General features: G+C 42.0%; 1 protein-coding gene, 1 long non-coding RNA gene and 1 other non-coding gene across 6 annotated transcripts in view; all 3 read right to left on the minus strand.

The window, feature by feature from the left end:
• Positions 1 to 10,452: 10,452 nt before the first annotated feature.
• On the minus strand, positions 10,453 to 221,602 carry FRMD4B (FERM domain containing 4B). Of its 4 annotated transcripts, none has more exons than XM_075183422.1 (23): positions 221,307 to 221,602; positions 146,667 to 146,732; positions 141,419 to 141,513; positions 133,805 to 133,897; positions 98,868 to 98,952; positions 85,494 to 85,550; positions 83,038 to 83,060; positions 55,773 to 55,856; positions 55,455 to 55,520; positions 53,283 to 53,340; positions 45,145 to 45,231; positions 23,245 to 23,321; positions 22,313 to 22,451; positions 21,553 to 21,688; positions 21,149 to 21,282; positions 20,842 to 20,961; positions 20,419 to 20,647; positions 20,174 to 20,230; positions 19,347 to 19,482; positions 18,191 to 18,316; positions 16,427 to 17,214; positions 14,393 to 14,525; positions 10,453 to 12,896 (listed from the first exon to the last, which is right to left on the minus strand). In XM_075183422.1, exons 2-23 carry the CDS (start codon positions 146,730 to 146,732, stop codon positions 12,770 to 12,772), a joined length of 2,916 nt encoding a protein of 971 aa, XP_075039523.1. In that variant the 5' UTR covers positions 221,307 to 221,602; the 3' UTR covers positions 10,453 to 12,769. The 4 variants fall into 4 exon arrangements, with proteins under 4 accessions (XP_075039523.1, XP_075039521.1, XP_075039522.1 ...); XM_075183420.1 differs by lacking the exon at positions 221,307 to 221,602 and adding an exon at positions 159,900 to 160,107 and having other exon boundaries at positions 10,453 to 12,893; XM_075183421.1 differs by lacking the exon at positions 221,307 to 221,602 and adding an exon at positions 159,900 to 160,106 and having other exon boundaries at positions 10,453 to 12,871.
• On the minus strand, positions 173,118 to 173,190 carry TRNAR-CCG (transfer RNA arginine (anticodon CCG)). The gene has a single exon. It is a non-coding gene; the product is annotated as a tRNA-Arg (tRNA).
• Positions 221,603 to 257,114: 35,512 nt separating the features above from the next.
• The window catches only part of LOC142100191 (uncharacterized), a 39,636-nt gene continuing 8,392 nt past the window's right edge, over positions 257,115 to 288,358 (minus strand). The window contains exons 2-3 of the long non-coding RNA XR_012678760.1: positions 269,583 to 269,761; positions 257,115 to 257,972 (exon numbers count right to left, since the gene is read on the minus strand). This is a non-coding gene — a long non-coding RNA (uncharacterized LOC142100191). The remainder of the gene's footprint in view (positions 257,973 to 269,582; positions 269,762 to 288,358) is intronic.

The raw sequence follows: 288,358 nt of genomic DNA on the forward strand, positions 1-288,358 counted from the left end.
GACGTGTTCTTGGGAGAGAAGTAAACTTACCATGCTCTATATTTAAGTCAAATGATGAGCTGAGTTCAGATTTGTTTCGGACATTGAACTCCAGTGATTTCTATCCGTGTTGCCCCATTTACGAGGAACTGAGAGATAGAAGCCCTCAGCCTCTTGTGTTGTTTTATAGGAACAGTCCCATGTCAACATTAGCAGCGAGTATCATGTACAGCAATATGTCAGGATTACAAGATGTCAGACAGACCTTCTCAGTATCAGTCACAAATAAAAATACTCAGAACTTAATACAGAACAAATGTCTGAACTACAGAATAGGATATCTCTGAGAAGAGTTACATGGAGGTTGTTACTCCTAATTAGTGAAAAATTTAATTATTAATTAATAATTTAAACTAATGTATATTTTTTCCTCTGTCACAGTCGTTTAGATTAGTTTGTAACATTTGTTAAATAAATTGCTTTATTTTACTGGTTTCCTTCTGTGCTTCCCAAACAATTATTTCCAATCAGGTTAATTATTTGAATATGATCAGTCAGGTATATTGAGTTTGGAACCTGTTTGCTCTATGAAGCCAATGATAGACGGTGGCGTAGTGGTTAGCACTTTTGCCTTACAGCACTGGGGTCATGAGTTCAATTCCCAACCATGGCCTTATCTGTGTGGAGTTTGTATGTTCTCCCTGTGTTTGCGTGGGTTTCCTCTGGGTGCTCCGGTTTCCTCCCACACTCCAAAAATATACTGGTAGGTTAATTGGCTGCTAAAAACTTGAGCCTAGTCTGCCTGTCTCTGTCTGAGTGTGTATGTTAGGGAATTTAGAGTGTAAGCTCCAATGGGGCAGGGAATGATGTGAATGAGTTCTCTGTACAGCGCTGCGGAATTAGTGGCGCTATATAAATAAATGGTGATGATGACGATAGTTGTAATGAAGTTAGTAACATATAGGGCCTGATTTAGAGATGCATGCAAAATCTGATGTGAGCTGTAAAGATGCATCTTAGCGACACACTCCGCATGGGCATAGCTCCCAACATTCAGAATCCCGAAAGCAGAACACGATAAGCTCCACCCCACACAAACTCCGCCCACAAGGCACGTGCAGCCACAAATTAAGAACGTTCCATTGAGATGTTATTTGGATCGTGAAAAATAACATGTTAATTTTGTACTTAAATATACTGGGTGCAAGTTTTGGACTCGATGATAATAACGGATGCAGCCTTGTGCTGGATATATCTGTACGTTAGAGTTAAGGTTTCACAGTTGTTGATATTTGTGTAACTCAAAATACAGATGTGAAAATGCGAGTGTGCAGACGCGTCTTTGGTCATATTCAAGTGGGGCATCTTTCCGTTCACCTATAAATAAGCGCCAGTGTTTATTTTCAGTATGTGAGGTCTGAACAATGCTTGTCAGGAAAATGGCTATACAGCACCAACATAGGCCATATACACAATACTGTGTAAAGTCATTTTTCTGATTTCTCCAGCTTATAGCTTTGGGAAAGAAAGTAGCTATTATTTTTTTTCACATAAATTGCATATTGAACAGCATAAAACCATCTGCACTGTTTTGTAATGTTGCTAGTTCCACAGTAGGTGGCAGCATTTCTTCACTGTTATATATACAGTGTTTTAACATCAACATTTATACAGCGCCAACAAATTCCGCAGCACTTTACAATTGGGAACAAACAGTAATAAAGCAATACTCGGTAATACAGACAGAGAGGTAAGAGGGCCCTGCTTGCTGGCTTACAATCTAATTTCCTATGTACATACTACTTCTACAAAAAGAAAAGAAAAGAAAATGGCAGCACCGTGGCTAAGTGGTTAGCACTTCTGCCTCACAGCACTGGGGTCATGAGTTCAATTCCTGACCTGTGTGGAGTTTGTAGGCTCCCCGTGCTTGCGTGGGTTTCCTCCGGGTGCTCCGGTTTCCTCCCACACTCCAAAAAACATACAGGTAGGTTAATTGGCTGCTATCAAACTTGACCCTAGTCTCTGTCTGTCTGTCTGTATGTTAGGGAATTTAGACTGTAAGCTCCAATGGGGCAGGGACTGATGTGAAGGAGTTCTCTGTACAGCGCTGCGGAATCAGTGGCGCTATATAAATAAATGGTGATTATATAAAACATATCTATTCATGCTATGGTCAATAAATGCTCAAATACATCTGCAGTCCCTATTTCTGCTGAGAATAGACACAATGGTGTCATAATTAGAGCAGTACTAAGCTGTATGCTGATGATATTCTCTCTGCTTATGCACTTATGAAATTCACGTAACGTGAAACTTGGTTAAAGCACAGATGTGCTGCATTTGAATTCAGGGATCACAGAGCCCAGGCCTCTATTCTGATGCTGTTTAATCACATCCTTTCTGGTGTCTCGGTACTTGCCATGGTTTGTAATACTGGTTTAGTACTGTAATCAATGTTCGAAGCAGGCGGTATATGTCGGCATGACATATGGGGTCTTCTTTACCCCACTTCCTTGCAGGCAGCTAGCGCCAGTAGAATAGTTGTTCACCTGCCCTGTAAATACTTGCTTGGTGCCGGCACGCTCCTTCCTCCACTCTCAGTGAGGAGCGGCGCAGAAGAGGAAGAAAAGGAAACAGAAGAAAAGAAGATCATAGAAGGTTGTTTGTTAAGGGAGCACCGGTGTGATTAAGGGGGCACAGTGATGATGGGGGAAGCAGTGTAATGAAGGTGGCACAGTAATGAAGGGTCCACAATGTGATTTAGGAGGGGGCACAGTGTGATAAAATTGGGCTATATAGCAATGCTGGTCAGAGGGTTGTTCTCTTGTGTGCACTGTGTAAAGGGAAGGTAAGATGCTGGTTGAGGAATATTATAAGCTTGTCTGAAGAGGTTGGTTTTCAGAGAACACTTGAAGGTTTGAAGACTAGAGGAAAGTCTTATTGTGGGAGAGAGGATATTCCACAATGTGGGTGCACTCCGAAAAAAATCCTGTAACTGGAAATGGGAGCAGGCAAAGAATGCAGATGAGAGACGCATAATGAAGGTGTCAAGTTGGGAGATATTTTGAGACAAGTGAGATGTATGTAGGTGCAGTTTTGTCGATGGCCTCGTAGGTTAGTAGAAGTATTTTATATTGGATTCAGTGAAAAACAGGCAGCCAGTGTAGAGACTGACAGAGTGGCTCAGCAGAGGAAGAACAATTCACAAGGAAAATCAATCTAGTCTCTGCATGCAAAACAGATTTCATGGGCGAGAGTCTAATTCGGGGAAGACCACTAAGGAGGGAATTGCAATAGTCAATGCGGGGACATGATGAGTGCATGAATTAGTTTTGTAGTGTACTGTGTGAGATGTGTGCGTATTCTGGAAATTAGATTTAATTTCCAGAATACCAATTTTTAGATGTATGTAACATGATTTAGATATAGAGTCAATGTTAGGAACAAACGACAGTTGTGAGTCACGGATTACACCTAAGCAACGTGCTTGCGGGATAGGATTTATTGTCATGTTGTCATCAGAAACAGAAATGTCAGGTAGGTGACTTCTGTTGGCTTGTGGGAATATTATTAGCTTTGTTTTTGAAAGATTGAGTTTAAGTTGGCGTGAGGACATCCAAGATGAAATGGCAGAAAGACAGTCAGTAGCAGATGGTGAGAGATAAGGAGAGGATAGATAAATTTGGGTAACATCCGCATAGAGATGATACTGAAATCCAAAGGAGCTTATTCGTTTTCCAAGAGAAGCGGTATAGATTGAGAACAGCAGAGGACCTAGCACTGAGACTTGTGGTACTCCAACTGATAGGGGAAGCGGAGCAGAGGTGGGCCCAGAGAAAGTAACACTGAAAGAGCTATTAGAAAGGTAGGATGAGACCCAGGACAGGACAGTGTCTTGAAGACCTAGGGACTGTAGCGTCTGTATGAGGAGAGTGTGGTCAACAACATCAAATGCAGCAGAGAGATCCAGGAGAATTAGAAGTGAGTAATGGCCTTTAGATTTGGCAGCGATCAAATTGTTGACAACCTCGGTCAGTGCAGTCTCTGTGGAGTGTTGAGAGCGAAAGCCTGACCGACGAGGATCCAATAGGTGTTGTGTCTTGGTTCTGTTTTCTGTATATATAATGTACGGCGCTGCGGACCCTTTGTGGCGCCTTATAAGTCAAAGATAATAATAATAATAATAGGTTGTGTGAGGAAAGAAAGCGTGTGAGACGAGTGTAGGCAATTCTCTCGAGCAGTTTGGAGGCGCATGGGAGCCGAGACATGGGGCGGTAATTTGAGAGTTTGGGTCAGAATTTAGTTTTTTCAGAATAGGAGTAATCACTGCACGTGTGAATACTGACGGATAGATACCAGTAGAGGGAGTGGTTGCAGATTTTAGTTAGCGGTGGAATGAGCACAAGAGACAGCGATCTACTGGTTTGTGAGGGTATAGGGTCAAGAGGACAGGTGGTAGAGTAGGAAGATAAGAAGAAAGTAGATACTTCATCTTCATCTTGTGGAATCAAATGAAGAGATAGTGTCAGAGGCTGCTGGGAAGGAATTGTGCAGATTGCTAGTCTAGGAAGATGATTCCACTTCAAGTCTCCTCTCTCTCCTTTGGCCCCCACATCCTCTCTCTTGCTAAATCCTGCTGCTTCCAGCTGCGTAACATCGCTCACATCCGGCCCTTCCTCTCCCAAGATGCCACCAAATGCCTTATCCACTCTCTGATCATCTCCCGCCTGGACTACAGCAACCTCCTCCTCACTGGCCTCCCCCACTCTCATCTCGATCCCCTTCGATCTGTTCTTAACGCTGCCGCTAGGCTCATCTTCCTCTCTCGCCGGTCCTCTTCTGTCTCCCCCCTCTACCTAGCCCTTCACTGGCTCCCATTCCCCTTCAGAATCCTCTTTAAGCTTCTCACACTCACCTACAAGGCCCTCGCCAACTCCACTGCGCCCTACATCTCCACCCTCCTCTCTATTCATGCTTCATCCCGCCCTCTCCGTTCTGCCTCTGACCGTCGCCTCTTCCCCCCTTATAACCTCCTCCCATGCACGTATCCAAGACTTCGCCCGCGCTGCCCCCCTCCACTGGAACAAGCTCCCTCCCTCCATCAGAACTTCCCCTAATCTGTCCAGTTTCAAACGGGCCCTAAAAACCCACCTTTTTCTTAAAGCCTTTCTGTCTCCCACTTAACTTCCTACCTTATCTTCTGCCTCCGTCCCCCTACTCTCCCTCTCTCCCCTGCGTCTCTCTGTCTGTCCACCCCTCCCCTTAGACTGTACGCTCCTCTGAGCAGGGCCATCTCTCCTCCTGTTTCCACCACTTCTAACTCTGCTCTCCAGCTACTTAGCCCTCCTCCTCGAGGGTCCTCCACCCCACGTCCACTCTCGCTCCCTCCTCCCCCCTGGGGGTCTCCCAGTCTTCCGCGCCCTCCTTCTTGGGCCCCGTTGTTTGCGGATCCTCCCTCCCCCTTCCCCGCCCTCTCTAGCTGTGCATTGAGCTTACTGAGTTGCTGTGTTTACTGTTTACTGTACTGTGCTCTCTCCCATTGTATTGTAATATGTTTGTCTCTGTACGGCGCTGCGGACGCCTTGTGGCGCCTTATAAATAAAAATTAATAATAATAATAATAATAAAGTCGTATCCTATCAATCTTGTCCTTGAAGTTGGAAGCAAGATCCTGGGCACTGATAGTAGTCAGATGGTTATGGGTAGGACGGTTGAGAAGAGATTTAAATGTGTTAAAAAGATGTTTGGGGTTAGAAGTCTGAGCAGAGATAAGATATTGGAAGTATGTTTGTTTAGCAATTTCCAGAGCATTTAAATATGAGTGGTAGAAAGCCGTATATGTGAGGAAATCATCAGAAGTATGAGATTTACGCCAGTGACATTCCTCTTTGTGAAAAAGTTTTTGAAGAATTTGTGTTGCTTTAATGTGCCATGGCGGACATCCAACTCGACACAGAGTCGCTGGAGCCACTTGATCAAGGGCTTGGTGAAAATGAGGTACTGTCCTATCAAGGGAGGATAATGTAGAAATTGGGGAGAGGTGTTGGAAAACTGTTAAAGGAGGCTAGGTATAATTAGACAGCAGAGAGGTTAAAGTACTGGGGGAGAGATTGTAGCTGATAATGTAATGATCCAAGAGGGGTAAAGGAGTGTTAATGAAATTAGAAACTCAGCATGGTCTAGAGAAACCAAGATCAACGCACTGGGGGATCCTGATGAGTAGAGGATTCAGTCCATTGGGAGAGGTCGAGGAAGAAAGTTAGAGAAAGTAGTTTGGAAGAACAAGTGGAACGTGGATTATCAATGGGGATGCTGAAATTACCCATGGTGATGGTAGGGACGTTAGAAGATAAGAAATGAGGGAGCCATGCAGAGAAATGTTCAAGAAATTATTGGTATGGTCCAGATCACAAAATTGGTATGGTCCAAGGGTGCAATAGATGACAGCAACACACATAGAGAATGGGTTAAAAATCCAAACAGCATGTACTTCAAACGAGGTGAACGTGAGTGATGGGACATTTGGTAGAACTGTGAATGTGCAATGTGGGGAGAGAAGTCGTCCAACTCCACCTCTTTGTCTGCTTCCAGGTGTGGGTGAGATGGAGACCACCATGTTAACAGGCTGCAGGTGAGGCAGTGTCTGATTGCGTGAGCCATGTTTCTGTTATTGCCAGAAGGTTCAGATTGTTTGAGAGGAAGAGGTCGCATATGGAGGCAAGTTTTTTTACAAACAGAATGTGCATTCTATAGGGCACATTTAAAGGACTTCGGAAGAGACGGGAGACAGGTGATGTGTTTCAGATGTGCTGGATTTCGGTAGTGTTCTGATATACGTGTATAGTGGATGTGGGGGGACCTGCATTAGGTGATATATCACCAGCTAATAGAAGCAGAGAGAGAGAGATAAGTCAGAGGATTGTAAGATGTGTGACCTTTTATAAGTATATACCACAAGTGTAGCAAAATTAACCATGAATTCTTCATGATAATTTGGTGGTTATGGGAACTGGTTTCATTACAGCCTATGGGTATTTCAAATTAACCTCAGCACCACAAGTAAAATGACAGCTACCCACTCATTTTAAAAATAAATGTAGATGTGAAATAAGACCTACTTTGAAAAGTGATATTTCAAGACACATGAGATGTTCAGTGACCCCGGTTATCCAATAAATTGGTGTTTATTTGCATTAACACGAATTGCTGGATATGGGAAACGTTCACGATGGCTTAAAAGTGACATAACTATACATTTAATGCACATATAAGTTACTTTTACCAACGCAACCTACATGGAGAGGAAAATATGCAGCCGTTTAATCCAGTAATAACGCGACTCCCACTTGCACCTTTAATAGTTTCGGATGTTTTGCCAACTGACATATGATCGTTTTCACCTTGTTACCAGTTTATAAATCTGGCCACTGGGACAGTGACAGAATGATTTGTATGTGCTCAGTATCCAGCATGGTTTATACACTTCGCAGAAAGATAAACTGCATATATAATACACTGACATGGTTTCAATAACCCTTTATATATGAAATTCATGCTGGGCCAGCGCCATAGTGACTGGATGCCTCGTACTCCTGCCATTGGTTCAAAGCTTTTCATATACGGCAACGGTTCAGAAGTAGGCACGCCCCACGTGGTGTGCCCACGCCCCCACGTGGTGTGGCCACACCCCCAGTGCCCTTTGTGTACACAGAACACTGAAATAGAACTGTACCATGTTGGAGTAAAACCGGCGATGTGCGTTCAATCTACCCACCCGTACAGAAGGCTCTGTAATATACATCATTATTTAAATGTAAACAGTCAAAACCTGTAACATTGGCATTAAGACTCTTCGTAGCATATAAGAATCAATGATCCCCATTTCAAGTTCTGTTGAACACATGGCTAAACAGAGATTAGACACCACAGAAAATACCTGGGTGTACGTCCTGCATCTGGGTAAATACCAGAGAAAGAATAGTGTAGAATATGATTGCAAAGCAAGCAAGACAGTTGCTCATGGGAAGTACAATTGATCACAAGCCCATGGATCAATCACCACTTCTGCCCAACTGTAATTGTGTTCCCAGCTCCTCCGTCACTGCTGCCAAGTGATCTACCCCTGTATTCACATACCTCCGGTAACCCAACCTTGTTGCTGCTCCACTGAAGGACCATCCCTGGCAACCATGCACCACATTGGAGGTTAGAGTAGGACTACTGGGGCTAGTGGTTTGTTGGCAATGGCTGGGACAGTAATCGATGCTGCCATCAAGCTTCATAGAGAATGACTTTGGATATCGGCGTGAAGTCATCACGCCCGGCATTCAGTGACAAGCGTTAGGAGAGAGAAGGATGCCGAGTCCCGGACGCCGTCGGATTGGTAAGTTTTTTGTTGTTTTTCTTTTTTTCTCTTCCTGGCCCCCAGGATGCAGACGGAGCACATAGTGAGGGGAGGTGCAGAGGGGGCACAGAGTGAGGGGAGATGCAGAGGGGGCACAGAGTGAGGGGAGCTGCAGAGGGGGCACAGAGTGTGCGGAGGTGCAGAGGGGGCACAGAGTGTGCGGAGGTGCAGAGGGGGCACAGAGTGAGGGGAGGTGCAGAGGGGGCACAGAGTGAGGGGAGGTGCAGAGGGGGCACAGAGTGTGCGGAGCTGCAGAGGGGGCACAGATTGTGCAGAGCTGCAGAGGGGGAACAGAGTGTGAGGAGATGAAGGAGGGCACAGAGTGAGGGGAGATGCAGAGGGGGCACAGAGTGAGGGGAGATGCAGAGGGGGCACAGAGTGAGGGGAGATGCAGAGGGGGCACAGTGTGTGCGGAGGTGCAGAGGGGGCACAGAGTGTGCGGAGATGAAGAGGGGGCACAGAGTGTGGGGAGATGAAGAGGGGGCACAGAGTGTGGGGAGATGCAGAGGGGGCAGAGAGTGAGGGGAGATGCAGAGGGGGCAGAGAGTGAGGGGAGATGCAGAGGGGGCACAGTGTGTGCGGAGGTGCAGAGGGGGCACAGTGTGTGCGGAGATGAAGAGGGGGCACAGAGTGTGCGGAGATGAAGAGGGGGCAAAGAGTGTGGGGAGATGCAGAGGGGGCAGAGAGTGAGGGGAGATGCAGAGGGGGCAGAGAGTGAGGGGAGATGCAGAGGGGGCACAGTGTGTGCGGAGGTGCAGAGGGGGCACAGTGTGTGCGGAGATGAAGAGGGGGCACAGAGTGTGCGGAGATGAAGAGGGGGCACAGAGTGTGCGGAGATGAAGAGGGGGCACAGAGTGTGCGGAGGTGCAGAGGGGGCACAGAGTGTGAGGAGATGAAGGAGGGCACAGAGTGAGGGGAGGTGCAGAGGGGGCACAGAGTGTGCGGAGGTGCAGAGGGGGCACAGAGTGTGCGGAGGTGCAGAGGGGGCACAGAGTGTGCGGAGGTGCAGAGGGGGCACAGAGTGTGCGGAGGTGCAGAGGGGGCACAGAGTGTGCGGAGGTGCAGAGGGGGCACAGAGTGTGCGGAGGTGCAGAGGGGGCACAGAGGGGGCACAGAGTGTGCGGAGGTGCAGAGGGGGCACAGTGTGTGCGGAGGTGCAGAGGGGGCACAGAGTGTGCGGAGGTGCAGAGGGGGCACAGAGTGTGCGGAGGTGCAGAGGGGGCACAGAGTGTGCGGAGGTGCAGAGGGGGCACAGAGTGTGCGGAGGTGCAGAGGGGGCACAGAGGGGGCACAGAGTGTGCGGAGGTGCAGAGGGGGCACAGTGTGTGCGGAGGTGCAGAGGGGGCACAGAGTGTGAGGAGATGAAGGAGGACACAGAGTGAGGGGAGATGCAGAGGGGGCACAGAGTGAGGGGAGATGCAGAGGGGGCACAGTGTGTGCGGAGATGCAGAGGGGGCACAGAGTGTGAGGAGATGAAGAGGGGGCACAGAGTGTGTAGAGATGCAGAGGGGGCACAGAGTGTGTAGAGATGCAGAGGGGGCACAGAGTGTGTAGAGATGCAGAGGGGGCACAGAGTGTGTAGAGATGAAGAGGGGGCACAGTGTGAGTTACCTGTAAATTATTCTTTGACAGTAATATAATTGAAAAAAATATATAAAAATATTCTTTTCCCTGGGATTTATGTGTATTATTTTTGCATACAACTAAATATGTATTTCTGTCCTGACCTAAATACTTATTACGTTTTTTTTGACCCAACTGTTTATAAAACGGGACTGCTCGGTAATTATTTTAGAGGGGCGCCTTCAAAAAAATTATGGAGACTCTAAGGGTGCCGCGAACTGCAAAAGTTTGGGAACCACTGGTGTATGGTAAGGCAGCCGCTGTTCAGGGGACAGATCTAGCAGAGGGACCTTGACCATTGAGAATGACTGGTCAGGGCGTCAACGATTCGACAGGCAACTGTGCGTAAATGCAGATACAGTCTTCTCTGCGACTCCACCGCTTCCCAACATGTTCCAACTCACCTGAACCGCAAATAGCAAAAGAAAACACACACAAGCCTCCGATTTCTAACAATTCCTTCTTTATTATAGGACCCATCCATAAAAATTGGTCCCAGAAGCAGAAAATGCAAAAGGAATAAATTTCCAAGAAGTTGCTATACAAAACAAATAAATATTGTTCTCTCAATCCCTCTTTTTTTTAGTTTTTTATCAGATTTTCTTCTATAGACCCCAATATTACAAATGACTAAGGACCAGCTTGATTCTCAAATCTTTATACACAATAGTTAAAAAACAAAACAAAAAAAACAGAACAAAACCAACCTCACGCACCTACGTGGGAAACATTTCTAAGTGAGGTTGGAAGAGGGATCCTGCAGAAAACTGGTTAATCCCGTGAAACACCGCCTAGAGCCAAGACAAGGGGTGAAAACAGGCACCTGTATAAGCACGCCTTGTCCTGACTACAAATAAACGAGCTGCGTTAGGAGTTGTGTGTCGGCTTTTGTAAGGTAGGAGGTCACTGTGACTTTTATAGAATATTGAAAAGAATCGTTCGACCTTCTGCTGACATTTCTCTGAGCTGCTGGAAAAACCTGCAGCTACTGCAAACATGTAAAACCACGTGATCTCCAGAGAGTCTACATAACAACTCCCATGTTCCTTTTAACCCCTTATTCATACCATGTGCCTGTCTGAGGATTGTGGGAGTTGTGCTTCGTCAAGAACTGAAAGACGACAAGAAGAGCTAATGAGCCGCTAAACCAAAAATACAAGGTCCATTGTGAAGCAAAGAACCTTATGAACTTTTTAAACCTTTTACATGTATGTAAATGTTCCAATCCTTTGGCAGAATTTTTTCTATTTTTTTTTTTTTAAAAGTAGTTCTCCACCTTCAGATTACTGGACTAGCTTGTGTGTGCCCTTGTGCAAATTTGACTTCAAACATTGTTTTTTTGTTTTTCATATCTGTCATTTCCTGCAAGAAAGACTTTCCCTGGGTTTATAAAGGCATAGTAGAAATACACAGGAAAAACAATGTATTTAGTAAAGGTTGGGTGAGGGCACACCCAAGCTAATTAATGTAATCTGCAGGGGCAAAACCCCCTTTAAACTTTCAGTGTAATAGTTAAGTGCAAGCCACTGTCTCTTGTTGTCTGACATACGAGGTAGTTTTGTGGCATTATCCTTTAACAGGAAGTATATATATATATTAAATGTTTGTCAATTTTAGTGGGACACTTTTTAAATAAAGCTACTTGTATTTTAATGTGATTCCCCTTAAGAGCAACCCAAATAAGAGGCTGGATATGGGAAGTAGGACTGTGGTCTATCACCATGGTCCATAGCTCTTCTGTAAAAGTCCTTAGTAGAACTACGTCAGGCAACAGGCTCTTTAACATCTCTGAAAATGACACTGATTAAATATCACAAGAAAGTTGCAGTTGAGTTTTAGATTAGACCAAAATAAATGATTAAAAGAAGGAAAAAAAATTTAACAATAATTCAGTCCTTATTTTTTAGTATGACCAGGAATAAAAAAACCTTTAAGAAAAATCATTCTGGCCTGTGACACACATGTAGATCTCCACCCTGTACCTTCCACGCATTCAAAATTGTTCTATTGCAAATAATAAAAAGATAATAGTGATACCTGACCAGCAGATTATAACCATTCCGTAGAAAAAGGTTTGGTGATCGTATATAAAAACCGAGCTGTACCATGATAAATTCATCAAGCTTGTAGGTAATGGAACAGAGCAATATATATATATGTATAAAAAAAACATACAATGTGGTTAAAAAGTAGCCCAGAAGATAACGTATATACATTTCCAAGATTTAAAACTGTTGGGGAAAGTTCCTTTGAACTTTTTACGTCAACTGGAAGCATTGGATTGGTATTCGACAAAATGGCAGCTTAAAAAGACTTCTTCCATATATCTGCATTCTTGTTAAAATCCTTCATTTGAATGATCCAATACTGACTGCAATGTTTTAGTTCTGTTCCACACCACTCATTCCTTCCTGCGACACCAAATGTGACTCGTTTGTGCTTCGCCACGGAGCACGTTTTTTGGGGAAAACAAGCCGAGACTCCCGGTGATATTCACAGTTTGAAGATTTGTCCTTGTTAACACAGCGATTCCACAAAGTGCTTTTTAACTTTAATTATAAAACCAAGTGCTTTTTATGAGCCAGTGTTTTACTAGTGCCTTGCTAGTCAAATCAGTAGAATATTCACCATTTTTCTATGGTTGTCCCGGTGCAGCTAGACCAGTCAAGAGGACTCCGAAGCACTGGTTTGGCGAGATCACATTCACTGCAAGGCACGTGAGGTGAAGACTGAAGAGTCGGCAACTATGTCGAGAATCCTACTTCAAACTAAAGTGCCCGGCTTGGAATCTTCATGCCACATAATGTCCTGATCGGTTTCAAGAGGGTTGTTGTCGTCTACCGGGGTAATGTCCGTGCCATCGAGCTGAGGGGTATAAGTGAGAAAACTTCTAGGAATCAAAATAGAAAATAAAAGGTTTACAAAAATATGTATACTGACACACACACACACACACACACACACCCAGACGCACATTTGTTTTACAATTTAACACACAGTATCAGTGATAGAAAGAGTAGAAAGGGACACCAACAAAATTTGTGGTTTTCAGTGTGGGCTCTACTGTGCTAACAGTCTACCCCCACGGTAGGCTCTCCAGCTCTTCTGGAATTTCAACTTCCAGCTTACACTGCAAGGTCCTGGAAGGGAGGAAATGCTGGGACTTGTAGTTCCACAACAGCTGAAGAGCCGCAGGATGCTAACCGCTAGTCCGTACAGCGTTCAAAAAACATATGTTAAACTGTCTCAAGATAAACCAGGCCGATTCGTAAAATAGACAAACATTGGTTGCTAAGGTTCACTTAACCCTAACGGTTTACTAAGAATAAATAGCAATGTCAGAATACACATTTTCTTCTCTGCACTGACCTCAAGACATGGCCAATCGTACGAACTACAGTTGAAGATTTGGGCACATATCAAGTGTAAATAAGTGTAGGAGAATGCATTAAATAAAAGTGGGGCTCTATTTTTCCTATACAACTGGGTAAGACAGAGCTGCAACTGGGTAAGACAGAGCTGCAACTGGGTAAGACAGAGCTGCAACTGGGTAAGACAGAGCTGCAACTGTTGATTCACTGAGTTGGGAGGACATGTAGAGCACCCAGCTGTAGTTTGATCATTAGACATACAATTAATATAGTCATTTCTGATCACTAGCTGTGGCTTAATCTTGGCTAAAGGGACTAAATGTGCATTTGACAAATGTTCATAAGATTGCCACATGCAGCCATACATGTTACAGCCAACCATGCAGGATGAGCCTATAACAAAACAGAATGCAGAGTGCAGCTAAAAATGTAATACCTGTATTAACAGTGCTAAATGCCTTGGTTTTGCACTGGACCATTGACCAAATATTAAGGTGCATTACTACTGCCCACTCTCCAAAACCCCTCACAACGCTTAGGTTTGCGGAAAAATGTGAAGAGGCGCAATGTGCAAAAATCTAAAGTACAGCCGCCAAACACTAAATAGGGCCCTCAGAATTCTAAAAATCAATCCAAAAGTCACCATGGGCACACTTTATTCTCTCTACCCCAAAAAATGGTGGCTTTACAGAATCTAAATAGTGGTCACTTGGAAAGACAGCGTTTTAAGCCACCAGTTAACCTAGCCTTTCGGTTGTAATCTCAATCCATAACTGGTAGATCCACTACTTCATCCAACGGCAAACACGTCAGCCGCTCGGAATGGGAAGAATTTTCTGCCTGTAACAATTTTTTTCCCATGTCTCCTAAACAAACTTTTGCCCCACACAGAAGCAGCAGAAGTAAAACACAAAGAGACTGAAGGAGAAGACCCCTTTTCAACACGTTCCGGTTCAGTAGAAGCCGAGAATGTAGATACAACAGCTGAGCCAGTCTGACTGCAATCCACACTCACCTGCTTGGCAGAGGCGTGCTGCTGTATGCCGTGGTGTAGCCGCTGTAAGGCGGTTGAGATACGGTGTTGTATTCTGGGTACGCCATTGTGCTGTTGTGTGCCCAGCGACTCCCTGTTGTGCTGGTGGAAGACACTGAAATATAAAACATAAAAAGAATAAAATATATTTCCAACACTGCACAAACCTAAATGCCAAAATAACCACACAAAAATATAGAAGTTGAAAATGACTGTTATTTTTCACCTGGGAGAGTTATGGAGGGGGAGGGGGGGGGGTCTCTGTTGCCCAAACCAATTGGGGGTGTTGTATAAGAGCTACAGTAGAGGAAGGGATACATTAGCCACAGTGGTCCCCCAACACATGGATAAAACAGAGCTGCAACTGGATAAGACAGAGCTACAACTGGATAAGACAGAGCTACAACTGGATAAGACAGAGCTGCAACTGGAAAAGACAGAGCTGCAACTGGAAAAGACAGAGCTGCAACTGGAAAAGACAGAGCTGCAACTGGAAAAGACAGAGCTGCAACTGGATAAGACAGAGCTGCAACTGGAAAAGACAGAGCTGCAGCAATCCGGGGAATGGGGCGGATGAAAGGTTTATAACACTCCCACCCTCCTAAAAGTGAAAATCTCATCAATCTATACGACGGACACTGGTGCTTTCATGTGAATGTGGCAGCCGCACAATAAACTAACTTGCCAATTTGGGCTATAGCGTATTTTATAGGCTAATAACCATAACTGAGTAACGTAGCTGTAAATATTTTGGTATTCTGGCACCATTGGGCTACACAGAATGCATTAATTACAGATTCCCTCTTTCAGTAACTCTGAAGTGACAACGCAACTGGTTTTGCCACCTGGAACTATGATCATTTTCCCCCAAAAAGCAACAAAAATAAATTCCATGTTCTGCAAACGATTGAGACTATTTGATATTTGAGAAATCAGAAGACACATCTTAGAAATGGCTAAACTAACATAATACATTTGGAAGTCTCTTGAGCACAACTGCTTAAAGAAATTTAAGAATTGAGCCCATCATGATAGCCTCATAGCTCTTACAATGAAAAACGATCATGTTTGTAAGATTCGATTTTTAATATTGTTGTCACTATGCAACAATACTTCTGTTTTTTATTGAGATCTGACATGGAGAACACATCAGACATAGATGACAATGACACTAAGGCCAAGCCACGATTAAAATACCCTGCTCACTGTAAGGTTGGGTACACACTACAGCGTTTTCAGTTGATTTTCGCGCCAATCGCACAATGAATGACTGTTCAGCCCGATATCGCATTAGGGTGTACGCTGCAGCAATGAACTATTAGCGTTCCAAAGTACATCATATCATTTGAATTTTAAAGCCGGACTAAAAACGGCGTTCCACGACGGAAAGATGTTGAAAGTAAATCATATAAAACGTGATTATTGTGTACACATGACAATTTACTAGACACCAATGACTGCTGGCTTCAAAGAGGTATCTTTAAGAGTACTGGTCGAGGCTACAAATATGACTGCCTCCACGGTGTATAAGCATGGGTGTGCTTAAACGGAATTCTATTTCTGAAAATAACTTCCTGCCACTCCCCCAAAAAAACAAAACTTAATTGTACCCTGGATTGGCTTTTTTTTTTTTTAACAAATTATCCTAAATCAGTTACAATTTAGAAGTCCACTGTATAGTTACAATTAGATTCACTTAAGATTATGACAATGGACCATAGGGGAGGCTACGACAATGGACCATAGGGGAGGCTACGACAATGGACCATAGGGGAGGCTACGACAATGGACCATAGGGGAGGCTACGACAATGGACCATAGGGGAGGCTACGACAATGGACCATAGGGGAGGCTACGACAATGGACCATAGGGGAGGCTACGACAATGGACCATAGGGGAGGCTACGACAATGGACCATAGGGGAGGCTACGACAATGGACCATAGGGGAGGCTACGACAATGGACCATAGAGAAGGCTATGAAAATGGACCATAGACAAGACTAATTCTGCTTACCAGAAGAACAGGATGGAGGCCGGAGGCTGGGAGATGAGGGAACTGGCATAGAAGCAAAACAAAGGCTCCTCTGTGAACCCCGATCAGATTCAACCCCTCCCTGTATTCCATGGGGTGGGTCTTTCTGATAGGACGCCCGCTGGTACCATCCTCTGAGATGCTCAGCCACAATGGCCTTGTGAATGTTCTTTGTGATCTGCTCGGTTGTCTTTACGGGTTTCTTCCTTGGAAGCCTCAGTGTTGCATACGGGTGGAGAGGCACAATCTGGTCTCCGTCATACCTCACATCCCTATAATTGTCATATCCATAGTGCACAGTTGATCGATATGAGGGGTTAACACTGTACTGTCCCTCAGTATCGTTTTCATATATGTACCCTCCATTGTAATAGGGATCGCCTTCCTGGTACGCCGAATATCCTGTGATGTAATAGCTGGAGGATGGCTGGTTCTGGGTTATTTGGTAAACATTGTTCTTATGCGCCAAGTTGGGCATGCTCCCAGAGTTTGCCGCTGAAAAGTTTTGCTTCTTGTGTCGCCTCCTATCACGGCGATTGTCCAGTGTCTGTGTGGTGTAACAGTGGTTTTGTTTTGGCGGTGTGCTGTAGTACTCCGAGCTGGACTGGCTGGTGTAAGAAGAACCATCATCCAGAACCTCGGTGCTGTTGCTTCTTTGACTTTTCGAGATGGAGAAGGTCGCCGTTCCATCAACAGAGTCAACAATGAGAGGCGTATGGGACTCTAGGCTCCCTCTACGCGGCCTGCTGTTGTGCGCTACCTCTTCATTCCTAATGGAGGCAGAAAACACCAGTAAGGAAACATGGAAAACATTTCTATTTCATTATTCAGGGGGTTCTGCGTGTAGGAGTCTTTAAAATTTGGTAGCATCAAAAATATTTGGACCATGTGCTTACAGGTCTATTTAATGTTTAAGAGAGCCCTTTCCTGGCTTTGGGCAACTTTAAGTTTGATGCTTTTACACCATATGATGTGTGGACGGTATATCTGTCAAACGACTGCATTTATAGCCAATTTGGGCCCACACGGGTACCTCTCTATTGTACCGATCCACAGTGTTTGGTGGCTGAAAAATCTGATTAAGATGATGTAATCATTAGGTGATTTACTACACAGCTTAATAACATTTCCTTCCAATAAGATTTTGGTAAGACTGAGATTGTCATGCTTGTGGGGAGCATTACTTGAGAATATATGTTATGCTCATTAAAGTCAGTGGTCTGATTTTAGCCGTGGCAAAATGTAGACAAGAATATACTAAATATAACACATGGCAAAAACAAAGGCCAAGGAATAGATTTATCAAACCTTCTAGAAAGGAAAAGTGTAATTGTTGTCCATAACAACCAATCAGATTCTAGAACGGGGGGAGTTGACCGCCGCGTCATGTGACCTCTTCTGCACAGGGCAGGGAAGTCACGCAGCATACCCGGAGGGGAGGGGGCACTGTACTCTCCCCCCCTCCTTCCTCTGTGAGGCCCCTTTGATCTTTACGTTTCCCATCACCAAGTTAAATGATAGCTAGAATCTGATTGGTTGCTATAGGCAACACCTCCACTTTCCTTTATAGAAGGTTTGATAAATCTACCCCTTAATGCGAAGCTTCCGATACCAAGTGCAGCTCCACCAAAGAGGACACCGTAGGGAAGTATTAAAAAAGAACAAACAAATAGCAAATGTAGTTAAAAGGACTACAGAAGTCTGGCTGCGCACAGGTGCTTGATCTAAAAGATATTTCTGGCTTACTGGAGGTGGTTGCTGCTGTAGGCATTTCGTGTCAGTACAGGAGTCGATGGCATGCTCCTTCCCCCGTGAGGCTTCCTCTCCGCAGTCTTGTACGGGCTGCTGTGTGTGGATGTAGGTTCTCTGTGACTATATATGGGAAAGCAAACGCAGAACATACACTAAGAAAGGTTACATTATGCAGAAATAATACAAAAGCACAAGTACAGATCCCAGAATTCCATACTAAACCGCAAGGAAAAATAAATAAATTCTACAATTGCAAAGATTTTGCTGATCTTATTATCCAAGAAATAAAAAAACTATTATAAAGTATAAAGACATTTACATTGTTTAATAAAATCTGGACACTTCTCTGTAGTAATATTTTACAAAAATATTGCTTGACAGTGCTAGTACGAATTCTGCACCTGCAAGAACAGTTTGCCCACTAGGTGGCATTGTCCTATTTGCACTTATCCTCAATCATAAAAGCTATAGTGGAAATCTCAAATACAACCGTGCAGAGAAAGAGGGTTCTGAGTGCAGGATAACAGTGAAGAGCTTGTTTATATCCGTTTAACGACCAGTATTTATTTTCCTCACATTAGCAGTAAACCATAAGGGTATAATTTACTGTGTGCAGATATAATGTATAGTATGTACATTTATATATCATGAGATGCGCATTATTTTTCTTTTAACTTCGGCAGTGAATGTACTGATTAGCTTTACTCTCGGATCATTTATACCCAAGGGTAAAAAGCTTCTAGTTTTCTCACCTATTGTGTTACTGTCTCACTAATGTTACACCTCAAACAAAGACTGACTGCAATGTTATCGCATTTGTCCTTCCAGCAAAAGCAGCTGAACATATAACCAGAGTAGACCGGCCATTGTTTCTGTTTCGATGACAAGGGGGCAAAAACCAACCTAACCAGGAACCTATCTTTACTAATCCTGTATATCAATACATAGGGTACAAACCGGTACTCTCCCTGGGAGAACCAAACACTCTAGAAAGGACTGAGAACTGTTTATGAAACGCGTGCAGAGGTAATTAAAGAAAGTGCTGTAACCCAGAGCAACCAAAGTGTTAATTGCAGACGCCCGATTGATTGCGATAGGTTACAGCTCCCAAGTGTGAATACAAACAGGGCCGGTGAGAACGTCTCTCTACCTCGTCATCCGCATGTCTGAAAACTGCTCGTTGAGGGAAGACTTTCTGGAAAGGCTTCTGCCCCCCAAGGACTTTGAAGGTCGTATTTTAGGGGAATTCTGCAGAGAACCAGATCTCTGTCCTTGTAGATATTCATCTGAAAGCGAGGAAAAAATAAAGACGTCAGTGCATGCTGGATTTATATTAAGCACACCATTGCAGCAGTCTTTAGTATCCGCTGCCACAGATAATCCATATTCATGTTAACGGAAATAGTGTGATAACGATCTAGCTGTTACCAAATGGTGAGCTAAATCAAACCAACGTAACTATGCAGCATCATTGTTTGCTCAAATAACGGCCACTAGGGGGCACTATAACATCCACTAAGGGGGAACTACAACTGCCACTAGGGGGGCTCTACAGCCGCCACTAGGGGGGCCCTACAGCCGCTACTAGGGGAGCACTATAACCACCACTAGGGGAGCACTATAACCACCACTAGGGGAGCACTATAACCGCCACTAGGGGGGCACTATAACCGCCACTAGGGGGGCACTATAACCGCCACTAGGGGGCACTATAACCCCCACTAAGGGGGCACTATAACCCCCACTAAGGGGGCACTATAACCCCCACTAAGGGGGCACTATAACCCCCACTAAGGGGGCACTATAACCACCGGACAATTCGCTTTCCGACAGGCATTTTGTATATAAAAAATAAACTGTATGTTTGTATTATGGGTCACATTTTCAGATAATTAATAAAACAGGACTAGTGGGTTTTAATAATAGGTTTTACTCCAAGACACTCAGTATGACTGCAAATGTTCATTCTAGACTTACCATCGTCAAATGTGGTTGTATCGGACAAGGAACTGCTTTCGGATGGGATGATGTCATCTAAAGTAAGAAAAAAAACGTTTAGTGAGCAGTACACAAAGAGGTAACACAGTAACACTACCTGCTGAGAAGTTTTGCTTTGTGTAATTAAATCAATAGACACAAGTTAGTCCTAAATTCCGCTTGACCTGTGACATGTGCCGAGCACGGTCGGTGCACGGATACTGGAAACACTGCTGCCCATGTACCTTGCAAAAGCAGAGACGCCCTTTTCGTTGGGTCCTTCCCGCTCTTGACTCTGTATTCATTGATTGCACTCTCGATGTCCTGCAGTTTCTTTATGGCATCGGTATAATCCTGCTTCCTCTTTCTCTTTACGTTCTTGCGGAGGTCGGGCTCCATCAAGAGTTTCTTTGTTGCCTCCACCATTTGTTGCTGTATGAGGAATTTGTGCTCTAACGTTTGCAGATCAGTATCCTGGGTGAAAAGAAGGACGTGGAAACACATAAATATTTACACAAACAACAACTGGGTGCGCTTCCTGTGTGGCTGGTGCGCTTCCTGTATGCAGAGGTTAATCTCCATGTAGAGGAAGCGAGCGATGCCTCAGCTGAGGGCACCAATGGCTGCCCCACTAGATAAAAAAAAAAATTAGATCACTATTAACCTACCTCTTCACCGGGAAGCATGTTATCATCCAGTTTATACGTGGCACCCATTCTCCTTCGAACATTGGGGGGCTTTTCACCTGGATTTAGTGGATACTCGTTTGGTAATTTCCCAGTGATTTCCTAGAAGACAAAATTATCTAAATGAAGACACTGCATTTTTAAACCAAAATAATATACTGACAGAACTTTTAAATGTAATAATTGTATATATTGCGCCCAACACCAGTACATTTGCGATTCAGCTATAATAGCGTACGGAGTGGAATCCGTATAATAGACAAACAGCGCATCTATCTCTCTAACTTACCGCCTCTCGCATGCAAATTTTCTTAAGTTCTTCAATTTTTTTCAAAAGAACGTCTTGTAAGTCTTTCTCTTTCTTCTTTAATTCCACGATTTTCTCAGCTTTTTGTTCCTCGCTAACTTCGGAGTCCAGAGAACCTGTTTCGTGAAATGTTTCGTCATTTCTCAGAAAAAGAACTAAAAGCCAAACAACCCCCAAAACGATGTAACTTTAGGATCATTAATCTGCCACAAATTCCAGATATAACATATCAGATGCCGATGTTTTATTGCTTATTTTTTTCACCAGATACGTTCTCCATATAGCTTAATTTATGTATTATTTGTAAGTTATGAATTTTTATTCAGTTTCATGAGGTAATTCAATAAAAACAAAAACAGTTGGATAAAAGAATAGACCGTTATTACCTGACGATATTAAACTGCCGCTGCTAGCCATGATGACTGGGATTTTTCCGTCCACCATTTTGGAAATTCTGCTTGTGCTGCTCTCGGTCAGATCCACGGCAATATCGTCCATGCTACGGGCGGTTGGAATTTTGGCCTGTGGGAGATCAATACAAACTTAAAGTGGCTGCCCTAGAGTTTAAGACTTGAAACAAACAACGTACCACCTTACATGTATTTATCATCAGTTACATCCGTGCACACATATGTACTACACACTGACAGAACAAAACAAGAAAACCCAGCGCAGGATCCGCATTTCCATCTGCAAACTCGGCTACCAGTTAAGAGATACATAATAGACTACTGTATTGTCACTTTTTTTGTATTGTACATCACATTATGGAATAATTAGCTATTCTGTCACGTTGTAGGCAGGGTGATGGCAGCCATTTTGTATCCGTGAGGTAGGAGCACTGTGATTATGTCACTACCCAAATAAACACAGTGGAATTTAAAATATAAATAATCGAACCAATAGGCATTATGTCCTTAATATATGTTCACTTAGTGGAAGTAAAGAAATAGATTGCCAGGAAACAAGATGGCTACCCCAATGTGCTCAATCAGGTAATTACTTAAACAGCTTAGATAAATGACCATTTAGCTATTAATTGCTTATAATGATTTACAAAAAACGGTTCCAAAAGACCATGTAAATATTTAGAGAAGAAACCTAAACAAATGATAGTACAATTTCTGGTAGACTGTGGTAACTTACTTTGCTCTGTTTTCTATCCAGGTAAAACTGATGTTGACTAATTGCCATTACCCATATGGCCTTGATCACAGAATTGTTCGCATACCACGTTTGAACTACAAAACCACTCTGTCCAAAGGTTCGTCTTGACACAGAAATTCTGAAAATTTGAAGAAGGAAAAAAAGAAAAAAACTCAGTAAGATAAATGATATAGATAACCGTGACAGCTTAATGCACGTACCATCAACTAGAATCAATTTAAATAATTTGACAGAAATACGTTCTTTTAAAAAAAAAAGTATATAAAATGTCTTTTATACATTTCATCTCTACTTTAGTCGTTGTCAAAATAATTATATTAATATAGTATTTTGCAAATGAACACTTGACTTTATTTGGATCAAACAGAATATATATATTATATATATATATATATATATATATATATATATATATATATATATATATATATATATATATATATATATATATATATTACACACACACACAAATATACAAAGCTTTCTTCTTAAATCTTCATTGTTCCTGTAACATTTACTAATGACTGAAGGGTGTAAATGTAACACTTCCTATAGAAATAACACATGAGCCTATATCAGTGTTGGCTAACCTGTGACACTCCAGGTGTTATGAAAGTCCCAGCATGCTTTGTCAATATATAGCAGCTTATTGCTGGAAGGGTATGCTGGGACTTGTAGTTTCACAACACCTGGAGTGTCACAGGTTAGCCATTACTGCCCTATATGTTGCCTTATAAATAAAGGATAATTAACATGAAAATGGTAGCTAAATGCTTAACTATATACATTCACCCCATTAAAGTGGTCAAGTCTTTGGTACAAGATGGCCGAACTTTGGCAAGTCCCCAGTGGCCTCCCTCTCTGTCTTAAACACAGGCCCGTGGTATTAACCAGACATGACTTTTCCTTACCTGCGGGGATCGTGAACTTCCACTGCAAATTTCTTCTCCCGAAAGTACAAATTCTCCAGCTGCTTCCACTGAAATAACTACGAGAGAGTAAGAGGACGGTTATATAAATAACCTGTTCATTATCCACTTAATGTGCCACGCACTCCCCGATCCAACCGATTACAACCGTAGGGAGTCTGAGCAAAAGCAATTGGATACCTAAATCATGCTAGACGGTAACTGGCAGTATTATTTATGGTGAAAATAAAAAAAGGTCTGAAATACGCGCCATAAACAGAGCACAAATAGTACTGAAAATACAACGGAGAACCGTACACGAAAAAAGTTCCTGCTTCAATAAAAACGTCATTTTCTGCAAATTGGAATCTGGTGCACTGCTGCAAATCTGGAGACCGTGGGAAGAGATGCTTGGAATTATATTAAAAATGGGCAGAAAGAACAGACTTGGCACACGTTCCCTAGTGATATTCGAAGAGAACTAATTATAAATATACTAGAATAGAGTAATATAAATATATAGCAGCTCTATATAACCTTCATTCAATTTATTACACACTATACGATCAGCATTTCTGCCTGTAATCACAAAGGAAAATACCACTAATATTAATAATTGCATTCTGTACAATCTGACACTACCACCATTAGTGGCATGCAATATACTAGTTATACTAGCGGATTTTATAGTCTTATAGAGAAATAGACAACAACTGAATATATTCAGTCACCAGGCTTATAACTGTTTAAAATTAGCCAATTTCCAGGGTAAAAAAAATAGACAACAATTCACAACATAACATAAAAGCACAAATGAACACTGTTAGAAGATCTATTAAACACACACATTAGCCACAACTAACATCCTCTACACATAATGCATTTTGCATGCTCTTTGTTAAGGGAGCTTGTATTTGTATTTTCATACATTTGAATCGAGCACAACATATAGTTGTGACGGAAGAACCACAACCGGGCAGCCTGTGAAGCTGACAGCGCACGCTGGGACTTGTAGTCCCACAGCAGCTGTAGCTCCAGAGGGTCGCCAATGTCTTGTCAAATACAGTTGAGGCATTTTGGCGACAGAGTTTATACTTTTAAGCGTTGAGTCTCTATTAATGCAAAGGTCTGTTCAACGACTGCTAAACCTTATTATCCAACGTACAATGTGAAGACTTTTTGACAAAAACAACTCTGAAAACAACAAAAATCAGACAAAATACAACCAAAATAGGGACCAATGCACTGAAAACCAAAATACACTCAATAATCCTTGTCAGAAGGGTCAACAGAATAAAACGTGTTAAGCACTTGTACAACGTTGATACCCCAACACACAAGCACACACAGCTGACAATCCAATGACCGGTGTCAGCATGTAATTCATTCATGGCTTACCGATAGTGTTTAATCCTGTAAGGCTAAATCTCCATTGTATGCAGTAATCCACAGAGCTGGCGTTCAGAGGAGCTGTCTGCACTTCCTGACTCCCTCACAGCTCTCAGATACTAGAAAGGTGAAACTCCAGTTCCACAGCTCTGACCAACCCACTTGTGTGACACATTAGTGACATCACAGCTTCTACTGGGACACACCACTCCTGTGTGACACTCCTGTACACACTCATTACCGGAAGGGCATCTAACCCCCCCCTGTCTCAGGGAAACCGTTCTCACTACTGGAATATTTTTGGGATAATGGTAATTTTAGAGTTTTTCCCAAAAAATAATAATTTGTGATTCCTTCTTAACAAAACAGATTCTCTCCTATATATTGCACCTTCCTTCCTAATTGTCTAATTTACATCCACATGTTGTGTAATAATCAACCCTTGCTTTACTCAGCGAGACAAAATATTATGCCACGGATTTTGGTCAACCTGGGTCAGTGTTTGCTAACCTCTGACACTTCAGGTCTTGTGAAACTACAAGTCCCAGCATACCCCTTCCAGCAATAAGCTGCTATATATTGGCAAAGCATGCTGGGACTTGTAGTTTCACAAACACCTGGAGTGTCACAGGTTAGCCAACACTGACCTAGGTTCGTCCAGATGCAAAATCTGCTGTTACATTTTAATGCTTCCACTGTGCTTTCCTATTTATTTATTTATTTATTTCTATTTTGTGTTATTTTATTTCAACAATAAAACAGGTTGCATACTCACTGGACCTGGAGGTAGTCAGGGAATAATAGTGAGGTTTAAAGGAGGAGTGCATGTGTTAAAGACACACCTTGCCTTGTTGTGGCTGTGTCATTAGTGTATCACACAATGACTAATAACTGCAAGTATTCCAGACAGTGAGAAGACTCTTCCTTGTATATGAACCGGTTTCAGCTACACAGAGCTCTGCACGGCTCGTTGACAGTGACTAAAGAGAGGTCACTATCTGATATTACATAGTAACATAGTTGATGAGGTTGAAAAAAGACACCAGTCCATCAAGTTCAACCTATTTTGGATCTCCTGCGATCCTGCACTTATATTTGAAATTAATCCAGAGTAGGCAACCGCCCATCTGTTTCAATTTTGAAAATCCCCCCAGACTCAATATTGCAATCCAATTTTACCCTATATCCACTACTATCCTTTATTTTAAATTAACGGTCGTATCCCTGGATACACCTTTCCGCTAAAAATTTGTCTAACCCTTTCTTAAACATATCTATTGAATCTGCCATCACAACCTTCCCTGGCAATGAATTCCATATCTTGACTGCCCTTACTGTAAAGAACCCCTTCCTTTGCTGGTTGTGAAATTTCCTCTCCTCTAACCTTAGGGGATGACCACGTGTCCTGTGTATGGTCCTTGGGGTAAAAAGTTCCCATGAAAGCTCTCTGTATTGACCCCTAATGTATTTGTACATAGATATTTCTCAGTAAATATTGATTATTGGATACATACAATCTTCTTGGATCTCTGGAAACAAATGTGTCAGCATGAATAGTGACTGTTTACCACATTTCACTCAAAATAAGAACATATGATTCAATTTCCTCTGTCGTGACATCACTTGTGATGTCATCACCTTGTGTTTCACCACAAGCGAGACAGAGATAGCCTGAGATGACATGGGGGGGGGGGGTCACGCGTCTGATTGCTGAACTCAGAGACTTGTGTTTAAAAATAATAACCAACTTCCCTTAAATCCAAAGTTACCTCAGATGACCATTTCTCAATGAACATATATAGGAAATAATAATAATGTATGTAGTCAGCATTGACTGAATACATCAGATACATTAAATTATTAGCATTTCTCATATCTGTACAATGAGAAACAATCTGAATTAAAATTAGATTAAAGGATTTATGAACACAAGTCTCTAAGTTTCGCCATCAGTCATGTGACCCCTAGGTCACGTCATAGCATTGCGCACGGTCTCTCCGCAGTCAATTTCCTTTTAAAACAGAATGGTGGGGCATAATTACAGGCACCGCACAAATATTCCTAAATACCACGCCGATATATGATAGCAACATAATACAGGAACGTTTCTAAATGTAAGAATTACAGTATTTTGAGAGGAATGTAAGAAACATTAAACAGAATAGATTAGTTAGATTACTGTTATTTCTGTCACAATTTAACAGTGCTGTACCTAGGACCTTTGCACTATGCAGAGAGTTCTGGTTTTATCCCACATGCCTATTTTAAGTGTAAACGGTGAGGAGACCACGTGAGCTGCCACAAATGTACAGGCCATTCATTTTTTCACTATCTTATGACACCCAAAGCAATGTAAACACAAATACTAGAGGTGCATAGTGGTCTGCGCAGTCATCTATAAATATATAATAAAAGGAGATACTGAGAATTACACCCCTATTGTATGAACACATGGTGGAGACCTGAGTGGGATACCCATTTTGGGAAAATCCAACCTTAGTCCTTGCATCCAAGTGTATGCACTTAAACACATGGAAGAAGAGCCTAAGACGCAAACATATATACTTTTCCATGATGATCGCTACAGCGCCGGTCGTACTTTAGGTGGCCACAGTTCTATAAAGTCTAGCACCGCTTCCTAAGTGTCCATACACGTGAGTGGCCACATATAAGGGTAACATGTAGCCAATGATCACACACAATCATCACAGTCATCTGCTGATTCCCTACCTCAATCTGGTCCACACTGACTACATTTTGTGTGTGACTGATGGTTAATTTTGAAGCAATGTCTTAGCAGTTTGGTCAAATTGGCAAGACATTACTCTGCATGTAAGCAGCTCTAAATGCCGATTTACCCACTAGCTAATTAGAATGTTGCCCTATGGACGTGTCTGGATGCCGATTAGAGCTCAAAATTGAGCAGCTAATTTTTGCAACTGTGCAATGGATCCCAACGACCGATCTAACAAAATGGCAGACTAGGGGGTAGATTTACTAAAGCTTCTAAAAAGGAAAAATGGATGAGATGCCCATAGTAACCAATCATATTCTAGCCATCATTTATCTAGTACATTCTAGAAAATTATAGGTAGAATCTTATTGGTTGCTATGGGCAACACCTCCACTTTTATTTTAAAAGGTTTGATACATTTACCCCATTTTAGAATGTTCATGAATTGAATTGACCTGGACAACCCTCCCTTCAGCCAATCACAAACAGCTTCCCACAAGACAGCCAATCACCTTACTTGACGTTAGCGTTACCCGGTTGTTGTGCAGGGTTTGATTTGCTCCATACATACACTTAAGTCGCAGCCACTAACCTCTGCACCTCGTTAAATGTCACAGTAAGTCAGTAAATCTAGCCCTAGATCTCTATTGCTATATAACAGGCTACCAAGTAGCAGCCTTCATGCAAAATAATGCTCATGTAATTTGCACTTCTACTTTGTAACAGTCTTTCTTATAGTCTCATTTGATATCCAAGCCTAGTTTGCCATCATTATTGTGCCTAGAATATACACCATACAGAATCTTGAACGCTCTACCCTAGTAAATGATATAACACATGACTATATCTCATCTATTCTTGTAACTGTATCCCGTAAGGCAAACATTCCACATGCACAAACCTCAGTGTTCCGGACTGGAATCCCCAGATGTGCAGATCAGCCAAAAGGTTTGCACAACTGTTGAATCCTTTAACAAGCAACAAACCATCCAGTGTGTCTTGTACTATAAGATTGATGTTTTACGTGTAGAAAGTAAATACTTTCTTCCCATACTTCCTTTCAGTGGCACAAATATGCTCTGTAAGTTGAACAAAAGGCTGAGGACACCAACAGCTATATGCTATAAGAGGGAGAATACATACAAAGAGGAAATGCAAATAATGGTTTTTATAGTCGAATTCTAGTGTTGTATAGTTGGGGTTTAGATGTACAAAAGGATCACTGATACAGTACAAGGAATTGTACTGGAGAAACTTATAGATACTAATCTAAAATGATGATACAGATCACTCTCACCAAGATACAAATCTAATCACGTGTCTTTTAATAAAAGCCTATGGGCTCGTCCACACTCAAGTCTCCTCTTGTTGCTTTCCAAATGGAATGTAACGTGAGAAAAATCACAGGGAAATATGGGAGTATATAGATCTACTGATCTCTAGGTCATACAGATTATGCTGGCCACACGGACAGCGATTATTTCACTGACAAGGAAGTTGGCACAAGGAAACTGTGCAGACATCAGTACTTTGCTAGTTCTCCTGCACAAATTCTCTGCATTGCTTGGAAACGCCATGGTAATCTAGGAGTTGGGTCTCCTTGTCATGATTGGTTGTTCTAACTCGCATCTAAGTTTAGGGGTGTGAATAATTATTCTGCTGCCCATTAAATGATTGTACTTTATACCCATTTGGCAGCAAATTGCAGTTTGTGTGGGTACAAAATGTCAACATCTGATTAGGAAAGTTCAGATGTCAATCAGCACTAACAGAAAATGTATCTGGATGACCAATGCTTGGATGACGGATATCTCAGCGTGTGTGTGGTCACTATGTACCATGGGAACCAGCCATTCTGTGTCAGTGATGTCACTAGTCACTAGTCAATTGATTCTCATGAATATCTCAAATTTACTCCACCCAACCTATGTAAGGAAAACATCTTAAAAATGTTGTTGTAGCTTTTCCTATCTACTATGAGCATTCAGAGTATTTTTTGCCAATAGAACAGCGTCCACTTTTGTATAAACAGACAAATAAGGACATTTTTTAATATATATTTTCCAAAAAGGGTCATTTTTAATTGATGTGCATTTTTTATAAATATATATATATTTTTATGTTAAAGGCATATACCCGTGACAGGTATAGGGGTTGACCTGTACCAAATTACTTCTATTATTATTACCATTTATTTATATAGCACCACTAATTCCGTAGCGCTGAACAAAGAACTCACTCACATCAGTCCCTGCCCCATTGGGGCTTACAGTCTAAATTCCCTAACACATACACACACACAGACTAGGGTCAATTTGATAGCAGCCAATTAACCTACCAGTATGTTTTTGGAGTGTGGGAGGAAACTGAAGCACCCGGAGGAAACCCACGCAAACACAGGGAGAGCATACAAACTCCACATAGATGAGGCCATGGTCGGGAATTGGACTCATGACCCCAGTGCTGTAAGGCAGAAGTGCTAACCACTGAGCCACCGTGCTCACCCTATGGCACATTTCCATCTAAATTCCTTGATTAGGAAAAGACTATTCTAAAACGTTGCGTCACTAAAATATACGGGAGACTACAAATGTGGTTACTGATCAGTATTCAAAAGGAAATGATGACACCATTGGCACAGCAGAAGATAGGATTCTTGGCAGCTTGCTCCAATTACTCACCCCCCCCCCCCCTCACCCCCGGCAGACTGATAATAAGGGGAGTGCGTAATATATGTCGATGGTTAATGAATATATCACATCTCAGCAGATTACAGTCTAGAACAGCAAGTGCATTATTGCACAACACAGCTGTTATCTGCCCGGAAATGGGAGCTGTGTGTGTCTGAATGTCCAATAACAATGCGGTCAGTAGGCTTATGGTTTACCAGCGAGATAGGAGAAAGTTTACATCTCTTCCTAGTCCTGAATGTGACAGACGTTGTTGTGAAATGAGGCTTTAAAGGAAGAGTAGAGAGGAAAATTAACTATTCAAAAAATAAATAAATAAATAAATATATATATATATATATATATATATATATATATATATATATATATATATATATGCCTGGTAAAGGTCTTATTTTTGAATAAAGCAAGGTTACCCTAATATAGGAAAGATGCCAAATGTATTGTTTGGCAATTAAAGTAATAATCATCATCATCACCATTTATTTATATAGCACCACTGATTCTGCAGCGCTGTACAGAGAACTCATTCACATCAGTCCCTGCCCCGGTGGAGCTTACAGTCTAAATTCCCTAACATACACACACAGACAGAGAGAGAGAGAGACTAGGGTCAATTTTTTTTTTTTTTATTGCAGCCAATTAACCTACTAGTTAATTTCTGGAGTGTGGGAGGAAACCAGAGCACCCGGAAGAAACCCACGTAAAAACGGGGAGAACATACAAACTCCACACAGATAAGGCCATGGTCGGGAATTGAACTCATGACCCCAGTGCTGTGAGGCAGAAGTGCTAACCACTGAGCCACCGTGCTGCGAACAACAACAAGAATAATAATAATTCTGGAACTGTAATTAATCATTTGACCACTAGAGGCACTGGACTAATGGAAGTTATGGTTTCATGCAGATTTTTTTTTTTGCGCTATCATGTTACGTTTGTTACTTGGTGACTGCAGCTCATCCGCTACTGTATATGTTCCTTTAAACTGAGAATAAAACATACAAGCAAGGTTCATTGCCAGCACAAACAATATGTACGCATACATATATATATATATATATTCCAGCACAAAACAAATTATATAAAATTATAAACACACATACAAACACACAATTGATGGCTGCAGCCACTATGGGATGTCATCCGTTTACTACAGAGGTCAACACAAATTATTTTGGGGCTCATAAACCTGTCAGTGGTTGCTGTACTACTGTGATTCACAACTTCTAGAAGCCCAACAGCAGAACCACCAGCTCCATTTTCTAGGAATTCTCTACACACAAAGTCAGGCTTAATACCCTTAAATAATGATTATTATTTATCCCCCCCATTCTTTTAGTATGCAATTTTAACAAATTTAGAAGTCTGTATCATAAAGCTGCAGGAGCGGACATTTTCTTAACCTGCAGCAATAATCAAGGATTTAAAATATTTTGTTTAAACACAAAATTATAGTCCCCGTAGCGAACTCAACCAAGATCTGCAATAGCAAAAAAGAATGTTGCTCTAAGTGAGTTTAATTAAATGGTTTCAGCTGCATGTAGTGGATGGGGGCATCTAATGACAACATAAAACATGCACACAGTTAGCCCCATATGTATATAAGCATAGTACTTTAAATACTCATTTGCAATAAATATTAACCTATGAAGCCTTGATAGTATGAATAGACAATGAAAATTACATTTGATATATAGAAAAGGATGAGTTACACCGATCACTTAGTCAATTCTAAAGAGAGAAAAAAAAAGAGGGACAATTCCTGGAAATTGGGGACAGTTACTATGGATACATACAGTTTAATACAGATTATTTATCTATGTATAATTTTTAAATACAAGTGTTTAAAGTACCAACAAATTACACTATAACCAAGGTCAGTACAATTGCCAAATGTGATTTTTGCATTCACTATACTTTTGTTGAAAACAGGTTTAATAATAAATAAACAATAACAATAATGAATAATGTTTTTATTATACATCAGTGTAAGATATAATATAATACCAACTGCCATCTATTGACATCTGCGCCAGCTCCCTGCCTATCTGTGGTCTGGCCATTTGCTATGCTTTGTATCACCGCTCCGATCAATGCCCCTCTATCTGTGAGAAAAGCACACAGGAGATAAAGAAGCCTGTTCATAATTAGATCACCCTGCTGTGCAGGCAATGGGAAAGCTATTGTGAGATGGCAATGGGGCCAACTCTATCTCAGTTAACAGGTCTGTGTTTAGAGGCCTGTACAATAGGCCTCGCCCTTTATATTCAGCTGCCCTGAGGTAAAAGAATTCAAATATTCTTTGTTTTGGATCCATAATCATAAACCAGGCTGTGTTATGACTGCTGTCATTCAGATAACTTCTAAATAAAACAACGATGACAAGTTTTACACTATGGTTCATATGCTTATGCACCGTATTATCATCATTTATTTATATAGCGCCACTAATTTCGCAGCGCTGTACAGAGAACTCACTCACATCAGTCCCGGGCCCCAATGGAGCTTACCGTCTAAATTCCTTAACACACACACATACACAGGCCCGGCGCTCCCATTAGGCAAGGTTAGGCACTTGCCTAGGGCGCCGGGCTCTGGAGGGCGCCACAGTATTCTAAAATACTTTAAAACTGTGCGGCGACCGCTGACCATACCTGTCACGGCCGCCGCACAGCATTCAGATGGACGGGGAGGGGGGGGGGGGGGAAGAGGCTATTTTGTCACCACCGCCGCCTCTCTGCTCCGTCTCCTCCCCTCCACTTACTAGTGTCAGTGAGTGGAGGGGAGGAGACGGAGCAGAGAGGCGGCGGTGGTGAGACAAGGTAAGGAGAGGAGGGAGGAGGGCGGCGATTTTTGCGGGGGGGGAGAGGGGGCGGCAACTTTTGCGGGGGGGGGGGGGGGCGCTGCTTTTTTAAAAATGCCTAGTTTTTGGCGTATGGGAGGAAACCGGAGCACCCGGAGGAAACCCACACAAGCACGAGGAGAACATTCAAACTCCACACAGATATGGCCCATGGTCGGGAATCGAACTCATGCCCCCCAGTGCTGAGAGGCAGACATGCTAACCACTAAGCCACCGTGATGCCCTGTATTACTATTATCTCCAACACTGGACAGAAATAGTCGCCATCTTGTTGACACCATAGACATATTTTTCAACCCCAGAATAATTTCTCACCGGTCCGGGCTGCACAAAATAGATCATATTTATATAAATGTATTTGTCCTATATTTTTGTTTTTATAATATTATGTGGATGATGTTATATGGACACAACTGCACTATATTCGACAAAAGAATTTGTTTGCACAGCAAACAATGCCCATATATATGTTATGGTTTCCTGGAAATAAGAACTACTTGTAAATAGATAAATATTTTACCTTTAAATGTTGACACCTATAAATTTTATGACATACCACATTTTAATTGTGTTATGCATCATAAATTCGTGTGTTCAGAACAGATGTAATGGTGCTAAAAACTAGTCCATACGTAAAAAATTAACTGGGTCATAAGAAGTGAGTTTGGGTCAATAAGTGACCCATACAGGTCTCTGGCAGAACAGAGGTTAAGCCGTTTCAACTCGAAATAAAAGAGCGAGGGGCCAAAGAGAGGTCCATTGAAGGGCAAGGACCTGACTGTCAACACTTCTTCAGGTAGAGCCCTGTGGTGCGGAGGATAAACCCGTCTGCCAGTAAATATATTTGGTGTTAGGTCATCAGCAAGAGAATGCAGGATAAACTCTGATCTTTTATCATATACAGAGATCATTTCACTCTCCAGAGCACAGGATTCCTGCATCACTGGCCACATGAATACCGGGGTAAAAAATGGCTGACAGACATGTCATATGTAAAAACCTGTTCCTGGTATAACGTAATAAAAACATCTCTGATGTATGTTATGAATTTTGTGACATACATGGTGTAAAAATTTAAGTAAATTGAGCGAAAGCGTTTCTCTGTTTCCCTTTAAAACCACTCAAAATACATGTCCCAATCCTCACAACTAACGTAAAGACATAATTCATTCATTCATTCAAAGCAACATTCAGCACTGCTTTTTCCACCATTGTTATCCTGACTGGATAAAATAATGAAATGCATACAAAATCATAATACGTGGCCTCTTAAACACTGGACATAGTTGTCAATATTTTAAAATGATTTCCAAAATTGACAATTACAAATGACAAGCTTATCACGTTATGCATAGGAGGCAATTAAATAGACCTTTATACAAACAAACAAAACTAAATATTTACCTCCTGCAGCTCAAACAATTAAGCAGAGAATGTTCCCCTATATCGCTCATATTTAATAAGAAACAATGCCAGTAGATTTATTGATATATTTATTGAAAAGATTTATTGATATATTTATTGAATAGATTTATTGATATATTTATTGAATAGATTTATTGATATATTTATTGATATATTTATTGAATAGATTTATTGATATATTTATTGAATAGATTTCATTTTTTTTTTTACTTAGAATTTCCATTGCAAGCAGCGAAGGTGATGTTTAGATTTGTAAAAATAGCCATGATATCAACTTATAAAGCCTTCCATAGTCTATATTTTGTTCTATTGAGTCAGTATATTTTATTACATACACATATAAACCTTGTTAGTGACCTATATTGTTAACACACTCATTTTACAGACTGTTTATGCAATAAATATATATTGCACGTAGTTCATAAATGTAGTATCCGCCTTATGTTAACTTATTAGATTCATATCATTGGAATTTAAGAGTAACTTTAATAAAACTGTGTTCAAGGCAATTAACCTATATGTTCGAAGCCTTTATGGAGAGGTAGAGAGCAGTTTTGCTCAATCTCACCGTGATCCACAGAATTCCGAAACAAGACACTTCTTCTCACAATTACACTGCACTCTGTAAACCACCCACACTAGATGTTATGTCAGGAGTGTCAAACACAGCTGACTAGAGATATATTCATTCAAGAACAATACGGACATGTATTTTCCCCTCTAGTGTTAGAAGGAAAAGACAAATATCGCTGCTACAATCCTTACAGCTCCAGTGAAACAGTTACAGGAGAACTGCAAACACCAAGTACGTTAAGTCTAAGAATGTCTCACATTCTTCTTAATGGACGTATGGACAACGCTCAGGAGGTAGCCAATGAGCCTAAAAATTACCTAATATTTCTGAGCGATTTCTATTAATGGACATTTATTTATTGGACACAAATCTTCCCTGGTCCTGTAAAAAAACCCAAAACATTTGGCTCCTAGATTTGGCTGACAGGGTCCTAAATTCTACATTATTTTGTATACCTCAGTAGTCATGTTTAAATGAAGTTTCTAATGATCTGATTGGCTTAAACTTGGATACAGTCTCACCAATTTCAAGTAGCTTACATGCAGACACGTAACAGGAAAAAAGTAAACTAACAGGCCCTCACACGCTTGAGAAAAATGCCTAAAATAATATGAACATAAGGGTAAGCGGTTACATGCAGACATATGGCAGGTTTGTCCTCTCTAAAAGACTCACAAAGAAGCAGGAGAGAGATTATGGTGAACCCCATGAAATATGAATGAAGTTATTCAGTGGGCTCAGCTTTTGCTATAGACAATTAGCTCCCAGCTAATAGGGGCTACGGATTGGAAACTGCGGAGTGCTCAGCAGGGCACATTGTAATCCTTCTATCTAAGGGACCTTTCTGCCACTTTGAAGAAATCCAGCGCAGCTGCTCCAACTCTGTTTTCTTATGTTCAATAAAAGTGTATAAAGCCTAACTTTAAAGCTAAGCAGAACTATCTTGTCCACCACCCCAAATTACCTTGCAATGTCCTGATCTATCCCCATGATCATGCCCAGTTATGGGCAAAGGCCCGTTTGACCAGTGCAGCAGAAACAAAGGGGCAGTTTGCCTGGTTCTACCATATTACAAAGTTCTTTCGTGGTATCAGTTTTGCTAAAATGGTTTTCTAATGTTAAAATAAAAGCAGTAACGATAACAGTATCTGTAGCAATAAGGGAGGAGAGGATGGAGCTAAATGTAACCTAGGATGGCAAAAGATGTCCCTGACCTCCACCCATGCCCCCTTTTCACCTGAAAAGGACAGAACAGAGGACCCAGTCGCCGTCTTTTGGACAATAGCTGGGACATTTGGGGCATAGGCATGTGCTGCGCCCTAACGCAAGGCTTTTACGTTATGAGTGAAACAGACCATCAGTCTCACTTGACGGGTGAAACTAGATATAAATGTAAGTTGCATAGTTTCATTCTCATACATATGAGGTATGTTACTAAACGCATTTCACACAAATAAAACTCGAACTTGCTGAACAGGATCTGTCACTTTTGAGATAAATTGGTTTTTGACTTCTGCACTGTGAAAGTGTAAGAAAAACAAAGCAGCTTCCTCTCTGCTTCCTTTACTCGGGATTGGGGACAAAAACAGTGGTGGACTTAGGAGTTCCACTTCCCAGTATTCCAGCATTTAGACCGTGTACTTGGTTTTTTCCGACACCATCTGACTGGTGCTGGATATTCATTAGCATTGTGAGGACTGGACTGGTTGGCTGTTGTGGATTGGTGGATTTATTAGTCTTTCAGTGCAATTCATTCATTGCCTGTTATATCGCTTTCTACTCTTGTGTTTGCGCTCTGTATTATTCCAGTAATCTCGTGGTTAACCCTGCTAGTTCATTGATTACTCTGTCTGCCTCCTATACCGACCTCGGCTTGTTTAACATTTACTCTTGGCTGCTGCACGCACTGACCTCGGCTTGTTATAGCATATTCTGGTCTGCCGCCCACCCTGATCTCCGTTTGTCTCAGTTACTTTGGTTTGCCATTTGCACTGACTTCAGATTGTTAGTTATTCTTTCATGCTGTTCTCGCAGACCAGTTTTTTACAGGAATTGTGGCACTTCCACTGACTTTGGATTGTTACAGTTCTTCCTGCCTATCACTCACAATGACCTTGATTTTCTTAACATATGCATTGTATTTTTTCTAGTCTGCTGCTTAGTATCATCAGGGTTTGGCCTTCTATGTGTCCTTGTATGCCCCAACTTAATTGACCCTAGTCTGTGTGTGTATGTGTATTAGGGAATTTAGACTGGAAGCTCCAATGGGGCAGGGACTGATGTGAATGAGTTCTCTGTACAGCGCTGCGGAATTAGTGGCACTATATAGATGATGATGATGAGATGATAGTTCTAAACCTATGCTATGGCACAAGACCTGGGGCCAACCGAGTACCGATGAACATATGAGCAACAGAGATTCTCCAATATTGAAGAAGACCAGAACTTCAGTTCTATAGCTTTATTTAATAGCATACATTACAGTAACGTAGCGCTATGTTTGCTTCAGGTGGCTTTTCTCTCTCAGATCTCCCGCAGGGGCAACCGATGTTGGATGCAAGCTGTGAAAACCTTTACTTGCTAAAACTGAAAAGTAAACCTGCTATTTTTCAATACATGCCTCCCACCACTAAAACAAGCACAAAGCAATACCCAGAGGAATTACATTTTGAAAAATATATAAAAACTAAGTCTTTGTAGTGATGCCGAAAACTAGGTCACCCTCATTACCAAGAAATGCCTTGTTAAAAAGTTAATGCCGCAAATACCTCTTCATAATTAAACTTAATGGAAGATATTTTTCCCAAACACACCTACAAATTAAAAACCATGGACGTACTTGTGTTGGAGGACCGGGTCAACTGAGGAAAAAATATTTATCATTAAGTTTTATTTATAGAGCACAGCCCTATTCTGTGGTGGTGTACAATCTGGTGCACAATTTGAAAAACGTTGACAATGATTAGTAATTCAGTAACTAACAATGAAACGAAAGGTGGAATAGTAGATTGGATAGGAGGGAAATTATCCCCTAAACCATCTTGGGTTTTTTAACTCAAATTTTTTATCAAACAACCATGGGTGACAAGAAGCATGAATGAAACAGGAACTGAGCAATAGAGTAATGTCACTATCCACAATAATATTGCTATTCGCAGTCAGAAATGGAAACAAAGAGACACGGATACAGAATCAAGCAATAGCACTGTATTTTAAGAGGATAAAGGGTGTTGGAGGGGGGGGGGTTGTCAGCTGTGGAGAGCTTGGGAAAATAGAGAAGACAGGGACCTCTCACGTGTGTGTGTGGGGGGGGGGGGGGGGGGTCACACAAGTTGGTACACTGAACGCAGGTGAGCGGTGGGTAGAGATATCAGGTGGGGGAGGGGCAACAGTAAGCCATCTTGTTCCCAATCAACATCATCTATTTATATAGCGCCACTAACTGCGCAGCGCTGTACAGAAAACTCACTCACATCAGTCCCTGCCCCATTGGGGCTTACAGTCTAAATTCCCTAGTAGACATACACACACACAGACAGACATACTAGGGTTAATTTGTTAGCAGCCAATTAACCTACCAGTATGTTTTTGGGAGTGTGGGAGGAAACCGGAGCACCAGGAGGAAACTCACGCAAACACGGGGAGAACATACAAACTCCACACAGATAAGGCCATGGTCGGGAATTGAACGCATGACACCAGTGCTGTAAGGCAGAAGTGCTAACCACTGAGCCACCGTAAAAAAGACCATCCCAACATACTCTTACTGTCATGATTAAGTTAAACCCTAATTGAGGCTAAACCAAGCAGTATGTTAGTGAAACAGGCTGTACTTCAGTGGCATGGGGAGGACTTTATTGTGATATCCTGCACACAATGTGGCTATTGAGGCATCCCACATCTCTGCCCACCGAGTAACACCTCTAGTTAGCGGAGGAGTCTGCTCGAACAGACGGACGGATTGTAACTTGACTATCCAGGTGCAAACCCAAAGTAAATAATGGGCAGCACGGTGGTTAGCACTTCTGTCTCACAGCACTGGGGTCATGAGTTCAGTTCCCGACCATGGCCTTATCTGTGTGGAGTTTGTATGTTCTCCCCGTGTTTGCGTGGGTTTCCTCCGGGTGCTCAGGTTTCCTCCCACACTCCAAAACATACTGGTAGGTTAATTGGCTGCTATCAAATTGACCCTAGTCTCCCTCTCTATCTATGTGTGTGTATGTTAGGGAATTTAGACTGTAAGCTCCAATGGGGCAGGGACTGATGTGAGTGAGTTCTCTGTACAGCGCTGCGGAATTTGTGGCGCTATATAAATAGCTGATGATGATGATGAAATAACCTCCAGTGTATGTAGGTGATGTAAAGTTTAAAAAGAAATAAAATCAGTTAAAATGGGACTTACATATTATATAACATCATTGACTTTATCAGACACGACTATCAAAATTATTAACCCTTTCTTCACTGCATTACACCATTATATCCTCAAAACTCACTCTGTATAGATGTGTTAATGTAATTAAGTAGAGTCTGACTGGTGGAACCTCTGAAGCCTTAAAGAGGGATAATCCTCAGAATGTTATAAAACACGGTCTTGTTATCTTTCTTTCAGGTTTCCAACTGGTGGGAAGCAAACAGTATGGGCCCAGCCGGCCAGCTGTTGTTCACACTCTTACCTTACTTATGGATGCTCAATCGCCTCTACAAACAGCCCTGAGAACAAGGGAGGATAGGTAGGGATTATGCTAAATCTATTTACATGCTAAAGAGGCGCCCTGAGCAGGATGACCATCAAAAATCAACACTCTTCTTTTGGTAGTCTCACCTTCCACAATGAAGAACAAAATGTGCGACTGTGTCCATGTGGCATGGATAATGTCATAAACTGGATATTGTGAATATTATCCAGACGTCGTTACATAAACCGCGCAAAGGAAATAGTCTTATGAAATTTTGAAGGAGATTTTTACATCCTGTAAACTGAAACAGAGGTGTGTGCACGGTGGCTGATGGTAGATATCTGTAAAACCACTAAATGGTTAATTCCGATAGCGAGAATGGAATGTGTGAAAACTGTGACACTAAGTTCAAAGAATTATTTTTTTTTATATATTATTTTAAGAATCCTTAATCAATAATAATGGCTGTATGTGACAAATTTATTCTGCTTGCGGATCCAAATTTGGGGGATAAAGTCGAAGAAACAGTATAGTCTAAAAATGGACGCAATTTTTTTTTCTGAGAGGGTAGTGAAACCATAGAACTGTTCCCCGAACAGATAGGGATACGTACAGAGAACGAATTCACCATTCCATAGGACTCGCACATATTAAACATTTATCATCATCATCATCATTTATTTATACAGCGCCACTAATTCCGCAGCGCTGTACAGAGAACTCACTCACATCAGTCCCTGCCCCAATGGGGCTTACAGTCTAAATTCCCTAACATACACACACATACAGAGACAGACAAACACAGACAGACAGACTAGGGTCAATTTTGTTAGCAGCCAATTAACCTACCAGTATGTTTTTGGAGTGTGGGAGGAAACCGGAGCACCCGGAGGAAACCCACGCAAACACGGGGAGAACATACAAACTCCACACAGGTAAGGCCATGGTTGGGAATTGAATTCATGACCCCAGTGCTGTAAGGCAGAAGTGCTAACCACTAAGCCACCGTGCTGCCCATAAAAATATCATTTAAACTATCATTGAACCAAAAATACAAGCTGTTAAGACATCTCCTAATAAGTTCTTGAAGCGTATAAGAACTGAAGATATTCAAAATTATGAAATAAATGTTGTGATTATTGGGCAATCTTTTTCCTTACCAAATTCCTATTGAAGGACGCCACAGCTAAACCTTTTCAGCCAGAAAGTTGTTGATAACAGAGACTAATAACTCAAAAAGCAAATATACTCTCAAAAAATAATCTAAAGAAAAATTTCTGTCACGGGTTGGAAACGTTTACATATGTAGTTGTACAAGTCATTACTGGCTCCTTTACTTGCAGGTTAGGTTTAATGGACCTTTAAGTAATAAAGTATGATCAACACAAACAACATGAACCAGAAATGTCAGTGCACGTTTCTCTATTTGTGTCACCTGCTGTCTAAAAACAAAAGCGGAGGCTGTGTTATTAAATAAAAATGTGTTTAGGCAATTAGGAACCTGGTAGTTAAAGCTGCCATTAAGCTGCCGTGTTACGCTAGAAAGGACCGTGAGAAAGTCATGAAACAAATAAGGTGGTTGCTCTGTCCATTGACATTTTTTTTCCTCCCGTTGCCTCCGCCCTTGTAAACCCAGCAGCAGAACAGGGGAGTGGAGCAGAGAATATTTATAGAAGAGGTGGAAGACATACTTAATAAGTTTCAGGGCTGAATGAGAAGTCTGGCATACAAATCCAGCCCACATTCTTCATTATCACTTTAAAAACATCAGAGTGTTAAAAACTCCTTGTAAGGATGTAAATTAAACGCTGTGAATTTCATATTGACATCAGTTACCGTTTTGCTGCTCTTTACATGATAAATGTGTAATATATATATATATCATAGTTGCCAACTTTTCCTTGTTGGCTTCAGGGAGATCCCGGGGGAGGTGGGCGTGCGGGGGTGGGGCTTGACGAATCGCATTATTTTGCCTAAGATGACGCGATATTTGCATCATTAAGCCATTTATCTATTGCGGGGGCGGGAACCGGGAGGTTGCCCTGCTCTCCCGGGAGGTCTCCCAGAAATGCGTGACTTTCCCGGATATCTGGGAGACTCCTGCAGGCAACTATGCGTTAAAGAAAAGCAACTAATGAATCTCTAAAGACTGAAGTGTCTTTTATATTTCTGTCTCCATTACTGAAGTCATGTTGTCTTACCTGTCAGTCTTTGATTAAATCTTGGTCTCCATGAAAATGGCCACCTCCATAGGCATCAATATATGGACATAGGACACAATTTCTGAACTGTGTCATCATGCCACAGATGGCGAAGCCAACCACGTCTTGTACTGGCTCAGCATCAGGGAGAATGTCAGACTCTTCAGGGAGTGATGGAGTCTCCCTGACATTCAGGGAGAGTTGGCAAGTATGATATATATGACGTTATTAGTCTACATCAGACTTTGTCATTCCCCTATTCAAATTCACCCAACAGGGTTTTCCTAACTATGACAAGCGATATCTATTTCACTTGGCCGGGGTACGCGACAGTCCTGAAAACATGACCTGCTGGGCTTACTTGCAGAGTGATGTGCTCTATCTGCTCTAAATAAATTATCTGTACACATGAACGGTCTTTTATGGGCATATTGCTATGGGGAGAAATAAAAGTGTAAATAATAAAAATGAGTGTATAACACTATTTTTTAAGTGGACTTTACCTCAGTGATGTCACTGGCTCCTAGCAGTTTGATAGGCTGAATACTTGTCCAATCCCCCATATACAGGTGACAGGTCCTTTACTCACAGTTAAAAAAAGATCTGATCTTGGCATATAAGCGGCCTATACACTGGCAGATCCGGTCATTTGCCATCATTCCTATAAAATTTCCACCATACACTTAAAAAGACCAAAAAAATACTTGGGTTGTTGAACCAGAGGCAGCACCTGCTAATGTAGATTAGTCTATAATTAGAGAGGGCAGGGGGCTTTTCTCAAACAAGTGTTGAGGGAAACCACTGCCGATGAAGCGTTCCCAACTTAACTCCAAATGGCGACAGAGTATCAGAGGTAAGTGCGGCTGAGAGCTTAGTGATCTTCAGTCGCTGAGGTTTAGTATATAAAGACGGGGGATGACGAATACCACACAAAAACAAAGGGTCTTAGATTTTAGGAGGGCTGACTATAGAAATAGAAGCGTTGGGACACTGGGCAATATTAAAAAGTGTACGATATGAAGAAATACAAAAAAGTACTCCTCAGAATCCTTAATTATTTTATACTATAGTACTATGGTTAAAAATGGATATTGAAGCTATCAGAACACATGTACAATTTCCACAGTATAGAACAATAACAGACAGAGACATTATACAATAAGTCACTCATTTTTCAGATATTATGTCTTGTTAAGCTATGAATGCCGTTGAAAACAAAGAGAGAGAGACTTCTTATTCACCGGTTATTGTTGGGTAAGTGAAACGAGTATTATACCAGATTCTATGGGAATCTATCCACCAGGGATACTACTCCCTTACAGTATTTTTTCTACCTCAGCTGAGCAAACAATATGGCGGCTGAACAGAAGGACTCATTCCCACGTTTTACTATAATGCTCAAAATAAGATAACTTATTGGGATAACTTTTCCCTTAAAAAGCAAAAATGAGACAGTGTGCGACAATAAGTGGAGCACAGTAGAAATCAAAAATAGAATTATGGTATCGTCATCACAATTTATTTATATAGAACGCTGTGCAGATTCTATACAAGTTTCACTTCTCATACCCGTTTTTTTTTTAGTGTTGTTACATTTATGTCTTTTTTGAGCATTTATTAGAATGTTAGTTGCAATATATTCATCCTTTGTCACGGCTGACCAGCGAGTACTTTAACACAGATCTTTAACTATGTCATTGTTGACTGTTGTATAGATTTACTCCGAGGTCACTAATAACACATGGATTATACATATATGTTCTTTCCTAGAACCTTGATTAAAGTTGTACAACCACCTGGAGATATTTAGTTATTTCCTCTCCGGAGACCCGGGAGCTGCTCTGTATAGACGTTTTGTTCCCAGGGTTCCACGGTCCATTTCACAGCCCCGTCCGAAAACCAGGGGCTGTATGACACGGTGAGGGGAGGGGGTGTGGAGGACCAATCACGGACATTGTGGCTTCGGATTGGTCCTCTGGCTCACACCTTCTTCAGCAGCCACTTTAGAGTGGTGAACAAAACTATTCACTATCTTCAGTGGTAACGCAGCTTTAACATTTAAGTATTACCCTCAGTAAAATACCAACCTGCAAAATTCTTAAAATACAAGTCAAGTGACTCATATGTAATTGCACGTGTGCTGTGAGTCAAAGCACCGTAGACTATAATAAGTGGTGCCATTTTATTCTAGGTCATCAACATTTATTTATATAGTGCCACGAATTCCGCTTAATAGAAAATAAATCTGTTGGTGCTCCATATACTACTATTGTAGTCTAATACTAAATACTCAATCTGAGCTAGGACATACTTTACTATGAAAGCGCATTCAAAGTTTGGGCAGCACGGTGGCTCAGTGGTTAGCACTTCTGCCTTACAGCACTGGGGCATGAGTTCAATTCCCAACCATGGCCTTATCTTTGTGGAGTTTGTATGTTCTCCCCGTTTTTACGTGGGTTTTTTCCGGGTGCTCTGGTTTCCTCCCACACTCCAATAACATACTGGTAGGTTAATTGGCTCCTATCAAAATTGACCCTAGTCTCTGTCTCTCTCTCTCTCTGTCTGTCTGTGTGTGTGTATTAGGGAATTTAGACTGTAAGCCCCAATGGGGCAGGGACTGATGTGAATGAGTTCTCTGTACAGCGCTGCGGAATCAGTGGCGCTATATAAATAAATGGTGATGATGATATATAAAAGCACTAAAGCAGGCCTGTCCAACCTGCGGCCCTCCAGGTGTTGTGAAACTACGAGTCCCAGCATGCCCTTCCAGCTATCAACTGGTTGTCTACCGGCAAAGCATGCTGGGGCTTGTAGTTTCACAACACCTGGAGGGCCGCAGGTTGGACAGGCCTGCACTAAAGGATTCATAACACAGAATTAACAAAATTGAATCATACAACTCCGAGGCTCCATTAGCTTGAGATGATATAATAGACTTATGCATGCCCTTGTGCAACTTTTACTAACTTAATGGCTTCATATTGATAGCCTCTTTCTGTGCTTTTCAGTTATGTCTTTATATAAACAGGCAACTCTGCTTATTTTAGGGGTGGGGTGGGGGGGGGGGGGTAATATAACACAGTTCTGCTGTTCTCTGCACTTGCAACAATTGTTTCCAGATACCAGATTTTGTTGCATCGAAGGGCAACAAAACAAATAACTATACCAAAAAAACAAAATGCACAAAAGGTCAAAAAGCTAAAGCGACATAGCAAAACTTGTAGGAAGACAATATGAAACTGACAAATGTCTTTAACGCATGCCTCATTTTCTTACAGTGGTGAGTATTTGGTACAGAACATGAATTTGTAACGAATTATATATAAAAAAAAATAATTCAAATACCTTTCTAGGCTTTATCTTGTCTTGTATGTCGTACTGTCCAATTCCCTTGAAGCTAATTCCTAACCACCAGGGGATCCCCTGCTTGTCCTGCAGAAGAAGAATAGACATTGTGGTTAGTTACACATGAGAGATTCTTTGCTTGTTTGGAAAGACAGCATAACCTGTGTGTACCCCGCGCGGAATCATCTGCTAAGAGGTTTGAACACATTCCGCAAACATCAGTAATTGCTTTTAAAGGATGGTTTTCTTTAGGACCGACTTTTACAAAGATAGTATTGTTTTCTTAGGAGGTCGCTTTTATGTAAACTCTGGGACAGAGAGCTAAGTCAAAACGTCTGTCATTAAAAGTAGAACCATCATCGCCATGTTAGCGTTAATATTTTTAGAAATGAAATACAATTGAATTTCAAAGTAAAGAACACTCTCATTAGAGGTATTGCTTTGCTATATAGTGCTCCTCCCCTGAGGGTGAAGATTAAAAAGCACCAGTCATTTACACACAGTGGTGGACGCAATTTTGTGAGCTAAAATAAAGATGCTCAGATCGGTTCTAAAATTTGTCCGAATCTTGGAACTGGTTACATTTTTTTTTTTTTAGGAAAAAAAAAAAAGACGACCGGTTTAATATGTTTGAGCCGGTTAGACCAGGTTCAAGTCTGTTTGAGCCAATTCGCACTCATGTGAACCAGCTCAAACATGTTTCAATTAAACTTAATGAAATAATCTTGGGAGGTTTTTTTTATTGCATTGGATGTAATCTGAAAGGCAAACACGATAATGTTCACAGCTCGATTTAAAAAAAAAAAAAGTTATAAAATACGTATTTATTAAATTAAAATTTTTATTTTGTGTTTAAAATTGAAAAAAAACAAAAAAGACACAAATTTTAAGCCGAACGGCAAACCACAACTGCGGACCTCCACTGTGATCAGCAAACCACAAATAAGAATGGCGAACACAAAGTTCAAATTTTGAACTCCAAGCTCGAAACAGGGGCCATGGGCGATACACGCACACGTTGAACCTGTGAACATGTTGAAGCGGAAGGAACAGCTAAGTGAAAATGTAATAATTAACGGAGAACGCAGCTTTAATTCTGTGTCAACAGGGAAGCTCATATGATGGATGTGCTCATATTTCTGCTGGTACCATCAGAGTATACGTACAAACCCATATACACAACAGTAGCTCATCTGTGAACAACAAAAGTGGGTCCCATACAGAGAATCTGAGTTTTGCATTCTTGGAGTCGATACGTTTGTCTAAACACAGTCATCACGGATTGTTGTAAAAATACGAACTGGATCAATTCCAAATACGGTAATTATAACGTTGTATTCATACATAAAGCCTTAATATGCAACTAAACGTATTTTTCTGTTCTGAGGGGAAATGTACATCAATAGACAGCAATATTAATTACTAAGCACTCTGTCATCCATTTAAAATAAAGTTAAAAAATACACTCTGTTCTGTCTTCAGGAGTGTGACAACATGTCACCTAATGTACACACAGGGCTACATTTACTAAAGGGCGGTTTAGTCAAACCACCGTTTTTTGGCTATTTTTCTGGTGGTCACATATAAATTATTGAGGCAGTTATTATTTAATTTATTAAGGTGCAAAACTAATTTATAATTTACTTATGAGGAAAAAAAAAAAATTATAAAAAAAATTAAGTTATTGAATCATTATTTTAATCTGGCAGTATATAATGCCACATTATGCAACAAATATAATATTATTAATAATATTAAGTGACTGCTAACGGTTATTATTAATTTATATATGATTGATGCTTCCTCTTATGTTCTGAATGGCAAAATAGCTCAAACAGCAGTTTGCCAATCAGAGGAGAGGAAGGTATTTAAAAACCTGGGTGGCGCAATTATTCACACCTCCCAGTGACTGTGGCCCCGGCACTAGGACCCAGAGGAGGCTCAGCAGGGACTGGTAACCTAGCAACACGAGACCGGTGTAAGCGCGGTAGAAGTGTGGGGACGGAGTGACAGCCGGGGACCTGGGACCGAGGGGGGTCCAGGGGTCCCCTAGCAAGTTTGGGGAGAGGATTTGTGGCCTGGTACCACGAGGGGCCACAGAATATCATAACTGAGATAATATGAGTGGCATGGGGCAGATTTGAGGGAGACATTACCCTACAGTGTGGCCACATAAACAGAGGGGAAGGAGACCCCATAATAATAAAGAGCCCCTGAGAGGGAAAAAAAGGGGGTACCCCCTAAAGCAGTGTTGGCTAACCTGTGACACTCCAGGTGTTGTGAAACTACAAGTCCCAGCATACCCTTCCAGCAATAAGCTGCTATATAATGGCAAAGCATGCTGGGACTTGTAGTTTCACAACACCTGGAGTGTCACAGGTTAGCCAACACTGTCCTAAAGAGAAGTGTGGAGGGGGTCACTACCCGAAGCAGCGTGTATGTGTATTAGGGAATCTGGGCTGTAAACTCCAATCAGACAGGGACTGTGACTCAATATTCTCTGGAAAAGACTTTCCAGAGTTTTATAAACAAAATATACTATTTTGAATTATTTTACAATTGATTTACAAACAACACCTTCAAATATTTGTAAGCAACTTTTTTGTTTCATTTTTACCAAAGGAAGAGCCACACTGATATATTAATGTTTGATTTGTCTGTCAGACTGGCCCTATGTATGTAACAATAGCCCCCTGCCCAATTCCGTGACAGCTGATAAAGGCGAGTACACCTCGCCATGAGAATCACAGATTTACTTTCATAAACGGTCATAGGCAAACCCCCCTCCAAGCAGTGGCGGATCCAGGGGGGGGCGATCGCCCCCCCTAGCAGGGGCTTGCTGCCGGCGGCTGCACACTCTGCAGGGCCGTTAGGCAGTGATAATGTGCTGCCCGGCTGCTCTGATTGTGTTTTAAACACAATCAGAGCAGCGGGACAGCACATTATCACTGCCTAACGGACCTGCACATACTGTGCAGCCGCCAGCTGCCTTAGAAGTTAGAAAGGGGCGGGGCTTAAATCGCCCCCCCTATATCGCCCGGGGTAGAAAAAATTTCTAGATTCGCCCCTGCCTCCAAGCCTGGGGCACTGTATAATTGAGGTGGCTGGACCCTGCTCCCGCTTCACACGGCTCTGCTTGAAAAGGGAGAGCTGCACCTAACAGTAGTGCACGCAGCATTGCCCATGTATATTATGGGGATAGGAAGAGTTGGAGAGCAGCCAAGCACTGTATAATATTATAGCCACGCCACCATGCATGCTGGTCACGCCCACTGGCGGCGTGGTGTGGAAATTCCTTCTACAAATCCTGCGTTTGCCCCTGACGGTACCAGATAACAACTTACAGTGGAAACAGCTGTTTTGGGGGCTGAATCAGTAGTCATGAGAATGTCACTCTGTGTGTTGCAAGTTCATCTCTTCAGTGCATGTAAAGTCCTTGGAAACACCCCGTAAAAGGAAGTTTATGTCGACATTTGTGGGTTTGCGAATTCTTTCGAAAATGTGCAAAGTGGAAACTGTAAAAACATCACTTCAAAGTCAAACCTACATCCCACTTTATGACTTTCTCTTCACTAATTTCAACTTTCGTGTTTTTACCCTAAAGTACAGATTGGTCGGCAGGCGGACGGCCATTGGAGATGGCTGCACTGTGGACCAGCCCTGTGCCCCCCACATAATCATCTTCTCACTAATATAAAATCAGTTATAGATTGTGACGTTAGCGGGAAGTCACAAAGTGGTGCCAAGGACTGTCCTTAAATCAAGGACCGGGGTAGATAATTAGATGGTCTAATAACATCTCAGGTCAGCTGCCGGACCTGGGAATTCCACCTATCACGGATGTTGCCATCTCTGCTCTTCCTTTGGTGATCTCTGCGGCCTCCTGGGTGAACAGCAGCTGCCCCCACACATGGGGTACATGTCCAGCAGTGAGCAGGATACTAAACTGAAACACCAGGTCACACACGGCTACTCCAAGATGGCAGAAACCATCTCCACAACCAGGGCCATCTTAACAACATTATGGGCCCCCGGGCAAAGCAGTGCACTTGGGCCCCTTACCTACCCAACCACACATAGGAATAATAATGTAAATTATCAATAAAATTAAGTTTATATTTATTGGTACCTGCATAAAAAAATCAGTGTATTAAAAAACATGCTGTACAGCTGTGCCTTAATACATGGGTGAATAGATTTTTTTCTATTGGGCCCTATGAGGCCCCTATACTCGTGGGGCCCCCGGGCAACTGCCCAGTGGAAAAGACGGCCCTATCCACAACCAGAAGAGGATGGCGCTTCAGTGAATATAAAATAATGCCTCCCTAACTTCTGACAGCTCATTTACATAATCCCGTCCCGCAAAGCAAAATCTCCCATCTCCACTTCAGTGCAGAACTAGGATCATTTTTGTGCCAAATCATCAATAAACAAGGCAGGTTCTGCTACACCCTTTTATCACCCAGTGTAAGCTATTACACTGCCCCAGGTGATACCATTTTGGCCTGCGAATCCGAGCGGATTTCCATACAAATCTGGGGCATGCAGTGTTAGAATAAAGCATTTGTGCTGCGGATTTGCACATTGGTTATGAGCATTATTGTGTATAGATGGGACAGGAACAATTCAAAAATCATCAAACTATATAGAAGAATCCGTCCAGGTAAAGGGAATGTACAGCGGCTACGAGAGAAAAATTCCACCACCTCTAAACCAAAACAGTTCAACGAAAATGTAGTTTCTGGTGGTTAAAGATATGAGAACAGGAAATAAGTTTGATAAAACAACAAACACACCAGCATCTTACATGTGAAAGGCTTCCTGCTAAACATCAGCAAAATCACTGACACTATAAATTCCTATATTTATAGATTGTCCCCCCCCAGGACAGCAGATTGAGGCCCCTTTATGTTTGGACTTGGAAAGTCATCAACTTGTGATTTTGCATCACCTGAAAATTCAATACATGCTAATAAATCAATTGTGAATTCTGGTCTACTCACAATAATAAACTTTTACAGTGTCTGCAACTTATTGCTGCTTTTTTCCTGGATTTTTATGTTGCTTCTGAGTTGGCCAATATCAGGAGCGCTTCCTAAGAGGGCAGGTGTGAATGCTGATATAACTCCTATACACTGTACAGCATACTTGCCAACTCTCCTGGAATGTCCGGGAGACTCCCGAAATTCGGGTCAGTCTCACGGACTCCCGGGAGAGCTGGAGATTCCCCCGCATCTGGCCCATCGGCCAACTTCAATAAAATTAGAGCCAGAATGTATGGGAGGAGGGGGCGGGGCTTTGTGATTTGTGTCATTTTGGCCCCGACCCCAGTGATGTAGTGCTTGTTTGGGGTCTTTTTACACTGTAAGAAAGGCCCAAAACAGGCATTATGTCACTGGTGGCGGGGCCAAAATGACGCAAATCACGAAGCCCCGCCCCCTCCGCCCATACACCCCTCCTGCCCTCCAGGATCTCCCAGACCCAGCGAACATAAGGTTGGCAAGTATGCTGTACAGCACAGTGTGGTGAGGACAGTATGCGGGAACGGATATGTTGTAAGATACCATTCAGGTATCTGAATCAAAGTGAATCCCATCAGCAGACTATTCCTGCTCTATATGTAAGAGATGCTGACTAACATATGGGCAAAAAAAAAAAAAGTCTGTCTCAATTGCTGCAACCTACAAAATGGCTGCCTCCGCTGTGTGGAGACAAATCCAGTTTAACACATAGTATCACATACTAATGTTGTCAACGGTACAGGATTACAGCATTCTGCCACATAGCGCTGGAGTCAGAAGTTTGACCATGGCACTTTCTGTGTGGAGTTTGTATGTTCTCCCCGTGTTTTGCCTGGGTTTCCTCCAGGTGCTCTAGTTTTCCAACCACACTTCGAAAAGTGTGGTGTGTGTGTTTATGAGTGTGTGTGTGTTTGTGAGTGTGTGTGTGTTTGTGAGTGTGTGTGTATGTTTTTAGACTGTAACCTCCAATGGGGCAGGTACCACTGCACAATTACTTGTGCTATATAATTAACCGACGATGAAGTCCAGCACATTATATACACTATGCAGAGTTGATTATACTTATTCGTCTTTATCCATATATGTTTTCACAAGCTAATATTGTTTTCTTTGAATTTTGATTATTGCTGTCACCTAACAATTTCTGCTTTGTAAAAATTGTCTATACAAAGACAAGTAAAAAAAAACAAAACAAAATTCCACTAAACACATACAACATACATTGCATTACTAAGTTGTTACTGTACTTCTACAACCGGTTATTTATATCCCACACTTTCAAGGGGAAAGAGGAACTGAAAAAAAAAAAATCATAGTTGCTGCTACTTTAACTTTCCACTAAGTCAACTGAACAGAGTTGCAAAACTTTCAATCCTCTTCTGACCTCCATGAACTAAACTCACTGACAGCTATAAAATCAAAAAAGCAAAGTACAAAATTGTAGAAGTTGTAAAAGCAGAATGTAAATTCATCTAAAACATCTGGACTCGTTTTATGCTAAGCTCATGAAATATATAAATGACTTTCACTTTCAGAAGCAGGAGGCTGTGTCATGCCCCCAGCAGTCTCTATAGCGCGTATTTACGCTGTCAGTAAAACTGTAAGCCATTTAAAGGAGATGTCCACTCAACTTTTACTTGATAAAATAACTTGCAAACATTTTTAACCTTTTTCTGTTCCCTTAAGGTTGAAAACAAGACTTAAATGTGTCTCTGCAGCTCTAAGTAAAGACTGTTTTGCAGACAGCTGCAATGTTGTTACAACAATGCTTAAAACGAACAGCATACTTGCCAACTCTCCCGGAATGCCCGGGAGACTCCCGAAATTCGGGTCGGTCTCACGGACTCCTGGGAGAGCTGGCAAATCTCCCGCATCCCGCAATTGTGGGACGAAAATGACGTGAATCGCGTAATTTTGGCCCCACCCCCGCTACAAAATGGCATATTTGTCGCGGGGGGTGGAGCCAAAATGAAGGGTTTGGCCCGCCCCGCCCGCCCTCTAGACACGCCCCTCTCCCGGACAGACCTTGCCAGAAGTCGGCAAGTATGACGAACAGTAGTCCTGGCTGCCTATCAATTTCTATTGTACTGACCAGGGGCAGGCTGGGCTGAGGGGCAGGGGGGCGTCTGCCCACTGGCCCGGTCCCATGGTGGCCTACATTGAGCTGGGCCACTAAGCCACCTACATGTTTCCCATTAAAATGTTCCTAATAGGCTGCTTATTCGAACCTTGCCCCCATGGCTAAAATTTGCCAGCCCTCCCCTGGTACTGAACAAGGAAGGGAGGGAGGTGTGAGAGATCAGACTACTATATTTTAAAACCAATTTGATACATAGCAGCTTAAATATTCAGCTCCAGGTCAGTTACAAAACAACCTTAACATAGTGTATGCTTATTTTTCCCCAAAAAGGCAACAGGAACGCTAACAATATTAATTTGGGGGTAGAAATAATAAAATGGATGGGCTGCATGGTTATGAATACTGGTTTAGCCAACCAAACGGCTGCCTCAGTAAAGTAAGTGGTTCTTAGCGAATGGATGGGCTTCATTCTCACGTATATTGGTATAGCTCACAAAATGGCTGCCTCAGTGATGTCACTGGTTCTTTGTGATTGGATGGGCTGCATTCCCATATATATATATATATATATATATATATATATATATATATATATATATATATATATATATATATATATATATATATATATATAGGTACAGCTCACAAAATGGCCGCCTCCACTGTGTTTAGGTAAGGATTTTTTTTAAAGCCCCTAAAAGTCACTGGGTAAATAAAAGTGCCCTCCTTTCACTCTACAGAATATGTAAGACAGTCTGAACCACATTTGCACATGAAATATCCTGTCTACAGACGAGTAACGGGGAATGCAACTCAATTGTAATCTATCCAAACAGCACGCAAAGGAAATGAAAGCAATATAAAAACATCCAGTGTTTCATATGGTAGGAGAAAATCTTAATAAAAGATCAAAACACTAGATATGGCTGGTATTTATTTTTTTCTTCTTTATGTAAAGGGTTTGTCTTAGTCTAGTAATAAACTCTCTGAACCACAAAAGAACAATTTTATGATTGTGATTTTAGATAGTGACTTACCTTTACTTTGTAGTAATGTACACCATATGTGGGCAGAGCTTCCACTATTTTCATGTACCTGTAAGAGGGGGAAACAGTACAATGAGATAAAAGTCAAATAAAATACTAAACACAGTAACACTATATACCCTTCATAAACAGAGTGTGTCTGCTGTATGCACAGCGGAGGCAGCCATGTTGTAGCCTGAACCAATGTTCATGAGACAGTAGCCTATCGAGTCCCTAGAAGCAGTGACATCTCTGAGGTATATTACTACCCACCTCCTCCTCTGTGTGTAAGCAGCAAGTAACATTTTTCACACCGAGGGAAGCAAATATATTTGAATACATGCTCCAATCCTAGAATGCATTATTTTTTTTTACATACAATGGAGTCTGCGGTGATTATAAAAAGGGAGGTTGAAAAATGTCCCTGAAAGGCTGCACCCTGAACGCAGATACTGAATGACAGCCTGCCTTAAAAAAGCAAACAAACATATTTCTGCCCTAGAACTACCCCTGTGTATGTTCTAATCAGAGAACTAATGTCCTCAGTTATGATTGGACAACTCTAACGACATCAGTAAACAATTATTTAGAACTCTACTGTATTATTACTCCTCATATATAACCACTATTGAAGAGTATAAAGATTTCACAAGTCACCATAGGTTAAGCTAGGTACACACTACATGTTATAGTGCCAATCACACGATAAACGACTGTTAGGTCCAATATTGCATTAGTGTATAGACTTCCACAATCATGTTCTATTGTCCCTTAGATTGTACGCTCCTCTGAGCAGGGCCATCTCTCCTCCTGTTTCCACCACTCCTAACTCTGCTCTCCAGCTACTTAGCCCTCCTCCTCGAGGACCCTCCACCCCCCCGTCCCCTCTGGGGGTCTCCCTGTCTTCCACGCCCTCCTTCTTGGGCTCTGTTGTTTGCGGATCCTCCCTCCCCCTTCCCCCGCCCTCTCTAGCTGTGCATTGAGCTTACTGAGTTACTGTGCTTACTGTTTACTGTACTGTGCTGTCTCACCTCGTACTGTAACTTGTTTGTCCCTGTACGGCGCTACGGACACCTTGTGGCGCCTTATAAATAAAAATTAATAATAATAATAATAATAATAATAATACCAAAGCACATTACACCGTTTGGTTTGATTTTAAAAACTGACTAAAAATCATCATCAAAAATGTCGGGCAAATGTGGAAGTGTGTACGCACTCACGACCGGCAGATCTCTGGAGAGTGTGCAGAGTCACGATCTTATCAGCCGATGGTGATGATAGATGAAGAGCACAGACCTGAAGGTAAATCGTGTAGGTGTGTACATATATCTCTGCATGATCACTGGGACTTTCAGTCGTTGGTAAAAATCGTCATAGAAATCGCATCTGCAGTACTTTTCTGTAGTGTGTACCCAGCTTTACTCTGTACGGAATAAATGCACTGCCCGCAGACCTTTACTGGTCACAGAACTGAACGCACATTAGGTAGTTCATTAAGCCACATAAAATTTAAATGATTCTCTTTCAGCATAACGCAAGACACTGAAAATAACACTAAGGGGTAAATGTATCAAGCTGAGAGTTTTCCGGCGGGTTTGAAAAACCAATCAGATTCTAGCTATCATTTATTTAGTACATTCTACAAAATTATAGCTTGAATCTGATTGGTTGCTATAGGCAACATCTCCCTCATATTTTTCCAATGATAACAGTCTCACTGCCCCCCACTCAGATATTAAAGGCCAGCTGACCATACACACCTAAAATAAATTATTTATTAGATATAGCAACACATGAACAATAGAAAATGTACAAGATTAGAACACAAAAAAAGTATAATATAGGAAACACAGACTGGACTTAAGCGGACCAGGAAACAAAGGGGTCTGTCCCGTGTAAATATTATAATGTTTTAATTTTCCAACAACATTTTTCATTTTCTTACAACTGTGTTTCAACATTTTAGCACTTTTGTTACGTGTCTTTGAAACAAGTGGCTATAATCCATTGTGTTGGTACAATTCAATAGAGATGCTACAACCAGAGCAAGCAGCTAAGCAAATATTATTTTAGTTTTATGGCCTTTAAAAGTAGTATATTGTGTAATATGAATACAAAATAGGTTTCAAACAGAACAACAATTACTAAGATAGATAGATTTATTGCACACACACTTCTTACCGGACTATTGCTTGTCCTCTAGTGACACCTTTTAGTTTTCTGCAATGCTCGATCACTCTACCTTCACTGAAAATAAAACAGCATGAAAAGTATTATCAAACATGAGTGACCAACTAATGGGAGAACTATATGTAACCAGCCACACCCCAAATAGTACAGAACCTCCGCCCACGTGGCTGTCAATGCATGTTATGGGGTTTGTAGATCGCAAGAAGATCTCTTGATACATAAGCCTGCAGCATTACAGCAGTCTCCAACAAGTCACCCAGACGAATGTTTCTGTATTTCAAATCAGATCCCTGCAGGTTGTACACATACCAGTAGGTAAGAGAGGGGTGTTCCTGTAGAGCTCTGGTGGGGAGGGCCGGCAAAATCTTCAGATCTTTTCGTGCATTTTCATCACTACAGAAGAAAGAAAAAAAAGAGCATTGTTTGTTTGTTTGTTAGGGGAGGATCACTGTGGAGTATTGTTCATTTCTACTATGTACTCAAATATCAAGGTAGGCTCAAGTGACAAAGATACAATCAAATTGGGTTATGTACACCCCTGGCTGTGAAGACAGACACTACACACTACAAATCAACTGGGCAGCCTTTAAACAAGCATTAACCCTGTATCTGTCCAAGTACAGGCTTCAGAAACACTCATTAGCATTGAAAGAGCAGACACTTTACATAGGGGCACGGATTCGCTGTAATTTGTGGCACAGGTGCTATAATTCTGCCTAGGACTCAGAGGTAAACATTACAAAACATTTCAGTCTTCTGCTTATTTGACAATCTCCAAGGGTCGTTATACCACATGACTAATTTACTTATCCACTGTGATATGGAACACTTTCCCAATTACCCACCAAGCAGAATGGTGGGTCTCATTGTGGGACCTCATCAATTTGATGAAGCTAATAGATCTGTTTGTTCTGAATCATCAATCCACCACCCTTACCTACAACGCCCTCAACACCACCCCTTCATACATCTCAAATCTCATATCAAAATACTCTCCCTCCCGCCCTCTCAGATCTACCTCTGACCTGCGCCTTGTCTCGTCTCTGGTAACCACCTCTCACTCCTGCCTACAAGACTTCTCCTGTGCTGCTCCTCACTTATGGGATTCCCTACCACACTCAATCAGACTTTCCCACAGCCTTCAAATCTTTAGACGCTCTTTGTGTAAATTTGAAAATGCAAATTGTGGCCAAACCCGCCATATAACCAGCCGTTCGGCAATTGGGCCAAACAACGGTAACCTGACATGGATGCTGGTAACTTCCTTGTTCGAGCCCATGGTGAAATCGCATGTGTCTGTATACATCACCGTCCGACTAAATTTACCATTCTGTCTGATTAATTCCAATTGGTGCAGCTCTGCTGCCGGTGTTATCTGAACGGAATTGACCGCATAGGTCAACATCATCTCTGTCATCTTTTGCCTTTTTAATTAACGAGTCACGTTATCTGCACGGTGGCTTAGTGGTTACCACTTCAGCATCACAGCAACAGAGTCATGAGTTCAATTCCCGACCATGGCCTTATCTGTGTGGAGTTTGTATGTTCTCCCCGTGTTTGCGCGGGTTTCCTCCGGGTGCTCCGGTTTCCTCCCACAATCCAAAAACATACTAGTAAGCTAATTGGTTGCTCTCAAATTGACCCTAGTCTGTCTGTGTGTGTTAGGGAATTTAGACTGTAAGCTCCAATGAGGCAGGGACTGATGTGAGTTCTCTGTACAGCGCTGCGGAATTAGTGGCGCTATATAAATAAATGATCATGATCCCAAAGAATTACAGAAGTATATCCCTTTTCCATAATGTCACATGAGCGGGGCCTGCCTAATGATTACAGATAATCCGTATGAAAAGCAGAGTAACCATAAATAGACATTTGGCAAAATACTTTTAAAGCTTGTATGAACATTGTCCAACATATAATGGTTGAAACATTTATAGTTTTGGAATTCCTAATTGAGGAAGAAATCATATTTATTGTGTCTCGGTGTGGGTAACATGTAATTCTGCAATATAAATTTTAAGTAAGTTGGGTGAAAAAACCCATCTACTACACATTGAATCTGAAAACATAGTTTATTTTACCAATGTGCAGTTTGATGGACAAGTTATACAAGTTTTGTAATCAGCCCTCCAGTTGCGGAATGTAAAGAATGTTATAAATCGTGCTCCTACAGTGATACACAGTCTAATAAATCTCCTCCATGGGCCAAACACTGTAACGAAAAGTCAAATGCAGTCAAGTCTAGAACAGCCGACATGAACAGAATGAAAACATGTAATGAATATAAATTAACTGTTCGTTGTTATGTTGTAAAAGCAATTTAAAAGTAAAACTCCTCCAAAATAAAGGAGGCTGAATAATCCGCACATTTGCATCCTACTGATATTAATAAGCAAATAGAATATAAGCTACAAGGACAGCCAGTTAGCTTAAATCAGGATAAGTATTTGTTATTTAAATAGTGTATTACAGTATTGTCCATGTATCAGTTACGGAGGCGTCACACAGATGCCTGCTGTATGGATTTTTAACAAGTGTTTTCCTTTGTATGCCTTAATGATATTACTAGTTCTTAGTGGAATCATAAACCATGTTTTCAGGATTATTTTGCGGCAAACAAAATGGGTTGCAGGCATTGGGGATCACTTTCATTGTTGACTGGTGCCCCCATTTTATACACAAAGGGAAGTTTAAAAACCCCTTCCTGGGTTTTGAACCTGCCGTCACCTAATTTTGTGGACTTGCGACTCTACCTGAAAATGTGCTTTGTGGCAATCGTTAGAGGTCACTTCACAGACAAACACACTATCACATTAGGGCATACTTGCCAACTCTCCCTGAATGTCAGGGAGACTCCCTGAAATAGGGGTGATCTCCCTCACTCCCTGAAGAGTCTGGCATTCTCCCTGATGCTGAGCCAGTACAAGACGTGGTTGGCTTCGCCATCTGTGGCATGATGACACAGTTCAGAAATTGTGTCCTATGTCCATGTATTGATGCCTATGGAGATGGCCATTTTCATGGAGACCAAGATTTAATCAAAGACTGACAGGTAAGACAACATGACTTCAGTAATGGAGACAGAAATGTAAAAGACACTTCAGTCTCTAGAGATTCATTAGCTGCTTTTCTTTAATGCATAGTTGCCTACTCTCCTGGAATTTCCGGGAGACTCCTGCATTTCTGGGAGACCTCACGGGCTCCCGGGAGAGCAGGGCAACCTCCTGGTTCTCGCCGCTGCATTAGATTAGTGGCCGGGGTGGGGCTTAATGAAGCAAATATCACGCAATCTTAGCCCCACCCCCTGCTGTAATTGGCCAAAATTGTGACAATCGTTTAGAGGAGGGGGGGGGCAAAATGATGTGATTCGTCAAGTCACGCCCCCGCACACCCACCTCCTCCGGGATCTCCCTGAAACCAACGAGGAATAGTTGGCAAGTATGCATTAGGGCCACCCCCACTCATTCAATACAAGTTTTACCGTTTTATCCTGCAATATTGCGGGTGTGAGGGGACATCAGGACTGTCTTTATTATTTTGTGTGTTTGAAATGTTTTTAATGATAAAGGTCATAATGTGCCCCACAACTGCACTTTTTATCAGCAAAGATGCAAATGGAAAGTGCGAAATACACATCATTAACAGTATCAGGTGAGATCAATCTCTGCCACTTCAGAGGTGATGGAAAATTCAAGTCCATTCCCCCCCCCCTATTTATTTCATTTAGTGAATATATAATCCCAAAAGGATTAGCAGGCCCGTGAATGACTCCGTTAAAATCAACAGGATCATTTTTTGGCATACACAAACTCCAGTCTGCAGACGGTCCTTGCCGGCCTCTGTATACTGTCTCGCCAATATACCACTCTCGCTAACGCGTCTCCATGTTATCCAAGCACTGAATGTCAAGATCTGTCCAATTTGCCCCCCACCCCCTAGAATCTGACCTCGTCCCACTGCCGGCACGTGCGTGGCCAGGCCCAATGGAGATTGGGCAAGTATTAATAAAAATTCACATATCCGGATCCCAGGATGTGTAGCAAAAATTTAATTCCAGGTCTTTCTCTGAGCCATAAATACTATATGTGCTTCTATTTTTTTCAATGTCATTTCGTGTGCCTTTATACAAAAAAATAAAACAAAATGATGACAGTTCTAAGTGAGGAAGCTCTAATACCATTATATCAGTGCTGCCCTATACTATCAGAACGCCCCCAAGATTGTTTACAGACTGACAGTGATAAATGAGGCTTATTAACTAGCGGAGAGGATTCCATTGTGCATTTAACCAACAACAGCGATCGGGCTACAATATCAACACGGATTCCTAGAAAGAGACACCAGCCTGTGTTTATTCTGCTGTGCATCGTATGCTGGTGACACACTTTAACACATGTTCTCAGGGGGAAACAAGGCTGCCTATTGTAAAGCCAGCTTCCCGTGCTATTTCTGACATGTAACTTGTGTCTTGCTGTTTGTTTTGCCCAGACAGGAGCCAGACTGTCAGTTAGCAGAATGACGCTCCCTGCTGGGAAGGCATGTGCTGACAGCAAAGAATAGATCTAATTAAGCAGCATTTGTCACTGAGTACATACCTACCTTACTGCCTGCTGCACTAGATATCAGATTATCCTGCTACTGAAGCACTCACTGATGGGGACGGAATGTGCTGATGTCAATGAATGAATGTGTTTACAGACAGGAGCACAGAGATGACACAGCTGTGATTGAGCCAGGGATATTCACTATTAATGGTGTCCATGCTGTAGAGGAATATGTTTATTAAACACCCATGCCTGTCCCTCTAAAATATGGGTGGACAACATTCTGTAGAACAGTGGTTCCCAAACTGTGCGCCTAGGCTCCCTGGGGTGCCTCGGCCAGGGCCAGTGGTAAGCAAGGCGGGGGACTAATTGTCAATTATTTTGGCATAGGGGTGGCTTGAAAAAATTCTGGAGACCTTAAGGGTGCCTTGAACTGAAAAAAGTTTGGGGTCCACTGCTGTAAAAAATGAAATTAGAACTTTCACTAAAAGTCTGTGCTATCCGCTTCGTATTTTTAAGTGCATGTGTTTTGAAGTGTGTGGAGGAAGGGGGTGTTTAGAGCAATCTGCATCTTCTGGGAGGTGATGACCTATCAACTTGAATGACTGTGTGAAGTCAGGAAGCATAGGATCAGAAGAAAAGCAGAAGCCACACACAGGCCGATCCAGGACTGGACAGGGTTATCATTCCATTTGAAGATACAGGCGTGAGACCAAATCAGACAAAATCCAGCCATCCTGTCCCCATCAATATCCCTTGCGGCTCCATTGCAGTGTTAGTGTGGTCCAAAAACGACAGGCCAATAGGTGCAATTGGAGGGTCATCTTCTAACCACATTTTTCCGACAAGTAATAAAGTGATTAACAAGCTTTGTTGAAATAAGTGACCATTTGCTGCGGGCAAACACCCTACTGTCACTTATGTCCTGTGTCACAGCAGGCAGGGAGCTATAGCTGGGGGTCTCAGCGTCTCCTCAGACACCAACCTGCTACAGGACTATCTATCGCCACCCTCTGGATTTGATACTAAAGCAACATTGTTTAGAAGTCATATTCCAGATATCTGTTGTATATTATTCATAATTGGGACAAATCAAATATGTTGAGTGTAGAGTTAAGCTTAATAGCCAATACACAGGAGATAAGAATTGGCCCAAACAATCCATATTTTATAGGGATGTTTAATGCCTACACGTAGGCGAATTTATATTTTGCTCATTGAAGGTAAAATTAGGATTCTGTGATGTTCAAGAGAAGTCTTGTGGTCTATATAAAAATCGCTAACTATTCCTGAATAATTAGAGATTCTTATATAGGCCATAAGTCTCCTCTTGAACATCACAGAATCATAGTTCAGATGAATAGTTCTCTTCATATTAATATATACACTGCCTCTTTGAGTAACCTTACAGTTGAGGCTGAGGGAACATATGTTTAAAAGGCCACTGTATTTTATACAAATTGTCATTTCTTTCGGAGTCAATTTCATATTGAAGATTTGCAGCTACACAAAAATACGTTTTGTATGTTTGCTCCTTTTATTTTAAGACACTCTTGCATTATAATACTGTATGTCATATTTTTTTGTATAATTTTTGTTACCTTAAGCATTGTGACTATTTTACCCTATTAAATTCCATTTAATAAAGTGCTGCTTCTTCTGCTGTTACATAACTGAAATACAGGGTATTATTTGGCTAATCATAATGTTGATCGATTTACATTTTCATTGTAGCGGAATATAAGTTGTGGCGATATTCTAACCAAGGGGAGCAACCCAAGACTACCTCACAGTGTGGTCTGTGAAACTTAATATTTTGTGGCAGTTTTGCAATAAATAGTAAGCGTGTGATTTAAAGAGGGGAATTTAATCATTACTAGATTGACCAGATGGGTTTGCTGTGATTAACCCTTTGTCACACACAGGTTCCGGAAAGTGCTGGTTTGTGACAAGGTGCAATATAGCTGCCTGTATGGGCGTGTACACATACATACATATATATATATATATATATATATATATATATATATATATATATATATATATATATATATATATATATATATATATTTATTTTGTTTAACAAGGTGGATTGCAGAGGTAACCGAGGATACGTAGGGTTTTGCCACTACTGTATTTTGATCAGCTACAAGGACCACTCTGGGCATAAAACTGGATAAATTGGGCATCCTCTGGACAGTTGCTATTGCTTAGGATCTCCAGATAAGAATGGGCACAAGTCTGGCATGACTGTGCCTCGATTGACGAGTGATAGCTCTCTACTTTCTCCCAGACAATACTTACATAAAACGCATGTATATTAGGTGTGCCATTCCTTGGTGACCAGTTTAGGCAAGATGTCTTTAGCCTCCAATCTCAGCTCCTTGGGGTCTACTGGATTATCCTAACAATACTGATCTTATCTGGTGCCTCAAACCCGCACAGAATGGATATTTTCCAGTTAACATTCAATAAAGTATGATGCCAAAAATCCACCAATCAGCAGCGGACCAATAGGATTCACAATCTACCATTTCTGGTGCCATGTAGTTCAGCATTCCTACAAATCCATCAATTCTTTTTTCCCCAGAAATGTTTTCCGCTGACAGACCATATTCTGATGTGACCCTTTCTACCAATAAGAATATTGCTCGGTTTCAGATCCCTATGCATGACTCCCAGACGATGTAGGAACGGAATCCCACACACTTTCTCTGAGAAAGTTAAGGCAACTGTCTAGTCCAGAGGTCCCCTACTTGTCAGATTGCGCTCTAGACCGGCTCCACTGAGATGTTCCATGACTATAAATGCACATTGCTTAGTCGGAAAAGTGGAATAAGCATGACCGAGATAGGGGCTTCCAGATATTACTTCCAGTATACGTCTCTCTCCGGTAAGCTCTTCCTCCACTGAAGACATCACCAGTGCTCTTCACCTTCTTAAGGCCTCAGTTTTCTTCCCCAAAGCTTGGGGAAGTCTATTTAACAAGGACAGCTGCTGACCTCCTAGTTTTAGGAACCATCTCAGAATGGCAACAGCAGTGGCTTAGTACATGAAAAATGCTTTATTGTTCAAATAAAGTACTTTCCTATTTTGAATTTTTTTATTATAGTAAAATGGTTTTAACTATTTTTTTTACACTTTTTAACTAATTTTGTTTTAATTATTTTTATATTTAATTGAAAGTGGAACTGTAAGCCCAAGTTCAGGCTTCCAGTTCTACTGCCCATATGTGAACCAGCCAAGCCGGGTGATATATGCGCACACGCGGTGAAGGCTGGCTAGCGAGGCGGTCAGAGGAGTCTGACCACTGCCAGTCCGCATCTCCGAGAGCCCAGTATAACAAACCTTTAATGGTAAATTGCTGCAATATTATATTTTGCATTGCTGCTAAAAAGCAGAGATAGAAAATTGAGGTTATTGTCACTTCATCATAAATAGACCCCTAGGTCTCTTCGTAAATAATGGACCTATAATACATTTCTTCTAATGACCTTCTGAGCATTGTTAAACTGGTGCCAGACTTTGAATCCTGGATGTTCCCCCTTGGAGACTATTGCGGAGGGATCTCGTTTGTGAGATGACTTATAAAATATATTAATAATATTCATTTTCCAAAATCGTGTGCTTTTAATTAACCTCCGGTGTGTTTTGTATCAATAAGAGGACACTACGCACTTAAACCACTAAGGGACAATGTGTTTGGCTAAAACAGTGTTTTGTTTCATTGCAAGCTACGGCTAATGCAAAGGAAATACACAAAACATGACAGCACCTTCCTGTCCCGAGGATGTAAGTAGTAAGATGGACCAGACATGGGGCAGGTTAGTAGGTCACGTGTGACAATCTGCAACGGACTACGCTGTAAACAAGATCCTCCCGGATTGCTATCCAAACTTCTTTTCCTCTACAGTGACATTATCTTGTGAAACAGGTATCCTGTGTGCGGTTTTATCTGCCCACAAAGGCTCTTCCTGCTTCTAGTACTATAACCAACACAAGTGACACAAATATCCGCGATGGGCTATGACCACAACATTTTACAGTGCAGCCTCCTATTTGGGCCATATGACTTTAGATTGTGGCACATACAAGCAGCCTGCTCGTTTTTCTTGTTAAAGTCGTATTACAGTGTCTGGGACTATCCCCAGAAATTATGGACTGAAAGTCGCTATTATATCCATGAGACTCCGCCCACTCTACAGGACCCGAATGACAAAACTGTGGCTGATCTATTCCATTCAACTGGGGACATAAGACAGTAGAGCCACTTGTTAATAGCCAATACACAGCAATTAAGTATTGGCCCAAACAATCAATATTTTAGAGGGATGTTTAATGTCTACTCGTAGGTAAATTTATTTTGTGTTCATTGAAGGTAAAATTATGATTCTGCGATGTTCAAGAGAAGATTTGTGGCCTATGTAGCCTCTCATAGGCAAACCGAAGGGGGGGGGGGGGTTGTACCTAGTGCCTGGAAACCCCCCTCCAAACCTGAGGCACTGTATAATTGAGATGGTTGGACCCTGCCCCCGCTTCACACGGCTCTGCTTGAAAAGGGAGAGCTGTGTGCACCTAACAGTAGTGCACGCAGCATTGCCCATGTATATTATGTAGATAGGAAGAGTTGGAGAGCAGCCAAGCACTGTCTAAAATTATAGCCACGCCCCCATGCATGCTGGTCACGCCCACTGGCGGCGTAGTGTGGAAACCCCTCCTCTACAAATCCTGCATGTGCCCCTGCGTCTCCTATGTTGCCAGCTCTGAAGCAATTGCCTGGGCTGTTATGGCTAGAGTTATTGCCTGATAGCATTTGCTTTAAACAACACTTGTGAGTGGCCGCAGTAAAACAGTCTCTGGGGACATGTATTGCATGCATGAGGAACTGGTACAGATAGTAATACCCCTATAAGTCACTGCATCCTGGGCGCCACTTACAATGCATTTAGGGCATGTGGCAGAATAGGACATGCTCAAACCTGAGGACATGTAAATATTAGTACAGTATACAGAGGCTGCACCTACAGCTTATCCAGCCAAGGAAGCACATAATGGAAATACGTTCCAAGTCCTGTCACAAACACAATGCACCGTGTTTTTGGCTGCAGAATAATGTAAACACTTTCGCTTACAAGATCTTGCCATAGCTTCATATAAATAAATTAGAAGGAACAGTAAATAATGAAACGCTTAGATTAAACCTCATCCATGTTGCATATCCTCACTTTCCTTCATGTTGTAGAATAAACCAATCCAGCATATTTGAAATGTCAGTGTAAGCCCCTTTTTAAAGTAAAAGAACTGAGCATGCTCAACACCACTGCAGGGTGAATGGAACAGTGGTTCTCGGCGGGGTGGAAGGTGTTGCATTCAGCACATCAACACTGTCATTGGCTACGCAGTTTGCATTTTCCATCTATAAACTCCAACAGGCGTTCACAGCGCTAGAATGGGGCTCTGCAGTATAAATCAGCCATCAGATTACATACTAATCATCTGAGTGAGGCTGTGTACTATATACAGGCTACTGATCACATGTGCGCTGCGGAATTAGTGGCGCTATATAAATATCTGATGATGATGATGATGAATCAGGATTTGCATTTGATACCAGGCTGGCCCTTCGCCCTGTGCGCCATGCAGGCCCTTCGCCCTGTGCCCCAGTCACCAGGCTGGCCCTTCGCCCTGTGCCCCAGTCACCAGGCTGGACCTTCGCCCTGTGCCCCAGTCACCAGGCTGGACCTTCGCCCTGTGCCCCAGTCACCAGGCTGGACCTTCGCCCTGTGCCCCAGTCACCAGGCTGGACCTTCGCCCTGTGCCCCAGTCACCAGGCTGGACCTTCGCCCTGTGCCCCAGTCACCAGGCTGGACCTTCGCCCTGTGCCCGTCACCAGGCTGGACCTTCGCCCTGTGCCCCAGTCACCAGGCTGGACCTTCGCCCTGTGCCCCAGTCACCAGGCTGGACCTTCGCCCTGTGCCCCAGTCACCAGGCTGGACCTTCGCCCTGTGCCCCAGTCACCGGGCTGACCCTTCGCCCTGTGCCCCAGTCACCAGGCTGGACCTTCGCCCTGTGCCCCAGTCACCAGGCTGGCCCTTCGCCCTGTATACTAGTCAATAAAATGTGGCTCTTCACTGTATATTGGTCACCAGAATGTGAGGTTTCATCGTATACTACTGACTAGAACGCAGCTCTGTGTTGTATACTGGTCATCAGTAACCAAATCATGTACATTAATAAAATTATACATTCTCCTTGTCCACATCTAGGAATACTACGCTTGCTGAAAAAAAAATCAGGTGATGGCCTAGAATGGAGAATATATTTATTATCAGATGAACGAACGCTATTTAACCAAGTGGTCAGAACTAGAAAATAAAACAAAGAAACATTTTGAAGTGAGGTTTCCACTACGTGGTTCACTTGGGTTCACAGCACCTACTCTACTCTTGATAACCAGCCAGAAATAATGTCTGGTTTAATTTTATCCTGGGATTTAGTACGAGTGAAGCCAAGATTATTCATGGTCAACTTGATATCTAATGGAAACCATCAAAACAAACTGTTATTGCTACACTGGTATTCTTCCTGTCCGCACAAAGGGGAGCTTAGCTACATTAGTCCGGCTCCCAGGACTGTATGCATGGCCTGGCCTGTTATTTCAGGAGACTCTTAATGAAGGAACCAGGGGAGCCTTTGATAATTTAACAATGTCTGGTTTTAAGAGTCTCACTTATGAATTACAAAGTGAACTCACCAAGTATAAACACCTAAAAAGAAAAAGGAAAAAAAAAAAGAAGCAGAAACAAAATGTAATTAATAGGTTATTTTTAATTGTGACATTAGAGCAATTACAAACTAGAGGCCCGATTCATTAAGGATCTTAACTTAAGAAACTTCTTATTTCAGTCTCCTGGACAAAACCATGTTACAATGCAAGGGGTGCAAATTAGTATTCTGTTTTGCATATAAGTTAAATACTGACTGTTTTTTCATGTAGCACACAAATACTTGATAGCTTATTTGTACACTGAAATTTAAAGTTGATATTTGTGTGCTACATGAAAAAACAGTCAGTATTTAACTTATGTGCAAAACAGAACACTAATTTGCACCCCTTGCATTGTAACATGGTTTTGTCCAGGAGACTGAAATAAGAAGTTTCTCAAGTTAAGATCCTTAATGAATCAGGCCCTAGTAGAACTGTATTCTATTTTAAAGGGACAATTTATTTTAAATAATGCTACTTTGTATATTTTGAAAGGGACTCAGACCCTATATTTTTACTTCCCATTTGCATTTGTAATGTAAGTAAATAATGTAAATATTAAAGGCATGAATCTAATATTATTTCAATTATAGGACTAGATTTTATAATGATGTGGGTAAGTCTGCTTGCAGAGCTCACCATTCAGTACAGTTACCATTCTCTGCCTTCCCTTCATTCCTTTATTAGCTTAAAAATAGTGGCCTAGTTGCAAACGATAAGTGTGACATCATAGGAAATGGGGTATGAAGTTGACAAGGGTATTTTCTTTTAAATTACAGACCCTTTAAGGTTTTGTAGATATAAAAAAAAAAAACTTTTGCGCATCAAAGCAAAATGTTTTGGTGTTTTATAAATAAAAGGCAAATAATTATATTTTGATTTTAAGGACTCATACACATATGCATTAATGCTGCTTGTTCTTAAATCTTGATAAATGTGATTTAACAACAATAACGAAGAAATAATGTATACTATTCGACCTGTACACACAATTCCCGACAAGCGTTCACTTTGTGCAGATTTTAAAGTTTCCTGCAGCATTCTGGAGTGTTCAGTATTATTCAATGGAGCACTTAACAAGCACATAGTACAAACAAGGTATTGTCTATGATTTTATGACCATTGTTTTTCAACTCCTGTGCCACATAATTAAAGTTAATTTGTTTTATAGACTGCGTCCTAGTCACAAGTTACCCTGTAAGCCATTAATTTATAACTTCACAAGGGCATTCAGAGAGGATTAAATTCTACAATGGACCAAAGGGTCCAACATTTTGAATTTATTCTAATATAGAATTATTCCTACTTCAAAGACTTCAAGAACTACAGGATCTCACTCTTATGTATTCCTACGGTTAGTTGATTAATTAAATTGCTACACAAGACAACTACATTCTGCTAGATGGCCAATGATTAAAATTCCTTAACTCCCTTGAAAAAATAAACAAGTGATGGTTTAAATGTAACCATTGGTAACGATATAACACATCGTCAGCAATCCGGATGTATTCAGAAGTATTTTTGACGTTTGTTTTTTTTTTTTTTTTACCAAGATCCAGTGTTGCAATAAGAGAGAACAGGTTTTTGGATGGAGATGCAGTGAGAAATTATTTTCAGGAACAGGGTTTTAAAAATATTCTTGATTTCCAAGTATAAGCCATGGAGCAGCATGGACGAACAATACACACTCGCAGTATGAACAGAAAAGAAAACTGGTGACGCCCAATGACATTAAATCTAATAGAAAAACATTCACATATGAATTTTAAACCATGGCAGTGTCTTGTAACCGTATCCTCTCCAAGGTAAACGTGATAATATAATAGTGACGTAGTGATATGGTCTCAGAAAATCATATTAATATAAGTTATTCAGTATAAAGCGCCTTAATAACCTGCATACCTGCATTTATGTGGGCAGCATGGTGGCTCAGTGGTTAGCACTTCTGCCTCACAGCACTGGGGTCATGAGTTCAATTCCCAACCATGACCTTATCTGTGTGGAGTTTGTATGTTCTCCCTGTGTTTGCTGGGTTTCCTCCAGGTGCTCCGGTTTCCTCCCACACTCCAAAAACATACTGGTAGTTTAATTGGCTGCTATCAAAAATTGACCATAGTCTCTCTCTCTGTGTATGATAGGCAATTTAGACTGTAAGCTCCAACGGGGCAGGGACTGATGTGAATGAGTTCTCTGTACAGCACTGCGGAATCAGTGGCGCTATATAAATAACTGATGATGATGATTTTGTCCCTAGTGATGAAAGTCTGATGTGCATAGGGAAAAGTACCACCCAATTTTGTAGACTGAGAATTCATCCTACCAATAAGCTGGGAACCAGTGACTAGACACAGACCGGATTCATTAAGGAAAGTAAGGCAAAAAAATGAGTACGTTTTCTCTTGGACAAAACCATGTTACAATGCAAAGGGTGCAAATTAGTTTATTATTTTGCACATAAGATAAATACTGTTTGTTTTTTCATGTAGCACACACTTGATAACTTTATTTGTTTATTTTATATGTTTGTAGAACATGCCCTACCCCAACTATAAACCGATCCCCACATTTTAAATTTACCTCCCCCTCCTATGCAATAGAATTCTGCCAAGGTGCAAAATTACTCATTTTTTTGCTTTCCTTTCCTTAATGAATCAGGCCCAGAAAGTGTTTGGGTGTGACGGATAAAACAAGTCAAACAATGAAGGAAATTCCCATCTGTACGGGATCATAGTTCGGAAATGAAGGCGAACTTACTTGCACAGATATCGAGCCACTTGGTCCTGCGCCTGAACAAATGGATCAATAGCAACATGTAAGAGCACCATTACACTGTGCCGGCCTCCCAAATACACAGTTAAAGGACGTGTGGATTATGTGCAGCAGATGCACAATGACTTGTTTAGGGCACAACGGCCTGGGGCAGCACCAAGAGTAAATACAAAACATTGCTCTAAAGCCAACAGGCTGCAGCTTCCAAACACAACATGATCCAACTTCTTCATATCTCTAGATTGACAAACTACACACAGGTGTGTAATAAAGTCTAAACACAACAAATAAGGAGGAATTAAGTCTGCACTTGATATTCTGTCTGTGTATGGGTATCATTAAACCTCGTATAACCACAAAATAAAAACATAAGATGCCGGTTAATGCTTATTTTGTTTTTAAGTACACGTTTGTTTTTGGAACGCTGGGTCTACATCTGTCCCAACAGGTTGTACCGCTCTTGAGATTTTGAAAGATCTCTTATGTTGGCAGCCTGTAAATTTAATACTCTCATACTAGTAACAAAAACACTTAGAGCTACCTGCTCCCTGAATTAAATCGTTTTTGAAACAAAATATTATTGGTAATTAAATAAACTAATTAAATATCAATACAAAAGAGGGTAACTACTTTTGGACATGCCCGTATAAAAATGTGGTAGCTATCCCCCATTCCTAAACGCTGGGCATCCCTCCCCTGGAACCTCTACATCTGCACTGGGGGATCACTGTAGAAATTCCCCCTCCTCAAGACCCCCCACTACACACACCCCTTTGCTGTGTCATGACCATTCTTTAATTCCAAAAGATAATTAGATATTAAATTCCCAACAGAGGCTCTCATATCTAATTATGGCCGGGGGGGGGGGGGGGGGGGGTGTGTGATTAAATGGCATTACACAGCGGAGGGTGGGCATTACAGCATGTTCAGCTGATCTCCTCCTTTGTAGAGGTCCCATTTTTTCCAGTGAGACCGAGTCTGTATCACTCCCAATCCACTGCTCATATTCTTTAAAGCAACAATCCCATAAATAAATTAGGTTTGTTTTCGCTGTTGTTTTTTTTTTTACATAAATCTCTGTGGCAAGCTATAAGAACAAGCTTGGTGGTTAAATTTTTCCTTGGTTTGTTTCTTCAGGCTGCTTTTATGGATTTAAAGTTCTGCACAGTGTCATGTGACTACCATGGCAACCACAGTCACATGACACATAATGTAGTGAGCGAAGCAGCTTTGGAAGCTTAAAAAAAGAAAAGAAAAAGTCGGATTGCTACTTTATATTTTATATCATACTTTCCATCTACTCAAAAATAATGTAATGTAACAAATCGTTTCTGATACATGGCATCATTATTTCAACCAATCAGGTGAGCTTGGCTCCAGGACGTCTGACTGACGGAGAGCTCTGCACTACATCTTCCAAGGGTATTAAGATTATTATAAGGTTTAAACCTGGACTATACTTGAGGGCACATACTAGCAAGTTGCTCCACTTTATTTATTACATGTTATCAACAGGTGCTTCACACCAACGCTGTATAATTATACCATAGAAGCCTGGAGACACCGTCCTAAACCAGCTGTCTGCAGAGGAGTGCTGAGAACATACTTTGTATGTATTTTTACTGGCTAGCCAGACGGCTCCCGTGCCAAAACTGGACGATACTGAAGATATTTCAACTAATCAATTACATATATTAACGGTCAGCGCTGCTCCTGCAGATTTCTCCTACTGTACACATGAGCATTATTTAAATAGTTACAGTTTAAACTTAGAATACACATTGACTCATACAGTAAACACCACAGACACACATGGAGAGAGCTGAATAACACACAGAGCTGTAACAGGATTCTGCAGAAGGACAGGTTGGACATAGTGACCGGGTGACTATTGCCCTTGTGACTGGTGAGGTTTAAAAGACTTCATCCCCGCTGAGGGACAGCTTGCCCACCCCAGCGAACGGTGTGTTGAAGTTTACAGGGATCCTTTAAAAATTTGCAGTGCAGTCTAAGACACATCACCTGTACTGCAGCACAGTACTGACTGTCAGCTACAATTCCCAGGTGATACTTCTTGTCTGCCAGGTTAGCAGTATACTCATGGTTGCTTCTAAAAAGGCTATGCCATCCCAACAATCAGTCCCATGGAGAAATTGTGCGCCCCTACGTACTTTCTACAGATTGGCTGTCCTGGAGGGTTGACAGATAGAGCATTCTTTTTAGCAGCGAAATCTAGGGTTGATAATTTGTTTAAAGATCATCATCATCAGCTATTATATATAGCGCTACTAATTCCGCAGCGCTGTACAGAGAACTCAATCACATTAGTCCTTGCCCCATAGGAGCTTACAATCTAAATTCCCTAACATACATACACACACACACACACACACACAGACTAGGGTCAATTTGATAGCAGCCAGTTAACCTACTGCTATGTCTTTGAAATGTGGGAGTAAACCGGAGCACCCGGAGGTAACCCACGCAAACACAGGGAGAACATACAAACTCCAAACAGATAAAGCCATGGTCGGGAATTGAACTCATTACCCCAGTGCTGTGAGGCAGAAGTGCTAACCACTAAGCCACCATGCTGCCCATAAGATTATATATATATATATATATATATATATATATATATATATATATATATATATATATATATATATATATATATATATATATATATAAACACACACTTAATTACCTTAAAATATACACCAGCGGGTGGGGGGAAGGGAGGCAAATCAATCAAAATCAATCAAAAGTTCATACAAATGTGAATTTTATTAAAGGTGCTTAATCATTTTATGAAAAATTACTTAATGTTATCAGGTATTGTTATAACATTTTGGTGTAGATGTATCAAAGCTAAAAAGGAAAAGTGGAGGTGTTGCCCTTAGCAACAAGTCATATTCTAGCTATTATTTTATAGAATGTACTAGATAAATGACAGCTAGAATCTGACTGGTTGTTATGGGCAACACCTCCACTTTTTCCTTTTTAGAGGGTTTAATAAACACCTTTATGTCAATACTCAGCTTTTTGTTTGCAATTTTTATCTGATTAAAGCAATAAAACATGTTAATGTTTTTGTTTTTTTTCAGAACAGTCACCATAGAAAAATATGTTTTAAAACCACCCATTCATTTTTCATACACTCTATTCAGGATGTTATACTTTGTGGGGGGCTATATTGCATCTCCCATGCCACTGGGCAATCTATGTACATATTCAGCAGATATTAGTTTAATACTAAAGATGAAGGGCCTGATTCATTAAGGATCTTAACTTAAGAAACTTCTTATTTCAGTCTCTTGGACAAAACCATGTTACAATGCAAGGGGTGCAAATTAGTTTTCTATTTTGCACATAGGTTAAATACTGGCTGTTTTTTTTATGTAGCACACAAATACTTGATAGCTTATATGTACACTGAAATTTAAAGTTGATATTTGTGTGCTACATGAAAAAACAGTCAGTATTTAACTTATGTGCAAAACAGAAAACTAATTTTCACCCCTTGCATTGTAACATGGTTTTGTCCAAGAGACTGAAATAAGAAGTTTCTTAAGTTAAAGATCCTTAATGAATCAGGCCCAAAGAGGATAAAAAGGATTTTTGCAAAAGTTCCTTTACATTTATAGCACTCAGACAAAACCTATTACCTGAGGTTTTAAAAAATACATTACTGTGGGTTTGTGTGGGAATAGCAGATCCACTTTAAAGATTGGACTTAAAGGATGAAACGGTACATAGAACATCTATAGACAGCAACATTCTATATCATCCTGAATTACCAATGTCATGACAGTCCCTGGTCTAGATCATGCCTGTCTGCCACGGACAATACGGAGCATCCTCTGTGTTATGTTGTGCCAGGCAATGTTTATCTCCCCAGCACAAAAGACAGGATTGGAAATCTTACACGTCAGCTATTTAAAGAAAACATCCCCCTACGTGTCCATCTGGAGCTCTGTTTCAGTTTCCTCAGCAAAATCCTTTTGTGAAAGGTTTTTTGTTTTTTTTTCACTCTCCAGATTTAAACCTGGTTATTTTTGTCCTGATAACAGACTTCCTCCAGCATCATAAATAGTACTTAATGGAAAAGTTTCTTGTCTATCAAACACTTGTTGTATCAAAACACAGGACCTGTATGTAGTCTACTGCTTTCAAAAAATAACAACATTCTACAAGAAAGATTGTAAATGGTTTAATATATAGATTACTCAGGGCCATCTTAACAACATTACGGGCCCCCGGGCAAAGCAGTGCATCAGGGCCCCTATAATAAATTATATATATATATATATATATATATATATATATATATATATATATATATATATATATATATATATATATATATATATATATAGGCCCCGATGCACTGCTTTTTTAAATGTACTCGCTCAGTGACCCTTGTAGTTTTTCTTTTGCAGGATTATTTATTCTTATTAAGAGCCTTGCCTATGGGGCCCCGTTGCCCGTGGGGACCCTGGGCACCTGCCCATCGTGCCCAATGGAAAAGATGGCCCTGAGATTACTAACCTATGCTAGGGCGGTTGAACATTTAGTTGATTTAGAATGTTTTATACAGCACATTCAAAGGGCTCTAAACTAAGTTGTTCAGAAAAAAATCTCATCTGCTCAAACATACAATCTAAGTTTTGTGATCATGGGAGACGATGCAAAACTCACCTATATTTATATAGCGCCACTAATTCCGCAGCGCTTTACAGAGAACTCACTCACATCAGTCCCTGCCCCATTGGAGCTTACAGTCTAAATTCCCTAACACAGACACACAGACCGAGAGAGACTAAGGGCAATTTAATAGCAGCCAATTAACCTACCAGTATGTTTTTGGAGTGTGGGAAGAAACCGGAGCACCCAGAGGAAACCCACGCAAACACGGGGAGAACATACAAACTCCACACAGATAAGGCCATGGTCGGGAACTGAACTCATGACCCCAGTGCTGTGAGACAGAGGTGCTAACCACTAAGCCACTGTGCTGCCCCATACAGTGTCACTAACATTTTCTTAACACCAGTGAGTAACTGGTCTTACACTATTCATTTATATCTTGCTGTTTTCTTATGTAATACTTTTTGGAATGTTCACGATTGTTGCAGTGTTGATACAATCATATTATTCTCAGTAAAGCTGTAGGTGACAGATAGACAGATACTCAAACACCACTTATGTCTTCAGTCGTACAGACTACTTTTGTGATCATAGGAAATGAACGAAAATGGATTCTCTGTCTGGGCGAAGAGTTTTTGTTTTTTGTGTGTTTAGGTCACTAGGTTAATCCCCCTTCAGTCTTAGTATCCAGTTAATTGTAATGTATCACTCCAAGTCAATGAGTCACTTATCAGCTGTGATAAAGTCTAGTTATAGTTGTAACTTTTACAGCTGTTTTAAGTATTAGACTGGACACAAGTATTATTCAATTCCTACAAGTCGTGTGTAATAAAGCCACTGATAAAACATGGATAATGAATGACTAGATACTGGTTCATAGATATAGATGCATTATGTGAAGCCCCAAGGTCAGGGGGTGTCTGTGGGCATTACCACTAATTCATTCCAGTAAAAGGTTTAGTCAACATTGACAAAATCACTTCACATACCAGACTAATTGTTCCCATAATCTACAAGCATTTAGTACTTAGTAGACACGTTATCTATGTATAGAGTGACCATTACAATAATCTTTTACTGGCGTTCCACGGACAACCTTTACTTACTCTACGTAATCAACATGATACTTTTACAGACCACACCCATAAATAGCCCCTTTTTTATAGTGGAAATCAGGACTGTCTGCCTAAATATGGACTGTTGGAGAATATGCTACAATTTAGATTTTTATGTAGTTATCTCATATAGAACATAGTGGCCAACATTGGCAATCTGAGTCCCGGGAGGCAGGAGAGTGTGTAGGGGCGGGGCTCGAGGAATCGCCTAGTTAGGCCCGCCCCTAAGCAGTCATCACTTTTTTTAGGTCAATAATAAGAGGCGGGGACACAATGACACGTACACGGCACCACTAAGCCCCGTCCCCTTCGTTTAATTTGCAGAGCCGGAGGGAATCGGGAGATATGACTGCTCTACCGGGAGTCCGACTAGGATTTCGGGAGTCTCACGGAATATTCCGGGAGAGTTGGCAAGTATGATATATCACATGGGGTTACCAGCTAAGGATCGGTGGTTTAACAACAAGGGTAACAGCAGTAGAACTTAAGTGGCCGAAGTGTTATCTCCAAGTACTAGGACCACCTTTTGCCAATCAGTGTTCTAGAATGTATTATATAAATGATAGCCAGAATCTGGTTGCTATAGGCAACACCTCCACTTTTCCTTTTTAAAAAGTTTGATACATATACCCCCAGGACTTTCAACTCCAAAAGCCTCTGCTCGATGTCTATAAATAAGGATGACATATTAACTTACAGCAGTTTACGAGCATGAAATTTAAAATGAAACATGAACATCTTCTCTACTTTTGATTTTCAAAGCATTATTCCCTTGTGAGACATTCCTATTATAAGATAGCTACAAATGAATGTACATAAGAGTGTCAAGTATCACCACGATTATCGTTCCCGCTGACTGTACACTTTTATGAGCTCAACGTCTCCTATTAAGTGATTAATGTGGTTTACTAATGGCGTGTTGTGGGTTGAGTCAGCGCCAATGTTTTGTTGGCATAAGTGACGAGGATGTAGACCCCTCTAGATATAGTTGGGTGCCTTGTAGAGAGGTTGGCTCTTGGCCAGGTGATATAGCGATATATCTGAGTAAGAGACAGGTTCTCTCCACTAATTGTGTCTAAAACCAGCACGCTAGTAAATTTACATTGTGTGTTATATGTATACATAGTGATGTCATCGTGGTTCTTACTGTGTCTGCAATTTTAGAAAGACTGTTTCAAAACATCAACAGAAAATGAAGCGTTACCAAGGAAATATGAAGAAATTAAATTGATGGCTTTGTCAACATGGTAATGCATAACGAAATGTGTGCAACATTTTGATACATAGTTTTGAAGTACAGGATAGAAGCTATTATCCAGAATGCCCAAGATGTAAATGTTTTAGGATTGTATCGTTAATCTGGACCCATAACAGTCCCCTGCTCATTAAATTGTATGTCAGAGCTCCTCACAGTGACCATAGAAGAAGTGTGTGTGTTGATACGATCACCCAACAGTAGCAATTATTAACATTATTCTGCCTAGTGCTCTGGATGACAAATTTCAGGATAAGATATATTTTTAAAATCTCACATAAAATGTTTGTTTGAGGTTCATCCAGGTGCTGCAGTTTCCTCCCACAGTCCAAAAACATCCTGGTGGGTATATTGGCTACTGCCAAAAATGGTCCCTAGTGGGTGTGTTTGAGAATTGAAGCTGAAATGGGGCAGGGACCGATGTGAAAGAATTAATATTCTCTATATAGCACTGCATAATATGGTGATGTAAATAAATAAATAATAATAATAATAATAATAATAATGGATTGAAGCTTCAGATACATTGGAGTACAAAACATCATATGTAAACCTGCATTTAACCTGAGGCCTGAACTAACAGGTAAAGGCTGGGGGGGGGAAGGGGCGCAGGAGAAGACTAGGGGGGGCGCAGGAGAAGGCTGGGGGGGGGGGCGCAGGTGAAGGCTGGGGGGGGGGGGGGCGCAGGTGAAGGCAGAGGGGGCGCAGGTGAAGGCAGAGGGGGCGCAGGTGAAGGCTGGGGGGGGGGGGGCAGGTGAAGGCTGGGGGGGCCGCCTATTATCCATCACTGGATCAGAAGTATGTGCTTCACGTAAACTATAAATTTCAGACTTGACCTTAGGAAACCGCTACAGTTTCTATAGAGATACAGAATTATTTTACTGTACATGTCAGTCGTGCAAATACAGAGTTATGCACCCTATAAAAAACTGAAAAATATATTTATTTTATAAGGTAAAGCGATACCATTAGCACCTCACACCTCACCCCTGGGAGGTAAAAAGATCTTCCTGCCTCATAGTCTCACACAGTCACTGCTGACCTTGGCTGTCACTGAGATGTTAAATGTGTTGTGTAAAACCAGGTTATAATGTACTGAGCTGAGCAGCACAAACCTTAGAGGGCTTTGATGTGAGTACAATATACCTTCATTTATTCTGAATGATTCCATTGTTAAGCTACAGGGGGTGAGGGGGGGGGGGGGAATGATCTCCATTTCAACAACCACCACTCTGTAATCACATTATTATGGAGAATATCAATGTATAGTACGAGTCCAATAACACAATGTGGGTCACTTACACAGCCAATCACACCCATGTGTCCACCAATCTCACACATTGGCGCAATCCCTCTCCCATTCACTCCAAATGTCTTCTAACACATTTATACCACCCGCATTAACTAATTTAATCTTATTTTTTTGTAATTTATTTCAGCCTAGATAGCACAAAAGGACTCCCGCCCCCCCCAATAAAAGCACATGTGAGGCCTGAATACCACCACCTCTGATGTGCTATAGAGATTTGGCCCCTTTGCATGACTGAAAAGGCTCTACAGACTCTGTCTAACTTGAGAGCACATCAAAATATCAGCAGTCTCTACCCATTAAAATTTCTCATCCTCTAAAACAGAATCTTATTTTTGTGTTAGCAACTAGAATGAGGCGTATCACTGTGACTGTACTATGTTCTGTATGGAACCCCTGATGCTCCCACATCTAGTCAGCTCCTGCCATCATAAGGAGCAATATTTTGCCTCCTGCAAGTGGTAGCATCTCACTTCTCTGCTCTTTTGACAAGATCAAGGGGTATATTTACTAAACTGCGGGTTTAAAAAAGTGGAGATGTTGCCTATAGCAACCAATCAGATTCTAGCTGTCATTTTTGTAGAATGTACTAAATAAATGATAACTAGAATCTGATTGGTTGCCATCGGCAACATCTCCACTTTTTCAAACCCACTGTTTAGTAAATATACCCCCAAGAAGTCCCGGATATTTGCACAGCACTAGGTGATTGGAAGCACCCTACCTCAGGTTTCAGTAACAAACAAAAAAATAGGCGTAGGAAACAGACTAATGTAAGTTAATGGAATCCAATAGTTATGCAATGAAGGCAGTAGTAGAATTAGTGAACACCTCCCACATTGACCACTGGTTCTACCACTAGACATGGGTAATATGCAATTCATCTGCAAAGGTTAGCTAACATTTATTTCCAAATATAAATGAACATTTTTATGTGCTGTACATGAACACACTAATGATACTTACTATTTTCTTTCACATCTCTAACATGACACTGCCCAAATGCAAACTGCTCTTTAACTGTCTCACTTTCCCCAAGGAGTATACATGAGAAATTACCATGAGTATAGGGCAATAGTAATTAGCTGGTGTCAGAAAGACAAGGAGGGAGAGGAAAAGGTAGCCATATTTCTTGCAGTCAAACTAGGCACACGCATAAGGAGACACTAATCACTGAGCAGCCAGCAGACATTGTTTTGCTGACACAGCTAGGTATGTATTTTTCCACTGGTCCTGGGAGTGGTACTGTGAAATAACAAGACAGGGTAGCTAGTGGCTCATATTCTGAATAGGGGCTTCACACAGCGTGTAATTAAGCCATAAGGAGTTACACAGTGCCAGCCTACTTGTGTGCAATAAAGGCAAACGTTCCCTACGCCTCTGCTCATGGTCCAATGCAAAACATGATATAATACTCCCCAGACAGACCTTGTAATTGCTATTAGAAATCTTGAAAGGATACCTTTACCTACACACACTGGAGGCAGACATTTTTTTAAGAAGCAATGCATCAAACATTATAAAAGGAAAAAGTAGAGGCGTTCCCATAGCCACCAATCAGATTCTAGCTATAGCTTATCTAGAGCAGTGATGGGCACCCTGATACATTTCAGGGGCCACATGGTGCGCCACTATAACCTTCAAAAGGGCAGCACATTACCCATAATCTCAGTAATGAGATTACGGTTTATTTATATAGCACCACCATATTAAGCAGCGCTGTACAGAGTACATGTAATCATTTATATCATTTCCTGCCCCATTTTGGAGCGTACAGTCTAAATCCCCTACCGCACACTACTACGATCCATTTTATCCGCAGTCATGAACTGTGGGAGGAAAAACACAAACTCCGCACAATGCCGCAGCCAAAGTTCATTACAATACGAACTTTACCTAAGAAACAATGTTTAGGGGAGCACACAAATAAGTCAGCTCAGTGCTCCCACTGGTATCCCCATTTGCCCCTAGTATTATAGGTCTCTGCTCTCAAGCTATTAAATTTAACAGTAGCTATAATATAGGCATCATTACCATTTATTTATATAGCGCCACTAATTCCGCGGTGCTGTACAGAGAACTCACTCACATCAGTCCTGCCCCATTGGAGCTTACAGTCTAAATTCCCTAACACACACACACACAGACTAGGGTCAATTTGATAGCAGCCAATTAACCTACCAGTATGTTTTTGGATTGTGGGAGGAAACCGGAGCACCTGGAGGAAACCCATGCAAACACAGGGAGAACATACAAACTCCACATAGATAAGGCCATGGTCGGGAATTGAACTCATGACCCCAGTGCTGTAAGGCAGAAGTGCTAACCACTGAGCCACCAAATAGTCTCCATGACAACATGCCTATCCTGTTAAAATTTCCCCAGTGCACCTCCTACTTCCTGCGCTACTTCTGCAGAAACCCCCCTTTCTGAAAGCTCCCCGGGAGAGGAGACCACGGCAGAAAGCTTTGGTTCCCCATTTAGCTAGAAACAGAAGCTTATTTCACATAGCACAAGGGGCTCCTCCTGTACTGTAGGGGGCAGTATTTTAGCATGTGTCTGGGCTCCTCCTGTACTGTAGGGGGCAGTATTTTAGCATGTGTTTGTTTAAGCACAGGTGATGGCGTAAGCAGCGCAGTCTAAAGTTCACATGGTCACCGTGCATTATTTCAGTAGGCCAGCAACAATGTACGGGCAGCAGTATCTTTCTTTTTGTTATCAACTCTGACTTTGGCATTGAGAGAGGGAAAGAGATGAATCATTAACAGGCCCGTGTGTGACCTTTATGATCTGTATTTGCTGAATGAGTCATTGGTAAAGGTCCTTACACCTCCAGTCTAACTACAAAACTTCAGCTCCTTAAGACCTGAATGTTTGTCTGGTAGAAAGTAAATCGAGGAGTAAACAGGGCTGGAAAGTGCAATGTAAACCTGTAATTCCCATTTCTCGTGCCGCCCATTATACAACAGTCAGGAGCACACATGCGGCCGGGCCCATAGATAAGTTAATAAAAAAAAAGAAACGTTACATTGTGTGTATAGTAAACTTAATCTGAGTCATACTTGCCAACACTCCCGGAATGTCCGGGAGACTCTCGGATTCCGGGTGGGACTCCTGGACTCCCAGGAGTCTCCCGCATAGGTCCAAAATGCCGCCATTCTCCGGGAATCACAGCATTTGGCCCCGCCCCCGCTGTAAAATGACGCGTATGCGTCATGGGGGAGGATATAAAATGATGCGATTTTCGGGTTCCCGCCCCCCGCACGCCCCCCCCGGCAGCTCCCGGACGCCAACTAGAAGTTATGTTAAGTATGATCTGAGTTCTTGGGTGTTCTTCTACATTATGAATACACAATGAATTATAATAACATTAACAATGACAAGAAGATTTATTTATCTGTAGATAGTAAATGTACTTTAAAGTATCCAGTATATCATACTAGACGTTTATTGTTGACATTTTAGTTAATTTTATCAGTCTTCTATCACTCCACTTTTGCATACATTGTCAGTCTGTCCAATTATGACGGAGGAGTCATTTATAGGTGTCTTCATATTAGAGATACATATAACATGATGTGCATTTAAAAATTTCAGCGACTTGTCAGAAGTCAAAGATACATGTTTGATCACAGATTTTTCCCTATGCAGAGAAGACTTCTTGTCATTGACCTTATTGAATGACGCTAGATAGAATGTTTAAGGGCCTGATTCATTAAAGAACATAAATGTTGATACATACCTTACTTTGTGTAAAATCACGCTGCGCATGCCCAAAACTGGACTATGCACCAGTGAACGCAACAACGTCCAAGCGCAGTAAAGTACCCTTACTACAGCCTACGATTTCATGTGTGCAATGCGGAGGGGAATGAGCATAAGCATGTAGTCAATGCACAGTAAGGACGTGCTAAGCTTGAGCGCATGCAGCAGTGTCTGATTCAAGGCTTGGGCACCCGAAAGGTACGTGTTCTCTGTCGTATCACTTGCACCAGCGATAGTGATGACAGTCACGTATTCATGCTACGACATGTGTTTGCAATCAGGAGCAACTCTAAAAATGCATTTTATGTATAGTAGACATTCATAACATCCCCAATTGCAAAGCCCTACAGAATTTGCTGGCACTATATAAATGATGATGATAACATTTTAATAAATAAAAATGTATTTTTGGGGGGGCGTGATTTTTTTTTATTTTTTTATGTTTTGTCATTATAGACTATATTATTAACAGGTGACATTAATTCAATAGCTTTCTTTTTCTCTGCGCTTTTTTGGGACTTTATATTCAGACCTATCTTTACATCCACTCCTTGTTGAATATGGAGGTACGTATGCCCAATTTATGTGTTGATATTTAAAAAAAGTAATAATGCATAATACGTTCATTTTGCGTGCCTTAATAAATCAGACCCTAAGGGCTAGATTTACTAAGCTGCGGGTTTGAAAAAGTGGGGATGTTGCCTATAGCAACCAATCAGATTCTAGCTTTCATCTATTTAGTACCTTCTACAAAATGATAGCTAGAATCTGATTGGTTGCTATAGGCAACTTCTCCACTCTTTCAAACCCGCAGTTTAGTAAATATACCCCTAAGAGTCTAAAATGAGTTCAATAAACTGAACTTGGATATACAGTAAGTGTGTGATGCATAAATTGTCCAATATGGTTATATATACACATTTGTGAATGTTACACAGTAATTTTTGCACTTATAGCCTGAGTTTAGCTGCTCACAGTCACTCTCTGCCTCGTTAAAGTGCCTTTAAAAAAATGCTAATAAAATGTTCTGAAAATATAATTGAGGAATTAAACAGGGACTGTGCGTAACCTCAAGATACTGTATAAGGAAGGAACACAATGAACACGGAGGGAATTAACGAAGCCTCAAGGTGACAGACAGCTCTAACAGTTCAATGTCTCGCTGAGCTGATGTATTTTGGGCTGAAACCTAGGAGATGTTATCCAAAACCTATTTTTGGATTGTCAGCACACTTTCCCCTACCAGCCCCCCTCCCTGTCTGCAGATTACGCTCCCTGTGATGCAGACACAACACAAAGTAGCCTGGGGGAGAGACGTAGACTTTGGCAGCTATGTGCCTACCATTGAGAAACCAACATTGAAGATGAATGTACAAGAGTCAAAAGACAGTGATTAATTACCTACTGTAGTCTCCTCGCGCCTCCTATAAATAAAAGGAGAAAGAAAAAAGCAGTTAGGAGGGTCTCCTGAGGAAACTTTAGAGCATGCTCAGACAACTTGTGGCTCTCCAGCTGTTGTGGAACTACAAATCCCAGCTTGTCCTGACAGCCTTGCAGTCCCATGGCAGCTAGAAAGCCCCATCTTTACTGTAGAGTCTCATTGCTGAACTAGAAATTACAATTATAAATACGGATATACAACTCCCACCAGCTACTGATGATTTGGATTGTAGGTTATCAATATCGGGTAATCATCGTGTTATTTAACATTACTACCTAAAGTAGTGAACGTTTCCATTTACCAACGTAAAATGGTTGCAGAAGGGAAGAGTGAGCAGAAGGTCCAATCAGAAGCCGCAATGTCTATGATTTCAGATTGATATTCTTGTTAAACCCTCTCCCCTCTTCTTGAAACTTCACACAGGTAATAACTATGGAGCCCTAGAAAAAAAATGGCTGCTGAGGGGGAGGAGCTAATAAGCTACAGGTAATAGTGCAAATTTAATATCATGGCGGAATATGCACAGATATGTTGTAACCCATGGCAACCAATGAGACGCTAGCTTTCATTTTCTAAGCTGTGCCAGAAAATTGACAGCTGCAATATGATTGGTTGCCATGAGTTTCAAGATCTAGTCACATTGCACCATGTTAGTAAACGAGCCCCATTTTGTTAAAGTCTGAACAATACTGATTTCTGGTCAATAAATATCTTGACTACTCTCCGGCAATGATTATGTTAATATAACTGTGCAGCGATTGAAGACAGACATTGAAAGACATTTAGGTCAACTATCAATCAATGTATGTCATATGCCTTGTAAATATTTTACTGAGAACTTTGTGAATATTTACAGGCCGACAACATTTGTTTATCAACACATTCATTATTTAAGAAAAATAATAGTCAGGGTTTACATAATAGCAGGAATCAGAACTATTTGGAAGAATTATTTTCTGCCAAACAATTATTTTGTAGTCCGACTTGTATTACAATAGAGTCAGGAGGATATTCTATTTTTCTGACAAATGACAATTTGATTTCATGACTGAATGTCAGTAAATTTACACAGTGAGATGAAACCCTTATAATACCAATCTTCCAATTGCAAGAAACTGGGTTGAATTTGCTTACTTAAAATGCCTTTAACATTCTATTTAAATTAGCCCAGGTGATTGGAAATGGAAAAAAAGTTAGGTTTTCAGTCCACAACCCTCATCACCATCTTGGAACGAAATGACCATCACCTCCACGGAACATAGGATATAGAATATTTATAACCTTAGCTGCCTTGGAACCCGCGCACTGTGCATTATGAATTTTTCATAAGCTCCCTGCATTGTAGATGAGGACTGGACAATTTAAAATATGATACATGAACTGAAAACTTGCTTCATCAAGATTATATGATCTTAAAAGTCAGGAATGGAAATTATGTCGCAAGATCTGGGCTGCAAGAAAATTTATCTAGAACCTGTTGCATTTTGGAAACGGCCAGCAGGACATTATATGAATGAAATATCATCTTAAAAAGGAAGGTGGACTGCAACTATTATATTTGCATGTATAGATCAAAAGAAACATAATCTTTATCTGGTTGCTTTAGTTGGTTTCTGCCAGAAAAACAAACCAAGGTTACATGAAGGTGGAACATACTACTGATAATTTATTTAGCCACATTTACCAACCTGTTGTTCTTCAGCTGTTATGGAGCAAAAGGTCCTGGTAGGGGACTATCATGCTTGCTGGTACTTGTAGGTACACAACAACTAGAGAGCCACAAGTTGCCTGACTGTGGCAACTAAATCCTTTTGTTGCCATTATTTTTTTTATTCTATTTTGTGTGCAAGCAATAGGACATTTGCAATCTATTATTTAAACCAACCTTCACTTTTGCAATGCTTGTCACTGGCTTGCTCAGGAACTCTAAGCTTTGGGATCAAAATGTGAGACACTATGTCTACTCTTTATCTTCACATTAAAATCAGACTTTGTCTTCCATTCATATAACAACCTAGCCATAAAAATGCACACTGCAGCGAGTTCCCATTAAACGTATCTCCGGCTGTGACTTTTAATTAAACATACAGCGGTCTCAAAAGGTAAAGTGCCCCCCTCACTTTGGACACAAAAGTTTAATTAATCCAACTCCCTAGGGGCGTCAAGTTCGCCCCCCCCCCCTCTCTCTCACTTAACCCAACTATTGCCAAAACATGGTGTGTTTCTCTGCAACAGCTGAGAGGGTTCTAAGCCATTAGCAAAATAGACATACAATGCAAAGATATATATATATATATATATATATATTATACACACTCCCCAACATGGCTCAAGAAAAGCTGAGAGTACAAAGCAATCAAAGAAGTTTTGTTGCACCCACCTCTTGAGATAAACCCCCCATGCAATCAGCCCTTACCTGCAGAATGAGTGCAGCCAACTTAAAGACGGTCTCACTGTCCACTTCAATCTGCCCCTGTGAACACACAGTAAAGGAGAGTGAGCCTGGGTGCAGGGTGATCACTATACTACATGCCTGTCAGTGCTGTGTACCTTCCAAGTTCAGCTACAACAACAGACTGTACCATTCCACACTGCAGGGGTGGCCGGTCCTTGGAGGATTTGATTACATGCAAAGGTGTGAGCAGCTCTCCTTCCAAACTCTGCAGACAGGGGGCTCTTACAGTGACTGTAGGGGGTGCAGCGTGCTATTATATGTACATTGAAGGCTTTTGAGGGTGCATATAATGTGTAATGCAATAGCTGGACATGGTTTTAGTGCCTTCAGTGTGTGCAGATTTACCCGTTGTGAATGGTCTTGTCTGATGCCCATAGATAAGGTTCCACTGCACAGACAAGTGCATGGGGGCACAAAGCCAGCTCTTGTGTATCCAGCCAGGGCTGTCATGCAGAAAATGTTTTTCTAAGTCCTATTCAACAATGGATATATCGATGGTAAATTTTTGCAACTAATATAGAGCAAGATTTAACCCATTGCTGCCCTGGAGTAGAGGAGTGGGAGAGACAGCCTGGTAGGAGAGACTGAACAATACAAATGGAGACAGACACATTATATTGATAGTAATCAACACCATCTCCATTTAGTGAATATTTTTCCTTTTATAATAACGTCATATTTACCTTTGATAGATTCTATGGTTGTAGAGTTCAGAAAACGTAGTTAATTAGACAAATAACTATGTTGGTTTGTGATGCAATGATAGGTCAACTTAAAAGTGCATTTTTAGTATGAATTGACATTTTCCGACACAATGCTATTATATGAAAATGACATATATCATGGTTTCCAGCTGTTCCGGAATGTCAGGATCTGTTCCAGGTTTTGAAAATTTCTCACTGCAAATATTTGTTACTTATAGGAATATTGTCCTAGTGCTCAGCGCCACTTCTCTTTTTTTTGCTGAATGGTGGATTTCATGCACAGTATATATTTCTATATTATACACCAAGGCTTATTAAAGTACCTGTCCATTACACAAAGTGAAGGCAGTCATTGTGTGGGCTGAACATTACTTAGGCAACCTATTATGCAAAACACCTATCAATCATTAGGAACCAGTGCCTCATGCCTCTGTAATGTTACTCACTATTTACTACTGAATTGATAGGCTGCATAGTATACAGCACCACCGCAGACGCTTCTTAGACAGCGCCGCGGCTGCTGTATAGGACAGCGCTGGCGAAACGTCTCTCTGGGTTTTTTTTTTGGGTCGGCGGGGAGAAACCCCCCCCCCCCCCCCCCGACAATCCTCCGTGCGCCCCTGAGTATTCATTTAGCCAACAAAATGTGTTTAGGTGATAGGCACACTTAAAGTTGTTTAAAATAGCACTGAGTCCTAGTAAGATGAAGTCCATTGATTATATTTACTAAACTGTGGGTTTGAACTAGTGGAGATGTTGCCTATAGCAACTAATCAGATTCTAGTTGTCATTTTCAGATTCTAGTTGTCATTTTGTAGAATGTACTAAATAAATGATAACTAGAATCTGACTGGTTGCTGTAGACAGTTTAGTAAATATATCCTCATGTGTCCTATCATGTTAGGATCTGTAGTTCTCTACTACGGGAGTACTTTGCAGTATGCACATACTTACCTACTCCCAGAATGTCCAGGAGACTCACAAATTTTGGGGACTCTTCCTGTATTCCCGGGAGTGCAGAACACCCTCCGGCATCCTGCACTCTTCACTAGTAAAGCAGGTAAGAGGTTGATGGTGGGATTTGCAGAGAATCATGTTATCATGGCACTGTAACCCCCCTATGCAGCACGGGTAGAATAAAATAGTAGGAAATGCTTAGATTCAGCTAGAAGCAATTTTGTACCATGGCAAAACTATGCTGTTCTGCATAGAGGGTGCAAATTTAAAAGTTGGGTTTGGAGAGAGGTGTGTCTTACTCAAACCTAAATCACAGTGTTAAAATAAAGCTGTGCAGTGTGTTTTATATGCAAAACCAGTGGCATCTTCCCTGCATTGCATTTGCACCCCGTGCATCATCATCATCATCATTTATTTATATAGCGCCACTAATTCCGCAGCGCTGTACAGAGAACTCATTCATTACAACAATGGTTTGTACTTTGCACCTTTTAGCTGGAATTGCATATAAATGATGCCATCAATGATATTTTGTTTCAGAAGCGGTTGCTTGGAAGATATTGTCTTTACCATCTCCCTTTACCACTGACGTTTTCTTATAATGCCAAAGCGTTATCGTCTAATCGAAGATACCGATGTAGCAAACTTTCGATTTAATGCATCACGGGCCATTCATTACAATGGGACTGTACGCAATGTGTTAGATGCCAATTTAAGTTTTGCTCTCTCTGCTGGAGACAGAATCAGCAGATATCTAGCAGTTTAAAAAGGAAGCTGGACCCTTCAGTTCTAACTTTGTTCAGGGGACATCAAAACCGTTTTTTATGTAAACAAATAGTAAATTGGTCAAATTCTTATTCATGCCTGTGCTGTGGCTTTGTCTGTGTGGAGTTTGCATGTTCTCCCCGTGTTTGCGTGGGTTTCCTCCGGGTGCTCCGGTTTCCTCCCACACTCCAGAAAACATACTGGTAGGTTAATTGGCTGCTATCATAATTGACCCTAGTCTGTCTCTCTCCCCCCCCCCCCCCCCCCCCAATGGGGCAGGGACTGATGTGAATGATTTCTCTCTACAGCGCTGCGGAATCAGTGGCGCTATATAAATAAATGGTGATGATCATGATGATGACAGGTCAAAATTAAGTGTAACCGTATCAAACTATATGTCAAGCTCTTTGTAATCATTAGTCTCCATCTGTACTGTAGCAGTGGATGGATTGGCACTTTTAAAATAAATGATAATGGTAATTGCTCAAAATTATTTTCCTTGGACTTCAACCAAGGTTCACAAAGTATCTAATGGCTGTACTGAAGCGCCAGGCACTACGCTGACAGCCAAACAAAACTTTGGTATAATTTTATCAAACCCGCCAGGTCCCCAATTAAAGCTTATTTCTGATGAGCAGGATTTGTGAGACTGATTTAAGGAGAATTTGAAAAGCAAGAAATCCAACCACAGGGTTCTGTCGGGAGTATATATGGTTACTGCACCAGAAGGCAAACATTAAATTGGTTATTGTTAAATAGCCTCTATTAGTATTTGCAGACGAGATTTCTAAAGCTGCCCTTACCCAAGAAGGTCTTGGGGCTAGATTTACTAAATTGCGGGGTTTGGAAAAGTGGAGATGTTGCCTATAGCAACCAATCAAATTCTAGCTTTCATTTATTTAGTGCATTCTACAAAATTACAGCTAGAATCTGATTGGTTGCTATAGGCAACATCTCCACTTTTTCAAACCCGCAGTTTAGTAAATATACCCCATAGTGTTCAACCTGAGGTGGGGTTTTATATGGAGTGAGCTGTTTGTTCACCCTGACATGGGACTGAACAAATGTACATGGATCTTGATTAGTGTCATCGGCCGACGACTGAATACACCTACAGATTAGTCTTCAACCAACAGGATTTTCTGGCATAACCAATTAAAATCGATCATCATTAGATTTCAGGAATGGGCTTCCTTAAGGAGAGATCCGAACAGTTCCCAATGGCCCAACATAATCATGCTGTGTGTGGTTGAGTTAAAGGATAATTCCACTTGTGTAGACCTTAAGGCTATGTCTGATCATTTGCTAGATACTTTAGCAAAATCTACCTAGCACTTACCAATCCTGCACATTGTCGTGAGCCAGACATGCAGTACTATCACTGCTGTGTCATCTGATGACATCTGTTTGTGTCATGCATCAATAGATATACTGATGGGTTAATTGGCTGCTGACAAAATTAACCCTAGTCTGTGTCTGTCTGTGTGTGTGCTAGGGGAATTAAGACTAAGCTCCAATGGGGCAGGGACTGATGGGAATGAAAAATATTGTATGTACAATGCTGCGAAAATGGTGGCGCTATATAAATAAATGATGATGGTGAATAGAGGACTGCCCACCTCCCAGAAGATGACTAGACATCTAGATCCAGCTGACAGACATTGCACGCTTAACCCCTAAAAATATAAATGCCCTGATTTGTGCTCCATTTAAAAGAAGACAACACTTCAGAGATCAATGCTCTATGAGTATTTACAGGGTCCATAGAAAAAGCCCTGCAAGGACACATCCGGCTTATGCATAGGCAAACCGAGGGGGGGTTCCTCCTAGTGCCTGGAAACCCCCCTCCAAGCCTGGGACACTGTATAATTGAGGTGGCTGGACCCTGTCCCCGCTTCACATTACTCTGCTTGAAAAGGGAGAGCTGTGTGAACCTAACAGTAGTACACACAGCATTGCCCATGTATATTATGGGGATAGGAAGAGTTGGAGAGCAGCCAAGCACTGTCTAAAATTATAGACACACCCCCATGCATGCTAGTCACGCCCACTGGTGGTGTGGCATGGACAAATCCTCTACAAATCCTGCGTTTGCCCATGTTATGGGATATCCGTTGGACAGTCTTGGCATAGATTGCAGTTTGCATTAAATGTATATAGATGTGCTTATCTGTCTATCATTCCTTACACCTTATATCATGTCAGACTGTAAAATGAGCTTCTATCTCTTCTCTACAATCTCCCTTTGTCTGTTACAGCAGCTCCTATGTCCACCGGTACCAGATATTTCATATCATTGTAGCTGTACCTGCTCGTTAACATATAAAGACAATTTTGTCTGTCAACTGAAAAGCCCGAATTATGAGGGAGCCAACTTCCAGGACAGCAAATGCCGCATCACTGCAGCGCAGCAGCCATTAACATGGGATTTTATCTACAATGAATAGATATCACCCACATGGCCTTAAGTGTCATTACTGAGCACTGTCCTACCAAAGTCATGCCATAAAGTAGTTTTGTAGACTTCCACATTGGAGGTCCCGATTCAGTTTCCTTTCCGCCACAAATAGGGTAAACAATTTAATATTTATTATGGTTTAGTTTAGTGAATGGATAGGCTGCATGGTTAGTCCATTGTTAGTTCCCGGTATACTGGTAGGCTGAATTGTCAGTGTCGCAGCAATGTCACTGGTAGGCTGAATTGTCAGTGTCGCAGCAATGTCACTGGTAGGCTGAATTGTCAGTGCTTTAGTTATGTCACTGATAGGCTGAATTTTCAGTGCCTCAGCTCACAGTTTATAGGTGATTGTATACTTGTATTACTCTCACCTAAAACTTTCTCTGTAATTTTACATGTCTGTACGAGAGGAATGTTTACAAGTCTTGCGTGTCCCATGTACCTCTGGCACTGGGTTAATGTATAATAGAGAAGTAGAAGGTTATTGAAGCAGGGTACGCTAGACTAAATATTTTGTGCCTTGCTGCTTAGTCTATTGTGACAATGGATATATCCTCATATACCCCTTAGAGTGCCCCCTATCTGTAACTCTGTTAAGTACACTTATCCCAAAGGTCCAGCCTAGTGAATAGACCATGACTTCTCAAGGAGTAGTTCCCACCCATGTAAGCCTTTTGCCTTCATTGTATTCAGCTTCCTTCCCATCTTCACCTGGACAGTAACAAAGAAATAAGAACAATAGCCCATTAAGAGTTAAACTCTGTTCTTCCTAAGAGGAGTTCATGTGAAGTTTACCACACCCATGTAACAATAGGGAATTATTATAGGGTGTGTTAAGTCTGCTTAGTGACCTGCAAGAGTAGCAGAAAGCAGGTTGTGTGTTCAGCCGGTCTGTCCACATAGGCAGTGTTGCAGCATGAAGGATGATGTAGAGGAAGATCCAGCGACAGTACAGTATGTAGGAATTATTGGGACATAGGAGAAACTTGAAATCTGTATAACAGAAAGACTGCAGCGTTGTAGCTCAGATATGATACAGTTAACGGAGCAGGTCCTCTAAAATCTCAAGAATGTATTAAAAGTATGTTTTATCTCTCTCAAATAAACCTAAATCATAAAGCTGGTAATACCCTTTCATTTATGACCTCAGTAGGTTTCAAACAACCTGGACTAACCTACTCTAATACCAGGCCTGGACAGGCCCTTTAGAAACTGCAGCCCCCAGCTGGGAACGTGTAGGGACGTTTAAGTGGCACATGGAAAGGTCTGGTGGCACTTGGGAAGGTTTGGGGGCATGTGGGAAAGATTGGTGGCATATGGGGATATATGATGGCATGTGGGGATGGCTGGTGGCATGTGGAGAACTGGTGGCACGTGGGAAGGTTTGGTGGCATGTGGGGATGTATGGTGGCATGTGGGGAGGTCTGGTGGCATGTGGGGAGGTCTGGTGGCACGTGGGGAGGTCTGGTGGCACGTGGGGATGTATGGTGGCATGTGGGAAGGTCTGATGGCACGTGGGAAGGTCTGGTGGCACGTGGGGAGGTCTGGTGGCACGTGGGAAGGTTTGGTGGCATATGGGGATGTATGGTGGCATGTGGGGAGCTCTGGTGGCATGTGGGGAGGTCTGGTGGCACGTGGGAAGGTTTGGTGGCATATGGGGATGTATGGTGGCATGTGGGGAGGTCTGGTGGCATGTGGGAAGGTCTGATGGCACGTGGGAAGGTCTGGTGGCACGTGGGGAGGTCTGGTGGCACGTGGGAAGGTTTGGTGGCATATGGGGATGTATGGTGGCATGTGGGGAGCTCTGGTGGCATGTGGGAAGGTTTGGTGGCACGTGGGAAGGTCTGGTGGCACGTGGGGAGGTCTGGTGGCACGTGGGAAGGTCTGGTGGCATGTGGGGAGCTCTGGTGGCATGTGGGAAGGTTTGGTGGCATGTGGGGAGGTCTGAATGGCATTAAGGACAGGTTTAGAGCATATGTGGGATCTGAGGGCATGTCGCAGAGTGGGATGTCTGATTTGCATGAGATAGCATTTAGAAGCAAGTGACAGGGTGAGTGATGTGGGGGTGCCAAGGTCATTTAAAGACTGTTTATTTTAATTCTTGAAATTAAAGATAATGTTCAGCCCTTTGAAATGTATCAGGCTGCCTATTACTGTTTTAACTGGAGCACAAGATCATATACTTGTTTAATGAACAGCAAATATTCTTCATAGCATTTACTGTATAAGGAATCTAAATATTATCTACCTACAGATCAATAATGTAGTCTAGATATTGTGACTATGTTTCAACATTACTTTCTCTTTAATGGTTCTAGAAGAACAAAGATATACTTTTATTGCTAGTTAGAGGAAAGATTTGTATTAGTGATACGGGAACATGGGTGCTGTAAACCTACAAATTAAGGCACTCCCTAACCTGTATCAGCAATCAGCGGGGTCATAATTCTGTGTGGACAATTTAACTGTTGAGTAGAGTTGGGTAATAAAGATCTAGCCTACTAGTTAGTATTTTATGATGTCCTCGCCCTGCTTCTGCTTTTTCCATTAATCTCTTCACCTATTTACAATTTCTGCAGACTAATGACAATGTACTTAGATAATCTGGGGCCTGATTCATTAAGGAACTTAAGGCTGCTGGTCCAAACCATGTTAAAATGCAAGGGGTGAAAATTAGTTTTCTATATTACACATAAGTAAAATACTGGCTGTTTTTCATGTAGCACACAAATACTTGGTAGCTTATATGTAAACTAAAATTTAAAGTTGATATTTGTGTGCTACATGAAAAAACAGTCAGTATTTAACTTATATGCAAAATTTAAAACTAATTTTCACCCTTTGCATTTTAACATGGTTTTGTCCAAAAGACTTAAGTTCCTTAATGAATCAGGCCCCTTTTCTCTATCTGTATTTCTGAAATTATGGATATGTTGTGTAACAACATTGCAGTCTAGCAAATTCAGTCAGGTAACTCTATAATTTTACGATCATTGGTCGAAGTGGGGATTTAAAGGTGACAGTATGAAAACTATAACGGGAATGTAAGTGAATAGAGTTTGACAGTGTTACAATGAAGGCAGTAGGAGATGTGGCGGTATGGCGTACCACCGTATACACCCCCCACTTCCACTACTGACTACGATTGTATAAGTCATTATGCCACATCTTGAAAGTGGCTACAGTTTTTGGCACCTCACATTGAGAAGGACATATGAGAACTCGAGAGGGCTCTGAAGTGGACAACCTAATTATTGAAGGGAATGAAAGGGTTAAATTATAGTAGTTTAGAAAAGCGAGTTTTACTCTGCATCACAGGCACCTAATTAATATGCATCTGAGGTGACTACAAAGATTTGTCTAATGAACTTTTTGAACCAGTTATCATACAGAGGACATGGGGGTAGATTTATCAAACCTTCAAAAACGGAAAAGTGGAGGTGTTGCCCATAGCAACCAATCAGATTCCTTGCCTTGCTCTGGATCAACAATGGTTTAATCTATGAAAGGTTGATCTTAATGGAACAGTGTTTTTTTTCCAACCTATATTACCAAATATATAACGGTGCTGGTGTGAGAGCTAAATAGGGGTGGGGTCACTAACCAGGGATATTATCTTACTGCAAATAACCACTTTAATAACATGTTGCAATGTCCGACATGGTGCTATAACTCGTATTATCCAGTGGTTAGCTTTGAGTAGACTAGGTGGAGCTAATCCCATCTACCTGGTTACATTAGCTGCAGACTGCATTGCTTTGCTATCTCTGGAATGACAGTAAATGATCCTTACTTGTGTATTGCGCTACCAATTTTCCCACTATGTTAAGCTGTAAATAAAATAACACATCCGATTTCAAGGTGCACACAGAAAAGTGGCACAAATCCTATTAAATTATTGGATAGGTTAAAAAAGTGTAAATGTTATGAAGTTTGAAGGAGATGTTGGCCATGTACCAGGGAGGAGATGGAGCTGTTTACATTTCTCTGCCGAGAGATCGCGTAACCTCTCTGAGCAGCTGGGTGCCAGCAAATGAAAGCTTGTTTCCATCCTGCAAAACTGGACGAGAACCCATCCACTAACATTAGGCATTTGGTAGAAATGTACGGTCATTCATAGCAACCAATCAGGCAGCAGCTTTTATTTGTCTCATTTGCACTTAGCTGAAATCCATTTGATGATTGGTTACTAGGGGAATATAGCATATTATTTGCACTGTGATATTAAAGTGTTGCTGTAGCCAGGACTGTTCCTCCCAAGAGGTGAGAACATCATCTCAATTCATGCCACCCTAGGGGCGGTAGGAACTAGACTCTCACCTCGCCTGCTCCCCCATAACTTTACACTAATCACCTCCCCCAGCGCTCAGGACATGATATGCTGACACTAGACTCCCGCGCACCTTCCAGCAGTCCTTGTAGCACACAGTGAAGGTTCCTCTGTCTGTGGGCACCAGGCAAAGTTATCAGGAAATGTTCACTGAACTTGTTAATGGTATAATTTGAAATTAGGGAACGTTGATAACTATGAATAAATCTTGGAGGTTTTCGATGAAACCATCGTTGTTTCTCATGACTAGTTATGTTCTGGACTAGAACTAGTGATGCTCTTAGCTAGGACTAGTAATGTCCTGGACTAGGGCTATGGTGCTCTGATCTAGGACTAGTAATGTTCTGGACTAGGACTAGTGATGTTCTGGACTAGGGCTAGTGATGCTCTTGGCTAGGACTAGTAATATTCTGGACTAGGGCTATGGTGCTCTAATCTAGGACTAGTAATGTTCTGGACTAGGACTAGTGATGTTCTGGACTAGGGCTAGTGATGCTCTGGTCTAGGGCTAGTGATGTTTTGGACTAGAACTAGTGATGAGACTCTGGTCTAGGACTAGTGATGTTCTGGACTAGGACTAGTGATGTTCTGGACTAGGGCTATGGTGCTCTGATCTAGGACTAGTAATGTTCTGGACTAGGGCTAGTGATGTTCTGGACTAGGACTAGTAATGTTCTGGACTAGGGCTAGTGATCTTCTGGACTAGGACTAGTGATGTTCTGGACTAGGGCTAGTGATGTTCTGTATTAGGGCTAGTGATGCTCTGAATTAGGGCTAGTGATGTTCTGGACTAGGACTAGTGATGTTCTGGACTAGGGCTAGTGATATTCTGGACTAGGGCTAGTGATGTTCTGGTCTAGGGCTAGTGATGTTTTGGACTAGAACTAGTGTAGTGATGAGACTCTGGTCTAGGACTAGTGATGTTCTGGACTAGGGCTATGGTGCTCTGATCTAGGACTAGTAATGTTCTGGACTAGGGCTATGGTGCTCTGATCTAGGACTAGTAATGTTCTGGACTAGGACTAGTGATGTTCTGGACTAGGGCTATGGTGCTCTGATCTAGGACTAGTAATGTTCTGGACTAGGGCTAGTGATGTTCTGGACTAGGACTAGTGATGTTCTGGACTAGGGCTATGGTGCTCTGATCTAGGACTAGTAATTTTCTGGACTAGGGCTAGTGATGTTCTGGACTAGGACTAGTGATGCTCTGGTCTAGGGCTAGTGATGTTCTGGACAAGGGCTAGTGATGCTCTGGACTAGGGCTAGTGATGTTCTGGACTAGGGCCAGTGATGTTCTGGACTAGGACTAGTGATGCTGTGGACTAGGGCTAGTGATGCTGTGGACTAGGGCTAGTGATGCTGTGGACTAGGGCTAGTGATGCTCTGGTCTAGGGCTAGTGATGTTCTGGACAAGGGCTAGTGATGCTCTGGACTAGAGCTAGTGATGTTCTGGACTAGGGCCAGTGATGTTCTGGACTAGGACTAGTGATGCTGTGGACTAGGGCTAGTGATGCTGTGGACTAGGGCTAGTGATGCTGTGGACTAGGGCTAGTGATGTTCTGGACTAGGACTAGTGATGTTCTGGACTAGAACTGTCCATTCTCCATAGGCTTTTTAATAAGTCCATGGAACTTTGAGGTATCTTCAAATATCCTTAATATATTCTAGCAGAGAGCATGCTGTTCCTTACAATCATTTTCTAATGGATTCTGTACTGTAATACCCAGCCTCTCATATATATTAATTACAATTAGTGTCTTTACTTGCTCTTTAGACCTGCTTCATCTGTACATTGTGAAGGTCAGGCAGTTTTGATAAGTTACTAATTTAGGGAAATGTAATGCAGCGTACGAGGGGTTAACGTGTTCCAATATTCTCCAGCAATGCAATGGTTATAAGATAAGAGGGCGGGGCTAAGAACACCTGAAACAGCTGAAGCACCAGCTGATAGATAGGTGCAGACTCACCAGTCAGCTGGGAGTGACCTTTACCCTGCTCACTTTCTGCATCTTTTACATCCTGCTATGCGAGACTGACAGCATCATTTAAAGACCAATTTACCCGTAGTTATGTCTTCTGCTCACCCAGCCTGGCAGGATCCCAAAACCACAGAGCTGTGTTTACGGAAAATCAGAGTCACATAGTTATACGCTTGAAAAGAGAGACAAGTCCATCAAGTTCAGCTGCTGAGATTGTTCAGTTGATCGGCTAATCACAAGATGTACCCGGTGGCAATTTAAATGGATTGTCCGTTTAAATTAGAAAGCCCTTTACTAACCGCCCATAGTGGTCGCTTGCACCGAGGTACTGTTTTATTATTACTCTTCATCTCCTAATCATTCAAGTGCTCCCCTGCCCAAAAAAATGGGTCTCCTTTACACTTATAACTAAGCTGTCGAGTCCTGGACTGATTGGTGCATCCCTGCTTCGACTTCCTCCTAAAGTGGGTCAGGGGTACCGGGAAGTAACAGGTTATAGAGGGCACCCAGTACAGGGGCAGCAGAGACAGGGTGGAGGGGGGGATGTCGGGCACGATGCAAGCCTGGACCTGTGACCCAGGATTTCCGTTCTTTGTGGCAGTAGTTTAATGGTGCCATCCTGTCTTACCTAAAAACACTACCTCCAAAGACTATAAAGTGCCTGGCGGGCTGATATCTGATCATTTGATGGATCTGTAGTCGGTGTTTGCAAGTGACTATCTTACCTCTATAATACACTGTAATGTGCTAAAATTCATAGCACATTATGGAACCTCACTATAATGATCTATGAAATCCAGCATGTTGAAGTCCATTTTTTAATTACAGAATGAAGAAGTTGTCTTCTTACTTTGGATCTCATGTCTTACTAAATATCCATAGCTCTTTGTTTTCAGCAGCTGACGTAAAGCAATGAGGAGCTATAGGAGAAACGATGACTTACTGCCACATACCTGTCATCATCAAACAAATCCAGGAATCTGGTGAACAGTGCAGGATTAATCTGAGGATAAACATCCCCACAACGTGTACAGACACAATCTTATTCCTCTGAATCCAGCTTTCACAACTTCTTACAATGCTGCCACTGTTTCTGGTACCCTAGCTGTTGTGCAGGTGGTATACAAAGTGTATACAGTTGTTATGTATGGGGTCTGTCCAGAGTCATTTCTCTGCATTCTGTTAAATGACTTTGGCCTTATGAATACAGATTGGAAACAACGTTAAGCTAGTGACTTTTATCACAATGACAATCTGTTACCATCATCGATGTGCTGATAGTAGTCTGTATGTAATCCACCCAGACCACAGCCTTAATTCACATGGATATATATATATATATATATATATATATATATATATATATATATATATATATATATATATATATAGATAGATAGATATTAGCTACCTTGGGATGGATTTCTCTGTGAGTCAGCGATGCTAATCAATGAAAGGGGTCAATACATGATCAGCCAATAAGAGTGGCTTGCGCCTAATTGGATGCAAGGGGAAAACCGCTTTGATTGGTTCTAGCATATTAACCCCTCAAGGCCAATTAAATTAATTAGTTAATGCCGAAGCTCTGCTAACTCTATATAGACAAGTATTCACACCACTCTGTCATGCTGAGAATTACACCAAGGATAGCATGATTGAGATAAGTGAAACTGTGCAATTGTCCATATATATATATATATATATATATATATATATATATATATATATAATAAGAATATATACTAAGAGTTATATTAGAATATGCAGAGTAAGAGAAAAGTTGTACTATGCAGTTGGCTATATATATAGAATAAGAATATATTCTGAGAGTTACATCTAGAATATACTGAGTGAGAGAAGTGGTACTGTGCACTTGACTTTACATACAGAGTAAGTATATAATGCTAAATTTGCATTCAAAATACAGAACAAGAGATCTGGTGCAGTGTTTTATACAGATGGAATAACAACTGTTACCAATAGTTACATACACTAGAGACGAGGGATGTGGTACTGTGCATTTAATGAATATTAAACAGGGACAAATTAATTAAAAGATGGGACTGTCCGTGGACCTCAAGGACAGACGGCAACCATACAAGTGCATGCTGTGACTAATATAGTCAGCTACTAATACGTTACCTTGAACACACAGGCCTTTGCGTTGAGGAAGAACAATTCCACCGTTGTGATTTCCTTCAGAAAAGTTATACTTTCAATGTAAAACCTGAAAGACAAAAATAAGTCAGTTCTTCATCCCGCTTCTTCAAACTTTCCACTAAAAATCGAGACTCACTGCTGTTGTCTGTACATTGTAATAATAATCCCATTGTTCTATAGAACGATAAAGATTTATTTGTTTCGGGTTTTTACAGATACAAATACTTCCAGAACTACATCTCCCATGATGCTCCGCCAGACAGACAAACAAATAGAGATGCAGTATATCACCACTAAATACACTGGAAATAAAGCCTTTTATGTGTGTCAGACTTCCTGAAAAGCCTGTTGAAGAAACTTGCAGTAATTTCTTCCAAGCCTTTAATGGCTGGTTACAGTGGATAATTATATAATTATAAGTATCAAGTTTAAATAAGTCCTTCCTAGGTCATTCAATGGAGAGGGCCACCTTCATATGACTTTTATTTGTATATACACCCTCATGTGACTTTAATTGAATACCATGTTTTCTTTTTCTGGCTTCTTTCTGTGATTTTCAGCCATTATTATTATTATTATTATTATTATTATTAGTATCTTTTAATTATAAAGCACTGTAGTACTACAGAGCGCTGTACACGAAGGATTAATGACATCAACACATGACATACAATGACATGAAACAAGTGGTAAACGTGACTCTGCCCAAATGAGCTTACAATCTAAGAGGCTTGGGAAACATCTGCTATATAAGGATGAGGAATAACCATTGTAGCAGCTGGACGGGAAAGTGTGTTTCGTTATTACAAATCAGTAGTATTATTGGCCACCAATCAGTGGTAGAAGTGGGAGGTGTATACGGTGGTACGTCATACCGCCACTTCTCCTACTGCCTTCATTGTAATACAATTAAATTCCTTTCACTTATAAGCGCATTAAGTTATTCATACCGCCACGTCTAAATGTCCACTGCGATCACTACTGCCAATAATGACGCAGTCCTTGGTGGATGGCATTTCTGTGGCAGCCATATAATTATACCATCAGACAGACATTATACTTGGACACACTGATAGCCTGGTCTCTGGATACTATTTGTAGTGTTCGGTCCAGATCTGTACCCGCTATGCTGCTAAGGACTCGGGCCCTCTAACCTGGGGAGCTGAGCTTAATGGGGATTCTCCAGGGACCCCCACAGAGCAGTGATGGGCTTTGCCACAGGGAAACCACAGGTTGTTAGTCTTGGCAGGACCAGATGCAATGTCTGTGGGCGTGACTTGTGAACCACGGGGGTGCTTAGCACGGGACCCCTAATTTGGTGAGGAGGGCTTATTATAAAAAAAGATATATATTTTTCTTGTATTCTCCCTTAAAATTAAACCAAAGTGTTGTTCTCTGTTTTCTTATTTTTTTTATTTACTCTGTTTTGTAAAATCATAATAAAAACAGATTAAAACCACAATGGGATATTTTTGGGCAGAAGTAAATCAGGCAAAAGCTGACCACAGGGTATTTAAAGTTTAACAATGTAAAAAAAAAACATAAGTACATTTTTCATATGCACCTTTTGTAAATTTTACAAGATGACTTGTGATACACTATTAGTTACCTGGTATTGATCTAGGTACAAGATGACATGTGAAAATGTAGCAACTTCCAGTGTGTTTGTGTGTTGTGAAATGATGGGCCATAATATGACTGTATTCCTAGGTAACACCAGATGGGCAACATCATTAGGTCTTACAGCAGATTATCTTTCCCAACTAAACATGAACATTCCAGCAAAGAATCAACAGTCATTTGTCAGCATTGCTCCATCCTGCACTGTTTCCACACCTGGAGGTATTTTTATTCCAGCTAAAAAGGATGTGTGGTTTATTCATTTTCTATTTTTGAATAAGAAAATAAATTAGTTTATAGACATGTTTGCCTCACTGTTTTCTAACAAATTGTTGCTGTTGCTGCTATTTGACAATGTGATGCCATATCTATATTTTTAAAGTTAACAGTTGGAGTATTAGAGATTCAACTCAATTATGGACACTATAGGCAAACCGAGGGGGAGCTTCCTAGTGCCTGGAAACCCCCTCCAAGCCTGGGGCATTGTATAAATGAGGTGGCTGGACACTGCCTTCACACGGATCATTTTGAAAAGAGAGAGCTGTGTGCACCTAACAGTAGTGCAGGCAGCTGTGCCCATGTATATTATGGGGATAGGAAGAGTTGGAGAGCAGCCAAGCACTGTCTAATGTTATAGCCACGCCCCGGTGCATGCTGGTCACGCCCACTGGCTGCATGGTGTGGAAACCCCCCTCTACAAATCCTGCGTTTGTCTCTGGACACGGCTGCTTTCATGAGTGGACAACAGTGTCAGTTGCCCAGGACCTACCAGCGTTTGAGGACCACCCACGTCTAAGTCCACAGACTGGTGACACATTCCTGTCACTAGCAGTTGAGCGCGTTGCTGAGGAAGCCGGTGGTGCTTCGGTGTTAAAGACAGGAGTGGGAAACTATTAGTACAGCCTGTATGCAGCATACAGACCAACTTCATATTGAAATGATCATGTGATCACCGCCCAGCACCTCTGTTGTCATTATGTCATAGTTGCCGACTTTCTACTCGTGCCGTCCAGGAGATCCCAGGGTGCTGTGAATAGCGTAATGTTGGCCCCACCCAGCGACAAATGTATCATTTTGTTATGGAGACAGGGCCAAAATGATGTGATTCGCCAAAAATAGCATCATTTAGGTTCCCGACGGGTATGTTGCGGGAGAATTGCCTGCTCTCCCAGGAGTCCAGGAGACCTACCCGGAATTAGGGAGTCTCCCAGACATTCTGGGAGAGTGGGCAAGTATGTATTATGTGTGTTGAGCTCCTCTAATTAGGACTCTCATTCCCTCACATGAGTGAGGCTTATGATCAGGGGTACAGAGAGGGGGAGGAGTCATAGTACCAGGGCCCTAGCCTGCCTGTGTAGAGGGAGGAGCCACCAACCTGCTGGCTATGGAAGGGGCCCCAAGCATTTGCCATATTTTGGATAGGGAAAGCCCTGAGAGGCATTTTCGGCAGGGGTGATCGGAAATTAGGGGTGCTCTAAGCAGTTTCTAATCTGGGACTCCATCGGGTCTTAATCAGTCCTTAGTCACAATTTTAACACTGGTCTGAAATATGAATAAGAGGACATCTGGATGTCTGTCTCTTTATTTTATATTAATAAAATAAATAACTATATACCTGTTTTCTTTTGTTATGTTTGTATTGGGTTCTATGGTATTTTATTAAAATATTGTACACAGCACGTTAAATATACACAGCAAGTTGAAGTTCATAAAAGTGATATGACATTCTGTGAATTGGCAGACAATGGCGCTTTAGATGTTAGTGGGGGCCACAAATAATTCCTTGCATGGGGCCCAGGCTCATAGGTGTCTTATATTCTGACTATGGATGAAAGAGGCTAATAACACCATTATGTTTGAGTAAGTAAAATAACATTACCCCCCCCCCCCCCTGTAAAACCCTAATGGAGGGAGGTCACGTATTTCTATTACACAAAGTCTCACAAACGCAGGTGACAATAGTCCTTGACCAGTCCCCTCTGTAGCTCCCCCTGACCTGCTGGCTGGCAGTGTTCTCACATTTTACACAACCGAGACACAGGGGAAACCTTCTGCAAAAGAAATGTTCAACTCTCCTGCCGGACGTGGAAGTCATTGTCTGAGAGGTGCTCACGCAAAGAAAAGAGGCAACATCACTATTTTTATGGATTTTCTTTAAAAAAAAATTAATGAGTTTATTTTTAAAATGAAATTATGCAAATTTGTTTAATTGTAAATTACATCCAATTTGTAAATAGGGTTTGACTGTGTTACTTTGTACAAAAATGTGTATGTAAGGCTGGGTACACACTACAGGTTTTTCACCCAATCATCGGTCCAATCACACGATAATCGACAGGTCCGGTATTAGTGTGTACGCTGCAACGATCAATATCACTATGAATGATTAAACAATGTTGGGCACATTCTGCAGTGTGTACACACTCACAGCCAGCACTGTAGGCAGATCTCCATAGACTTTACAGAGTCAGCTGAAGAGCACAGATCTTAAGGTAAATTGTGTAAAGCGTGTATAGTGTGTACACATTAATCAGCATGCTGGGCAGCACGGTGGCTCGGTGGTTAGCACTTCTGCCTCACAACACTGGGGTCATGAGTTCGATTCCCGACCATGGCCTTACCTGTGAGGAGTTTGTATGTTCTCCCCGTGTTTGCGTGGGTTTCCTCCGGGTGCTCCGGTTTCCTCCCACACTCCAAAAACATACTGGTAGGTTAATTGGCTGCTATCAAAATTGACACTAATCTGTGTATGTGTCTATATTAGGGAATCTAGACTGTAAGCTCCAATGGGACAGGGACTGATGTGAGTGAGTTCTCTGTACAGCGCTGCCGAATTAGTGGCGCTATATAAACAGCTGATGATGATGATGAATGCTGATCGGGACTTTCAGTTGTTGATAAAACCATTAACAGGAGAAGCCCAGTAAGGCAGTATCTAGCATTATTCTGCACAGAAAATTATAGTTATCAGTATATTAGAATATCATAACTCTTAGTAACAATTTATTTCCCTCCCCTAAGGCATAATATGACTGTATTCCTAGGTATCACCAGATGGGCAACATCATTAGGTCTTACAGCAGATTATCTTTCCCAACTAAACATGAACATTCCAGCAAAGAATCAACAGTCATTTGTCAGCATTGCTCCATCCTGCACTGTTTCCACACCTGGAGGTATTTTTATTCCAGCTAAAAAGGATGTGTGGTTTATACATTTTCTATTTTTGAATAAGAAAATAAATTAGTTTGCCTCACTGTTTTCTAACAAATTGTTGCTGTTGCTGCTATTTGACAATGTGATGCCATATCTATATTTTTAAAGTTAACAGTTGGAGTATTAGAGATTCAACTCAATTATGGACACCATAGGCAAACCGAGGGGGGCTTCCTAGTGCCTGGAAACCCCCTCCAAGCCTGGGGCATTGTATAAATGAGGTGGCTGGACACTGCCTTCACACGGATAATTTTGAAAAGAGAGAGCTGTGTGCACCTAACAGTAGTGCAGGCAGCTGTGCCCATGTATATTATGGGGATAGGAATATACATGGGCACTCTCATGCCCACTCATATTACTATTTTTAACCAAAAGGAGGAGGAGAAGTGCCCATGGTTATAGTAACGATGATGCTGCAGTCACACATTAAGTACTCATCACTTAATAAGAAGCTGTCTTATAATTTCAACATACAGTGTTGCAATGGTCCTGTTTCTTACACTTCTCTACATACCTCACAGGTCGTTTTACAATCGATAGATTATTTAACTTTCAGTATTAAACCCCAATCCCCCTACCCTCCTACTCCTCTCTCCCACTCTCCCTGTTTGTCTCCCTGTAAAAACAAGTTACAATGGTGAAAGCATAACATATTAGATGTTCACCAATAATATGAATCTCCTCTTAATTAAAATTGTCTTCATTGCTATTTAATATTGTTCTCTGAATACATAGCACTGTATATATTATTTATTGAATACTATTTTACCTGTTGACTTAAAGATAATAAAACTATCTTTCCAAAAAAGAGGAAAGACAGTAGGATGATTTGCAATTTTATTATTTATTATTATTATTATTATTATTATTATTATTATTATTATTATTATTATTATTAATATTTCTGATGCCTTTTGGTGGAAAGGACGGACTATATCAAATCTGTTTGTAACATATCTACTTGTGAGCTGAAGATTTTAGCTGGTGTATCTATTTAGTTTGAAAATATAGCATTGTGAGCTCTTACACCCCCTCCCTTCCCCTGTCCACTACAACAGTACTTGGCAGTCAGCCAGGACTAGTGTTTTTTCTTACACTTTGCTGCAACAATGTTGCTACACTCTGCAAAGAAAACAACTGTTTACGGTCTCATGAAACAGTTAAAATGCTCTATTTTAACAATGTAGGCAACAGATCTTATTATTTTTAATTGAGGAATACAAATGACAAAAATGGGACTAAAATATGTATGGGGGTAGCTGTTCAGAATGTACCCAACTGGATTGGCTGAGATATAATTAAATAGCATACATCATCATTTATTCATATAGCGCCACTAATTCCGCAGCGCTGTACAGAGAACTCACTCACATCGGTCCCTGTCCCATTGGGGCTTACAGTCTAAATTCCCTAACACACGTACAAACACACAGACTAGGGTCAATTTGTTAGCAGTCAATTAATCAACTAGTATGTTTTTGGAGTGTGGGAGGAAACCGGAGCACCCGGAGGAAACCCACACAAACACAGGGAGAACATACAAACTCCTCACAGATAAGGCCATGGTCAGGAATTGAACTCATGACCCCAGTGCTGTAAGGCAGAAGTGCTAACCACTGAGCCACCGTGCTGCCCTACAAAGATTGCACAGGAATACTGCCTCCGGTGGTGACAATGTAATAAAATTCATTCCACTGTCCTCAAATGGAAGAATACTTACAACCTAAACAAAGCCTCTCTCGGACATGGGATTACTCCTTTTAATCGTTAATCGGAGCTACAGTATAATGTTTTACTACACTGTCCCTTTAAAAAATGGAATAATCTGAACTACTGGTATTTCACTTTACACTACTACTTAATCCGTTCTTCTTCAAGCATCAGATTCCTTTTCAATTTATTAAAACCAAGAAACACGGTGTCAGTGTGAATCAGTGTGAGTTGTAGGAAAAAGAAGACGAATGATTCATATCACTCGCATCAGTGCTGCACTTAGCTTAACCCCACTCCTGCAACTCACCAGGGACTATGCTCCATCGGATGGTGGTAATCGGTACCAGTTTGCACCTTTCTCCCTGTTAGTGTAAAGTCTCTTATGAGCAAAACAGGATTTGAGCAATAATTATACCTTAAAGAGACATTACCAGAAACACTGTATAATATAAATTTATATTTAAACATAGCTTTTACTAACGTATAACTGAAATCAGTTATGTGCGTATAACATTTTGGACAAAACTCAAGTTTTTGGACTGTTCTATTGTTTGGAGCTGTGACTTTATGATTGTATTGTTCCTCTTTCATTCTGAAAAGCTTGTCACATGTCACAATGCTGTAAACAGTAACTACTTAGTATTATCAGTAATTAACTGTTCATAAAACCCAGTTGTAGACTGAGGAACAAAACACCAGTTTTAGTGACCTCCAGAGAGGGAGAGAGAGACGTGCACTGGGAACAGTCAATGTCATTCTATATTTGAATTGCGCTTTATCAAGACTGAAATGTACACTGGGCAATAAGCCGAGGTTTTGTTCCCATGTTTGCAAGTGGATTTTATGGCTTTGTGGCTGTGTTTAAAAACGGGCTGAATAAAGATTGGGTGATTCTACAATACGCTACAGTCCTGTTACTACTTGATGTCACACTTTGCCTATCCCAGCGGTTATTTAAAAATAAATAACAGTCCTTCTGATTTTATTTCTTCTGTACGAAGCCGGACGTCCCCGCTCCCTCCATAGAGGAGTCTTTGGAGATTATATCTTGTGTTTATGGATTTGGAGTGCCAGCGTTTGGATATATGGAGTGTCCACAGTTATAAACGCCAATATACGTCCCGGACATAAACACTAACTGGGTGCCGGGCACAGTGTTTCTGCCTTTGAACTATTTAATTAACTGATAGTGTTGTTTTTAGCTGAGTTAACCTGAGCCAGGCTACATGAGTGAATGGAGCAACATACAGTATCAAGCCTATTTAAGGTACATTTGGGTGTGGCTCACAAGCCAGCCCTTGCTAGATGTAAACCCCTATACCTGGGAGGTGAGTGCATCTGATTTTTACAGCATTTTAATGGGATTTAAAGCATATAGGTCAGTATAGGACCTGCATATAATGAGGTGCCCTTGACGCTGGGATGCAGGCTTAAATATTTTGATCAAAATATGAACTAATACCTCATGTTTTCCAGAATACCGCTGCTTTAAGTGTATTACCATTAATACAGTAAATTTATTCCGTCTCTCTGTTCACGGCTCAGGGAGCCGTGAGCAAAAAGCCAGCGTTGAAATTACCGTATTAAAGCTTATTATGCGCACTATTACCGTAATATCAGTAAGGCCGTGTTACTTTTTACAGTACTACGGCCAATTGAATTCCCCCCTTAGAATGTTCATCATCATCATTTATTTATATAGCGCCACTGATTCCGCAGCGCTATATAGAGAACTCATTCACATCCGTCCCTGCCCCATTGGAGCTTACAGTCTCAATTCCCTAATATACACACCCAGACAGAGAGAGAAAGGGAGACTAGAGTCAATTTTAATAGGAGCCAATTAACCTACCAGTATGTTTTTTTGGAGTGTGGGAGGAAACCGGAGCACCCGGAGGAAGCCCACGCAAACAGAGGTAGAACATGCAAACTTCACACAGATAAGGCCATGGTCGGGAATTGAACTCATGACCCCAGCGCTGTGAGGCAGAAGTGCTAACCACTGAGCCACCGTGCTGCCTGTGCTGTTTTATGAATGTACCCCTTAGTGTCTCTATATCAATGATTCAGGCTCTAGATAAAGTAGGGAGCTGGAAGGAATCGGAGCCCCCTTAAACCTATCCCGATTGTTCCTTTCCGTATACAATTATTTTACAAATGATGATAATTAACATATGGACAAATGACTGCATTTTTCATCCTTTCTATTCATTTATTTTTGTCAAATCGAATCAATGTAATCTTGTTACAGCGTCCACATAAAATAACAAGACTCCTGAGAGATATCATTTTCTGACAGCCAAAACGACTTTACTGGTTTACAATCTTTTATTACCCACCGCCAATAAAACAATACATTTCTACACACACAAAAAAAAAAGCCCACCAGGACATTTAAAGTTTATTGTCATTAGATGTGTGGATTCTATACCAATGGGAATGAATTAGGAGGCTGAGGTTTGCGCTCTGCCTCTGTACAGGGCTCCCAATGGTGGCATTTTCATGTCAGTGGCGGAACTGACAGCATTAAACGGCTGTTCTATAAAGATAAGTGCGGGTATCTGCTGGGGAACAAGCCTTGTGGTCTAGTATTGCAGATTACAGGATCAGCCTTGCCGTTCCTGTGTACCATTAGGATAATTAAAGCATAACTAGTAATAGAGACCCCATGTGGTACAGCTAGATAAGATTAACACTGTCATTGTAATGATATCTGGTGGATATGTTATGCTAAAATGTGTCATTATTATTCAAATAGGCGAACGGTTTATTCCCTCGTGCGAAAAACCACAGTAATATAATGTATTTTATTGGTACAGTATAAAGGCTTCAACAATAAAATATTCAATACAATAGTCTTGAAAAACAATAATATTTTGCAGAAACTCATATGCTTGTAGTTGTCTGCAGTATCCTATTTATAATAACATTCCTTTATCTCCTAAACTAACTACACACAAGTGATATAAATATATGTATAACATTCTGTAAAATGTATACATATACTACACAAGTGGCTGGAATATATGAGAGATATCCTGTATTATATATTCTTTGGTGAGTAGTGAGGTCATCATTTATATTACGTGAGTTTCTCATTCATAAATGGACACTTGGGTATTATAAGGATTTAATTCACCTCCTACTCTAGAATGAAAAACTATATTCTTAATTCCTTGTGCTTTTATATGGCCATAGAACACTCTAGTGCAGCGCTTTCCAAACTTTTGCAGTTCGCGGCACCTTTAGAGTCTCCATCATTTTTTCAACGAACCCCTCCAAAATAATTACCGAGCAGTCCCATTTTATAAGTAGTCAAAAAAACGTAATAAGTATTTAGGTCAGGACAGAAATACCTATTTAGTTGTAAGCAAATATAATAGACATAAATCCAAGGGAAAAGAATATTTTTATATATTTTTTTCAATTATATTTCTGTCAAAGGATAATTTACAGCTAACTCACTCTGTGCCCCTTCATCATCTCCACACACTCTGTGCCCCTTCATCATCTCCACACACTCTGTGCCCCTTCATCATCTCCACACACTCTGTGCCCCTTCATCATCTCCACACACTCTGTGCCCCTTCATCATCTCCACACACTCTGTGCCCCTTCATCATCTCCACACACTCTGTGCCCCTTCATCATCTCCACACACTCTGTGCCCTCCTTCATCTCCAAACACTCTGTGCTCCTCTGCATCCACACTCTCTGTGCCCTCTTCATCCACACACTCTGTGCCCCCTTCATCCACACACTCTGTGCCCCCTTAATTCACACACTCTGTGCCCTTTCATCCACACACTCTGTGCCCCTTCATCCACACTCTCTGTGCCCCCTTCACCCACACACTCTGTGCCCTCCTTCATCCACACACTGTGCCCCCTTCATCCTCACACTCTGTGCCCCCCTTCATCCACACAATCTGTGCCCCCTTCACCCACACACACTGTGCCCCCTTCATCCACACACTCTATGCCCCCTTCATCCACACACTCTATGCCCCCTTCATCCACACATTCTGTGCCCCCTTCATCCACACACTCTGTGCCCTCCTTCATCCACACACTCTGTGCCCTCCTTCATCCACACACTCTGTGCCCCCTTCATCCACACACTCTGTGCCCCCTTAATTCACACACTCTGTGCCCCCTTAATTCACACACTCTGTGCCCCTTCATCCACACACTCTATGCCCTCCTTCATCCACACTCTGTGCCCCCTTCATCCTCACACTCTGTGCCCCCTTCATCCACACAATCTGTGCCCCCTTCACCCACACACACTGTGCCCCCTTCATCCACACACTCTATGCCCCCTTCATCCACACATTCTGTGCCCCCTTCATCCACACACTCTGTGCCCTCCTTCATCCACACACTCTGTGCCCTCCTTCATCCACACACTCTGTGCCCCCTTCATCCACACACTCTGTGCCCCCTTAATTCACACACTCTGTGCCCCCTTAATTCACACACTCTGTGCCCCCTTAATTCACACACTCTGTGCCCTTTCATCCACACACTCTGTGCCCCTTCATCCACACACTCTGTGCCCTCCTTCATCCACACACTCTGTGCCTTCCTTCATCCACACACTCTATGCCCTCCTTCATCCACACACTCTATGCCCTCCTTCATCCACACACTCTATGCCCTCCTTCATCCACACACTCTATGCCCTCCTTCATCCACACACTCTATGCCTTCCTTCATCCACACACTCTGTGCCTTCCTTCATCCACACACTCTATGCCCTCCTTCATCCACACACTCTATGCCCTCCTTCACCCTCACTCTGTGCCCCCTTCATCCTCACACTCTGTGCCCCCTTCATCCACACAATCTGTGCCCCCTTCACCCACACACACTGTGCCCCCTTCATCCACACACTCTATGCCCTCCTTCACCCTCACTCTGTGCCCCCTTCATCCTCACACTCTGTGCCCCCTTCATCCACACAATCTGTGCCCCCTTCACCCACACACACTGTGCCCCCTTCATCCACACACTCTATGCCCCCTTCATCCACACATTCTGTGCCCCCTTCATCCACACACTCTGTGCCCTCCTTCATCCACACACTCTGTGCCCCCTTCATCCACACACTCTGTGCCCTCCTTCACCCACACACTCTGTGCCCCCTTCCAGGGCCATCTTAACAACATTATGGGCCCCCGGGCAAAGCAGTGCGATGTGTAGAGATACAGATATAGATATATAGAGATACAGATATAGATATATAGAGATAGATAGATGTACTTGCTCAATGACCCTTGAAGTTTTTTTTGCAGGTTTTTTCTTTTGCAGGATTATTTATTCTAATTAAGAGCCATGCCTATGGGGCCCCCTTGCCCGTGGGGCCCCCGGGCACCTGCCCATCATGCCCAATGGAAAAGATGGTCCTGCTGCCCTTATCCACACACTCTGTGCCCCCTTCATCCACATACTCTGTGCCCTCCTTCATCCACACACTCTGTGCCCCCTTCATCCACACACTCTGTGCCCCCCTTCATCCACACACTCTGTGCCCCCCTTCATCCACACACTCTGTGCCCTCCTTCATCCACATACTCTGTGCCCCCTTCATCCACACAATCTGTACCCCTTCATCCACACACTCTGTGCCCCCTCCATCCACACACTCTGTCCCCTCTGCATCCTCACTCTGCCCCCTCTGCATCCTCACTCTGCCCCCTCCTTCATTCTTTTGCCCCTCCATTGCTGTTTCCTATTACCATTCCCCTCCGTTTCTTTACTTGCCATACTTGAAATTCTTTCTTCTACTTCTTCTGTCTTTTCTTCTGTTTTCTTACCAATTTGGCGGTGCCTGGGACCCAGAATCCTCTCTCATGCCGCTTGTCAGGGCGTGATGATGTCACGGCTGACATTCAGTGAGAAGCGAGGAGGGAGAATGATGCTGGGTCCCGGGTGCCGCCGGATTGGTAAGTTTTTCTCTTCCTGGCCACAGCACCCCTGTGGAGTGCCGTGCCACCCCTGGGAGCCGCGGCGTACATTTTGGGACCCGCAGCTCTACTGTGCATCAATTTTACCTAAAGGGTTTCATTAATCCTATTATATTTTACAACGAATGATGTAATTCCTTATATTTGTAGAGTAGTGATGTCACTACTGTAAAATATAACCTTATATTTGTAGAGTAGTGATATCACTTGACTCATATTCAATGCATTCCTTGATGGAATCCAGAACTTTTGGGGAAGGTAAAACGTCCTAATATATGTGGCTCACCACAGACAAGCATGTTACTTTATTGGAAAACTGAAACTTGTGTTTTATAAACAAATAATATACTCCTCACTATAAAATAAAAACAAAAAGCATTTAAGAGGGCACCCTGAGTTTTCATGATTTTTATAAAAGTACTTGTAGAGTTTCAATCAGGGCTGTCTTAACGCATGGGCACACTGGGCAGTTGCCCTGGGGCCCCACGTGCATAGGGACCCCACAGGTTTGCCAACCTTTTAGTATATTATTCTGGAAATTGTACTTAGAGTGTTCATGTGCATAACGGTGACCAACTATGCAGGAGAACGTTCATTTTCAAGACTGAAACTGGTACAAGAGCAGCTTTGCAGCACAATGGGGCAGAAGCGTTTGAACTGGCTTTCACTCATGTGTATGGAAAATGACATCCTGAAAACCACTGACTTCAAACCAATTATGAAACAAATCTCTGCAAAAATTTTTTTGCAAATGTTTGTGTTGAACACTTGATTAATAATAAATAATTTATTGTAATTTCGTACTATGCCATCTCCGTCTGTATGATTTACCAACTAAATACAATTTTTATGTTGAATTTATTGTTTTTCAACTTCCAGGCTCATGTTATATTGTCCCAACGTGTGTGTGGATTAATCTCTGATATAGCATGTTTTTTAATGTTTAAACACTGATTTTGTTGGAGGTACCAATAAATATAAGCTTAATTTTATCGACAATTTACATTTTTATTCCTGTGAGTGGTTGTGTGGTTAGGGCCCCAGTACACTGCTTTACTCAGGGGCCTATAATGCTGTTAAGACGGCCCTGGTTTCTATACAGTCACAAAACACCTCAGTATTTTATTGTTTGGGAACAGGATCCCATTACATTCCATAATTCTGTACAATTGGGGTGATTACTGATGGTGACAAAAACATAGTGTAACGCTCAGGTCCCACAGATAGTACCTGTCTCGTTACCTGCAGTCCATTCATCTGGAAACTGCCATGTCCCAGCATCAGACATTCTCCAGTTCATTCATTCAGCTACATTCAGATCTGTGCAGGTACAGCCTATTGCACTTCAGGGCCTCCTCCCACTTTTTCATTGGCTAAGCACTTCTGGAGCACAATTTAAACCTCCTGAATTCACCTGTCTGATGCCTGTTCTTCAAGCTCACTTCCTGCCGCCTGTGGTTCTGGTTCCTGTTCTCCTTGTGGTTTGCCTGTGTTCCAGTCTGCTCTCAGTTTGTGGTCTGTGCTAAACCATCGCTGCTCCAGTACCTCTATTACCATCTCCAGTGTACATCATCGTGACAGCTTCAGTTCTCTCATCACTACCGCTCAGAGCCGCTACTACATCTGTGACTCATCAGCTGTTACCACGGGTTACTTCAGTCTGCTCTCAGTCTCTGGCCGTGTTGAACTATCGCTGCTCCAGTACCTCTATTACCATCTCCAGTGTACATCATCGTGACAGCTCCAGTTCTCTCATCACTACCACTCAGAGCCGCTACTACATCTGTGACTCATCAGCTGTTACCACGGGTTACCTCCGTTACTTCAGTCTGCTCTCAGTCTCTGGCCGTGTTGAACTATCGCTGCTCCAGTATCTCTATTACCATCTCCAGTGTACATCATCGTGACAGCTTCAGTTCTCTCATCACTACCACTCAGAGCCGCTATTACACCTGTGACTCATCAGCTGTTACCACGGGTTACTTCAGTCTGCTCTCAGTCTCTGGCCGTGTTGAACTATCGCTGCTCCAGTATCTCTATTACCATCTCCAGTGTACATCATCGTGACAGCTTCAGTTCTCTCATCACTACCACTCAGAGCCGCTATTACACCTGTGACTCATCAGCTGTTACCACGGGTTACCTCCGTTACTCCAGTCTGCTCTCAGTCTCTCGCCGTGTTGAACTATCGCTGCTCCAGTATCTCTATTACCATCTCCAGTGTACATCATCGTGACAGCTTCAGTTCTCTCATCACTACCACTCAGAGCCGCTATTACACCTGTGACTCATCAGCTGTTACCACGGGTTACTTCAGTCTGCTCTCAGTCTCTGGCCGTGTTGAACTATCGCTGCTCCAGTACCTCTATTACCATCTCCAGTGTACATCATCGTGACAGCTCCAGTTCTCTCATCACTACCACTCAGAGCCGCTACTACATCTGTGACTCATCAGCTGTTACCACGGGTTACCTCCGTTACTTCAGTCTGCTCTCAGTCTCTGGCCGTGTTGAACTATCGCTGCTCCAGTATCTCTATTACCATCTCCAGTGTACATCATCGTGACAGCTTCAGTTCTCTCATCACTACCACTCAGAGCCGCTATTACACCTGTGACTCATCAGCTGTTACCACGGGTTACCTCCGTTACTCCAGTCTGCTCTCAGTCTCTCGCCGTGTTGAACTATCGCTGCTCCAGTATCTCTATTACCATCTCCAGTGTACATCATCGTGACAGCTTCAGTTCTCTCATCACTACCACTCAGAGCCGCTATTACACCTGTGACTCATCAGCTGTTACCACGGGTTACCTCCGTTACTCCAGTCTGCTCTCAGTCTCTCGCCGTGTTGAACTATCGCTGCTCCAGTATCTCTATTACCATCTCCAGTGTACATCATCGTGACAGCTTCAGTTCTCTCATCACTACCACTCAGAGCCGCTATTACACCTGTGACTCATCAGCTGTTACCACCGGTTACCTCCGTTACTCCAGTCTGCTCTCAGTCTCTCGCCGTGTTGAACTATTGCTGCTCCAGTACCTCTAATACCATCTCCAGTGTACATCATAGTGACTGCCTCTGTCCTCTCGTTGTTATACCACAGAGCACCTATTCTCCTAGTGACTCATAGGCTGCTGACCAACAGCCTATATCATTGTTGTGCCTGTATTTATACCACTCATCTGTGGACTCCATCGTCTCCATCCACTTCACCTGGCTCCCCCCACATCCATTGTTCTGCTGTACACTCACTCACGGGACCGCGACCTGCAGACTTGGTGCAGCTAAGACCATACCTCCTTGCAGGGGTTCCTGGTGAAAACCGCCTGTGTGTTAGACTCCGAGCCCGTGGGTGGGCCTAGCCATGTTCAGCAGAGCTTAGGGATCAATTTCCTGTAAGCTAACCGTGACACACAGAGCACTAACCTACAAAGTGTAGTATTCTGCTAGTGTTAGTTTGCATTGCAGTAGAGTACAGCAGCAAAGCACGTTGATGGTTTTTGTATAAAATTGGGATGTGTGAGGTTGAGAAGAATTCTGGGAGAGGGAAGAGTTCAAAGGATGCAAAGTTGGGGAGAGTCTGATGGGAAGAGGTAAGGAGCTATATATGAGCTGCAGCACAGGAGAAGCTTTGGGAAGTGATTATAAGAAAGAGACTTTTTTAACACAAGCTGTGCCGAAGTACTTTTGAAATCCCATCAGCAATTTAAACAAGAACTAGAGGGCTTTGTAGGTAAGGGCCGAAAGAGGATTTAGAGATTTTATCTAGAGAAGACAACCCAGAATAAGAAGTGACCCTTAGTTGGTAATGAAGTCTCTAATGAATTTTGCAAGTGCTGTTTCTGTGGAATATAGAAGGCAAAGGGAAAATTGACTTCAGGGAGAAAAAATATCTGGTGGTTTCACTCTATATCAGGCTCATGAGTAGTGAAAGAAAAGATAGGATTGGGGTGATCTGGACTGAGTTATGTGCTAAATGTGTAACAGAAGTGTTGAGGATTAGTAGATAAGATATAAAGGTGATGAGCTGTATTTCTGCAGAACTGTAGGAGGGAATCATGCTTATGTAACAAGAAAATCAGAGTCCTCTTTGGTGGTCAAGAGGTTATAGGTGAAAGAGTGCATGATACTGAAGCTGAGGGAAATTCTGTATTTGCAGACATGCATATCACCAGGCTGTAGTGGAAACCTGTATATTAAACCATGTATTAATGTGGGAAGAGGTTATATTAAAAAAAACACATACAGGTGGGGGAGATTTAATCAGGATGAAAGTTTAATATATTTATACTACAATTTTGCTAAACTATCATCATTATTTATTTATATAGTGCCACTAATTCCGAAGCGCTGTACAGAGAACTCACTCACATCAGTCCCTGCCCCATTGGAGCTTACAGTCTACATTCCCTAACACACACACACACCCCCCCAATTAATCTACCAGTATGTTTTTGGAGTGTGGGAGGAAACTGAAGCACCCGGAGAAAACCCACATAAGCACGGGGAGAACATACAAACTCCACATAGATAAGGCCATGGTCGGGAATTGAACTCATGACCCCAGCGCTGTGAGACAGAAGTGCTAACCACTGAGCCACCATGCTGCCCATAAGCTACACATTGAATAATATGAATTACGCTAGTTTGGCTGCTTGCCCCCCCAATTCAGACCTGGTTGGAGGAGTTTAAGGTGTCTGTAATATCAGGGCCGTCTTTCCCACTGGGCACAATGGGCAGGCGCCCGGGGGCCCTGCAGCCCAGGGGGGCCCGTCGGAGGCAGCAAAAAAAAAAAACCTGAAGAAAATACTTACCTTGCAATCAGCTGGCGATCCGGCTTCCTCCATGGTCTTCTCCTCCGTCGCGCTCGCAGTGCATGTCGGGCGTGACGTCATCACGCCCGCCCGACATCCATTGCGGAGCACGACGGAGGAGGAGACCAGGGAGGGAGCCGGATCGCCAGCTGATTGCAAGGTAATTATTTTCTTCAGGTTTTTTTTTTTTTGCTGCCTCCGACGGGCCCCCCTGGGCTGCAGGGCCCATATATATAATATTTTTTATATATATAAATATATATATTATAGATATAGAGGCCCCGGTGCACTGCTTTGCCCGGGGGCCCAAAATGTTGATAAGATGGCCCTGTGTAATATTCAGAGAGAGGCCTAACCCTCCTCTCACTGACCAATAAGGGGCAGGGCTTACAACAACAGATCAATTCCTATTTCTAAGCACTGCCCCCTGTTGGTTGCAATTTACTTATTATTATCCTTTATTTATAGAGTGGGTGACATGAAGAAGGGAGGCTGAAACAGGGTGAGGTATACGTATAAGTGAAAGTTACTGTATATGAAGATGGGTTAAACGGTGGAATGGTAGAATCTAATAACCAGGTGGGCCTTCAAGGAGTATTTGAAGCTTTGCAGGCTAGTCTTATAGTCTGAAAAAACAAGGGAGATCATTCTAGAGGTGGGAGATCTTGGATACAGGAGTGAGAAATGGTTACCAGAGGGGAGGTGAGATGTAGGGAGTATTGGAGTTGGAGACGGCGAGGAGCTTGAAAAGACTTCTGTAAGGGAAAGGGAGCCAGGGTAAGGTTTGAAGAAGAGGGGAGGTGGAAGTGGAGCAGCTATAGAGGAAGATCAGTCTTGCTGCAACGTTAAGTATAGATTGAAGAGAATGGAGACTTGAATGGATAAGAGTTTTGGTGGCATCATGGGAGAGGAAGGGTCTGATGCAAGCGATGTTGTGGATATTAAAGCGTCAGGATTGGGCAAGAGATTGTATGTGGGGGTGAAGGAGGAGGAAGAGTCAAGAATGACACGCAAGCAACAAGCTTGGGGAACACTGGTGTTGTCAACAGTGATAGAGAGGTGGGGAGGCAGGGGCAAACGCAGGATTTGTAGAGGGGGGTTTCCACACCACGACGCCAGTGGGTGTGACCAGCGTACATTGGGGCGTGGCTATAATTTTAGACAGTGCTTGGATGCTATCCCCATAATATACATGGGCAATGCTGCGTGCACTACTGTTAGGTGCACACAGCTCTCTCTTTTCAAACAGAGCTGTGTGAAGCGGGGGCAGGGTCCAGCCACCTCAGTTATACAGTGCCCTAGGCTTGGAGGGGGGTCTCCAGGCACTAGGAAACCCCCCCTCGGTTTGCCTATGGGAGGGGTGGAAACTATAGAGGGAGAGAAGACAATGAGTTAATTTTTGACCATGTTAATTAACTATGACAAAAGGTTGGGATATTAAAGAGGAGGTGGCAGAGAGGTAACAGAACAGCCAAGAAAGGAGTGGAAGTGGAGAGGTCAGGAGATGGAAGGTAGCGTTGGGTTTTATCAGCATAGAGGGGATACTGGAGGCTGAAGGAACTGGTGAGTTCACCTAGGGAGGAGATGTGAGATGTACAGAGAGAAGATCAGAGAAGAGTAGAGGGCGAAGGACGCCTGAGCCCTCGGGGACTCCTACGGGAAGAAGGGACGGATAAGGGGGGAAGGAGGTAGAAACAGAGAATTAGTGGTTTGAGTGGTAGAGGTCAACCAAGAGAGGACAGTGTCCTTCTGTAAGAGGATCCCCCATAAGAGGAGGTCACAGAAGTGTATAGAGACGTATATGAGCTTTGATAGTCAGGTTAGCATCTCAGGTAGTCAGACCCCTTCCTTCCACACCACCTGTTTATACCGTATCTCTGTTCTCTGCCAGGATCCAACAGACGCACTTAGAAAAAAAAATTGATGTTTTAAACAAAACTAACATCTTCTCAAACAAGTCGTAAAACACCAGGGAGTAAAATGCTCAAATGAAAGGTTATATTTCAGCAGGATTCTGATATAATGCCTCAGTGTTGTCAGAAAACAATTTTATTTAGAAGGCAAAGAAAAGGCTTAATTTAAAAATCACTTGTCAGAGTAATGTAAGACATGCAAACTGAGTTCTTTCCATTCCTCCTGTGCAGGAAAGAAATTCCATTCAGCGATAAATTGGATTTCGGTTACATTTCAGACAATTGTATACATTCGCCATGACATGTAGATACCTATTTCAGTGTACAAATTGAACTTCCCTGTGGATGCTGGGTAAAATGTAAATATAGAACAAGCTGCTACAAAAACAAACTGTGTGTCACGGGCACTAGGAGTCTTTACCCAGGGATCACCAGGTGGTAGGCTTACCAGAGCAGTATAGGTGGTAATATGGTACTCTGGTAGCGGGGTGATCACGGAACAGGAAATAGCAGATGATGAGATGCTCAGGAAAGTCTATGACTAGCAGCACTGGCAATATGGAAGTAGTAATACACGAGGAACTGTATGGACAAAGGACACGTGAAGGTAGTCAGTGGTCTGCGGTAGCAAGTTGTACCACTGCTATAGTGAGGAGGAATGTCCAACAGAAACGAGGAGGTGATGAGAGTCAGCGGTCTGCGGATAGCAAGTTGTACCGCTGTCTGAGTGAAGGAATGGAATCCAAGTGGAGGTATCCGGGGAGTCAGTGGTCTGCGTTAGCAAGTTGTACCACTGCTATGTGAGAGGATACTGGAGCAGGTGAAACTGGAAACAGGAGTCAGTGGTCTGCCACTAGCAAGTTGTACCACTGAATATATATGTGAGGAGGTGCACGGGGAGAGACTGCAACACAATATATACACGGGCACCTTGACTTTGATCCACAGTAATATGCACAATATAAATGTATAAATGACTGAACAACACTGCCAATATAGAAAGTCTCTTGAAGTAATCCAGCATGAGATAACACAGTCAATGATGGCAATAGACTCAGCGGATAGTACACTCCAGAGGAGAACCAACACAGTCCAGCAAGGTATGCAATACACAGCACAGTCAATGGGAAGTATGCATACCGTGGTTCAGGAGAAGGCAGTCAGACAGAAGTGCAGAGATACCTGAACGGCAGGAGGCCGGCAGGATGCAAAGTCCCTGGATGGGTGAAGCGGTGGTCTAGCAGGTGCAGCGCACAGGTAGGTAGACCAGCAGGGAACCCAGGAAAGCGTGGAGAGCGGATCAGCAGTAGATAGATGCGTAGCGCTGAGAAGTAACAGCAGCGGGTCTCTGCGGGAACACGGAGGTAGCCAATAGCAACCAGCAGGTGCAGTAACGATGGGACACCAGAGCAGAGTTGAACTGGAACAGTTGATCACGGAGAGTAGCGGGTAGCAATAGTGGCAGCAGACTCAGGGAAACACGGGAGTGTTGACAAGGACTGAAGACTGAAGCGCACAGAGGCAGCGGATAGGAATCAGCCAAACAGTCACGATGAAACACAGACGGGTTGCAGGTTGAAGACTGTAGTGCACGGAGGCAGCGGATAGGAATCAGCTAGCAGTCACGATGATGAAACACAGACGAGTTGCAGGTTGAAGACTGTAGTGCACGGAGGCAGCGGATAGGAATCAGCTAGCAGTCACGATGATGAAACACAGACGAGTTGCAGGTTGAAGACTGTAGTGCACGGAGGCAGCGGATAGGCATCAGCTAACAGTCCCAATAATAAATGGTAGAGTAGAAGTGGTTAGAAGACTGTAGTGCACGGAGGCAGCGGATAGGAATCAGCTCACAGTCACGATGATACAGTAGATGGTAGAAGTGGTATGGGAACCACAGTAGGAGAAGTGGTTTGGAAACCACAGAGGTAGAAGTGGTTTGGAAACCACAGGAATCAGCTGGGCTGAATAAACGAGGAAACACAGGAACACCTTCAGAGACTCATGGGGAATGAGACTCCAAGATCAGGCAACGTGGTGTTGACCACAGGTGCTTAATATAGGGAGGTTGCCTGATCTGCCAATTAAGTTAAAGGAACATACACTGAAGGTTTGGAAAGGGCTGCGCATGCGCAGTCCCTCAGGATAGAGGACGTCCACGGTTCCTAATAGTCCGGGAAGAAGCACTCACAGTCCGGTGAGTGACAGTACCCCCCCTTTTAAAGGTGGGCACAGAACGCCTGGAACCGGGCTTGTCCGGATTTTTGGAATAAAACTTCTTCAGAAGGGCAGGAGCATTAAGATCTTCAGCTTTGATCCATGAACGCTCTTCAGGACCAAAGCCCTTCCAATGAACGAGGAAACGGAGGACTCCTCGCGAAATTTTTGCATCCAATACCTCAGTAATCTCGAAATCCTCCTCCTGATGAACTTGAACTGGCTGCGGTGCTGAGGGAGGAGTCGAGAAACGATTGATAATAAGAGGTTTGAGTAAGGACACATGGAAGGCATTGGAAATCCGAAGATTCTTAGGAAGAAGAAGTTTAACACATACTGGATTGATAACTTGAATGATCCTATATGGACCATCTTCGAAAATCTGTCTACCACTACCCAAATAGTATTGTGATTCTTACTTGGTGGCAAATCAGTAACGAAATCCATACTAATATGGGTCCAAGGCTTGGACGGAATGGGTAGTGGTCGCAGCAACCCTGCTGGAGTTCTGCGGGAGGATTTGAACTGAGAACATAAATCACAGGAAGCAATAAACTCTTTGACGTCTCTCCTCATTGAAGGCCACCAGTAACTACGAGAGAGAATCTCAAAGGTCTTGTGTTCACCGGCGTGTCCAGAAAAACGAGAGGCATGGAACCACGAAAGGATTTTCCTCCTCAGAGTAGGAGGCACAAGGGTCTTCCCAAATGGTAGCATTTTGGTGGATGAAGCAGCCAGAGAAATACATTTGGGGTCTAGAATAGCATGGTTGGGAACCTCTTCTACATCAGAGGACGTCACAAAAGCTCGAGATAGAGCGTCAGCTTTCTTGTTCTTAGCGGCTGGTTTGAAGGTTATAATTAATTCAAAACGGGAAAAGAAAAGAGACCATCTTGCTTGACGAGGGTTCAAGCATTGAGCAGATTGCAAATATGACAAGTTCTTATGATCCGTGAAGATCGTCACCGGATGGCGAGCTCCTTCCAACAAGTATCTCCATTCCTCTAATGCAGCTTTGATGGCCAGCAACTCCTTGTCCCCGATAGTATAATTTTTCTCTGCGGGCAGAAGACCCCGAGAGTAGAAGGCACAAGGATGTAATTTTTGTTGCTCCGAGCGTTGGGAGAGAATAGCTCCTAAGCCCACATTAGAGGCATCTACTTCTAGGAAGAAGGGGAGTGTCACATCAGGCTGTCGCAGAATGGGAGCAGACGAGAAGGCCTCTTTGAGGATTTGAAAGGCTTGGAGAGCCTCAGATGACCATTGCTTAGTATTAGCCCCTTTCCGAGTTAGGGCCACAATGGGAGATGCAATGGATGAAAAGTCTTGAATGAAGCGTCTATAGTAATTGGCAAAACCTAAAAAACGCTGGATGGCACGAAGAGTAGTTGGCTGAGGCCAATGTAGTACAGCATTTACTTTGTCTGGATCCATCTTCAGGCCAACTCCGGAAACTATATACCCCAAGAATGGAATCTGGGGTAACTCGAATGAACATTTTTCCAATTTACAGAACAACGAGTTTTTCCGTAGTCTGGAGAGGACCTCTGCCACATGTTGGTGATGAGAAGGCAGGTCCTGTGAGAAGATCAATATGGCGTCTAGGTAGACAACGACACATACATATAATAAGTCCCGAAAGATCTCATTGATGAAACCCTGGAAAACAGCGGGGGCATTACACAGCCCGAAGGGCATTACTAAATATTCGTAATGCCCATCTCTGGTGTTAAACGCGGTCTTCCATTCGTCACCGGAACGGATTCTAATTAAATTGTAGGCCCCACGAAGATCCAACTTAGTAAATATCCGAGCTCCCTTGATGCGATCAAATAGCTCAGTGATCAGCGGAATGGGATACCGATTCTTGATAGTAATGGCGTTGAGTCCACGAAAATCTATACAAGGGCGTAATGATCCATCCTTCTTTTTGACGAAGAAGAACCCAGCTCCAGCGGGAGAGGTGGAAGGTCGAATGAACCCACGCTGGAGATTCTCCTGTATGTACTCAGATGTGGCTTGAGTTTCAGGTAACGAGAGAGGATAGACCCGACCCCTGGGAGGAGTCTTGCCAGGTAGAAGGTCGATCGGACAATCCCAAGAACGATGAGGAGGAAGACGTTCAGACTGAGCTTTATCAAACACATCGGCAAATGAAGCATACTGAGGAGGGAGTCCCGGGGAGGAAGATGAGATGGAAGATCGCTGTACTTTAAGAGGAATAACTTGAGAGAGACAACGATGGTGACATTCAGACCCCCAAGACGTAACTTGAGGGGTGCGCCAGTCAATCTGGGGAGAGTGACACTGAAGCCATGGAAGGCCTAAGACAATCGGACTTGTCGTAACTGGAAGAATTAAAAACGAAATTTCTTCATGGTGTAGTACACCAATCTGAAGGGTTACTGGAGACGTACTCTGGGTGATGAGACCATTGATGAGGCGTGATCCATCTATAGCCGTCACAGTAATGGGTGTTTTTAAAGTGATCACTGGTAGGGACCATTGATTCACTAGTGATTTAGAAATGAAATTTCCTGCTGCTCCGGAATCAATCAATGCCTGTGACTCAAAGGATTTGGTAGCAAAGGAAATCGTAACATCAAAAGCGCAGACTTTAGATTTCATAGACAATGGAGAGGACTCCAGGGACCCTAACTTCACCTCTCCAGAACTAGTTAGGGCCTGGCATTTCCCGATCTCTTAGGGCAAGAGCTGAGCATATGCGTGGAATCAGCACAATAGATACAGAGTCTATTCTTTACTCTTCGTTTCCTTTCCTCTGAAGATAATTTGGAACGTCCTATCTCCATGGGAATCACAGAGGATGGAGCTGGACGAAATTGAGGGTTTAAACGAAGAGGTGCTTTGACAGCTGTTGTTTTCTCAGACTCTCTTTCACGAAATCTCATATCTACACGATGGCAAAGAGAGATCAAATCTTCTAGTGACGAAGGAAGCTCTTGGGTAGTCAGTGCATCTTTAATTTTATCGGAGAGCCCCTGCCAGAAGGCGGCAACTAATGCTTCAGTGTTCCACTGAAGTTCAGAGGCTAAGATCCTAAATTGAATGACATACTGTCCTACTGTATGGGAGCCTTGTCGCAAACGAAGAATGCTGGAAGCAGCGGAGGTCACACGACCTGGTTCATCGAACACACTTCGGAACGTGGAAATGAATTTGGCACTATCTTGTAGAATTGGATCGTTTCTTTCCCACAGGGGGGAGGCCCAAGCCAGGGCTTGTCCCGAAAACAATGAGATAAGATAGGCCACTCTGGAACGATGGGTAGAAAAATTTTGAGGTTGGAGTTCAAAATGGACTGAACATTGGTTAAGGAAACCTCTACAAGTTTTGGGGTCCCCGTCATATTTTGACGGAGTAGGCAGGTGTAGCGTAGGAACTGTAGACACCTGGGATGGCACTGGGGAAACGGAGGAAAGCACAGGAGCTTCAATATTAGCTGTAACGGTCTGTCCAGATGTTCCTTGGGAGGTTAAAGATTGGTAACATTGAAGTAACAGCTGTTGGCGAGCATCCTGTTGCTCCACACGGCTGACCAGATGCTGCAGCATCTCTTTAGCGGTAGGTTCCGTATCTGGGTCTGTCATGGCCTGATCTTACTGTCACGGGCACTAGGAGTCTTTACCCAGGGATCACCAGGTGGTAGGCTTACCAGAGCAGTATAGGTGGTAATATGGTACTCTGGTAGCGGGGTGATCACGGAACAGGAAATAGCAGATGATGAGATGCTCAGGAAAGTCTATGACTAGCAGCACTGGCAATATGGAAGTAGTAATACACGAGGAACTGTATGGACAAAGGACACGTGAAGGTAGTCAGTGGTCTGCGGTAGCAAGTTGTACCACTGCTATAGTGAGGAGGAATGTCCAACAGAAACGAGGAGGTGATGAGAGTCAGCGGTCTGCGGATAGCAAGTTGTACCGCTGTCTGAGTGAAGGAATGGAATCCAAGTGGAGGTATCCGGGGAGTCAGTGGTCTGCGTTAGCAAGTTGTACCACTGCTATGTGAGAGGATACTGGAGCAGGTGAAACTGGAAACAGGAGTCAGTGGTCTGCCACTAGCAAGTTGTACCACTGAATATATATGTGAGGAGGTGCACGGGGAGAGACTGCAACACAATATATACACGGGCACCTTGACTTTGATCCACAGTAATATGCACAATATAAATGTATAAATGACTGAACAACACTGCCAATATAGAAAGTCTCTTGAAGTAATCCAGCATGAGATAACACAGTCAATGATGGCAATAGACTCAGCGGATAGTACACTCCAGAGGAGAACCAACACAGTCCAGCAAGGTATGCAATACACAGCACAGTCAATGGGAAGTATGCATACCGTGGTTCAGGAGAAGGCAGTCAGACAGAAGTGCAGAGATACCTGAACGGCAGGAGGCCGGCAGGATGCAAAGTCCCTGGATGGGTGAAGCGGTGGTCTAGCAGGTGCAGCGCACAGGTAGGTAGACCAGCAGGGAACCCAGGAAAGCGTGGAGAGCGGATCAGCAGTAGATAGATGCGTAGCGCTGAGAAGTAACAGCAGCGGGTCTCTGCGGGAACACGGAGGTAGCCAATAGCAACCAGCAGGTGCAGTAACGATGGGACACCAGAGCAGAGTTGAACTGGAACAGTTGATCACGGAGAGTAGCGGGTAGCAATAGTGGCAGCAGACTCAGGGAAACACGGGAGCGTTGACAAGGACTGAAGACTGAAGCGCACAGAGGCAGCGGATAGGAATCAGCCAAACAGTCACGATGAAACACAGACGGGTTGCAGGTTGAAGACTGTAGTGCACGGAGGCAGCGGATAGGAATCAGCTAGCAGTCACGATGATGAAACACAGACGAGTTGCAGGTTGAAGACTGTAGTGCACGGAGGCAGCGGATAGGAATCAGCTAGCAGTCACGATGATGAAACACAGACGAGTTGCAGGTTGAAGACTGTAGTGCACGGAGGCAGCGGATAGGCATCAGCTAACAGTCCCAATAATAAATGGTAGAGTAGAAGTGGTTAGAAGACTGTAGTGCACGGAGGCAGCGGATAGGAATCAGCTCACAGTCACGATGATACAGTAGATGGTAGAAGTGGTATGGGAACCACAGTAGGAGAAGTGGTTTGGAAACCACAGAGGTAGAAGTGGTTTGGAAACCACAGGAATCAGCTGGGCTGAATAAACGAGGAAACACAGGAACACCTTCAGAGACTCATGGGGAATGAGACTCCAAGATCAGGCAACGTGGTGTTGACCACAGGTGCTTAATATAGGGAGGTTGCCTGATCTGCCAATTAAGTTAAAGGAACATACACTGAAGGTTTGGAAAGGGCTGCGCATGCGCAGTCCCTCAGGATAGAGGACGTCCACGGTTCCTAATAGTCCGGGAAGAAGCACTCACAGTCCGGTGAGTGACACTGTGTGTGCGTTTATATATATATATAAACACTATAGGCTTAAAGGGGTCATGTTATTTAATTGTTTAAGTTTAGCTTTATTTATACGTGTGTGAAGCTTAGTCACAACAATTACATACACACAGAAGATTCATGGGGGTATATTTACTAAACTGCGGGTTCGAAAAAGTGGAGATGTTGCCTATAGCAAACAATCAGATTCTACTTATCATTTATTTAGTACATTCTACAAAATGACAGCTAGAATCTTATTGGTTGCTATAGGCAACATCTCCACTTTTTCGAACTGGCAGTTTAGTAAATATACCCCCTTGAGCCTTTCAGGCTGATAACTACCAATAAATGTTATTATACTGGTGTGATTCCTGTACCGCTGGGACATTTCAACAAATAAAGATGGAATAGCTTAAATGTACATAAATATGCTGGCGTATACAAATATGCAATAGACACAGACAGGGCTAGGGGGCATGGTAAGCCCAGTAGAGGGGTGTCACGCCCACCGGGGCACACCGTCAGCCCCCAAATTTATTTATTTTTTGCGTGTCTCCATGTTCCGAGTTCTGGGATCAGTGTACGGGCACATGCACAGTGAAGGACACTAAAATTTGTACTACAATAAATCCTTATTTCAGTTTACAATGTTCACCATTCCTGACTGTATTACGATGAAAACAACTGCCCTGACAGATTAGCCACAGAGCAGTGAAAGAACCAAAGCAAACTGAGGCAGTTGTCTTAGGCCACAAGGTCTGAAGGCCCACAGCCGATGAATGGGTTAAAGAGTTGATCTCATAAATTGTTCATCTGAAGTTACCGCCTTTGGATATTTGCCATTATGACTATGTTACCAACCTTCCATACTGGTTGACTCAGGAGCTGGATTCCGAGTTCTATTTTGTTATGGATCAAAACCACTTTCCTGAGCTACCAGAACTGCAGGCTCCTCATGTGAGGTACGCCCAGGGCCGGATTAAGAAAATGTAGGCCCCTGGGCTAAGAGTACTGTGAGGCCCCCAATAATTTGTAAAGGCCTCTGCCCCACCACCGCCAATTCATTCCCCTCAGCCCCAATATATCACCTCCGCTTCTCCTTCCCCCTCGATATATAGAAAAACACGTACCTGGTCGTCCCCCTCCTCTTCGCTGCAGCCTGCAGGCTCCGGGGAGCACCTCTTCTTTATTTTTGACCTGCTGTCAGTGCAGGGCAGCTAACAGCATCAGGTTTGCTGTTAGCTGCACCTGCCTAACAAGAAGGGGAGGCAATGGCAGTGAAAGTCGTGGGGCAGGGTCGCCCCTGACCTGATCGCTGGCATTATTAAGTAAAAATCTTTGTTAGGGCCCACCAGCTGCCCGAGGCCCCTGGGATATAGCCCAGAAAGCCCATTGCTTTAATCCGGCTCTGGGTACACCCGCAGTTGCAGAGAAACTTACCCCTGCGGCACTGGCAATGCCCACTTCCCCAGGGTATATGACTCCACTGCTCAGAGTGCATCTGTCGATAAAGCCAGTTGGACCCCTTCTGCTGACCAATCAGCTCCCTCTGCATGAGTCACGCTAATTAAGAGTTGAACCACTAAATACAGGGTGAGATATGAACGCATGGATACGTATACCGTCTGTAAGGCTGTATTATTAAAGAAAAAAAATGCTTATTCTACTTCTAAAAATACTTCTATTAATGCGAGAAAACCTTAAACTCCACTGGACGCACAATATGATATTTGTGTGTTTAATAAACACAATCTCCTGATACCCTGTGGCTAAATACATAGGAAACCAAAGACATCTCCCCCCCTCCCCCCCCCGGCCAGTTATTATCATCTGAACAGTAGAAATGTGTTAAGATGTGCAGAAAACAGACTAATGAACAGACGTCTTTATTGTCTGAAAACTGGATTGTGAAGGTCATCTCGGTGTCAATTTCATGTTTGGAAAAGACTGCGGGGCATCAAACAGGCACATTCTTGTAGCTCATTTAAAACCTGATCCTGTACACTATAGGTAAAAAATATAATTGAGAATGTTCGGTGTCCTATGGAGCTATCTTTTAGACATGTGAATACCTCTGCCTCAGTAAGTCATTACTTTCCCCATCTATCCGTGTACATGACCTCCCTCTATATCACAGGTCACAGGGTGATGTATACTAGTATATTACTAGCCTAAACAAAGACAGTGAACGTCATCCGGGTGACCGATATGCCGCAGAGCTTTGGTGCTTAATTCTCTGCATAGGGCACATATAGGTGCAGGCTCACATTACAGAATGTCATAACTGTCCCGGAAAATCAATCTGTCCCTATTTTTCCAGGATTGGGGGTAAATCTGATGTTAAAGCTTTAATTTTAATCTTTCCAGTTTTCTTTTAAAACAATGTTCTGATTAGCCTTTCTCCCGATGTGATATCTTTAACGATTTTACCAACGACTGAAAGTCCCGATCAGCAGCCGATTCCTGTGTACACACTATACATGTTTTACAAGATTTACCTTTAGATCTGTGCTCTTCATCTGTCAGAACCATTGGCTGAAAAGATTGTGACGCTGTAAAGTCTATAGAGATCTGTCTACATTGCTGGTGGTGAGTGCGTACACACTGCAGAATTTGCCCGACATCGTTCCAACGTTAATAGTGATTTTTAGTCCGTTTATAAAATCAGATCAAACAATACGATGTGCTTTGGTACGATAAAACATGATCGTTGGAGCGTACACACTAATGAGATATTGGACCAAACGGTCTTTTATAGTGTGATTAGATTGATAATCGGGTGAAAAACCGCAGTCTATAAAACTTTTAGGTTAATTTGGTTAAAATGTTAAAATTGAAGACTGGGGGACGGCAGATTTGCTTTTCACTCCAGGCGCTAAAATTTTAAGTTACAGCTCTGGTCCGGGACTTACCATACTTGTAAATTTGTATTTCACAGAATTTATAGTTCGCGAAGAGAGCCAGCCATCTACATTCACATCGTACTGCCGTGTGGTGGGGCTGGGGTTGGACTGGAAACATTTAAGATCAAATTCTGCCGACGGAATGTTGAAAAATTCACAGACAAGTGCGGAATGGCAGACCTCCCACCAATCCCGAAGGTGGGACAAAATAAGCCCCGCCCCTGTTCCAATCAAACTCAAAATTTGAGTTTACACTCCACCCACTTTCCTTTTAAGCCTCACCCCTTTTGCCATCCGCAATTCGGGATGTCCCTCCAAAATTGGGACCATTGGGAGGTATGGAATGGGAATATTTCTTGAATCACAATGTTGATCATCTGTACTTTGAAGTAGGCAGATTAGTGGACCAGTAACTTATCCAGCAGTATTTTTATATTTATAATAGCTGGCCGGTCTGCCAGGCTCAATGTGGCTCTGTTGTTTTTATTCATTTCTACCAGTAGATTAAACTCCATCTAAAACTGGCAAAACCAGTAACACCGGTCTGCTTGTTTAAACAAGGTGCCCTTTCCTCTAGTTAGGATATAATTGTATTTACTTATTTATTTTGAGTCTTAGCCTGTGCCCTGTAAAGGTAGTGCATTGGAATGGGCACTGCCAGAGTATTAGCCGGGGGCATGTGAGTAACTAGCTCATCAGACCATCATTAGCCTCCCACCTATATAAAGGCAAGGCTTAAATATGCAATTGTTTTCCAATCCAGGACAATGGAAATTAAAACCTGCTGTTGACTATTGAATCACTGTTGTCAATCAAACCCTCCCAGACTGCAATAGTAAAATCATGCACCACATATACTGATCAGTAGTGATGACAGTCTTGTATGCATGCTATAACATGTGTTTGCAATCAGGAGTAACTGTAAAAATGCATTTTATGCTCAGAAGACATTAAGAAATTCTTAATAAATGTATTTCATGGGAAAATTAAAAAAAAGCAAAACTTTTTTTCTTTCTGTTTTGTCATTAATGCCTGTATTATTAACAGGTGACATCATTATTTTTTTTTCTTCTCTGCGTTCTTTTGCAAGTTTATAATCCACATTGGTGTTGGACGTATCCTACAGTGTTTTGTGTAGTAGAGTACGGCAGACCTACACCCAAATTCATCAGTATATCTGCTCCTTGCTGAATTTGGGTGCTGAATTACGAGCGTTTTTAAAGCACGTTGCTCTTAAGCTGGGTACACACTACACGGTTTTCGTCCAATAATCGGCTCAAACAGCCGACATACGACCGCTCGTTCAAAAGTCGGGTCAGTGTGCGTAGTGACACGATGGTCGAAAGTCTGCCCAAATGGACGATTGTCGCCTCATTTGGTTGGTCGTACCGTTTAATATTTTCCTTCCAATCTCGTTTCCGCTGTGTAGTGTGTATAATCTTCCGACCGATCCACAACAGTGAGTGCGAAATTACAGTCATTGCTCACGACAACATGGCTGTAAAAAGTTGCTAAAGGGACGTCCGCTCTTCCCTTTATCGTCCTAAACAAGGCTAGTGTGTATGCAGTCCATGGACCGAGCGATCGGAACATCGATCGCATGTAAAATCGCTCGGCATAAAAAGTTGGTGGAAATTTCTGTAGTGTGTACCCAGCTTTAGAATGCATGCCTTACTGAATCAGTCCCCTAATGTTCTGGTATCATGGAGTAAGTACGCTGTGTTTATACAGCATAAATAAGACGGTTAGTTCATGATGGAGAAGACATCTCACCAGCTAGACTCAGCAGCCATGGCGTTTTCCATTGTTATAGCCACATGGACTCTTCATACTGGTGATCGGACTTCAAAATATGTCCTAATGCTTCTGTGCAAAGGGAATATATAGTCCCTTTAGGGACAGCTTGATAAGCCTCTGAAAAATATCATGTTGTCCACCACTTATCTAGGGACTAGGCTGCAGTGAGAGAGCCTTGGGAGGAATAAGACATATAAGGGGTCATTGAACCTATAATACAAGTTGCCTTATATGCAAGACCTAGTAATAACATTGGCGGAAATTGAGGGCTTCCTCATTGTGTTTGCATTTGTTAAGCTGGGTACACACTACACAATTTTCATCCAATAATCGGCTCAATCAGCTGACATACAACCGCTCGTTCAAAAGTGGGGTCAGTTTGTGCAGTGACACGATGGTCGAAAGTCTGCCCAAATGGACGATTGTCGCCTCATTTGGTTGGTCGTACCGTTTAATATTTTCCTTCCAATCTCTGTGTAGTGTGTATAAACTTCCGACCGATCCACAACAGTGAGTACGAAATTACAGTCATTGCTCACGACAAGTTGCCTTATATGCAAGACCTAGTAATAACATTGGCGGAAATTGAGGGCTTCGACATTGTGTTTGCATTGGTTATACAGCTGAGTGCAGGTTATGGTTATTGGCTATTAGCAGTTGTATGCAAATGTGGCTACAAGTGAGAGCAATGGGACTCCTGACCGGAATGTGTGAAGTAAAATTACAACCGTATATCAAATATCTGCAGTTCTGATAAGGGCACTAGTCATATATATATTTGGGAAATGTATTATTAAAGCTATTTTACATAAGCTGACTTGTATTTTAGTTTTAGTGTCTCTTTAAAAGAATTCACTACAATCAGATTAGTAACTTATTGGCTGTAGTAGTGTAACTGATAGCGGAGCAGCCCATGTGGCGTATGTAGAGTAATGATTTACCAGTATTACTGCAGACCTCCCACCTCACAATTAGCCTTTAGGGCCTGGTGATTGCGTGCTACTCCCCTGTTGGCTTATATAGTCCATCCTGCAACTACTACTAAGCACATTGCTTTATCCTTCTTGTGTTTTCTGTGCTTTCAGCCATGTCTACATATCATCAGGCAGCAATGTTTATCTGTGTTGCCCCTTGTTACGATCCTGCTCTGCTGGAGCTCCCTGGATTGGCTTCAGTTATATCCAAATAGCAGCTTTTATGACGTATCCCAGGGCAACAGAAATAAACAGCTCTGTCCGATTATATAAATGTATGGCTGAAATGCACAGACGGAATCTAGAAGGATAAAACAATGTAGTTAGTAAAAGTGGTCGGAGGCCATGCACGAGCTAATAAATTAAAGACATCCGGAGGTGGAAAATTCCTTTAACCTGCATCACTACGACTGGTAAATATGATATTTTATAAGATAACAAAATGCTGATTGCTGCTCTGTCCAAAGTTACACCTAAATAGTATAATTTTTTCTCAGCGCATCAACAACTTTGACCCAGTTCACAGGGGTTTTAAGTGCTCACCTTGCTGACTAAGGCTAGCATCAGAGACCTGCTAACACCTACAAGTTGTGTACAGCACAGGGAATATGTGTGGTAAGAAGAGTTAAACCTCCCTCCATCTGCCAAGAGATAATGCGTATATAGCGCCCCCTGCTGGAAGATAGTGATGACTAAACTAAACTGTGGTCATCAAGTCAAAACCATCATCTGATCCTAAGAAGTGTTGTTTTAGAAACACAATTTAGCTAACCTGGATCTCCCAAAGCTCTGCTAATGTGCACACAGAGGGCCTGAGTCATTAAGGAAAGTAAGGCAAAAAAAATGAGTATGTTTTCTCCTGGACAAACCATGTTACAATACAAGGGGTGCAAATTAGTTTTTTTTATTTTGCACATAAGTTAAATACTGGCTGTTTTTTCATGTAGCACACAAATACTTAATAGCTTTATATTTACACTGAAATCTAAAGTTGATCTAGGACGTGCTCTACCCCAACTATAAATCTGTTATCTCATTTTAAATTTACTTCCCCCTCCAATGCAACATGGTTTTGCTTTACTTACTTACTTTTGCTTAACTCTCCTTAATGAATCAGGCCCTTTGTCCTGAATGAATGTGCCACTATCATAGTGTAAAAAAAATAGTTGCCAAACCAGCCTATTCATAGAAAGGGCTCTGCCTACCATGATGCAAGGTAGAAACTGCTCCCAGGCAGACAAACTTTAGGAGTAGCCGAGGACAGAGTTTACATCACTTTCACTGCTGGTCATTGTGTTTCTTGTACTGTCACTGTAGGAAGTACACCATGACACAAAGAATTACCGTGCACTTCCTCCTACAGTCACTGAATGAGCAGGGTACTAGTAGATACCAGTGGGTGTAGACATAGTCCTCTCTCTACTCTGTACTCCTGCTATAAGTCACCTCACTCCATACTTGCCAACTCTCCCTGAATGTCAGATAGACTCCCTGAAATAGGGATGATCTCCCTCACTCCCTAAAGAGTCTGGCATTCTCCCTGATGCTGAGCCAGTACAAGACGTGGTTGGCTTCACCATCTGTGGCATGATGATACAGTTCAGAAATTGTGTCCTATGTCCATGTATTGATGCTTATGGAGGTGGCCATTTTCATGGAGACCAAGATTTAATCAAAGAATGACAGGTAAGACAACATGACTTCAGTAATGGAGACAGAAATGTAAAAGACACTTCAGTCTCTAGAGATTTATTAGCTGCTTTTCTTTAATGCATAGTTACCTACTCTCCCGGAATGTCCGGGAGACTCCCGCATTTCTGGGAGATCTCGGTTCTCGCACCCATAATAGCTAAGTGGCGGTGGGGGGCTTAATGATGCAAATATCGCGTCATCATAGCCCCCAAAATGATGCAACTCGTCAAATCCCACCCCCGCACGCACACCTCCCCCGGGATCTCCCTGAAGCCATTGAGGAAAAGTTGGCAAGTATGCCTCACTCCCCATATACTGACGGTGATACCTTCTGTGGCACGTCCTCATGTAGTGGCTTATGAGGAGAACAGTGATTGGAATTGGAAGCACTGTGGAGGGTAGGAAGGAATGTGGGAAAAGAGGGCAGAATAGGTTTCATTATCAATAGGCTAGAATCAGCCCTATTGAATGACTACAACAGTGACACCTGCAGGCATACATTGGTACTTCATCAAATTTACAAATTTGTTTTTAACTGTTGAATAACACACCTGCAGACATGCGGGGTCACAAAGCTATATACCATTTAGACAAATAGTATCCCATGAATCTTATAATATTTTTTTCTCAAGTCATATAAAAATGAAAAGAGATGTAACTTACCTTACAACAAAATAAAGTGTGACAGGGCCAGATTTTTTGGGCAGGTCATGGTCAAGCACTCTCTGTTCTAACTGCAGCCAGGTGTATTGACCACTGTAAGAAAAAACAAGTTGGAGGCATGAGCTTGGTTTTATCTACAGATGCATGTAATAATAATGTGCACATAGGTTTCACAAGAGTCTCACATGAACTATCTGCGCTGTTGTTAACGATTACATTCTCCGATTGGCTACCTGTTGGCCTAGCCCCTCCCACTTCACACTTGTGTATATACGGAGACACAGGAGTTGGCCAAGCTGAAATACTCAGTTCTTCTAGTAACATTCTAAGGGGGGTATTCAATTGTTAGCGAGATCCCCGGAAAAACGAGCGCTCGAAAAATATTAGCGTTAATACGGTAATATGCGCGTAAATACCGTTAATACGGTAGTTTACTCGCTGAATTTCATCTCGCAGCTCGGAGCTGCGAGATGAAATTCAGCGAGTAATTACCGTATTAACGCTAATATTTTTCGAGCGCTCGTTTTCCAGGGATCTCGCTAACAATTGAATACCCCCCTAAAGCTCTGATTGGCTATAAGTTCTCCCCCAATGATCTTCTTTCCGCCAAATCCAGGGGCCACTTCTTCCTGCTTATCCTCTCGGACCTCTCTACAGACATTGACATCGTGGATCATCCTCTCCTATTGTACACTCTTCACGCAATTGGCCTACCTGACATGAGAGTGATCTGCATATGGCTTTAAAATCTAACACCCACCCTAATTTTGACAAAAGGAAGTAGTTTAAAGGTTTGACCAGCCCCAAATATGTATACATTTTATCAAAACCATGCCTGTCAACATGGCAGCATGGTGGCTCAGTGGTTAGCACTTCTGCCTCCCAGCACTGGGGTCATGAGTTTGATTCCCGACCATGGCCTTATCTGTGAGGAGTTTGCGTGGGTTTCCTCTGGGTGCTCCGGTTTCCTCCCACAATCCAAAAACATGCTAGTAGGTTAATTGGCTGCTATTAAATTGACCCTTGTCTGTGTGTGTGTGTGTGTGTATGTGTATGTTAGGGAAATTAGACTGTAAGCTCCAATGGGGCAGGGACTGATGCGAGTGAGTTCTCTGTACAACGCTGCGGAATTAGTGGTGCTATATCGATGATGATGATGATGATTCCCGACTGAAAAATCAGGACAAGTATACCAGGTCTGATTGTCCTAAACTATGCCCCAATTCACTCAAACCAAAATCAAACCAAACCCCTTTCTGGCTGTTCTCACTCTTTTTAGCCACTAGAAAGCTGAACTGTCCTGTGAAAATAGGGACTGTTACCACTGTGTGGTCCTCATAACTAATAAACATGTCTGTAACTTTATGAAGAAGCTGACACTGGTACTTTACAAGATGAAACATTCAGTAGCAACATCTTATACATTTTAATAAAAAGATCAATATTTCCTTAAGCCTTTGATCTTAAATTCAGATTTAGAATTTGTAATATGCTTGAATTATACATATAAACAAATATCACACAGATTAATTAAATAGTTATTTCCTTCTTTTGACATTAGTATGATTGACCGCGTCCTCTTTCTTTATTCCATGGTGCTACCAATATTCAGTTCCCTGGGTACGGTCTACACAATAATAACAGGAAATGTTAACGTAAAAGGACGTTTGTATTCTATGACAGCAGCACGAGTCATTAGCAGCTGTTAGCTTTGCGCAGCTCTGACATCCAGAGGTGGTGAGGAGGACAGGGATCTAGGAGTCACTATTTCAGGTGACATAAAGGCAGGTAAGCAATATAACACAGCAATGAGGAAGGCAAGTCAGATGCTGGTTGTATAGGGAGAGGAATCAGTAGCAGAAAGAAAGAAGTAATAATACCACTGTATAGGTCATTGCTACGGCCTCATCTACAATACTGTGTTCAGTTCTGGAGGCCGTATCTCCAGAAGGATTTAAATACATTAGAGACTGTACAAAGAAGGGCGACTAAAATGGTGCATGGCCTACAGCACAAAACTTACCCGGAAGGACTAAAAGATCTTAATATCTATAGTTTGGAGCAGAGAAGGGAAAGATGGGACATAGTGGAAACTTCAAAATATATAAAGGGTTATAACAAGGTGCAGGAGGGAAACATTCTACAAAGGAAGAGAAGTATTAGAACACGAGGACATGTACTGACACTGGGGGGAAGTAGGTTCAGAGGAAAAACTACTTCACAGAAAGGGTAGTGGGTAGGTGGAATAGTCTCCCATCAGAGGTGGTAGAGGATAATACAGTAGAGAAATTTAAACATGCTTGGGATAGACATAAGAATATCCTTACAAACAGTGTCGGACTGGGACATGAAGGGCCCACCGGGGGAAATGCAGCGGTAGGGGCCCACTACAATGGGGTGTGGCCAACTGTAAGAGGGGTTGTGGTCAGTCATTAAAGGGGATGGGGTCAGGCCATGGAGGACAACGTATAGCACCTTAGTATGGTCCATAAAGAAAAAGAGGACATTTGCAGTGAGGAGCCGCGAAGGAAAAGACAGAAGAGAAGAAAGAAGTCAATAGGAAAGTAAGTGAAGGGGAGCAAATGCAGCATGGAGGGCACTGTGTGAAACAGGGGAGACAGGGAAAGGGGAGGGATGAATTGAATACAATCAATCATCATCAGCTATTTGTGTGCTGTCCATTCTTTGTGGTTAGTGTTCTCTCCCCTCATAGTGTACACAGAAAACAAATGCTATACTACAGTACTAGAGATCAACCATTCATCATATGAAAACCACAATATAAGGGTATAGACTAAAAATTAATATATCCATGAAGCACTATGGAGACCACAAAATTATTAGCATAAAAATATATGCACATTTAAAATATTACATAAATCTAATTACACTCTAGACACTGGCAAATAAAAACAGGACTCTAAAAAATGATCTACCCACAAAATGTACACTCAATAATAATCCAATGCCACTACAAAGGACAAAAGCAAAACATTAATATTAAAGCATATAGCAGATGCAATCCTATAAGGACCTAACTGTCTGAATGTGTTTTATTCTGATTAAGATATGCTTCTATAGGGAATAGAGTCCCACAATTGATTGAAAACAAATAAACATGGAACATGATATAAACAGTGAATTTGGTTACTAGTTTATTAGGAATCCATTCATTGGTCAGCTGCAATAGGATCCTTTTATAGAGGCACTGAAGACGTATATTGCAATGAAGCCATTCTAATTTATCTCCCTCCCTCCGAGGTCACACAGTGGAGAGCTCTAGAGAAGTTTGCACGATTTATTACTTACTGATTACACGGACTCACACTGCAGTTAGGATGGCAACTTTATGACTACAGGACGCCTGCAACTACAGCAGAAGGAGTAATCTGAGATCTGTGTCACTGTGAAGCATTTCTGCCTCTCTCTGTCTCAGGAGCAGGAAGTGTTCTCACGTGCTGGCTGTAGGCAGGGATTAGTTTGACAGTCTCCGTTTCATATGTAGACTGACCGCAACTCGGTAATTCTCTGCTCTGCCTCACCAACAAAGAGGGCGGGGTTATCAGGCAACAGGGCCTCCCGGGGGATACCCCGGCTCCCCGGCAGGCCAGTCCGACACTGCTTACAAAGAATAAAGGATCAAATAGGGTTTGAGGTTACCATAGGTTAATAAAAAATGGGCAGACTAGATGGGCCAAGCGGTTCTTATCTGCCATCAAGCTTCACACAGTAACTGTTTAGCAGTTTGCAGCTACCGCATTTACTGCATCTCCAGTAATCTATTGTCTCTGTGATCTGACTAACATACAAGGGAGGGGGGTCAATACTGCGCAATGTGTCACAGAACACCCCACTGAGCACATTTCGGCACCCCAACATTGAGGATTGTTCTGTGTACCTCTATTGGGTGCAAGGAAAAAGCTGCGATGTTACTTCACGGCGGAGTAACCTGGCCGGTCCAGGGCACTCCGTGGCACATCATGATCAATTGAATTCCCCCCGGGATGTCTTTAAATTCTTAAGGATGTATTAATGAAAAGATCTGATAACCTATTTTAAACAAGCAGTAATAGTAGCAAACATTCTGGAAACCAGAATGGATCCTGGTTACGGGGGTCCCTCACACTTTTAGCTCATACTTGCCAACTCTCCCGAAATGTCCGTGAGAATCCCGCATTTTGCGAGAGTCTCCCGGACTCCCGGGAGAGTGTGGCAATCTCCCGCATCTGGCAGAATTCTGCCCACTCCCTAGTGAAGTGGACAGAATTAGGTCCAAAACGCCGCAATTCACCGGGGAATCGCGGCATTTGGCCCCGCCCCCTACTGTCAAATGACGCATTTGCATCATTACGTTACGGGGGCAGGGCTAAAATGACGCGAATTTTGGAGCCCCGCCCCCATCACGCCCACCTCCCCCGGCAGGCTCCTGGAAGCCAACTTCAGCAAGTTGGCAAGTATGTTTAAGCTCTCACCCCACAGACCCCTACCCTAAAGCGGTACCTGACACACCGTCACGTACAGGCTATTTTCTCTTTGAATAAATGTCAACGTAAATATATAAACATTACGCACAAATTGTTCTACAAGCGCATTAAATCACAAAGAATTTTGTTTATCAAGATTCAAATCTTTCCTAAAACAATACTGCTGTGTAGTGTATGGAGAAGATTAAACCTCATAGCGTAAATCGTTTTTTACTGTTTTCTTTTTTTATGTCTGCCAAAGCAACTGTGTCAATGGCAGGAAATGACTGGTAAATGTACGAACAGCCTGGCATTAAAATCCACTCAGAGTCAGACACCCTGCCCTCATTAATTTGTGTTAATTTATTCATAAAAGTAATTATGGAGTCGTTATTTTACATATGATCCGCGTCTAATTGATTCATCATACGGCGTTCTATTCATAGAGAACAGAATGTCAGGCTCGTTAATAATTAATAACGGACTGGTATATTTCATGTCATTCGCTGCTACGCTGTTGTACTGGGAACGCGGTAAAAGATTCTACAGACTAACATTTATAAATAATTTCCTCAGAAGTTTTAATGAGATTCTTGTTAACTATATTTTTTTCTCATTGCAATTAAATATGTTTTTTTTCACCTAAAAGATTAATGACATTTCTTATTTTTGGCTCATGGCTTAGAAACTTGACACTGGATAATTGCCAAACTGTATATTAAAGGTGGACTCAAATAAAACATGACTTTTCCCAATAAGGAGATCCCCCCCTGGTAGCAATTGTGAGGGGTTGTTTCCCCTGTGATAATGTTTGGTACCTCCCCCTCACTGCTGGAAACTCTGTTGATGATACCATTTCCGGAGCTGGGCAGGGGGTTGAATGACTGGAGCCATTGGGTGAGATTAAGATGCCTGCAGGGGTGTGTAATGACACTGGTTTGTGATTGGATCATTGCGGCAGGTGTCCAATCACACACCACTTAAAATTGCAAATTAGTGGTTTCTACAATGCTGATAGATGTCATGTTGATTACAGTGACAATATTTGTTAATGTAGAGGGGGGAATCCCCCCATAGTGTACACTACTTATAGGCAAATTTTATAAATATGATATTAGCAAATAAAAAGCTGCGTCAGGCAGCAGCATGACTAAATACACACCTCTCCATCAAAACAAGCCCGATAAATGGGCAAGTTGCAAAATATATTTGCAATGTACATGGATTATGAGGACAGAGGTGATGTTTTGAACTCATAAATTTCTGAATATGATGAGAAATGCAGAATATGATTTTGCAAAGGAGCAGTTATTAATTCCACAGGTCCTGGGGAAAGATAATGCACAGGAGACCAATGAAACGGGTCATTCTGTACATCTTGTGATACTGAGCACAGTGTACACGATAAGGATCTTCAATGGTGCAGAGATATATTGCATAAGATATATTGCTATACTCATGTCCGTTGCTTTATTTACAAACAAATCTAGCTTTATTTATAAAATATGTCCCATTATAAAATAGGAAAGTTTCTACTATATACATTGTGACACTATCAGATACCATTATTCCTTGGTCACAGTTTAAATAATTTAATGGATGTCTACTGGGGACACGTAGCTACAATACATTTCTGTCCTTGATGAAATAATCATGCAGAAAGGGACTCTCCATTATAACTGCGTTATTATAAACAGACTTAAATCCTCCGATCTGAAGTGATAAGTGTCCTCATAAGATGATTTCATAAGACATAATGATTATAGCAGCTCATAAATGAAAAATGCTATTTGCTTCCAATTTAATTGACTAGAAGCCATTAGCAACAGTGACTAAGTGAAATAACACAATATATTTATACAATGCCAACTATTGCAAATTAATGGTGACTCATCTACGGAGCAGCTTTATATTTAATTATAATTTATGAAATCCCTATACAGTAAAGAAGAGCTGATTAGAACAATATTTAGGGGATGACCTCCCTCCTCTAAGTAGCAAAACCACCCCATTCAAGTAGAGTGCTTCTTTAAATTTAATTTTGGATTGGAACAGGAATGGAAGGTTCTGTTAGTGGGAGGGAACAAAAAATATATATTACAAACAAATATAAAAAAATTAAATTGCTTGGAGTATAGCAATGCACATAGGTGGTTAATGAAGTGTACATGAGGCAGATGGGGGTTAGAAGTGGGATCAGCATTCATCATCATCATCACCATTTATTTATATAGAGCCACTCATTCCGCAGAGCTGTACAGAGAACTCATTCACATCAGGCCCTGCCCCTTTGGGGCTTACAGTCTAAATTCTCTAACACACACACACAGACACACACAGACACACACACAGACTGATAGAGACTAGGGTCAATTTTGATAGCAGCCAATTAATCTACTAGTATGTTTTTGGAGTGTGGGAGGAAACAGGAGCACCCGGAGGAAACCCATGCAAACACGGGGAGAACATACAAGCTTAATTCATGACCTTTGGTTATACCTCTGATGTGGGATTGGGAGGGAACCTCTGATGTGGGAGTGGGAGGGAACAAAAAATATATGAAGTCATGAAAAAACCCTTCTCATAGGTAGCTGGTTATTTAATTAAGGTGATCTCCCTAAGGGGACTCAAATCTGCAGTCACCGCTCCGTCCCTCCAGCAGACCTTCTCTGCCTAATGCAGTTCTAAGACACCAGCTACAATATATATATATATATATATATATATATATATATATATATATATATATATATATATATATATATATATATATGCTTTTATAGCTCTGCACAGATGTTTGTGCAGCCATAGGACAGTCTTGGACGATGTCTCCGCTTTACCCCTATATTTAATGGCAGAGCGGTGAGAGTCAAGAGTAAGGAGAGGTCAGTGAACCTCTTCCATATATTACTATTTTCAGCCATTGCAACAGTGCCACCTTCAGGCAAAGAAAACGAGAAGTGCATGCCCTACAAAACACATTCAGTTTTACATCTCTGTTGTTGTGATGTGTGATTTTCTTTATATGTATCTATTTGTAAGTGACCCAAAGTTATCTTTTAATACAAAATAAAACTTAATATACTATTTACATTGTATTTTAGCTATATCAGGTAACCTAACAAATCATTTTGAAACACAGGCTACTTACGTATCATTCAAGAACGAGATCCCAAAATACTCCTTTTCTTTCAGATTGAAGTGTGAAGCCACGAGGTCCAGCAACTCACGAGACAACAGTTTGGGCTGTTTGAATAAAAAGAAAAAAATATATATTTATCTAAAAGAGTATTGGTGAGATCATAGCCAGTCCTGTATTAGTCCTCCAGGCAGACAGGGGGCCCCAATCAGAGGTATAACCAAAGGCTCATGAATACTGATCCACTGCTGACCCCCATCTGCTTCAAGTACACTTCATTAACCACCTATGTGCATTGTTATACTCCAACCAGTTTAATTTTTCTATATTTGTTTGTAATATATATTTTTTGTTCCCTCCCACTAACAGAACCTTCCATTCCTGTTCCAATCCAAAATGAAATTTAAAGAATCACTCTACTTGAATGGGGTGGTTTTGCTACTTAGAGGAGGGAGGTCATCCCCTAAATATTTTTCAAATCAGATCTTCTGTACTGTATAGTTATTTCATAATTTTAATTAAATATAAAGCTGCTCCTTAGATGAGTCACCATTAATTTGCAATAGTTGGCATTGTATAAATATATTGTGTTATTTCACTTAATCACTTTTGCTAATGGCTTCTAGTCAATTAAATTGGAAGCAAATAGCATTTTTCATTTATGAGCTGCTATAATCATTATGTCTTCTGAAATCATCTTATGAGGACGCTTATCACTTCAGATCGGAGGATTTAAGCCTGTTTATAATAACGCAGTTATAATGGAGAGTCCCTTTCTGCATGATTATTTTATACAACAACTGTATGATGCACCCACTTATAATGTTATACAGCTGTCATATAAATTGAAATGCAATTAAAATGACTTAGCACTCGCGAGTCATGGTTAATTCTGCTCTGCAGTGTTGTTCTATTAAAAGAGGACATGGTCATAATACAATTATTTATATATTAATAATTCTATATATATACTGTATATACTGTATATTAAAACAGGCACATTTAGCATTTTTTTATGCAGTGAGAATACACTGGAAATTGAGAATTGTTTTGAATGTACTTAGAATGTTTTCCATACAGAAATGAAAAGATCAGAAGAAAAAGGGCAATTTAATAAAGATCATTTATACACCCGTTTTAGATCAATCAACATAGGCGAAAACCATGAAAAAAGTGTAAATCTGTTTTTTCTTGCTAAATTAAGTAAATTATGGTGATTTTTTGGGGTTATTTTTAGTAAAAATGCATTTGCTCTCCAAATATCGTAGCTTTTTATCATAAATGTTAATGGCCTATTCATTTCATTCATAAAAATGAATGGGACCATTGAAATGAATGGAGCTACACAGCATTGTTAATTTTTTTCCCCATGACAACAGATATTCAACTAGCCTCTGTTGATGTGGTCCCTGGGGGTCCCCTCACCACCAGCAAATCAGAAGCAGCCAGTGTGGGGAACTACTTGTGATTGGCTAGCTGCAAAGGAGAGTCACAGAGAGCTTTCAGTTCAGTAGCCCATTCAATTTATTGGGATTTCTGTCATCATCACCATTTATTTATATAGCTCCACTAATTCCACAGCGCTGTACAGAGAAGTCGCTCACAGCAGTCCCTGCCCCATTGGGGCTAACAGTCTAAATTCCCTAACACACATACACACAGACACACACATAGACTCCGGGGTGCTCCGATTTCCTCCCACATTCCAAAAACATACTGGTAGGTTAATTGGCTGTTATCAAAATTGACCCTAGTCTCTCTCTCTGTCTATGTGTGTGTGTGTGTGTGTGTATGTTAGGGAATTTAGATTGTAAGCTCCAATGGGGCAGGGACTGATGGGAATGAGTTCTCTGTACAGCGCTGCGGAATCAGTGGCGCTATATAAATAAATGGTGATGATGATGATGATGATAGACTAGGGTCAATTTGTTAACAGCCAATTAACCTACTAGTATGTTTTTGGAGTGTGGGAGGAAACCCCAGCATTGTTATGCAACTATAATATAAACCCAACTGAAATCTATAGAAAAATCTCTGTACATGCATCAAAGAGTTTTGTTGTTTTCCCCTCATTCATCTAAGGCCAAATCAATTATTTTAAAACCAGTGAGTTTATTTCTGGTGATTTCCACAGTGACTTACTATACTGTAATAGATTATCTTATTGCAAAATAGCAAAAAGTTGAGATTTCAGTGATTTGTAGATGTCTGATGATAATTTTTTTCTCGGTCTTTTGTCTCCAGCCTTTTTTTTTTTAAATGAAAATCATATTCCCAAATCGATAATAAATTTATTTGCAATGTATTATACCATGTCATATATTAAAAGTGTTTTAACCTATCTGGAATTCTAAGCAATCTTGTAAAGTGATTTTGAAAGATAGTAGTCACGGTGGCTCAGTGGTTAGCACTTCTGCCTCACAGCACTGTGGTCATGAGTTCAATTCCTCACCATGGCCTTCTCTGTGAGGAGTTTGTATGTTCTCCCCTTGTTTGCGTGGGTTTCTTCCGGGTGCTCCGTGTTCCTCCCACACTCCAAAAACATACTGGTAGGTTAATTGGCTGATATCAAAATTGACCCTAATCTCTCTCTCTCTCTGTGTATGTTAGGGAATTTAGACTGTAAGCTCCAATGGAGCAGGGACTGATGTGAGTGAGTTAATCTGTTGGTGCTCCATATACTACTATTGTAGTCTAATACTAAATACTCAATCTGAGCTAGGACATACTTTACTATGAAAGCGCATTCAAAGTTTGGGCAGCATGGTGGCTCATTGGTTAGCACTTCTGCCATACAGCACTGGGGTCATGAGTTCAATTCCCAACCATGGCCTTATCTGTGTGGAGTTTGTATGTTCTCCCCGTTTTTACGTGGGTTTCTTCCGGGTGCTCTGGTTTCCTCCCACACTCCAATAACATACTGGTAGGTTAATTGGCTCCTATCAAAATTGACCCTAGTCTCTCTCTCTCTGTCTGTGTGTATGGTAGGGAATTTAGACTGTAAGCCCCAATGGGGCAGGGACTGATGTGAGTGAGTTCTCTGTACAGCGCTGCGGAATCAGTGGCGCTATATAAATAAATGGTGATGATGATGCTTCACTACAACAGCACTTTACAGGGTCCAATCCTACTCTTTGCTGTTATGTTTTAAGAAATTGTATAATTTGTGTATTAGACGCCCAATCCCTTCGTTCATATTTATTGTATAATGCAGATGTTATTACTAGGGGTATATTTATCTGCACAGCGCTTAATTTTTGTTTTGTATAGAGAATCCAAATGTGTTGATAAAAACGTTCATCTCTTATTATATAATTATCAGCCTCCACAAGTGAGAAAACAGATTACTACAGCTAGTCACCCGGAGGAGCTGATTGCGCGGTACAGACGTAACACCTGCTGCTTATTGCTCCCTAGTCTGTCCTGTGTCACAGGTTTAGGAAGCAGATGGCCGTCTCCATCCTCACCTCTTGCCCAAGGGTGGTTTGTATTTTGTCAATTACTGAGGGCAGTCTGATCACACTGGAATGTGATACATTGTAACAGAACAAAAGACAAGGGATTCCTGCTGCATTTTACATTTCGTTTGGAGTTATTGAACCACTAAACTGCACCGATCAATACAATCTTCCCTCTACATCTATGTATTTTTGGCTCATTTTAGCAGCTTTTGTAGAGTATTCCTATGTAACAGAAATTCAGCTTATACTCTATATACCAGGCTTGGGTAACCTGTGGCACTCTAGGTGTTGTGAAACTACAAGCCCCAGCATACTTTGCCAATATATAGCAGCTCATTGCTGGAAGGGTATGCTGGGACTTGTAGTTTCACAACACCTGGAGTGTCACAGGTTAGCCAAGCCTGCTATATACTATGCAGAGTTTCTAAAGCTAAAGCAATTGTTTAGTACTATCCTTAAGGGGGTAGTTAGCACCAGGGGAGGGCTGGCAAATTTTAGCCAGGGGGAGGTAGGCAAGACTCGACTCAGCAGCCTATTTTAAAGGAAAAATAAATGCTGTGACCCAGCCCAAGGTAGCCAACTATGGGACCTGCCCGGTGGGGGGGCAGATGTGTGAGGGATCCGGCGAAACCAGAGAGGCTTCAACTGGACCCACTGTAAAGACCAGTAACGTCATCTTGGCAAATGCAAAACGTTTCGCAACTTAATGAAAATATGCCTTTTACACTGGAATTTTTGCTCTTCACCGCTCTTAAATAGACCCCTAAGTCTTCTCCCTTTGAAAACTGCAGCAGGTGCTTTGTAAAGTAGATCATACTTGCCAACTCTCCCGGAATGTCCGGGAGACTCCCGAAATTCGGGTAGGTCTCCCGGACTTCCGGGATAGCAGGCAAATATCCTGCAAACGGCATCTTGCTATCAAAATGACGAGATTCTCGGTGAATCATATCATTTTGGCCCTGGCCCCGCGTCAAAACGACATTTTGTCACGGGGAGGAGGGGGGGGCAAAATGACGCGATTGACTGAGCCCCTCTCCCCTCCCGCCCTCCAACCACGCCCCCCTGCCTGGGATCTCCCGGAAAGAAGTTTAAAAAGGTTGGCAACTATGAAGTAGATCCTGGCTCTAGCAAAAGTTGGGATCCAACTTGACTGTCACATAATAGAGAGCAGGACATAAAGTAGGGTACATGGTTCAAAATCTACCGTCCCCATAGAATATGTGGAATGTAAGCGAGCTGCGCCCCCTTACTGCTTTGTCTGTCTATTATTACCCAGTTTTCGTTTAATTACTGTATTTGTCCCCAATTTTAAAGCGCTTTAAAAAATAAATGTTAATAGGATGCTGCTGTCATTATGGTGGGGATACCAGCAAAAGAGAAGATTCTGACATATTTAATGTTTAATAACTAAAGAGATAAGCACAATCTATAGCTAGGTTTAGGTAGAGTCTAAATTTTCACATTTGAATTCACTATCATAGGTTCATATTCTATTTTCTTTTAAAGAGAAACCGTATTGGGATTAACAAACAGCATCCCGGCCCTCCTCCATGACAATGTTTAGAATAAATCAACCAGAAAAGATAACTCCACAGTGTATATTTACAGAAAACATGGCTGCTTGGATTGATAAGTCTATCCGTGGGGCGGCCATATTTGTTTTGTTTTTACCTTAGGTGAAGACATCGGCCATGTTGTAGACCGAAGGAGTGGGATAAACTGCTAGTAACTGAAGTAAATCTAGTTCTGCACTCACTCACTCACTCATAAACAGATAATAAATAGTAATAAATTCCTACCTGGACTAGTAGCTCCAGCTTGCGGTCGTCTAACAGGTGGACCTTGCAATGTCGGCCTTCTGCCATCTGCAGAGACAAAAGACAAATTACACAAACCATCTCCATGACATCCAGCACAATATATCTGTATAACTGTCCTACTTAATTCTGTAATTGTACGTTATTGTAATTCCATCACTTTACACCTTACAATAAGTTAACAGCAACCTAGGCCTGTAGGGAAGAATAGTAATTAATGTCATGTGACACGCATATCTAATTGGAAAGTACAAGGCTGCGGATCCCCTGAGTTATACCGCAAATATGTCTGATGTTTGTCCTTTGATATCTTTATGTAAATATTTAGCAATTTGCATGTTCTCTCAATTTACTTTTCAACTGGAAACTCCTCATATAATGCACAAAATAAAAAAAAAAGTGAATTACAGGTGAGTTAGAGACGCTTCTATGACTGACTGAGCTAAGAAGCTGTAATCCTCACGATCAGGGGTAGATTTACTAAAACTTCTTACAGGATAAAGTGGAAGTGTTGCCCATAGCAACCAGATTCTATCATTATCCAGTACATTCTAGAACAGGCTTCGCTAATTTGTGACACTCCAGGTGTTGTAAAACTACAAGCCCCAGCATGCTTTGCCAATATACAGCAGCTTATTGCTGGAAGGTGATGCTGGGACTTGTAGTTTCACAACACCTGAAGTGCCACAGGTTAGCCAAGCCTGTTCTAGAACATGATAGCTGGAATCTGATTGGTTGCTATGGGCAAAACCTCCACTTTTCCAGTTTAGAAGTTTTAGTAACTCTACCCCTCAGTCTGTTCCCAGATATCCAACAACATAGTGTTGGATTTGCTAAAGCCTTTAAAGGGAAGCCCTATCACCTCTGCGACAGGTTCTCATTAACATTTGCCAGCTCATATACGTGAGGCAAAAAAAATGATCTGAAGGGGGTGGGGTATTCCCCCGCATACCAAATGGGACAGGTCAGATCTGGCGAATATTATAAGCCATACTTGCCAATGAATTACAACATCACAGCCCCTCCCCCATTGCACGACAACGTGAATCTCCCGGAAGGGGAATTTCAAAAAGTAGACAACTATATGTCTGTAATTCTGCTTCCATCCCTTTACAGCAGGCTGCAATGTTAACTCTGCATTCCATACTGCGAAATAAAATATGTTTTGTACACAATCTCTAAACACCACATTTTCATCCATGAGGCAGTATGTGCTTACATTACTGTATCCTGATACAACACAAGATACTTCTCTATGTGTATAGTTTTGTGAAGTAGTGGTTTGTGATCTATAGTTCTTAGCTTAGTACAGGCTCGGAAGGTTATTTGCCAAAACAGCTCAAAGACGCAAATCTACCCTAAAAACATATCAGCCCATCAGACATTAGCTTTTAACTGCCAACTGCAAGTCGGACAATAAAAGCAAAGGTCTGATTGGTTGCTATGGCTTTCATTTGCTTTTCGCTCAGATGTGCATTGCGGAGCAATGTTTGTACAGTAGATAAAGATAAGCTTTGTTGCGTTTTTAGAAAAACTTTTCCTGTACTCCAATCATATCCCACTGTAACATCACAAAAATGCAGTCTCAGTCTGTAGAGTACTATTAGCTATGTACAGTCTCCCCGCAGTGTATAGATGTCAAGAGTGTCCTTGTAAGATAGTGAAAGAAATCAATTACTAACAACACTGATCCCTTGTCACATCCAGGCAATGTACTGACAGACCTTGTAATCCGCATCCACTTCAAATTATTAACCGTTTACTCACAAAGAGCTTCTTTGTAAACAAAATATATTCTATAAATATAATACAGTGGTCTGTAATCAGTGTGTCGGGTACATTAAACTGCACTCGTCGTACACACATAGTGGGATGAGCCAATGTTCATAAGAAAACAGCCTATTCAATAGGAACTAACAACATCTATTAACTGGCTACAATCTCAGTGATGTCACTGATTCCTAGTGACTTGATAGGCTGCATTCTCAGTGATGTCACTGATTCTTAGCGACATGATAGGCTGCATTCTCAGTGATGTCATTGGTTCGTTGTGAACAGATAGACTGCACTTACAATTGGTTCAGTCCTCAAAATGTAAACAGTAATAATTCACCATAAGACATGACATCAGGGATGTACGAGGTGGACAGACGCGAGAGTGAGTTTAAAGCACTTAGCGTGTGTTCTCAAATCCTATTCAATGCGCTTTGCAATGCTCAAAAAAAATAATTTAGGTAAATGGACCTTTATAAGCACATACATAACATTTGACAAGTGCTAACACTATGTTGCAGGAAACATTTGAGGCATGTTAAAGTTAAAATACTGGGCTATGTGGGAGCCAGAATTAAATGTGTAGTGGGTAAGAACCCTAAAAAAAGCTTGTTTGGGTCTGAAGTCTTATCAAGCACTTTATTTAGTCAGCTACTTAAATTGAACTAAAAAAAGAAAATGACTTGTGCGGTGAATATAATATTCTGCAAGGCTTCAGGTTTATAATTAAACATCTTTATAATCACTGCAAACAAGTCACTTCCAAGTGGCAACATTCTGTTCCGTCTCGTCTGTCTCATTAGGCAGCTATTGTTTTGCAGTCAGATGGATTTTTGGCAGACTGCAATTTTCAACAAGGGTCCTGATCAAAGACCCTTCTCTGGTCCCAGTAAATGAGTTCTCAGTGTGACATAATATGGTGCTAAGTCTGTTGTAAGAGTAACAAAGGGAATGAACAGCCCTCCTGTAGACATAAGTCCACCAACAATTATACACAACAGACGCCACTGTGTATTACAGACATCATTCGTCACTGTGTATTTCAGACATCATTCGTCACTGTGTATTACAGACATCATTCGTCACTGTGTATTACAGACATCATTCGTCACTGTGTATTACAGACATCATTCGCCAAAGGAGAAATATATATATTTTTTAAATATTGACTTTGGCACATGAAGTCAAGCCCCGCCCCCTCCGCCCGTACATTCCGGCTATAATTTTATTGAAGTGGGCAGATGGGCCGGATGCGGGAGAATCGCCAGCTCTCCTGGGAGTCCGTAAGACCGACCTGAATTTCGGGAGTCTCCCAGACATTCCGGGAGAGTTAGCAAGTATGCCTAAGACCCTTCCCCCATTAAACTAATCTCATACTTGCCTACTGTCCCAAAATGTCCAGGAGACTCACAAATTTCAGTGAGTCTCCCATACTCCTGCAAGACCAGGCCCCCCCCCCCTCCCAAAGTGCACCTACACTACTGAAGTGGGTGGAGCCGGGGTTGGATCACGTGACTTGCATTGTCAGAGCCCTCACCCAGGCCCGGCGCTCCCATTAGGCAAGGTTAGGCACTTGCCTAGGGCGCCGGGCTCTGGAGGGCGCCACAGAATTCTGAAATACTTTAAAACTGTGCGGTGACCGCTGACCATACCTGTCACGGCCGCCGCACAGCATTCAGATAGACGGGGAGGGGGGGAAGAGGCTATTTTGTCACCACTGCCGCCTCTCTGCTCCGTCTCCTCCCCTCCACTTACTAGTGTCAGTGAGTGGAGGGGAGGAGACGGAGCAGAGAGGCGGCGGTGGTGAGACAAGGTAAGGAGAGGAGGGAGGAGGGCGACGATTTTTGCGGGGGGGGGGGGGGGGGAGGGCGCCGCTTTTTTAAAAATGCCTAGGGCGCCGTGGACCCTAGCACCGGCCCTGCCCGCACCCCCTGCCTGATGCCACGGATCGCGGCATTGCACTGCAAAATCACGCCCTCTTGCCGCCACTGTCCCCTGACCTCCCCTCTGTGATCTCCCAGAGGGGAGGTTTTAAATCTCTGCACGTAAGTCTAAACCCATAATCCGCTATGACACTGATGGACAATGGGAGGGTCAACAGACAATCAGCCAGTCAGAATCGGTTCCCCACACAGGCCGCTTATGATTGGCTAGCATGGGTGGAGGGAATTTGAATATAGTTGTTTATAGGAACAAAGTTCCCCTATACACTCAACTCATTTACATGCATTTGTCAGAGATGGGATAGGAGGAGTTTGATGGAGGAGGGGCATTCAATACAACCATCCAATAGTATGCCACTCCATTAGGCACCGAGTGCACCCCACCGCATCTTATCAAACTGCTCGCCAATCACTGTCTAAACCACCAATAGGCATTTAAACAAGTGAGGGGGTGCACTACGTCCAATCACTACAGAGTTTAACCATTTACAAAGTATTAGTACAAAAAGTAGAGGACTAGTACAACTGTGAATGTGAACTCACTCACATCAGTCCCTGCCCAATTGGGGCTTACAGTTTAAATTTTTTAACACATACACAGACACGCAGACATAAAGAGAAAGACTAGGGTCAATTTGATTGCAGCCAATTAACCTACTAGTATGTTTCTGGAGTGTTTGGATGATGATGATGATGATACCGTATTAGCCGGCAGGGTGCGCAGGCGGAAAGTGAGGCGACACCCGGCAGCTGATTAAATCTGCCCCCTTTGAGTAAAAAAAATCACAGGAGCCTACATTTCAAGTGAAAAGTGATGCAAAGAAAAATGCATTTTGTTCTTGCATGAGTAGACAGTCCACAATATACAAACTAACGTAACACTACATACAATGTACAGCTAAAAACACCACAAAGCACTACATACAGAACTCAAGGGACAGACACTTTTGGAAGCTAATGAAGGAATTTATCCATAGTTCACCCTAACAAACAAATTAAATGATTAACAGATTTTCTAAAACATTAGAAAATCAAACTACGGTAAATCTAAACATCAAACACACAGTGCTGTACAAACCATATAAACATAAGACAAGTCAGTATCTTCCTTAGCTCTCGCTCTCTGAGAATTTCTATTTTTAAACCCTCACCAGATACTAATGACTAGCGATCAGCAGCACCTTAGCATGGGGCTACTGAGATATAGAGTAACTTACCTCACAATTAGACCACACGAGTCAAAGAAAACACTGGCAAATAGCAAATCATTGCAGAACACACAAGTGTGATAAACACGTTCCTATAAATACTACAGTGGAAGTAGGATTGGAACGGGCTCCGTCTCCTTCCGCTACCAGGCAATCTCAAGGAAATGACATCCGTGTTAAAGACTGATTGCAGGTTTGGAAACAAAAGCCTTTTACGTTTTAGTCAACAGAATTGTGAGTTTTCAGTATTGTGCGTAATTCGGAGAAGAATATACAAACTATATATACTCTGATGTTCTATAAATGTTCATGGTTATTAATAGAAAATTAACCTAAAAAGTTTTCTCTCAGTTGGTTGAAAACAATATAAAATACTCCTTTTTGTCCTGTTTTTGGATAAAGATCTTTATTTGAGTGACAGTGCATTTGGTTGTACAGTGAAGGCAGCCATGAGCGGTCCTTGGTGGTGCCCTCTGCTCCCCTCTAAAGAAATGTCTGGTAAAAAGTATAGTTACTCATACTTACCCACTCTCCCGGAATGTCTGGGAGACTCCCGAATTCCGGGTAGGTCTCCTGAGCTCCCGGGAGAGCAGACAATACTCCCGCATTCTGCCCACTTCCTAGTGGGCCTCCATGAAGCCATTCCCGGTGTATCGCATCATTTCTGGTTCCTTCCACGGCATGTATATATATTTATATAGGAAAGGTTTGAAAACATAATTGCCTGCTCTCCCTGAACATCCAGGAGATATATTTGCAGCCGCTTTCCTCTAGATCAGTGGTCAGGGAACAGGGGTAAATTACCCCAAATGGGGTAAAAATGAAATTCCTGGGGGTAATGCTGCCGATTCACATGCTGTCAGTTGGATTGTAGACCCCCTTTAAATGTGAAATTGCTGTTGTACCAGAAGAGCCTCAAGGGTTGGCAGAGGCACTTCTTGAGCTTTGATGCTATAATAAAGCACGTATTGCATTTGAAAACAAAGCAGATCTGTCATATTTTTGGATGTCAACAGCTGCAAAGACATTCAAAATTGCACATGAGGAGGCAGTCAAAAAGTTGCTGTCTTTTGCAACAACCTACCTATGCGAGCAAGGATTTTGCACTCTAACGAACATAAAAACAAAGCAGAGAAATCGATTGGACGCTGAAGACTGTATCCATATTGCTCTGGCATCAAAATGCCCCAATATTGATGCTCTCGTATCAAAAACAAAGCAACATCATTTCTCCAAAACCTGAAGTTTTGAAGTTGAAGCTTTCAAAGAAATTTTTAATAGATTCAATAAAATTTGGAATTCCAATCATTAATAATATATGATTTCCTTCCTTTTCAAATCAAGGGGGTAACGTCGGCGTATCTAAATATATTTTGGGGTAAAAGGTAAAAAAATTCCCTGACCCCTGCTCTAGAATTGTGTGTTAATAACTGAACATTGCAATTCCACATTACCAAGTATATAGGATTAACGCTGTTACAAGCATGCAGGTAAAATGCCCTTAAAGACACCAATATGGTTTTATATGGAAGTGTCAGATCCACTTTAAATAATGCTGAATGAACAAGTATGAAAGAATAAGTAGGTGTTATGACACTAATGAAAAGTTAATTTAGCACAATTCCTCATGCAATAATTCCCATTTTAAATGGCAACGGAAGAAACACTTTTTTTTCGCATGCGGGAGAAATAGCCCAGATAGAATTGCTCAAGGTTTCCGGTCATAGAATGTTATGTATGAAACACAATTACTGAATTGGCAATCTCAGTAGTAACTAATACATTGTTAAAACAATACACTTAAACTGCTCCTGTCCCCAGCACATCTCGATGACTAAGTCGCTGGGAACTGTTTGGTGTTGTTTGAATAGAACCCTCTGTTAACATTTGGCAGTTCTGAGAAGAGGAAGGGAACGGCAATATTTCATTTGGAGTAGACAGTTTGTGATTGTTTTAAATACACATAGAGGGGGGGGGCAGCATGTAGTTTTTTTTTGTATTCTGTCAAACTTACTTACTTGAGCAAGATATTCTTTGCTATCTAACAGGTGGACTGTTATGGGCTCTGTGTGGAGTTTGTGTGTTCTCCCCGTGCTTGTGTGGGCTTCCTCCATTTTCCTCCCACTCTCCAAAAAAACCCCCCCATACTGGTAGGTTAGTTAGCTGCTGACAAAATTAACCCGTCTGTGAGTGTTAGGGAATTTAGACTGTAAGCTCCATTGGAGCAGGGATTGTTGTGAGTGACAAATATTCTCTGTACAGCGCTACGGAGTTTGTGGCGCTATATAAATAAATGGTGATGATGATGATGATATATCTAGAATTAAATTAACCATGAGAAAATACTTTCTTTATGAACTCCCAGCTGTCATTGGTCCACACAGATCCGTGGGTATCAAGATGTTCAGCTCGGCTACTTCTGGCGTTTAGAAATATTTCCTTGTCCTTTTCTGTTTCCAGCAGCTTTTGGACTTCATCATCTGGCTGCACTGATTGATCTTGATACAGTTAGTGAGCTGCTCTTTAGCTAGCTCCGGGGTTCCTATGTCCTAGACGCTGGTGCCAAATATGGATGCGGCTCATGCGTCTGGCTTGGCGGCTTTGATCGGTTCCTTTACACTTCAGCTGGCACAATTAGTCAGTGCTTTTTCCTTCTACAAATGTGTGACTCCCTCTCATAGGTGAATGTCAGGGCATTGCCTTGCTCGGTAAGTTACTTCACTAACAACAGGTTGCTCTCAGCAACCTTCTCCTATTTCTCCTCCATGTGCTTTCTGTTAACTATGGTAACTCTGTCATCTGACTTGTTCCAGGAGAGAGGTGAAGCTTTTATTATTAGTCATATGGCTTATTAGTTGTGGCTCGTGGCTGCAGAACGTGGGTGTGAGCGGAAAGACCAATGATCGTGATTGCAGCTTCTCCTCTGCCCTCCCGCTCACACTCCCCCCTCCAGGGCTGTGAGACAGGGAGGGGTAGAGCCAGGGGAGGGCTGTCAAATTTTAGCCTGGGGGCAAGAATCTATTCAGCAGCCTATTTTAATGTAAAAAAAATGCACGTGGCCCAGTTACAAGGTAGCCCACTATGGGAGTGGCTCGGTGGGCAGATGCCCCCCAGCCCAGCCTGCCCCTGGGTAGAGCTTTGATACTCCACTCAGATCGGTGCTACCATTAGGTGAACCTTAGCATGGGGGGGAGATTCAATTTCTGTTGATGTGGCGCACGGACATCGCGCCACGCACATTGCCAAATCTCCGCTCATTTTCCTTTGCATCTCTATGGGGTGCTAGGAAAAATTAGTGGATATTACTGTCAAATCTCCACCACAAATTGTCTCACGGACGTTCCGGAGATACTTTGTGGGTAATTTAGTCTCCCCCATAATGTCCCTCATTCAGGCTCCCTTCCTAGGTGATAATGCAGCTTTAAGTAGTAATGTAGGTTTAATTTTCTAATGATTTTGCGATGCTAATGTTCCCATTTTGTATCATATTGGTTATGATTTGATAAATGGAAACACTGATAAAATTAATTAAACATAAGTGTTTGTATTTTAGTATACCTGTTGTTGGTTTGTGAGTGCATTGGGCTTGTGATATACTCTGTGCTGCTGGGGAACCCTGCTCCTTCCACTATATAACCCTCAGTCTGTGGCTTCCTGCTGCCTCCATTCCCCTCCTCACATCATGTCACTGCCCCTGTCACATGCAGCCCTGTCCTCACTGACACATCCCTTATCTCCTGATATACTCTGTGCTGCTGGGGACCCTGCTCCTTCCACTATATAACTCTCAGTCTGTGGCTTCCTGCTGCCTCCATTCCCCTCCTCACATCATGTCACTGCCCCTGTCACATGCAGCCCTGTCCTCACTGACACATCACTCATCTCCTGGTATGCTCTGTGCTGCTGGGGACCCTGCTCCTTCCACTATATAACTCTCAGTCTGTGGCTTCCTGCTGCTTCCATTCCCCTCCTCACATCATGTCACTGCCCCTGTCACATGCAGCCCTGTCCTCACTGACACATCCCTCATCTCCTGGTATACTCTGTGCTGCTGGGAGACCCTGCTCCTTCCACTATATAACTCTCAGTCTGTGGCTTCCTGCTGCCTCCATTCCCCTCCCCACATCATGTCACTGCCCCTGTCACATGCAGCCCTGTCCTCACTGACACATCCCTCATCTCCTGGTATACTCTGTGCTGCTGGGTGACCCTGCTCCTTCCACTATATAACTCTCAGTCTGTGGCTTCCTGCTGCCTCCATTCTCCTCATCACATCATGTCACTGCCCCTGTCACATGCAGCCCTGTCCTCACTAACACATCACTCATCTCCTCATATACTCTGTGCTGCTGGGGACCCTGCTCCTTCCACTATATAACTCTCAGTCTGTGGCTTCCTGCTGCCTCCATTCCCCTCCTCACTTCATGTCACTGCCCCTGTCACATGCAGCCCTGTCCTCACTGACACATCACTAGTCTCCTGATATACTCTGTGCTGCTGGGGACCCTGCTCCTTCCACTATATAACGCTCAGTCTGTGGCTTCCTGCTGCCTCCATTCCTCTCCCCACATCATGTCACTGCCCCTGTCACATGCAGCCCTGTCCTCACTGACACATCACTAGTCTCCTGATATACTCTGTGCTGCTGGGGGACCCTGCTCCTTCCCCTGTATAACCCTCAGTCTGTGGCTTCCTGCTGCCTCCATTCCACTCCTCACATCATGTCACACTATGCGTTCTCTCACTGGCTGACAGTGCGCGCATATTATTCAGTGTATCGTTCCCAGTCAGAGCTTGTGTAAATAGCTGTAACAGCCATGCGTAAACTATTAATAACAAATAAACAAAAATAAACATCCGTTTGTTACACTTGCCAGCTAATGAGATCGATAGACTGTTGTGTCAACTGGGACCAAAACCTTGACATGCAATCATACGCCAATAATAGCCAGCTACAACCAAGGGCAATTTCAGAACACTGAGCAGGTAATTTACTGTTGTGTTTCCTCCTGTGTTTTGTAGTACAAACTAATTTATATGGTGGAAATGCAAAAAAAAGTAAATAAATAAAAGAATAAAACTCACTTTATTGCAATATTGTTATACATATTTTTTTGGCCCAAAAATGAACTTTCCACTGCCTCAACAATCAACTACTGCCTGAGAAAATGATCATTGAATTCACACTCCAATGTGGATTGTCACTGCTACACATTGTGCAACAACATTCTAGTGTGTCAAACGGTTTTTCACTCTCTGTTCTGTTTGGATGAACAATGTTTGTTCACTGCCACAATACATTGTTTTCACAAAATAATTTAATAGCACCGTTTAATGGCCCTCTGTGAGTGCTGTGATGCAGATATCTTTACTCAACAGTACCATCCATCCTAGCAGAATAAGTGGACAATGATTTATTAAACCCAATGTAGAAATGGAAAGGCATGGACAATCACATGATAAATTGTCTCATATAAGCAGCCTGAATGAGGGTTAAAGAGACCTATGTATTTATAGTCATTTATATTCATAGCAGACATCACTGCGCTGTCTTCGCTGTTTAACCCCCTTATGGATTAAAAATGTGCACTCTCCTCGGTGGCTTAATCTAGTTAATGGTCATTCCGTGTAGAAGTATATAGGAGAGTTACTTATATTTCCAAAAAGTTTATGATCATAAAAACGTAGCCAGCAACTCAATTTCTACATAAAAATAATAGACTCATTTGAAAAGATTTCCTTAACGATTTGGATGTATAAACTTTGTTTTATATAGAGGTGCATTTTACACCAGAATCTGTCTGGCCCAGTGTGACAGGCGCCTCACATCACTACTCTGTGCTGCTGGGGGACCCTGCTCCTTCCGCTATATAATGCTCAGTCTGTGGCTTCCTGCTGCCTCCATTCCCCTCCTCACATCATGTCACTGCCCCTGTCACATGCAGCCCTGTCCTCACTAACACATCACTCATCTCCTGATATACTCTGTGCTGCTGGGAGACCTGCTCCTTCCACTATATAACTCTCAGTCTGTGACTTCCTGCTGCCTTCATTCCCCTCCTCACATCATGTCACTGCCCCTGTCACATGCAGCCCTGTCCTCACTAACACATCACTCATCTCCTGATATACTCTGTGCTGCTGGGGACCCTGCTCCTTCCACTATATAACCCTCAGTCTGTGGCTTCCTGCTGCCTCCATACCCCTCCTAACATCATGTCACTGCCCCTGTCACATGTAGCCCTGTCCTCACTAACACATCACTCATCTCCTGATATACTCTGTGCTGCTGGGGGACCCTGCTCCTTCCACTATATAACTCTCAGTCTGTGGCTTCCTGCTGCCTCCATTCCCCTCCTAACATCATGTCACTGCCCCTGACACATGCAGCCTTGTCCTCACTAACACATCACTCATCTCCTGATATACTTTGTGCTGCTGGGGGACCCTGCTCCTTCCACTATATAACTCTCAGTCTGTGGCTTCCTGCTGCCTCAATTCCCCTCCTAACATCATGTCACTGCTCCTGTCACATGCAGCCCTGTCCTCACTAACACATCACTCATCTCCTGATATACTCTGTGCTGCTGGGAGACCCTGCTCCTTCTATATACCAATCTCAGCTTTGTTTTTTTAAGATATGACCTGGATGTTTTGTTTCTGACAAATAAATGTTTTTAGCTGCACACTACCACTTCCCTTGTTCTGTACGTTAAAAAACGCACAGTACTACCGCCTAAGGCATCGTTCCATGTTGGACACCTCGCCTCTCTGTACTTCTGGCTATCGTTATTGTATGTGATAGGCAAACGGAACTGAAGTCAAACATTCAATGGTGTCAGATCAAACCTCACTGGAGTGACAGCTTGAGCCAAAATAAAAGATTTGAGGGAATAAACAAAACATTGACAGGACAAGGTAGAAAGTTCTCTCTACTCTGCAGCTTTCACTATGATGCTTGTTACTGCCCAGTACCACTTACTGTTCTCTAATGGACATAATGCTCAGTATCTGTTGTATCCTACCTGTAACTGCACAGTACCACTTACTGTTCTCTAATGGACATAATTCACAGAATCTGTTTTATCCTACCTGTAACTCTGTTACTACACAGTACCACTTCAGTTTCTCTTTATAATGAACATAATTCTCAGTATCTTTTCTATCCGACCAGTGACTGCTCAGTACCACTTCATTTTTTCTTTATAATCAACACCATTCTCAGTATCTGTTGCATCCTACCTGTAACTGCACAGTAACACTTATTTTTAGCTTTATAATTAACATAATTCTCAGTATCTGTTGTATCCTACCTGTAACTGCACAGTACCACTTCAATTTTTCTCTATAATGAACATAATTCTCAGTATCTGCTTTATATTCTGCCTGTAACTGCACAGTACCACTTCATTTTCACTTTATAATGAACACAATTCTCAGTATCTGTTGTATCCTACCAGTGACTGCACAGTGACACTTCTTTTCTCTTTATAATGAACATAATTCTCAGTAGCTGTTGTTTCTTACCCGTAACTGCACAGTTCCACTTCATTCTCTCTTTATAATGAACATAATTCTCAGTATCTGTTGAATTCTGCCTGTAACTACACAGTACCACTTCATTTTCTCTTTATAATGAACATAATTCTCAGTATCTGTTGTATCCTACCTGTAAATGCACAGTACCACTTCATTTTCTCTTTACAATGAACATAATTCTCAGTATTTTATATCCTACCTGTAACTGCACAGTGCCACTTCATTTTCTCTTTATAATGAACATAAATCTCAGTATCTGTTGTATCCTACCTGTAACTGCTCAGTACCACTTCATTTTCACTTTACAATGGACACAATTCTCAGTATCTGTTTTATCCTACCTGTAACTGCACAGTACCACTTCATTTTCTCTTTACAATGGACACAATTCTCAGTATCTGTTTTATCCTACCTGTAACTGCACAGTACCACTTCATTTTCTCTTTACAATGGACACAATTCTCAGTATCTGTTTTAGCCTACTTGTAACTGCACAGTACCACTTCATTTTCTCTTTACAATCAACATAATTCTCAGTATCTGTTGTATCATACCTGTAACTGCACAGTACCACTTCTTTTTATTTGTATGCAAAACTGCTACATAAAATGAGATAAAAGTACTGGTGCACAGCAACCACATGTGCCTGAGATGAACCAACCAGAAGTTCCAGCTGTACCGCGCAGGAGCACGAGATCTGTGCCCAGCGTGTGCCAGCGCACACCCAGGGACATCACGGGTGAGCCGCTTACCTGGTAGACCTCCCTGAGCCCGCACCAAGACCTCAGCATCTGATGGCACGCCCTGGCTCTGTGCGTGGACCACCTCCTCAGCGTGGACACAGACAGGTCCCACACAAAGCGGCTCCCACCGCACAGGATGTCCTCCACTCCACACATGAAGACTGAAGCCATGGCTCGGGAGTCTCTCGCTCAGCAGTACTATCCCCGGCGAACGCACAGCCAGCTCTGGCAGCCAGGAGAGACAGCAGTTTTATTCTGTGCACAGTGGGAAAAAAAAAAAGGGGGGATAGAACGGAGCACAAAATCCAGGGTCAATTAAACAAACTCGTCTTTCAGTCAGTTTCCTGGGCAGGATCCAACTGCTGTTGAAGTCGAGCCAACGACTGCAACGGCTCAGCCCTTACCCAGAGCATCCAGGTCTGTCCCTCGCAGCTCGTCGTCAGCAGCACAAGTGAAGTAGTTTCATTAAAATAGAAGCTGTATTTAAAAAAAAAAAGAAGAGATTTCTCGAAAGCAAAATTAAATAATTCTTGCAGAAGCTGCTAACGGTCCAATCATCCTGTGTCGATGATACCATCCGTGCCTCAATATCCTTTTTTTTTTAGCACTGTTAAGTGATTGACATCTGTCTTGACGTTGGCTGGTTGGGCAGACTGGCAGAAATAGGATCTGGTTATGCATTCACAGGCATGAGAAGTGGGAGAATCACCGGCAACTGGTAGACAGGACCACGGAGAGACGGCGACCTAGAAGAGCGTTATCTGCATTAGGAGACGAAGGCAAAGATTACTCCTTGATTAAGGAGAAAGCAATCTGGTCCAAGGATATAAGTCACGTCATGGTATTAATGAAGAGATCACTTGCAGCGAGGGATGAATCACACAGGCTGTAAACACTGGCATAATAGCCCACAGGGGGATACTTAAAAGGAGCCTCTGTAGTTATGGTGAACGTGAGGCTTCGGATGGGCCCCCAAGGACCCGGGCAGCTCACTGTGTGTGTATCTGTGTGAAGAACTTGAGAGAAAGCGAAGGGGAAGCTGGAAGACTGGTGAAGTCTTTAAGTGACACTTTAAGGTGTCTCCAAGGGGGACTAGTTCTTAAATTTCTTGAAAGAAGAAAAGAATCTTATTATCTGCAAAGATTGGAGGAAGAAAGGCAAAACAAAAACTGCACTTACATGAAAAGCCAACATGTCAAATAGGTATCATAAAAGGGACGTATATTTCATCATCATTTACTTATATCCGCAGCGCTGTACAGAGGACTCGCTCACATCAGTCCCTGCCCCATTGGAGCTTACAATCTAAATTCCCGAACACACACACTGGGGTTAATTTTATCAGCAGCCAATTAACCCACTAGTATGTTTTCGGAGTGTGGGAGGAAACTAGAGCACCTCATACACAGGGAGAACATACAAACTCCAAACAGATATGGCACAGTTGCCTACTCTCCTAGAATGTGTGGGAGGCTCCCAAATTTCTGGGAGTCCTCCCAGACTCCCGGGAGAGCTTTGCAAGCTCCCGGAACTCAGCCAGTTCATTAAGTTGAACAGAGGGGGCGGGGCTTATTGATGCAATCCACATGTCATAGTGTCCCCGCCCCCTGCTAGTATAGGCCAAACTGATAATGACAGCTTAGGGGTGGAGCCAAATGACGCAAATCTCAGAACCTCACCCCCCCACCTGTCCCCCAGACAAGGAATTTACAGTGTTAACAAGCATGAGATATGGACTTGCTTGGGAATTGAACTCATGACCCCAATGTTGTGAAGCAGTAAGACTAACCACTGAGCCACTGTGCTGCTTATGCTCCCATGGATATGGACAGCACAGTGGCTCAGTGGTTTAACACAGTGGTTTAACCCCGAACATGAAGCTCTGCAGAAGCGGGGTGCACTATCCTGCGGAGGGCGTGACATGAGTGGATGTAAGCGTTATGAGATTGGCTCACGTCCAGTCATGTGACAAACCTCTTCAGCCAGGTGCACCCCAACTGCTGTCAAGTCTCCTGGCCAATTGCATCCTATAGAAATCTGCTCCCGGTGTGTTGTGGGTAATCCATCCATTTTTCAAGGGATTCATGACAGGTTCTTAAGGACTGACGCTGCTTAGCAACCTCTGTAACTATGGAAACAATTAGTACAGTTCACAGTTTCTATGGTGACAGATGTTACTAAAGGGTGATAGACGTTAGGAATATGTCAAATGTCAGCAACAGGGTCTTTTAGAGTTTTAAAGTGACATTAAGCCTATATATTTTATTTTGTTGCATTTCATGTTCCCATTTCTGTTTGTCTAATGTGAACATTAATGGATGCACATATAAAAGAATTCTAGAGGTAGGACTTTATCTAGTTTCTACAATGATGCAACTGAGCCTGCTTGTGGATTTCACTATTCAGGAGAGGTGCCATTGTTTGCCTCCTCTTCTCCTTAATTACTTTGTCTAGAGCTTTGCTGTCAATCTTTTTGAGGTGTGTTAATTCTCTCAGTATATAATACCTTCGGGGCTTAGTGGCAAGGAATGTTGTGACATCATTGGGGGCGGAGTCATTACGTAATTGCGGGGAGTGACTGAGTTTATAGAGATTTTTGTGCTTTGGAACGATAAAAGATGATCGTTGCAGCGTACACACTAATGTAATATCAGACCTAACAGTTATTTATCATATGATTGGCACAATAATTGGTTAAAAAACCTGCAGTGTGTACCCAGCCTAACTCTCACTTCTTCCTCATTTCTGTTAAATGGACTGTCTAAAATGTGACTACGCATCTCCTACGCAACCGTCAGTGTAAAATTATAAATGACTTCATTAATATGTCATTTGATAAATGTGATTTATTCATTTCTTCTGTTTATAATTTACATCCATGAATACAATCTATCTAGAGAAGTAGGAAGGAGATATTGGGTTCAATTAAACAAAAATTGGTTACTGAGTAAAATGTTCAACATATAGGGGTATATTTACTAAACTGCGGGTTTGAAAAAGTGGAGATGTTGCCTATAGCAACCAATCAGATTCTAGTTGACATTTTGTAGAATGCACTAAATAAATGATATCTAGAATCTGATTGGTTGCTATAGGCAACATCTCCACTTTTTCAAACCTGCAGTTTAGTAAATATACCCCTTAATCGTTTTATTACGAGGTACTGGGGCTTTAAACGCTATGTGGGATAAAGAACTACAGGAAATTTTCCCATTTCATGGCTGGTGTCTACAGACAATATATTCATCAGCTTCTCCATTGTTACTTTCCAGATAAGCAGCTCTGTATTACACCTGCTCTGCTGATCATATCGTATTTCCAAACACTCGTTTCGCTGATACAGGGATTTTTTTCTTACATCAGTTGAACATCTGTTGGCTGCCAAGTCTGGAGAGAGGAAGTTACCACCCTAATATAAGGGGAAATGGCAGCATTGTGAACATTGTCTAGGTAATGTTTAATTACAAAAATATATATATATAAATATTAGATCAGCATTTACCTATGCTCTTGGGGTAGGGCGAAGGTTTTCACACATTCTAGGGCTGAACGTTCCAGAATTTGAAAGCCTGGTATGGAAGAGCTATTAATGTAATGTGGTCGATTATCAGGTGTCATTCAGAGCCCCACTGTACTCACAGCCTAAAAGTGTATGAACCGGGGCCTACTGGCAATCTTAATTTTACGCTTTTTCTTTAGTTTTTAGTTTTATTTTAATCATTACAAAACATCAAAGTAAAGTAAGAGTAATGGCTCTTTAGGAGTAATGGCCCCTTAAATAAGTAATAACATTGAGAACATACAAAAACTCAGTCCCGGTATTCAGCAATCAGATAGTGGCATAATCTAAATGCTGATAATATTCAGATGTGGGAATCACTTTGAATCTCTATAAGCTTCGAGCTATGGCAATGGAAGGATTAAAGGCACAGAATTGTTTTCTCTGCATAGTAATGGGATATGCTAGATACATTTTTATGTCGTCCCTCTGTGCAGCCTATGGACAAAGTTCAGTGGTTACGTTTGCCACCTATTTTCCTGCTCTCTGTTATCATATTATATTATGCATCCTTTCAGACCTGACCAAGGAAGATATACATTCATCATCATCACCATTTATTTATATAGCGCCACTGATTCCGCAGCGCTGTACAGAGAACTCATTCACATCAGTCCCTGCCCCATTGGAGCTTACAGTCTAAATTCCCTAACATACACACACAGACAGAGACAAGGACTCATGTCCAGAATTTTAACCCCCTCCTTCTCTTTGAGGTTGGGGGGGGGGGCTCTGTTAAACCGCCCCCTCTCTTAAAAAGTCCAGATTCACCCCTCTGTAGGCCCTCATGGTCTTGTTAGATCGATGGGGGTGGTTACTGTGCTAACGAAACACCATTTTCCTATATATATATATATATATATATATATATATATATATATATATAACAACTGCCTCTTTAATTCCCTGCTTCACAGTATTATAACAAGACCAATGCGTCTACTAACAGGCATCTAGCCAGCACGTGGTGATGTACTGTGGAACGAGCTAATGGAGACAGATTGAGCCAATTTGCATTTTTTACGGCTAAATTAATATAAATATCTTTTTTTTTTAACCTTATAGAGAAGTTAATTTGAATGTTATCTGGAAGTACAGAAGGACTCGGGATAATTTGAGTCTGGATCTTTGCTGTGTTTGGCAGCGGGAGCTGGTCCACGGGCACACCCTTGCAAACGTGATGGTATAAACGTCGGTTATTCCAAGACAGGAAATTAAGTCAGTTTTTACTACTGTTCCAGGAACTTGTTAAAACTACAGAAAAAGAACAGTTATCCTTTATACACAGTGCAGGGTGCTCCCACTGCGGCGTGAATGAGGTCATCTCACCAATTAAGTACCAATGAGTGCGCGATTAATTAGCAGTATTTGCTAATCCTCATTACTCTGACAAGTATTGCAAGATGATATCAGCCTTGGGACAACTTTAGAACTGCAACATTCACATCGTATAGAAGGGCTATTCTCTGACAAAATATACATATACTTTCAGGGTAACATACCAAAAAAAAATTGAGGTGCTAGAAATAGGAGTGATATCATTTAGTATGCAGAATTACTTTTTTTGTGTATGTCGGAGCAGCTCCGTTTCTCACTTCCACATGCCATTTTTCTGTGAAAGTCTGTCCCACACATTAGCTCACTGACTTGGATCAATAATGAGCGGCCATGATAGCAGCAATCTGTATTACTGCAGACTCTTTAAATCTTTTATCTGTCTGCATATCATATAGGCAATGAGAACAGATCATTTATAGTTATTATATGATTTTCTTTCCTTTCCATATGTCAGATATAGTTACACATCTCCCAAGAGTCCTGGCAATTGATGCAAAAGTCCAGACTGTCGTGACTGTAGAACAGTGCCCTAAAATTGGGACTGCACCATGTAAATCGGGACAGTTCGGAGCTCTGCAGGGTTGGGCTGCCCAAACGAAGCATCATGGCTGATATTAATACAGATGTAAATCAGCATAAAATAAACATTTGTGGCTTAGGTTGTCTCTTAGATGAAGTTTTAAAATAAATACATTGGTTTTGTTCCACTGTTATACTGCCATCCAGGTACAGTCACCAATATATTTCATGGGTTATAAAAGGAAAAAGTCCACTTGGAACAAAGTTATAGGCCAGTGCTGGCTACCCTGTGATACTCCAGGTCAGGGCCGGACTGGCCATCTTCTGGCAAATGCCAGAAGGGCCGATGGTCAGATGGGCCGATCCGTCCCCCTGCAGGCTCGAGCAGCAGCAACTCCTGGCACCAGGGCTGGATCAGGGGCGGATCTAGGAAATTGCTATACCTGGGGCGATGTAGGGGGGGGCGATTTAGGCCCCGCCCCCTTTCCGACTTCTAAGGCTGCCGGCGGCTGCACAGTATGTGCAGGTCCGCTCGGCAGTGACAGTGTGCTGCCCCGCTGCACTGATTGTGCTTTAAAACACAGCTGTCGGCAGCAAGCCCCTGGTAGGGGGGGCGATCGACCCGATCGCCCCCCCCCTGGATCCGCCACTGGGCTAGATGTCAGCCCCGCACACAGGGTGGATTGACAGGCTAGTGCCGGGAGAGGCACCAACTGTAGTAATGCTTACGTCCACGGATCTAATGAAACGACCGTCCCCTGCTTTCTTCTTCCTTTTTTTGTGAAGTTATCATGTGACAGCGCGCATCACATGATGTGCGCGCCGCCCCACATGTGCGGAAGGGAGAAGAAGGCAGAAGACCCGGCCTCTGAAGCGCCGGATAAAAGATGGTAAGTGTGGGAAGGGGAGGGGATATTAAAGTTGATTGAGGAGGCTCCTTATCTGAGCTCTTTGGTTTTGCCACCGACATGATTTCAATTGTGTCTGCAATAGAGGATTTGTTCACCAATGCGACAGTATGAAGCCTGTTTGTATAATTCTCTCAATTTTCTAAATCCAAGTAGAGTATCTGTGTGATGTGTGCAGCAGTCCAATATCATTTTTTTTTTTTTATTGCATTTTTCATTTTTATTTTTTGGTAATGTTTACATGCATGTATTTCTATTGTATTTACAATCTTTTATACATCAATTTGCCTTGGATTTATAGGGATACAGCCGTTTTGACAGGATTCTGACAGAGTCAATTAAAATATAGGGAATCTGTTCTTTTGCCCGGGCATACTATGTGTATTGATCTCCCTCTATACAGAAAATCTAGGTGTGTATACATGGGGATGTTATTGTTTGTTAATTATTGTATTATCCTTCATATTTATATGATTCTGCCTCACTGATATACAAGCTTTTTTAATACTGTCATGTTGCTTAAGTGTAATAAAACTTTTTGATGCAGTACTTGGTGTAAATTTATCAGTGTACCCTAATTGAAGGGGGTAAGGATCACAGGATTTTTCCAGCGCTCAACATTCTGTTTATGTCCTTTGAGGTTAACGATTTGATGAATCGTGGTTTGAGCTGCAGGTTTACTCCATGTGATACCCCTATTATAGAGATTATTTGTTGGTCTGCTAGTGCCGAGGGCGATTCTCTAGGGAATCTTGGTTTTAGTCCAATATGCTACCTACTGTTTACCATTTGTAGTTTTGGCATCTTTTTGGTTACCACAACATTACTGCCCCATGCAGGCCCGGCGCTCCCATTAGGCAACGTTAGGCAGTTGCCTAGGGCGCCGGGCTCTGAAGGGCGCCACAGGATTAAAAAGCAGATATACTTTATATTGTAAAACTGTGCGGCGACCGCGGGCATACCTTCCACGGCCGCCGCACAGCTATGGATCACCATCGCCGCAACGGCCCCCTCCAACAGCTGATGGGGCGGGCGCACCTCCGTCTCCTTCACTCCCCCTCACTCCCCCTCCCCTCACTGACTGTCGGGCGTGACATCATCAGGGCCCGACAGTGTCAGTCAGTGAGGGACGAGACCCTGCAGAGAGGAGCAGCGTTATGGAGTTTAAGGTAAGGAAAGTCCTGGGGGTGGATATTTTTTTTGGGGGGGGTGGTGGATTTATTTTTTTTGGGGGGGGGCGGATATTTTGGGGGTGGGTGGCGGATTTATTTGGGGGGGGGAGCGGATTTCAAAATTGCGCCTATGGCACCGGGGATCCTAGCATCGGGCCTGGCCCCATGTTCAAATAACCGCACAGGCATCATATCCCACTGTAGCAGATAATGTTTGATAGTTGCCAGACATCAATGTGAATACAATAAATATATTTTTCATGTACATTCACTGCAGGTCTATCCACTGCTAGAACTATTTGGGATGGAAAAGTGGTTTGTTGGTGTTTGCAGCGTTAGAAAGCGCGCTTTAAACTTGAACACTTCAATATAAAACCAAAAGGCAGATTATATGGTGACGCAGTAGTTTCTTAATATTATGGTAGCTAAATATCATTTCATTGCTAGGCATACATACTGTAAATAAATCATCAGAATTCAAAGTTGTACGCAGTTGTAAACTCCTGCTGGTTAATGCTTAGAGCAAGGACACCTAAACTTAAAGTGTACCAGTGGAGACGGCCGTTATGTGGGCGAGCTGCCGCCTCTCCTGGGATGATGAGTAGTGTCCCCCTGTAAAGATCTGATCTGCCAGATCAAATCCAGGTCTGAAATATTGTAAGCTGGAGACATTTGTGTGAGCAGTTATCTGCTATGCACACAGCATGGGGGCCTTTTGTTAGCTAGTCTTTCAGCTTGACCAACTTAAGTAGCCAAATTGGCAACAGATTGGTGATCTCCCAAAAAAGAACTGAAGTTCCTCATGTGATGCTCACACAACTCTTTTATAGGAAGGTATTTCAACAACTACTGTAGTGGAAAAAAGTTACCCAATCCCTGACTGACACATGTTATATTTGCTTTTATCTTTTTCTTCACATAAAAATCTGCACCAACATGTACAGTATTTGGTAAACCAGTTTGTTTTTTAAAATGGACTGTAGAGAGCAATCTTTAGCAAGCAGTCAAAGGGACAGATTCAATTGGCCGCCATGTTCCACACATTATTACAGTTTAAATGGTAAAAAGTAACACTTACTTTTGCTCACACCTCTATGGGGCGCAAACAAAACTTAGCGTTACTTTCACTAAAAAATTCACCATGTAGATTCTCGCGGCTGTTCCGAGACACTACGCTGCGATGTTTGTACTAATTGAATCTGCGCCAAATGTTAATAAAAATTCCTGCTGTTTCCTATATCATCATCATCATCATCATTTATTTACATAGCGCCACTAATTCCGCAGCGCTGTACAGAGAACTCATTCACATCAGTCCCTGCTCCTTTGGAGCTTACAGTCTAAATTCCCTAATATAGACACACACAGAGAGGGAGAGACTAGTATCAATTTTGATAGCAGCCAATTAACCTACCAGTATGTTTTTGGAGTGTGGGAGGAAACCAGAGCACCTGGAGGAAACCCACGCAAACACAGGGAGAACATACAAACTCCACACAGGTAAGGCCATGGTCGGGAATCAAACTCATGACCCCAGTGCTGTGAGGCAGAAGTGCTAACCACTAGTCCACAAAGACAAAGGGCCCTTCTAGGTGACAGAAAAGCATATTGCAGAGTTTAGAAAATGTTGCCACTTTATTGCTTGTTGAGAATCCAGAGATTGATGCAAACTCTGACCCATATGAATTTTCGTTTCCAATTTTTGCAATAAGTTTTGGAATGTGTAGTAGGTATAATTAAACTAAGAAATGTATTGTGGCAAAAACAGAACTGTCTATAAAGTTTATCCCAATTTGTAGATGGTCATAAAGATTTTTTTGTATGGTTGTACTTCATAATAAAAGATATGTTCCTGTTAAAAAAAATAATATACACTTTAAGGCAATTTTAGCAGCTGCAACGTGACCTCTTAGATAGCAAATATTATACATTCTTAAAAGGTGAACATTTTAGCTTAGCTTTCCAACTTAGTATAGGATTAGTGTGATCTCAGTGAATTATAAGTTCAATTACAGGGCATGAGGTTTCCCATGATGGGCAAAGATTTTAATGCCCATTATCATGGATGTCTCCTGAGAATCAATGAGAGCTACTGGGGCGTTTTAGTAATTGTTTAGGAAGATTTGATGAGCATAGGATACATAAATAATTACCACACAAGCCTTGCTTGTTTTCCTCAATATATCATCTATATCATGCCTGGCGCCCACAGCAGGTGGGCCTGTGTGCTTTAAATGCCAGGGCTGATTTTTAGTCCCAGTCCGGCCCTGCTCCAGGTGTTGTGAAACTACAAATCCCAGCATACCCTTCCAGCAATAAGCTGCTATATATTGTCAAAGCATGCTGGGACTTGTAGTTTCACAACACCTGGAGTGTCACAGGTTAGTCAACACGGTTATAGGGCATTAAGGAAAGTAAGGCAAAAAAAGAGTCAATGTTCTCCAGGACAAACCATGTTACAATGCAAGGGGTGCTAAGTAGTTTATTAATTTGCACATAAGTTAAATACTGGCTGTATTTCATGTAGCACACAAATACTTGATAGCTTATTCGGATACTGAAATTTAAAGTTGATCTAGGACATGTCCTTCCCCAACTATAAATCTGTCCTCACATTTTAAATTCACCTCCCCCTCCAATGCAACATGGTTTTGCCCAGGTGCAAAGTTACTAGTTACTTTGTTCTCCTTAATGAATCAGTGTACAAAGAAGGAGCGGGAGGAGTGTGGTTTAACTATGATTTAAAGTTTACTGGTTTCCATTTAATATAAACACTTGCACCTTGTTGATTTTGTTATTCATCATAAAATTGTTATTAAAGTGGAACTAAAATCTTAAAGTGGAACTCCGCCTTCCGAGAATTTCATTGTCTATTTATTTATCTTAATTGCCCTTTAGATTGGTCAACAAATCTGTTGTGTAGATACAACTGTATCCTATTTTCAGACCTCATCTCTCTGTTGTTGCATCCAATGGCGAAGAAAAGAAACAAATCTTCATGAACAATAAAATTATTGGATTGCGGGGTTCCCCTTTAAAGTTCTTGCCTGAAGTATTTATTCATGTAAAAGCGATAAATGAGTTATTGTTATAATTTCAGAAGTTATCACTTTTCAATCCCCCCCCACCTCAATGGGAGCTGTAATGGGCTCTCTCAGATAGGGGGCGCTACTTTTCACAATATACCGAGGGAAAATACAATGCGGAACTACCATGGGCGCAGGTATGAGGCCACTATGGGGCCTGGAGGTGCAGGGCTCTATGAGGTCCCTAACCAACCCCCTCCCCTCCTTATGTTGTCTCTGTAGTCTGAAAAGAGCAGAGTCCTCTTCTGAGCGGCACACAGACCGGACCACACATACCCGTCATAGTCTACGATAATTAACCCAACACAATGGATGTCAACGTACTGAACTTAAAACAGACAGGATGAAAAAAACATACGATGATCTTAAATGAGTGAAATTCATCCGGATTTCTCTATATGCCAAAACAATAACTGCAGCCAGGACTCAGACATTGGAAAAAATAATTGCTGCTGCCGCACCTACAGTGAAGTGGTTGATTATTCCTGTAGCCCTGGAGAAAACAATATATCAAACAAGAATACTGTTCGGCAGCATCTCAGCCTGGAGTTTGTAGAGTATTAAAGGGACAGTGGTGTTTACACTTGGTAAGTGTGTTGTGTAACAAACAGAATAGAATGTTTACATTTGTTTAATAAGATCAAATAAATTGTTTTTACTATATGTATCATTTAGTTACTATATTTCTCCAGTTTAGTAGTCTTTTTTTTTCTTTTCTTTTTTTTTACACTGTGTTTGTATTACTGTTATTACGGCAGCCTGTCTAGGGGTTTGGTCAATGATTAACCACTCATAATAAAGTAGTAACCTTAGAACACAGCACTAAGCGGCCAATCCAATTCTCGGAGCTCTGCGGCCGAACACCACTGTCATGTTTGGCCGTGCACACTTCTGGGTGGTATAGAACTTTCTAACACAATAAATTACAATGTACAGTTGCGGTTATTTGTGTATAAATGTATTTTGATGGCAGCGTGAACTGCAAAATATAATCTTAAAGCTACGCTACCAGCCAGGATAGAGTTTAATAAGGTGCCCCTACCCCCAGGCAGAGCCCCGCCGGATACTCCATGACCTGTTATTCCTGGAGTGAACCCAACTGATCCACCGTAGGTGGAAAGCTTGATCAAGCCTAGATGGATCAAAACATGGCGGGCTGCAGCTATGATCTATTGAGCATTCAGCCTTCGTTGCCCTGAGTGGCGCCAACCTCCACGCATCCTCAGAATATCAGAGTGCGGTGGTCTCATGGTTTACAATAAAATAGTGTTGGTTACACAATTATACAATACTTGGGCTGTATAATAAGAGTTTCTACATATCATTGTGTCTCTTCTTTCCACCAAGTTCTAGTTTACATTGTATTTAAATCAATAACATATGTTACGGTGCTTTCCAAATAACTCCCAGTTCAAGTGATTGTGTAGAAGTCAATTACTGCTGTAGGTCATACTTGCCAACTGTCCCAGAATTTCCGGGAGACTCCTGGATTCCGGGTGGGTCTCCCGGACCCCCGGGAGAGTATGGCAGCCTCCCGCATCTGCCCATTTCCTAGTGAAGTGGGCAGAATTAGATCCAAAATGCTTTGATTCTCAGGGAATCGTAACATTTGGCCTCGTCCACCACTGTAAAATGACACAATTTTGTCATTGCGTCACTGGGCGGGGCCAAAATTTGTGTGATCTGCGTAGCCCCACCCCCGAAACTCCTACCTCCCCCAGGCAGCTCCTGGACGTCTTCAAAAAGTCAGAAAGTATGCTGTAGGTACACAAGAAAACCACAAGGGGGCGTCATTTACAACATTGAAAATAATGTGATAGGTCCAGTATAGGAGCTGCACTTCCTCTTTTGTGACGCCGTGCACTTAGTTTTGCAGAGTTACATCTGTTCCTATGGACACATGCATAGATTGCATTGAGCCGTTCCATTTAGAATGCAGTCTTGCATCAATAATACGCCTGCTTCTCAATGCAAACAATCATCATCAGCTATTTATATAGCGCCACTAATTCCGCAGCGCTGTACAGAGAACTCACTCACATCAGTCCCTGCCCCATTGGAGCTTACAGTCTAAATACTCTAACATACACACACAGACAGACAGACACTAAGGTCAATTTGATAGCAGCCAATTAACCTTCTAGTATGTTTTTGGAGTGTGGGAGGAAAACACTGCAGATATAAATCTCTCTATAGACAGAAATAGCAACAGTGCCATCATTAATGATGGTTCAGTGATAAACCTCTTAAGCAAATACAGGTTACAATATAGCCACTTGTGAATGGGATAACTCACAGCAATAGGAGTGCTTCTGTTTATCTTAGTCATTTTTTAGTTTTGCCGAGCAAAATACATGGGGAAAAAAGTTACAGAAACATAAATAAATAAATGGAGGAAGGATATGGAATTGCGTATATCTTATACAATGTCATCAAAGAGCCACAGATATACTTTTTGTTCATGAATTATTCTTTTTTTCAATGATTTACATTTTGTTCACACAATAGTTCTATGGGCATTCAATCACTGTATAAATAGCTGTACAACTGACTTTTAATTTTACACTTACATTACATTGCACATTCAAATTAGAATTTAACAATTTACAATTTCTCAAAGCCTTTGAATCCTTAATATAAAAACACGACCCAGATGGGACTTGAACCCACAATCTCCAGCTCCGGAGGCTGACGCCTTATCCATTAGGCCACTGGGCCACTAGATAGCACTGTTGCACAGAAGTTTTTTTAAAGCTGATCTCCCCGAGCTTCTGAAATACTTTGAATTCCTTTCCCCTCCCACTCTCAAGTCCTTGCTGAAATCATAATCACAGCAGGAAATTGATAGCTGCACTACCACATAGGTAATATATTTGACTATTTTACTAATATATTTTGACCATGACAAGGACAGTCTTCCACTTCATCTGGGGCTCCAAAATGGACAGAGTGAAGCGGTCGGTTATGTACAAGGAGACCCTCAAAGGTTGGAAAGGGATCCCGGATATCCCCACCATGCTGCGCGCCTTCTTTGTCTGTAACTACATCCGCAGGACTCTTATTGAAAAGAACATTTGCTCTGCTGGGAAGTCCATGTCTCGCTTTTCTCTCCTGCCTCTTTGGAGGACCCTTGGTTGGGACAAGAGGGACAGCTCCTTCCCTTACAACCGGACTACACCTTGGTTTTACCTGGATGTTAGACAATTTGTGAGGGAGCACCATCTGGAGGGACTTAAACCAGACTTGGGGAAGCCAAAAACTGTCCACCAGCTCATCAGAGCTAAAGACATTATGGAGTCTGTTCCAGGGCTCCCTGTGGCTACGGCCAAACACGTCTGGGAGAATGTGGCCTCTAAGAGGCTGACTAATAGACATAAAGACATTGCATGGATGGCTATCCAGGGATGTCTGCCTCTCAGGACATTCATGCACTCCCGGAACCTGTGCCGATATGTCCACTGCCCCTTCTGCACAGAGCCGTGACTTAGAATTCTAGCACCTGGGGCGAGAAAGACAAATGCCGCCCCCCTAGCCCTCAATTTTAACCAAATGAACCTAATATATTCCTAAATTGCGCCCCTCTTCAGTGTTGCGCCCTGGGCGGTCGCCCCTGTCGCATAGCCCTAGTTACGGCCCTGCTTCTGCATCACCAGAAGGGAAACAGCACAGCGTATTTTTTGGGACTGCCCAATGCACAGGCACTGTTGGATGCTTTGGAACATGAACATAAGGACAGCGTGCCCAGAACTTGCCTTTCCTACCATTCTGTATTTTATGGATTATTTCCTGGGACCCACATCATTGGGACAATCCAGGAGACCTGGCGCCTTATGAACTGTTTTAAGGAATCGCCTCATTTTGAAGCAGGAGAAGATGACCATCCAGGACTGTTACAGGCTGATCCACAGCCTAAAAGACTATAACACCATTGACAGTCCTGAGGAAGAGGAAGATGATCGATTGTTGTCTCCCTCTTCTCCTTCTGCCCTTATGTGTGTGTTCATTCATTAAAGCCTTGGGCTTGTGTCTCCCCTTCACTTACCCCCTCCAACCCATTACCCCATCACTGTTTGAAGTTTTGTTGAATGTCTTGCCTTAATTTATGCACCCTTCCCTATATCTGTGTCTGTCTCTCAATAAAGCTTAGGGCTTGTGATCGCCCCACCCCACCTCTCTCACCTACCGTCCCCTCACATCCATGGCTTTTTGAATATGTTATGTTGTTTAAGTTTTGCATGGTTAGTGCAGTACTCGATGTATAGTATAGGATATCACATCTTGTACTTTATGCCTTGTATTGTACTAAATGTATGAATGATTATGTTTCACTGCGTACACCTGAATGTAATGTATTGTGTGTTTTTTTGTACCTTTATACAAATAAATTTACTTTTTCAATCAAAAATAGCTAATATATTTTACTAAGGTGCCTCTCCCCCTAGCCGGAGCATTGGGGATAATATCTACATGTAGCAGCCCCCGGCAAATCAATAGAACCAGAAAATTAATTAAGCTAACCAAATTTAAATGGTGATTGGATGGTGAGACCTTGATTGGAGCTTGTGATTGGTCCTCCAGCGCACAACTAACCTTTCCGCAGGGGCCTGGGTTGTTAGAGGAATAGAGGAGCCCTGAGAAAAATGGGGGCATGTAACAGCCTGTGGGGCTCTGGATAGGGGACACATTTTTACTAGCCAGTGGTGCAGCTTTAACTAACATAAACTTCTACAGTTTAAATACATTTTTGTCATGGTTGCCCAGAAAGATGTAGAGTGCGCCCCCTTGTGCTCGACCATATGTAACAGCACATTCATGACAGAGTCCTCCTTTGGTCAGACTGGAAGGACCCCCCCTAGCATAGGCAAACCGAGGGGGGGTTTGCTATTGTCTGCAAACCCCCCTCCAAGCCTGGGGCACTGTATAATTGAGGTGGCTGGACCATGCAGCATTGCCCATGTATATTATACCGAAAGGAAGAGTTGGAGAGCAGCCAAGCACTGTCTAACATTATAACCATGCCCCCATGCATGCTGGTCACGCCCACTGGTGGCGTAGTGTGGAAACCCCCCTCTACAAATTCTGCATTTGCCCCTGCTGAGGGCCACCATACTGGGCATCAGAGCCCACCAGCTGGCAGGACAAGACGTTGGTGGTGGCAGGTGCGGAATAAATCATTAACATTAGCAGGAGCTCCAGCTGGCCCACACCGAGGGATTGAGAACAAAATTGGGAAGAGCTGCGCTTGAACTTACCACCCAGGAGGCACAGAACCTTTCTTCTGCATTTAAAATCAGCTCCAGTGGTGAGCTTACTTTTAAAAGCATTTGCATATCAATCTTTTTCACCATCTTGATCATCAACATCGTTTATTTGTAAGTGCTCACAAAACGCAGCAACACACGGACACTCAGTATGATAAATCATACAAATTTCACCCTCTTTTTGCATACGGTCGCTAGGGGAACAAACGTAAAGAAATATTAGAGAAAATAAGCATCTCTGGAACAAATCACTGGCATAAAATACAAGTACTCTGTTGGGGTTTGCAGATGAGAAGAATGTGGAATATTTTATTTTATGGAAATGTATCTATTTCTCTGCACTGCACACACTTTGGAGCTCTCCCTCAGTCTCTCCGTGGTCTGTCTCTGCTTGTGCGTTGCACAATAGTTTGCAAATGTTTATCCTGAGACTGAACTACGCATATCTGAGAAAGATAGTGTCACTACTGTTAAATATGATTTTTTTGTTAAGGCCTCATAAGGCCTTTGTTCAGTCATCTATTGTAACTTGCATAGAAATATTATTTGCTAAAAGAGATTATTAATTTTTCTGCTGATTTGCAGTTTTACAAGATGTAAGCCCACGGCCTTGAGGTTAAGCTGACATAGAGAACACCTGAAGAATGTATCAAGATATGAGAACAATAAGCAATTTCATGTTCAGCTCGTAGTATGGGAGCTGTGCCCTTGATGTTGGACATAGCATACAGGAGATGAACCTCCAGCTCCCCTTGAGATAAAAATAATAGGCTCATCTGTCCTTAGAAGGGGGAGAAAGTAAACACCTCAAGAATACGTGAGAAAGTTAATCAGTAGCGCTTCTCATGGTATAGACTATGCTTATGACATAGGATTCATTTATTCAGTAGGCTATAAAAACTTGTATCTTTGTATCAATAAATTAGAGAATATTCCTTGTATACAGAACTTGGTCTGTGTCAATTCTCTCCAGCTGATTGAAGCCCTTCCAGATATACTTGACACCACAGGCAAACTTGGATCATAATTTTAGATCTAACACTACCACATTGCCACCTCTTAATTAAATTGTCTAAATTACTGATCATATAACCCTCATTAATATTATAACCCAGAAATATAAAAGGGAATATTGGGGCCTCATACTTGGCGATCCTGGAGGAGAGGTCCAAAGGGCAATTTCTCCTTTTAGGTCACCCTACCCGATCTGCTGAAGCAGAGGCTGGATCAGGGAGAGTGGCCTGCCAGGAGAACTTTCCGAAATTCCGGAGTGTCCCGGACTTTCCGGGAGAGTAGGAAACTATGGTAAACAGTCACTACTATATTTGTTGTTTCGTATACACTGGTTTATCAGCACATAATGTATTCCCCTCATAACGAGTGCCTAGATGTGTCCTATAGAAAGTAGGACTAGATCCAGGACTCACACATCCAAATATATTCAATGTCAGCACCTGTGAATTCATCACGGTCCCGCAACACTAAGAGGGTCAATTATGAACTGCAAAACCACAACGCAAACAGCCTTTTGTGTCAAAATACAACTTCTTCGGTGGTGGTGAAACATCACACGCTGCTAAAGTTTGAAACTAAAGTAAATATATAAAAAAAACTACAATATTTTGTTAGTACATTAATAGGATTTAAAAATATCAGAGCCTCATCTGGGCTCCAGACATAACATCCTGATGTCATTCCCATCTTAAAATCATACTTGCCTACTCGCTATTCAATGCCGTGAATTTCAGCATTTTATAGTTGGGGCGGGGCTATGGTGACCACGCCCCCTCCTACCCCCTGTCACATGACTTCTCCCCCGGGATCTCCGTGGGGGGTGAAGTTTTGATAGTTGGCATATATGCTTAAAATAAAGTCAAAATAAATTAGCAGCATATACACGATAATAATCTACACCTATAAAACACTTCAATAAAACGCTAAGGACAATGATCCGTCTTGTGGCTGCTTTCCCTGACATCGCTCCCGTTGGAGCTGATTTAAATCCAGCACTAGGAGCTGGACGCCCAACTCTCACCTCAACCTGCGCTCCATCCCATCTCCCTCCTCCCTTCCTCTCGCTTCCTCCCATCCTTTTCCTGTCTGTGGACTTCCCTGACACTGGGCAGGTGTTAGCATTGCTCCAGGAAAAGGGAAGTGGGATTATATTTCCTCTACATGCCTACAAATGCCCGAGTGCCTCACAGGGAGAAGGTCTGACGACTAAGACCAAAATATATGTCACGGGACAGAGGTAGGCAGCCAGCTGTTGTGGAACTACAAGTCCCAGCATGCCCTGCATCCCAGGGCATATTAGGGAATTGCAATGATGTCAACCTCGGACTGACAACTTTACAAAGACATTTCTGACGGTTTATAATGTATTAGAGTAATATATATATATATTTACATGAAGAATGTACAACCCTATCTTATCTTAAAATCATTCTTGATACACCTCTTGTGTGCATTATTGGGGAAGGGGGCAGGAGGGGTCTCATTTTTATTGAGTACTATTTGTGAAAATGTCACTTATTTATTTAATGACTGTCAGTACAAATGCTGATGGACAGTGAGCCTGGGAACGTCAATATTTTAGATTGTAAGCTCTTCTGAACAGGGCTCTCTCTCCTCCTGTTTCCATCACTTTTAGCTACTCTGCCCACCTCCTTCTGCCCACTGATTCCGCTCTTGCTTTCACTACATCTTTTCAGTAGCTCTTAACCTGTTAGCTGCGCCCACACTCTGGGCACAGGTTTCCAGCTTGTGTTGAATATTGCTCAGTTTCACCCTCTCCTATTAGCTGTGCTATGAGCTACCTGAGTTACAGGGCTACTTGTTTATTGTGCCGTACTGTTCTACCTTCTACTGTCCTGCTGTTTGCACCTGTACGGCGCTGCGGACATTTGGTGGCGCCCTATAAATACAAATGAATAATAATAATATTGATAATATGTCTAAAAATAAAATTAGGAGTCACTTCGGATGGGGTAGTGGCTCAGAAATGATACCAATAAGTCTCCATACACTGATATTATGAATATTTGTGTAGTTTAGCATTGTCAATAGGAGGTAACATTTTTACTAATCACTAGATTGTTGTAAACAAATTGACTTAACACTGATACAAATATTGTGCAGATCACACGATAAACTACCGTTTGGTCAGATATTGCATTAATGTGTACTCTGCCGCAATCATGTTTTATCGCACCGAAGCACATGGTATCGTTTGATTTGGTTTTATAAATGTCAAAAAAATCATGATCAACGATGGAACGATGTCGGGCAACTGTGGAAGTGTGTACGCACTCAGGACCGGCAGTGTCCATAGATCTCTATGTAGTGTGCAGAGTCTGAGTCACGATCATTTCAGCCGATGGTTATGAGAGATGAAGAGCACAGATCTGAAGGTAAATTATGTGTACGGATGAATCTGCATAATCATCAGGACTTTCGGTCGTTGTTAAAATCGTTACAGAAATCGCATCTGCAGTAATTTTTAATTGTGTACCCTACAGTACATTACTATTTATGAATGCAAGTAAATGTTCTGACGGTTGACACAAACACACGGCAGTTCCTAGCACATCTAGGACACATTGGCACACAGCAGTGGCAGAAAAGAAAAATGGGGGTCCGCCCTCCCTCCCACCTTTCACTATATTGGGTCTTAAAAAAGGAATTCAAAATTTGCGAGATCCGACGACATCACAATGACGTTTTGCCTCGTTTTCAATTCCGAGGGCGCGCGGCAGTACCGGATCCCCTAAGTTTGGGTGTGTTCGGTCTTTGAGAAACCAAGCCTGAGCATCTCTAGTCTATACTCTAAACTGGATGATCTGGTAACACCGTTCACTGCCTGCAGCTACAATTAAGCCCTGATAAACCTACAAGTTTATATTTAAGGCATGTCTGGTATGTTGTGCTTTAGCCTATTCTATTTAGACTATTATTACTGTCTGTTCCGCACGCACCTTTATGCATAAAGTGAAACTTTCCTCTGACAAAGATATCACTGAATACTTATTTTTTTTACATTCTGTAACTGCAATAACCGGACGGCAGCCAGAAAATCAGGAATTTAACCAAACCCCGTATACGTAAGATTACATGCATGCGTCTAATCATATGGTTATACGAAAGCATCTGTCCGTCTCATTCTGCATGCTTGGAGTAGGCTGAGGAATCTGCTGCAGGAAAGACACGCTCAGAATCCCTCATAAATCTGCATATGGGCGCTCTCCAGAATACAAAGCCCTGTCCTTGAATCATAATGAGAACACATTATCCAGAACAGAGTGAGTTTAATAGATACTCAACTCCATTTGCCTGGGGCTCCGTAAGGAACCAATAGAAGCTAATTACTGAATAAATAGCTTACACTGCCAGTGTGCTGTACTGCTATTTTGTGTAATGATATACTACACTGTACCACTATATACTACTAGTGATGCTGTACAGCACTAATTTACTGTTCTACTCTGCATTATTCTGCAACACAATCTGCTGTCCTGTACATTGTGCTACTACTATGTGAGAACATATTAGTCTGCTAATTAAGTGACCTACTAAACAATACTTGGTTCGGGACCTGATTATTCAATAATAGCAGCCACGGGCCTTTAATGCAGGGGCACAAATTTTTTAAGGGGTATAATGGTGACAGGTGGAGGTATAAACTAAAATTCATCGCAAAACATAAGAGGGGAGTTGTTCTCCAAAGTAAAAAGGAAAATGTAGTAAAGTTTTAACAAGATTGCCGTGACCCTCTAAAAAGCTGAGTGGAGTTTTAAAGAGTCCTACTGAGCTTCTCAGTGGCAGAGCTAGCGCCGTTATAGGGATGCAGCCGGGTACGCTGGCACTCTCTGCACCCACTATCATCTCCTGCCAGCACGCGGCATGTGCCCTAAAGCCCAAACAGGGCCGTGGTAGGATGGACCACATCGCCGATTCCATATAGTCCACTTCATTCTGTTCTTCCAAAAGAAATATATTCCACCCGCAATCACCTGGGCTGAATTACTTCACTTAAACTACAAGTTAAAGGCTGCAGACATTCATCCTCCGCTGCCTCTTCATGTGAGCTGAATTCAACTACTGTGAACAGAACAGAAAGCAGTTCGAAAATAACTTCAAAAAGTGATCATCAATCCCTATCACAACCTATAGGGCCATTCACACAGACATTTGGACCAATGGAAGGGAAATATTAGATAGAGGCATAGGAAAACCAGGGGGGTTCCTGGTGCCTGGAACCCCCCCTCCAAGCCTGGGGTACTGTATGCTTTGTAGCTTGTGTGTAGATTGTTTCTGTCTGCACTGTTCACAGCCATCTCTCTCCAACAGAGAGCAGGACAGTCTGTCAACTGTTCTGACACACTCAGTCAGGACTTTGTCCTGACTGTAGGGACAGTTGAGAGGTATGTGCTGCTTCACACGGCTCTGCTCGAAAAGGGAGAGCTGTGTGCCCCTAACAGTAGTACATGCAGCATTGCCTGTGTATATGATGGGGACTGTCTAAAATTATAGCCACACCCCCATGCATGCTGGTCACGCCCACTGGCGGTGTGGTGTGGAAACCCCCCTCTACAAATCCTGCGTTTGCCCCTGAGAGGGAACAAAATATGGCAAGTTGCACCAATGATCCATCGAGGATTTACATTGTGTTGCCCTGAGAGGCTATATAGACGGCCCTTAGCAATCCTCATAGGGGAAGGAGTGAACTGCGCACTAGATTCTTACTGCTTCTACTATTTAATCCCTTATAATAGCAACTTGTACCCCAATCAAATCCAGTAGTGTTTACTTAATTTACATTGCTTGCGCCCATTTAAAGCAGGAAGGGTTAATGAATGTAGTGCACTCACAGACAGTTCAATATCGTCTCTCGTCGTTTTCTTTTATACAATTATTCTAAATTTTGGGTAACTGTATAAAAGTTTGAGTAACTGTATTAGAGACAAATATGAGGGATGATATGGAGCTGTTGGTGGGTGCAGTACATTGATTAACACTTTGTTTTTTAAATGGTTCTTCAAGTTCCATTTGAGCTGCATTCTGTTCCGTTAAACAGCAGCTGAAAGTACGCATCTGAAATGAAGGGGCGTCGCGGAGTGAACCTCGGTGTGCACTCAACCCCAAAGAAAGCTTCACTGTACATGCGCTGGTCCCGTGTGCATACTCAAAACAATGGAGCGGGGGCCTCCAGAGGAAATTGTTGAGTCCTCCCCAAATTTTACTATGGAAAAAGGCAATTGAGTTTTACACTTTCCGCTCTGATTCATGCAACTGGTAAGTAAGTGGGAGAAGCAGAAACAGACTATTTATCAACATTGCTGAACAGGCATACTGCATCTGTTTGTAGAACGTTAATAGATCATATAACATCATACTTTCCCATACTTGCCAGGAGACTCCCGAAATTCGGGTCAGTCTCACGGACTCCCGGGAGAGCTGGCAAATCTCCCGCATCCCGCACCTGGCACCCCAAAATGCGATTCGCAGTGAATCGCGTCGTTTAGCCCCCCCCCCTGCGACAAAATGGCATTTCCGTCACGGGGGCAGGGCCAAAATGACACGGTTGGCTCCTCCCCCTCCCGCCCTCCAGGCACGCCCCTCTCCCGGAAAAAGCAAGGAGAAAGTAGGTAAGTATGTACTTTCCAACATCACCATTTTCACCCATAAGACAAGTAGATAACTTCTCTTGAAACAACTTTACATCAGTTATTTCATCCATTACAGAGCTCCAAATTAAAAATAAGTGCAGAAAGAAAAGTAGCATATAGTCAGCATTGCTCTCCGTCTGATCTATGCCAACTCTCATCTGCCTTCAGCAGCTTGCTGGACTCTCAGGAATTGATTGAGGAAAGCAAAGCAAACAAAGAAGTAAATTTGCACCTTGGCAAAACCATGTTGCATTGGAGGGGGAGGTACATTTAAAATGTGAGGACAGATTTATAGTTGGGGATGTCCTAGATCAACTTTAAATTTCAGTGTAAAAATAAAGCTATCAAGTATTTGTGTGCTGCATGAAAAAGCAGCCAGTATTTTCCTTATGTGTAAAATAATAAACTAATTTGCACCCCTTGCATTGTAACATGGACTTCAATGCAGAGCCGTAACTAGGGTGGTGCGGGCGGTGCCGTCGCCCCGAGCGCAAGGCCAAGAGGGCGCAGCAGCCGCCCGCTACCTTCCCCTACCCGCCGGCATAGTAAAAAAAAAAAAAAAAAGTCAATAAAGTTAATACAAAAGGGGAAGAAAAAAAAGAAAAAAAAGAAGTCACCTGATCTCCCGGCGGTTCCCAGCAGTCTCCTCGCTCCCACTGAATGTGACGTCATCACGCCCGACGTCATATTCAGCGAGGAGCACTGCTGGGGCAGAAGCAGCAGGACACAGGACACAGAACACAGGACACAGGACACAGGACACAGAACAAAGGACACAGAACAGAGGACAGAGGACACAGGAAAGGTAAGTAAAATTGTATTTATATTATGTGTGTGTGGGCAGGCTATGTATTTTTACTCAGCTTAGGAGGTCACTCAATATTCAAAACCCAGTATTTTTTGCAAAATGCCTTTTACAACAATCCAGTAATTGTTTTACTAAACAATTGATCTGTAAGCGATCTGGAATGTACCCAAAGTGCTTATTTATTAACTTATCCAGCAAGTTAGTAGGTCAAATGTATTTTAGAAAAAAAACTAAATTAAAAAAAAAAATTGTGTTCTGCAAAATTAAATATCCTTTTTGCTTGTGGGCACTTGTGAGTGCTAAAGGAGGCACACATTTATTTTCTTTACTACCCCCTGACCTATAAGATCTGTTCTGTTACTTGACCTAATATTCCTATCTTGCCTCTTTTTAGTGTACTATATTAAAATAGCAATGTATGTCATAGGGCTTCTCCTTTCTATATAAAAAAAAAGCTAGGTTAATGGAATCCCACCACTGTGTGTGTGTGTGTGTGTATATATGTGTATATGTGTATGTGTGTATATATATATATATATATTTTTATATATATATATATATATATATATATATATATATATATTCTTTCAGTAAAGTGCTAGCCACACCCACACATTAGGTTGGCCACGCCCACTTGTCAAATGCCACTCCCACTTAGATGGGGGGCGCCGGTGCCCTGTCTCGCCCAGGGCACTAAAATGTCTAGTTACGGCACTGCTTCAATGTATGTAGCCTAGGACGATTTATCCTTTGGACAGCACAGTGGCTCAGTGGTTAGCACTTCTCCCTCACAGCGCTGGGATCATAAGTTCAATTCCTGACCATGGCCTTATCTGTGTGGAGTTTGTATGTTCTCCCAGTGTTTGCGTGGGTTTGCTCCGGTTTCCTCCCACACTCCAAAAACATACTAGTAGGTTAATTGGCTGCTATCAAAATTGCCCTTAGTCTCTCTCTACCTCTCTGTATATGTTAGGGAATTTAGACTGTAAGCTCCAATGGGGCAGGGACTGATGTGAATGAGTTCTCTGTACAACGCTGCGGAATTAGTGGTGCTATATAAATAAATAGTTGATGATGATGTATGCAGCCTTAATCTACTCTCAAACTAGTAGATTTTAAATTAGTATTGACTCTCTGATTGAATTAACTTGGGCTTAATTCACTGATGTAAGCATCTTGTTTTATATCAAGTCGTGGACTGAGCTCAAGTTGATTCAGTCAGCATGTCAGACCAATATCACCCCGATGGAAGAAATCCGGTTGACGCCTCTGTGGGGGGTGCATTTAATTTTATCCACCATTGGAATTTCTTAGTGATTTATAATATTGGATAAATACTATTTGCACATCATAACACTACATATATATCATAATTTCCAATTTATATTGGAAAACCCTTATATATACCCTTCTCATATTTTTGCACGGGTGATCTAGGTATATTTTTATTTTTATTTACATTTATTATTATTTTTATTTTTATTATTATTATTTTATTTATTATTATTATTATTTTATTTATTATTATTATTTTTATTTTTATTTATTTATTTTTATCCTCAGTCACCGATCAACACACATTTATTAACATTAAAATTCAAGAAAATAATGTGTATTATGTTGAAGGACCAATAATAACAATCTCCAAATTCCCTTTTATAACATATAAATAAATGATCTTCACAGCGGATGAAATCAAAATTAATATGGTGAACCTATCCTGGTATGTCATTAGATGTATTTTATAGTGATTTAAACAATAACTTCTAGGTACAGATGACAATCTCGGGATAGCATTATGTAGATATCTATAGATAATCAACAACAACATACATATTCTAAATGTACCTTACATATTATGTATACTTTATATATTCTCTTTATCTAGATGTTTATAAGTTTGGACTCTCTCCCAAAAAATTTTGAATAATTAATTAGCAAAAAACAGTTTTTTATATATTTGTTCCTGTGACCTTATAGTAAACACACTAAAAAATCTTAATTGATAGGTTGAAAAATGTGTCAATCAAATTATATCGAGCTCATTGGTGGATATTAGTTTAAATACCCAACCCGAATTACATACAGGTTGCCTCCTAGTAGAAGCTAATTGTGAAGGGTATGTCAGGTGTATGTGTAGTTTTTAGAAGGAGTCTGTGTTTCAGGGAGTTCTAAGTGTAACTGGCTATTACAGCCCTTTTTGATCAATAATATGAATTCTGTTTAAGAGGATTAGCTCTTTCTACAGGGCATTAATCCTAGATTATCACATATATAATTAGTTAACATAATATAACAATAGTATCTGATAAACTCAGTCTTTGTATTCGTGAATGTTTCCAGTAATTAGACCAGAGCTGCAGTTCACCAGCACAGCCCTTTTACAGGAGCTGAACCTCAGATTAGATTATCACAAATGCAGCCATTTGTTATGGTACTAATATATTAGATACAAACCTCATTCTGTTTTTAACAACAATATTGAAACTGCTATTTATCTGTTGGGCGAATGTCACATGTATATGCTCAATATACTTTAACTATGAAATGATGTGAAAAGAACATTAGCAATTTACATGGCATTAACCCTAGCTTGCCACAGATGCAATTAATTACAATATACAATATAACAACAGAAGTTGAAAAATACCTTTTCTTTGTATGTTAATGCTCTTAGTAATCAGACTTGAGCTATGTGCATCAACACAGCCCTCTCATGTGAGCAGAATCCTAGATTGTTATAAATGTAGCCATTTGAAATACTAGAACACAACTTTACTTTGTTCTTAATAATACTAAAGCTGCTATTTATAGAACCAAGCAGTTCTCTGGGGTGAATGCTAAATGTATATGCTCAATACTCTTTAATCATAGCACCTCAATGAAATAATGTGAATATACACAAAGTAATTTGAGATATATATATTTTTCCTAAGCATCCGTTTTGCCATAGCTGGTCAGTGAATAATAACCCTATATAGCACAGTTTACAAAGGGTGACCAGCTAGCTGGAAAATTATATGCGGGAATAGAAGGAATATTTAGTATATGTGGGGTTGATAACTACTAAACCCAGATCACACCTGAAAATATACAGATATAGATATATACTTTTTTTTCTACTGTTCATTGAGGATCTGTGAAACTGATATACTTACCTTGATCACGATCGTGTCCCCGGACATGTGTATGCACGGTCACGCATACATTTCTCTCTGCTCACTATGAGAAACATCATTATAAGCTAACATACTTACCATCCACACAATCGTCGTATAATTTCTTACAAATAAAAAATAAATAAAAAATAAATAAGCTGATTTCAGCAATAAACTGGTATCACGAATACTCTGTTGATCTTTACAATATTGAACAGATATTTACCATCATTAAAGGACATAGAAACAGAACTTACATTTAGGAACTTCATCTGTATTAATTATATACATCATTAGATATTTGTGTTATTAACACAATATAAAGATTTATTCATTTGGATGACCTGTGCAGTTTTTGATCATGTTTGATGGTTAATTAGGGATTCTCACTGTGATTATCGTGGATAGGGAGATACATAAATATAGGTGATTCTACCACCACTACGTTCTCATGTGTACTCCCATCTCATTTACCTGTCCCAGACTCCAACATTTTAATTTTTCGCTTTTTAATTATTAAATTCATTTTTAATGCATATCAATAAATTTTTTGGGGTTTTATGAGTTATGTTTATGTATTATCCATCTTCAACAATCCCCTCAATGATATGGAATAATTTCCAGGTATTGGACTAAATATTTGCGTCTTTGGTGCGCCTTCATTGGAAGTAGTATTGCTTTTCTTTCTTTTTTATTCTATTGTGATATATTACTACTAGAAGTAGCACCTGATAGCAACGACCTCAATTTTTGTACTGCCCTTGTGTGTAAAATATTATTAGAGAAAAAGAAAAATTTTCTTGTGCGGGGGATATTCTCTAATGATTATCCGGTGCAGTAGAGTTGTCAGCACATATAAAGCATACTTGCCAACTCTCCCGGAATATCTGGGAGACTCCCGAAATCTGGGTCAGTCTCCCGGGAGAGAGGGCAATTCTCCCGATTCCCGGGCGGCGGTGGAAAGTGAATGGAGGAGGCGGGGCTTATCGGTGTCACGGGGCGCGTCATTGTGGCAACGCCCCCTTGTTTTATTGGATGAAAGGGTGGTGACAGCTTTGGGGGCGGGGCTAACGGTGCAATTCTTCGAGCCTGGCCCCCACACACCCACCTGACCCCCGGACCTCCCGGGACTTAAGCTGCCAATGTTGGCAACTATGATATAAAGCAGACAGTGACACTGATTATTTAGTAGTATTATGGGTGTAAAGGGTGAGGATGACAGTGTTGGCTAACCTGTGACATTCCAGGTGTTGTGAAACTGCAAGTCCCAGCAATAAGCTGCTATATATTTGCAAAGCATGCTGGGACTTGTAGTTTCACAACACCTGGAGTGTCACAGGTTAGCCAACACTGATCTATGAGTATTCTACAAATAGCATTTAAGTCAGCTGGGATTTAATCTAATGAAAGCCAGATGGCGCTGTTTCCCATCTGGAAATTGAATGAACCAAACCTGTTTCCGTCAAAAAGAAAACAAAAATGTTGTTTACTTAGATTTGTTTTAACTCTAACAAGTGTAACACATAAATAAGTCAGTAAATTAAATATTTGAATACTAATATTTGCTATTAATATCATATAGCACAAACCTCCACCTTAATTCTCATGAAACGTATAACTTTTTATTTACTTTTATCTATTAGAATGTTAAGAGCATTAATATTGTTATATTCTCTCAGCTTATTCCACGTCCCCTCCGCGCTGTCCATGGTTAAGCGTTTAGCGCTGCCCTTCCGTTTGAGTAGTATTCTGTTTGGCTGACCCCATGTGATGTAATGAGCACAAACCTCTTTCATGTTTTATAATGGGGGCAATCACCAGCTCTTGTACATAGCACCAACCAACAACTGTCAGGTCAATTATTGGAAACTCGTGAGACAATATTAACACTGCGGTAGTCTGCTCACCATTCCAAAGAGGAACAAAGTGAGGTTCGTACCATTTACAAAAATAGTATTCTGTATATTTATATATATATATATATATATATATATATATATATATATATATATATATATATATATATATATATTACTGGATGAAGGTAAATTCAAGTTTAGAATAACTCTTTTAGTCATACCCTCCATTCCAACCACTACATTATTATTATTATTATTATTGTTATTGCATTATTATTATTCACCAGGGTTATTGTGTTTTATTTTGTTGAAACAATATTGCTGCATTTTGCAAAACAGTCCTGCACAGAAGCATGTGACTTTAAATATTGTTTTTAACCACTATGGCTGGAGATAAATGAACAACAATATCTGCAAATCATCTTATTTTTGTGCATGTTTTGCATAACTTTGAAGACTTTTGCAACAAATTGCTCTGTTGATAAGACCAGTGCACCACATGGGACGATATTGGCATCATTAAATCCTGGTACTGGGGGCATTGTGGATCCTGGTGCAATACAGGGAATATAAGTCTCTGAATTCCACACATCACATAGAAATAAGATATTTGCATGTGAATACATTTAATTATGAAATCCCAGCGACCCACCAAATAACACACATTATGATATACGTTGCTGGGCTCCTCCGTGGCTGCTCTGGTAGTTGCTTAACCGCAGCTGTTGGCTAAATCCCGATCCCTCACTTGGAGACAGCTGGTCGGCTGAGCGGAGACAACCCCTGGGACTACTTAGCTCAGAAGAAGCGTCTAAAGAGAGAGACGAAGACACTGATTTATTGAAACACTCAGTTCGTGTTCTGATCTACACATCCTCAGGACCTGAGCGGCGGCTATGAGCATTATTTGTTAGTCTATGCAGAGCGCAGTCTTTAGAGAACAAAATATCAGAAACCCTGATGCTCTAGAATTTGTGTCACCTGTAGCGCATCACGGATCTTGATAACTACTTGCTTCTTGCAGTTATAGGCTGAAGAATATTCGCAATGGTCTCCACTCTGTGTATGTGACATGTCACCTTTAAGAGCTTCGTAAGCATGAGTCCTAAACAGTTGTGTGTTTTTGTTCCCAACTCTTACTGGGCTAATTATATCAAACTTGCCAACTCCCCCGAAATGCCCGGCAGACTCCCAAAATCCGGGTAGGTCTCCCGGACTCCCGGGAGAGCTGGCATTTCTCCCGCATCTGCCTACTTCCTAGTGACGAGGGAAGATTTGAAGCCTCCGTCGCATCATTTTGCGTCATTACATCACCAGGGGGCGGGGCCAAAATTACGCAATTCGCGGAGCCCCGACCCCTCCCAACCACCTCTACTCTGAGACTCCCGGAGGCCAGTCTTTAAAGGTTGGCAACTATGAATTATATCTGCCCAGGGACAGTGCGTGTGTTGGGAGTGCCTTAGATAACCCCCCCTTTCCGGGCACCACCCCCCACCCTCGGTGCCACCCCCCATTGTTGTTCGGGTGCGGTAGCATCTTCTCTTCGAGGTCCTGGACTGTGACATCATAGTCAAAATCCACTACTGCAGTCTCATTAATAAGTTAAAAAAAAATACATTTAAATGAGCTTGTAGGACGACTTCAGATGCCCCCTTTCGGCCTGTGTATAAGGTCATCTTCCATCTGCACTAACAGGCCACAATGAAACTGAAAGCGATTGAGCCACTGGGGCTAAACGGCCAGTTCTCATCCAATCTGGCCACCTTGGTGTGTTAATCCCACTACCCGGCAGTCCAGCTTGTGTGTGGCCGTCTTAATCTTCTCCATGGTGTCCTCCATCAGCTGAGTGTAAGGGATTCTTTCCTTTAAACAAAATAATTTTTAATGTCCGTCCTGGAACTTTGAACAAATATTCCCTATTTTTTCCTCCTTTCAATCACCTATGGCTTTACTTTAGGATAGTTAATGTTTGTTTGTAGTAGACAATAAAGCTGCATTCATGGAAAAAAAAAAAAAGAGTTATTGAAAAGATTTGGAACTTTCGGAATGATCGCATTGCTGCCTATCTTATCCGAGGCACAGCTGCCCAACACCATATGCGATCGGTTTCTGTTATACGGAGATGCATGGTTCAATCAACCATCGTTGCAGATGCATATGCCTATACCATATGCTCCGTATGTTTTATTAATATGCTCCAAGTCACAAGCGTTCCCCAGGATTTAGGGCAGGATTACAAAGCGGAATACGCTCAAACAACATCTTAATCATTTAAACTCTCCGCAGAAACAGCAACCTCACAGGATTTCCTGAGTAACAAACATTTGAAGACAATACATCAGGAACAGTCTCTGGAGTTGACGTTTAAAAAACAGTTAAATAAATAGAGTAATCCAAGCCTGAGGCTGAGGAATCAAAACAGATACACTGGACAGCTGGATGGGATCCAGGGGCTGAGGGGCAGGGGGGCATCCGCCCCTGGGCCGGTCCCGTAGTGGGCTACCCTGGGCTGGGCCACCTGTATTTTTCCCCTTTAAAATGTTCCTAATAGGATGCTGAGCCGAATTTTGCCCCCCCGCCCCGGGCTAAAAATTGCCAGCCAGCTCCTGTTTAGAAACAAACCTATTTAACTCAATATTTTGACTTTTATACCTTATCTAAAACTAACAAGATAAAAATGTGCTTCTGAGCACATGAAACCCGGTATTCCGAGGGGTCTTTTGATTCTATGAGTGGCAGCTACCTGCTGAGACTCACAGATCCCCGAATCAGTCCTTTAATAGGTATAATGGTCTCTCAGATTAAAGAACAAGGGAGAATAATACACACTGTCACAAAGGCTCATCTCAAACAATCAATTGAATTCCTAGAGACGGCAACACTCTGTTTCCTGAGAGATCTTTAAAGGGCTGCTCTGTAAGTCTGTGTGGCTGCCAGCTTCGTGTCTCACAACGGGTCAGGGAATTTCAACTCGAATAAAAGCTCTCCAGGATTTGAAGAGGATATATCTTGTACCACTTCATAAACTGCTGGCAACAAAAGGAACTTTTTTTTGATGCTATCGCAAGCGGCTGCAAAGCATTTTCACAGGCTTTGTATGGCATTTTGTACAAAATGTGTCACATGTTTTGTGAGTGCAGGTAAGCATTAAAAAATGACTTCAGGGCAATCTTCATTATCCGTGTTCTGTTCAGATCATTCATTCATATAAGCAGTTTCATTGGGATAATGTCTGCTATGTACTACTCCTGCTCCATCATCAGCTATTTATATAGCGCCACTGATTCCGCAGCGCTGTACAGAGAACTCAATCACATCAGTCCCTGCCCCATTGGAGCTTACAGTTTAATTTCCCTAACACACACACACACAGACTAGGGTCAATTTGATAGCAGCCAATTAACCTACTAGTATGTTTTTGGAGTGTGGGAGGAAACCGGAGCACCTGGAGGAAACCCACGCAAATACAGGTAGAGCATACAAACTCCACACAGATAAGGCCATGGTCAAGAATCGAACTCATGACCCCAGTGCTATGAGGCAGAAGTGCTAACCACTAAGCAACCGCGCTGCCACCAAGCTCCATGAAGGCTTTATTCAAATTGCTGCAGTCCCGTCAAGGAACATGACAAGACATCAGCAATTTGAGAAAATACCACTCCGAACAAGAGAGGGGATCTTTAGAGACGTTGCAGGAACCGCAAGTTTTTGACATTCTATTGATCTTCCCTAACTCCACCGGAAGTAACTCCACCTAAAAATTACTGTTCACATCAGTGCTCTGTGTGGTTAATGTTTAGATTCTCGGACTGGCCACATGTTGGTTTAATCCCGCTGGTTTCATACTTGCTTACACATGGAGGGCCTGATTCATTAAGGAGCGCAAATGGCGATGCGTTGCGTATGATGCGCACAACTACTCTGCGCGTGCCCAGAACCGGACCATACGCCAGAATACTCAGCAATGTCCAATTCATCTTTGAGCGCAAAGGACACTTCCGACGGCCTAGGATTTCACAGGTGGAATTGAGAGGGGACTGGGCATAAGCACAGTCAATGTACAGTAAGGGAGTGCCAAGCTCGAGCGCACGCTGCAGCGTCCAAATCAACTTTCGGCAAGTCTGAGGTACATGATTTTCTGTCGTATCACTTGCACCAGCTACAGGTCTGGTCTAAGTGCCGATGACTAGTGATGATGGCTGTGTATGCATGCTATAACATGTGTTTGCAATCAGCAGCAACTGTAAAAACACATTTTATGTACAGTGAACATTAATAACATCCTAATAAATATATTTCATGGGGGGAAAAAAAACATAATTTTTTTTTTTTTCAATAACTTTATTATTAACAGGTGACATTGATTGAGTGGGGTTTTTTTTGCCTGCGTTCTTTTGTGACTTTATATTCCACATATGTATTGGACGTATCCTACAGTGTATTGTCCGTTACAGCAGAGCGGACCTCGACCTGTATTCATCAACAAGTGTATTCTTCAGACGTGCGTATGCTCGATGCTCGTGAATTTTTTAAAAAACTGCACATTACGTTCGTTCTGCTTTTGTTAATGAATCAAGCCCGGAAACTTTTAGGTTGGCTGAGCTGAAATATTTTATCATATTGTCCCTGAGCGTGCACTTTCTTGCACGTCCCTCATTAGGTGACATGAGAACCTCGCCTCAGGCGTCATCATCCTAGGGGCGTCAGAGACAGAATTCTCACCCCATATTCCTCAACATGCCTCTCCTCACCTCCCCCAATGCTGGTTGCTCTGCAGTCATTGGCTGAAGGAGTGCAGGGTGACACGAGTCTGCAATCGCTGTAGCGCGGTAAACTTCACACCAGGGTATTGTTACGGCTAACGGTCTTAATATAAACCCGTAGAACCAGATGGAGAGGTCTTCACCTATAGCAGCCGCCTTTCCCGTAGAGCTCGGTATGCTCACAGGTACTTGGATGCCCCCCCGGTCTTATACTCAAGGTAGTACAGGTGTATAGATGTACCATAGCGCAGGGTAGCGGGGAGTAGAATCTAGCGTAGTCAGGAAACAGGCCGAGGTCATAGGTCAGAAGCAGGTAACGGTGGTGAGGGACAGGCAAGATGTCAGGGCTGGCAGCGATCCAAGGAGGTCCGGGTCACAATGCAAAAGGTCAGGGCAACAGGCAAGAATCAAATCCAAATGAACACCTCCGCGACTCATGACAGGTATTACACAAGCTGACTGGAGGCAGGAACTAACATGAAAGTGATTAATAATACTGTTTGTCGGGACAGCGTTTATCATTTAATTTAATATCGGTTACCACTAGCCCCCAGTGTGATCACTGCCTCCAATCATCCAATCACGATCCGCACATGTTTATATATGTTATTTCCACTATCCACCTGTATAGTCCTTTAATTAGGACTGGTAATCAACGTTCCTTTATACTTCTCAGACCATTTAACAATATGTGGAAATACCCAGCTGTATTTTAACTAGAAATGTATGAATCATCTTCCATTCCAACTGTGAATGGTATTCTTGATTCTAATTATTATTTTTCACTCTGTTTGGCAGATTTAGTTAAATTAATTCGATAAGCAACGGGCAGGCGCTAGATCAGTGGAAACATGTTCGAATCTTGATCCGAAAAAATTGATTTGCACATCTTTAATTTTAATACTAACATGCATTTGTCTATATACTATATATATTTGACTGTCAGGTTTACTTGATTTACTGATAGTATCTTAGTTGTGTTGCATCCAGGGTGAGGTATTTATTGTTGATCCTGTCTTCGAAAGAAAATAATAGTAAATTATTAAAGAATAACTATCCAAAACTGAACATTCAGTGTTGGGTGGAATTCAATAGGTTAAACAATAACACTGAATATACATCAATCAACCACAACATTAAATCCACTGACAAGTAAAGTGAATAACATTGATTATCTCGTTACAATCTCACCTGTTAAAGGTTGGAATATATTAAGCAGCAAGTGAACAGTCAGTTCTTGAAGTTGATGTATTGGAAGAAAAAAAAATGGGAAAGCGTAAGGATCTAAGAGACTTTGACGAGGGCCAAATGGTGATGGCTGGACGACTGGGTCGGAGCATCTCCAAAACGGCAGGTCTTGTGGGGTGTTCCTGGTATACAGTGGTTAGCACCTACCAAAAGTGGTCCAAGGAAGGACAACAGGTGAACTCACGACAGGGTCATGGGCGCCCAAGGCTCATTGATGAGCTTAGAGAGCGATGGCGAACCCATCTAGTCCATTCCACAGAGAACAACTGTAGCTCAAACTGCAAAAAAGTTAATGCTGCCTATGATGGAAAGGTGTCAGAACACACAGTGCATCGCAGCTTGCTGCATATGGGGCTGAACAGCAACAGACCGGTCAAAGTGCCCATGCTGACCCCTGTCCACTGCCGAAAGCATCTACAATGGGCACGTGAGTGCCAGAACTGGACCATGGAGCAATGGAAGAAGGTGGCCTGGTCTGATTAATCCTGTTTTCTGTTATATCATGTGCACGGCTGGGTGTGTGTGTCGTATTCCTGGGGAAGAGATGGCACCAGGATGCATTATGGGAAGAAGACAAGTTGGAGACAGTGTGATGCTCTGGGCAATGTTCTGCTGGGAAACCTTGGGTCCTGGCATTCATGTGGATGTTAATATGACACGTATCACCTACCTAAACATTGTTGCAGACCAAGTACCACCCTTCATGGGTATGGTATTCCCTGCTGGCAGTGGCCTCTTTCAGCAGGATTTGCTCTGAAACACTGCACACATTGCACAGGAATGGTTTGAGGAACATGACAAAGAGTTGAAGGTGTTGTCTTGGCCTCCAAATTCCACAGATCTCAATCCGATCGAGCATCTGTGGGATGTGCTGGAAAAACAAGTCTGAGCCATGGAGGCCCCACCTCACAACTCACAGGACTTAAAGGATCTGCTGCTAAGATCTCAGATACCACAGGGCACCCTACAAGGTCTTGTGGAGTCCATGGTCGACAGGTCAGAGGTGTGTTGGTGGCACGAGGGGGAACTACACAATATTAGGCAGTTAGTTTTAATGTTGTTGCTGATCAGTGTTTGCCAGTAACAGTCCACTGATGTCTTTATCTTCATACTGTAGTCAGACAGCCATCTACAGGGATGGGATCTTCCTCAAACAGACAGTGTGTTGTCAATGCCCCTCCTCCATGAACTTCTCATTGTTGTGAGCTTGACTCTCACAGAGATTGGAGGATTGCCAGACTCCAAGTAAGTAACAGTAAGTAGTTGTTTATCTTCATGAACTCTACAAAATAAAGACATTTCAGTGCAATCTGTTCTATGTTCAGTGCACTATTATTTGTCTGTCACTAGGATCAAAAACTTTTCATGTAGCAAGCATATTTCGCAAGAGTTTTTAGGGTTGCAATTGAACTGTTCACCTTCTCACTAACCTAGACTATGTCACTTGAAGGTCACTGAAAAGCCAAATTGCAACATTTTATGAAAGTAACACAAGAGTTTAATTCAATCACACCAATGTACTGAATCAAATGCATTCCACTATGTGCATACAAATATACAATGTGAGCAAAAGTTGCTCTGCATATTATATCCATATTCATTGTGAATTAATTCCCGGGAGAGCAGACAACTCTACTGCAGGCCTGTCCAACCTGCGGCCCTCCAGGTGTTGTGAAACTACAAACCCCAGCATGCTTTGCCAGTAGACAACCTGTTGATAGCTGGAAGGGCATGCTGGGACTTGTAGTTTCACAACATCTGGAGGGCCGCAGGTTGGACATGCCTGCTCTACTGGATCCTGGGAGGAGGCGGGGCTAAATTAAGTGATTCACTGTGGAATATTGTGACTCTCAACGGGGGCGGGGTTACTCACCCCTCCCACTTTTGCCACCTGACCTTCCCTCTGGGAAAGGAAGAAACTATAAGAGGCGGGTGAGTATGAGAAAATGCAGATGGTTATATTATTATTATTATTATTATTATTATTATTATTATATGAATGGGATCAATAAAGTTAAAGAGAACTCGTCACTTTCATATTTGTATATTGAATAATTAGAGCTTTTTTTAAAATATTTTTTCTCCTCTTTTTCTGCTGCAGCTTTCAGTGCTGCTAGTCCTGGAAGTTATGTTGTAATGGGACAACTCTCCTACATAGCAGCAGCGTGCTTGTTGGATAATGGGAGATTAACCATGCGCCCAGTAGTCACTAATCACATCAACACTGAGCTGGTCCAAGCTGGGCATCAGCAACAGGGACCTAATACAGTAGATGTACAAAACCAGACAACCACAGGGAGAGGAATCAGTAGCAGAAAGAAAGAAGTAATAATACCACTGTATAGGTCATTGGTACGGCCTCATCTAGATACTGTGTTCAGTTCTGGAGGCCATATCTCCAGAAGGATATAAATACATTAGAGACTGTACAAAGATGGACAACTAGAATGGTGCATGACCTACAGCACAAAACTTACCTGGAAAGACTAAAAGATCTTAATCTGTATAGTTTGGAGCAGAGAAGGGAAAGGGGGACATGATAGAAACTTTCCTATATATCAAAGGTTATAACAAGGTGCAGGAGGGAAACATTCTACAAAGGAAGAGAAGTATTAGAACACGAGGACATGTACTGACACTGGGGGGAAGAGAAGTATTAGAACACGAGGACATGTACTGACACTGGGGGGAAGAGAAGTATTAGAACACGAGGACATGTACTGACACTGGGGGGGAAGAGAAGTATTAGAACACGAGGACATGTACTGACACTGGGGGGAAGAGAAGTATTAGAACACGAGGACATGTACTGACACTGGGGGGAAGAGAAGTATTAGAACACGAGGACATGTACTGACACTGGGGGGGAAGAGAAGCATTAGAACACGAGGACATGTACTGACACCGGGGGAAGAGAAGTATTAGAACACGAGGACATGTACTGACACTGGGGGGAAGAGAAGTATTAGAACACGAGGACATGTACTGACACTGGGGGGAAGAGAAGTATTAGAACACGAGGACATGTACTGACACTGGAGGGAAGAGAAGTATTAGAACACGAGGACATGTACTGACACTGGGGGGAAGAGAAGTATTAGAACACGAGGACATGTACTGACACTGGGGGGAAGAGAAGTATTAGAACACGAGGACATGTACTGACACTGGGGGGAAGAGAAGTAATAGAACATGAGGACATGTACTGAAACTGGGGGAAGTAGGTTCAGAGGAAATGTGAGGAAAAACTAGTTCACAGAAAGGGTAGTGGATAAGTGGAATAGCCTCCCATCAGAGGTGGTAGAGGATAATACAGTAGAGCAATTTAAACATGCTTGGTATAGACATAAGGAAAGAACTAACGATCAAATAGGGTAGAGGTTACCATAGGTTAGAAATTGGGCAAACTAGATGGGCCAAGTGGTTCTTATCTGCTGTCAAATTCTATGTTTCTATGTTTAACATAATGGGGAAATAATACTTGCCTACTCCCGAATATCGGAAAATCTTCCCATACCCCCAGGACAGCAGACCACCTTTCCGGCTCCCGGCTCTCCTTATTTAAAGTGGCAACCACTCAGATACTAGCTGTCATTTTGTGGAAAGTACTAAATAAATGAAAGCTAGAATCTGATTGGTTGCTATAGGCAACATCCCCACTTTTTCAAACCCGCAGTTTAGTAAATATATCCCTAAATCCCATCTTGGGCTTGGGGCAGCTGCTTCTACCTTACAATTCATTTCTAAAAAGTAACTTTCACTTCATCACCCGCACTATGGGTTAAAATATTCAGCTTTGCCAAACAAATTAAACTCGGCATCGTAGAACATTTTATCACTTCACTTCAGCTTATCTGTAACTTTACCACCTCAGATCTGTGAACAGGAATAATAAATGTAAATAACCTTAAGAGACCTCTCTGCAGCTATTCTTGGCAAGTTCTAACAATCTGCTGGGAAAACTGCAGCAGTTTCTATCAACGCGTTTCACAGGTCGTAAACTATTTTATTTACCATTGTGGGTGTTACAAGTACTGTACATAGTTTAGATAAGGGCACCCACTGGCTCTCCAGTATACCAGGCCAGTTAAAGGACTAGTAACGCTAAATTAAAAGGTAAAATAGCATAAATCAGTATAAATGTATATGTTTCAGGAGATTATCAGTTCATTGTTACAAAGCTGTGATCAGGGACTGATTGAAAATTGCTTATTTTGTGTTTCATCGTCAAAGAAAAATGAAATGAAAATGAGAAAAATCAACCATACTTACCGACTTTTTGGAGTTGGTGCCCGGGAGCCTCCCTGGGGCAGGTAGGCGTGCGGGGGGGCTCCAAAATCGTGTCATTTTGGCCCCGCCCCGTGACGTAATGACGCAAAATGCATCATTTTACAGCGGGGCCAAGTGCTGCGATTCCCGGAGAATTGCGGCATTTTGGCCCAAATTCGGGCAGATGCGGGAGATTGCTGCACTCTCCCAGGAGTCTGTGAGGCCCACCCAAAATGCGGAAGTCTCCCGGACATACCGGGAGAGTTGGCAAGTATGAACTCAACTCATGAGTGTATCGGAAGTGGATATGAATATATGGGGCAGCACGGTGGCTCAGTGGTTAGCACCTCTGCCTCACAACCTCTGTCACAGTCGTTTAGATTAGTTTGTAACATTTGTTAAATAAATTGCTTTATTTTACTGGTTTCCTTCTGTGCTTCTCAAACAATTATTTCCAATCAGGTTAATTATTTGAATATGATCAGTCAGGTATATTGAGTTTGGAACCTGTTTGCTCTATGAAGCCAATGATAGACGGTGGCGTAGTGGTTAGCACTTCTGCCTTACAGCACTGGGGTCATGAGTTCAATTCCCAACCATGGCCTTATCTGTGTGGAGTTTGTATGTTCTCCCCATGTTTGCGTAGGTTTCCTCCGGGTGCTCCGGTTTCCTCCCACACTCCAAAAACATACTAGTAGGTTTATTGGCTGCTATCAAAATTAACCCTAGTCTCTGTCTGTCTGTGTGTGTGTGTTAGGGAATTTAGACTGTAAGCTCCAATGGGGCAGGGACTGATGTGAGTGAGTTCTCTGTACAGCGCTGCGGAATCAGTGGCGCTATATAAATAAATGGTGATGATGATGAAAGTGTTTAAAAATCAACATTAATTTTTGTAAAAATTAACTACTCGCTTACCCCCCTTCCTATCATACCTAGACCACATTGCTTCTTGCACGGAGTTTACGTGTAACGTACTCTCGTGAAAATGTTTATTTGCCACATAAAATGATAGTTGACCCAAACGTCATGTTACTTCAGTTCCCCAATATTTGTCTTCCTAAGCCCCCCATTTCCTACGTTACACCCGTGTGCTGTGGTGGTATACCATAAGGGGGGGGGTGTATATTTAAAATAAACACTTTTGATCTTAGGCCCTGTAACTGTGTCAAAACTTGTATAAAGTACATAAATTTGGTATCTTTATACCCGAGAGAACTAGTTGAGTAAATTTTTAGGTTGAATATGCAGTTTTTGTATTTATTAATATAAAATAACGATGGGAAGACTTATGAAAAGTGAAATTTGATCATATTTTATCTATTTTTCCCTATATAATGCCCATGAAATGAAGATATTTATTGTAATGTGTTACCAAAGGACAGTTCTATCTTTTCTGCAAAAACATCATAAATTCACTTGTGTGGGATAAGAAATCGACGTGTCACAAAATTAAAAATTTGATCTTATCATGTAAAACCCTGTGGTCTAAGTGGTTAACCATGTCCTGTCACCGATTTAAAGGGGGCATTTATTAATGTATTATTAATTATTTATTTATTTTAAAGAGACAGATGATGAAACCTTCAATAACACAAATAAACGTCTCTATTCTCGCAGGAGAGGATTCCAGAAGGAGGCAAATTGCAAAACTAGGTCAGTCTCCGTCCTCCCCGGCTGCTCCCCAAGCTCCCGCTGCTCCGAACCAGTGTACAAGGCGGGGGGCACTGAGGTGCTGGAGGGCGACCACACTAAAGAGACGCAACTCTGCCCAGAAGTGACTGGAAATCGAGCAGGGTCGCCAACCTTAGAAATCATATTTTATCATTTTACAACGATACATTTTTTAAAACATTTTTATCGTGTCCAGAAATGATAGCAGAAGCAATCTACAACAACATGGGACCCAGGGATCGCAAAACAGGGGTTTTTACTCAACCCAATTTTTTTATTGACAGGTATAAATTTGAGGAGAGGGGAGACTGGAGAAGTAGAACGTGAACAGAGTTGTGATTATTCTGTGAGTACCATAGGGCCTAGGAAATTTTGCTGTTTTGTAAATTGATCAATCGCGTCTCTCTATTAAATAACAAAGCCGGTTAGTGTCCATAGGTCCTTTACAACTTCTGTCAATGTATGGAAATGTTTACATTTATATTTGTGAATCTTAACGGCTACTCATTTCTATAAGGCAGTGATGGATTACACGCGGCGCTCATGGCCATTTTTTTGTGGCCCTTGGGAAGCAGGACACATAGAGGGAGACTCAGGATGCCGGGACAGATCTATTACTGTAGTGTTTCTATCCCGCATTTTACGGAGTCTCACACTCTAACTGTGGTTGTTGGGGGAGCCCGTCCACTCGGTGGCAGATCCAGGGGGGGGGGATCGGGGCAATTGCACAAGTCTTTTAAATTGGGGTCCAAGACGCCGATCAAACTGTGTGGAGGGGGTGGGGCCAATTGCGGGTGGTGGGCAGGGTTCCCCAGGCCAGCCAATCAGAATGAAGGAGGGGCGTGATTATGCAAAATCTCCATCCCCATAGGTGATTGTTTAACAATGGTAAAAAGAATGCCATAACTGCAAAATAGTTCCTCTTTTCCTGTTCTATTCTGAGCGTAACCTGCGTTTAGTATTAAACAATTGTATTTAGGCTTTGTGTATGGATCTTAAGATACGTGCTCTGCTGTAAACGGAGGTAGGTGTGCTGTGCTCTACTACAGAATGCTGCGGAATACGTCGAATACCTATGTGGATTATACATTTGCCAAAGAACGCCCAGAGATTTTTGTTTATTGAATTAATGTCAGCTGTTAATAATATAGGCATTAATGAAAAAACTGTTTTAAAAAAAAGTGTTTGATTTTCTAAAAAAATTTCCTCATAGAATACATTTATTAGGAAGTTATTAATGTCTACTGTACATAAAATACATTTTAACAGTTGCTCTTGATTGCAAACACATGTTATAGCATGCATACGAGAATGTCGGCACTAGTACTCAGGACTTAGACTAACCCTGTAGCTGGAGCAAGAGATACGGCAGAAAAACAAGTAACTTTACAATGCTCAAAGCTTGATTCGGACGTGGCTGCGTGCACTTGAGTTTGGTACGCCCTTATTGTACAGTGACTACGGTAAAACCTACTTGCCAACTCTCCTGGAATGTCCGGGAGACTCCCGAAATTTGGGTCGGTCTCCCGGACTCCCGGACTCCCGGGAGAGCAGGCAATTCTCCCAAATTCCGTCCGGCTCTGCACATTAAACGGAGGGGGCGGGGCTTATTTTTATTGGCCAAAAAAAGTGATGACTGCTTTGGGGGCTAACAACACGATTCTTTGAGCCCTGCCCCCACACGCCCGCCAATGTTGGAAACTATGCGGTAAAACACCCCTTCCCCGCCTCGTTCACTCCCCAAAATCGTAGGCTGTAGTAAGTCTCCTTCGCGTATGAAGACGCAGAGAACAGGGCTGCATTGATGGACGTATGGATGAATCAGACCCCACGTATATTACACATTAGAACCTATTTGCAGGGGCTGCAATCAAACTTTACTACCCATGAAGCCCACGGATCAAAACAGTTCTGCACTCCTGATATATCTTATGTCTAGTGGGCCATTTAGAGTCTCAATACACAATAATATATAGAAAACTACTGTACTAAACATTTTTAGCACAGTGTCAAATGAAACTAAAATAATGATTATATACACTATGGCATGAGTGTACAGCAATGCATTATAATAACCTTTATAAAACTAATAATTTTTCCAAAAATAATTATCTACCTCTTAATATTTTCCAAATGAGTTCTGGGTAACAAAGACAGCACTGACCGATGTCAGGGTTGGGTTTAGGGATGGGTTTAGGGAGTGTAAGCTAAAAAAAAAGTTGATGCCAAGAACTCTAGCAGACCACATGCACGGAAATTTTTATCTGGAAGCTTAAAAACATGATTCAGACCGTTATCTCCCACTAATGATGTATTCCCGAAAATGTAATAAATACTACGCATTCCAAGTGGTGGGATTTGGCGAGGCCTGGGTTAGTGATCTAGAGGTTAACCTAGTTTATTGCTGATTTTTAAATACTATGAACATCCACAAACCAAGTGACCACACTGACCTTAGGAAACAGCCATTTTCCCGTGGACTGGCAGTGATTGCAGTGATTGAGCGCGGGCGCAGTTCTGATAAACGTACGGGTGAATTTGAAAAGCTGACCTACTTTATCCGTGTCATTTGTTCCATCTAACTAGACTTGAACTCAAAGGCAGCCAACCATGAAACAATACGGCCTCTCCATACAGACAGCTAATGGGCCTGACTGTCATCATATACAGGTTATCCAGTCAGCTGGGTGTAAGTGAGTATATTTGTTTTCACACAGATAAGTGCGGGAGGGTTGTAGGTGCCCAGAAACTCCTCTCGATGCCTAACGTCCTGTTTACAATATTAATAAAAGCTGTTTCTAGTTATTTCTAGCATTGGTTCCTTTTATTTTTTATTTTACAGTATACACAAATGTTTGTTATGTCTGTTGTATGAATTTCTTTGTTCAGCCGGTAGAGTAGATTTATACTTAGGGGTATAGCAACCAATCAGATTCTAGCTGTTGTAGAATGTACTAAATAAATGAGAACTAGAATCTGATTGGTTGCTATAGGCAACACCTCCACTATTCAAACCAGCAGTTTAGTAGATATAGCCCTTAGAATATAATGATAAAAGACAAGAGTGTAATATCCTCTGCAATTGTCCCTGCTTCCTTCTGCCATAAAATGTCATCTTATAGAGCGGGTAAAGCCACTATTTGAGATTAATATATGTCAAAGGCTAGGTATCACATAGTTGAATAATATACATGATTCAGTTTATACTTAACTAAAACATACTTGTATAATCTCTTAGAACCTCCGGCAGACTCACTAATTTCAGGGAGATCTCCCGTACTTCCGGAGAGTAGGCTACTCTCCCGTATCCCTTCTGATCTTTTTGAAAAGTGGGCTGGCTTGTGATAATACGATTCGCTGCAGATTGCGTCTTTGTGGCCCATCTGACGCAAATTTAGGCTTTGCGCATCGGTGGTTGGGCAGTGGTGATGGAAAATCGGCAGTGCCATCCCCCTCCCTTCAGCCCCCACACTCAACCCCTTTCTCCTCTCTGGAAGAAAATGTAAGCAAGTAAATATGTTCACCCTACTCTTTTCCACTCCATTGCCGCAGTTTGCCAAGTTTGGAGGAAGGTGCTTCTCTATCAAAACAGACAAAGAGTGACTGACAGGTTGACAAACTTGCCTTGTCTTGTTGTGTATTGGTATTCATTCACAGGGGCAAGGCCATGGTCGTGTTTGGTCTGTGGTGGCAAACTGCGCTTGAGTACAGCTAAGTGACCCCCAAGGCAGAGAACGCAGTTAAATAGAGCAGGCAGTCTCGGAGTACAAGTGGGTTTTGGTTAATTTGAACCAATAGATTCCATTTCTTAAATGTTTACATGCTTTTAATTTTCCTATGCCATGTTTATTTTTTGTGCTACTTTGTTTTTGTATCTTTTAATCTGGATCTTCCTTTTGTACAGATCGGCAGAACTTACTGGGATTTTATAACTGAAAACATAAAAGTCAGAAAATATACAGCTCGTTTGGGATGACAAATTGGTGGGATGCAATTACTGGCAGAATACTAGGGATTCAATTAACAGGCAGATTAGAGAAATCTTATGCTAATGTGAAACCTCATTTGGCTTCCTGGCAAACTGTAATAATAACTACGATGTTAATTATTGTCATTTATGCATTTATAAATGGAGAATTTTTGTTGAAAAGGCCACATTTTTATATACATGTATGTATTATGGGTTCATCTACGGGATTAGCAAATGGTGTGCTATGTCTGGTGTTTACCTCACAAGGTTTCGGAGGGACAGCCCTGATTCATGGACCCCCAAAGAGGCAGGGCTTATGGGGGAAGTGGGTGTGACTTTAATAGGAAGTGGGAGTGATTATGCAGATTATGGGTTTCGCGCAGAATGGGGGCGTGTCTTGCACTGACTGTAGGGCGCTACCAAGAAGTGAATTAATTGTTATCTTTAGCAGAAACTTTATGTGCTAAAAAAAATGGGGATGAGGGAATTTCTAAAAGTTTCTTGCAAATTAAATCATATGCAATAACTGAGCACGGCTATAAAGCAGGCTGCACAGGAAAGACTGCAGTATGATATTTAGGAACAGTAAGTACATACTTACCAACCTTTGGTAAGTTATTTCCGGGAGATCCCAGGCAGAGGGGCGTGGTTGGAGGCCCTGCCAATCTAAAGCAGAATACTGCCTGAGTCTTATTTACTAAATCTCCCCTAAAGTGAGCCAAGGTCAGGTGTACATAGACTACACTGAGATCGAAAGCTCACAGGATTTTGACCAAATTTGTCCAAAATTGTAGCATGTCTGGATCCAAAAACTACCATCGTGCAGGATGAGGACTGATCAGATCAGATGTGATTGGGCAGGATAGTGAATCTAGTTGGCAGATCACTGCATATCACTACATCGTCCCCTGTGCAATTTGCTCCAGGCAGAAATCAGGATCAAGCTCACCAAGTGCGATTGACTGACTGCAAGCAAACTGCAATTGGAGCGTGCGTTAAATGAGCATATATTTGTGGGCCACGCAGAGTCGCACGCAACTAAGGGAACGTCTCAGTCTAATCAGCGACAAGTTACGCCAGGTATAAGTCACGTGCCGATGTGCGTATTTTGCGGTTAGATGCAGAGTTGAAACAAAATGTCCAACTTTGCATTGCTCTGTTGTATAACACACGTCCCATGTACATTATCTTATCTTAGTATTTTTTTCCTCATGTTGCACCATCTAATATCTTAAGTCTGTAATTAGACTGTTATTTTTTTGTTTGTCTTTTTTTGTGTCATTCCATTTGTACACTTGTAGATAAGGTGAATTGTGTACATAGGCTCTAAACAGCTACTTGCGTTCAACCCGGCATGACCCCCTGTAAGAGCGATTCTGCCACGTGTCCTGTTTCGTTTTGTTTTTTTTGCAATATAAATTATTGTTTTCCACTGAAAATTGTATGCTTTGTTTATACAAATGGTGATAGAACCATAGAACATTCTCCTGGCAGAGGTAGTGAGGACGTGTGCAATTAAAGAATTGAAACATACATGAAATAAACACAATACTCTTTTTATGACATGATCAACCCCAGCAACAGCTAAAAAATAATTAAAAAAACATGCAAACAAAATATTTGGGTATTAAAGTGATCCTGCTAGACCGACCGGTTCTAATCTGTTACCAAATTCTGTTTCCGTAAACGCTTTCTTGTTTCTGACTCTTGATGCATTTAAAAAGAATCAGAATCAGTGTATTCTAGATTGTGTTTGCATTTCTTTGCTACATAGTCCCCTATGTAGTATTTATTTATAAACCACAAAAACAAAACTGGTTGATCCCCAGAGCCCAGTGTATCCAGGAGAGTCCTCGTTCATGCTGATGGATCGACTTGGTAACTTGGAGCTATTCTGTCTCCTGGGCCATGTTCCTCCATTATAGAAACTTAAGACAATTTTTTTTATTTGGATCCCAAACAAAAGCTTGTGATTTTGCAAACACAGAGGGGGGGATTCAATTCGTCACCAGGTGTCTCCAGACACCTTGTACCAATGTTATGGCCTTGACTGGCAAAGATCAAATGTCTCAAGCTTCAAGTTTCCTGCAGGTTTCAAAATTGGAGATGTTGCCTATAGCAACCAATCAGATTCCAGTTATCATTTATTTAGTACATTCTACAAAATGAAAGCTAGAATCTGATTGGTTGCTATAGGCAACATCTCCACTTTTCAAACCCACCGGAAACTTGCAGCTTGATACATTACCCCCAGGTGTGTGTAATTTGGCCTTCCACATGTGTGACAACTTGTGTCCATTGGCATGGGGGGTCAAACAGCCAGACTGGCATGTGTGTAGTTAGCCTTAGCATGGGGAAATTTAAAGGAATACAATAACTTTTTTGTTCAAATGCTGGCTAGTACTGCTGCCTCTCAGTACTGGGGTCATGAGTTTGATTCCCGACCATGGCCTTATCTGTGTGGAGTTTGTATGTTCTCCCCGTGTTTGCGTGGGTTTCCTCTGGGTGCTCCGGTTTCTTCCCACACTTCAAAAACATACTGGTAGGTTAATTGGCTGCTATTAAATTGCCCTTAGTCTCTCTCGGTCTGTGTGTCTGTGTTAGGGAATTTAGACTGTAAGCTCCAATGGGGAGGGACTGATGTGAGTGAGTTCTCTATACAGCGCTGTGGAGTTAGTGGCGCTATATAAATAAATGACGATGATGATTAAATGCTCTGCTATGCTAAATTCTATGCTTAGTTGTGCTTAATAATGTGAATGCATGTAACCACATTGCTTGGTTTAAATGTCAGACATATAATTTAATAGAATAATGTTCATACAGGCCAAAATTAATATGAAGCATGGCAGTTGGACTTTATATTTTAGAGATGTTCAAACTGTTCTATCCACATTTGAAATTTGATTGAACAAGCCCAGTTCAATAGACTTCCTTTATATCTTGACCACGATGGTGTGTATTTTATAATGATTAAGCTGTCAAGTTTGAAGTTTGTGTTCGCAGCTGGTAATTAAACAATGTTCAAAAATCTATAAAATTATGAGTCTGACCCTGTTTCATCATCATTTATATATAGCGCCAACAATTCCGCAGCGCTGCACAGAGAATATTTGTCATTCACATCGGTCCCTGACCTATTCGGTATTCCCTAACACACAGGCTAGGATTTTGTCAGCAGCCCATTAACCTAGCAATATATTTTTGGGAGTGTGGGAAGAAACCCACACGAAGAAGGGAAGAACATACAAACTCCACACAGATAAGGCCCCGATCGGGAATCGAACTTATGACCTCAGTGATGAGAGTCAGCAATGCTTACCACTGTGCCACCATTTAAGATTAAATATTGTTTTTTTATAGTATTTTTAACTTTTATTTTAACAGGAAACTATACTGTGTTTGAGTTGGAGTTCTAAGTTGAATTTGCTGTTCGCATGGAAAATAAAAGTTAAAAATACAATCTAATGAGCCCATTTCAGGTTGAATAATCTGTAATTGGCTGGAACGTGGTCGAAAATGTACTCTGAATTTCAAAGTCAGTCTAAAGTTTGAAACTTTATTAGAACCAGTTAGAGAACCACTTTGAAACAAATTTTGAGAATCTCTCGGAGTACTCTTATTAAATGTTTTGACAAAACACTTTATTCAGTGTGTAGTGTTTCAGTAAAATTTAAATAACATAAGTCAGGGATAGACAACCAGCTGCTATTTAAATCCTGTTTCCCAATTGCTGAGCATCAAGGTGATGACTGGTATTTGGCCTTTAAGCAAGTGGTCTATCTATGGAGATCGTTTCATATCATCTAGCAGATCTTTATGGTGATGATCAGCTCAAGAGACCGGACTATAATCCTTTGATGCTGACTACTGTTCTACCACTGTGCCCTGACTGCTTCATCTGATAAGAGATCAAAAAGTCCCAACACACAGTGACATCTCCGCTTGATGGATGAGTTACAAGGAAGTTGGTTAAGCTGTTAAAACATTATGGACTTTGGGGACTCACTCTGTGCAGAAATGTCACTGAGTTAATGGGTTTGGACGTGCAATGAAAAATTCAAGAAAAAAAAGGAAACAGAGACGTGTAAACCTGCTCGATTGAGCTCATGCATTAAAAACATTCTGCTCACCCTAGGGTGGACTGAAAAGAACTGGTCCCTGCCACTTTCACCTTCAAAACGGATCTAAATCGCACATTTGGTTTCATACGGTTTTAGCCATTTTCCTAGTTCATGCGTGTGAACGAGCCCCCAACTTGCAAAAAAAACATAAAAACCTACAATTATGTGCAGTTTCTAACCCCTTTATAATCAGTTAAATGTATTTTTTTTATTTTGTGCATAGCCGGTAACAAAATTGCACCGACATACATTTCCTCACTAGTCTCAAAATATCTCCCTACTCGACACCTCCGTTCTGCACAAGATCTACGTCTCTCCTCCACTCTCATCACATCCTCCCATTCTCGGTTACAGGGCTTTTTTTCGGGCTGCACCCACTTTATGGAATTCCCTCTCTCGCACAGTAAGACTTTCCTCTAGTCTCCAAACCTTCAAGCGTTCTCTGAAAACACTCCTCTTCAGACAAGCTTATAATATTCCTCAACCACCATCTTAATCTCCCCTATTACCACCCTCTACACAGCTAACACAAGACAACAACCCTCTGACCAACATTGCCACACACACAGCCCACTCAGTACTTTTACCTTTGCGTTCTAGCTGGTCCAGTGTGCAATATGATGTAGCACGTGCCCTTGTGTTTCAAACTCCCATTGTCCTATAGATTGTAAGCTTGCGAGCAGGGTTCTCTTACCTCTCTGTCTGTATGTATTACCCAGTATTGTTTTATTAATATTCGTTCCCAATTGTAAAGCGCTACGGAATTTGCTGGCGCTATATAAATAAATGATGATGATGATGATGATAGCTAGTACATCATTGCATCTATTCTGAAAAGATTAGGAAGGACCCCGATTCACCAAGGACATCATCCGGCACAACATAATTAAATGGTAATAATAATAACATTTCCTCACTCCACAGTGGACAGCATTTGTCTAGCCCGTTATAATAGACAGACAGTCCACAAATAGTTTTCTGACCTCTCCACATTCGATGCTGTACATACATTATCCCTACGGTCCAAATATCACAATTAAATACTGTGATGCAATTACGTGTAATAATTTATTCATCTAAAAATTGCTAAATGGATGCTGACGGGCTTCTGTAAATTACACATTTCTGACCTCGGCTAACACTAATTAATATAGAGACATCTATCCTGTATATCGGCTGTAAAGTAATAACCTGTAACTCCTGTGGATATCGTGCTGCAAAGCTCTGTCTCCTCTGCTGACACTATGTGCAATTAATAACACAGAGGGACAGTTATAAAAAGCTTTTCCAAATTAATCCACTTGCAAGTACTGCACAAAGTAGCTCACCATATCTGTAACATATCTATATGGTGTATGTTTGGCTCTCCTGAGCAAAAAAGGGGGTGGGCCTTGCAGGGAAGGGGGTGGACCTTGCAGGGAAGGGGGCGGGCCTTGCAGGGAAGGGGGCGGATCTTCCAGGGAAAGAGATTATCAGTGGGACTACAGCACGATATTTAGGTAACATAAGTATCGCATGTGCCACAAAAACTGGTGCGTGTTCTATACCAGGTCAGACCTGGCACAGAACAAGCACATGGAAACATTTGGGGGACATTTAAAGCAAAACAAAAATATATCAATATTGTGCTTTCCCGAATTCTTGGGAGAGCCCCAACGGGGGCGGACCTGAAATTTTTTAGAGAGGGGGGGGGGCAGCAATTGAGTGCCCCTCCCCTTTTCAACTGTAGCCACTGCACACTGTATACGTGTGACTGTCGGGTGAGAGGCAGACAGAGGATGTTGTACAGCAGATTAATCCACACAATATAACATGAGACTTGGGGGTATATTTACTAAACTGCGGGTTTGGAAAAGTGGAGATGTTGCCTCTAGCAACCAATCAGATTCTAGCTGTCATTTTGTAGAATGCACTAAATAAATGATAACTAGAATCTGATTGGTTGCTATAGGCAACATCTCCACTTTTCCAAACCCGCAGTTTAGTAAACCTAGCCCTTGAAGTTGAAAACCAAGAAATTCCACATAAAAATGGTACTTGGTTGGTATATCATACAGACTGAGATATGTATTAGATGGCATGTACAGATAGCAGCTGATAGTGAGGTGATAACTGCACCTAAACGTTTTAATAAAGTGGGTTTGAAGGTTCTGAACAAATCTCCTGGAATAATATACTGAAAAGTTGGCAAACCTATGGGGCCTCTTTGCTTGTGGGGCCCCCGGGCAACTACCCAGCGTGCCCTTGTATTAAGACAGCTCTGCCAACAGGCATATGCATACAGTGTGCTGTCTGCAAGGGGGGGAACTATTGCCCCCCAATCCGCCCTCTGGACCTACCACTGCCTCCCCGATTGCCGGAGACCAGGCTAAGCTCCCAGAATGGCACTCACATGGCCTGTAAAGGGAGTGGGACGTGGCATGATGTCACAAATCACATCATCATATCCCGTGATTGGCAGGGCAGTGCATATTCCCATAATGTAAAAACAGACATACAGAATAGCTAGCTCCACTAATTCCGCAGCGCTGTACAGAGAGCTCACTCACATCAGTCCCTGCCCCATTGGAGCTTACAGTCTAAATTCCCTAACATACACATTATCTATCTCCGCAGCTGATATATGGTATTTTCATATAGCCCGTAGAGATATTTCATGTGTTCTCCTGGGTAGAGGGAGCCCTAGAACTCTTATAAATGCAAAATAGAAAACTTCAACAACTTTACTGATACACTCCATAAATATTTTGATGTATATTAATAACGTTATAGAAGTTTTATATTTTGTTTGTATGAGACTGTGCACACACATGAAATAAACAGCCACTTTCTTATTTTTGTATATGTTTTTTTTTTTAGAGGTAATGTCACACAAACATCTAAGCGAATCTAGTTAGCGAGAATGACAGAATGGGGCTAGTAAATAGTAAGTAGTAGTAAGTAGTGGCAGCACAGTGGCCTAGTGGTTAGCACATCTGCCTCACAGCACTGGGGTCATGAGTTCGATTCCCGACCATGGCCTTATCTGTGTGGAGTTTGTATGTTCTCCCTGTGTTTGCGTGGGTTTCCTCCGGGTGCTCCGGTTTCCTCCCACACTCCAAAAACATACTGGTAGGTTAATCTGTCTGTCTTTGTGTGAGTGTGTGTATATATTAGGGAATTTAGACTGTAAGCTCCAATGGGGCAGGGACTGATGTGAATGAGTTCTCTGTACAGCGCTGCGGAATTAGTGGCGCTATATAAATAAATGATGATGATGATGATGATAGTAAATGATTTCATTAAGTAATGGTTAAAAACCTGAGGCCAATATTGATCCTAGTTCTTGCTGTGGTTTGTGTGACTAAAATGTAGACAACAGTTTCCCTTTTTTAGTTTTTTAGAAGGCTGGGCAGAGAAGGGGAAGAATTATTAAAACATTAAAACATTAAAAAGTGATACTTCTGGTAATATCTTTTAATGTAACTGAGGAAAATAGATACACAACTCTAAATGCCTTCAAAAATAGCCGTACCGACACCACCGTAGGGGTACAGATATAGAGAAGGAAGTACAGCATGATATCAGTGGCCATTCCTCTGTGTGTAACTCAACTGCACAGATAATTTACATTACCTAGGAGACTGCAAGTCTCTCAATCTACACTCAGGGCCTGAGTCATTAAGGAGAGCAAAGCAAAAAATAATCTATGTTAGTTCCTGGACAAACCATGTTACAATACTAGGGGTGCAAATTAGTTTATAATTTTGCACATAAGTTCAATACTGGCTGTTTTTTCATGTAGCACACAAATACGGGATAGATTTATTTTTACACTGAAATTTAAAGTTGATCTAAGACATGCCCCAATTATAAATCTGTCCCCACATTTTAAGTTTACCCCCCCTCCAATGCAACTTGGTCTTGTCCAGGTGTAAATTTATTTTTCTGCTTTGCTCTCCTTAATGACTCAGGCCCACAATCCGTAGTTTCGGAACTCCACCATATAAGAATAATAATACACTTTTCAGCTACTGTAATTACATAATTAGTTCAGTACTATACGGGTTTCATTAGTTGAATAAAGGGATTACCCTCAACAGTCCAGTTTTAGGGGACAGTCCGATTTTTTTATTGGGAGCGGGATAGAGTAGACTGAGGTGCGATCTAATGTAATTTGATTTTTAACATGGAAACATAGGGAGGATTAGTTTGCGTTTTAATTTCAGGGATGTTTTTGTTATACACAGATGCAGTTGAGGCCATTTAAAGATGAGTTTGTTTTTTGGAGGAAATACTGGCGTTATATAACTAAATCATCATCATCATCATCATCATTTATTTGTATAGTGCCAACATATTCCGTAGCGCTTTACAATTGGGGAGAAACACAGTAAACTAATAAACAACAGACAAAGAGGTGAGAAGGCCCTGCTTGCAAGCTTACAATCTATGGGTCAATGGGAGTTTGATAGATGAGGTTAAGTCTACATTTTGCATTTCGGCCCAGCCAGATTGCAAAGGTAAAAGTGACTCATAATCTAAATGATCCTGTCACACAACAATGTTGGTCAGGGCGTAGTTTTCTTGTGTAAAATTGTGTAACAGGTGGTAATAGGGTAATGTAGTGAGGTTAAGAGGGTGGTTTAGGAATATTATAAGCTTGTCTGAAAGAGGTGGGTTTTCAGAGAACGCTTGAAGGTTTGTAGACCAGAGGAGAGTGTTATTGTGTGAGGAAGAGAATTCCATAGAGTGGTTGCAGCTCGAGAAAAGTCCTGTAACCGGGAATGGGAGGATGTGAAGATGATGATGATGATGACACGACGCATGGATCTGCACACACAAAGTTGGCATTTGTCACCAGCCCCTAAGTCACTTCATCACAGTATGCAGAGTAACCTTTACACTTTATAGATTGAATTGCACACAGCAAAAAAGTGACATTTGATGCACTTATTGCTCATGAACAGCTAATTTAATCCTTCCCTGTGTGAAAGATTTCAGAATTCTTCTGTTCTCCTAACTAGAAAAGGCGTTAATTAAAACCCACTGTGTGTTTGTTGTATAAAATGTTCCAGCAGCCTGGCCCAGAATGATATTTATAATCCATTTCAATATCAAACTTCCAGAGAAAATGACGCAAAGGTTTTACTTGAACAATTTTAAAGATATATAATTAAATGTTGATGATGATGATGATGATGATGATGAAAGATAAGATTTATTTGTGTGGTTACTTCAATGTGGATTTTAAAGTGGCATTAAAGACAAAAAAATATATAAAAGATACCACTGATGTGAGTGAGTTCTCTGTACAGCGCTCTGGAATTAGTGGCGCTATATAAATAAATGATGATGATGATGATGACATGCAAGAGACATTTTATAAACTCGCTTTGTCGACCTGAGGCCGCCATGATACCTAATGGTATGTCCAGGAGACTCACGAATTTCTGGGAGTCCTCCCGAAGAGCAGAGCGATCTCCCGGTTCCCGTCCATTTGATAAGTTAAGCGCCAGGGGCGGGGCTTATGACATGATTTGCGCATCATCGTGGCCCCACCCCCTTGCTGTAATAGGGCCATAACATGTTATGTCAACTTAGGGAGTGGGGCCAAACGACACGATTCGGCTAGCCCCGCCCCCACACGCCCACCTCACCCCCTCATGTATCATTCTCCTATTTTCCTCTAGATTGTAAGTTATTACCACTCTGCCTGTCTGTAATACCCAATCTTATTTTATTACTGTGTCTGTTTAACTGTAAATCGCGGCAGAGTATGCTGACGCTGTATAGATAAATGTTAACAAAAAAATTAATAAATAAGTATATTCATCAGCAGGATTTACTTCATTTATCTACAAACATCCAGTAAATTCTATGGCCATTGGTTTTACTGAATGGAGAACCAAGGTTCCATTAAATACATACATTATATACAAACTTAAAGGCACTCTTACCTCAAAATGTTTCTTCGTTTAACCGTGACTAGTTCAGGAAAAGGGATGTATTAGACCAGTGATGGGCAACCTTGTTTTTTTGAGGGCCCTCCCACCGCCCCAAAGGGCCACACACTGCACTCCGCCCTACTCGGTTATGCAGCGTGACCTCCCTGTGTCTGTCTTAATTCCAGCTTTTACAAAGCAGAGAAGATCGGGAGCTGCCTGCTGGGGGCCACAGGTGAGGTTTCGCCGGCTGTCTGTTGCCCACCACTGTACTAGATAGTTTTATTCTATTTCTCTGTACAGGCTACCATTTAGGGGGGTTTGCCTGTCGTATTTATTTACCGCTAGATCAGCCACGCCCCTAATGATGTCATCCCCACCCTCTGCCACTAAGCCACACCCCCAAGTCTTCTATTGTTAGTATTGTAAGAGAGCTATCCTACATGAATTAGGTTGGGTACACTCTACAGAAAATGTCTCCCAATGCTTTATCTGTAATGATTTTACCAACAATTGAAAGGCAAAAAAGTCCTGCTCAGCATGCCGATTCATGTGTACACACCATAGGCAAACTGAGTGGGGAGTTCCTAGTGCCTGGAAATCCCCCTCCAAGCCTGGGGCACTGTATAATTGAGGTGGCTGGAGCCTGCCCCCGCTTCACACGGCTCTGCTTGAAGGGAGAGCTGTGTGCACCTAACAGTAGTGCACGCAGCATTGCCCATGTATATTATGGGGATAGTAAGAGTTGGAGAGCAGCCAAACACTGTCTAAAATTATAGCCACGCCCCCATGCATGCTGGTCACACCCACTGGCCGAATGGTATGGAAACCTCCCTCTACAAATCCCACGTCTGCCCCTGCGCACTATACACGTTTTACAAGATTTACTTTTAGATCTGTGCTCTTCATCTGTCCTAACCATCGGCTGAAAAGATCAGGGGGTAAATGTATCATACTCCGGTTTTCTCAAGTCGCCGGAAATCGGCGAGATGACAGCTAAAATTTAATTTCCCTTGTAAACTCTATGGAGATCTGTGGACACTGCTGGTTGTGAGTGTGTACACACCGCAGGATATCTGGCAAAACGGATGTTTATGTTGTGATTGGCCCTATATTCAGCTGAAAAGTCCATAGTGTGTACCCGGCGTAGGATTGAGAAAGGACTAAAACAAAAAAAACAACAGCTTGATAGAAGCTAGAACAATGCCCGCAAAAATAAAATGATTATTAATATTATTATATTATACAATATTTACATTATGCAAATTGAAAATAAAAATTACGCTAAGTGTGCATTTAACTATATGCACCATACATATAAATATGTTTATAAAAAAACCTTGCAGACCAAAAATAGTTGCAAAAGGAAATGTTTCCTGTCTGTTGCCGGCTTTGCAAATTAAAAGCTCACAGAGACCCAAGTGCTGTCCCCTACTCTGTCATTACACATAGGAAGAGTCTTTGTGTTACTGCCAGCCAGGCTTCCATGAGCACATCCTTTCTGTTATACAATTAACTTCCAAGTGGTATCCAAGAGCAGAATGGAATTGCGCTGATGTTAAATGTAATAATTACATTTTTAAAATCTATTTTCTTTCCATGAATGTACCAGCTTAGACCCCCTGGAATGTCGATTACCGAACAGAACCCTGCTCAAATCTAATGCTGGCTGTTTACATTAACAGGTCTGAAAAGATAAATGGTTTGATTAATGCATGCAGACAGTCCTCATGAATAAGTAATTACTTTGCTACCCACCTGGGAATACAAAACACATCTGTAATTCCCAAAAGCCTTCCTGCAGGGCCAGTATACTCTTCCACTATGGATAGGCATTAGCCTAGCCTATGGTGCTTTTATCACCTGCTCAGGAAAAGCCTTTTATCACCAATCTGATATTGCACCTTAAAATTAACACACTACAAAAGCAAAATAGACTTCTGGCTATCGCCATTTACCAGGCCTCACCCACTGGGCATTAAGAGCGGAGTAGGTGACTTGTACTAACACAGAACATCGATTTATAGACAGCTTGTTTCTGTCTTATCTGGTCTCCTTAGTGTAGGGAAGGGCTTGCATGCATATTGACCTTCTGCTCTCTGTTATGGCAAGGCTGCTCTTTAAAACTTGGAGTTTTGATCCTACAAGCTAAACGAAACCCTTCCATGATACCTATGGTTATTGAGTATGATTTTAGCCATGTACCGTATCTGGCATAATATTCAAACCAGTAAATTTATTTATGTTCAATAAATAGATAACAGAAATCTGTTAATGACTCAGTAAAAGAACCAATTGGAAATGTTCCCAAATGTGATCTTCTCATTGTAAAGTTTTACTTCAGTCGTGTCAACATAATGAGCTACAAAATGGTTTTATATATATATATATATATATATATATATATATATATATATATATATATATATATATTAAACCATGGGGTAACCCCACACATGGGAGGGGGCTTTGTCATGCTAGAAGTGCCCCCCCCCCCCTCCCTTCAGTAAAAAAATGCTGCAACAGTCAGTGAACCTACAGTACCATTAAGAAACAACTGGCATAGATCTTGCCTGCTAAGGGAATGACTGCATCTAAACTAAGCCAGGAACACAATGGAACCACCAGAATCCTTTACTGCTGGAAACAAGCACTCAAGGATGAGTCATCTGACCACATCACCGTCCTTCTCGGTACTCCATTACTTGTGCCCTGTGCACCAGTGAACTTGCAAATGTGTATTCCCAAGGAGTGGTTTATACACTGCAGTCAAACTATACTATCCTGTTCTGCTGAGTTCTTATCTGCCCCAGGTTGAGGTGTTTGATCCGCAGTTGTTCGCTTGCTTTCCCACGCACAGATCCCATGATTCCGCAGTATGCATTTCTACCTCCTGTCCCCTTTGCTGATGAGTTCCGTGCTAATGCCTTACACATTAAACATTAGCAAGTTGAGCTGCCGCTAAGGACACCTCTTGGAGCCGTGTTAACACACTTTAGAAGTTATCTGAATCAAAAGCAGCTCAAAGCCAATAAGTCTATGTGAGATGTAGAATGTGGAAAGTATATAACGAGTTCTAGACAAATGTTAAAGTTTAGATTTAAGGGACATCAAGGGACATTCATTACGATATGAAGAAAAATGACACCAATGGGGAGTGACCACGTGATTTGCGTCATCGCAGTCCCTGTCCCCCCCCATTGTGAAACATTACGCGTTTCACATCTAGGTCATGGTGACGCGTTTCACTTAGAAGGAAGTGGTATGGAATCCAGATGGTTGGCAGACTCTCTAGGGAGTCCTGAAATGTCCCCGAAATTCTCCCAGACACTCCAGGATAGTAGACAGGTATGATGTATTTTGCTCTATCCACATCTGGAAGCTTAGATAGTGCTCCCAACACTAGCAACCACGCAAGTAGCAAACGCATGTCAACGTGTTACTAGAGGTAAAAAAACGCTACAGCAACATCAGTAGGTACCTGGCCTTAGACATCACAGCACCAGGTTAGGCAGCTACAACTCGGGTTGACAATAAAACATTTTAGATGACACTAAAAATGAATACTAATGCAGCAGTAGTTCTGGTAGATATCACTGTGTGAAATCAAATATGTATTAACAATCATTTGTAATCTTTTCGCACCATGTTGGTTCCCCTCCAGATTGTAGTTCCTTATCATCAATTTCCATGAAACATACATAAATACAAAACAAATTGCAAACATCATCAGATTTTGTTTTGTTAAGTGTAGGAGTCCGGCAGTCATCCATCCACAGTGCTGTTCAAATGGTCAACTTCTACTCTAAAACCTACTACATGTCCCATTATCCGCTGTAACTTTCTTGATCAATATTAATAAAGTGTATTTTACTTCTATACTATTTAGCAAGTAATTGAGGCTCTTGTCGCTGGGAGTAGCAGCGTTTTATACCAGTTATTTAAAAACTTTCATTGAGGATGGATTTAGGGATACAGATCCCAAGTTATACAACTCCATAACTCAGCGGTTCCCAAAGTGTACGCCACAGCTCCCAGGGGTGCCGTGGCGCTGTCACAGGGGTGCCGTGGCGCTGTCACAGGGGTGCCGTGGCCAGGGGACAAAAAAAAACAAAAAAACAACTTACCAATCCGACGCTGCCCTGGACCCAGCATCCTCCTCCCTCCTCGCTGAATGTCGGGCGTGACGTCATCACGTCCGACATATTCAGTGAGAAGCGGCAAGAGAGAGGAGGATGCTGGGTCCCGGGAGCCGCAGCATTGGTAAGAAGACCAAAATGAGAATACAGAAGAAATAGAAGAAAGAAGGCCAAGTATGGTAAGTAAAGAAACGGAGGGGAAGGTGAAAGGAAACAGCAATGGAGGGGCAAAAGAATGAAGGAGGGGGCAGAGTGAGGATGAAGAGGGGCAGACAGTATGTGGATGAAGAGGGGCAGACAGTATGTGGATGAAGAGGGGCAGACAGTATGAGGATGAAGAGGGGCAGACAGTATGTGGATGAAGAGGGGCAGACAGTATGTGGATGAAGAGGGGCAGACAGTATGTGGATGAAGAGGGGCAGACAGTATGTGGACGAAGAGGGGCAGACAGTGTGAGGATGAAGAGGGGCAGACAGTGTGTGAGGATGAAGAGGGGCAGACAGTGTGTGTGGATGAAGAGGGGCAGACAGTGTGAGGATGAAGAGGTGAAGACAGTGTGTGGATGAAGAGGGGCAAACAGTGTGAGGATGAAGAGGGGCAGACATTGTGTGGATGAAGAGGGGCAGACAGTGAGTGTGGATGAGGAGGGGCAGACAGTGAGGATGAAGATGGGCAGACAGTGTGAGTATGAAGAGGGGCAGACAGTGAGGATGACGAGGGGCAGACAGTGTGTGGATAAAGAGGGGCAGACAGTGTGAGGATGAGGAGGGGCAGACAGTGTGTGAATGAAGAGGGGCAGACAGTGGGTGGAAGAAGACGAGCAGACAGTGAGGATGAAGAGGGGCAGACAGTGTGAGGATGAAGAGGGGCAGACAGTGTGTGGATGAAGAGGGGCAGACAGTGTGTGGATGAAGAGGGGCAGACAGTGTGTGGATGAAGAGGGGCAGACAGTGTGTGGATGAAGAGGGGCAGACAGTGTGTGAATGAAGAGGGGCAGACAGTGGGTGGAAGAAGACGAGCAGACAGTAAGGATGAAGAGGGGCAGACAGTGTGAGGATGAAGAGGGGCAGACAGTGTGTGGATGAAGAGGGGCAGACAGTGTGTGGATGAAGAGGGGCACAGAGTGTGTGGATGACGGGGCACAGTGTAAAGGTGAAGGGGCACAGTGTGATGATTTTTGTACATGTTGTTGTTTTATTTTGCTTGATCTTATTCCTCTTAATATTAGCTGTAAATTATTCTTTAACAGAAATATAATTGAAAAAAATATATAAAAATATTATTTTCCCTTGGATTTATGTATATTATTTTTGCAAACAACTTACTAAGTATTTCTGTCCTGACCTAAATACTTATTACGTTATTTTGACTCAACTACTTAAAAAACGGGACTGCTCAGTAATTATTTTGGAGGGGTGCCTTGAAAAAATTATGGAGACTCTAAGGAAAAAGTTTGGGAACGACTGCCATAGCTATTAGGCTAGCCTGGCTAGGAAGTGTGCGCTTATTGTGAGGGAGGTAACTAGCAAAAAGCAAAACTTTAACAATGATGGTACTCCCACAAGTTAACAAGAAACTGTTTAAATCAATGCTTTAACTTCTAAGGTGTTTCAAAGGTCCAACAGCATAATAAATAAAAGTAACTATGTGCAGAGATGACCACAATACATTCAACAGCAAAGTAACATTCTACAATGTAGACATAATAAATGGTTAATCTGTAAGAATGCATTCACAATGCACCTCAGACAAAGGTTATTCTTTTCCTCTAGTAAATATCACACCAGACCTGTGTGTGTGCTGCAGCTCTTTGGTTTTGTAAAGCAAGAACTTCACGTACCACATTATATGCTGCATTGGCAATAACCTGCACTGAAAATGAAAGGTTCAAATCTCTGCAACCCCGGTTATCCCCAGTTGCACTGCAATCCAGTGTGTGCCCATCAGTGACATCAAATGGTCATTAAATCCAGGCTGCACCATTTAATGATTGAAAGCTAGATAACGCTCTTCCTACAGTCAACTGAGTACTCGCAGAGCAGCTAAGTACATATCTCATAGTTCACAGTCAGAACTCACTCTGAATCTCTAATTAACTCCAAACTACAACCCTACTACCGCAGAAAGGGACAAAAATACATTTAAATCATGTGGCAAAAGGAAGCGCTCTGCTGACCAGGTCTTGAAAACATCCAGCCATGATATATTTATAAACTTTGTTTTTACACCTGATCATAATATGACTTATTTTGCGTTATATATTTCAATGTATCTATTTCTTGAAACTGATGTTTTGATTAAAATCCCTAAATGTTGCCATGATCAAAACATTCTAGAACACAAACACTTTTTAGATGCATATATTTATTATAGCGATATATATTATGTCATGTCATTGTTCCAGTTATGAGTGAGCATGCATTTATACATTGTATATGTTTGTCAGGAAAGAAGGGTCATGCCCTATTAGGATATCCTGTATTTGTTATATTGTTGGTCACTGAGTGAATCTGAGCACTGTGGAATTAAACCTTAACCAACCCATTCATAACACTTGGTGATTAGGTAGAAGAAGCGGCTGACACAGAGCTCTGCCTTGTCATGTTACAGAACCTGCAGTGTGTCTACAGAGAATAGCCCCTAGGCTGTCTGCCTCCTAAACAATGAGCATCCCTTGAGTGGCTCCCTCTGACCCCATAGCGGTCCCATTGGTGTTAAGCCATGGATTGTTCTTAACAGCGAATCCATCATGTATAATGCAACTAATGTGTCAGCATCCTTCACTAGCAACCCACAAGCAACACATACAATCAATATCTGCAAACAAATAAAAACATGTATTAATCTTTTACACGTGCAATAAATCATAGTATGTCTATGGCATGTACCCTGAGCGTCATATGCTGAGACATATGTGTATATAGTATAGGATATCCTGCTAGCTGCACATGCAAAAATAAAACAAGAGACCCTACCTCTTTGTTGTGTAGCAGGTCCTCTTGGGGGTCTTGGGTGACTGAGATCCTTGCATTCACAGGCTAGGTTCAAGCTCCCTCGGTTTGCCACACATGAGGTTGAGTGCAGAGAGGGGGTTAGTAGGTGCACTCAGCAGCAGTGAGTGAGTGCATCCATAGTACACACACACACAACACTCACTGCACCACGCCTCTGTAGCCCAGCGCTGGATTATTCCCTCTATTGCTCTTTCTGTGTCTGCTACACAAAGCCACACTTCTCTCTCCTCCCTTCTCAGCTGCTGCATGGATAGATCTGCCTGTCACACCAGCTCCAGTCTCAGTGACTGCAATACAATCCTAGCCTTGCTGCATGTCACATCTAAGGGGATGCCCCCTCTACTTGTGGACACACCCTGCTCCTCTCCCAGAGCGAGAGAGTCCCACGTTCATCCCCAACTGGTTATTATCACTGCTGCAGAATCTATATATTATGCCAGCTGCCTTGGAAATCACTGCAATAACCAAATGCTCAGCACAGACGCACTGACCAGGGGGAAAGGTTTTGAAAGATCCAGTCTGGACAGGATGGTGAAAGGGTTTTTGAGGTTCCTCTTTTAAAACCACAGTGTGACCCTGTGAATCAGTATTGTATAAGATACAAAAAAATATATAGTACATCATTTATAATGTTACAGTAGTCAATGATCAGGGAATTGATGTGAAGGTCTGTATTCAATGTCAGAGATACATTTTCAAAGCATGTGTCTGCAGAAGTCGAGTATAGTGCTTACTTCTCAAAATCAATGTAGTCAATTCCAGCCCATCGTGTCTTCCAACATGTTGATTTTATTGTACTTGTCAACAAATAGTTACATGTTTAACAGGCAGATTATGTCGACTATTTTTTGTCTGCATGAGGATAGCCATCTTCAGAACATATATATATATATACATATATTTATATTAACTTACATTCTTTATTGATACACACACCCCCCAGCCGCTAGTTACACACCACATTTCAAACGCGAGTGCTGTCTCACTCACTGATGCTTAATCAAGTCCAGTGAGTAACCTTAGGGCCTTATTTATCAACGTACGTATCTACCGATTTTGCGTGTATTGTACACAAAATCACTGTGTACATACCCAGAACCGGACCATACGTCAGTAAACGCAGCCCTGTCCACTCCATCTTCATACACTTACTACAGCCTACGATTTCGGGGAGTGAGGGAATGGGGTGGAAAAGGGGCGTTTTGGCCACAGTCTATTTATAGTAAGGGCGTGACAAACTCTAGCACATACAGACACATTCGAATCCAGCTCTGAGCATCTCAAAGTTACTTGTTTTTCTGCCGTATCTCTTGCTCCAGCTACAGGGCTACTCTAAGTCCTGATTACTAGTGATGACAGTTACGTATTCATGCTATAACATGTGTTTGCAATCAGGAGTATCTGTAAAAGTGTATTTTTAGCATCCTAATAAATGTATATCATGGGGGGGGGGGGAATTAAACATTTTTACTTTATTTATTTTTACTGTTTTACCATTAATGCCTTTGTTATTAACAGGTGACATTAATTCAATATTTTCTTTCCTTTTGCAAATTTATATTCCACAGAGTCATTGGACGTATCCTGCAGTGTTCTGTGTAGTAGAGTACAGCAGTCCTACACCCGAATTCACCAGCGCACATATCTTCGATCCGCTACTTGAAAATTTAAAAGTTATGATTGTAATGCTGGGGGGGGGGGGGGATTGCTCTGTTTACCTCCCCCCCCCCCCGAATACGACAGTGGCACAATGAGCATGCCAAAGCCAGTATCTGGGATGTCCACACCCCCATTAAGGGCCTAATTCATCAAGACACACAACATGTGTTTTTTAAGGCACATCTATGTCTGAGAGTATCACAATGTGTTCATGTGCTGTGTGTATTTACCAAGGCAAATGTTTGTCTATTTACATTAATTATCAGTGTATGTTTGTCTGGCTGGGTGGCATGGTCATGTGCCCTCATGTGATACCATCACAGAGAGGAGAAAGCTGTCTTTAATCATGTTACAGAGGCTGACAAGATCACAAACACATGTTGTGTGAAACGCACAATTCTAATTCATTACAGCTTTGTAGTCTAAGAGCTTTGTTGTAGCTTCTACAGAGATCGGAGGACCAATCAGAAGTCCAGACCTCCTGCTGTCTCCTCCTCCGCTTGTACCACCAATGTCTATTTACTGATGGTTCATTAACTCTTTCACTGCCTCGGGTCTGTGAAATCTGCAGCAGTCCCTAATTCCAGTGGCTAAAAGGGGTATCATCATCATCATCATCATTATTATTATTATTATTATAATCATTTATTTATATAGCGCCACTAAGTCCGCAGCGCTGTACAGAGAACTCACTCACATCAGTCCCTGCCCCATTGGGGCTTATAGTCTAAATTCCCTAACACACACACAGACAGACAGACAGAGAGAGACACACAGAGACAGAGACAGACTAGGGTCTATTTGTTAGCAGCCAATTAACCTACTAGTATGTTTTTTGGAGTGTGGGAGGAAACCGGAGCGCCAGGAGGAAACCCACGCAAACACGGTGAGAACATACAAACCCCACACAGATAAGGGAATTGAACTCATGACCCCAGTGCTGTGAGGCAGAAGTGCTAACCACTGAGCCACCGTGCTGCCCATCATCACCATTTATTTATATAGCGGAACTAATTCCGCAGCGCTGTACAGAGAACTCACTCACATCAGTCCCTGCCCCATTGGGGCTTACAGTCTAAATTCCCTAACACACACACACACACACACACACACACACACACACACACACAGACAGACACACAGACTAGGGTCAATTTGTTAGCAGCCAATTAACCTACCAGTATGTTTTTGGATATAGTCACAGCTTATCATAACCACTTAGGTGGGACTGTTGTCCCGACCTTCGGCACGTTTGTACTGATGGTCAGAATGTAGACCACCGGTGAATGGGTGCCACGTGTACCTACCATTGTTGCGTGGCACTGCATGTACAATTTTAGGGGGGGGGGGATCAGGAGGACTAGCAGTTTTGCTTCCACCCCCTGTGGTGTGACCATGCCAAATTGTGACATAGCCACGCCTCCATTGTCACATGCTCACACACCCTTACAAATTGGTGGCGCACACACTGCATTCCGATTGGAGAGTTTGACTGGCAAGGCTAAAACTGGGCGTGGTCAGGCGGACAACGGTCATGTCCTACTTCTGGTTGTCAAAACTATTTTTGAATAATGTTCCTATAGGAAAATCACTTTTCCTTTTGGAATATTAGAAAGTATGTGTATCTGATGTAGTGAAGGCATACTGTAGAATTCATTATTTAGGTAAGAGAGTGCATTTTATCTATATTATTCCGCATGCGGCGTCAGCATATCTCTGGACATTATTCACTTCATAATTTATAAGATTCCTGTCAGAATTGTTGGCAGATGTGACCATTTTCGATCTCTGGTTTGATATAATTTATCCAGCACAGAATTCACAATTAGTCAGAACCGCTGAAGGTACATCCCGGTCTCTCAATGTTTCTTAAATAGCAAATACTGTAAAAAAAATAGACAACATCACAAGAGACATGAATACAATAAATGTTCTTGCTGAACATTTACACATGTAAAATTCAAGTCCTTTGTGGCAGAGGGAATAGCAAACGTAGATAATGCCCATTAAATGTTCTCTATACCCCTTTATGTCATTTCAATCATTTGCAGAATGTTATCTGGTACGGTCACTGCTCCCCCAAAACAAGGCAGCACCTAGTACGTACTGACTAGGAACATCCTCTGTGTCACAAAATATTCACCTCACCCCACATTTGGCTGTGACATTTGGAATGTTTCTCTGGCAGAATCTGGACTTTAGTGTTCCCAGCAGACTCGTAAATGGAAATTTCAGCTCCTAGAGCAAGAAAGAAAAGTGACACCCCCTTGCCCCCAAGTTTAACCAAACTAACTTAAAATATTTATTTTCCTGTGCCCCATCCCATCCATAAGGGACTGAGGTAGGTTCAGTCTGTGCAGGAAGAGGCCAGTACCACCAGAGAGTGACTATAGATCGGGTGAGAAATAATAAGGTCCTGCTGGCATTGAGTGACAGAAAAGAGTTTTGTGTTATGTTGCTGAGTTTTCAACAGGGCTTTTCTTTCACCTTCTACAGGTAATGGGTTACCGCTGGTGATTTCACCAAAAGCCCACTGATGTGAGTGAGTTCTCTGTACAGCGCTGCGGAATCAGTGGCGCTATATAAATAAGTGATGATGATGATGAAAGCCCAAACTGTGCATGCATTGCCCCCCCCTCCCCACACACACACATGATTAAATGAGCAGAGCTGGGACCTTGGAGACTGGATTTGCTGCTCCCTCCTGAAAATTATTTTTTTCTATATGGCTCAGTGTATTCCTAATCTTGCCAATATTATCGGACTTGAACTAAACAACTAAAAGTGTATACCCGAGAGTCTATTTGCACATTTAGGGCCTGATTCATTAAGGATCTTAAATTAAGAAGTTTCTTATTTAAGTCTCCTGGACAAAACCATGTTACAATGCAAGGGGTGAAAATTAGTTTTTTGTTTTGCATATAAGTTAAATATTGACTGTTTTTTCATGTAGCACACAAATATCAACTTTAAATTTCAGTGTACAAATATGCTATCAAGTATTTGTGTGCTACATGAAAAAACAGTCAGTATTTTACTTATGTGCCAAACAGAAAACTAATTTGCACCCCTTGCATTGTAACATGGTTTTGTCCAGGAGACTTAAATAAGAAACTTCTTAATTTAAGACCCTTAATGAATCAGGCCCTTAATCCCTAAAGAGCAAACGTCCAGAAATTATTTTGGGCCAAACAGGGTTTTGTTACAATAAAATAAAAGTCTCATTGATAAGAAAATAAAGATCTTAAGTTACAGATTTAGTGGCAAAACTGGGACACATATAAAATCATATTGCAGGGACTTCGTAATACACAGTAGGGTAAATTTTGAACAAGAACAAATAAATAAAACATTTATGTATTTGGTTTTTTTTGCTTGTTTTTAAAAAAAATATTTTTATTGTGGCATTGAAAAGTACAAGAAGGAAAACAATACGTAACGAGCAAATGAGCAGATGGCAAACAAATGTAACGAGCGATGGAATGTTTTCCAATTATTGAGAATCAGACTAAGCATGGTGGAATCTGGCTTTAACGCGTGATCAGTCTGGGCAAGGAATTAACAAATATCCATTTTTTTTTCGTTTTTATTTAAAAACAGTATACACATAGATGTGTAATCAAGCTTACAAACGAAGCCCGAAAAAGAAAACAATAAAATTAAACTATATCAATAACCTAATCCATAACTGCAACTATTGCTCACCCGAATCTAGAGGTCAGCGATCCATTAATGGAGTTGGCGGTTGGGTGTGAGGACTTATGTGAGATAATGGGTAGTGAAGAGAAAAAATATTAGGTAACGATGGGAGCGTGGTCCACCAACAATTGATAGGAGTACCAAGAGGTGTAATGGAAGCATTTCTTAATAGCAAGTTTCACGTACAATGGGAGGGTGTATATAAATTTCCCTCTGAATTGGAATAGGTCTGATTTCAGGAGTTCTTTATTGTGGGGTGTCTCTAGCCAATCCATTTGGATTGATAAGAAGAGTCTGTAGGTGGCCATGTCTAGGGATGATCTGGTAGACTGAATCAATTATTGAAGGGTAGCCTTGCAGCCAACATCTGCTAATATCATCAAGGGGTATATTTACTAAACTGCGGGTTTGAAAAAGTGGAGATGTTGCCTATAGCAACCAATCAGATTCTAGCTGTCATTTTGTAGAGTGCACTAAATACATGACTGCTAGAAGTGAATTCACTCTTGCACCCTGCGTACTCCCTTGATGCAATTTGTCTCTGTATTTCCCAACCAGTTTTCCTGTCATTTATATTTTATGTAGATGAGCCCTGACAAAGGTCACATGATGCTTCTGGTCATTATAATAGGAAGCTTGTGCACACATTTTTGTCAGTGGGGGTCTTGGGGATGGGATTGTGCATTAGACCAAAAGAAACAGTTCTATTAAAGGCTGTTTCTGAGGGGATTTCAGACTATGCCCAGTGAAAGGGATCTGGTGGTTTATTTATTAAACTGCGGGTTTGAAAAAGTGGAGGTGTTGCCCATAGCAACCAGTCATATTCTAGTTATCATTTTCAATAATGTACTACATAAATGATAGATAGAATCTGATTGGTTTCTATGGGCAACACCTGATCGGTTCCTTTTGGAAGGACTGACAAATCTGTCCCTTAGGGCTAGATTTACTAAGCTGCGGGTTTGAAATAGTGGGGATATTGCCTACAGCAACCAATCAGATTCTAGCTGTCATTTTGTAGAGAGTACTAAATAAATGAAAGTTAGAATCTGATTGGTTGCTATAGGCAACATTCCCACTTTTTCAAACCCGCAGCTTAGTAATTCTAGCCCTAAGTCTCTAACACAGGTCTCTGTCCAATCAGCACCTCTGTCGCAAATTAACACACTGCCTTTTGCGTTTCAACTTTGGTTGTTAACGCTAGAAGAATGGTGGGAACGTTGAAGAGTTTGATTCTTCTTGAATTGTGATCGTCTTAGTTGTTGAGGGGCTGGAGGGAAGGAAACAGAGTAATTTGTTAAAAATATTGCTAGGTGGAAATATCCTTTGTTCATGCGCAGAGCGTGCGCCTGTAATTTAGGGCGTTTCTGATGTTTGCGGCGGCTTCTACTTAGAGAGGCGAATCAGATGCGTTCGCGTGCAAGTGGAGCACAGTTATAGTGTACATAGCAAGTTAAGCACACTGCTTCTTATTTTGGGTTAACCATATCTTTGAAATATGTGCCTTAGCAAGTGTAAGGTAGGAGGCGTTAATGTTGTTGAATGGCGCATATTTGTTCCGGACATATCTATATGCGAGATTTATGGTTGCAATTATCTCAAGATGTCTGAAAGAAGTCTTGATCATCATGCGGATCCATGTGTACACACTATATACGTTTTACACGATTTACCGTCAGATCTGTGTTCTTTATCTGTCATAACCATCAGCTGAAAACCATCAGCTGAAAAGATGGTGACTCTGCACACTCCATAGAGATCTATGGACATTGCCGGTCCTTGGTACATACACACTGCAGAATTGGCATGACATCGTTCCATCGTTGAACGAGATTTTTAGTTTGGTTTTAAAATCAAATCAAACGATACGATGAGCTTTGGAACAATGATCGTTCATTGTTGGAGCGTACACGCTAATGTGATATCGGACCAAACTGTAGTTTGTCGTGTGATTGGCCCGATTGTCGACTGAATACCTTGTAACTTTATAAGACATAGTAATTGAATCAGCCTCTTAGAGTATATTTTCTGCAGTGAATGAGGCAATCTGCTCCAGAAAACAGCAAAACTGTGACCTACAAAAACACAGGCACTTTATGATACCAGTTTAATGTGTGTTTCGCACTCTTAACACCACAACGTACCAGCTCTCGCACAAAGGGAGTGGAAACCTAATTATCACAAATTAGTATTCTGCTTATTGTATAAATTCACTCTAATTGTAATACAGCTGCAGGTTGGCTTTGTGGTGCTCTGTTCAGGATGTACAATCAGCCACAACAGGTTTACATGTGCGTTCTCTAGAATTTTCATAATCTTCCGATGTTACATGATATATCTGGTTTAAATTCTTGCCAGCGTTTGACGATGTAAAGTTCTTGGGATGAGAAGGAGCAAGATATACAACACTATGTAAGATATTTTGCCCTGACCGATTTCTACAGAGAGACTGATAGTTGTTGTAAGTCATAGAACGAGCTTTGATAGAAATTTGTGAGTGGGGATCATTAAAGAGAATATAAGCAGCTTTCTAGGCTAGAGAATGCTAATTCCTGTCGGTTGCTTGTTAACGTTTTGCGTTATCAAGGAGTCATTATCCGCACACAAGGAGTGTGTAAAGTGCAAAATATAAGGAATGCATCCGGCCATCCACATGATCTAACAGAAATCGTGATTCATCAGACCAGACCACCTTCTTCCATTGCTCCACGGTCCAGTTCTGGTGCTCATGTGCCCATTGTAGGTGCTTCTGGAGGAGGACGGTGGTCAGCATGGGCCCTCTGACCGGTCTGTGGCTACGCAGAACTCTGCAATGCACTGTGTGCTCTGACACCTTTCTGTCATAGCCAGCATTAACTTTTTTAAGCACTTTTTGCTACAGTAGCTCTTCTGTGGGATTGGACCAGACTGGCTAGCCTCCGTTCCCCGCGTGTCAATAAGCCTTAGGCACCAATGATCATGGCGCCGGTTTTCCTTCCTTGGACCACATTTGGTAGACACTAACCACTGCATACTGGGAACTCCCCACAAGACCTGCTATTTTGGAGGTGCTCTGACCCATCACAATTTGGCCCTTGTCAAAGACCCTCAGATCCTTACACTTGCCCCGTTTTTCATGATTCCACCACATCAACTTCAAGAACTGGCTGTTCACTGGCTGCCTAATATATCCCACCCCTTGACAGGTGCCAGTGTAACGAGAGAATCAATGTTACTCACTTCACTTGTCAGTGGTTAATATTGTGACTGATCGGTATATAGCCTTTAAATATCTTGGGTCTGTATATTTTGTGGTCAACATGGGGTTATCTATGTTAATAGACTTAAAATGTAGCAAGTTGGATACCTTTGAGTGTAAACAAAATTTAGCTGGAACCAATCAGAATACAGAGCTATGTAGGAATTAATACAATTGTATTACGTAAGCACATGAAGAGAATTGTCTCAGAATTCACCCAGCCCCACCCTGCTTGAGGGTGACATGTCAAGTCCTGCTCCCCTGCCATGCCTATCCTTGCCCTCTAGTGGGTGCTGGTACAAGTCTTGCCCCCCACAGGTGCCATTATAGGACTATAGGACGACTGGCAATGGGATCAGTACAGAGCCGTAGCTTAAACTTTTAGCGCTTGGGGCGGGAAACAACAATGCCGCCCCCCTAGCCCTCAATTGTAACCAAATAAACCTAAAATATTCAGAAGTTGCGCCCCACTTCAGCGTTGCGCCCTGGGCGGTTACCCCTTTCACAAAGCCCTAGTTATGGACCTGGATCAGTACAAGAGGGGGCACATCACTGAACCCCACTCATACGCTGTGTCCTCCTGCTGTCTTTATTCATATCCCTGCACATTCTGCTAAAGCCCATATATTACACATGTACTCTAATAACTTTACATAACACTAATGCCCACAAATTAAACTGTCACTCTCACCAAACTACTTTATACCTCATCACCCCTCCTGTATAGACACCCCAAAACTGCTTTTCTTCCATAAGCCTTCATCTGAAGCTTGTATCAGAACCACCTCAAGCACTATACAGCACCCCATCCCGTCATAGTTTGTCCTTGCCCATATTCTAAGTGTAAGGGTGCAGGTACACGCCTGTCCCTCCCCACATCTCGCCATGTGTGGTGGATACCTTCACACTCTCATGACTGTCATTGCTGGGCACTGACAGTGCAGATTGCACGAGAGTCCTTTCTCGCTATCATCATCATCACCATTTATTTATATAGCGCCACTGATTCCGCAGCGCTGTACAGAGAACTTACTCACATCAGTCCCTGCTCCATTGGAGCTTACAGTCTAATTTCCCTAACATACACACAGACAGAGAGACTAGGGTCAATTTTGATAGCAGCCAATTAACCTACCAGTATGTTTTTGGAGTGTGGGAGGAAACCGGAGCACCCCGAGGAAACCCACGCAAACACAGGGAGAACATACAAACTCCACACAGATAAGGCCATGGTTGGGAATTGAACTCATGACCCCAGCGCTGTGAGGCAGAAGTGCTAACCACTGAGCCACTGTGCTGCCCAATAGCGCAGTTGTTGTCTCCTGCGCAGCGCAGTGGCCAGTTCCTGCTCAGTGGCATCCTTGGCTGGCACCTGAGCAATGTCATTGTGTCAAGTGCAAGCCCAATGCCCGTGCGTCCACCTGGGCTATCTAATCCTGACTCTCTCTGTCCACAGTCTATTCCGTAAACTAGGCACCAAGCAAATTACCTCTAGTCCTCCCCAACCTCCTTCCTCCACCACTATCAGGGATACAAACACACGAGGAACAAGAACACATAAGGAAGTTCCACATGGGAAACACACGAGAAAGGAATAAACAAGGAAGGGCAAATTAGGGACACAAATACGAAAAAAAATACAAGGAAATAGGACACAAGAAAAACAAGCAGCAAGGAGAAACTAGGATAAGAAACAAAGAGGTAGGAAAGGCAGAGAAACTAGAAATAACTGGGAAAGACAGAAGCCAAAATCTAATAAAACTCGGAAAAGCAATCTTTAAGGTAGGACAAAAAAAAAGGAGAAGCAGCAGGACAAGAGTAATAGAAATAAAAGCAGCTATACATATATATATAATCAGGTACACAACGCGCCAGCATATGTCTGCAAGGGCTCGGTGGTGCCATTAGTGCACCTGCAAAATAAAATACATTTATATAAATGTACTACTATAGATCTACTTTCCCACATCCTTGGGGTGGTGGATTGGGGGGTGATCGCTAGTACTGTCACTGCACAACTGCTGGTGGCTGCTTTGTTGGGAGACCCCCCCCCCCCCCCCAGGCTATGAGTGCTAGTACTGGTACCACTTCTTTTTTTTCTCTGGGGAGGGAAGGGTGGCACGAAGTTTTTACAATTTTTTTAGTTTAGTTTTTAACACACTTAACACACTTGAACGTTGAGGGGTGAGGATGATCAACGGCATCTTGCAGCAGAGGTCCGCACATTTTTACTGTTTCTAGAAATCTCCGCTAATTTATCCTCGTACATCTATGGGGCGCGAGGAAAAATTGACTCCGCCTGCAAAGTTTCTCCGGAATGGTCGCCAGACACTTTGCCGCTAATTGAATTCCCATCTAAGATCATCAACATTTCATCAACATTTATTTATATAGCGCCAGCAAATTCCGTAGCGCTTTACAATTGGGAACAAACATTAATAAGACAATACTGGGTAATACATACAGACAGAGAGGTAAGAGAACCCTGCTCGAAAGCTTACAATCTATAGGACAATGGGAGTTAGAAACACAAGGGCATGTGCTACATCATATTGCACAATGGACCAGCCAGACTGCAAAGGTAAAAGTACTGAGTGGGCTATGTGTGTTGCAATGTTGGTCAGAAGGTTGTTGAAGTGTAGAGGATGGTAATAGGGTAATCTAGGGAAATTAAGATGATGGTTGAGGAATATCATAACCTTGTCTGAAGAGGTGGGTTTTCAGTGAACGCTTGAAGGTTTGAAGACTAGAGGAAAGTCTTACTGTGCGAGGGAGGGAATTCCACAAAGTAGGTGCAGCCCGGAAAAAATCCTGTAACCGAGAATGAGAGGATGTGATGAGAGTGGAGGAGAGACGTAGATCTTGTGCAGAACTGAGGTGTCGAGAAGGGAGATATTTCGAGACAAGTGAGGAAATGTATGTTGGTGCAATTTTGTTGATGGCCTTGTATGTTAGTAGAAGAATTTTATATTGCATTCGTTGAAATACAGGCAGCCAATGTAGAGACTGACAGAGTGGCTCAGCAGAGGAGTAACAGTTTGTAAGGAAAATCAGTCTAGCCGCTGCGTGCAAAATAGATTGTAGGGGTTCAAGTCTGACTTTGGGAAGACCAGTAAGGAGGGAATTGCAATAGTCGATGTCAGATATGTGCGTATTCTGGAAATGTTCTTTAGGTGTATGTAACATGATTTAGATATAGAGTTGATGTGGGGAATAAACGACAGTTGTGAATCAAGGATTACACCTAGGCAGCGAGCTTGCGAGGTGGGATTTATGGTCATGTTATCGACAGAAATAGAAATGTCAGGCAGGAAGCTTCTGTTTTTGGGTGGGAATATTATTAATTCAGTTTTTGAAATATTGAGTTTGAGTTGGCGAGAAGACATCCAAGATGAAATGTCAGAAAGACAGTCAGTAACGCGAGACAACACAGATGGTGAAAGATCAGGAGAGGATAGATAAATTTGTGTATCATCCGCATAGAGATAATACTGAAATCCAAAGGAGCTTATTAGTTTTCCAAGAGAAGTGGTGTAGATAGAGAATAGCAGAGAACCTAGGACTGAGCCTTGTGGTACTCCAACTGATAAAGGAAGCGGAGCAAAGGTGGATCCAGAGAAATTAACACTGAAAGAGCGATTAGATAGGTAGGATGAGAACCAGGATAGGACAGTGCCTTCAAGACCTAGGGATTGTAGCGTTTGTATGAGGAGAGAGTGGTCAACAGTGTCAAATGCAGCAGAGAGATCCAGGAGAATTAGAAGAGAGTATTGGTTATTATTTTTTGCTGTGATCAAATCATTGACAACTTTGGTCAGCGCAGTCTCTGTGGAGTGTTGAGAGCGAAAGCCTGACTGAAGAGGATCCAATAGGTTGTTTGCTGTAAGAAAGTGTGTGAGGCGGGTGTAGGCAATTCTCTCGAGAAGCTTGGAGGGGCATGGGAGCTGGGAGATGGGGCGGTAATTTATGAGAGAGTTAGGCTCAGAATTCTGTTTTTTTAAAATAGGAGTAATCACTGCATGCTTGAATAGTGATGGAAAAATACCAGTAGAAAGAGATAGATTACAGATTTTAGTTAGAGGGGGAATGAGCACAGGAGACAGGGACATACCCATTTGTGAGGGAAAGGGATCAAGAGGACAGGAGTTAGAGTAGGAAGATGAGAAGAGAGTAGAAACTTCCTCTTCATTTGTGGGATCAAATGAAGAGAGAGTGTCAGAGGGTGCTACAAAGGAATTGAGCAGATTGCTTGTCAAGGGAGATGATACCATTTCAAGCCTGATCTTATCAATTTTGTCCTTGAAATAGGAAGCAAGATCCTGTGCACTGATGTTAGTTGGAGGATTTGGGGCAGGAGGATTCAGAAGAGAGTTAAATGTGTTAAAGAGGTGTTTGGGGTTAGAAGCCTGAGCATAGATGAGAAATTGGTAGTATACTTGTTTAGCAATGTCCAGAGCATTTCTGTAGGAGTGGTAGATATCAGTATATGTGATGAAATCATTAGAGGCACAAGATTTACGCCAGTGACGTTCTGCTTTACGAGATGCACTGGGACTTCCGCTTACGCATTTTCCATGCGTTCACACAGTATGGAAATGTCTATTTACGCAAAAGAACTGCACTTAGTTCAAACTCTACATGAGATCCAGCATGTTCCACAAAATCTACATTTGTGCTAAAACTTTTGTTCCCCTTGGGTCTGCGCTGTAGGTGGGTGTGGTACTGTAACGGGTGTTTGATCTTAAAAAGTTGCAGCGCTTTGTGTCTGTTTTTAGTTCCATATTATAATAACCCTAGTATTATCTATTTATATTTGCTATAGCATGAACAGATGTTTCTGTGGATTGCTAATTGGTGGTGTGTGTGTGTCTCTGTGTGTGCTTTCAAGGCAGTGTATTTTAGTTCAGTGTTATGTTTGTCATAGTGTAGCGGACTGTATTTGTTTTACTTTAGAATGTCTATGGTTTAGTTCAGTGTGTCTGTACTTATAGTATATTGAGGTATGGCTGCTTAGACAGTCAGTGGAAGCTGTAATTTGTCTCCAAAATCATGTGACCCTTTCCGTCTAAGACTGAAAACCTTTGATGTCTGTACAATGGTATGCTTACATCGTGATTGGCTGTAACACCATGTGTTGATTGTTAGTAACTTATTACAGTTGCCTAATAATAAATACATTATATTATGTTTGATGTCTTAGAGCCTGATTCATTAAGGAAAGTTAAGCAAAAAATTGAGTAAGTTTTCTTACTCAAGTTTTCTGGACAAAACCATGTTACAATGCAAGGGGTGCAAATTAGTTTATTATTTTGCACATAAGATAAATACTGACTGTTTTTTCAAGTAGCACACAAATACTTGTTAGCTTTATTTTTACACTGAAATTTAAAGTTGATCTAGGACATGCCTTACCCATACTTGCCAACTCTCCCGGAATGTCCAGGAGACTCCCGCATTTTGTGTGAGTCTCCTGGACTCCCGGAAGAGTGTGGCAATCTCCCTTTACTAGGAAGTGGGCAGAATTCGGTTCAAACGCCGAGATTCACCGGGAATCGCGGCGTTTGGCCACGCCCCGCTGTAAAATGATGTCACGGGGCGGGGCTAAAATGATGCAATTTTATCGGGGACCCGCCCCCTACACGCCCACCTCCCCCTTGCAGTAAATGTTGGCAATTATGGCCTTACCCCAACTATAAATCTTCCATCACATTTTAAATTTACCTCCCCCTCCAGTGTAACATGGTTTTGCCTTACTTACTTACTTTTACTTAACTTTCCTCAATGAATCAAGTCCTTATTTACTATGATTAGCCATCAGTAAGATGAAGCATTGTTTTCAGATTTCTGCCACTTTCAGGATTTTTCTCCTGTTGAATCAATTACCAAAAGGTCAGGCCAAACAAATTGTATTAAATGTAGAATAAATTATCTTTTAAAATAAATAACATTGTCTTTGAATTTAATTATTAAAAACTAATTTTATTAAAAAATGTAACAGCCAGAAAATAAAAGAATTTTAACTGTAAATGACTTGTGCTTGCCTTAAAACGTCTTTTTAAATGTACTATTTGTTTGGACGGGTTAGAAAAGATTTTTTTAAATCGTTTAGCTGTAAAATTACGAATTATCTTGTGAACAGAGACGCTTGAGATTTGCTACAACACAGACAAGTAGAATATGCTTAAGCTGGGTACACACTACACGGTTTTCGTCCAATAATCGGCTCAATCAGCCGACATACGACCACTCGTTGAAAAGTCGGGTCAGTGTGTGCAGTGACACGATGGTCGAAAGTCTGCCCAAATGGACGATTGTTGCCTCATTTGGTTGGTCGCACCGTTTAATATTTTCGTTCCAATCTCGTTTCCATTGTGTAGTGTGTATAAGTTTCAGACCGATCCACAACAGTGAGTACGAACTTACAGTCATTGCTCACGACAACATGGCTGTAAAAAGTCGCTAAAGGGACGTCCGCTCTTCCCTTTATCGTCCTAAACAAGGCTAGTGTGTATGCAGTCCATGGACCGAGCGGTCGGAACATCGATTTCATGTAAAATCGATCGGTATCAAAAGTTGGTGGAAAATTCTGTAGTGTGTACCCAGCTTTAGACAGCAGTAAGAGATCTTTTTGTAAGTGATATAGTGTAACAGAAGAGGGCTTGTTGACATAATTAGTTATTATCAAAAACACGTTCCGCTCCAAAACTGTAGATATATAAAATGTAATGTCTCAATTTACGAAATGCTTTTTAAGCTCATCCTGATTTTGAAAGATAAACTGTACAGTCAATTGAAGGATTCAGGCAATTATACGGCTGCCTGACGGACATAATTTAAATCTAACTATGAATTCTTTGTTTTATGTTCCTCTCCTGTTTAAAATCAGGCGCTAATGACTTGTGTCAGGCGCATAGGAGACGGCTGTATACAAGGAGCGTGGTGATAATTCTCCCTCCTGCCAAACCAGGAGGTCATTCTCTATTTTGGTTTAATTAGAACTGTTTGACTATATCGTTCACTGTAAAATAAACTTATGTACCTAACAAGGAGAAAAACGCAGCTCTGGGTTAGTATAATAAGATGTGGATTTACAAGTTGATATATTTGACATAACATTTTTGCTGTCTTTGGATGGGCAGCCTGGTTTAAACGTAAAATCGACTCATTCTAACAACAAAAGTTAAATCAGATAAATAATAATCAAGAAGGATTAACACCGAAAGTAAAAATTTAGTTTTGGATGGTTTTAAGTTTAAAATAAATAAAAGTTATGCGCTACATCCCCTGCAGCTCCCTCCTACGGGGGGCTCTCCCTCAGCCGTACCCCCAGACCCAGTTACAGACAAGGGGCCTGATTCATTAAGGATCTTAAATTAAGAAGTTTCTTATTTAAGCATCCTGGACAAAACCATGTTACAATGCAAGGGGTGCAAATTAGTATTCTGTTTTGCACATAAGTTAAATACTGACTGTTTTTTCATGTAGCACACAAATACTTGATAGCTTATTTTTACACTGAAATTTAAAGTTGATATTTGTGTGCTACATGAAAAAACAGTCAGTATTTATCTTATGTGCAAAACAGTAAACTAATTTGCACCCCTTGCAGTAACATGGTTTTGTCCAGGAGACTGAAATAAGAAACTTCTTAATTTAAGATCCTTAATTCATCAGGCCCCAGGTGCTCCTTCTCTTCTTTTGAAGTCCACACTATCCGTCTATTCTCTCCTCTCCACTTCACGTTGCTGTCATTTATCACCCCCCCCCCCCATGTCCAATTTCCCAGTTCCTTGACAACTTTGCTGATTTCACAGTTCCCATTGACACCCCGGCTGTCTCTGCTACAAGTAAACTTCTTTCACTTACTTCCTCCTTAAGTCTCTCCCAGTGGTCTTCATCTCCCACCCACTGTAATAGACAGTATACAGACCTTGTCTTTCCTGCTTCTGCTCCATCTCTAGTTTCCTTCCCAATCTCCGACCATAACCTCCTTTCCTTTAGCTTCACCTTACCCCGTGCCCCCCACCACTGTGCCCAAATTCACATGCACACAGCAAAACCTTAATACTTGTGACCCAAGCCACTTCTCATTTTCACTAAAACAACTACTTTTTCCTATGACTACACCGTCCTGCCCTGATCAGGCAACAAAACCCTCTCTTCAGTGCTAGACAAGGCAGCTTTACCCACCACTTATAGTCTACGATGATCCAAACCTCAGCCAAGGTACACCAAACCCACCCGCTACCGGCAAAAGTGCTCTCACACTGCCGAGCGCAATTATTATTCATTTAGCAATTTTTCATTATCTATAGTCCCGCACCACGCACTTATACCCAGTCCATCACTCTCTCCACAAGACCCTGCCTGTTTGGTGCTGAAACCAGTAGGGTTGGTATGCGGTACAGATATCTGCAGAAATATGGCAGTGTTGAGCAAGCCATGGAAGTTAAGTAATCATTTCTCTGACATCCAAGGGAAGGAAGGATAGTTCAGTTGTGGTGGCTGATATTATTTGTATAAGTCTCTTTCATGTCCCTCAAAGGTTTAATCTCAAGGGACCATTCCTCGGTATTCTAATTTCCACGCTCAACTAAACTCTTCCAACAGCTAATCACATTACCGACTGAAATTAGCCTCATTCATTAAATTGGAAAAAAATACATAGTCTGAAAACCATTATGAAAATGTAAATGTGGATAATCATCCTATTACATTCAGTATTTAGGGTAAATAGTTTATACATATGCATGACCATAAATATTGGCTTTTAAAATCACACTTTGCATTACTTTTGAATTAAAGGAAAACCATTGCCAGAAAAATAGGTTTAGCTTCATTAAAACTTAAAATGTAATTCTTTGCTTTCTTACATTTTAGTTATTTACTTTTATTATGCTAATTTGATCTTTCAATATTTATCTGCAAAACCACTTCAGCAGTGCAACAAGCAGGCACCAATTTGTTTCAATGTAGTTTTAAAGAACCATTAAACCTAAAATACTGGTTAAAAACAGAAAAATACCCCTGATATGGCGCCAATATAATACCAATAAAGGTAAATGGAATAGTGGGAAACAACTAAATAATAAGGATCTCCCAATGTTATATTGGACAGAAGACAAGCTGCTGCATAAACCAAGTGGCTGCGCCCACCAACAAACAGAATTAACAACAAAAAACGAATGCAGCGCTCAAATCTAACTATCTCCCAATATGGGCTAGTGGAGCATAAATAGCAGATCACGAGTGATCAAATATATAAAATAGTATTTAATGTCACAGTAAAATCATACATATATTACCTATTGATGCTTAAATGATGGTAATAGGGAGAAAGATATACAGAATCTACGTCACAGTGCACTGTGACATAGGATGATATAACAATTCATGGACTATAAAAAAACATGTAAAATAGTGCTCATGAGTCTAAATTATTAGAACCACAACGCTACTATTAGAAATATGTATAACAGCTGTATACCCTGTAGCCGATATTGTGGTCAATAAATATTAAAAATTGAGCATTGTTCTGCAAATTCCTCCCAGAAAAAAATGCTGATTATTGCCGTAGTTGTTAGTCCACATATAATAATAAACTTCTTCCGATGAATAATAATATCTATATGGCCATATGTATAGCTCCGTACGGAGTAAAGATGATCTGAAGCCTCAGCTTCCAGTTGGTTTTATAGTATTAGTTCACCATGAAAAGTGTATTCCACTTCATACCCCATAGATGGAGAAAGACACATAAATGAGTAAGATATATTATAGTACTCACTGTCTCTGATTGGAAATGAGATGCGTCGTTCTACACACCCGTTAATTTATACCATTAGAGAATCATCTCCTTAGGATCACTGTGTGTCCGATGGTTATAGATTGGAGTCCCACTCTTTCATGATGCAGACTGGAATCGTGGGTGAATAATAGTGCAGCCTTTTAGGCTTTAGCGGGATACTCTCACGAATAACTTCACGCACTGCATCAGATGATGGTGCTTGTGTAATCCGCGGTTCACAGCTGCGTGTGTAACCGCCTGACCCACCACTTACTGTGGTGGAAGAAAGCTCCGAACGGAGAGAGGGGTATGAAGAGACCGTAGGATTCCAACGGAGACAATTATTTACTTCCAGATTGATCCGGTGATGTCAACTCCTGTGTATGATGAGTGGAATATAGCCGGCAATTGAAGCATGTAGAAAATAAATAAAAATAGCACAATACGGTACCAAATGTAATAAGAGACCAACTAAATAGTTGACTCTATGCCCCTAACGCGTTTCATTACGGAACGTAACTTCATCAGAGGGAATGAACAACCTGCACTATTATTCACCCACGATTCCAGTCTGCATCATGAAGGAGTGGGACTCCAATCTATAACCATCGGACACACAGTGATCCTAAGGAGCAGCAATGGGGCAGCATGATGGCTCAGTGGTTAGCACTTCTGCCTCACAGCGCTGGGGTCATGAGTTCAATCCATGGCCTTATCCGGTGCTTTTTTTGTAAGAAAAAAGGTGCTGTGACTCACATCACGTAGTCAATCACTGTACACACACCCACACACGTCAGTTGTGTAACGAAACACAGCGGTCACCGCCCACAGTAAGCTCTCAGCACGCGACCACAAGACCAATCACAAGCCGAGCAGTGCCATCACAACCAGCGCGGACGAAGTACGCATGCATCGGACTCTACACACAAGCAGCCCGCATGCCCCGTTTTAATGATTTTGCCGCCGACCTGCTACGCTCGACAGGAAGATTCAAGTCCACGTGGACCAACCGTCAAATGTTCAAAAGTTACTTTTAAAACTTGGAAAATCCATTGAAAAAAGGTGCCGAAACTCAGTTCCGTCAGTTCTATGACAAAAAAAAGCACTGGTCTTATCTGTGGGGAGTTTGTATGTTATCCCCGTGTTTGCGTGGGTTTCCTTCGGTTGCTCCGTTTTTTTCCCACGCTTCAAAAACATACTAGTAGTTTAATTGGCTGCTATCAAATTGACCTTAGTCTGTGTGTGTGTGTGTGTTAGGGAATTTAGACTGTAAGCTCCAATGGGGCAGGGACTGATGTGAGTGAGTTCTCTGTACAGCGCTGCAGAATTAGTGGCGCTATATAAATAAATAAATGATGACGACGATGATGATAACATTGACAAATTGATGATGATGATGATGATGATGATGATGAAAACATTTACAGAACTTGAAATGATTGACATTAGCCCTTACAAAAGAAGGGTGATATGGCACCCATGAAAAACCTAAAACCTGTGTTTGCATTGCTCATGAACACACTAATAGTACTCACCATCTATCTCCACCGTTTGTTGACATGCAGGAGCCTTTCCGCTGATCAGCACCTGTGTTCTCTAGACACACAAATATCATTTTCCATAACAGTCATGGTTGTTTTCCCATATTAAGAGCAATCCCAGAACTAAATAAACTGCACAGTGTTAATGTCTCTACTTTCATGCACTTCAAGTCACGTTCATATGTTATATGTGTTACCCTTATTGAACTAAAATAACCACCCGGACACATTATTAACTGTGGCAAATAGGTCGCAGTTTATTAATAATCCAAATCTCTATTTAAGTTTATATATTAGATGGTGGCGCCGAGAGCAGAGTAATCAGCTAACAACTAATCGGCCAATCAGCGGTAGCGCCGTTCTGGTTAGTCGCTGACTGCACCGTACTCTCTACCATATAGCAGGGCAGGGGGGGGGGGGGCATCCAAAAAATGCAGGAAAGAAGAGACCCAGCAGGCACCATCAAATATATAGTGAAGACTATGACCCCCCATGTGGATCTGATTGGCAGGATATGCATAAAACTTAACCCTCGAATGGATGAGTGATTGACGTTACATAAACACATGATTTTAAGTGCCCTCGGCTTATAGCCTCATCTGTCAGACTCGGTTCTCCTGGGTATAAGGATACCAAAAGTTTTTATTTGTTTTTTAAAAAGTATTTAATAAGGATGATGTGTTGCCCCCCTCTCCAACACACACACACACACACACACTTAAACTTTATTTTCTTAAAGGACAGACATGTAGGTATAGAGATAGAAATAGGTGCCCCCTGTCTCTATAACTGATTGATTCAGTGCAACCTGGATCTATTACTAATAGATCCAGTGCAACCTGGAACTATTACCGATAGATTCAGTGCAAACTGTCTCTATTACTGATTGATTCAGTGCAACCTGGATCTATTACTAATAGATCCAGTGCAACCTGGAACTATTACCGATAGATTCAGTGCAACCTGTCTCTATTACTGATTGATCCAGTGCAACCTGGAACTATTACCGATAGATTCAGTGCAACCTGTCTCTATTACTGATTGATTCAGTGCAACCTAGCTCTATTATTAAGTGCGATGGCATTATAGTAACATCGCTGGGATTTTGTCACGACTTGCACTCTGCAGCTGCTGTCTGCAGTGACTCTATTGGATTTGTTATGCTTTCTACTTGTAGTACCACTGCCCACCAAAGGGGCCACTGTGCTACTTTGATTATTCTCCTTGATCACTGGGAGTGGTTTCAGCTGCATGAGGCCTATTTAAACCTGCCTGCTTCAAACAGTCTGGGCCAGATCACCAGGTCACTCCTGTGAGCATTTCCATGTGCTCAGCTCCAGTCTGCATTTCCATGTGCTCAGCTCCAGTCTGCATTTCCATGTGCTCAGCTCCAGTCTGCATTTCCATGTGCTCAGCTCCAGTCTGCATTTCCATGTGCTCAGCTCCAGTCTGCATTACCAAGTTGTCAGCTCCAGTCTGCATTACCAAGTTGTTAGCTACTATCTGCATTACCAAGTTGTCAGCTCCAGTCTGCATTACCAAGTTGTCAGCTCCAGTCTGCATTACCAAGTTGTCAGCTACTGTCTGCATTACCAAGTTGTCAGCTACTGTCTGCATTACCAAGTTGTCATCTACTGTCTGCATTACCAAGTTGTCGGCTGTTATCTGCTATCTGGACTCCTGCATGTTTCTCCATTGAATTCACTACTGCTGTTGTCTGCTATCTGGACTCCTGCAAATTACTTCATTGTATTCTCTACTGCTGTTACCTGCTACTGGACTCCTGCATCTTCAACCAGTATACCTGGTACTTACCAGCCCGAGTTGCCTGTCCATGCGGTTCAGCCCGAGTTGCCTGTCCATGTGGTTCAGCCCGAGTTGCCTGTCCATGCGGTTCAGCCCGAGTTGCCACTCTATGCGGTTCAGCCCGAGTTACCACATGGTGCTGTCTGCTCTGAGGCTTCTCACAGCGCTGTCGGCTCTGAGGCTTCTCACAGCGCTGTCTGCTCTGAGGCTTCTCACAGCGCTGTCTGCTCTGAGGCTTCTCACAGCGCTGTCTGCTCTGAGGCTTCTCACAGCGCTGTCTGCTCTGAGGCTTCTCACAGTGCTGTTCCCTCCGAGGCTTCTCACAGTGTTGTCTGCCGGGAGGCTTCTCTCAGTGCTGTCCCTGTCAAGTCTGCCGCCCAATCCGGGCTCCCTGCCAAGTCATCTGCCCAGTATGGGTTGTCTTCTGCCAATGGGGTCCTACCCAAGTCCCCAGGGATGTATGTTCAACCCGAGCTGGCCGAGTCTCATGCTAATTCGAATTCATCCTCTGTTCAAGTCTTCCAACCACCTACCTTCAATGGGGATATTCAGCAATTTCATGCTCTTATTAAATTCTGTATATCCTATTTTCCCTCTGTATCCAACCTCCTTGATACTCAACGAAAGCAAGTGTTTTACATGTTGGCCAACTTCACAGCGGAAGCTCTGGAATGGGCAGAACCCTTAATTGAAATCCAGGATCCCATCCTGTCTGATTTACAGCTTTTTACTGAGGCCGTGATCGAAAAATTTGCATCAGCACTTGCCAATCTCACTCCCAGTGCTTCATCTGTGCCACGTGTTCTATCTCCTGCTACTCCAACTTTGAGATTATCGTTTTCTTCGCTCCATTTCCAGCAACCCTCTAAAAACCATAAAAAGAAAGTGAAGAAGAGGAAGAAGAAGAAAGATTCTCCTGGATCTCAACTCCCTTGTGGCGTGGTTTCTATACCCTTTCCGTCCTTGCATGAAGACTTCTCAAATACATGCCCAATTCTGGACTATGACTCTGACTTTTCTGACCATTTCTAGTATTTGGGCGTCTGGAATCCGACCTTTAAGGAGGGGGTACTGTCACGACTTGCACTCTGCAGCTGCTGTCTGCAGTGACTCTATTGGATTTGTTATGCTTTCTACTTGTAGTACCACTGCATACCAAAGGGGCCACTGTGCTACTTTGATTATTCTCCTTGATCATTGGGAGTGGTTTCAGCTGCATGAGGCCTATTTAAACCTGCCTGCTTCAAACAGTCTGGGACAGATCACCAGGTCACTCCTGTGAGCATTTCCATGTGCTTTGTTCCTGTGAGCATTTCCATGTGCTCAGCTCCAGTCTGCATTTCCATGTGCTCAGCTCCAGTCTGCATTTCCATGTGCTCAGCTCCAGTCTGCATTACCAAGTTGTCAGCTACTGTCTGCATTACCAAGTTGTCAGCTACTGTCTGCATTACCAAGTTGTCAGCTACTGTCTGCATTACCAAGTTGTCAGCTACTGTCTGCATTACCAAGTTGTCATCTACTGTCTGCATTACCAAGTTGTCAGCTACTGTCTGCATTACCAAGTTGTCAGCTACTGTCTGCATTACCAAGTTGTCAGCTACTGTCTGCATTACCAAGTTGTCAGCTGTTATCTGCTATCTGGACTCCTGCATCTTCAACCAGTATACCTGGTACTTATAGTTCCACGCTGCCTGTTGAAATCTACTATTGCAGTTGCCTGTTGTTTCTCATCTGCACATTGAACTGTCTCGTGAGTTACCTTGTCATCTGTGTTTGTTAATAAACTCATTATAACCACTTATCCCCTCTCCGTGGTCATACCTGGGAAATCCTGACAGATTTCCTGTGACAATACAGGACCATTGGACAAAACAGTTCCAGGCTCCATCACTGCATTGACCACTGGTATTAACCACCAAGATTGGAAGAAGTGGGGATTACACAGGAATGCAATTCCCCATCTCATTGGTGATGTTTCACATCGTCCAACTGCAGAATGGCAGCTGCAAACTTGGTGGCTAAATGTCATTTTACATGAAGAGGTTAACCTACAGGATAGAATTTACTTGTTTTTCCAAATAATGTGAGCAAATATGGCTTTTTGAACTAGGAGAAGAGTTCTTAAAAAAACCCCAAAAAAGAACCGACTTGAAAATGTTTAATTTTCCAACTACTGTAAAAATGTTTCTTGGGCTATTCCGTCTCATAAATAAACGAGTAGTAATACTCTGAGAACAAAGTGGATACAAAATATCAGTAAGGATAACTACTGGCCTCCTGAGGCAGTCTTCCAGATCGCTGTATAATTACTTATAGACGTTGCAGACCTACTGAGTCTAATGAGTTATGTTGAGAATGTGAAAATAAACAGTGTGAAGACAGAAGATGCATTTTAAAGAGGACGTTTCGGAAAAGCAGCAAAGTGTTTATTGTACTCTGTAATAGAACGTTACATTCTATTACTTTACAAGCTTAAAACCAATCCAGTAATAGCAGGAGGGCAAGTGACAGGCCAAGGATGTATCCGAAAAGGGCAGGCTGTAGCCGACCAGCTGAAGGCATCCTCTTCACTTAAGTAGATATTGAGATTTATGGGTCTCAAGGGAAGTAAGAATGTTACATTAAAGCTATTTAATTATAGAGCTTAGAAAGGAAAGGAAATCCATTGACAGTGACAATAAAATTAAAATAAAATAAAAAACAACAACTTGTACACATAAAGTTTCAAGATACAGCCGGTGGCATATAGATGGGAGGGCACAAAGGAGTATTGCCCACCCGGGTGAAGATCTGCATAGGTGAAGCAGCCACCCACAAGTTGGGTGCCAAGGTGCTATGTGCCCTCTGCTCTGCTCCTTGCTGGGCAACTCTGTGTAAAATAATATATTTTAAATTTATCTAAATTATTGTAACCTGCCATTTCATCCAATGCTACTAGGGCTGTATTTCCCAGAAGTCTGTTCTCCTGCACAGGGGCGGCTTATAGACTATAGGGAACCTGACTAAAACAAGTACCAATAAGCCTTTATAGTCTGTCAGCTAAAAGTTTGTTAGTGCCTCTAAATACATACTCAGCATCCACATTGCTGGCTATGGTCCAGTGCAGACAGAGATTCATAGTCTGCAAGTGGTATAAAGGCTCCTCAGAGGAGGGGCGTGATGTATTTGACCAATTGTCTGGGAGGGTGAGCAGACCAAAGGGGGCATCTCGTGAGTGGATATGACCAGTCATGTGATTCTCAACTCACTCAAATTGCGATTGGGACACTGTATCCCTTAAAAATCAGCCTAATTATTTTGCATTTAAAGTGAGAAAAATATCCCAGTTTCCTTTGTCATAATTGTGCCCTGCACAGGAGAATACATATGTTAGACAATGTTTTATATTATATCTCTGTGCAGGCTAACAGAACATTTAAGGGGGGCTGTGTCTGCCACATCATTGCCTGCACTCTGCCCCCTTTTTTCTATTCTTCCTAGACCTGGCCACGCCCCCACAGTGACATCATACCCGTCCTCCAATTATGCCACACATTGCCATTAAGCCACACACCCAAGCGACTGTATTGTGAGAATATTATCACACCTGAGTTCTATGGACGGGGGAGCTCTGGGAGATGTTATAGGGATTATGGGGGAAATAAAGTCAAGAAATGGAAGTGTTGTAACTGGGGAACTGGGCACCTTTCTGACTTCCCTCGTTGTAAAATTATCAAAATCCATTCACTAACATTTTATATATAAATATATATATATACACACAGACAGTGGTGAAGCGGAAATTTAGAGGTGGTGGTATGAAAACGTAGATGAACTGAAATCCTGAAAATATGCTCTTGAAGATTGGGTCCGAGCACCTCTGCCGTAAATCCATTTCAGCAACACTCTTTAGGGTACTGTAGGGACTATTTAGGGACTTTTGCCAGTTACGAATGATGTGAAAAGAATGTCCTCTGTTTTTAGCCTTTTCAGACAAATAGAGGACAACTGCAATCTACTGTGGTAGGATTACTGTCACATAGTCCATTATGCAGAAAAAATATTTCCCCCCGCGACCACAACTTTATCTTGAATTTCTTATCTTAAATGTTCATCCATTTCAAAAGCATCTTCCTCATATACACGCATACAGGCTCTGTTTTTTCCGTTTTATGCCTTAACGTCTTTATGAATATTCATCAAGCAAATAAATCCCCCCTGACAGTTATTGCGAAGCTGTGTAAATTTAATTTGGCTGCAAAAATATTTATCTTGCGTTATATGGCCGTTAATAAAGTTATAGGAGAATCATTTGTCAGTCACATTAATTTGAGACATTATAGAGCAGTGGCAATAAATTAAACCGTTCATTACTGTGCATAAGACGGTGTTTGCAAACAAGAGGCTTTATGATTTGTTAGTTTGAATCACATTATCAATAAATAGTTTATGAAATAATTGCAAAAAAAAAAATGCGTGGGAGTACGCTTAGGTCACTACAAGGGATCTTCACAAGCCTCGCGCAAGAAAGAATATTAACTTCCTCACAATTTTATCCATTGTAGTTAATCTCTTGGCTCCCATATATCATTATTTAGCCTGCAAATTAATCTTTCTAAAGCAATATTTTAATTAGCTTAAAGCTAAAAATAGATTTGAAAATATGTATTTTAAAAAAAATATTAGCCATTGGAAAAAATGTTTCATGCTAAGAATAAAGCCTTTATTTCATTCATTCACTTGAGATGTGGATAACAGAAGAAGGATTGGGCGGTCTTTGCTAACACCTGACAAATTTTAACCCCTTAATTTATAGAGCTAAGCCCTATCTCTGGTAAGAAATGATCAAGGATTGGTCCATTGGTGAGTGCGATCTACTGGTGCTTTCACATGACAAAAACAACACTTTCATTTCATTCTGAGATTTAATGACAAAGATGGCGCATTTGGGGGATGTTCCATTTGCAGAAGAACTTTATTTTTTTTTACTGTAACCGCCTCAGGGGAACTTGTGCCATCTTCTGAGGTAGATGGTAGTGTAAAGCAGCAGAGAAACCACACAAGTCCAAGGTTTTGGTAGAGCTGGCCAGTTTTATTAAGCAGAAAAACTGCAAACCAAACACCATGACTGTCCAACTAAACACACAGGAACACCCTCTCTCCTGTGAAGGACCTTGTGTCCCACACACATACAGAATATAGAGGCAATTGGTCACCATTTGAAGAGTCTCTCAGGAGACATCCAAACTCCTCCTCAGTCTGAGCGACAGAGGAAGCTGCCTAGGAGCTTTTTGTCAGCACCTTGCAGGTGCAACTCCCGATTACCACTTACCAGCACTTGTTAGCTGGTTGGAAAACCTGAAATGGGCCTTATAAATAGAGCCCATCCTTCTCTCTACATTTATACCCCAGGGACCCTTATGCCGGCTCTTCCTATAGCCGAATACACTCTTTGGGAAGTTTTTTCCACACACAATCTCCCTGGCGTTTAAAAGCATATTAAACAGACAGCCTGGACAATATACCTCTGTCATTCACCACCTGCCCGGTGTTTCTGTCACACTACAGACCTTCGGAAGTGATGGAGATAAGATCTCAACCTTTATTTTTAACTTAAATTTTAAGCCTTTTGCATCTTCTCAATGCCCTTTATAAGAGAGCATATTTCAAGACCTACAATATGTCACCCAATGTAAAGAAAAAAACATTTGAACCACAAAATGACAACTATAATAAAAACAGTATATTTAGGACATAAATTATGCTAAACCGTTTATTATGGGGAAAAAAATTCTTATAAGATAAACTTTAAAGTGATGTTTTCACCCTTTCGACAAGGTGCACAGCATTTCCACTCATACCCGCAATGTAGGAAAAGTAGGTGTGTGGAGGAGTGTCCGGGGCAGGTCCCAAAACTGGAAAGGGGGCATGCCCTGTTGGCAAACAGGAACAGTGAACTTCTGTGCAGCCCCATGTTTAAACTTTAAAAAATGACAGAGCTCAGAGGGGTATTCCAAAGCCTCTCTGCTCACTACATCATGTGCCATGTGACTGTGGTTGTCATGGTAGTCCAGAATTATAAATCATTAATAGCAGCCTGAAGAAAAAGTACAAAGTGAAATGATAAATATCAACATTCTATTGTAGCCTGCCAAACACACCTATTTAGTAGGTAATTTTGGGGATATCAGCTGCTGTGTAGTTAGAATGGGGAGAAGTGAGTGAATCTGGTAGGAAATTGCAAGCGACCTAATCACCCAAGCAAGAGTATTAAAAGAAAATTTTTGATAGTCATTCCCTGGTAACTGCAGCTAAAATAAAGTGGAAGAATACTGTAAAATTAAGCATTCCCAGTTACATTTCCAGAAATGACCTATTTGTAAGAATCTGGGGCATGATTCATTAAGGATCTTAACTTGAGAAACTTCTTATTTCAGTCTCCTGGACAAAACCATGTTACACTGCAAGGGGTGCAAATTAGTATTCTGTTTTGCACATAAGTTAAATACTGACTGTTTTTTCATGTAGCACACAAATACTTGTTATTTGTACACTGAAATTTAAAATTGATATTTGTGTGCTACATGAATAAACAGTCAGTATTTAACTTATGTGCAAAACAGAATACTAATTTGCACCCCTTGCAGTGTAACATGGTTTTGTCCAGGAGACTGAAATAAGAAGTTTCTCAAGTTAAGATCCTTAATGAATCAGGCCCCTGGTGCTTTAATGGGTATATTCTATGGTGAAGGAGGTCAGGAGGAAAAAACTTAAATCCCTTTATGTTCCCTTGTATTATTTAAACGGGTCCGTTAACTAAGGAGGATGACATTGAAATGTGGGAATCCGTTGATAAACCTTCTGAATGACCTGCATGTGTAGCCCCCAGCACCAGACTATTTATATCTAGATTTCAACACCAGTGTTTTCTCAGCGTTTGCGTTTACATTTCCATGTTTCCTTTGTAAAACAAAATACGGAAGGGTTCTATGTAAATAGTCAAGAACTGTTGCATGCAGGTGGGATGTTTTGGAGGGATGTTTCCTAGTCTGTAGTTCATGTTTGTGATTCCCAAAACGTTCCCAAGATTGCTACAACACAGCCAACAAAAAAACGTATAACAACCTAAAACATTATTTTATTTTCCTCCATTTAACGCAAGTGATTTACTGCAAGTTTTAGGGGGCAGAAAAATAAATGGAATGGATTAACAAAAAGTCAATTCCTTTATGCAAAAGTTTAAATTAAATTGAAGGTATTGCAGAGGGTGCAATTTTAGTTGCTACCTTAAGCTGCAGAATCTGCAGAACCCCTGATTTCTGCTGCTTTAAGCTGCAGTACACATCACCTCCCTTCCCACTGCTACTCCTATATTACCCCTTTCTTTTGCTGGGTACCAGACATTTGTGCAGCTCCAGTGCTTGTGCAGAGACAGTGTAGGAGGCACACAGAGGAGTCTGCCTCCCACAGCATTTAAGTATCTGCAGAACAGATACATGTGGTGGTGGTGGTAGTGAGGTATTAATGTAATGTGGGGGCAAGTATTGATATAATCTGAGTGGATATTAATGCAATATAGGGGAATGCTATTAATGTTATATGGTAGGCAACATTGATATAATATGAGTTAACATTAATGCAAAATAGGGGAAGGATATTAGTGTAATATGGGGCTATTAATGTTATGTGGGGTTATTAATGTGGACTATATTAATATACTGGGGGAGGTGACTGGACTATTAATGCAATATAGGGGAATGCTATTAATGTAATGTGGTGGGGAACATTGATATAATAGGAGTTAATATTAATGGAAAATAGGGGAAGGATATTAATGTAATAAGGGGCTATTAATGTTATGTGGGGGTAGTAATGTGGACTATATTAATATACTGGGGGAGATGACGGGACTATTAATGTAATGTCGGTTTGGTGGGGGCTATTGATATATTGTAAGAGCTAATGATGCAATGTTAGGTCTCTGTATCAACCGTGGGGCTAATAATTTAATTATGGGTCTGGTTAGGGGTAAATAAGGCTTATTGCTAAATGTAAATGCTTGTAATTTAATGTCGGGGCTGGTTTTGGATAATAAGATATACATATTAAACTTAAATGCTATTACTTGTAATGTCTGGGGTGGTTGTTGGGAGAGCAGCCTATAGTGGTCACTTGTCGCTCTGCTTTCCAGGAGTTGTTCAGAGGCATAATGTGAGGAGTTTGTATGTTCTCCCCGTGTTTGCGTGGGTTTCCTCCGGGTGCTCTGGTTTCCTCCCACACTCCAAAAACATACTGGTAGGTTAATTGGCTGCTTTCAAATTGACCCTAGTCTGCCTGTCTGTCTGTGTGTGTTAGGGAATTTAGACTGTAAGCCCCAATGGAGCAGGGACTGATGTGAGTGAGTTCTCTGTACAGCGCTACGGAATTAGTGGCGCTATATAAATAAATGGTGATGATGATGAGGACCAGGAGAAAGGAGCGTGCATCAAAACCACGTCAGTCTCGAGTACTTGTCAATCTTACATTTTGCGGCCCAATATTAACTCACGTTTCTCCAAAACAATCAGCGTGCCTGAGAATGATCGAACGAAAAATAAAATTAAAATATCATTTTGACTATAACTCCACCAATACACATTTCTTATATGAATTGCTCTCTTATTGTTCCCCATACAGTAATTAATCTCACTGTGAAATTTCTGAAGAAGGTGCCTTCTTATTCCCTAATCATGTTTACCGTGAAACACGCGCTTTTCATTACGACTTCATATCTTCATCTCCTTATGCTCCAGAGAAAATGATTTTATATTGTCTTGTCAGCTTTGCTCTGCCGCTGAATAAATTATGGGCTGTGTGTCCTAGTGACAAATCCTCCTATTGTGGAAGGAGATTTTTCCATCAGTATTAGGGCTTATATACACGGGCGTTGAGAACCAAGGCTTGTTGAAGTGTAGGTAATGTGACCTTCCTTCAGTGACGCTTTGTGATCTCCACGCTGTGATGGATAATGTACTCTGTACAGGGCCCTCTTAACAACATCTTGGGCCCCCGGGCACAGCAGTGTATCGGGGCCCCTATATATACATATATATATTAAAAAATATATATATATATTATATATATGGGCCCTGCAGCCCAGGGGGGGCCGTCGGAGGCAGCTAATAGTACAGACTTATTCAGTAAGTGAAGAATGGATGATATAAAGTACTGTACAGAGTCAGGGCCATCTTTCCCACTGGGCACAATGGGCAGGTGCCCGGGGGCCCTGCAGCCCAGAGGGGCCGTCGGAGGCAGCAAAAAAAAAAAAAAAAAACTGGAAAAAAAAAAGACAATACTTACCTTGCGGTCAGCTCACGATCCGGCTCCCTCCATGGTCTCCTCCTCCGTGCGGCGCTCCGCAATGGATGTCGGGCGGGCGCGATAACGTCACGCCCGACATGCACTGCGAGCGCCGCACGGAGGAGGAGACCATGGAGGGAGCCGGATCGTGAGCTGACCGCAAGGTAAGTATTGTCTTTTTTTTTTCCAGTTTTTTTTTTGCTGCCTCTGACGGGCCCCCCTGGGCTGCAGGGCCCCCGGGCACCTGCCCATTGTGCCCAATGGGAAAGACGGCCCTGACTCTGTACAGTACTTTATATCATCCATTGTTCACTTACTCAATAAGTCTGTGCTATTAGCTTCACAGAGCGTTATTTAAAATTGAACGCCTTAGAGAGAGAGAGAATGTGTTGATCAATAGAGGGTCACGCACGTCTCACCAAGATGACAGCGACATCGGATGTACTTCTGCTCTTGTTGAATTGCGGCATTCCTCCCAGTTTATCTGCGTTTCTTTCTCACCGTCAGTAGCTGCGGCTACTGACTGTTCCTACTGGTGTCACCTTGCCACCAGACGCTTGCCAACTGTGAATGCCAACTGCGCAGTTGTGGTGCCCCAAAATCTGAGTACCCTGGGGTGTATCTATATGTTTTTAATTTGTTAATTTAATTTGTTAATTGTTAAAATTGTTTATAAAGATTTAAAAAAAAAAAAAAAAATCTTGAGGGAGAAGTGACAATTGGGAGTGGTTGGTGGTTGCCGGGAGTAACAGGAAGGAGGAGTGTGTGGCATAGCAACAAGTCCACTAACTTTGGTAATAACTGTGAACCAAAATTATCTTTAACGCGTTATTAATAAACCCCAGTTATTTGTCCAATCCTTGTCCCTTTCATTGAAGAATTTATCTCCTGACCACCGGATTTTCGAACAAAAAAGAACCTGACTCGTGTCTGGAGGAGAAGGTAAGGGAAGGAAGTCCCAGTCAGTCTCGGCCACCACACAGTAGTTATAAGGGAATCTCGCTGCCACCACTAGGCTCCTTTGCGGCACCTAAAATCACTCACTTCGGAGTAGCTGCTGCAGTGCCTCTTCGCTGTGAGTTGGCTCATGACCGCTTACTATGGATCAAGACTGCTGGGTAGCGGGCAGAGCGTTGACCCGGAGATTCTGGGTTCAACACAGGACAGCCAGGGAATGGATTAGAGTGTAAGCTCTTTTCTGTTGGTCACAGGATACAGCGGGCAATAGGTGTCAGGCAGAATCTTCAAACAGTGATGTTTATTGCTCAAGAGTCCTAACAAGGACCTGCACACACTAGTTAGAGGTAAACCAGCCTCTTAATCCTACTTGGCACCACAACGTCTGAGATATTCAATGTTTAGCATCAGGATGTAATATGTTCTCTAAACTTGGATTTAACACAATTTAAACTTAACAAAATTCACATCAATCTGTGATTTCCTAAATTACTTGCTGTTACATTATTCAGATAGGTTTCCCATCTCTCAAAGACACAGGATGAAAGGCTAACAACCTCCTGTGCATCCCAGCCAAAAAGATGTGTTGGTCACTCAGATGAAAAGATCTAATTAGCATGGGGCTTCCCTTTGAAAAGTTACAAAAACAAATTTCCTCCAACATGGCATACTGTCTCAGAAATCAATACATTTCCAATACAAAAATCGGTACATTTGCAATGATATAAATTGGTGCATTGCGCCACTAATTAAAGTAAATTTATACAATAAGTTATTTCCAGTTGATCCGGCCGCAGACCTCCTTTCTCATTGGCTGACAAGGAGGAGAGTGGGTGTGTTCAATCATTTCAATGAACTTGAGCTTGACCTGCATGCGGCTGACCTTGATCCGTGATATTGACGGCTGTTGCTCCTGTATTGAGTGATTGGCTGGGATCGTGGCGCTATGCTGTGATGTCACTGACTCTTGACAACCCCCTCCTCTGCCTACCACCTCACCAACACTTCCTACACACAAGGTGAGAAGTGTGGGGGCATCAAATACGTGGGAGTATCCGGACAGGGGAATCTGAGGGGGAGGGGCTCGTAGGGTGTCCAGGACCTTCAATTACACGACTTTGAAGGGTCAGTTTTCAAATATTTCCATATGGGCAAATAGTTGTGCAGAGTATTTGTACAGAGTCACTTCTAAAAATCAAAATTTCAGTATAATCAAATGCACCATGCATCTGCATATGCTACAGTTAGTATGTGACTCTGTCTATCCTACGCTCCTCTGTTGCTCCTCTGTCCTAAATCTCGTGTCTGACAAACATTGTGCAGCAATGGTCCTAAGCTTTACAAAACAGGTATCTTCAGAGGAGATAGAGGGGTAGGTTGATAAAGAGGTTGCTATGTGTTAGTGTTACCCATAGCAACCAATCAGATTCTAGCTCTCTTTTATCTAGTACATACTACAAAATGATAGCTAGGACCTGATTGGTTGCTATGGTCATCACCTCCACTTATCCTGTTTTGAACTGTAATTGGGTGATGATAACTTTCAAATAAAAACAGTGTTTTGTTTTGCTAAAGATTCTACAATTTTCTTGCAGTATTAAAGTTACTTTTCATGCGCCATATTTCCTATTTATTTTTCATCAGTTGCAGCTTGGTTATATTACCGCCTCGTGACTTGTATTATGCTGCTGGCGCTCCTAGGGTTCCACTAAGAGAATATTAAATGCTTCACGCATTGATCTCCCCGATCCCCTCCGCTGCTCCCTTCCATTACCTTAGATGGATGGCGATACAATGTAGAAATCAATGGCTGCCAGAGACGTCAGGGACGGAACGGACAACGATTGCGCTTCTGGACCTTGGACGATATTAAAATAAAATGAGATTTGCTTCAAGCAGCTCTTATTATACAACAGGATCTTCCCCGAAACCGTTCAAGGAAAACACAAATCAAATCCCTTACTGCATTCTACAATAATACCTTTATGAGTGCAATAAAAATATACAAATATTATACATCACTCAATGCAATAATAACATTCCTAGCTCAGTACAATAATACATTAGGTTGGATACAACAATAATAAACTGGGACTTATTGAAAACAATAATGATATACAATGAGTACAATAATATGACTTTACTGAATGTAACAGTAATGTACCTGTCTTAATATATTTATTTATACCTCCAATATAACAGTTATACATCAATACAGCAATAATATACCTTCATCAACAGTTATTATTATTGATGTTGTTTATTTATAGGGCAACAGAAAGGGACCGCAGCATCGTACAACACCGTAATATAGGTTATTGGGGAAAAAAAATATCCTCATAACTGAACACAATAATAATGGACCTTGCTCAATAGAAATTAATTAAGGAATCACCAGGGTTTCACCCCCTGTCTGCCAGTCTGAAGATTTCCACTACCGATCTCCTGGATTTCTTGAGACTGGGGGTTAAGTGTCTCCCACCCACTGACAGTTCGGTAACTGGTAGAGAGGAAGATCAGAGTGTAATAGAGGCAGTGTCGTAGCTTCGCTCTACTAACTACTAAACCGATGACTGTGCCAAGAAGCTGACATAACCGCTAGACAGCTCTCTGCACTCTGATCAGTTACCTGTCTAGTGGATATGACGGCTTCCTGACACTGCCCCCAGAGAGAATCGTAGATCTGTCAGAGGTGCGCCAAGTTCAACATTTTGCACTCTGAATAGTATTGCCACCAGGGAGCAGGGGTCTGCATTTTATATAGTCATGTGAGCTCTGGGCTGTGCATTCTATACCCACCAGATATCTGGACTCTGCATAGTATACCCACCAGATATCTGGACTCTGCATAGTATACCCACCAGATATCTGGACTCTGCATCGTATACCAACCACATATCTGGACTCTGCATTGTATACCCACCACAGATCTAGATTCTGCATCGTATACCTACCACAGATCTGTACTCTGCATCATATAACCATCAGAGGTCTTGGGTATGCATTCTTTCACCATAAATCTGGGGAATGCATTCTACGTCCACCACAGATCTGGAGTCTGCATTTTATAATTGCCGTAAGTCTGAGGTCTGTATTATAGAATCCTTGGAGATCTGGGTTTGACCTTGTATAGTCACAATAAATCAAGGGTCTGCATTAAATAACCACCACAGAATACTATATTTCGCTGAATATTGGTCATAATGGGCTTTGCTGTATTTGATTATTTATCATTGACATAACAATTTTTTATGTATTGAATTATCTATGCATACCTCCCAGCAGTCCCTGTTTTGGTAGGTTGTCCTAATCTTTGGACCCAGACATGGAAGTGAGAGTATTTTGAGAAAGAGGGTATGACATTGTAAGAATGTGGGTGTGCGAATTTTGGCGTGGTTTGGGCATATAATGGGAGGGTGTTATTGTATCACAATTTTGCTTTTTAAAAATGTTGGGAGGTGTGGCCTAAGACAAACCACGCCCACATCTGAAAACGCACTCAGGATGGCCGCTGTTCTGCCCAAGGACAAAATTATCTGTTTTACTAATGCATATATGTTAATTTTTGTATAAGAAGATATTTTATTTATCTTAATTTTTTTACTATTTTTATTTTCCTAGTTTTTTTACATTATTATTAAAAGTGGAACGGGAAGTCTGAGTGCTGACCTCGCCAGGACGGTGCAGGAGCATACGTGCAAACCGATGAATGCATCTGCTCCCGGACTAGCCTGTCAAAGTGGTAAGTCCATCCTTACTGCAGTCAACTGGGGAGCTGAGCATCCGTCAGCGGCTCCGGCGAAAATGTATTGCTAAATTGCGACGAGAGAAGATTTTGTAAATAGGCCCCTAATTACAGCAGTAGGATGCCTTATTGAATTCAATACTATACCTTATATATTCCATGTACAGCGCTGCTGAATATGTTGGTGCTTTATAATTAAAGTCTAATAATAAAAATACCTAACTCAAAATACAATAATACGCTACTGAAAACAAAACACTAAACTTACTCAATGCAATAAGGAACCGTCCTATCAATATAAATTAATTTACAATATTATGCCATAGGTTGACATAGGTTACCTTGTTATAGCTGTGGGGTTTTATGCTTCTGCACTGCAATCATCATCATCATCTATTTATAAAGCGCCACTAATTCCGTAACGCTGTACAGAGAACTCATTCACATCACTCATGGGTCAATAGGAGAAGCCCAGCCACTTATCCATTCCTCAGGAGGATACAGCCTGTCAGGATGAAGGATTTGTTCCAAATTCAGCCTATCACTGTGAATTCTGTCCGCTGCTTACACTCCTGTGAATGCTATTTTAGTGCGCGGATTTAGAGACTTTTTCTTAATCCCAGCAGTATACTGACCTCTAGTGATAAAGCAGAGTAATGCAAGTACAGGTGTGGGATTTAGTTTATAGAACATTAGGCCTGATTCATTAAGGAACGCCTACTGAGCGCAACCTGTGATTGGTTTAAAACACACGTATTTTGGCTTTGCGCACGCCCGAATTCATCAAGGCTCGGATCTCAAGATACGTGCGCTGCTGAATTCAGGTGTAGGTTTGTTCATCTCTACTACACAGGAGACTGCAGGATACGTCCAATACCTATATGGATTATAAATTGGAACACACATAAAATAAAAATATATATAATCAATGCAACCTGTTAATAATAAAAGCATTAATGACCAAACAGTAAAAAAAAAATAAAAAAAATATTACTATAATATAATATAATATTATATATATTGTATATTATAAGATTATTTTTTTTGCAAACACATGTAATAGCATGCATATGCGACTGTCATCACCAGTGATCAGGACTTAGACTAACCCTGTAGCTGGAGCAAGGGAGCCGGTAGAAAAACAAGCAACTCTGAGTTTGATTCGGACCTGGCTGCGTGCGCTTGAGTTTGAGACACCCTTACTGTACACTGACTACAGCAAAACACTCTTTCCCGCCCCGTTCACTGCCTGAAATCGTAGGATGTAGTAAGTGTCCTTTGCGCACGAAGACAGAGCAATCAGGGTTGCGTTTACTGGCCCATGTCCCGGTTCTGGGCATGTGCAAAGTGATTTTTTGCACCATAAGCTCAAAATCAGTGCCTTGATGAATTAGGCCCATAGTGTATCTGGATAATACATTTTTATCTGTAATCTGGAGCACCATGCATACGTTGTTTAGAAGCGCTCCTCACGGTGACTGTAAAAAGAGGCACCTGATGAGCACACCTCTGTGTATGACTCACAAAACAGCGGACAGATTTACTTTCTGTCCGTTTTGTTTTTCTGCAATGTCTGGATCAGGGGCAGACCTAGACTTTATGTTTAGGGGGGGGGGGGGCGATTTTGCATAATCACGCCCCTCCTTTACTCTGATTGGCTGGCCAGCATTAAACCCAGCCTTCGGCTCACAATTGGCACGCCCCCTCCCGTTGTGATCGACGGCTGGAACCACTCTGAGTGGCTGGCCCGCATTTATCCCTGCCTTCCGCTCACGATTAGCCCTGTCCCCTCCCGTATTGATCGGCGGCTGGGATATAGCTTTCTGCTGCTAAGTGGGTCGATTACCCCAAACCCCCCCCCCCCCCCCTGGATCCGCCACTGGTCTGGATAGCTGGTTTCCAGCTGAGGCTAACGATACGAGTCTCCCGGGGTCCTGAGATGCTCCTGCCTCTGCTCCCCTCACTTCTGCACCCGTCCAAAGACAGCCTGAGGTCAGCAATGTCTCCTGGGATCTCCTTGAATAGGGCGACCTACGAAATATCCTCAGTACCAGGGGAACGGGGTTCATTTACGAAATGCCACCCAAAACTGAATTTAAAATTTTGTCCCAGCTTGTGCAGATGTGCCTAGATCTCTACTGGGAAGCACTGGAGGAGTTTTCAGATGGGAGGAATTTGGTGTAGTTTGATGGAGTGAAGGTCTCCCCACTGATATACAGAAGAGGAGCACCCGTGTGCAGTATAGAAACAATATTTAATTTTGAATAGCAAAATTATAGTAATGAGGGAAAGGAGTGGAAATCTTTCAAGTATAAACTGTGGGGGCCATAGTAATTAAAAAGATTGGGAGCAGGGCGAGCAAGAGGAACTTCGAGCCCCAGTATAGTAACTTCTTGGGGCCCCTTCCATAGCCACCAAAGGGCTCCTCCCACTACCCAGGCAGCCACAGGTCTCGATACTTTGTATCTCCTCCCCCCTCTCGGCCCCCTGCTTTGGCAACATTGCCATCCTAATGGTCCCAGTATAACAGACAAGGGGTCAACAATGCGCAAAAACGGGACTGAAAAATGGGTCAGTGACCCCATAGCCATCTGCAACGTTGCACTTATGAGCTTCGTGGCAACGTAGTAATTTGCAGAACACTAATGCATTTTTTCGATACACAAACGCAAGTTAAATGCGTTGAGGTCAATGGAGTGACCAACAATGATCTTCCAAATTCAGGTAAAAATGAGAGTTTACCACCACATGTCCATGTTTGCATTAGACTTGTGTTTTTTAACTGCCGTTTAAACTTACACTTGTAAACATGTTCTCCCTGTTATAGGTGAACACAGTCAGGTGGTCCAGCCCCGGGTCTGGTGAGGATTTGGGAGGCGCAAGATACCCGTTTCATTTTTTATTTATTTTTATATATTTTTTTACACTACACTCTACATGAGGACTGTCTTTGTAGTGAGTAGTCCTGCAGATCCATGAATGGGTCCCATTAAAAGAGACGTAGGTAAAGACAGTATAAGTGTACATGTAAACACAGTCCCCATGTCCCCACGCTCTCATGACGTTTAAGCAATATATTTTAGCAAACATCTGGAAACTTTATTCAACTGAATGGGGGAGGAAGGCTTTGATGTGAAGTCTACAGTGCGCTTTCTAAATATTTTTCTGCTTTTCCACACTTGTTTGCAGGCGGCTAGTCTTGGCGGTGAAGAGGAGGCGTGGACCTTGATGTGCCCTAGGCAGACCGTCCCTATAGTTACACTGATACACACACAGTTACACTGACACTCACATTATTGACGCATTAATACATGTTATCACAAGATGGAATTGGGGTTACCGTCTTCTATGGTAGACGGCTGCACTTCATACACAGCAGCCAAGGATATCACAAGTCCGGTGCTTTGGTTTAAGTAGCCGCAGCCAGTTTTTTTCACCAGCAACAAAACACAACAAAACATAAACAAAAGACCTAGCCTGTTTAATTTCTAACTAATACACAGGACCACCCTCTCTGAAGTGAAGGACCTAGTGTCCCACACACACACACACACACACACACACACACACACACACACACACACACACACACAAAACAACAGCACTTACTGGTCACACATTGCAGTGTCTCTCAGCAGGCATCCACCTGCTCCCCAGATTATGAGAGGGAATGAACTGCCTAGCAGTTTTTAGCAGCTCCTCCTCAGGTTCAACTCCTAATTACCAGCAGAGTGTCTGGTATGTTGGAAGTCCTGGAATGGGCCTGATGAATGGAGCCCGCCCTTCCCTCTCCATTCATAACCCCAAGGACCCTTACACCAGCTTTTCCTACAGCCGAAAACACTCTGTGGGAAGCGCCTTCCCAAATACATACATAATTACACTGATACACACATTATTGATGCACTAATACATATCACATTGTTACACTGATACAAACACATTATTACACCGATGCATGCATACGTTGAGGGCCTTAACTTAAAATGTTAGTGCCTGGGGCAAGAAAGAAAATGGCTACCCTCCCTGGCCTTCATTTTTAACCAAATTAACCTAAAATTTCATAAACTGTGCCCCCCTTCAGCATTGCGCCCTAGCCGGTTGCCCCTCTCGCACAGCCCTAGGTACAGCTCTGCATACATTGTTACACTAACATATTCATACATTATCTGCAGTTAATGCATTCCAGGCTCACACAGCTCTCAGTGCACACTGCTGCCACCGTGAGGAGGGCACAAGGTACTACATGGCAGGGGTGGCAAATACTGTACTTTGCTGTCACGAGTCCTTAAAAAAAAGTGCAAAATCTCGGCAACATGTGAGTAACAGCTAATAAATGATTTTCTAATTATTAATAATTTTTCTGACATCCAAGAGAAAAGCAAGCTAATACTTTACTACACGATTAGGCAGTTGGTCTTTGTAGCGCTATAATAATAGTCCCTACACCTTAGAATAAATATCCACACGCATAATAAAGAACATGACTTATGTATTTTGTTTTGTCGGCACATCCTCACTTTCAAGCCATTGATTGTCATTTCCTAACATCAGGTATTGCAAAATCTCACATAGTTCCGCACAGATCGTAAAGATTCTTTCATGCGTGAACCTATTGCTTAGTCACTGCAGGATAATGTCACCATTGTAGTGACAATCTATCACTGCTAGCGTGTCAAAATGTATTACAGTCTAAAAATAATGCTGCATCACAACACAAGTTCATAGAGTTCTATTATAGGTGAAGTGGCTAATTATAACATATTGGACAGTTGCACAATCGTTGCCCAGTCAAACTTATTGCAAATAGGTCCCAGTGAGCGTGGGACCTTTCTGTATATTCCAATGTGCCGGGGAGATATTGTTTATTTATTGTAAATGATGGATCATTATTGTAACGCTTGTTTATCATCATCATCATCACTTATTTATATAGCGCCAACATATTCCGTAGCGCTTTACAATTAGGGACAAACGTAATAAACAAGCTGGGTAAAACAGACAAAGAGATGAGAAGGCCCTGCTCGCAAGCTTACAATCTATGGGACAATGGGAGATTGACACATGAGGTTAAGTCTACATTTTGCATTTTGGCCAAGCCAGACTGCAAAGGTAAAAGGGACTCATAAGCTAAATGATCCCGTCACACAACAATGTTGGCCAGGGGGTAGTTGTCTTGTGTGAAATTGTGTAACTGGCTAAAGGTAGCGAGGTTAAGAGGGTGGCTGAGGAATATTATAAGCTTGTCTGAAGAGGTGGGTTTTCAGAGAACGCTTGAAAGTTTGTAGACCAGAGGAGAGTCTTACTGTGCGAGGGAGAGAATTCCATAGAGTGGGTGCAGCCCGAAAAAAGTCCTGTAACCGGGAATGGGAGGATGTAATGAGGGTGGATGAGAGACGCAGATCTTGTGTTTAAACACTTGTGGTGGGAATATGCTGTGTGTTCTACTGAAAATAAACCCAAAAGAATATTTAAGAACTTTGATTATAACGGAGGTTAATCAGGCACAAAATATGTGGTGTGGGGACTCTTTGGCTTGAGAACCGAACCAGTACCCATGCTGGTTATAAGCTACATCGTAGTATGACTATAATCTTTTAGTAATGACAGGAAATTACTACCACGCTGGTACAACTGGAAACCATTTTCATCATCATCACCTATTTATATAGCGCCACTAATTCTGCAGCGCTGTACAGAGAACTCACTCACATCGTTTTGACTGTATACTAAATATTAGGCAATTTGTTAACTACTAAATATTGTTTCAATGGACAATAATTGAGTAAATCACTTTAAAATGAACCTTATTTTTTAACTGAGGTCAGGAGCCAAACAAACGGTTTTAGATAAAGCTTTTTAATAACTAGAGCAGATTTACATATAGTAGATTCTCCTGTTACCTTCAGACGCGGCATCAGTCTGTACGGCTCTCATTGCAGAATTTATACAGAAAGATATGGGCTTGTACGTGCAGCCATAAATGAATGGACAGGCAACTTTCATGGATACAGTAAATAATTATTCATTTAAATGAGCCAACACACTAACATTTTAACATTATAGATCATTCTTGAGGTCACGGCATCTAACATCCAACAAGGGATCCCGTAAATAAAACTTTAGAAAGTTTATTAGTTATGTATAAACCATTATACACACAGTGTTACACTGATACATACAGACATTGTTACACTGATACATAATTACACTGATACATACATTGCTACACTGATACATACAGACATTGTTACACTGATACATACACAGTTACACTGATTCATACACACATTGTTACACTGATACATAATTACACTGATACACACATTGCTACACTGATACATACAGACATTGTTACACTGATTCATACAGACATTGTTACACTGATACATACACACATTGTTACACTGATACATAATTACACTGATACACACATTGTTTCACTGATACATACACACATTGTTACACTGATACAGACATTGTTACACTGATACATACAGACATTGTTACACTGATACATAATTACACTGATACATACACACATTGTTACATAATTACACTGATACACACATTGTTACACTGATACATACACACATTGTTACACTGATACATACACACATTGTTACACTGATACATACACACATTGTTACACTGATACATAATTACACTGATACACACATTGTTACACTGATACATACAGACATTGTTACACTGATACATAATTACACTGATACACACATTATTGATGCACTAATACATATACACAATGTTACACTGATAAATACACACATTGTTACATTGATGCATACAAATCATTACACTGATGCATGCATACATTCTTACACTAACATATTCATACATAATATCTGCAGTTAATGCTATTCAGCCTTCTCAGAGCTTCGTACAACAGGCACACACAGCTCTCAGTGCACACTGCTGCCACCATGAGGAGGGCACAGGGTACTGTGTGCCAGGGAGGGGGGCAAATGTTGTAGTTTGTTTTGACGAGTCCTTAAAAAAAAGTGTAAGATCTCGGCAACATGTGAGTAACAGCGATTTTCTGATTATTTTTTTTTTTTCTGACATCCAAGGGATAAGTAAGCCAATTAGCTTACACTTCACTACACGTTGAAGCAACTGGGCTTTGTAGCCGCTATAATGATAGTCCCTACACCTTAGAATAAATATCCAGGCACATAATAAAAAACATGACTTATGTATTTTGTTTTGCCAGCACATCCTCACTTTCAAGCCATTGTCATTTCCTAACATCAGGTATTGCAAATCTCACATAGTTCCACACAGATCGTTAAGATTCTTTCATGCGTTAACCTATTGCTTAGTCCCTGCAGGATAATGTCACCATTGTAGTGACAATCAATCACTGTTAGCGTGTGAAAGTGTATTACAGACTAGAAGTAATGCTGCAGGTTAAGAGTAGCAGGGGTCAAGATTATCTTAATTTAATCTGGTAATCTGTATGAAAAGTGAAACCTCCTTACATTAAAATTCTCTCTGTGGCCTCCACCTTCTCTGACAACACCTACGGATTAATAGTTTTATATAATCTCATTTAAAGAAAGATGCTCACTTGAAGTTAGTAAAGCTGGGTACACACTACAGAATTTTCCACCAACTTTTTATGCCGAGCGATTTTACATACGATCGATGTTCCGATCGCCCGGTCCATGGACTGCATACACACTAACCTTGTTTAGGACAATAAAGGGAAGAGCGGACGTCCCTTTAGCGACTTTTTACAGCCATGTTGTCGTGAGCAATGATTGTAATTTCGTACTCACTGTTGTGGATTGGTCGGAAGTTTATACACACTACACAACGGAAATCGAGATTGGAACGAAAATATTAAACGGTACGACCAACCAAATGAGGCGACAATCGTCCATTTGGGCAGACTTTCGACCATCGTGTTACTGCACACACTGACCCGACTTTTGAACGAGCGGTCGTATGTCGGCTGTTTGAGCCGATTATTGGACAAAAACCGTGTAGTGTGTACCCAGCTTTAGGACACACATTATATTGGAGAACTGCACAAATATTTACTTCCAAAATTCCTCAATTTTCAAATGCTTTGCAGAAATATTAGTTTAGTTGCCACATAAATCAGGGGAAGTTATTTAGGGGGTATTTTTTTACTAAACTGCAGGTTTGATAAAGTGGAGATGTTGCCTATAGCAACCAATCAGATTCTAGCTGTCATTTCGTAGAATGTACTAAATAAATGATAACTAGAATCTTATTGGTTGCTATAGGCAACATCTCCACTTTTTCATTACATTACTGTTTCTCTGAGTAACCAGTTAAAATAATGCATTTGATCAAAGAAAAGCAGGAAGGAGCTGTGGGCCCCAGGTGGATACTCGGAGGGCCACATGAAGCCGGCAGTCTGCCTGATGCCTGTCACATTGTGGAATTTCTGCTGCATAATAGTTGAGCTAGCGAATAATTAGAATGTCCACTAGGTGGCACTGCAATGCCTTTTGTTATCAGCCAGCCTATCTAGCAGAGGATGGGCAGGTAGATGTAATGCATATTTGTCACGCCCACGGTTCTGTGACCCATAAACCTTGAAAGAATGAACACAGTAGTTTATAAAGGTCACTGCACAAAGGGTGTGTAAAGAAAAGATAAATTTACACACCCTCTCCAGGTTTTTTTTTTTTCCCTGGACTGCCGATAAAAGAATTACATGTAGGAAAATGCCTGCAATCAGGAAAATAAATACTGTTTATGTGACCGCTTGCTTGGCTAATTATTAGTCATGGAGAGATGCGTTATCTTTCAAGGATAGTGATGAAAGAGCTGTCGTGACACTACAAGCACCAGCAGGGTTTGTGCTTTGTGATTTAAATGTCTCATTCATACTTGCTTACTTTTGAAGGCAGCTGTCCGAGAGGGGGTCCGTCGAGGGGGGCGTGACCGCGCGTGGTGCGCCGTTAGGCTCCGCCCCTTTCAATCGTAGCCAATCTCAGCAGGGGGCGGGGCCACAATGCCGCACTTTGCCCCGTCCCCACCATCTTCAACAACGGCGACAGCTGAATCCGGGATTTTTGCCTGCTCTCTCGGGAGTCCGGGAGAACTCCCAAAAATCCGGGAGTCTCCTGGACATTCCGGGAGAGTAGGCAAACTATGGTCTCATTTTCAGAGATTGATTTTATGTAATCAAGAATCCTAATGACATTTTCTAATCTAATTTGTTTTATTTTGTTTGGTTCTGATGAATGCAGCTTTTCAGTGTTGCACTTTCCAGCTTAAATATTGACGTTATCAATCAATGCAATTCTTTAAAAACAGTTGCTGCAAATAGGTGCATGAACGTACCTGGCCCTCTGCCCGGTCTCATAGTGGGCTACCTTGGGTTGGATCACTGGGCCACCTGCAATTTTTTTTCTTTAAAGTAGGCTGCTGAGTCGAGTCTTGCCCCACCCTGGGCTGAAATTTGCCAGCCCTCCCCTGCCACCGACATGGGCGAGAACAATGCCCCCAATAAAAACTGCTTGTCCTGCCTTTCAACGATTCACAAGTTCCCTGATCAATGTCTGAAAACCTTTACTGCTCTAAGGTCAGAGATCAATTGTTAAAACCTATAAATAATAAATATTTTATGGTCTTTAAAAAATGTCAAGTAAAATTATACCTATAAAATTATCCTTATAAACTTTTAAAACGGGTAAAACAGGTATTTTATAGAACGTCTAAATTTCTGAGATGCTTTGCTTAGAAGATATTTCTAGCGAAGACAAACATGAATTCAGTAGACTAGTGTCCCCATTTTCTATGTGATTTTACCTGGCTATGGCATGCCAGCATGGTACCGCTATGTATGCCCAGTTTTACTGAACATAAATAACTGTTTTCTGTTGTGAATTTCCCCTTTACTATAAATACTGTAAATAAATCGTAAAATATCCTTTATAATTTGCAGTATTGAAAGTAAATTTGTCACAGCTTCCCTTATCCCAAATGCCTTCAGTGATCACATGACCTGGCATTAAGAGAGAAGTTATAGCATCGTGTCAAACTCATGATGTCTGCATTATGTAATTCTTGTTTATCATATAATGAAAACAACATAGATAGTGCAATTCATTGTCCCGTGATCATTTCAGACCCCCTCCGTTGTCACAACACAGCAATGTATTATTTATGTTGTCAATGGAGACGTCCTCTTAATTGTTTTTTTCTTTGCAGATCCCTATTCCATAAAAATCAGTTGACTTGCTAACATTGGTTTTAATGTTTCTGCTGTCTTATGGTTGGTAAGCCACATTGACACTCATCAGCATCTCCGTAGCACTAAGTGTTAACTGTACTGAACATCCACATCGAAACAGATTATACAATCTGTACAAGAAGCCTCAAATAAATGCGTGCACTAAAATACAGGTAACACGTCTATTTTTGGATGTAAAGCAGCCCCAATCCTTTCACTTTGAATTGTTTTCTCATATCAAAAAGAGTCAAACAAGCAATGCACACTCAAATCGCTAAATCCCTACTGCAACCACACAAAAATCTAATACACACAGGCAGAGGAATTTATATTGCTGTTTTTGAATTTAAAATAGGTGTTGTGACAAGGGTCTGATTAAGGGTTCAGGACCCCCTAGGCTAATACGCCATAAATGCCAACTTTCAAAACTTCTCTCCTGGGACATCCCGAGGGAGAAGTCATGTAACAGGGGGTGGTGGGGGGGGGGGGGGGCGTAATGCTGCCTCACTATAAAATGCAGAAATTCACGGCATTGAACAGTGGGGGTGGGGCTTAATCGCATCATTAAGCCCCACCCCCACTGTTCAATGCCGTGAATTTCAGCGAATCTGGGAGACTTGCCTACTCTTCCAGGAGTCCGAGAGGATTCCCCAAAATTCGGGAGCCTCCCGGAATTCCGGGAGAGTAGACAAGTATGTAATAGGCTACTAGGGCCCCTTTGCCTTCCACGTTAGTACAATATGCGGTAGGTAAATGATCTTCCCCACCAATGTTTATGTCTCAATGTTTTCAAAACCCAGCCCCACTTGGCATTTTAAAAGGGTCATGGATATTATTGTCACTTTTTTTCATTAGAATCCGAGCTCCATAGCAGAATGGAGGCATGAAGAAGTGCTGCTGAGGGTGAAGGGGGAGATGGCCGTCATCCTTGTCTCTCCTACTCGCTTATCCTCAAGCGCCCGGCCAAGGATGACTCGAAATCTTCAGCCATATGAATACATCAAGATTAAACCTTACTAAAATCTTACTACATTTATCTTTCATGTTTTATTTTTTACTTTGGAGAGCAGCTGTTCTCTTATATTCTAAAAAAAATTCAACTTATACCTCTCCCTGCCACAATATTGCAGGCTCTGACCTCATGGCCCGGAACGCGAAGAGGAATGGGCGTATGCACGTAGTCAGTGTACAGTATTGGCTTATTGCTGGACTGTACTATCGATGCATAACATCTACTAGTGGCCTATTAATGGACTGTACTATCGATGTATAACATCTATTAGTGGCCTATTACTGGACTGTACTATCGATGTATAACATCTATTAGTGGCCTATTACTGGACTGTACTATCGATGAATAACATCTACTAGTGGCCTATTACTGGACTATACTGTCGATGAATAACATCTACTAGTGGCCTATTACTGAACTATACTATTGATGTATAACATCTACTAGTGGCCTATTACTGAACTATATACTATTGATGTATAACATCTACTAGTGGCCTATTACTAAACTATACTATTGATGTATAACATCTACTAGTGGCCTATTACTGAATTATACTATTGATGTAAAACATCTACTTGTGGCCTATTACTGGACTTTACTATCAATGTATAACATCTACTAGCGGCCTATTACTGGATTATTACTGCCATAGAGCTACTACTGGCATATTACTACACCCATACAGCTACTATTGGTATATAATTACTGCTAGCAAATTACTGGGCTACTGATGACATATAACCTGGTGGTAATTTAGGAAGGGCATTGAGGGGAATACAATTTAATACTTCATCTCAGACAACAGCATTGTTGGAATCACTACTGAGTGTGTGATATGACACAAAGAAAACATAAAACATGTCTGCAAAGAAATCCCTCAAGATTCCAGTTTTGTTTACAATAAAACAATTCAGTATTCATAGTAGCACACGATAAACTGCATCGCTGCCATCTATGCCCGCAGGTAAACCAGGGTGAACTGGGGACATAGTCCCTTGTGTAACGAAAAGCTAGGGAGACTAAACAGCGACAAACCTGATGGAAAATAAAAAAGTTTAAAGCTAAATTAATACACACACACATCAAAAATATTACTATGTAGTGTTGCATAATATGATTGGTTCTATATATTGTAGAGCTGCACAACATTGTTAATTGTTTTTTCCCCACGTCAACAGATTTTCAATTAATCTTCTCTATTTATATGTGATCAAAGTACCAAAGACTCCACCTACCGCAAGCCAATCACATGCCAACTAGCGCTGGAAACCACTTGTGATTGGCTAATGATATTCCCGATCAATTTATTCTTCTGCCATTCTGTGCCAAGGCTCCAAGTGAACAGATTGTCTCGTCTAATATGGGGTTTCACCAGCCCTGATCGTGGTATTTCCCTCCACTTGTCACTTCACCACTGGAAATTCCGCGAGGGGGGGAGGGGGGGGAAAGATAAAGTATGATTTAGTTGCAGAACATCAGAATTAAAACTGAAGTGATTGCTCCCACTGCAATGATGGATGATTTTATGACTGAGAAACAAACATTAATTCAAAACTCAGCTAAGACAAAAACAAACCTCATAATACTCTTGAATTTTCCTATGGGAAAGTAAATAATGATTGCATTAATATAGTCTAAGATTGCACATTGGTAATACACATTATGGAAATTTAAACGGTAATATTTTGGCACTATATAAATAAATGTTAATAATAATAATAATAATAATAATTAAAAATTGTAAGTTATTTGGTAACTTATTTAAAGTTAGTATTAGTGGAATCTATATTGTCTTAAAGGAGACCAGTCAATCACCAGAAAATATCATTGGTAGTTACTATTGATTACACCAAGATGTGGATGAGAAACATTTATAGATTTCAGACCTAAGGGATTGATTTATTAAAACCTTCTAAAAAGGAAATGTGGATGTGTTGCCCATAGCAACCAATAAGATTCTAGCTATCGTTCTCTAGAATGTTCAAGATAAATGATAGCTAGAATCTGATTGGTTGCTATGGGCTATAGGCAACACATCCACATGGGACAAGTCTGATTCAGGTTGGTGCCACCTAGGACAACCGCGAGATGTGGAGCGACCAATCAGGTGGCTGTGATGCCGGGAGAGATAGGATCAGTGAAACCCACAAAGCGGGAGAGACAGTGACCAAACCCTGCTTGTAGAGCACTGTAATCTAAACTATCCCTTATAAAGATATAGGGCCTGAGTTATTAAGGAAAGTAAGGCAAAAAAAGGTGTAAATGTTCTCTGGGACAAACCATGTTACAATGCAAGGGGTGCAAATTAGTTTATTATTTTTCACATAAGTTAAATGCCGTCTGTTTTTTCATAAAGCACACAAATACTTGAAAGCTTTATTTTTACACTGAAATTTAAAGTTGATCTAGAACATGCCCTATCCCAACTACATAACTATCCCCACATTTTAAAATTACCTCCCCCTCCAATGCAAAATGGTTTTGCCCAGGTATAAAGTTACTCTTTTTTTAAGCTTTGTACTCCTTAATGACTCAGGCCCAGTTGGCAAGTATGTGGTACTTACTGAGGTACTTTTCCTCATTGGCTTCAGGGAGATCCCAGGGGAGGTGGGTGTAGGGGGGCGGGGCGGGGCTTGACAAATCGCATCATGTTGGCTCCGCCCCCTAAATGATTGTCACATTTTTGCCCAATTACAGCAAGGGGCTAAGAAGACACAATATTTGTGTCATTAAGCCCCCCCGCCTCACCCCCAACTTATCTATTACCGGGGCTAGAACCGGGAGGTTGCTCTGCTTTCCCGGAAGCCTGGGAGGTCTCCCAGAGATGCGGGAGTCTCCCGGACATTCCGGGAGAGTAGGCAACTATGCAGCTAATGAATCTCTAGAGACTGAAGTGTCTTTTACATTTCTGTCTCCATTACTGAAGCCATGTTGTCTTACCTCTCAGTCTTTGATTAAATCTTGGTCTCCATGAAAATGGCCACCTCCATAGGTATCAACACATGAACATAGGACACAATTTCTGAACTGCCACAGATAGCGAAGCCAACCACGTCTTGTACTGGCTCAGCATCAGGGAGAATGCCAGACTCTTCAGGGAGTGAGGGAGATCACCCCTATTTCAGGGAGTCCCCCTAACATTCAGGGAGAGTTGGCACTTATGATGTACCACACCCTACGTATGTTCCAAAGGAGGGTATTTTCTTTAATAAGTTGGGGAACCACCAAATTTGTGTCATAATTGGTGGTTTTTAAAACAGCAATGACATTTCCTGATGACAATGTGTTAAACAACATAAAAAAATTAACTTTTGAAATGTTCCTTTCAGCTGTCTAAAGCAGCAGTATTAGGAACCATAGATACAGGAATTATGGAGGGGATGGTGGCAAAGCTCAAATAGAAACTAACTACAAAAATAATAACAACATTTAAGGAACAACTAACTAGCATTAAATATAGGCAGTTTTTGTGTAATATGCCAGTTGTAAATGTCAATTTTAAATTCCGATAGACTTATCCACTTTAAGAAATGGAGATTTATTTTTGGTTTTAACATTACTAAATGCTACTCTGAAAGGTACCACACTGATATGTTTTTAAAAATAAATACATAAAAGCTTGTAAATTGGCCAATGTTCTCTGGCACAACAAAAAAATTGCTATATTCACAGAATGCTTTATTACTACTAATTTTCCAAGCTTGAAAACTGTGTGTTTTGTTTTGTTTTGTTTTGTTTTGAGCGTTCCTCCGCTGAATAATACCCAGAGGAGATGAAAAACAAACGTCGCCTGACTTTTCAAAAGCTTTACAGCATATTTGTAAACTTGCATTAGTGTTTTGCATGATAGAGCTGCATGAAACCAAATAAGATAATAATTCAGAGGAAATGTTTTTAGTGGAGACAGATGATGGCCACACTACAGCGCAAACTGTGTAATGGTCCGGGGTCCAGAGGGTGAGAATAATGCAAGATATTTATGGGCAAAGTTTTACTGGGGTAAGTACCTATTATATTTGTTTTGTTGGTATGCATTTAAGTAGCCAGTGTACCAGAAGACTTAAGCTGCTAGCTCAAATTACAGTCAAAAAAGAGCATTGCAATATTCAAGGGGGTAGGCCAACAGGTAGCCAATCACAGCATCAGAAATTATACAGTGCCAGAACTAACCTGTAGCCAATCAGAGCATTAGAATGTTCACAGAGATAGACCAACCGGTAGCCAGTCACAGCATCAGAAATTATACAGTGCCAGAACTAACCTGTAGCCAATCAGAGCATTAGAATGTTCACAGAGATAGACAAACCAGTAGCCAATCACAGCATCAGAAATTATACAGTGCCGGACCCAATTTGTAGCCAATGAGAGCATTAGACTGTTCACCGGGATAGACCAACCTGTATTCAATTAAAACCTTGGAATGGTTACAGTGCAAATACTATCAGACTCTGCGTAATAAAAAAGAGTTTGATACATTTATATAATGTTACAAAGAGCATACATCTAGCTTGTTTCATCTAGTATTTATCATTTTGTAATTGCAATCCTTTCTTACAGACATAGTATATGTGAAGAACGACTTATAGACCTATACCAGCTACGTTACCGAAGAAAGCCGATAGCTGATAGCTGGGCTGAGGAGACATACCGATCAGTGGAAGAACGGATAATGGAGACCAACAGAAGCACCCACCCAGGGTGCCTCTCCCTGCCGGATCACCGAGGGCCGTTGCCGAGTCAACAACTGCATGCATAGCTAGAATCACACCAGAGACACGCCCTGACCGTGTAACTATGGGGTTTCCTATTAAATATGGGGGACACGCGGCCAGGGGCAGATCAGGAAAATTGGAGACCAGCCGTGATATCCCTCTAGTCCCAATTTGGCATGTCCCCAAGTGCCAAACAAGGACCAGTTGGTATTTACCATTCCAGTAGCAACGTAAACATATGACTGACGCTTGTTGGGGAGGGGGGCCAACGGGGTTAACAGAAAGGAGCATTGTTTATCACCGTTATTTGGGTGGACTCTAGAACAGACTATAACCACTTTGCACTGTTGAGTTATGACTTGTTAATAACCTGTTCGGTATGCAATAAAATCCAGTAGCACCCAGGGCCGTCTTTCCCATTGGGCACAATGGGCAGGTGCCCGGGGGCCCTGCAGCCCAGGGGGGGCCCGTTGGAGGCAGCAAAAAAAAAAAAAAAAACTGAAAAAAAAAAAAGAAGACAATTCTTACCTTGCGGTCAGCTGGCGATCCGGCTCCCTCCCTGGTCTCCACATCCGTGTGGCGCTAGCAGTGCATGTTGGGCGTGACATCATCACGCCCGCCCGACATCCATTGCAGAGCGCGACGGAGGTGGAGACCAGGGAGGGAGCCGGATCGCCAGCTGACCGCAAGGTAAGTATTGTCTTTTTTTTTTCCAGGTTTTTCTTTTTTGCTGCCTCCGACGGGCCCCCCTGGGCTGCAGGGCCCATATATATAATCATTATTTTTTTTTGTATATATAGGGGCCCCGGTGCACTGCTGTGCCCGGGGGCCCAAGATGTTCTTAAGAGGGCCCTGGTAGCACCCATCCATGATTCTGGACTTCCTTCAGATGGGACATCCTGTCATCCTACCTTTTTTTCTGAGCAATTGTAAAATTTTACTGAGCATTTCCTAATTCTAGTACATTGAAAACCTCCTAATGGCCCAGATTTTGGAGGGACTGTCCCAACTCTCAGACCCCAAAGGGATAGGTCCAAGCACAATTTGGGTGAATTAAATGTGGTTTGGATGGACAGCAACATGGTTTGGAAACATCACCCCTTCATACATCTCAAATCTCATATCAAAATACTCTCCCTCCCGCCCTCTTAGATCTACCTCTGACCTGCACCTTGTCTCCTCTCTGTTAACCACATCTCACCCCCGCCTACAAGACTTCTCCCGTGCTGCTCCCCACTTATGGTATTCCCTACCACGCCCAATCAGGCTTTCTCACAGCCTTCAAATATTTAGACGCTCTTTGAAAACTCTTCTCTTTTTTTATTTTTGTTTAAACTGTTTATTTTGGAACAGCATTAACAGTTCACATGAGTTTACAAGCATACGAATAGTTCAACAGCATATTGCACTAGGTACAAAATTTTCAATCGAGCATCTGTAATGTGCGTATTGTCGCTAACCAATAACGATTGTCGAACCTCGATTTGTGTTTCCAACGCACAAAGATTTATTCGCAATAAGTGGAAAAAAATATGCTCAAGCGATGTAATAGTAAATACAGCCGTTACTTAACGCAGGCGCTCTGGATCCAGTGCAGTCATTCAATCCTGAAGTCTGGGGACAAGAAGTCTGCACTCTGGATCACAAGCTGCTGCTTATATACACAATCAAGTACAGTAATACAATGAAGATGGTATGGCTTGCATCTATTGGTCCGGGTCTCAGGAATGTCCAAGGGGTCGTCAATCATTGGCTGGTTCATCCTAAGGAATCCAAAGGAGGGGGTCATCTCTGCAGGGGGTATGCTCTGCTCTTCCCGCCAGAATTCCTTACTCTTAAGTAGTTCATAATTCCCTATCATTCATAACTTGCGTATGCACTCTGCAATTCCCTCGCAGAGCGCACCAAACAGTAGGATATGTAACAAGGTTCATTATGATACCACTCATGATGTTATTCCTTTAACCCGTTCTGTGTATTTCACTAATATGCATGTAACTCTGATATAACATATAAATACTACTATATTTCGACATAACTGACTATGTGTTGCAACTACCAATAATGTGTACTATTTTATAAGTATGCGTGTTTGTGCAAATGTATGGTAAAAGACCAATTACTGTTGCTGCCACGTGTAGTGGATGCGTACGCCCTTTCACGCCGTAGCGTGCCCTTGTACGACATAGCGTACCGTACGCATCTTTTCAGACAAAGACAACCAAGTTTGCTAGACTTTAATTGAAATGACTTTATCCAATTTGCTGACTTCGACAGTTCCACCCTTTGATAGTGTAATAAACTATCACCCAATCACCGTTTCAAGTTCAGGATTATACAATACTTCTTCACAGACCATGATCTCGGTATCTGGTACCACCCTTTCAGTCTCTTTCTCAGTGTTACTCTTATGAGACCGTTTTCCACACTTCAACACAGTAGGAACACATTTGACAACTAAACCAATTGCTAAGATGACACCCAGTATAAGGAGAAGGAGCTTACCTACACTCGCAATCATTTCCTGTACCCACTCCCCCAGACCAGAGAACCATTTTGCTGGGTTCAACCATGAGAACCAACCCGCCACCTTTTCCCCGACCTCATATAACGAAGAATTATGGCTCTTTCGAAATTCCCATTTCAGCTGCAAAATTTCATCCATCTTCCGGTCTATAACCTCTTTAGGGTCTTCCGTATTATTAGTAATGTACGTGCAACATTTGACACCGAACTGGGTGGCCAGTGTCACACAGTACCCACCAGTAATAGAGGTGAGATAATTTAGTACCAGTCTATGTTGCACCAACTCCTTCTTGTACGCTTGTAGCTCCCTTCCAGTATACCTGAAAGTGTCATCATACATCTCGGTGATATTATCTATTAATTTAGCTAGGTCTTGGATATACTTAAAGTTTAATGTTCCCCGAGCGGTCCTGGTGAGATCTAGAGCAACCATAACTTGGAAACCAGCAGTTTCACTAATCAATTTTGTAGCTATGGGTTCCTCACCAGGAATCATATTTCTCTTGCCACGGTGTTCATACTGTGTGTGTATGTATGGTGGTGATGTAGTCTTGTGAATATCTACCATTTCTTCATGAGTAATAGTCATGATTTCAGGAACCAGTTTAGCTAAGAAACACAAGCCCTTGGAACTCGGAGTCACCCAGGAATAAGCTTTCCTCCCACAAACAAAATACACATCATCAGGGAGAACATAAGGAACAGTATGCCCATGAATTATATCACACAGAGTTTTGATAAAACTACCCATGCCTAGTGTCTCCATCTGCTCTAGACACGTGTCGGCATTAATGATATTTTCACATTTATCTGTAGAGACTTTTCCAATAGATACCTTCTTATGTTTGGTTATACGCCCTAACTTGTGACTTCCATCAGCATTCCTGCCTAGTAGTGACCTTGTGGGTCTCTCTCTAAAATGAGTGTGGCGAGCCATTGTCTGATCTGATAGGTCAGCCTCCCAATTCTCCAGGCGCTTTGCATGAGATATGTTTAGGCACAGCAACGATCTGCCTATGGAGTATTGTCGAAGCGTCAGACTAGGGGACCTAGTGTTATTGTACCTCCCTTCTATGGGCCTCCCACCCCTTAATTCGAGTACTTCGGATATGTTTAGCGGGAATGGCACTAGTCCTATGTTATGCTGCCCTTGAGGCACGTGAGAGCACACCCAACACTCAGTTTGGCTTAGCACCTTACCCACCAGGGAGTGATAATCCTCCAATGGATGCCCGCCTATATTCAGAGTACTGGTGGACTGGCATCGTTGGATGCATCTCTCGTCAACTAGGGAGTTGCAGAACTTGCAGATACAATACTCATCAGACAATAGCCCCTCACACTGCCTCCGAGTTCCTGAGCTAGCAGACCTTTTCATAACCCCTGGACCAAGTTTGATAATGTGCTGCTCAGGATATCCTATTAACTTTTCTTCGGCCTCCATTTCATCCGCATCACTCCCAGAACTCTCCTCCATCCTCCATTCTCCTTCACAAAAATAGAATGTCCTAGAAAAAGTAAAAACAAGGAAAATCCTGGAACAAAAGAAAAACAAAAACCGCCACTCCATCGCTGGAAAGATAGTTCTGAGGCAACGTCTCTGGTTCAGGTGTCTTAACTGCAGGCTTTAGGTCTCCCGGAACAGGCTCACAAGTGACAGCTCTATGTCGTCGGTCTGAGTCTTGTCTTGCACTTTCTCCGGATTATGGACTCTCCTGCAGTGGGTGGAATGGACCCAAGTGTCTCTCTCTGCAACCTTCAGTGATGTAGTACTGGTCAGCAGCACTTGGTACGGGCCTTCCCAACGGTCTGTTAAACAACCTGAACGTAAGAAATTGCGGATCATAACATAGTCTCCAGGTTCAACATCATGACAGTTCGTTTCTGGCATACCAGGTGACAGCATTTTTAGTTTTTGTTGTTGTTGTTTCAGCTGTCTACTCATTCTTATAAGATATTGTACAGTCACTTCATTATTACACTTTAAGTCGTCTTGTGGACTCACGATCAAATGAGGTTGTCGTCCGAACAGTATCTCAAAGGGGGACAGATTAAGAGGAGGTCTAGGAGTGGTTCGAATGCTGTGGAGGACCAACGGCAAAGCCTCAGGCCATGCCAACCCAGTTTCAGCCATTATCTTACCTAGTTTGTTCTTGATAGTACCGTTTACTCTCTCCACCTTACCACTGGCTTGTGGTCGGTAAGGGGTGTGAAGTCTGCTACTGATTCCCATGAGTTTACACATATTTTGGAAGACATCACCAGTAAAATGGGTACCCCTATCACTTTCAATGATTCTAGGGATACCGAACCTACACACAAAGTCTTGTACAATTTTCTTTGCAGTGAACACAGCAGTATTAGTGGCTGCCGGATATGCTTCTACCCAACCGGAAAACACATCAATACACACTAACACATACTTCAGATTCCTGCACGGTGGTAGTTGGATATAGTCAATTTGTATTACCTGAAAAGGTCCGTCTGTAGGAGGGATGTGGGATGGCTCAGTTGGAATAGTTTTCCCAACATTTTTCCTCAAACAAGTAAGACATGACATTGCTTTCTTACCAGCTTGAGAGGAAAATCCGGGAGCACACCAGTATGCTCTCACCAGTTTGCACATACCTTCTTTACCCAGGTGAGTCAGGCCGTGTGCTGCTTCAGCCAGGCTTGGATAGTATGTTCGGGGAGCTACAGGCTTACCTTGTCCATCCCTCCAGAGTCCTGAGGACTCTTGACCACATCCCTTCGCCTTCCAGACCGCCTTCTCCTGCAGGGAACACAAATCTTGCATTTCAATTAATTTCTGCGTGTCTAATGTCTGAAAAACCATCATAGTCTCGGTCGATACAGTCATAGGTTGCCCTGCTGCCCATTTAGCAGCTTCGTCTGCCCTGTTGTTGCCCAATGACACTGGGTCTTCTTCAAAGGTATGGGCTTTGCACTTTATGACGGCTACTGTTCTGGGTAACTGTATCGCTGTCAGAAGTCCTTTTATGTGTTGTGAGTGTGCCACTGGTGTACCTGCTGCTGTCGTAAAGTTTCTAAGACGCCAAAGGGCCCCAAAATCATGCACTACCCCGAAGGCGTACCTAGAGTCAGTATATATGTTGGCTGATTTACCCTCTGCCAATTCACACGCTCTCCTTAGTGCTACTAGTTCCGCCACCTGGGCTGAGTGAGGTGGACCAAGGGGTTCAGCTTCTACCACATCCTGATCGTCTACAACAGCGTAACCAGTACATAGCTCTCCTGTCTCTGTCTGTCTATGGCAACTTCCGTCTGTATAAAACGTAAAATCTACATTTTCTAAGGGGGTGTCACGTATGTCGGGCCTTGCAGTAAAGGTCTGATTCAGGTGTTCCATACAGTCATGCGTGTCAGTATTCTTGCCTAACTCATCATCAACCAGGGTCTCCTCACCTCCCACCCTTTGTGTCTCTTGAGACACATACGGAAGGTATGTAGCTGGATTTAGGGTGCTACATCGTTTGATGGTGATGTTTGAGGGTGCCATCAGGGCTAGTTCCCACTTTGTGAATCTAGCTGAAGAAACATGTCTGGTTTGGGCTGAATTTAACAGAGCTGATACAGCATGGGGTGTATAGATGGTTGAATTATGTCCTAATACTACATCCTCGCTCTTACTTACTAGAAGGGCCGTTGCTGCTACACTTCTGAGACATGTTGGGAGTGACCTTGCCACATTGTCTAATTGTGCACTGTAGTATGCTACCGGTCTGCTAGCGTCACCATGTTTCTGTGTGAGGACACCTGCTGCACAGCCATCAGCTTCTGTACAAAATAGCTCAAAAGGCTTTTCATAATCAGGTATTCCCAATGCAGGTGCTCTTGTCAGACTATCTTTAAGATTAAAGAACGCTTGCTCCGACTCTTCTGTGTGTATGACACGTTCTGGTTTTGAGGAAGAGACTAGCTCCTGCAATGGTAATGCCAGAATAGAAAAACCTGGGATCCAGGACCTACAGTATCCACACATCCCCAAGAAAGTACGAATCTGCTTCTGGCTCTGCGGCAGGGTCATGTGTTGTATGGCCTCAATTCTGTCGGTTGTCAGGTGTCTTAGCCCCTTAGTGAGGCAGTGTCCTAAGTATTTGACCTTAGTCTGACATGGCTGTAATTTATCCTTTGCCACCTTGTGCCCTGTTTGTGAAAGATGAAGCAACAACAATTTAGTATCATGTAAACATGACATAAAAGAATCAGAGCACAACAACAAATCGTCCACATATTGAATTAGAACAGACCCATTGTGGGGTTGAAAGGATTGCAAACAGTCATGTAAGGCTTGGGAGAAAATACTGGGGCTGTCAATGAACCCCTGGGGTAGTCTGGTCCATGTGTATTGCACTCCCCTGTAGGAGAATGCAAAAAGGTATTGGCAGTCAGGGTGAAGAGGGACTGAAAAGAAAGCAGAACATAGACCAATGACAGTAAAATGACTGGCAGACGGTGGAATCTGCATGAGGATGACAGCTGGATTCGGCACTACGGGGAATTGGCTCTCAACAACTTTGTTAATTCCCCTTAAGTCCTGGACTAATCTATAGCCCCTCCCCCCACTCTTCTTCACAGGGAAAATGGGACTATTTGCTGTACTGGCTGTACGAATTAAAATCCCTTGTTGTAACAGCCTCTCAATAACAGGATATACCCCTAGTTCCACCTCCGGTTTTAATGGATACTGTGGGATTTTTGGAGCTATCCTACCACTTTTTAGATTGACCATGACAGGGGCTACGTTTGCCATCAGTCCAGTGTCCTGTCCATCTCTGGTCCATAGGGAACCTGGTATTTCCAGCAACATCCCTTTTACTTGAGATGGACTTTGTTCTATAACAGGAGAGTGTAACATTAACCTTGGAGGGGTGTCCAATATGTCCTGTACCTCATGTGCAACCCTCTCGGGTATATCTAGGAACACACCATCTGAAGTACAGTATATGACACATCCCATTTTACATAACAAGTCTCTCCCTAGCAAGTTAGTAGGAGCCGCTGCAGCCAAGAGAAACGAATGCTTAGTATGCAGAGGCCCGATAGTAACTTCGGCGGGTTTAGTTAGAGGATAATGTAACACTTTTCCCGTCACCCCCATAGCTGGAATAGTTTTGCTGGTCACCTGTAGATTGAAAGGAGAGGTTATCACAGATCGGGCCGCCCCTGTATCTACAAGAAAAGTTTGTTTCCTGCCAGCTATGTCAACTATCATTGTTGGTTCTTCACTCTGACTCTCAGTTAACCTCACTGGCTGTAGACTACAGGTATGACCTGACCCCTAGCGCTGACTATTGATTTCCCGCGCAGCATTTGCTGCCGTAATATGCGCGGGTAGATGTGAGTCTTCTAGTCTATGTGAATCCTTTCTTGGAGGATATCTATGTGACCCACCCCTATGTGTATTGAGTCTTTCTTTATTACAATCTCTCCTGTAATGTCCTTCCTCGTTACAGTTGAAACACCTGATCACTTTAGGTTTCCTGTTATATGGGTTGTATGCTGGTGGTCGTGTATGCACCCCTTCTAGAGCCTGTATACTTACCGTCATTAACCTATCACTTTTCTCTTCCCTTTTTCTAAAAAGGTTCTTGTCATGCTCCACAGCAGACTCCCTAAGGAAGTCTACCGTGACGCCTCTCCAATTAGGTAATGTGGTTTGTACTCTCGTCTTTAAATTTTCCCTAAGGCCATCCATCAGTACCCCTACAGCTACCTCTCTGTGATGTGGGTCCTCACTTATGTTGGATATCCCAGTAAATCGTGCAATCGCTGTTATAGCTCTAGCAAAGTAATCTGAGGCAGTTTCACTATCCTTTTGTTTAATGGTGAAAATCTTACTCCAATTTACTACTACTGGAAAACAGATGGCTAAGTGTTTGACAATTTGTTCTATATTCCGTTGGTTAATCTCATCAGTCAGGGTGTCATCTTCCTCCAACAAACAATCTCCAATAAATTTTTGTATGTTAGTATTGGGAGGAAGACACGCCCTCAACACTACCCGCCAATCCTTACTGGTTGGTTCATGAGCATTCCCTAAGTCTTTAACAAATTTCTGACATTTAGCTAACTCTTTTCTAGGATCTGGGAATTCAGTCATAATGGAACGTAATTCTGATCTAGTCCAGGGACAATGCATTGTAACATTTCTTAAAGGAACTATACCATCCTTATCTGGTTTCCCATTGGGAACTGATATTGTGCGGACCGGGAACACACCCTCTGGTACACTAACTTCAGGGGACGCTACAGGATTTACAGGCCCTAGATTTAGAACACTTTCACTCCTAGTGATCACGCTACTCTCACCTATCTCAGCCATTTTCTCATACTTGCGTTGAGCCTCTAGTACATTAACAGCATGGGCAATGGCCGAAATCACAGTGGGTTCATCTTCGTTTTCAGATACACTTGATTGAAACTGATTTAAAACAGGGTACAACTTAGTAATTTTTCTATTTTCAGTTTTAACAACGGCTGTACTTACCCCTCCCGCCACATAAGGTGGCGGGGGGCGCGCTTGCGCTGAGTTCGCCACGCTTCTCAATGGTTACATCCGCCTTGCGCGCGCTTTTCACCACGCCTATTTCCGGTTTGCATTCGCTGCTCTGCAACGTATTACCTTCCATTTGCCACAATTTTAAACAATCATTATGTCTATTTCTCTTTTTCGTTGACTTGATCAACCATATTCTATCTTTTACAGTATTCAGTACCTCTGCATTAAAACTCCCTATTGTTGGGAAAGGCCTATCACAAGCTTTGGTCATCCCGACCCACGTGTCACAATACACAGTTGCATATGCACCATACTTCTTACACATGAGAAACCTCGCTGAACCAATAGGGCCTTCCTTAGGCAGTACACTGACCATCTCTAGCGTATGCTTAGCACCCATGTTGAACAATATACCTTCTACCCGGAACACAGACACACCGCAATGCTCTGTTCCTTCCGGCCAAATGTGAAATACAGACACACCGCAATGCTCTGTTCTTTCCACCTAATAATTTCAACTCTGTTGCTATACTCACCGCTAGAGATCTATAATCCTCGGTGAACGTATTTCCTTTAGCCGCGCTCACTCGCTTTTCCCTAATACAGAAATATCACTGTGGGCCCCAAGGGCTATCAGCTCCTCGATACCCTGGCTAAACCACAAAATCTGCTGAGTTTATTATCGCTGGGAGCGCAAAGTCGATACAATCAACCTGCCTTTCCAGTATAATTCCTCCTAGCTGCTTCACCAATTCGCACTCACGGTGCGACCGGATCGCACTGCCTACCAATACTAATTATTAGCAAACCTTGCGATCTATTGGTAGCGCTTTGCGAAAACCCAGTTTTCGCATTCGGTATACCTGCCCTGTATACCGTCCTTCAGTTGGGCAATCCGCCTCGTCAGACAGCAACTGAGCACCTCAACAATAAAACAGTGTATCTACGTTACAACATCACACACTATACACCTTTTCTGCGCAGAAAATCAAAAGTTCCCAACAATAGTAATAATGTCTCAGAGGCTTTCACAAGTAATTATACTATGCATGTATAATAACTATCAACACGATTGTTTAACCACGTGGCAAGTTTACCGGAAGTTCGCGTACGCACAGCAGGAAGTACACATACGCTAAACAATGCAATACAGTTAAAACGCACAATGACAGAAAAAAGAAACAGTTTTCTCTTTTGTCCCTAGGTTCTAGTTAGCGTGCCCTAGATAATGCAAAACGGACATTCGGTTTCGCAACACAGAGTAAAATTCAGGTTTTGAACACCATGCGTTCTTACCCGTTTATGACGCGTCTCCACCCTTTGTTGAGGAACCGAAATCCGTTGGTCTTGCGTATCATCGGCAACGAAACCTCCAAAGCTCACGAGCCCCCAAATTGTAATGTGCGTATTGTCGCTAACCAATAACGATTGTCGAACCTCGATTTGTGTTTCCAACGCACAAAGATTTATTCGCAATAAGTGGAAAAAAATATGCTCAAGCGATGTAATAGTAAATACAGCCGTTACTTAACGCAGGCGCTCTGGATCCAGTGCAGTCATTCAATCCTGAAGTCTGGGGACAAGAAGTCTGCACTCTGGATCACAAGCTGCTGCTTATATTCACAATCAAGTACAGTAATACAATGAAGATGGTATGGCTTGCATCTATTGGTCCGGGTCTCAGGAATGTCCAAGGGGTCGTCAATCATTGGCTGGTTCATCCTAAGGAATCCAAAGGAGGGGGTCATCTCTGCAGGGGGTATGCTCTGCTCTTCCCGCCAGAATTCCTTACTCTTAAGTAGTTCATAATTCCCTATCATTCATAACTTGCGTATGCACTCTGCGATTCCCTCGCAGAGCGCACCAAACAGTAGGATATGTAACAAGGTTCATTATGATACCACTCATGATGTTATTCCTTTAACCCGTTCTGTGTATTTCACTAATATGCATGTAACTCTGATATAACATATAAATACTACTATATTTCGACATAACTGACTATGTGTTGCAACTACCAATAATGTGTACTATTTTATAAGTATGCGTGTTTGTGCAAATGTATGGTAAAAGACCAATTACTGTTGCTGCCACGTGTAGTGGATGCGTACGCCCTTTCACGCCGTAGCGTGCCCTTGTACGACATAGCGTACCGTACGCATCTTTTCAGACAAAGACAACCAAGTTTGCTAGACTTTAATTGAAATGACTTTATCCAATTTGCTGACTTCGACACATCGTAGAGTAACATAACTCGCTTCAGAAATGTGATATTCCAATGGGAATAAAAGAGAAAAGAAGAGGTTATACTCATGTGCGGGAGATAGAGGAAACATTTAGGATTTTATGTTTTATGAGGAAAGGGTGAATGGGGTGGGGAAATCAAGAAGTAGAGGAGAAGAGGGGGGGGGGGTTTCGCTCAGGAAAGCCCAGGTACTGGGGAGTGATGTGTGGTGAACCACGGCGTCCACACCTCCCCGAATTTGGGTACGGTGCAGTGATATACTCCATGGAGGATATGAATCAAATGCGATTAAGTAGTTCTGTCTTCGAAGGTGATGTGGGATGTTTCTATGCACATGCAATGAGCAATTTGGATGCCTGGAATATATGTGCTATAAACCGATTGGCGGCCTTGCTGATCCCAGGAATGGGTTGGTTAAGTAGTATCTGTGCAGGTATCTTGGGGACTCTGATGCCAGTTGTTGGCTACATCCAGGGTGAGATCCCAAAAGGTCTGTATTTTAGGGCATTCCCACCAAATGTGTAAGAAAGTTCCCTGAGAGAAAATCTTTATAACTTCCTATCACAAAATGCATCAATCACACAGAGATGTCCCCTCACTCGGCTATACCTTACCCCAGACGGCTACTCAAGATCTGGCCAAACCAATCACAATTCTGCTGGCGCCACTGTGCTCAGGTAGCTGATATCTTTCACATCTTCTGGACATGCCCAGTGCTTCAGCCACTCTGGGGGGAGGTATTTGCCACTGTTTTAAAAACCACCGTTGCTCCAGACCCCACCTTAGCTCTTCTTCATGTATACCCGACTTCCATTCCTAAACAAGACTGATATCTCTTGGGGCACATATTGATAGCTGCTAGAGCGACAATAGCCCAAAACTAGAAGTCTCCCGCCTCCCCTACTATTACCCGAATCATTTCCAAGATTCAGTACAGTTTGAGATGGAAACAATAGACATGTCCTATTCCACATCTGCATCAGCTCCCATTATGAGATGGTTTAGGTGGCGTGAATATGTCACAGACGGACCTGGGGCAGCCCGAGACATCCCGGACTTCCCACCATTCCCCTCTCCAGCGGCCCTCATAGAATTTCCCCAGCCCAACGAGCAGACTACACCCTCCGACACCCCCGCCATTCTGGGAGTATTTTCAGACTGTCAAAATGAAGGTTAATGTGTTTTGATGTATACTTGCACTCTTCTGTATGTATATTGCTGATTTTATGAGCCTTGCTTCAACTGAGTGACTTCCCCCCCTGCATGGAGGTCCCCCACGTGTTCCTCCTTCTGTGATTTCCCCTCTTTTTTTTTGCCTGTACCCCATATATTTTTGAAAAGTTTCAGTATTAAAAATATTGATGATAAAAAAAGAGAAAGAAAGTGCCCTGAGCCCACAAAGACGCCAACATCGGTCAGACACTGATGGGTATATATGATGAAGTTGTTCTGGAACCAGGTACCAACGTGTATATATTTTAAAACAATTTTCCTGCATACCTGCATTGACGGAGACCTTAGCCGTTTGTGCGCGGACGGTGGACCACTCCTCGCTGTCCAGTGAAACCCCGAGGTCACGTTGCCATGCTTCTTCCTGAGGCTCAAGTGGGGATAACGGTCAACCCTGTCTCGTACCGTTATGTAAATGAATGTGATTAGAGACCTGGCTGTTGGTCATAACCCGCGAGGCGGGGTTTTTGTAGAGGGCAGTAACAGCCTGTAAGAAATTACCTTGAAAATCAAAAGCCTTCAACGTGGAGAACATGAGGGGCCAAGAGATCCTGTCAAATGCTTTCTCCGCGTCCAAGGCCATAGAAGTGATGGAAGTTTATTTGCATTAATGTAATGCACTAAGTTGATTACTCTACGAGTATTGTCTAGTGCCTGCCTATTAGGAATAAATCAAACCTGATCAGGGTCAATCAGTTCAGTCAGGACTCCATTCATTATGTTGGCTAGGATGTTATCGAAGAGTTTGATATCAGTGTTGAGGAGGGAAATTGAGCGGTAATTGGAGCAAGCGGTGTGGTCCTTTCCCGGTTTAGGTATGACTATAATTATGGAAGAGGTAGTGTCAGGATGGAAGGAGTCGCCATGTAGTATTGAGTGGAGTAGGCGAGAGAGTTTTGGGAGCAGTTCGGGGGCAAATGTTATGTAATAGGACATAGTGAATCCGTCTGGGCCTGGGGCTTTAGAGGGCTTCTGAGAGCTGAGAGCAAGTTTAACCTCTTCTTCAGAAATGTCCTCAGATAGCCCCTCCGCCTTATTCTGGATTAGTGTCAGTAGGTGGCAGGAGCGCAAGTAGTTGATAATGTCAGGGTTGTGTGGGTCAACATCTCCCTGGGTTGGTAGATTATAAAGAGCCTCATGGATGGAACAGAAGGTCTTATTAATTTCTTGGGAGTCGTAGGACAGGGAGCCCCAGAGTCCCATATGACGTTAATTGTTTGGGAGGCTGAACTCTTCTCTTTTTTAGAGGTGACCTTATACCCGATAACACTACTCACACTAATACACCATCACCACTGTCCCAATCTCCACCCTGAGCCACACTCGCTCCTCTTGTTTCAGCTGTGCCCTCTTGCCCTTAGAATGTAAGCTCTCTAATGAGCAGGGTCCTCCATACCCTTTGTTTTTATGTCTTCCATTTAACTAGCATCCCATATATCTATATTATACACAGCTTTTTACTTTCATTTTTTTTCCTAATGACATTATTCCACTTTCTGTGTGATTCACACTTTTACGTTTCAAACTTTGCCATTAGAGACGCTTTCTCACAACAGTGTAAAAATGGCAGAAATATGAATAGGACACACACAGTACGGATAGAAAGGCTCATTAGAACCCCGTGTGATATCCTGGAGGCAGATAACATTGCTCAACAGACGTATGCCAAGATATGATTTATATATTCTTTTACAGTTATTTGATTGGTTGTTAATTAAATGTCAACACCAGACATAACAGTACACCTACACTTCTTGTCAATGCTAAACCAACACAATACGTTGGTCTCTATCAGCTTCACAGTACGGAAGTGTTGGCTTTTGCCTAGAGGCAGTCAGGCTTTACAAATTGCTGTATGTAGACAGCCAATTGTTACATCATGACATTTAGAAATGAAGTCCCGCATAGCAAGTAGATGCAAGTTGCTTTATATAAATAAGGATACTAATAGTAAATATGTATGAGTTTCATCATCATCATCGCCATTTATTTATATAGCGCCACTGACTCCGCAGCGCTGTACAGAGAACTCACTCACATCAGTCCCTGCCCAAGTGGAGCTTACAGTCTAAATTTCCTAAGATACATACACACACAGACACAGAGAGAGAGAGAGAGAGAGAGAGAGAGAGAGAGACTAGGGTCAAATTTTGATAGCAGCCAATTATCCTACTAGTATGTTTCTTGGAGTATGGGAGGAAACCAGAGCACCTCCAAAAACATACTAGTAGGTTATTTGGCTGCTAACAAATTGACCCTAGTGTGTGTCTGTCTGTGTGTGTTAGGAAATTTAGACTGTAAGCTCCAATGGGGCAGGGACTGATGTGAGTGAGTTCTCTGTACAGCGCTGCGGAACTAGTGGCGCTATATAAATAAATGATGATGATGATGATGATAAAGCATATTGAGGACCATTGTCTGTAAGCAAAGCACACTCCAAAAACATACTAGTAGGTTATTTGGCTGCTTTCAAATTGACCCTAGTCTGTGTGTTTGGGTGTGTGTATATTAGGGAATTTAGACTGTAAGCCCCAATGGGGCAGGGACTGATGTGAATGAGTTCTCTGTACAGCGCTGCGGAATTAGTGGTGCTATATAAATATATGGTGATAATGATGATGATAGAATCGGGTAAAGTCCCGTTTTATACATTCTTCAATTCAAAGACAAACAGAGGAGGAGGGCGTCCTCAAGTAAATGACTTTTAAATCAGCAACCACATCCACTCAGTTACTCTACATTGAAGGGAACATATAACGTCATCATCTGGAGATT

Source organism: Mixophyes fleayi, chromosome 8 (assembly GCF_038048845.1).
Source record: "Mixophyes fleayi isolate aMixFle1 chromosome 8, aMixFle1.hap1, whole genome shotgun sequence".
Classification (NCBI taxonomy): domain Eukaryota; kingdom Metazoa; phylum Chordata; class Amphibia; order Anura; family Limnodynastidae; genus Mixophyes; species Mixophyes fleayi.

Coding starts and splice junctions, on each gene's coding strand:
- FRMD4B (XM_075183419.1), bottom strand. CDS start 160,061: ATGGCTTCAGTCTTCATGTGTGGAGTGGAGGACATCCTGTGCGGTGGG. Junction 45,232..53,282: donor TACATTACTACAAAGTAAAG/GTAAGTCACTAT, acceptor CTTCTTCTGCAG/GACAAGCAGGGGATCCCCTG. Junction 17,215..18,190: donor TACAGCAGCAACCACCTCCA/GTAAGCCAGAAA, acceptor TGCCTCCATTAG/GAATGAAGAGGTAGCGCACA.